The 288,358-nt window shown below is 45.8% G+C and overlaps 3 protein-coding genes and 1 long non-coding RNA gene across 16 annotated transcripts; 1 reads left to right on the forward strand and 3 right to left on the reverse strand.

The window, feature by feature from the left end:
* Positions 1-19,240: 19,240 nt before the first annotated feature.
* On the reverse strand, positions 19,241-32,229 carry LOC116946534 (uncharacterized). 3 transcript variants are annotated; one of them, XR_012945460.1, is made up of 4 exons: positions 28,475-32,229; positions 24,796-24,917; positions 24,348-24,399; positions 19,241-20,658 (listed from the first exon to the last, which is right to left on the reverse strand). It is a non-coding gene; the product is annotated as an uncharacterized LOC116946534 (long non-coding RNA). The 3 variants fall into 3 exon arrangements; XR_004403577.2 differs by lacking the exon at positions 24,348-24,399; XR_004403576.2 differs by lacking the exon at positions 19,241-20,658 and having other exon boundaries at positions 21,269-24,399.
* A 9,362-nt stretch (positions 32,230-41,591) lies between these two features.
* On the forward strand, positions 41,592-161,066 carry LOC116946533 (high affinity 3',5'-cyclic-AMP phosphodiesterase 7A-like). 6 transcript variants are annotated; one of them, XM_032961509.2, is made up of 14 exons: positions 41,592-42,679; positions 43,241-43,498; positions 125,183-125,243; positions 133,832-133,921; positions 136,129-136,283; positions 138,355-138,418; positions 139,246-139,341; positions 141,056-141,156; positions 147,561-147,692; positions 152,514-152,605; positions 152,810-152,954; positions 155,478-155,574; positions 157,053-157,133; positions 158,040-161,066. In XM_032961509.2, the coding sequence occupies exons 2-14, from the start codon at positions 43,361-43,363 to the stop codon at positions 158,297-158,299; spliced, it is 1,512 nt and encodes a 503-aa protein (XP_032817400.1). In that variant the 5' UTR covers positions 41,592-42,679; positions 43,241-43,360; the 3' UTR covers positions 158,300-161,066. The 6 variants fall into 6 exon arrangements, with proteins under 6 accessions (XP_032817400.1, XP_032817397.1, XP_032817398.1 ...); XM_032961506.2 differs by having other exon boundaries at positions 41,592-43,498; XM_076070121.1 differs by lacking the exons at positions 41,592-42,679; positions 43,241-43,498 and adding an exon at positions 73,595-73,651.
* A 21,418-nt stretch (positions 161,067-182,484) lies between these two features.
* On the reverse strand, positions 182,485-212,838 carry MTFR1L (mitochondrial fission regulator 1 like). Of its 6 annotated transcripts, none has more exons than XM_076070125.1 (6): positions 212,583-212,838; positions 201,220-201,339; positions 194,216-194,340; positions 192,096-192,325; positions 188,505-188,628; positions 182,485-184,386 (listed from the first exon to the last, which is right to left on the reverse strand). In XM_076070125.1, exons 1-6 carry the CDS (start codon positions 212,610-212,612, stop codon positions 184,293-184,295), a joined length of 723 nt encoding a protein of 240 aa, XP_075926240.1. In that variant the 5' UTR covers positions 212,613-212,838; the 3' UTR covers positions 182,485-184,292. The 6 variants fall into 6 exon arrangements, with proteins under 6 accessions (XP_075926240.1, XP_075926241.1, XP_075926244.1 ...); XM_076070126.1 differs by having other exon boundaries at positions 212,595-212,833; XM_076070129.1 differs by having other exon boundaries at positions 201,224-201,339; positions 212,595-212,830.
* Positions 212,839-221,105: 8,267 nt separating this feature from the next.
* On the reverse strand, positions 221,106-251,234 carry LOC142929240 (R-spondin-3-like). The gene is made up of 4 exons (XM_076070124.1): positions 250,872-251,234; positions 235,936-236,085; positions 231,915-232,121; positions 221,106-229,737 (listed from the first exon to the last, which is right to left on the reverse strand). Exons 1-4 carry the CDS (start codon positions 251,140-251,142, stop codon positions 229,604-229,606), a joined length of 762 nt encoding a protein of 253 aa, XP_075926239.1. The 5' UTR covers positions 251,143-251,234; the 3' UTR covers positions 221,106-229,603.
* Positions 251,235-288,358: the final 37,124 nt, after the last annotated feature.

The raw sequence follows: 288,358 nt of genomic DNA on the forward strand, positions 1-288,358 counted from the left end.
TCACGAGTGACGCTGATTTGCTGGATGATGGCAGGAATCACGAGTGAGGCTGATTTGCTGGATGATGGCAGGAATCACGAGTGAGGCTGATTTTCTGGATGATCGCAGGAATCACGAGTGAGGCTGATTTTCTGGATGATGGCAGGAATCACGAGTGAGGCTGATTTTCTGGATGATGGCAGGAATCACGAGTGACGCTGATTTGCTGGATGATGGCAGGAATCACGAGTGAGGCTGATTTGCTGGATGATGGCAGGAATCACGAGTGAGGCTGATTTTCTGGATGATCGCAGGAATCACGAGCGAGGTTGATCTGCTGTGAGAGTCGGAGGGAGACGGACTAGCGAAAACCTCACCTATCACTGCCTCGCAGCAGCACTCGCTGGCATCACACGGATGCTGCGAGTAGCTCGAGGAGGCATGACGGCAGGGAGTGGGTCTTGACAGCCCAGAGGTTGAAGACAACTGCCTTAAATTGTCCTGGGTTACTCTTTTTATTCTCTAAACTGCAAAGGCCCAGGGTGACGTCGTACCGCGCAGCCAATCATGCGCTTACCCACGCCGTCGACCCTCTCCACCGTCTTTACCGTGGCCTAAGCCCCTCACTTCAAAGGCCCAGGGTCGCATTGTACCCCGCGGCCAATTGTGTGCTGACCTGCGGTTACCGCCTCACCCCCACCCCCCGTGACCGGCGGCGGCGGCGGCCACCCATTGTCCCTTTGTCTTGCACCCTTCATGCTCAGGGTTCCGTCCTCCCCCGAGTTGGCCCAGGGAACCTTCTCTTTCTGCGCCCATACAATTTTCAACCAATTTGATGGGCATCGCAATGTCACCTGCCCTGCGAGGGTCGGCCAATCTCCTGGCACCGGGAAACCGTGGGACTCTCCCTCTGGGGGCCCGTTAGATTAAAACCCGATGTGGCAGGCAACCCCCCGCCAGGACACTACGTGGGTGCCAGGGGTGGAAGGGAATCGCGGCTCTTGCGGAGTTGCTCCGCGGTCGTGGCACGACACGAAACAAATGTTGTCCTATAGCGCCAAATCGTGCCCCGTCACGACCTTTGTGCGCGTGGATATGATGATGCTCATTTTGATTCGCTGCTTTAACACCAAGCAGATAGCATCAGCATTCGTTTCCAAATCATTCTCATTCATCTGCACCGTCCAAGTGCTGTACCTTCCGTCCGACCTGCATTGACTTCTGGGGGTTTCTCCTGTGCTCACCACCATTCATAGGTTTTTCTTTTCTTTAACGAATAAAAAGCTCAACACACCTACCAGGAAGTGGGGTTCGAACCCACGAGGACAGTCCTCCATTAGATCTCAAGTCCAACGCCTTAACCACTTGGCCAGAAACGAGGGAATCATTTTCTGATGATGAAAGATTGATGATAGATTTTGGTCAGTTGAACCCCCCCCCCCTCCCCCTCCCATTGCGAGAGATGGGCAACATAATGACCATACAATAAAATATATATGCATTTAATTTAGATGACTCCTTTGCGTGGTGTTGTTCATATCTCATGATGAGGAGAGGTTGGGGAAGGGGGGCGGAGGATTCGAGATAATATGAATCGTGTCTGCCTTCCCCAAACTCGTAATGGATCGGCGCTGAGCCAGTGGTGGAAATTCCACGTTCCTATGGACGGGGCCATTCTCTCTGCAGGTTGACCACGGTTTCCCTTCCCAAAGATTGGTGCTCATTTTGTCAACCCTGGGGAGATAATGGGCTGAACTCATCGGGTTTTATTTTTTACAAATAATCCTTGCCAAATGTTCAGGCCTGTTAGGACGTCCACGGTGGACAAGGAGTAAATAAATTAGCTCATGTGCTGGAGGAATCGGTGCATTGCAGCAACATGAGACATCAATCTTGTTTCTATTCAACTAAATTATTAAACTATATATTTGTTTTCCGGGTAAGGCCCACTGAGCTATATAGCTCTTTATTCAGCAGCCACCTTGCCACAATTGATAGCTAAAGGAAGTGCCACATCACGAGGATACGTACGGCAGACAAATACTCTATACGTGTGTTCATTCTAAATGTGAAGGGAAAAAAACCGGAGGATCCAGAGAAAATGACACACAATCACGGGGAGAGAGAGGGACACAAACTCCCGATATACAGGCGTGGAAATGGCTTGGGAGGCCTTCGTGCAGAAGTGGATCATGGTGAATGATGATGGCCCTCATTTTTTCTTGACGTCAATGTACTATAATTTATGTTTAAATAAACTCGTGTGCATTAAATACTAGCCCTTTCCTTACCGCGGTGGCGAGATGTTATTTTCCTTGCCTGGTATGCAGGAAGTCGTGGGTTTGATTCCGACCCTGACAAGTATATTTGGACTTTGGAGTTTGCGTGTCTCTTTCCTCGTGGTTGTATGGATTTTTTCTCCCAGTCCTCCGTTTTTTTTTCTTCCAAATGTAGAAACATACGTTTAGATTATTCGGGGCCTATACATTTCCACACGATATGCCACTTCGTTGAGCTATCATTTGTGGCCAGGTCACTTATGGAATCAAACTGATACAGTGTTATCTCGTTATTCGCGAGGGATACGTTCTGGAGATGCTCGTGAATAGCAAATTACGTAGATAATGAAATTGGCCTTTTATTTTAATGAATTACCTTCAATTAATACGCAAATACGATATTAAACACATTGAAATTATCTCATCACTTTATCGCTCATCACTCTGTCTATCATCCCTTTACCTCTAATCACTTTATCTCTCATTACTTTATCTCATCAATTTATCTCATCACTTTCTCTCTCGATGCGTTCGTGTAGAGTTCCAGATACGATTCGCGGATAGCCAGAATTCCGGATAGCAAGTCCGTGAATAACGATGGAATACTTTAGCTCAGTGGGCTTTACTTTACCTTTTTAACTTATTTATTTGTTGTGCTTTTGCTTGCCTCGACTTATACTTTGCACTCTTATCGTGTGTTTGGATTGCTTGCTGTTGTAGTAACTTTCTGGCCGTGGACATATGTGAACAAGAGCTTCATAGCTCGTCGGATTTCTCCAGGATTAATAATTACTCTTTCCGAGAGTAGCTGCGGCAGAGGAGGGTGATTCTGTTTATCTTGGAGATCTCTGACTATCCACTAGGGGGCGTCTGCATTGCAGGCGACGTGTTGTGGAATTCATCAACGACGTCATACGCCTCTCTCTCTTTCTCAAGAGAGACACTTTCGAGCATGCGATATTACCCGTGCCGGATGAAGCCAGTGCGGGAACTGTAGCATCTGTTATAAAGAGGCCCTAGATAAAATACAAATTTAAACATACATTTTTTTTACTTGCATAGTAAAGTAATTGTATTTTTTTTTATTTGCTATACAGCCAGATGATTCGACAAATCTCTAAGGGGCCGTCCATGAATGACGTCACGCGATTTTGGACGATTGTTGAACCCCTTCCACATCGCCACACGGCGTCACAAAAAGTGAGACCCCCCTCAAATATGACGTCACAAAGCTCTGCCCCCCCCAAAAAAAACATGCTTCAAATCGCTTTAAACTATTCCCATTGTAGTGCATATTTAATGTGCCGCTGCACTCTGATGTTGTAGGAGAAAATATTTATTTAAAAAAGTATATTTAATTAAGTAGAACGTGTTATCTATATTTATTCAAAGTTGTGCATTTTGATGTGACGTCACATATCTCACCCCCCCCCCTTTGTCACCCATCGTCACAAATGTCTGACCCCCCCCCCCAGGTGCGTGACGTCATTTATGGACGGCCCCTAACCTTAAACACCCAGTCATTCAAAAAAAGTTGAAGGCAGTATAGTCCTATAGTAATAGAGCAGAATCACTGAACCGGAATTGGTAGCTTCAAAGCATTTAGCGCGGGGGCCCCTTGAAAGTGCGGGACCCGTAGCATTTGCTACTTTTGCTACTCGGATAATCCGGCACTGGATATTACCTGTGTCAGTTAAAGTGTAGTTTGTTCGATCAGGTGAGAAGTCAAGAGACCAGGATGAGTCTCGTCTCGTTTGTAAGAGTAACCCGAGTCACCAAAACGACAAAATAAAAGAAAAACTAATTTTGTCACACGAGGAATTGTACGAATTTTGAACTTCTTTCAAACCGTAAGTAGCCAACCGTGCTCATTGGAGGTGCCGGGGAAGGACACCAAACTAAACACTCAAAAAACAATTCTATAGAAATTAGTGTTTTAATCTAGACTTAAAAGTGCACATTTGAAATAATTGCAAGCAAAATTCCCACCGGCGTAAATAAGGACACAATGTAGTATAGAGTCCTACTGAACTTGATTTTTGTGAGTGCTGGAAATATTGTACCGAGTGTTATCATACGGTGTATGCAGACATCTGTTGAACGAAACAGAGGCGCCTATCTGATGTGACATTAATTTGCACCTCTGATTAGCACGGTTGGCTACGTACGGTGCGAAAGAAGTTCAACATACATACATACATACTGCCAATAGACTAGCACTGCCCATAGGCTAACACTGCACACAGACTCAACACTGCACCTCCGATTAGTACGGTTGGCTACGTACGGTGCGAAAGAAGTTCAACACACATCGATGTATTGAGCACCCAAACACAGGAGTCGGTCAACACAAGCGCAGTCGGCTGCTATTTAGGGTGCCACCTGTCCAGGGAAAATGCATAAAGGTGGCAAACCCAATCCTGAATAATTTTTGTTGGCTACTGTGAATTTATTTTCACCCCCCCCCCCCCCCCCCTAGCCTGACCCAACATGGTTCGGATAAATAAATGTACGAATAATTAACATCAATTTTGTAACCAATTTCCCATTTTGTGAGGTATCCCAAATAGCAACAAAAAAAACTGCAAACGAATAAAAACAATTACGTGGCGTTAATTGTTTGCGCTCGCTGGTAACTCTTGGAAACCCCGGATAGTTTACGATCAATAAGTTGGGAACGGTCTTTTAGATCGTTCTACGTTACCACGGGGATTACAATGTTATTGTAGTTATTTTATATTGCCAGATTCATACGTGATTATTCACCAATGACTCCCACGTACGACATAACTACACACATTTATAAAGCACATCACGTACCCCCAGGGGTCTGCGTACTCCCCGGTTGAGACACCCACCGCTGTAGCCGGCTGAGCTGGTCCCAAGACAGTCCAGGACGTGGCGTCTGTGCTCTGGTGGCAGGAATTTATTTGAATGGATTTCTGTCACCGCCGTTGCGTTGAACTTGAACGCGGTATCCTGCACAAGTTTTATAGATGTGGGCTGGGTTTAGTTTTGCGGGGGAAATTGTGGCAATCGCTGCCACCGGCGTGCAGCTCACGCATTAAGTTACCGTTCGCCCACTGAAGTGCCATATTTTCCTCGTCGCAAATCTTCACGCAAAAGATGCCGTGTAGCCTTGAATGGCATCTCGTTTGTAACTTTTTACGATCTCTGTGACACTTTTATGTGAGTGGCCTGGTAACTATGAAAACCTTCACTCTTTGCAATGATTGATCTCCTACACTCAACGTAAAAGTGATGTCCTGCACAAATGAGCACGGAGGCATGGCTCATCTCCTGTTAATACTCCCCCCCCCCTCGAGCCAGTAGTGGAAATTACACATTCCCATGGCGTGGAGCGAAGATATCCATTGACTTTCCCACAAAGCGGTGCTCATATCCTGCACCAGTGATAGCATGTGTGTGTATTTTAAGTTGCCCAGTATTTTTGAATATCACACAGAACCACAAGGACATTGTTGGACGTTCCCTCTGTCATTCAATGAACTTCTGGAGCAATCCTCCTCCTTGCCTTCTACACCAGGGCTCGGCAACCTGCAGGCTCCGAAGCGGAGTGCGGCTCTCCAAGGAACTGCTTCGTGACGACGTTCATTAAGGACCACCACCGTCTCGGATTCACCCTCGGTGCATTGCGGCCCTTGAAATATTGAGGGGCGTTTTTTTTACCGAATTCGACAAAAAAGGTATCTCTTCTTGTTATTTTTCTCTGCCAACCCCTTGCTCTGCAGCCTTCCTGACCTGTTTCTGCAATGTGAGCGCGCTTTCACGGCAGCAAAAGCCATTTGCAAGAGGTGCTCGTAAACACTAATCCAGATGAGAATCTGTGGACCCATCACATTTAACAAATAGTTGGGGATTTACATTAACAAATACTGTGTGTATTACGCAACATTGTACCGATCAAGCATTCTCTCGTGCCTGATTTGATGCATAGCTTATTTCAGCTGGTGTCTATTTGGAGTTCAAACAGACTTGACAATGCCAACCGTAATACAGACTCCACAATGCCAAAGTAATACAGACTTCATAATGCCAACAGTAATTCAGACTTCATAATGCCAACAGTAATACAGACTTCATAATACCAACAGTAATACAGACTTCATGATGCTAACATTAATACAGACTTCACAATGCCAACAGTAATACAGACTTCATAATGCTAACATTAATACAGACTTCACAATGCCAACAGTAATACAGACTTCATAATGCCAACCATAATACAGACTTCATAATGCCAACAATGGGACAGACTTCACAATGCCAACAGTAATTCAGACTTCACAATGCCAACAGTAATACAGACTTCACAATGCCAACAGTAATACAGACTTCATAATGCCAACCATAATACAGACTTCATAATGCCAACAATGGGACAGACTTCACAATGCCAACAGTAATTCAGACTTCACAATGCCAACAGTAATACAGACTTCACAATGCCAACAGTAATACAGACTTCATAATGCCAACAGTAATACAGACTTCACAATGCCAACAGTAATACAGACTTCACAATGCCAACAGTAACACAGACTTCACAATGCCAACAGTAATACAGACTTCACAATGCCAACCGAAATACAGACTTCATAATGCCAACAGTAATACGGACTTCACAATGCCAACAGTAAAACAGACTTCATAATGCTAACATTAATGCAGACTTCACAATGCCAACAGTAATACAGACTTCACAATGCCAACAGTAACACAGACTTCATAATGCCAACAGTAATACAACTTCATAATGCCAACAGTAATACAGACTTCACAATGCCAACAGTAACACAGACTTCATAATGCCAACCATAATACAGACTTCACAATGCCAACAGTAATACAGACTTCACAATGCCAATAGTAATTTAGACTTCATAATGCCAACAGTAATACAGACTTCACAATGCCAACAGTAATTTAGACTTCATAATGCCAACAGTAATACAGACTTCACAATGCCAACAGTAAAACAGACTTCACAATGCCAACAGTAATTCAGACTTCACAATGCCAACAGTAATACAGACTTCATAATGCCAACAGTAATACAGACTTCATAATGCCAACAGTAATACAGACTTCATAATGCTAACATAAATACAGACTTCACAATGCCAACAGTAATACAGACTTCATAATGCCAACCATAATACAGACTTCATAATACCAACAATGGGACAGCCTTCACAATGCCAACAGTAATACAGACTTCATAATGCCAAAGTAATACAGACTTCATAATGCCAACATTAATTCAGACTTCATAATGCCAAAGTAATACAGACTTCACAACTCCAACCGTAATACAGACTTCACAATATTCTTGGTTCTTTCGGTAAAGTCGTGAAAGCTTTAAATCAAGACTTCACAATGCCAACAGTAATACAGACTTCACAATGCCAACAGTAATACAGACTTCACAATGCCAACAATAATACAGTCTTCAAAATGCCAAAATAATACGGACTTCAAAATGTCAAAGTAATACAGACTTCATAATGCCAACAGTAATACAGACTTCATAATGCCAACAGTAATACAGACTTCACAATGCCAACAGTAATACAGACTTCATAATGCCAACAGTAATACAGACTTCATAATGCCAACAGTAATACAGCCTTCACAATGCCAACAGTAATACGGACTTCATAATGCCAAAATAATACAGACTTCACAATGCTAAAGTAATACAGACTTCATAATGCCAAAGTAATACAGCCTTCACAATGCCAACAGTAATACAGACTTCATAAGGCCAACAGTGTGAATACAAAAGTAAATGCTTGTTGGATGTGCAAGTTTTGCACAACGTTTAACTTCGTTTCATTTGCATGAAATTTAACCCGAGGCTGCTACGGCACTGACGTGGTGCTGTCAATTGGGCGAGCTAAACGATCGCTCTTGTCGCCGAAAGGGCAGGGTCCAGCAACCACGATTGCATTATTGGAGTTCGCGGCGGTACAGGGACATCTGTGTGTCACAATCGTTTTCACGCATTTTTTTTACCTGCGTCACCGTGTGCATTTAAAAAAAAAATTACAACTCAAAAAAAATTCCCAAGGACGTGGGTTCTCATAATTTGCATGTGTTTTTTTTTCTAAAATGTCGATGACCCATCCTTTTAAAAAGTTGATTCTACAACTTCATGATTTATAGGTTAAGACGCGACCCTGTCATTTTACTTTTCTCGCGCCACTCCTGGCAGAAAGAGCCCCCCTCTTGCAGAATTGCCCCCCACAAAAAAACGTCTTCTTTGGAAGAGGTGGGAGTGCCGATCCCACGCTCCACCCCAACCACCGCACGTGACCTGCCGATCGACCAAAATGTGGTCGTTAGCCATTTGCACCGCCGAGTGGACAGAGGCTGGAAGTCACCGCTGCTGTGCGACGAACCTTGGAAAGTAAACGACGAGGATTTTTTTTATTTTGGGGGGGGGTGAGAGAGGGGGGGGGGGGGGTAAATAAAAAATAAATGCTCATTCACAAAAGAGTGGAGGGGTCCTCTGGCCACAGGCAAAGGCGCAGCCCTGCAATTGCTCGCTCACGGCATTGCTGGTGGAAAGGTCTCCACTAGAGGATGATCTAGTACCCTCGTCTAGACGGTATTTAAACTATAAAGTATGTTTAACTTTACCAGGTAAGGCCCACTGAGCGATACGGCTCTTTTTCAGAAGCGACCTGGCCGCAAATGATAGCTCAACGAATTGGCGTATCGTCATGTTGACATTTAAAGCGGCCAAATACTCTAAACGCACGTTGATTCTAAATGTGAAGGTGGAAAACCGGAGGACCCTCGGAGAAAAATCCACGTGACGATGGGGAGAACATGCAGACTCCAAATATACGGGCGTCAGGGTCGGGATGGAACCCACGAACTCCTGTATACCAGACGATGGAGTTAACATCTCGCCACCATAGGGCTCCTATTGGAGCTGCTCTATCACACCGCCTTCGAAAGAAAGCACCCGCACTTTGCCGCACGATACAGACGAGCAAAAGAAACGGAAAACAAATCCACAACTCACAGGTTACGGCTAGTTTCCACTTTGTGACCATCGCTAGAACGACGGCAGGGCAAAGCAGATTACAGACGCACACAATGTCAAGGACATTTCAGGTCAGGTGCAGGGGACATTCGAGGTGAACTTGTAGGCGATGATATTAAACGTGGGAACAGACGTGTTTACTCATCGGCACACTTTGAAGATGATTTATGAAGGAGAAACGTCGCTATGTTGGTATGCCACACTGGTATGCACTACTGCTGCAAGGCGTGTCACTGTGTTGTGCAGCGTAAGAAACTGATGTCAGTGTTTCAACACAAAAAAAAAGCATGTCAGGGATATTGGAAACCTAAGGCTGCAGTCAGTCGCGCTGAAGGCAATAGCTCTTGCACAATAACAACAACACACGCGCACACGCAAATAAAAGTATAGAGACATGCCTTTTTTTCAAGAGAGCCCGAGTGGTTGGCGATTTCATGCTGCGTGCTTACAGCATTCCCAGTGCTGTGATGTCGCATACATCCAAGATCAACTTCGGGAGTCTGCACGCCGGCTCAGCCAGCGGTGGAAACTCCACATCCCCGTGGCAAGACCCATTCGACCCGAGCATGATCACGTTTTTATCTCCGAATAAAAAGGGACGTAAAGTTGACGTGGGCAACTCTCGAACTGTGTGAGTTTGTTGAGCGTTGCAGACGTTTCACCAGCAATTTGTTGCAAAGGAGAAGCAAGCGACGGGGAGCTAGAGGTAAAACGAGGACGTGTGCAGGGCAGGGAGGAGGTGCACTGATCGGCTTTCTCCTGTCGAAAAAGGAGGTGTTTGGGATTTGTATGTATGTATGTGTTAAACTTCTTTCGCACCATACGTAGGCAACCGCGGTAGTCGGAGGTGCGGAGAAACGACAACAACACTCAACACAAAAAGCAGTTCTCTAAGAAATTTGTTTTCACTCTTGTCCAGAACAAACCGCAGAGCACAAGGTAAACAGAGACAACAAATAAAGGATTTTGAAGTTGTTTCTGCATTAACAATTCAAAAGTAAACAAATAAATACAATATAATTTTCTGACAAAACTTTCGTGACTGCAGGAATTAACATTCTATGGTTATTTCGATAAAGTCACGTAGATAGAAAATAATAACAATTCAATAATATTCTAGATTTAAAGCTTTCGTGACTGCTAGGATCCATACTCTTTGGTTCTATTGGGTAAAGTCACGTAGGTGAAAATAAAATAACAAAAAATCCCGACGTTTCGGCCACAACACAAGCGGCCTTCATCAGGTGAAGGGACGAGACTGTCTGGAGGACAGCGCTGGAGTGAGAAAGCCACGCTTAGATCACGACCTTTAAGCTGTGTGAGAAGAAAAAGACCACGCGCCTTGACTGTCTGGAGGACAACGCTGGGGTGGAAGAAGCCACGCTTAGATCACGACCTTTTTTCACCTACGTGACTTTACCCAATTCAATAATACAAAATTAAAATAAAAAGAAAGTGATTAAAAAAACAATAAAAAAAAATTATCACGACATTTCGATCGCAACACAAACGGTCGACCGCTTGTGTTGCGATCGAAACGTCGTGATATTTTATTATTTTTTATTCACTTTATTTTTATTATTTTATTGTTATTTTATCTACGCGACTTTACCGAAAGAACCATAGAATACAATATAATTTATGAGAGAGAAATAAATACTTCTCATAACTGTCAATGCAATATTACAGAAAATTGTTTATATCGTACAATAATTATGACAATGTCGACTAGTGGAACCCTGGTGCCCAAACATCACAGTGTTAAGATGTTCACTGTTTTGTTGATAGCAATAAAACAACAACAACAACAAAAACGACGCAAACAAATGTACGTCTCTATAAACGTGGATTTCCACTGAATTCGGACTTTTCACTTCAAAAGAAAGGCACCATGGCTGTGTGTCTGGCACGCCTAATTCCCGTGGTATGCCACTAAGCCTGCACTTCAGCACCTTCTCGACTTCAGATTCAGATCCGAGAGCCGTGTGGTTTTTTTTTGTCTCCTTTTCATCTCTTGGCAATGCAAGGCCCACGTTTTTGCTGCTGTTGCTGTTGTCCGTGCATCAGCTGATTCAGAGAATTCTCGCCGGCAATGTCAGTTGTGCTGCACCGACCAACTAGCGTCACCCGCTCCGCCACCACTCCACGTGGAGAGACGTCGCCAATGAAATAACAAATTAACTGCGCGCCCGGAGATAACTTTTTTTTCCAACTTGTAAGAATGTGCGTCGTGATACTGGCAAACATTGGAGTGTCCTTGCAAATGATGCCCTGTACCGTAATCTCACCACATTGCTGCTGATGGGTGGACTCTTTCCCTGCTTTTTTTCCCCGCATTGTCAACAGATTTAAACCCCGCTGAACTCACCGCGAGCGTCACATTCGCTACAATTCCCGCAGTGTGTTGACACCGGTCACTTGATAATAATAATGTTTAAATTCACAGCACATTTTCAATTTTCACGACGGCCTAATTAATGTAGCTGCAAGTGTGGTGTCGATTGTTGCCTTTGCCACAGTTTGATTCGGTGTTTGTTTTTTGCGTATCGCTGATGGCGATGTAATTTACAGCCATACAAACGTCAACCCATGTTGACTCCATTCGTACATTTGTTTTGCACTTTGGTCTGAAGTCAAAATTATTGCAATGGAGTGTTACATTGAGGATAGGCTAGCACGGTTGGCCACGTACGGTGCGAAAGAAGTTCATCATACGTCCAAAAATCGAGTGCCAGTCACCAGCTCTCTCGCTGGTTCAGCAGATCCACTGCTGGATTATTTTTGTTTCCGCCTGAGGCCGACCGCTTGTGTTGCGATCGAAACGTCGTCGTCTTTCATTATTTTTTTCCTACCTACGTGACTTTACCGAAAGGGCCAACGAGTATTGTTCCGTTGTTTAATCAAGAACCAGTTGGGATGCAATATCTCTCTGACAAGTGAGGTCTGGGGAAGCGAGCAAGGGTTATCCAAGATGTTAAGATTCAGCATTCTGCTTTCATGACACGAGTCCAGGAAGGCCCACTTTATGGCCAGCAGTCTTCAATGTTAAATGCATGGAAGACTGTGAGAAGACAGTGACCGGATGACTGCGGCTTAAAGTTGTTTCTTGCCACCAACCAACGTAATATATATTCTTGGTTCTTTCGGTAAAGTCACGTAGAAGGGAAACAATAAAATAATAAAAATATAAAACAATGTGTTAAAAATGTATTGTATATAATAATAAAAATATAAAACAATATATTTTTGATTATTATATTGTTTCCCTTCTACGTGACTTTACCGAAAGAATCAAGAATATGAATCCTTGCAGTCACGAAAGCTTTAAATCAAAATTCAACGTAATATAATTAGCACGGTCGGCTACGTACGGTGCGAAATAAGTTCAACATACACACACACCTGAGGCTTTGCTTCCCTGCCACTGCCAAAAGTTTTCGTTCACTCTCAGAGAGAAGATTATTCAAAGGAGTGGGAAACCAAGGAGAAGCGGCAAGACAGCCAGGACTGGTGCCAACAATTGCTCAAACTCTGTGGTACTATATTGGGTCGTTTGGTCACGAGCATGCCCCGCAACCTCCGATTAGCACGGTTGGCGACGTACGGTGCGAAAGAAGTTCAACATACAGTGGTACCTCGGAGATCGAACTTAATTCGTTTCAAACCCGTGTTCGAACACCGATTTGTTCGAACACCGAATCAATTTTCCCCATAAGAATGAATGGAAATAGCATTAATCGGTTCCCCACCCAAGGATGCTCCTATCATGGGCCATTTTTACACAAAGTTTACAATATTAAAATACAGTACAGTACATAAAAGCATACAAAAAACAAGAAACACAGTTATAATCAATAGAATAAATGAGCATTTCACTTCACCTGTAGTAAGGAGAGTGGATGGCTTGCGTGGAAGGTGGTGAGGAAAAGTTAACGGAACGATGTTTTACGGGTCTGCACTGGGCGAGAGCTACAGTGAGGGAAAAAAGTATTTGATCCCCTGCTGATTTTGTACGTTTGCCCATTGACAAATAAATGATCAGTCTTTCATTTAAATGGTAGGTTTATTTGAACAGTGAGAGACAGAATAACAAGAACAAAATCCAGAAAAACGCATGTCAAAAATGTTATAAATTAATTTGCGTTTTAATGAGGGAAATAAGTATTTGACCCCTCTGCAAAACATGACTTAGTACTTGGTGGCAAAACCCTTGCTAGCAATCACAGAGGTCAGACGTTTCTTGTAGTTGGCCACCAGGTTTGCACATATCTCAGGAGGGATTTTGTCCCACTCCTTTTTGCAGATCTTCTCCAAGTCATTAAGGTTTCAAGGCTGACGTTTGGCAAATCGAACATTCAGCTCCCTCCACAGATTTTCTATGGGATTAAGGTCTGGAGACTGGCTAGGCCACTCCAGGACTATAATGTGCTTCTTCTTGAGCCACTCCTTTGTTGCCTTGGCCGTGTGTTTTGGGTCATTGTCATGCTGGAATACCCATCCACGACCCATTTTCAATGCCCTGGCTGAGGGAAGGACGTTCTCACCCAAGATTTGACGGTACATGGCCCCGTCCATCGTCCCTTTGATGCGGTGAAGTTGTCCTGTCCCCTGAGCAGAAAAACACCCCCAAAGCATAATGTTTCCACCTCCATGTGTGACGGTGGGGATGGTGTTCTTGGGGTCATAGGCAGCATTCCTCCTCCAAAAACGACGAGTTGAGTTGATGCCAAAGAGTTCCATTTTGGTCTCATCTGACTACAACACTTTCACCCAGTTGTCCTCTGAATCATTCAGATGTTCTGTGGCAAACTTCAGACGGGCATGTATATGTGCTTTCTTGAGCAGGGGGACCTTGTAGGCGCTGCAGGATTTCAGTCCTTCATGGCGTAGTGTGTTACCAATTGTTTTCTTGGTGACTATGGTCCCAGCTGCCTTGAGATCATTGACAAGATCCTCCCGTGTAGTTCTGGGCTGATTCCTCACCGTTCTCATGATCATTGCAACTCCAAAAGGTGAGATCTTGCATGGAGCCTCAGGCCGAGGGAGATTGACAGTTCTTATGTGTTTCTTCCATTCGCGAATAATCGCACCAACTGTTGTCACCTTCTCACCAAGCTGCTTGGCAATGGTCTTGTAGCCCATTCCAGCCTTGTGTAGGTCTACAATCTTGTCCCTGACATCCTTGGAGAGCTCTTTGGTCTTGGCCATGGTGGAGAGTTTGTAATCTGATTGATTGATTGCTTCTGTGGACAGGTGTCTTTTATTCAGGTAACAAGCTGAGATTAGGAGCACTCCCTTTAAGAGTGTGCTCCTAATCTCAGCTCGTTACCTGTATAAAAGACACCTGGGAGCCAGAAATCTTTCTGATTGAGAGGGGGTCAAATACTTATTTCCCTCATTAAAATGCAAATCAATTTATAACATTTTGACATGCTTTTTCTGGATGTTCTTGTTGTTATTCTGTCTATCACTGTTCAAATAAACCTACCATTAAAATTATAGACAGATCATTTCTGTGTCAGTGGGCAAACGTACAAAATCAGCAGGGGATCAAATCCTTTTTTTCCCTCACTGTACGTGTAAACTGGGTCATCCGCCTTTGTCTCGGTCGCCCTGGCTACGCGTCTCGGCCCAAACAGGTTCCTTCAAGTTGTTCGACCTCCGAATTTTTTGTTCGATGTCCGGGGCAAAAAATGGTCGAAAATTTCGTTCGATCACCGAATTGTTCGAATTCTGGGGCGTTCGATCTCCGAGGTTCTACTGTACATACATACACCTACGTTACTACAAATTGTGTGGATCACTGCAAAGGAAAACCACTTTTGCAAGTGGAATACTTTGTACTTATGCAATTAGAACGTGTTTACTTGTTCTATTTCACCTATTGATCTTCTTACCGTTCCTATACTTTGCGCTCCTGTCGTTTGTTGTGGTGTTTGTTGTTGTAACGTTCTGACCCCGTGCCCCTACTGGACATCTGCGGGAAAAAAGATACTTCATAGCTCATCGGATTCCTCCAGGATAAACAAAGATTCTGATTGTGTATGCCACGCAAGGTTGGACTGTAAGAAAAGTAAAAATGCTAGCACGATCAGTGTTTAAGATAAATAGGTAATTTATGACTAAAAAAAGAAGATTCTGCAGCCCTGATAAAGGACTCAACCCCTCATGGATCCCAAAGGTCAACATCCAGCTTGCAAACAGCCCCCCCCCCCCACCGCCGTGTGACCAACTCGTCCGGACAGTGTGGTTTTATTTTATTAAACCTACTGAAAGTCTAAGGGAAAATGACTTTTGCATCCCAAATTAGTGGCAGACTGTTATTGGCTTTAATTGATAGTTTTGAAAAGCAAAACGTGTGATGGGTTCAATCGCAGTTTCAGTGAATATTTGTAATTATTTTTTTTTATCTGTTTCCAGCAAATGGCCTGGGTAGGCATTCAATCTGAGAGAAAGTGTTGCAACGTATCCTGAAATGAAGTGTGTTGCCGGTTCATGTATCTCCACGGATCGCAGGAGGTGAACCATGGCACCTGTTCACCGTGTTTCACGTGCACCCAACGTCTCATGGCACAATACTGATATAAAATAAAAACTATACAGTTTCATATTGTGGGTTCTTTCGGTAAAGTCACGTAGAAGGGAAACAATAAAATAATTAATATATATTTATTATTATGTTTACAAAAAATAATTATTTTATTAAAATAATTTAAATATATATTTTATTATTATTTTTATTATTTTATTGTTTCCCTTCTACGTGACTTTACCGAAAGAACCAAGAATATGAAACTGTATAGTTTTTAGAAGGGAAACAATAAAATAAAAAATATATATTATTATTTTTTCTTATTTTATTGTTTCCCTTTTACGTGACTTTACCGAAAGAACCAAGAATATGAATCCCTGCAGTTCAGAAAGCTTTAAATCAAAAATTAAAAACATTACAGTTTATTTTTACTTCACCAGGTAAGGCCCACTGAGCTACATAGGTATTTTTTAGAAGCGACCTGGCCACAAATGATAGCTCAACAAAGTGGCTTATCATCACGCGGAAATGAATGGCGGCTAAATACTCTTAATGCACGTCGATTCTAAATGTGGAGAGAGAAACTGGAGGACCCGGAAGAAAATCACCGCGACCACGGAAAGAGAGAGACGCAAACTCCAAATATACAGCAGGCATCGTCAGGGTCGGGATCGAACCCACGACCTCCAGTATACCAGGCGAGGCAGTTAACATCTCACCACCGAAGCGAAATGTTAACGACCTCGCCTATACATACTTTAATTACATAGAACTCCTCTTACCCACGGCACTATTATCCACGACTCCTATTATCCGCGGCAGCTCTCGGGTTCATGAAAACTCCCATGATCTGCGGCCCTATTTCTTCCTATTATTCGTGACCATCCGTGAGTTTACCCATAATGCAAAGTGAATCGGCTTCCTAAGATTCGCAACAACAAAAAATGCGAATAAAAGGAGTCGTGCGGCAAATTCATCCTACTATCCGACGGGTTATCTGCAATTGTTTTTTTTACCCCCACGAATGAGAAGTAAATTTGCGGATAACCCCAACGTTTAAACAGGGTCCGCGGTATTGACTTCCCCCCATATCACCACGGATAAGATTATTTCTCCTGCATGGCATTACACCCGTGTATCAGTGCGGATTACTTCAGCATTTCAATAAGTTTTGCAGACATATTAAGTTGTTGTCAGGACGGTATAACGTCTCGCGGATCCACATGTGGAGTGCGCATCGAAGGAATAAATCGACCACGTGTGGCGACGGCGTCTGTGACGAATGCCCTGCTCTCTTGTCACAGCGTGGCTTCCAGGACACGGCATATGCAGTAACAGGTGAAGAATGTTGCCTCGTGTGCAGGAGAATATGTGCCCAGTGTGCAAAGTGCAACAAAAAAAAACCTTGAGGCTTTAACAAAATGGCAAACGGCCAATCTAACAGCGACGAAACTGTGTGTTTAGCTTTGAGAAAATCTGCCGGTCGTGTTATGACAGATTTATGAGCCAGCACACATCTTGCTCATTAATAAGATTATTTTTTTGCGATGTTTAAGTCCAACTGAAAGGAGCCCTGTGGTTGATTACGCTCGGCTTGCTTGTAGTTACACTTTATGCAGTTAAATCTAACCATACTGTATGATATATTTGTTTCGAAAAAAGTATTTTTTCTGGCTGGCTGGCTGCCTACCCATCATTTATTGCTTTCCTCTTTCCATCCTGTCCCCTGTAATGGCCATGTCCAAAGGACGGTCACATCTGGAGGGAGCAGCGGATGGACGGTCACGTCCAAAGATTTGCACGTTGCTAGTTTGTAAGTCAAATCGTTATAAAATAGTGTAGTAATTCGTTCCGTGTGATTTAGCTATCAAGGTGTTCCGAACTACACTTGCGTAGCGAGCCCGGGGAGCCACGGTGGTCAGAACGCGAAGTTTGAAGTCTAAATGTTGCGAGTTCAAATGGCACTCGAGAGCCAACTTGGCTCCTCGTCCATCCGAGATCAGTTAATTATTCCTACCCTGAAAGAAGGCAGCAATGGTCACGGTTGGATGCGTGTGGTGCGAAATAGTTCAACATACAGAGTGCCACGGTGGAGAGATGTTAACCACTTCGACTGGTCTACAGGAGGTCGTGGGTTCGACCCTGATGCCTGCTGTAAATTTGGAGTTTGCATGTCTCTCTCCCCGTGGTCGCGTGGATTTTTCTCTGGGTCCTCCGAGTGCTCCCTCCACATTTAGAAACATTTGTTTACAGCATTCGGCTGCTATACATTACCACATGATAAGCCACTTTGTTGAGCTATCATTTGTGGCCAGGTCGCTTCTGAAAAAGAGCTGTATAAGTCAGTGGGCCTTTCCTGGTAAAAAAAAAAGTTTAATTAAGTTTTACATGGTGTACAGAGACTAGGGTTGTTAAACGGCGACCGGTCACTACTCGTATTATAGAAATTCGGCAAGCACTAACGATTTCCTTTTAAATGTGAGGAATGCACCGATTGGCACGAACGGGATGTACAAACGGCGCGGTGCGCGTGGCTGATTTGGCTATCGGCAGCTGTCTCGCAGCACCTCAGCCTACGGCAGGACGAATGAAGTAATACAATGTTTTCTGTAGATGGAACAGTTTGTATTGTCGTGAAAGGCAAAAGCCGTGAGAACCGACGGGAGGAAACCACTGAGACCTCTGTCACCTCCCCTCTTCGCTCCGCTAACTTTGAACAAATGGCATCGGTGCAGCGGTGACCCAGACTGGTGACTGTGAGAGAAGATACTGAAGATCCGAGACCAGTGTCGTCATATTCCTGCAGGCCGCTGTTTTGTATGCATCGGTGTTTAGTGTTTCACGGTAGGATGCATGACTGTTTTAATAACCGTTACACGCAAGAGACAAAGATCCCCCTTATAACCTTAAACAGATTGTTGGGGCACGATCTATTTGCGAACGCCAACGAGGGCTGGCACGGCACACAACGGGGTGGTTGGCCAACACCACATCCGGCCACCTTAGTTTCCCCATCACTGATGTTTTATACACTGCACCGGATACTCATTTAAGGCTGTGCTGACCAAGTGGAGGCCCAGGACTGGTTCAAATATCCACTCTTATCGGTTGTGAGCGGGAATCGAACTCGGATCGCCGGGTTTCGTGGCGCAGTGCCATATCGCACTGCACCACCGCTCCCCGCAGATAACACTTTCAAAAACCACACAAGGCCACAGGCACGGAATACATCTGGTGACAAATTATAGGAATGTCCTGGTGCCGTCCGTTTTTTTAAATATATTTTGGCTGAGGTAAGATTACGTACTGTAAATCTAAGTTTTAGTTCATCAATCAATATTCACGTACGAATGTGTTTGACAAACGCGCAAAGATTAATTGTTGATTTTTATTTTGGCAAGATCGCGTGAGTAAAATGTGTCGTGCACCCTGCTCCACCCGACGCAGCCAATCAATGCATCTGTCAAGTGAACAAACGTGCCAATGTGTAACTGCTTCCGCAGCACCACCGGTTCTGTTGGGAGAAAATGTTTACGTGAACAACATCGTCAGGAATCTTTTTTTTTATTTTACATGAATGGGCAACGCCGGTGAATGAATGGGGGATTTCACTGGTGCTCACCCTGCCACCCTGTGCCGTCAGGTCGAGTATGACCTCTGGTGACATCCACCACCAGACTCCGCCATCCACACCACCTGTCTCTGGCTGCCTTTCGTAGCTGGGTTAGTGTGTAAGGCCAGCGGTGTTCTTGATGTCGTCCATCCACCACCTCCAAGGTTGACCTCTGCCCCTGCTACATTCTCCATTCCCAAGCAAAGACCGATTCCTCGAGTCCAGAGGGCCTCACAACGTGTCCAACGTGATGTCAATTTCTGCTTCACGAATAAAGCCTCGAGTGGAAGAGTGGGATCGATCTCTCTCGAGACGCACATGTTTCATATTTTGGCTTTCCATGCTATACGTAGCACGGGTGCTACGGACTTATAAATGTAGATTGAAAATTCAATTTCTTTAAAACCGCTTTTTGTGTTTAGTTTGTTGTCCTTCCCTTGCCCCCGCACCTCCAATTAACACGGTAGGCGACGTACGGTGCGAAAGAAGTTCAACATACATACACACAATGTGACTGCTAATATGTTTTAGTCGGGACTGCAGAATGATCTGGCCAGGCTGTTGCCCTTCACTCCCCCGACACGTGGCGCACCGTCAAAGGGCAGCAATGTTCTTGCCCGCCAAGACAAACGTTCACGATGAATTCCATCGATTCCCATGAGCTAGTCGAGACAACGAAGTGCACGGTGAGGAATACGTGCGATGAGAACGAGAGAAGTTCAACACACATTACATTGGTGGTTGAGAGGAGAGCGGCGCGCCTCTGGTAATGATAAACACAATGGGGGGGGGGGGGGGGCATCTGGGCATTTGTAATTCACGCGTTGCACAAAACCCCCTCGGGGTGAGAGGAAGGCGAGGGGTGTGGAACGTGGCTCCGCGTGACGCACAGCGGCGTCGCGACGGCCACGCCTGGTGCACCTGGGACCGCGTGGCCCCTCCTCGTGGCCACAGGGGGCCGCGTGGCCCCTCCTCGTGGCCACAGGGGACCGCGTGGCCCCTCCTCGTGGCCACAGGGGACCGCGTGGCCCCTCCTCGTGGCCACAGGGGACCGCGTGGCCCCTCCTCGTGGCCACAGGGGACCGCGTGGCCCCTCCTCGTCCTCCTCCTCGTGAGGTGTGGAGCGGTCTCCCTCGCTCATCCGCGGACTGGCACGGCGGAGAGTTGCTGCCTGCTGCATGCGACGAGGATTGAGAGATGCAACATTTTGGGTTGGGGAGTGGGGGGTGAGGCAGGATTATTGCTCGATAGCTTAAATTAGATGCGCTAATTTAAAAAGCAAATACGTAAAGTACGAGTGGATACATGATTGGTAGAGTGAAGAGAAGGGGATATGCAAACCTATTCGATTAACTGATTTTTTTAAAAGAAATTATTAACTAGCATCCAGCCACACATCCTTTGTACGTGACCGTCTGTCCGTCCCTCCAAGCCAGCCAGCCAATCTTTTCCCTATCAAACCATGAAAGTAACCATTCTTTGTACGACGGTCTTTCCCCCACCCCCAACTTCCCTACCTCCCCACCCCTGGGTGCCCCCCTCTTACGTGACAACACCTATAGCCCCCCTCCCACCCCCTCGTCGCCCCCTTACCCCCCCCCCCCCCCCCCATATGTGTCTCCACAAGGTACACATCTCCATATATAAAAGGCAAAGTTGTGATCATGTGTGTCTGTTCAAAATGTTTAGTGTACTTCCCGACATGCAACAAACTTGAAATTTGCCATGTGGGTACTTTCCAGACTGTACACCATGCAAAAATTATAAAAATACACTTTTTTGGGGGGGGGGGAGGTGGGGGGGGCTCAATAATGTATATATTTTTTGCACGGCAAGTGAGCTGTGACGTCAAATCTGTCATGTGACCCGCGCATGTGGAAGAGTAACGCATTGTAGTGTAGTGGTTAGCGAGCTGCGCTACGATTCCCGCTCACGGCCACCAGCGGTGACGATTATTTGAACCGGTCCTGGGCCTCCCCTAGCTCTACTCAGCCTCAAACGAGTAACTGGTGTGATGTGTGAACATCGCCACTGGGGAGACAAAGGCGGCCGGGCGTGGTGAATCCAAGTCCCGGGCGAAGCTGGGTAGTATCGCTAGTGTAACATAAGAGGGTGAGTGACCAGCACCACACAAAGGTCGCCTTTGACTCCCCGATGCTGATGCTTTACACACCACGCCAGGCACCTATTTAAGGCTGAGTCGACCGAGGTAAGGCCCAAGACCGGTTCAGATATTCGTCACCGATGTTGGCCTTGAGCAGCATTCATACTCGGTTCACTGGGTTCGTAGTGCAGTGCACGAACGACAACACTACCGCTCCCCACCACCGCATTATAACAGCCGCATATCATTACGTCTAACACCGCGTCATCATCTCCATCATCTCCATCATGATTATCATCACCATCTATCTCATGGATTCCCCCCCGCCGTCCCACTCTCGTGGTACAATTCGGTCACAACACGCGTACATTAACAACATTTCAGTACAGGCTTTTTCATGTGCGCTTGTACATGTGTATGCCGTAACTTTCCACCGCCCTTGTAGTGTACGTGCTACTTATTTGCAGAGCTTTGGGGTCCTTTGTAGGAAGATGGTTGTCGCTCGAGAGGAAAAGTTAGAATTCTTAACCATTTAAAACGAGAGGCTACCTCCCGCAGGACTTGTGGGGCCAGAGAGGCGGAAATCAACAAAAAAACACAATCTAGTGTGGGATAGAATTCTCGAGTGGAATTTTAATTAAAACGCCTAAAAGACCGCACTTTAACTGGGTTCTATCTATTAAATGGTTCTGCGCATCTAAATAGTGTTTACATTCGCTCAGCATAGCAATTACCGTTGAAACAACCGCTTATTATGGAAACCAATCACGTCAGGAATGTCTGTCCAATGAACAGAGAGCAGTGTGGAGAGAGAAATTGCCATTTTTGAGCGCTCAAATGTTGACTTAAGGGTGGGGATTTGGGAATGTTGCCACCTATTAGATTCTGAACATGGTATGTTCTGTAACACTTGAGGCACACATATATCGTATTGTCCTCGAAATAAAGTGGACGGGGTATTAGGTTTACCACTTACCTGGGTTTGACCCAGATAGTCCGGCATTTGGCATCAATGTGTTCAGGTGGCAGGCATTTATTCGTACGAGGGTTTGATGGTATTCTGTTGAAATTCTATTACATCGGATCTCAAAATAGTTTTCAGCTCAACGTTTTGAAAGAGATACTATTCCTAATGGATAGGATTCATAAAGCTCCGTATTCACAAACGTCCAATCATGCCTTTCTTGTTTTTTTTATGTGGATCCAAATTTTGGGGCAATTTATTCCTTTAGCTGAGCTGTCTTTTATGCACATCCACTCCCTCTCTGTCGAACACCCTTATACGTTGTGCGAACTGCTCAGATTCTGCGAGCCTCAACAAGCCAAACTCAAGCAAGCCTGCATCACGTTGCACTGCCTCTTTGCACGAATACCTTGTTGAAATAGCGTGAGCGCCAATTAAATAGGCGCCACGTGGGAACGATTCCGAGTGAAGGTGCACAGTTGCCAAGGCTTCCGGCACTTTGTTGACTCTTCACACTGCGATCAATGTTGGAGTCTCACTCCTCTCCGATCGCACTGCCTTGATTGTTATTGCGATCAAATACCATCGTGGCTTCCGCACATGGGCGCAGTTAACTTCACCCATGTACTCGTTGATGCAAACACTCTCCCAGTGAGAATAATGAGATGGACACATTTTCAAGAGATATATTCCATTATCATGGGACCTTTTTTTTTGCCAGTATCAAAGTATGAAAATTAAGACTAGGCGTTACCCTTTCTGGCGATACAACAGGCGTTAAGATGTTCAAACACCAAATTGATACCATTGTTTATGTTTTTGGATTGTTAATGTAATGGTGTTATCACTTCACGACAGTGATTCCCAGCTGGAATTCAATTTCGGCACAAACATCCCAGGTGTACTTCTCGGTGTTTTAGGAATTAGAGGAAATAATGTCGTGGCTTTGTTCCCCAACACACCGGTGTGCTGTACTCGTAACGAATTGGCCACGTTCTGTTTACGTGACAAACCTTATTAATTGGCTTGTCGGGTGGTGGCGGGTTTAACAACACTACTTCAGCACAACCAGTGCGTTGGAGACTAAAACCACAACATTTACAATTTCAGTACGACGTTTCGCTGGTCATTACAACTAGCTTCATCGGGCGATTTGAATAACTTCACTGGAACAGATGAACTCCGTGCCGTTCAGTGGCCTACCTAGCACCCCCCCAACCACCCACTACCCAGCCTGGGCTATATTTACTCTCATCCGAGTAATATATTGTTTATAAAAAATATATTTTTTACGTACTTTATGATGTAGACTTGAAGTTTTCGTGACTGCAGGGATCTTTTGGTAAAGTCACGTCGGTAGAAAATAAAACAAAATAAAATGAAATCACATTTAATAAATTAAATCACATTTAATTTATTTTATTTTATACCTATGTGAGTTTACCGAAAGAACCAAAGAGTACTCTATGATGTCAACGGCACGTTCCGGACATGTGTGTTCTAAATATGACTTGTTGAATGTACCGTATCCTCCAGTCTTATCTGTTGCAACCCTCGAGACAAATAGACAAACACGCACCCAAATGAGGTGTCCGCACCACCTCCTCCTCCAATTTTCAAATTTAAACACGGCCCGCAGCGTTTGTTCAAACTTACGTGTGTGCAGTTGCAGCATTTGATTTCTGCAACAACAACAACAACAACAAAACCCCTGAATTTTTTTTTACTTCCTGCTCAAACGATACACACGACACGTACACCGCTCTGCCTCCAAATACACCCGAACCAAAGTCACCGTCAGGTGGGCCACGGTCGGCCCATGAGGATCATCAGCAAGTTCAGGGTGTCTGGAAGAGAGCAACAACGACTGTGAGAATGGCAATGAGCCCGGTATTTGCTAATGCAGCCCCACGCCGTATCACAGGCGGAGTTTGACTTTTATATTTGGGGGGGGGGGCGGGGGGTGGGAGGGCAGGGGTCGGCTTTGTCCCTCACATTCGGAAAAGTGGGTGCATGTAATTGACTTATTTTAATCTTAATTGGAAACTACTGAAAATAAATTAATGAAGGTGCCCATGGGGAGGGGGCAAGCTTCCCCTGCCGAGGGCTCATTCCCACGCCCCCCCCCCCCCCACCTTCTAAGTTTTTAGACAAGTGTAGTGTGGTAAAATACGCGGTGCCACTGCTGCCCCGGGCAGGCAGGTGCGCGTGTGCAATGTAAGGTTTCACGTGCAAACCTCCACCTCTTTAACGGGAGATTCGGTTGCAGACGGGTGGATCGTACGCTGGCACCGGAGGTGTTGCCAGGGAGACGTGCGATGAGGAGCGACGATTGATGGCCTGACAGGCGCCGGCCTGTCGGGCCCTAAAGAGGCACAAGGGAGGAGCTGGATAATCGGGAGGAGGATGTAAGGGGGCGCGTGAGAGCGGAGCGGGAGTTCGGGGTTCTGGGACCAAGGTGAAGACATCTCGCCGCTGCCGCTCAAGCCAGGGACGGATCTCAACCCTCACGAGTTGCCGGGCGCGTGATGGTTGATCCCCCCGCCCGGATCGGACGAGTGAGTGGGCTTGAGGGAACGTAGGCGAGGGCAGCAGCGCAGAGGGAGAGCAGCTCTGTGTGCAAGCTCTGTGTGTGGGAAGCTGTGTGTGAGCTCTGTGTGTGGGAAGCTGTGTGTGAGCTCTGTGTGTGGGAAGCTGTGTGTGAGCTCTGTGTGTGGGAAGCTGTGTGTGAGCGCTGCTGTGTGCAAGCTCTGTGTGTGGGAAGCTGTGTGTGAGCTCTGTGTGTGGGAAGCTGTGTGTGAGCTCTGTGTGTGGGAAGCTGTGTGTGAGCGCTGCTGTGTGCAAGCTGTGTGTGTGGGAAGCTGTGTGTGAGCTCTGTGTGTGGGAAGCTGTGTGTGAGCGCTGCTGTGTGCAAGCTCTGTGTGTGGGAAGCTGTGTGTGAGCTCTGTGTGTGGGAAGCTGTGTGTGAGCTCTGTGTGTGGGAAGCTGTGTGTGAGCGCTGCTGTGTGCAAGCTGTGTGTGTGGGAAGCTGTGTGTGAGCTCTGTGTGTGGGGAGCTGTGTGTGAGCGCTGCTGTGTGCAAGCTCTGTGTGTGGGAAGCTGTGTGTGAGCTCTGTGTGTGGGAAGCTGTGTGTGAGCTCTGTGTGTGGGAAGCTGTGTGTGAGCGCTGCTGTGTGCAAGCTGTGTGTGTGGGAAGCTGTGTGTGAGCTCTGTGTGTGGGAAGCTGTGTGTGAGCGCTGCTGTGTGCAAGCTCTGTGTGTGGGAAGCTGTGTGTGAGCTCTGTGTGTGGGAAGCTGTGTGTGAGCTCTGTGTGTGGGAAGCTGTGTGTGAGCGCTGCTGTGTGCAAGCTGTGTGTGTGGGAAGCTGTGTGTGAGCTCTGTGTGTGGGGAGCTGTGTGTGAGCGCTGCTGTGTGCAAGCTCTGTGTGTGGGAAGCTGTGTGTGAGCTCTGTGTGTGGGAAGCTGTGTGTGAGCGCTGCTGTGTGCAAGCTGTGTGTGTGGGAAGCTGTGTGTGAGCTCTGTGTGTGGGAAGCTGTGTGTGAGCGCTGCTGTGTGCAAGCTCTGTGTGTGGGAAGCTGTGTGTGAGCTCTGTGTGTGGGAAGCTGTGTGTGAGCTCTGTGTGTGGGAAGCTGTGTGTGAGCGCTGCTGTGTGCAAGCTGTGTGTGTGGGAAGCTGTGTGTGAGCTCTGTGTGTGGGGAGCTGTGTGTGAGCGCTGCTGTGTGCAAGCTCTGTGTGTGGGAAGCTGTGTGTGAGCTCTGTGTGTGGGAAGCTGTGTGTGAGCGCTGCTGTGTGCAAGCTGTGTGTGAGCACTGCTGTCTGCAAGATGTGTGTGTGGGAAGCTGTGTGTGAGCTCTGTGTGTGGGAAGCTGTGTGTGAGCTCTGTGTGTGGGAAGCTGTGTGTGAGCGCTGCTGTGTGCAAGCTGTGTGTGAGCGCTGTTGTGTGCAAGCTCTGTGTGTGGGAAGCTGTGTGTGAGCGCAGCTGGGTGCAAGCTCTGTGTGAGTGCTGCTGTGTGCGAGCTGTGTGTGAGCGCTGCTGTGTGCAAGCTCTGTGTGTGGGAAGCTGTGTGTGAGCGCTGCTGTGTGCAAGCTTTGTGTGAGCGAAGCCTCTGTGTGAGCGCTGCTGTGTCCAAGCTCTGTGTGTGGGAAGCTGTGTGTGAGCTCTGTGTGTGTCCAAGCTCTGTGTGTGGGAAGCTGTGTGTGAGCGCTGCTGTGTGCAAGCTCTGTGTGTGGGAAGCTGTGTGTGAGCTCTGTGTGTGGGAAGCTGTGTGTGAGCGCTGCTGTGTGCAAGATGTGTGTGTGGGAAGCTGTGTGTGAGCTCTGTGTGTGGGAAGCTGTGTGTGAGCGCTGCTGTGTGCAAGCTGTGTGTGAGCGCTGCTGTGTGTGGGAAGCTGTGTGTGAGCGCTGCTGTATGCAAGCTCTGTGTGTGGGAAGCTGTGTGTGAGCGCTGCTGTGTGCAAGCTGTGTGCAAGCTCTGTGCGAGCGAGGCTTCTGTGTGAGTGAAGCTGTGTGTGAGCGCTGCTGTGTGCAAGCTTTGTGTGAGCTGCTGCCTGTGTGCGGAGCTGTGAGTGCGGAGCTGCTGAGAGGAAGAGCTGTCGCAGGCAGGTCAGCGAGGTGTAAAGTAGATAGGGGAAGTTGGTTAACAAAAGTGATCGTATAGACAGAGATGGGAGTGCCTACAACTGGTGCGAGAGAGAGTAATAAAGTGTAAGCAGGTGACTTGGAACAACGTGTCCGATTGAGTGATTTTACACGACACTACACAAGTACAACAATTATCCACAATATATTCTTAACTTAGCGGTGTGCTGAACGAGCAACGAATTGGCACGTTTTGTGTACGCAACAAACCCTTACTAATTGAGCTGTGTCGGGTGGTGGAGGGTTTAACGTCGCATTTATATTTACGCGATATATCCCAAAAAACCTCGATTGTGGATTATATTGGTGGTGAAAGCCTACCGTGTGTTAAACGCCGCGTGTTTTCAGAACGCGAATTGGATGTAACCCGATGAACATATTCGGGAACACATTATTTTTTCATAACACACATGCGAATGGGACATAACGTGATTGAGTGAACAGAATTACGTAGCATCGCACAAGGCAGTGGGATGCTGCTGGATGCTTCTAGATGCTACCCCTGCGCCTCAGTCTTCATTAAACCTGCATACGCATCTCACGTGTCATCGCGGACTGCGTTTTACTCTTTATTATAATTAATATATGATAACGCGATTTGTCCATAACACGGTGTTCTTCAGGATCGCAACTACCACCGCGTTATGGGAGAACAGACTGTACGTTATAGACATAGGGCATGAGGAGTGCTCGAGCAGAATGAACCACAGAAAACAAATCAGATTACATTTAGTTATGCTCAGTCTGTAAAGTGTTGAGCACATGTTTAAAGCCTGTTTAACATTGGCTGTCCCTTGCCACGTGTGAGTTTTTTTACATACCCCCCTTTTTTGAACAAGAGCTGTACCAAGGCAATATTATGGGCCCTTTTGTGATTCTGACCGATGTCGAATGTAAGTCTATGAATGCCCTGAGTGGGCTCTACTTTACAGCACTTATTTTATTCGTGGTGGTCAACAGATGCAGGCTAGGAGTACAGTATACCTGTTAAAACTATTCAAACATTTATTTCTATAATTTACCAGGTAAGACCGGCTGAGCTATACAGCTCTTTTTCAGAAGTGACCCGGCTTTCACAAACGATAGCTTAATGAAGTGGCTTTTGACGTGGACATTTATAGCAACCAAATACTCTAAACGCGTGTTGATTCTAGGTGTGGAGGGAGAAACCGGAGGACTCGGGGAAAAAATCCATACGACCACGGTGAGAACATGCTATCTCCAAATATAAAGGCGTGGGAGTTAACTTATTGTGGCTTGCTTAAATGATACGTGTTTTTTACTCACTGATGCTTCGTCACAGCTCGGTTCAGGGGCATCTTGCCCTAGCACACACAAAGGAAGGTACAATGTGGTAATTAAGTTATTGATAGTAATGCTTCAAATGCACCTGTTCACTCCGGCACACAATGACGTGCCAATTGCTAGTGTCAACGAGAATCATTTACATTCACACAAATTAGCCAATGGCGAAAATATCTGGTGTCAGTGCATTGCATTTTCAAGGGACTCATGTTGGATTTGAAATGGGGAACTAGGGAAGCAAAAACTGAGGGTAATACAGCTGACGCTAATCCTGTATGTTATACATGCTTACAGCATGACTCCATATTCAAATGATGTATATGATACGTAGTCATCGCACCTCCGATTAGCACGGTTGGCTACGTACGGTGTGAAATAGATTAAACATGCATACATTATTTCATAAAAGTTAAACTCTCCCTCTCCACGACGACATGAAGTCACGGATAAGAGATTTGTTTTTATTACAATTAACCCAAATATCCGCGGTCGAATTCCACCAGGTCCGGACTGGCCATCGGGGCAGCAGTCCGTACTGTGGGCCGGTCTGTGCGAGAAAATTACAAATGTGGTCAGAGTAAAAATTAAATTAGAATATTGTATTACTTCTGTGTACGCCTCATTGGTTATTTACACTCTCAGTTGGCATTAAGTCCCATTTTCAGCAGCCCCAATGATTCTTATTCATCGGCCCATTTGTTTTTTTGACCAGTCCGAATGAGCCAATGAGATCGCACAGCAAAATCGCGCTAAGACGTCACAGCGCAAAGGTCGTCGCACAACTCGTTTAAAAAAGAAATGTCCATAGCCCAAATTTGGACCGCTGTGTTTATAAATGCCTGGACCGATTTTTTGTTCCCAGTCACTGAAAACGAGTTGGGACCTAGCCATGTGTAAGGACCCTCCACTGATGCCCCAACAAAGGTCTGCAGGACCAGCGACCAGGGGGGCAGTGGCTTCTTGCTGGCGCCCGAGCCCAGCTGTTCCAGCGGTCAAAGGGCACAAGTGGTGGAGAGCTGAGGGGGTCATACCCCCCCCCCCCGCCCCCGAAGGTGCCAGCCTGGGGTGAACCTTTGGCGAGTTGTAAGGTTCATCTCCTGGAACGTCCTAACTCTGGGAGATGATGATACCTTGGCCCTCCTATCAAAAGGAACTGCGCAGACTAACGGCCAAAGTGGCCGCCCTGTTTGAGGTGTTGTCACAATGGGGAGGTCAAGGTCAGTCGTGGTGGTTAGACCACTGCTGCTCGGGCTGCCTGGGGGGGTGAACACCAGCATTGGGTGGCCACTGTGGTTGAGGGTGCTCTAGTTCCCCTGGTGGTTATGGGTCACTGCGGTCAGTGAGTGGACAATGATGACGACGATGAAGCTGAGGCGCTCTTTTGGGTGCCTCTTACCACTGTCTACGCTCCCAACGAGGTGAGTGATCTTGAGGACAAGCAAACCTATGCTATGCTTCACCACTCAGACTCACTGGTGAACACGTGTCCCACTTAAGATGCCCTTGGTTGTCCGCGGAGACTTCAGTGCGGAAACTGGCACCTCCGATGAGCACGTTTGGCTACTTATGGTGCGAAAGACGTTCAACATACATACAGACAGGATTGCCTATGAGATGGGCATCAGTCCACATGGGTCAGGGGCCAAGAATAGCGATGGTCACTAAAGAAGGCACTGAGGGCCCGGCTGAATGCCTTCGTTACGAGTGTATGTGTAGTGAGTCCAACTGAGTCGCAGGCGTTATCTTAGGAGCAACACTATTTATTTACACAACGGTACGTAACATAACACAATCTACGCTCGGGTCTCGAATGCCCATCTAACCACGCTACGGCAGAACTAGACACGGTTCGCTATCCCGGTCCGGACCACAAGCTGGGTCCTGGACCGCGTGGCTAGGGGCTTCTTCTCCCCGACGTGGATCTTTGTAACACCAGCACACGAAGAGTCGAGCTCCTCACGGGGCCCTTGTTATATCCCCCCAGGCTGGAGCTGGCTCCGCCCTTCGCCCCGCCCATCTTCCAGGCTTCTCGAGCTCCTTCTCGAAGGTTCCCGAGAGCTCTTTTGGACCACGTGACCGCCCCATGGCTCCCGTCCACCGGTGGCCCCCCTCCAATATCATCCAGTCACGTGACAGCAGGTCAACCAGCGTATCATGCCCCAAGGTAACCCTGGCTGGCTGACGCTCCCTCTTGCTCCCTCACCGGGAGCCCGCACCGCACACTGCTCGCGGTGCCTCCACGCTAACCAGCGCTCACCCAAGCCCCGCCAGGGCTGGTACTACACCCCGTAACCTGGGCTGCCGCAATGACAACACAATCCGCCGTGGCTTCGTAAGCCCCGGCACCATACAGTGACAGCCACAGTAACTACATATGCATTGTCGAAGGATGCAGTCGCCATTCCATTCATCAGGACCTCAATAACATCCATCGTCATCGCTTGAAGTCACAGCAAGGCCTTTTGGACACCATCCGCTTAACCTTAAAAAATGCGAATTCAACCCCCGATGAAGCTCGGAAAACTAAATGGAGTTCAAAATAAACAAACACCTTATTGTGAAAGACTCAACGCAGAAGATCCCTGGGTTTGATCTTCCACCAATCTCATGGCGCACCATAAACCGCATGGCAGATGCAGATACCTGATGCAGGTATCCATGGTCATCCAGAACAGACCGTACAACATATGGCGATGCAATGCCTGATTCACAAATACAAAGGAGACATCGCAACGATCCACTCCGCTGCTCCTGACGCGGTTATCTGGCTTGACCACCTGGATGTGAATCTGTTGTTGTCTCTCTGCACCTACATCAGGAAGTGTGTGCATTCATGATGCCGCGCACGCTGTAAACAACCCAATAATGCAACTAATGATAATAATATCAAACAAATTATCTACCATTTGTGGGGTCATGGGTGGGGGGGTCTCCATAAAATATTCCACGAGAAAGTAAAGCCCTGCTGGTAGGGGATATGCTGACAGTTGATAGGGCTGAGAGGGGGCACTCGAACAGAGGTTGGGACAACTGCTGGAATGCATTCCAACATGCGTTCGTCCTTGGACGTTCTGTATTCAATGAGAAATGTGATAGGCGTCAGATATCACTCCCCGACCACCGTTCTTGATTTCCAGGAACTAAGGTCGTCCCGAGTTCATAGCGCAGTGTGCTAACCACTGGGCCACCACTCTATCCCCCAGTAAATGCATTTTATGCGTACAGTGAGGGAAAAAAGTATTTGATCCCCTGCTGATTTTGTACGTTTGCCCACTGACAAAGAAATGATCAGTTTATAATTTTAATGGTAGGTTTAATTGAACAGTGAGAGACAGAATAACAACAAGAAAATCCATAAAAACGCATGTCAAAAATGTTATAAATTGATTTGCATTTTAATGAGGGAAAAAAGTATTTGACCCCCTCTCAATCACAAAGATTTCTGGCTCCCAGGTGTGTTTTATAGAGGTAACGAGCTGAGATTAGGAGCACACTCTTAAAGGGAGTGCCCCTAATCTCAGCTTGGTACCTGTATAAAAGACACCTTTATGAGACCTCCTTTGCCAATAACAAGATATAGTAATAGGTTTTACTCTTTTAAGTGGCACAAAAAACTGACACCTTTATTCAAGGCATCATGTCTGCAATAACCGCAACACAAGCAGTCAAAATGCAAACAAAAAGACAACTCTGATAATAATATGCACTGTCCTTGAATTTGATTGGTCCACACCCGAGACAGCTTTCTTTAGAGCCTAGTCTCCATTGGTGTTGGACCAGAAGACGCCAAAAGGCGTACAACTCAAAAACAGCACACTATCAGAGTATTGAGGGCTCGGGGTGAGCATTTACATTATGAGACCTCCTTTGCCAGTAACAAGATATAGTAATAGGTTTTACCCTTTTGTGCCAGTTAAAAGGGTAAAACCTATTACTATATCTTGTTACTGGCAAAGGAGGTCTCATAATGTAAATGCTCACCCCGAGCCCTCAATACTCTGATAGTGTGCTGTTTTTGAGTTGTACGCCTTTTGGCGTCTTCTGGTCCAATATCAATGGAGACTAGGCTCTAAAGAAAGCCGTCTCGGGTGTGGACCAATCAAATTCAAGGACAGTGCATATTATTATCAGAGTTGTCTTTTTGTTTGCATTTTGACTGCTTGTGTTGCGGTTATTGCAGACATGATGCCTTGAATAAAGGTATCAGTTTGTTGTGCCAGTTAAAAGGGTAAAACCTATTACTATAAAAGACACCTGTCCACAGAATCAATCAATCAATCAGATTCCAAACTCTCCACCATGGCCAAGATCAAAGAGCTCTCCAAGGATGTCAGGGACAAGATTGTAGACCTACACAAGGCTGGAATGGGCTACAAGACCATTGCTAAGCAGCTTGGTGAAAAGGTGACATTTGGTGCGAATATTCACAAATGGAATAAACACAAAAGAACTGTCAATCTCCCTCGGCCTGGGGCTCCATGCAAGATCTCACCTCGTGGAGTTGCAATGATCATGAGAAAGGTGAGGAATCAGCCCAGAACTACACGGGAGGATCTTGTCAATGATCTCAAGGCAGGTGGGACCATAGTCACCAATAAAACAATTGGTAACACACTACGCCGTGAAGGACTAAATCCTGCAGCACCTGCAAGGTCCCCCTGCTCAAGAAAGCACATATACATGCCCGTCTGAAGTTTGCCGATGAACATCTGAATGATTCAGAGGACAACTGGGTGAAAGTGTTGTAGTCAGATGAGACCAAAATGGAGCTTTTTGGCATCAACTCAACTCGCCTTGTTTGGAGGAGGAGGAATGCTGCCTATGGCCCCAAGAACACCATCCCCACCGTCAAACATGGAGGTGGAAACACTATGCTTTGGGGGTGTTTTTCTGCTAAGGGGACAGGACAACTTCACCGCATCAAAGGGACGATGGACGGGGCCATGTACCATCAAATCTTGGGTGAGAACCTCCTTCTCTCAGCCAGGGCATTGAAAATGGGTCGTGGATGGGTAATCCAGCATGCCAATGACCCAAAACACACGGCCAAGGCAACAAAGGAGTGGCTCAAGAAGAAGCACATTAAGGTCCTGGAGTGGCCTAGCCAGTCTCCCGACCTTAATCCCATAGAAAATCTGTGGAGGGAGCTGAAGGTTCGAGTTGCCAAATGTCAGTCTCGAAACCTTAATGACTTGGAGAAGATCTGCAAAGAGGAGTGGGACAAAATCCCTCCTGAGATGTGTGCAAACCTGGTGGCCAACTGCAAGAAACGTCTGACCTCTGTGATTGCCAACAAGGGTTTTGCCACCAAGTACTAAGTCATGTTTTGCAGAGGGGTCAAATACTTATTTCCCTCATTAAAATGCAAATCAATTTATAACATTTTTGACATGCGTTTCTCTGGATTGTGTTGTTGTTATTCTGTCTCTCACTGTTCAAATAAACCTACCATTAAAATTATAGACTGATCATTTCTTTGTCAGTGGGCAAACGTACAAAATCAGCAGGGGATCAAATACTTTTTTTCCCTCACTGTACACATTAATCAGTAACAATTAAAAACTACTGGAGATCTGTGAAAAAAGAGCTTAATATCTCATCGGATTCGTCCAGTATAAAATATTTTGTATAGCAATAACAGTGTGCAGTTCAGCCAAATTGCCTCGGGGCAAGGCTTGTTGTTTGTGCGCAAAAACTGAACTGAGCAGTTTCATTTGTTATGACAGGGACACGTCATAAGAAACATTCAAAGTAGCAAGCGACACGTTGAAGTTTAATTACGTCATGAAAATGTCTTAAGCAACCGGTGAGGCGCTTTACTGGTCAGAAAATGATCAACACATTGCCACGTGTAAATGATACGTGTCTATGTGGCAATTTTGACGGATCGTGGAGGGTTAGTGACAAGAAATCCGGCGGAAAACTAACCGAAAAACAGCAGTCCATTGTATCATGGGGCCTTTTACTCAGTATCGCTGTTCGCCTTTTGGCGTTCTCTGGTCTGACACTGCTGAGACTAGGCTATAAAGAAAGTCATCTCTGAGGTAGGCCAATCAGTTTCAAAGACCATGCATATATTTTAGACCATGTTTGTTTGCACGTTCACCACAAATGTGTGGTTAATGCAGACTTGATTCCTTGCAAAAGGTGTTTGAACATCTTAACACCTGTTTTATTGCCAGAAAGTGTAAAACCTACTCTTATTTTTCAGTGGTTCATTGCATTGGCTTCAAAAACCAACGTAAGTTACAGACGAGGCAATTCAATCCACAGACTACTCAAATAATGTGAAGCTATACAGAGTGCCCTAGAGCTACCTTTCGTGAATAAAGAATAAGAATTAGGAAAACTGTCTCCTGTGATAGTGATCAGCACAGCTTAGTTGCATGCAATCTATACGCGGACGTGTCTGCAAATCAGTTGCGGGCAGTTCCTGATGCAAATGAGACTCGTCTCTTCTTGGGCCCTTGTTCTTCGCACCTGGTTCAATCAACAAAGTAATATTTTAAAACGTTCCGGTTTTTATATCTCAGAGGTGGCAACACTACGAGGGATGGGGGGGGGTCCCCCCCATGTCGCTCACTCAGCTCTGCGCATGCGCAGTGGCGCGCGAAGCGGCGGCGGGAAACCCCCAGCACGCGCCGCGATTCTCAATGAGGGTTCCGCGTGACGTCACCCCAGGGGGAGGAGGTGGGGGGCGGAGAAGGGGGTTGGGGAGAGGTTACGCCCATAACCCAGTTCTGGCCAATAAAAACGCGCGTCTCTCCGAGAAGACCTCGGCTCTATCCAATGGGGTGGCTCGTTACATTGGTGCTGGGTATTTATAAGCGCGTTGCAATTCACCCTCTCCCAGCACCACGCTGGAAATCATTCTTACAATTCTGTTCGAGAATCGAAAAAACAAACAAAAAAACGTCTCCGTTTCATTGTCTGTTTCCTTTGTACTTTGTCAACCTGACTTTGTTGTGTTCCATTTTATGTGCTGCAATTCGAACAAATGGCCATTAATCTGATCCCCCCCCCCCAAGCACGTGCGCACGATTCGGTTCGTGGAGCGCGCGGCAATCGATGATGGATCGATTCCCCTGCTCGACGATCGTCATTGAATCCGCGAGACGCGATCGATATTCGCTGCTCCGTCCGTCGCGATGACACGGCGCACAGCCACGCAAATCTTCACTTCGTGTGTATTTATATCCTGCCACGCTGAGTCACAGGACGAGTCTTTTCAGGGGGTTATATCCTGCATTGAGTGTTTTAATGTTTTTTTTTCTTCAGCCAATCTGTGCATTGCCTTTCACATCTTGAATGCACAAAGCCTTGACGTCCTATGCACATCAAGTACGTACTGTCGGGAACAAATGCAAAAATCACGTTCCATTGCATTGTTTCCATTGGCCCCACTCAGACTTCTGTCGTGTCGCCTGTGACCATATTCCTCAGTCTACCCGCGATATGAAGTACCTTGTCTGGTACACAGGAGGTCGTGGGTTCGATCCCGATCCCAATAGCTGTCAAGCCATACGGGTTAACCACGTATTCTTGTGCGGGGAAATTTAGTTTTCAGGTCCACACGGCGTACAGCCGTTTCAATTCTGGCATTTTGTGTTTTTGTTTTTCTCCTTTGTAATGGGACTTTGTTGGATGAACTTTGAGATTTATAATGGCACGGGCTGAACCAATAATATCTGAATTGGTCTGTAATACGGCAGGCACTGATGAGAGGTTGGACAGGGATGGGACCCAGAACGTCTTCTGTATATTTAAAGTTTGCGTCTCTCTCTCGCTGCCTGGTCCCGTGTGTTGTTTTTTTTCTCCGGGTCCTCCAAATTTTTCCCTCCACATTTACAAACATTCGTTTAGAGTTATTTGATATAAATTTCCACGCGATAAACCACTTTGTTGAGCTGTCACTCGGTAGCCAGGTCCGCGTCTGAAAAAAGGCTACAGGATATAGCTTACCTGGTAAAATTTAAATAGTTTAATATTTTTTATTGTGTTTTTTTTTCAGATTTCAGAAGCCAAGCAGGTTTGAGCCTGGACAGATCGGTGGTCACATTGCACAATCAGGGTAGTCATGGGGCTGGTGGGAACAAAAATCCGCAGATTTGAACTTCGATGTTTCACCCATCCGCCCTGCGAGGCGCTCAACCAGCAGTGGATTGACACGCACATGTCCGGCCAGGTAGATGAGTGGTAGGGTTGAGTACTTCGCAATCGGAAGGTTGTGAGTTCAAATCTTGGTAGGGGGGGGGGGGGTGACAGCCAAGGTACGGAATGGGTTCATGAGTTCGGCCACTGAGGAGATGCAGTGATGATATGAGCTCGTGTGTGAAGATGCCATGTGGATTATTCTATCGCAGCATCCTGAGAGATGGTGGTGACTTGGGCAGGCTTTCAGTTGTAGATTGCCCATGGCTAATGGTGATTGTCAAGTAATATAATTGATATTACTCCTGCTATTGTTATGCGTTTCATTGCCACTTCTTACTTCACTCACCGCTTCTATATCAATTAGCTAGCGAATGCTGCTGTTAACCCTTATGGATTACAGTACTGTAACCACTGTTTTCACAATCTGTACTAGATTAAAACATTCCTTAAAGAGATGCCTGGGACATAAACACGGTAACCGTAACTACAACATTGCTGCTTCCAGACTTCCCATAAAAGGCACCGCATTACCCAAATTGTCAGTGGTTGCATAAAGCAGCTTACGTGACTTTGTCCTTTGTAGTACTTGCAATGAGAAGGTAGTGTAAAGATCCCTCCACTGGTCTCCAATCAAATTAAATAGAAGATTGTCCTCGTTAATCTTGAAGAGCCTCCATAGATTGTCAATTCCATCTCTGAACGCCACCTGTTGCACTCCACTATAGAAAGCAAGGCCCTTTGTCACAACCCGCGTGTCCACTCAATGTAACTTCGTCCTTATATCTGCACTCCCGTCTCATCCCGTGTAAATCATAGCTAAAAACTTTCCCGTGACTGATCCTCCCCTCTTCCCAAACCCCATTCCTATTTCTAATGCACTGTAATTGTATTTTCTGTTCCAAGTGTGTTATTTTTTTCCATGTAAATAGAAAATACTCATATACTTTGGATCATTCGGTAAAGTCACGTAGATAGGTTCTAAGAAAATAACAAAAAAATAACAAACAAGAAAATACTCCGTGACCACTCATTAGCCCCCTCTTTGGGACTCAGCTGCCCCCTTTCTCCCTTGTAGGGCACCTTAAGTATTGTTTTACAGTATTTCAATATCAAGGACACATCACATAATATTCTACCACATCTCTGCCATACGCTCATGACTTGCTCCTGTTGTGAACATTATTGCTTCTGTCCTAAATATAGATCAGTAGACGTGCCGTTATCATTGAGTCAAGCATAGAAAATTACCGCTTGATGCCCATACTTTGTGTTGTCCTGTATACACAGCTTTATAAATCAAAATTATATTGTGATTGCGCTATTGATTCTGCCGTTGCTGCCTTCTACATCAGTAATAATTGCTGTTTATACATCTGCTGCTGCATGCCGAATCTTAAACTGTTGCTGACATCTCAGCTGCTGCTGTCGAGGAGGAAATATGACATCAGCAGTAACCAGATCCAGGGGAAATGTGTTGACCAATCAAAAATGCCTACATTTCACAGATATGGGGGAACTGTTGAACGTTAAAACTTATGTTGACTGTATAAACTGACTTAAAAAATACAATAACCAGAAAAATACGCCTCCGTACCATACCTGTCAACATAAAAATGTAAGTATATTTTACCCATTCCATCAGCCACACGACCTTCTGGCAGCAAATTATTTCAGCATCATTAGAGCGACATATATGGGAAGAAGACTGTCTGATTATTTATTTTGTTACTAACATTTTCCACGATGATAATACTAGTCTTGTGTTATGTATTCAAAAGGAATGGAGCTTTCTCTTTTTGTTATGCTTATTATATAGCTAAAAGGGTAAAAACCTATTACTATATCTTGTTACTGGCAAAGGAGGTCTCATAATGTAAATGCTCACCCCGAGCCCTCAATACTCTGATAGTGCGCTGTTTTTGAGTTGTACGCCTTTTGGCGTCTTCTGGTCCAACACCAGTGGAGACTAGGCTCTAAGAAAAGCCGTCTCGGGTGTGGACCAATAAAATTCAAGGACAGTGCATATTATTATCAGAGTTGTCTCTTTTTGTTTGCATTTTTGACTGCTTGTATTGTGGTTATTGCAGACATGATCCCTTGTATAAAGGTGTCAGTTTTTGTGCCAACTAAAAGGGTAAAAACCTATTACTATATAGCTGAAGGCTGTACATTTTGCACTGCATACAGCGCTGCACACGCAACCTCAGCGAGTCGATGCCATCTGCTTTGGTTTTAACACCTTGTTTGCTTAACTCTATATTCTCATATTCATCGATATGTAAATCCACACGACAATGAGGATGTCTCGTTCACTGGTCAAACAATGTCACGGTTGAAAGTTTTTTTTCTTATCTGTCGTCAAATGCATCCGTGAATCCTCGTGTAATCTGCGCCAGTAACAATAAACAATATGCACATGAAAGGATGTATTGTGGAGTGGCTGCATTACATTAATTCCATGAGTTGTGGATATAACATGAGTTTTACATGTGTTGTCCACGTGCTATTAAAATATGCATTTACTTCACTGGCTGCTGTCCGCATGACTTAAAGTACAATTGACTCAAACAATTAACATTTTAATATTTGATTTTTAGATCTGATGTTTGTAACACTATATACAGTATAATTATGTTAAACTGATTGTTTTTTCATACATACACTATACATTTTCAACGCAATTAGAGGATTGCATTTATATATCAAAACAAAAACATTACATCTTAAAACGTACAGGTAGGCAAACACCTATTGAGTTTATGGATTAAGGACAACTCCAGAAACTGCACTTACAAAAGGGACAGAGTTACTCTCGGTCAAGAACTTACCTGAGAGGACTTCAGGCTTGACGTGTGCCCTTTAATGCCCACTGTCGAGGGCAGGCATAATAAGCGTCTCTTAAATAAACTACAGGATGCTGTTGCCAGAGTGCAATGGGTAGCTCGCTGGAACTGCGATCCAGAGCTCGCCAGTTCGACGTCCCAGCGGCGGCAGCTGAATCAGTGGACACGTTTCTTAAATCTCACCTTGCCACGGGTGGTGAGATGTTAGCTACTTTATCCTTGGTATACAGGTCTTGGGTTCGATTCCGACCCTGACGATGCCTGTATATTTGGAGGTTGCATGTTCTCCGGGTGGTTGCGTGGATTTATATGCGGGTCCTCCAGATGTTCTCTACACACTTATAAAATGCGTTTAAACTGATTTATCCACATTAAACATTTCCACGCGATAAGTTACTTCGTTCAGCTATCATTTGTGGCCAGGTCGCTTCTGAAAAAGAGCAATAAAGTTCAGTGGGCCTTACCTGGTAAAACTAAAATTGTAAGTTTAACGTTAAAAAAACTGCTTCCTTGACTATAATTCAGTACAGCAAGTCGACTAATCACCATGTGTTTCCATCTATAAGGGGATAGAGTGTTGCCCTCTCACGCGCGTGGGTCGTATCCGGGTCCTCCGGTTTCCTCCCACTTGTAAAACAATAAACATTAATTGTGATTCCTGTAGCCTCTGTCATGTATGTTGAATTTCTTTCGCACCGTACGTGGCCAATCGTGCTAAAACGGAGGTGCGGGTCAAGGACAATCAGAAAAAAAAAACATTGGCTGAAAGCATCTCAAAAATAAAATCCCAATGCAGGACTTTCCTGTGTGGCGTTTCTAGATAATAAGTAAATTATAATTAATATGAGGATTTGGAAAGGGGTCGGGTGGACGAGGTCAGTCCCTTGCAGCCCCCCCAGTAGTGGCTCCCGGCATGAGTTTAAGTACCAGAGCTCAAGCGGCTCCAGAGTTGTGCAATAAATGAAGCAGATATCAGCTCCATTTCAGATCTTAATATAAGCTAACAGGCTAATTAATATTCTTGGTTCTTTCGGCGAAGTCACGTAGAAGGGAAACAATAAAATAATAAACATATAAAGCAATAAAATTTTCACGACGTTTCGACTGCAACACAAGCAATCATCATCTTGCTGTGGTTTTCACACCTGATGATGATTGCTTGCGTTGCAGTCGAAACGTCGTGAGAATTTTATTGTTTTATATTTTTATTATTTTATTGTTTCCCTGCTACGTGACTTTACCGAAAGAACCAATAATATGAATCCCTGCAGTCACGAAAGCTTTAAATCAAAGGCTAATTAATATAAATACGCCATTCCACTTGATCTCTCTCATCTCTATTTTTGTCTACGTGTAGCTCATTGACAAATCTCAATTAAAACTACATCTTTCACCCCCCACCCCCTCTAATCTCACGTCTTTTCTCCACATTTCTCTCATCTCGCTCGTCTACGCATCTTCCTCCATGTGACAAATGACTTTAAGCCCTTGCAATGTTATGATGAGCTAGGACGTGCGTGGTGTGAGTGAAAGGGAGGCTGAGTCGCTTGCTTGGACATTTCTTGGAACGCAATTGAAAAAGCCCTCAACACAGCCACACCGCCACCCACCCGACATCATTCAACGCGTGGAGGGAAATCCTCTGGGCCGGCATGCGTGCGCTGTGTGGCCTGGCGGTGTGGGCAGCAGCAGGAGTAGCAGGAGCAGCAGGAGCAGCAGCAGGAGCAGGAGCAGCAGGAGCAGGAGCAGCAGGAGCAGCAGGAGGAGGAGCAGCAGGAGGAGAAGGAGCAGGAGGAGCAGGAGGAGCAGCAGCAGGAGGAGCAGCAGGAGTTGCAGGAGCAGCAGGAGCAGGAGTAGCAGGAGCAGCAGGAGGAGCAGGAGGAGCAGCAGGAGGAGCAGGAGGAGCACGAGGAGCAGCAGGAGGAGGAGCAGGAGAAGAAGGAGCAGGAGGAGGAGCAGCAGGAGCAGCAGGAGGAGGAGCAGCAGGAGCAGCAGGAGGAGGAGCAGCAGGAGCAGCAGGAGGAGGAGCAGCAGGAGCAGCAGGAGGAGGAGCAGCAGGAGGAGGAGCAGCAGCAGGAGGAGGAGGCGGAGGAGGAGGCGCCACGCGATGGGAATGATAATGCCGCCTGTCTGCCCGCCCGCTCTTTCTCCTCCTCCTCCTCGCCCATGGTTGGCTGGCTGGCTGGTAGGATTTTTATTTATTTAAAGCACATTTTTATTTATTTCTTCTTCTCATTCCCTCCTCCCTCTTCCTCCTCTTCTATCGCCTACTCCTCCTCCTCCTCTTCCTTCTCCCTCCCTCCCCCCATTCTAAAGGGGGGGAAAATCCTCCCTTGCTCCCCCCTCATCCGCGATAACAATAACAGCGATAACAGCAGCAGCGGCGGCGGCGCTGGTGGTGGTGGCGGCTACGGGCAATGACGAAGGAAGACCGAGGGGAAAACGACAACAACGACAACAACAGCAGCGAATAAACGAGAACAAGAGAGAGGGACGATAAGGACGGACGGCGGGAGGAGAATCTGTGTTCTCCACCCCGCCCACCACCACCACCAACAACAACAACAGCCACCACCATCAACCACCACCATCATCTATCTCCCGCTCTCCGTGTCACCCACCGTGTTGCAACACTCAACACACACAACAGAGAGAGAGAAAGAGAAGCGAAAGGCGGGGTTGGTGAGGGTGAGAGAGAGAGAGAGGGGGGGAGGCAGTGAGAGAAACAATGAAATAAACGCGGGGGGACAATGCGGATGTCGCCTCGCTCTCTCGGACGCCGGCGTCGCTTCGTCGTTCTGCCGCTGACTTAAAAGGAGTCCGCAGCCACCGCCGCCACAATCTCCTCCTCCTCCTCCTGTGCTCATCGATCATCATCATCATCCTTCCACCGGCCACCAACATCAACCACCACGGTCTGGTCTCCGGCGTCTGCCGCCGTGTGGTTGTCCATCGTTGTCGACAAAGAGGCGGCTCGAGAGAGAGCCCCCCACCACCACCACCTTGTTTAGCGAGGCCAGCAAGCCAGTTGTTTGCAGGCTTGCGACGCTCTCGTCTTCGTCTTCTTCTTGTTATTGATGTCGTCGTTGTTGTTGTTTTGAGACACAAGAATAAGAAGAAAGCGTCTTCTCGCTCGGATTCTCCTGCAAACCACCGACGAGAGGATCTCGTCGCCTCGTGCCCTGCCTCGGTGTGTACCCGGTGGGAGGTCGTTCATCTCTCGCTCGTCTCATCTTTTATTTTTTTCTTGGGGGGGCCCCCCGTGGCTTGCAAGCCCTCCACCAGGACGGATGGTCACGGCGTCGGCGGAAGAAGACGACTGGACTTGAGTAGCGGTGATGGTGGTGGTTGTTTTCTCCAAGGATATCCTAGCTTGGCGAGAAAGCAAGCCCCTCGTGTTCCTTCGATTCGAGTCGGTTCGTTTTTAAGTTGACATTCGTGTTTTTAGTTGGTTTAGCTGGGGGGGGGGGAGGGAGGGAGGGGGTTGGTGGTTATTTTGTTATTTTCGTTAGCGTCATTACTTTACGATCGTCGTCATTGTTGCTGCCGCTGCAGTATTATTACATCGTTCCATTTCAAATCTCATAGCGAGCGATAGGGAAGAGAAGAGGGCTGACCGAGAGACACCACCCCCTTCCCCGACCCGAGGAGGAGACCCCAGGCTCATTTCCCCGGAGCTTTTTTTTCTTCTGGGGCTCGCTTTTGTTTTCCTATGCGAGCCGATCTGTTCCCGGGGTCCGGTCTGCTCCAGGACGCCGCGGCCCATGGCCGGGATCCGGCTGCAGATCACAGCTTGCGGCCCGGACAGCAGCAGCAGCAGCATCAGCAGCAGCATCATCAGCTGGAGCAGGAGCTTGAGGCGGCCAAGTCGATGGAGACATGTCACCAGCTGCCCGTGCTGCCCCTCGACCGACCGATCCCCAAGCACGTCCTCTTGCGACGAGGCGCCATTAGCTTCAGCTCCTGCACGGCCCTCTTCAGTGGACCTCAGCCCAGGCTTCTGTCACAGGTATGGGTGGGGGGAGGCGAACCGACGCTAATTGCCACACGGTGGTGGTGGTGGTGGAAGGTTGTGGTGGTGGTCTGAACAATAAGTTGTTAATACCTCGGTGGGCTTTGCCCCTGGTTTGATGGGGATGGTTTAGTTGAGTTTGTGTTTTTTTTTCTCTCGGTGATTTGCTTGCCTTTGCTGTACTTTGCACTCATATCGTGTCCTTGTATTGATTGTTGCTGTAACGTTCTTAATACCGTGCCTCCTAACTGGACATCTTGTGAAAAAGAGATCCGTAGCTTATCGGATTCCTCCGGTATATAATGCTTATTCTGGTCTCTCTGGTGGTTGTGGTGGTGGGGGCCCATTGGTGCAGTGGTAAACGCGGCCTCTTCGCAACGTTCCTTGAGCGGAATTCTCAAAGTTGAATCTTGTGAACAATCAAGGCGGCGGATGCAATCGGTGCTGTGATGATACGCATCAAAAGCTGCCGGCAGTCTTCGTCTGCCCGGTCACACAACAAGTGCATCTCACACGTGTTGCAGGAGGGGGGGGGAGTAACGAGCGTGTAAACTTTTGTTGACGGTGCAGACGTGTAAATCTGCACCGTGGCAGGCATTCACGTCGATTGCACGTTCACGGCGCTGTAACTGAACCTGGAATATTGTAGATCAATTCTAGATTTGAAGCTTTCGTGACTACAAGGATCCATACTCTTTGGTTCTATTCGGTAAAGTCACGTAGGTGAAAAATAAAACAACAAAAATCACGACGTTGTGGCCGAAACGTCGTGATTTTTGTTGTTTTATTTTTTTTACCTACGTGACTTTACCGAATAGAACCAAAGAGTATTGTAGATCAGTTGTTTTGCATTTAAGGTGTTCCATGCCTTGGATGCCTGAGCGTGACATTAAACTGGGACGCAGTTCTCTGGTAACTCAGGGAGGGGGGGGGTCTCTCTCCTTCTTTACAAGTGTGTAAACTTTGTATTATGGTGGTACGTGTGACGGCATCACAAGGCCTTTTGTTTGGGACGGTCAAGTTTGTAATTTGTTTAAATACGGTGGCACTGCGGTGTAGGTGTCCATGGTGAGTGGGGAGCTGCTAATATTTATCGCTTTACACAATATAAGCCTTGCGTGGGTCGAGTGGATTTGTTTAACCAGCTGAGAACTCAAGAGACCAGGAGAGACTAATTTGTAAGAGTGGCCTGGTGAAGTTTTGCTTGCAATGTTGCAAAGTCCCAATGTCACTATTTATTAGGAAGCCATTGGAGCGGTGCACTTTAAAATCTGGATTGAAAACTAATTTCTTTAAAGCTACTTTTTTGTGTTAGTTGCAAAACACCGACATCGTTTTACGTTTGTCCAACTGTCATAATTTTAAAAATTGTGCAATTTCGTGGTTTCACTGAATTAATCGTGGTCTGTTTTTTGTTGTTGTTGTTTTTAAATAAGACTTTATTACGTTCCCCGTTGCCTTCTATAGCCTGCTCAAAATCTTATTTTTCACGAGGGTGCCTTTCTTTGTGTGGTGTGTCTCATCAAGTGGCCCGATAGTGTAGAGACGGCACAGGTGAGTGGTCGGGCAGTGCACTAATCAACCCATGTATTGTGTTCAAAGGACTCTCTTAGGCCGTACGTCTCGTGTTCTGCCTCGACTAGTACTTTGGAAGGAGTGAATATTCTATAGAGGCACAACAACACCAGGCGGCAGATATTGCCTTTTGGCAGTAGATATTGGAGCATGAATTTTATGGGCGACGTGAAAGGTGTTTGCGTATATATCACGGCGGTAAGTGCAGTTTTGAGTGCGTCCCGGTTTTCATTAATTCACATTGTTCGTGCAGCATCGCACATTTACAAACTCGTGCAGGTACTGTACCGTATATATGTCTACGGTGTGTAAATGCATACAGTATGCCGTATATATTACAGTATTAGCCTAGCGGGGCATATTTCTAAATAATGTGAAATCAATACGGGGAAAGCATTGCTATTTGTTTTTTTTGTTTAAATCTGAGAGATGGCTTTGATCAGTAGGGCCAAATGAAACTCCCATCACTTTGGTTTCACGGCATTCGTAAAGGAACAGACAAGGGATAGAAACAGGAAGATGTAACGAGGAAACCCCTCCCAAAATGTAGCAGACAAACCCCCCTCAAAACTCCCATTATCTCTCCACTGTAAAAAAAAAACCCAGCATCAGTCCAAGCCTGACGACGTTGCTGTTGAACAAGAGAATGAGTGGCTGCATTGAGCGTTAGTAGACATTTCACATGGTGGTTTAATTAGCAAGCCGTTGGATCCCCGTAGAGCAGTATTTATACAGCATGGCATTTTGGCCTTCAATCCCGAGGTTGCCAGTTCAATTTCGAGTCACACTGGAGTTGTTAATTCGCGATATACAGAATTCCATCTGGTGGGAAGGGCTGGGGAATGGCTACAACTGTAGAAAATTGATTTGTAGTTCACTTTTTGATGAGGCAAACATGTGGATATTAGATAGGGAAGGTCTGTCACTCGCCAGTTGAAAAGAGTGCATTGTGGAGCGCATAGAGAATCGTTATCTCCTATAATTTAAACTATTTGCGAACAGCTAATTCATGTGCTGAGTATTCCTTTCAATTTAGCATTGTTCTAAGTAGTGTAAGGAACTTGCTTTTTGAAGGGCTGTCCTTGTCCCAGTGTGCTATGTGGAATGATCACAGCCTCCACTTGATCTTCAAGCTACACTTGTGAGGCAGTAGACACTTTTCGTGTCTTTTCACAAGGAAGTTTATTGTTACGTAAATAAAAATGGTTTAACTCATAGTATTTTATAATCCCCGTGTTTTGCGGAAAGGTTTTGTTAACGTAAGAAAATTAAAATGCTTTAACCTACATTCTTTTATAATCCCAGTGTCTTGTGTAAGGATTATATCATTGTTTTAATTGAATCATTGTGCCTACTATATACACACACACACAAACACTTTTATAAGTGCTGTGTGTTTACACTGTGTATCCTGTATATTATACCGTGCACTCTACTGTACATATAATATAATCAGAGACATGTGTATTAAGTCATTTGTGTGCCAAGGCACGTGTCGTGTGATATTTTTTTTAAAACGTATGCGGCCCACCAAACTCAAAACCCGGCCGTTCTATAAGCCCTGGAAACTTCGGTACACACATGCTCAAGATTCAGGAAGGGACAATTTTGCAATTTAGTACAGTAATTGCGGATAATTCCACATTTTGGCCCAGGAACTGGCATGCAGTCGTCCACGTTTATAGTAAACATCATCACTGGGGCTCTCTCTCTCAACGTCCATACAAATAATGACGAGGCAGTGGGTGAGCCTGTGTGTACGTGTTCCCACAGTGGGTGTGTGGCACTGTGTGTTGGCGGAGCCGAGCGAGGTTCGGCCTCACACTTTGAACTCATTGGCAAATTGAATACAATCTGGGACGTCCAGCGACCACGATACAAATACATGGTGGTGGGTGCATGCCCACGATAGCACGAATGTAACAGTACACACGAGAAATCCAAATGACGCGTTTGCGTTTGAAGAGCATAAAACTTGTACGTACGTTGTGCGTAGGGCGTTCCTCTTCGTTCAGTGGAGGTCTTGTAAACAATTGTAAACGGTTTATGTTTACGTTTATTATCTAATGAAATAGCTGCTTTTAGAAGTCGTGCCAATGCACAGGCGCATCGCAATTCTTTCTTTGCACATATCCCTTTGCTTGTTGTTTTAGGAAGTTCTATAAGGTGGCCAAATTAATGAGCGATTTCTCTGCCAATTTACATTGGAGATTGTTAAGAGTTTGGTGAAGTGATGAGGTGACTTCGATGGCTTATTGGGCTATCCAGCCACTACTCTGTCACTCCTTCCGATGTTTTAGGATATATATGGATGGCTCCATCCAAGGTAACAAATCTTCTCAATGTTTTCAGGTTAAGTCCAAAGCTGAAGGCAAACATAATATTCCGTCAATTGTTAACGTACACAGTATGTGATGTCTTCTGGGTTCTTTCGGTAAAGTCACGTAGAATAGGAATAAAATAATAAAAAATAACCGAAAGAACCCAGAAGATGAATCCCTGCAGTCACGAAAGCCTTAAATCGAAAAGTATGTGATGTGTTTAATGATGGCTTGCAAAAATGGCCTTTTGATTGAGACCCCAAATGTGGTGTTCTGGTTTATCTTTTCGAGTACTGTACTGGTCAGCCTAGTGTAGTATGGTTATTTGACCATGGTGGTTATTTGACTGTACTTCACCACACTCGCATGGCCAGTTATGGGGAGGCCTTCACCCAGCAATGGATTGATAAAGGGCTGTACATCACGTATTACCATTGAGGAGCATTCACTCGTGTGGAACTTGCCAAGCAACTCTACTCACAATGCATGCAAAATACCAACTGCGTGCATTGTGCACGCGCACATTTCATTGCACTGAAGTTCTTATCGTGGAATACATTGTCAACGAGTGTCATGTCTCTTATAATATTTCCGTGTTTTTTTTTTACGGCAGCCATTCAAACGCTGGCATTCTTTTTACGTAACGGTGGCCGACGTGTTTTCACAAACACCGCTCTGCACCCACGTCAGTATCACCACAAACACTGCTGCAGAGCAGTGCCCACTTCGGTTGACTTCGTAACGCTCATTTTTGAATTCCTGCAGGAGTGTGGGACTATCGTTTGACACTGCAGTGTTAATTTAGTAACCACCCATTATTTTGTATTCATCACTCTTTACGTAATGTAACATGGTTAATGTAACATCGTTAATATTTACTCGTGTGCATGTCAAACGACTACTGGATGAGGGCCCCTCCCCACTCCGTTGCAGGTCATTTGACCATACTTCACCTGACTGGTCAGTGCGGATTGCCTTTCTACAATGTGGCCTCACACTAGCATGTAGTAACGCATGTGCATGTTGGTCGCCCATCCAAGTTCTATCCAGCCCAGCTTACTTTGTAATGAGATGGGTGCATTGTGAGTGATTTGTTGATTGGCCCCATATAATACCTGCTCTTTAAGTGTCATTCAAGGTAAGTTGGCATACGGATCACGCTTGTGAAATGTGGAATTGATGCCACTGCCCTTAGGCTTGTAAACAGCACTGATTAATAATTGATCAAGGTATCCTGCTATGACGATGCATGTTGAAACATCTGTGGGGTAGCTTGCACAACCGTTTCAAAGGCGTGCTCATACAGGTGTATCACATTGGAACCTACCACCACAGCAGCTCTTAAAATGTCCATGTGGGTGAATCGATTGCGACTCAAGGCTGCAGTTATAGAAGGGAGCTTTCCTGTGCATCGCAAAGGCTTAAAGCTTTAACATGTGTGGCTTACGGACGAGCATTGGCACACACTGCCGTAATGTATATTGGAGAGAAGTTCGTGACGTTTTTGTTTGGTTACTTTCCAACACTGACGTGCATTTTTGATCACGCACATTGATGTGCCTTCCTGTTTGTGGTCACGCTTGGACATGTCATAAGCGTAATGTTTGTGGCATGTGACAATTATCAAATATCAGCTGCTTTGTGCGTTGTTATAGAAGTAACAAGAGCATTGGAATATTGTGAATCGTGGATATGTATGTGGAGAGCTGCACCTAACTTTTTGATGAGGTTTTTTTTTCCAGCAAACGGCTATGCTCTGTCCTTTCAATTTAATTCATGGGTCCCCTGGGCTACTCAACTTGTGGCACCCCATGGTTATTTGCACCCCAATTTGAAAATCATTGCCACGTGCCTGCACAACAACAGTGTGGGGTTTGTCGTCAGGGATGGGCATCATTTGTAGCCGATTTGCAGCTCTTGGTAAAAACCGTCACGCCACTCAAAACACATTTCTGTATAACTCCTTCTAGTGGTCATCATAGAATGGTGAACATAATTCTCCATTAATTTCTGCTATGTGTAGTAATTAGCAATAGCAATGAAAACATGTGTTCGGCAGAATTGCATAGTGTGCAGCAACATGCGGTGCAGTATTAAATGCAACGCTCTTTTTTCTTGCAACGCAATTTTCTACAATATTTATTCTATTTAGAGTGAAAATCCCGGATTAACTTTGGCAGGTTCTTTTGTGTATCTTCGTTGGATGAGGCTATAATATGTAACTTGTCAATTGTGGATTTTCTTTATCCAAGGCTGAATGAAGACCTAATTTTCTCTCTGGTTCTTTTAGCTGTGGCCAGTCCTATGTATATAACCAGAATTCTTCTACTGTATTACCACGAGTAGTGGAAATATAAATATAGAAGTGCCAGTGTGTGAAAACTATTTGTCCTGGAGCCCCATGTTCCTTGCCATTTCACCTGCTGTGGAAACATCGCAGCATAGGAATAAGGTCCGTTCTGAAGAGTCACCGGCTACACGTGCTTGGTGTTCTGAGAATTGCCGGTATGGCGTACCCACCGCATGCCGGCACACGTTGGCTACTGATTACCGTTCTCTTGCATTGACTTGTTTATTTATTGCTTATGAATAATTTCGGATTTTCAGATGACAGAGTGACCCAGGTGTTTTACAATTTCACCTTGTAATGGTGGTACACATCACTAGGTAGCTAGTTACTACTACATGCGTAGCTTTTCGCGCTAATGCTGTACAGCTCTCTGATGTGATTTCGGTAGCTGGTTAATTGGTACTGATCGCTACCTGCCACTGAGAACATTAGTACTGGTTCAATAGCTGTTATCCTGCTACCATGTCAACTGCTCCGTAGGCACGTGGAACTGCAACATTGGTGCACATGACTCGGTCGCTGTAGTCATGTATATCGGATACCAAATTGGAACAAATCCTACATCTAAATTACAAAATATAATAATGCTGTTTAGACGAAGGATTTCCTTTATATAAACAGTCGTGTTTTTTTATTCAAGCTTAAGTTAAACAACTGGCTTTTCTATGCACATCGAACGATTGATTGGGAATGCAGTTGCTTGTGTGTGCACGAGGTAAACATGAGATGCTCTGTGCTGCCTGCATCAGGGTTTTCTCAAACTCAATTCCTCGTGCCCTCCCCAGCTTTGTTACCCCATGACCACCAGTCTCTTTTAGAGTCAAATTGTCATTCTGGTGAAACCGAAAATCTGCCATCCGATTTAATCTGCGCATCATTTTATTTCCACGTCGCCCCTGCAGTTCAGAGCAAATCCCAACAATCCACGAGTCTTTGCCGATGTTTGGAGTCGGCGTATTTAACTCCCGACTAATATTGCGAGGCCCGGCCCCCCCACGATTTTGTTTTAAAGCACTTAGTAAATCTTTGAAGCACAGCTGGGATGTACACAGACACATGGGAATACCTGAGACACGCAGAAATACAAAGAGAGAGATTGAGAGAAACAGAGAGATGGAGCTAGACACCGGGAGATGGAGAGAAACCCGCAGACAATGAGACACACGCAAATAGACACAGAGATGGATAGCTTGATGACCTACTGCTGGGTAAAGGCCTCACCAATCTGGCAATGCAACAGTCGATCTGTTTATTTTGACCGCAAATTTGAGTTGTTGAGGTTCACTGGATTTCAAGATCCACTAAAAGCGTGCGTCTCATGGGAACCTACAAAATCACAGATAATGGTAAATTTAGTTATTACACACTGTCTTTTTTTTAATAGATTTTGCCCAGCAAAAGTCTGTTTCCTTACACAAATGAACAATGATGCGCTGCTTCTGTCCGTCGGAGAGCCTAAGCCAGTCATGGCAAATACAAATTCCCTTGCCATGGCCAGCCTCTCCTTTCTCCATAGAATGACCACTATTGGCTTCCCATGAAGAGGTATGCAGATTACAATGCAGTTCGACTGTGGGCACAAATATAAGCTGCCTAACAGCGGCTATGCTTATTGTAGACATCGTTCCGGAAACGTGTTTGTAATCCAAAGCACTCGTATATCAGAAGCACTCGTATATCAGTTGTGATCACGTGATGCTCGGCAGACAAAGCATATACGTACTACTCGTATTGCAAGACCCTCGCTCGTTTATCAAATGAATATTTATTTAAAAAAATTGCTCGTCTTGCAAAACACTCGCAGACCACGTTACTCGCAATCCATGATTTTAATGTAGTTGCAACGTGTTTTCATTACCACTAACACCGTACAATGTCATTGCACAGTTATAAAGTTTTTACTCTGGCAAATAGTTTGTGAATTGTTTTTGTATCAAATAGCAAACGCTAATACCGCATTGAGGTGACACGAAGCAGAAGTGTAGTCCGCCACTGGATGTACATCGTCAGAGATGGCGACGGCGTGGGGAGGCCTTCATCCAGCATTGGATCGACGATTGCTGATGGAGAAAACTGAACCTTCACGCTTACTAAATGTTGTACGTTCGATTCACGGGAGGCAACGATCATCGTCAACGGGGCATGACGTTTTAATTTACATCCCATAGAGGAGCAGTGTGTCTTCATAAATACAATTATTTTCATTTACCGCATGCTTACTCACGATTTAGATTTTTTTTTATTCAGAAACCAGCAGTTATAGGTTTTATTAAAAAATATTGTTATGTACGGTGCCAATAATGGCGACACACTTGCTGTTTTGTCCTATTGTATGATTGTGTTAGTACATGCTGCTATGAAGGATTAGCTGGCTGACAGTTTACATGTTTTCACTTGCTGACCTTGTAATGATCTGCGTATAGGCATTGCATGGCGATAGTGGTAATTAGTTCCTGTTTGCTACAAAAAAAACGTTACATTTGAGCCAGTTCTCTGTCCAATTTGGAAATGTCCATATTTCCATGTTTTTGATAAATGATAAAAAAAAATTCGTTCAATGTGTTCGCAATTACTATATTTATGCATAACCCTCGTGCCAGAATATTTGTATTTTTGGTTTTTAATATTTGTTCGTCGGCTTCAGTCGGTTTGAAATGAAGCTTTTATTTTCTCCGCTCAAATTAGTGCTGTTTATTTAGCGACAAGGTTTTTCGAAATTGGATAGATAAACAAAAATTAACTTTAAAATTTTTGTTGGACTCAATATCAGGATATTTTTAAAAGTCGTTTTATGGAACAAATGCTTTTCAGAGCCAAGAATGAAAAGGAAAAATGAATTTTTATTCATGTAGCTCAACATTACTCATGCTTATTGGAACCGAGTACGTGTGCGTGTGGCATAATGTCATGTGTATAATTATGTTATGATTATGTATGCATGTATGCAGTTAAGTCTGCTTTTGTGTGCATAATTGCATGAATGGGAGATCTTTCGGTGTTCATTATTAGAGTAAAATATATATGGGATATTTAAATTGGCAGTGAAGGCAATTGAATATTTTTACATGTTGAGGTAGTAGCATTTGTATGTCTGAAAAACGATGTCATTGAATAATTATTTGACTCAACCAATACACGATGCATATCTCCGCACTTAATAGCAGGGTCACTTGTGTGCCGGTTGTGAAACTTAACTTTTCATGTGACATGGTGGCCCATTGACTTACTTGCTGGGCCTGTTTTCAATACAATGGATCTGGTTTTGTACGAACCAGTTAAACACTGTCACGATGTGACTTCATCCGTCCAAAAAAAAACTGTGCTGTCCTTTTTTTTTCTCATGAACACCTTAATGTCAAATAATCGCATGTAACACACACTTTGGCTTGAGCAAGACATAAATTAATCCACACCGCCAAAATGTTTTCAGACTGAAATAAATTACCAAAACAAGGCAGCTGTGCAAGCTGGCCTACGTGAGTTTCTCCCCGCGACTCTTTGAGTACTGACGGCCAACTTTCGACGTCAACCGCAGCACACCGCCCGTGACGTCAATGCGCGCTCGAGATGATCTCTCACCTTCACCGATGCTGCGGCTGCGCCATTATTTTGCTGGCATCGGCGTACGACACACGCGACGTCACCAGGGGCGGTGACACACACGCGCACAACACAACGTCTTGTGTGTGTGCGCGTGCGCACCTTGTTGACCGGTTTCTCGAGGCGTGTGTTTGCCACCGTGCGCGCTTTTGCCGTCCTTCAGCTGTCATTTCACTTTTTCTACTCTGGTTTTTTACGCGCTCCCCGAGGTAACTGTTTCAAGAGGGATATTATAAAAGTCAGGCGTGCGATGCTTTGTGAGGCTTATTTTTGTTAAGCTCTTTTTTTTTTGTTTGCGGTAGGGCCTTGTGAAGAGCATAGATCGAGTCGAGGCGTCTCTCCATGTGCCGTTGAGCACTGGGGAGGTGTCGCTCTTCTCCAGCGGCAGTCCCAAATGCCTCTGCTGAAGACTCCCCCCCCCTGCTCCTAGCAGAGGGCATCCCCTCCACAGGACAACCTATAACGACTTCTCACAGCGTGGTGCAGTGATGTTCACGAGGGGACTACCTGTTCTCGTCTAGCAAACAGAGTGCCGTATTGAAGCGCTGCAAATACGTCAGGTGTATTGCATGAAATACCCTCTTGCAAGGCCTGCTCATCTGCCCCTTGTACGTACGCACACGACATATAAAATCCTTAATGCCCGCAAGACGACAGTGTTTACTGAAGTTCCGATTGTCATTTCTCTTCACTATTCCACCTGCTAACTCTGCTGTAGAAGAACGATCTTATCAACCTTGGGCCAGTCTTAATATGGTTGGGAATAGGGGGGGGGCTCTGTATCTATCTATCTATCTGCTGCTCATTCTTTCTGCTGCTGCTTCTACACTCCAAGCATGCCACACACCGAAGACCTATATACTAATTCTTTTGCATGTTCAGTATTTTCATTGATTTTATTCTATCTGCCTTCTGCCTGCCTACATTTGTTGATATGCAGTTTAGTAAGTGCTCAGATGTAGTACGCATGTTTTCAGCTCGAATATAATTAGTTTTTTGTTAATGTATATGCTCGTGTTGTTACTTCAGCCTCATGTTGTGTTATTAATTTGCGTCTGTCGCTTGTGATGTGTCTGTGTTGATGCAAAGTACGATGGATATACATTTCACCCCTTCCATTATTAAATGGTTTGCCACAATTTTCGGTCGTAATTTAATTCACGAATGGAATTTTATTTGTCTTTTTGGGAATACAACTCAGGCCTCCCGAGTTATGTTTACACCGATATGCCACAGCTTGTCATACTGTGTGTAGTGTCTAAAATTGCAATAACCTGGTGACAAATATATGGCGTGCATTTAGAAACACGTGTTTAGAGTATTTTGCTGCTATAAATTCAACGTGATGGCAAGCCCTTCGTCGAGCTATCATTTGTGGCCAGGTTGCTTATGAAAAAAGAGCTACGTAGCTCACGGGCCTTACCTGGTAAAAACAAACAAAAAATCATAGATTGTGGCAGAATCCTGTGTATTCATGATTGTGGGCATATTAAATGGCTGTGATGTAAGCTCAAGCTGTGTTCTAGTGGGCCAAAACTTGCTTGGAAGGACTGCAAGTTTCAGGATTCCATGCCGGGCAAATGGCCCCCAACAGTGGAGCTAGGAATTCCAGCCAGTGACCCTTTGCCACGGCTGAGGCAGAGCCACATTGTAGTGGCAGAATTAAATGTGTTATGTTACTGGAATGTTGGACAACAGCAGAGCAGTTGCCGTTAAACTTTGGGTTTACAGCCACGGTTCAATTTCCCGAGCTTGTGTGACGGCAATAGTCAATAAAGCGAAATGTGGAATTCACTCGATCCCTCTGCGGAATAAACCAGAACAAAAGCTAAAGTATATCTTTACTCGTGATAAACATTTTTTTTCATAATTATAAGAGTTAACTTGGTCCATAAACTAGAATGTATTATGATCATCTCCATTTCATTATTTAAAAATTTTGCATATTAGTTTTCTCTTTTATGATTACATAACCAGTTCGGTGGCACTGGTTAAAGAGCGCAGGGCTCCCAATGGAAGTGATGTAATGTCAAATCCTGGTCTGGGCTGGACTAAGTCAACAAAATGAGTTCCACTTTGTGATATGTTAACAATGGTCATGCCGTGGACAGATTGGCCCCTGCATGGGAATGTGGACTTTCCATAAATGCCTAAGGGTCACCAAATAACATGAATACTGCTCATTGGAGCAGAGATACAACTTGACATTAGTCCACACCTTTTTTGATATGTAATACGTTTATAGAAGTGTTTCTGTACAGATATTATCATACAGTGGCAAATGTGCTCTTATTGGGAACCCGAATGACTTGGAAAGTTGTCGAATAAGAACATTAGTTAATCATCTGAAGATCTTCAGGGAATACAACTATCGTTTTATTTTATGTACATTGCTTGTGTTAATATTCAGTAGGGGCACCAAGGTAATGATATGTTAATTGCCTCGCCTCCTATATTTTGAGTTTGCATGTTCTCCCCGTGGCTGTGTAGATTTTTCCTCTGATTTCTGCCACCACATTTAGAAATGTGTTTAGAGTATTTGGCTGCTGTACATTTACGTGATAAGCCACTTCGTTGAGCTCTCATTTGTGATCAGGTCGTTTCCACAAACGAGCTATATAGCTCAGTGGGCCTAATCTGGTAAAAAAAATGGTTGAGTTAATTTTGTTTTACTCAAGAGACCAGGATAGTTTTATTCTCAAAAGTGGTTAATAATGTCATCGTTGTCATCAGGGGCGGAACCAGGATTTTCAGCCCGGGGTGACATTCAACAAATGTTAATTTCAAGAATGATTAGAGAGTCAGGCTGTTGGACTAGACGCCATCGGTTGGCTACACACTCTGACAATGCAGTTGCACGGAGTCCGCCAGACCGAGTGTCGTACACTTATATGCCGAATGTTTCAGATTTTCAATTTTTTTTCGGGGGTGACAATTGTCTACCCTGTCACCCCCCTGGCTCCGCCCCTGGTTGTCATAACGTACGTTCGTGCAGGATGTTTAGCTTGCATTCGTTCACGTTCACATCTTGCGCGCCGCCACGGGCATTAGGTTGTGTGTCTGTGAGCGAGCGCAGTTTTTGCCTTTATCCTCATCATTCAGTCTTGGCAAAACCCAGAACATTTTGCAGGATTAGCAGTTTTTACTAGCCACCACCCCCCCCTTCCCAGTTGTCAGGGCAACTGTTTCACGCAGAACATAAATATTCAGAGCCTTGAGACTCAGAGATGCGGCGAGCACTTTACCCTGGTTTTGCTCCACACCCCGAGCCTGTACCACGGCTGAAAGTTTCACCCCACTCTCCAGTTACCTCCTTTCCCCCCCGCCAACAATGAATTGTCGCTGGTCAACCTCATATCAAACGTGTGAATGCTACTGGATATCGTTCTAATGTTTATAATTTGACTTCAATGGAAGTACAACATTCTTACAATGACGTTTGTGCGCACCCGCGAGTATTGTGTGCGTTGTTATGAGCAAATGATAAGTGCTGAACTAGACGTGTTGTGAGCTTCATGAATGCAACGCTTGTTTTTCATAACTAACTTGCGTTTGACAAATATCGACATGGCCCTTCTCCTTTTGATGAGGTGAGTAGACGTATAGTGTATCGCTGGATGTCCTACTATATTGTTGCAGCCTTTTGTGTGTGGAGTTTGGATCTCCATCGGCCGCAGGAGTGTTCCTGCGAGCATAACAGCAGCAGTTTTTGGCTCACCCATCGAATAAAGACAGTCACCGCATCGCCCGCTTTCAGGTGCGCTTCTGCGGCCGCCTGGAGTGCTCTCCTTCTGATATCAGTAAGCGACCGAAGCTATGCAGTTTTAAATCATTTCGATTGAAAACTCATTCCTGCCGTGCCTCCGATTTTACGGTTGGCTACGTAAGGTGTGAAACAAGTTCAACATATATTGCATACACCTTCACGATCTGGCCTCAGTCATGCAGGGTGGGGGGGGGGGATGTTTCAAGACTTGCAAAGAACGCAGTCATCATTTAGCACACCCTCAAGGAAGATGCAACCCACCAAATGAATACATTTTGCAGGTACACACACAAACACCTAGGCTCGGCACCCTGGAGTTTTTTTTTAAATTTAATGACAGAAAATATTGTTTAAGACCTACATTCGAATGCTTTATTATAGCACTCAAGTGGCAATACTGGCATATGTTTGAATACAACACCAATGCAATGATTGTATTCGATTGCTCGGTTGTGAGATTCAAGGGTTTTTTTGTTATTGCTAGTGACGCTTCAAACTATTGTGAGTGGACGACACTCGGCCAAGTTACGTGTCTTCAAAAAATAAGTGCAATATGTATTGTGGGTCGCTCGTTCCTCCGTAAAACTGTGTCATCGGTGACAGATTTATTTGATGGGATTAAAAATATATGTGAAGCAGCGTTGGCAGTGGTGGACAATTAACAAAAAAGCTCACCAAGACCGTCAATAACAACACTGCGGCCTTAAAAGGAAAAATATATAGTTGGAGACGATTTGAGCAATGGTCCGTTTTCATCGCGCATAAAATAATTAAATGTGTTTATGTTTAGAAGGACCATTGCCTGAAACTTTCTATATATGTTTCCTTTTGAGGCCCGTGTTGTTGGTGATTGCGCGGTATTTTTTTTGTGATATAGTGAGAGTGTAACAGCATCACATTTTTTGCTGACACGCGTGTGGATCTTTTGGCCTCTGCAGTGATCGGAGCCGAGATCGTTGCCAGCGTCTGCTTTTGTCAGAAAGAGAAGCTTGTGCATTGTTTGCAGCCGGTGTAGCGTTAGGATGTATCGCCACATATGGTGATTGTGCAATTTAACTAGATGTTTGCTTGCTGCAATACATGACAAAATATTAATGCGAAGGATATAAATAACAAAATAAATTAGCAGAAAATACGTCTCATTCACATTGCGTTCTCCCTAACAAAAACATAGTTTTTATACCACATCGGCCACACGGCCATCTTGAGTGCATAATTTCAACTCTGTTTCAGAGTTTGTGTTAAACCAAATGCTTCTGTGGCGAAAGGTATGTGTTAACAGTACTTTTATTTTAGAAAAAAAATGAAGGGAAGAGACCGATATGGGAAGGAGGAAAATAGTATTTTTTTAATTTTGTTCGAAAATACTTTCTATGTTTACAATTATTTTGCATTATGGGACTGTATAGTGTCCGATTACTAGAGCACAGATATGCAATGGTTATACTCGTTAAGCATTGGTAAATGTTCAGCCTTATTTGCAGACTTTTGAGTGATTAACACAGTAATGAAGTGAGGGTAATTTCAGCTCATTGGCCTACATTTAACAAAGTGAGGAACCCATTATAATTTTTTTTGTAAGAATTCGCTCACCGCAATTATCTGACATTGCTCTTCTATATTCAGTTTGAGAATTCATATGTTGACCTGAGCACGTAAAAGGTACGATTTTTGAAATAAATTGGAAGAGGAATTAATGCCATCTTTGCATGAGGTGGGGGGCTCCCTTTTGTAATGTCATGCAGGAACTTCCAGGCAGCAGCATGGAACTGACTTTATGCAAACTGGGAGACTTGAATCCTGGAACTGTTCCTGGGCTACGAGGTTGGTTCGGAACATTTCCTCAATTCTGATTCTTCGCCTCGGGTGTGTGGCATTGTCCGAGAACTTGGCCGAGAGCCAGCGGCCTTGACACCGGCCTCAGCCAAGAGGACCTGGCCTTGACTGTCCTTGACTACTGCCTCAGCCTGGAGGACCTGGCCTTGACTGTCCTTGACTACTGCCTCAGCCTGGAGGACCTGGCCTTGACTGTCCTTGACTACTGCCTCAGCCTGGAGGACCTGGCCTTGACTGGCCTTGACTACTGCCTCAGCCTGGAGGACCTGGCCTTGACTGGCCTTGACTACTGCCTCAGCCTGGAGGACCTGGCCTTGACTGTCCTTGACTACTGCCTCAGCCTGGAGGACCTGGCCTTGACTGGCCTTGACTACTGCCTCAGCCTGGAGGACCTGGCCTTGACTGGCCTTGACTACTGCCTCAGCCTGGAGGACCTGGCCTTGACTGGCCTTGACTACTGCCTCAGCCTGGAGGACCTGGCCTTGACTGGCCTTGACTACTGCCTCAGCCTGGAGGACCTGGCCTTGACTGTCCTTGACTACTGCCTCAGCCTGGAGGACCTGGCCTTGACTGGCCTTGACTACTGCCTCAGCCTGGAGGACCTGGCCTTGACTGGCCTCGACACTGGCCTCAGCCTCGAGGATTCAGCCCTGAATGGCTTTGACACTGACCTCGACCTGCAAGGCTTCCCAGCCTTAGACTCGGCTCAGATTTTTGGCTTTCGACATCCAGCTTATCCTTGGACTCATGGTTTCTTGTCTTGAATGTAGTAAAACTGATGTGATTAAGCACACTCGCAATGGGAACAAGCTGACAAATGCCATAACGCCGCACCTTCCTCAGCATGCCCACATGTGTAAGTATAGTATATCTAATATTTGTGTGCCTTGCACACTCCTGGCGTCTTCGAAGGCTTCACACGTGCTACCCCTGATTTGATTTTTTTCAAGGGTTACCTGTTTCTCCTCTTGTTGTCCTTGTTCGCGTAGCATTGCTTTATTTGTGTATCCATACTTGTGTTTGTGTGTATCCCTGAGTTTATGATTGCTAAAGGCAACCGCCTCAATAGATTTTGAAGACATGAAGTGATTTAATACTCATCCGAGGCAAATTTGTCACAGAAAACTGCTTTTAAAACCAATTTTTAAATGCGGTCTCAAAACATGCAAATATACTTACAAGAGTGCACAAAACAACCCAAAATGTATTTTAATTAAGGGCACGAACTATATTCAAGATGTTTGACTGGTCTCTAGGCACATGGGATTACACGTTTGTCATGAAACACGTGTACAGCTAGGCATTGCTCTGTTTCAGCAACGCACCCTGGATGAGTGAATTACCAAGCTTCCACGTGCTTTAAAGTCAATGTTAATTAAACTCCCAGATAAATGAAATTGCTTGCGAAACCCATTACGTTGCCGTCTTAATCCAAATCTCAAAATATGAGTGCAGTACGGTGTTACACTATGAATGTAATCTTACAATTAAACTTTTAAAGTAATGGTTTAGCGTACGTGTGTCAACACTTGGACCTTTGCAGCAATAAAGATCATCAGTCCCACTGCATAATCTCGATTGCTATGTTAAATAAAGGACAAATTATATTAGTCTCTTCATAAGGCCTTGTACGCACAATGGTTCATTCACTCTTTTGTCTATTCCATTATGTAGGATATTAAAATTATCGGAGCGAAAGGAAAATTGTATTTAAACAACAAATGTTTTCGATGTGTCATTTCGTTGAGTAGGCTTTTGCAGCACGGCAAAGAGTTTTACCGAACTTGCTGAGCAACGATCACTTGTTTGCCAGATCAGTCCCCCATGGACTTGGCTCCACTCTCTCAGCAGTGTTGGTTTTATTCCTCCGACCTGGCTCTTTTATCCATGAAACCCTCATTGAGTTTCACGACTCGTTTTTTAAGGAGGGTCCTGCATTTGGGATGTTTTTGCCCCGTTCCACGAATGAGTGCGGGCAGCTGTCTGGAACACCGAGAGAAAGCCCACACGCGGAGGCAATGACACTCGGCACTGTTGTCTCCTGGCTGCCTTGCAAGCCCCCGCGCCTACGACAACTGGCAAGCCCCGGTGGTGGTCACCCGTCCAATTACTAAGCAGGATCAACACTGCTGCGCTCCTGAGAGTTAATAAGGTTGAGCGCGTTTATGGTGATTGATATAAATTATTTACGTGAATTATGGTTATTTATCACTATGATCTTATTATAAAGATCACATGTAAGTTATTTTTGAGTGATTGAGACGTTATTATTCGCCTATGTACGTGAATATTTTACGACCCTGAATATATGTGAATATTTGTGCAGGAACGCGCAGGAAGAGATTTTGTCCATCTTAAAGGTTTAAATGGTTGCGGCATATAATGCGCCGCGTTGAAATACGCGCGCTTTCGTATATGTATCCACCATAGTATTTACATTAGCGCGCTTTTATAATATACTGTAATTTTGAAACGGGGGGCAGGGGGTGGGAGGGGGGGTTATTTGCAAGGCAGGTTAAGCTGCGTGGCGACGCTCGCCGCCCGAATGTCCGATCGGGTGGCTTTCCCTCCCGGTTGTGCGCACGCACCACCCCTTGCATGCCAATTACCACGGGCGGCGGTGCGCATGCCTGTTTGCACAGCCGTGCCTGCGTGCAGGGAATAAAAGGGGATAGGCTCGGGTTGCAGGGCCCTGCCGCCACCCCCTGCTCGGCGCGCGCCCGTCTACATTGAAGCTCGGTGCGGCACCGTTCATCCGCTCGTGTGCTCGCTGTGCAGTGCTGTGCTGTCTGAGCATTGCTGCGAGCGGGACAGTGCTGACCAAAAAATGAGACGTTCGCCCTCCGTTGCTTCGCTCGGCCGCCCCAATGTAACAAACGAAATAAGTACGTTTCAAAAAAAATGAAGATGTGTCACCTATGCTGAGCCTGGGCAACACTGTGGCGACATGTTAATTTCCTCGCCGGGTATACAGGAGGTCGTGGGTTCGATCCTGACTGACGATGGTACATTTCGAGTTTACGTGTCTCTCTTCCCGTGGTCGCGTGGATCTTTCTCTCCAGGTCCTCCGGTGTTTTCCTCCACGTTTCGAATCAACATGCGTTTTAGTATTTGGCTGCAGTCAATTTCTACATGATATATCCTTCGTTGAGCTATCATTTATGGCCAGATCGCTTCTCAGAATGATCTATATAGCTCAGTGGGCCTTACCTGGTAAAGTAGTTTTCAGTTTTAATAGTTTAATATTTTTGAATATTTCAGTGATCATAATTTACGCCACTTAAGTCAATCCACTGCTCTATCTGCCTTATCATGCTGTCTTGGCCATAGGGGTTGTTTGACCATGCTTCAGCATGCTGGCCACTACAGGTCGACAATATCGCTCGCCACTGGTGTTAGCCGTCACCGAGAATCAAGCTCAAGTCAGGGGATTCGTAGCGTGTAAATCCCCGTCACCGATTCATCAACCCTATGGGAATCTAATTTTTGTAATCTTGACTCCGATGGGTAATTCAGCTTATGTACTGTATGTGTAGTTGTTGTCTTGAAAAACACTCGTCCCCGTCATAGGAATGTGGAATTTCAACTGTTGGCACGGGACTGCCTGTCCACATGTTGGTTGGAGCATGGGGATGTATGTATGAGAAACGATAAAAAAACATTCCAGAATGATTTTTAAGAGGTAACATCACACACATGTTTCATTCACTATGCTAGAGATAATATCTATTCACTTCTTTTCTCAAACGTTTCGTGAAAGTGTTCTTGTATTATCGCATTCCCAAACTTTACTCTTATCAGTCGCGTTTATAAGCTATAGATTTGCATCATTCAGTGGATGTCTCACGGAAACAGTTTCCCAACCATAGGCATGTGGAATTCTCGCCACGTGCCAAGGGACCACCTGCATGGTTCCATCGCTGTTTTGATAAAGGAGGGACACTTACTTTTTTGGCCATATATTATACATCCTCCTGCATATACATGGGTGAAATGGAGTATGTTGGCCACAGCTTGCACTGTCTAGGCGTAAGCTTTGGAAATTGTGCAATGAACTTTGGCCCTTGGATAAGTGTGAAGTGTTCAATGCCAGTCCACGTCTGACGTGTTGTGCCGTTTGTAAGTGGAAATTATTGACCTCGGTGAAATTTCAGCCGAAATGTTGGTTGCTCCATTTTAGCAAATGCACGTTCATTTTTACTTGAATGTGGTTACAGTGCAACGTCTCACCCTAGTCGCCTCGGGAGGACTAGACTATAGAAGGATATGTGCAAAGGCTGGATATGGGAACATCATTTGACGTTTACAATATGCACAATAGGTTACAAGGCGCGATATTATGAATCTCACTGCTGGATAGAGTGCACATGTGCATATCTTGTGAGGATATATGATCTTTAGATAAATCGCCGTGACTGGAGCGCTGGTGCAGTGGTTACGCGCTCTGCGATAAACCTGGCTCCCCGAGTTTGATCCCCGTCCACGGCTCTCGATTGTGGCAAGTGGTATTGTAAACCGGATCTCAGGGATCCCGTCACTACTCTTCATTCACCAGCCCCGTGAAGTTTGGTCAAACAACGTGGGGAGGCCTTCATCTAGCAGTGCATTGTTAAAGGACTGGACATTGCTAATTATTCATGACATTAATGTACGAAACTTAATTTTTAGTTGATGTATTTTGTACGGAGTACTGTATTCCCTTCAATACATTTTGTAGATGGTAATTGAACGGTAATCCCTTGAAATCCTATTAGATCCTGTTTTTGCAAAGAATACGTACAATCTAGGTTTTCTGGAATGAATAAAGGGGGCAAATGTTTACAAGAGAATGGTATAATTTTGGTAAGTGTGCAATGTTATTTTCAGAGTGCAGTATTACAGAGGGGGCAATGCGTGTCGATCTGCTTGGTACGCAAGTATGCGGCAAAGGACAACCGATCTTGACGCAATTTTTTTCTCAGCAATTCATCGAAGGCTTCATTCACTATACTCGCTTCACTGTGGTCTGCAGTCAATTCAGTTTACTCTTGCGTCCACAAAGCATCTTGCTGCCGTGCACTCGGCCCGCCTGCTTTGTTTCCCCACCCCTCTGCTTGCTTCAAGTGGTTGAACCCAATCTGATTTGGGAGGCAAATGAGCCGGTGACATCATTGTGCCATCATGACACGGGCCGGCAGAGCAGAAATACAGCCGTGACCACACCTATGAGCTTGACATCACGGACGGTAATTTGCCTAGCGTGCTTTGACGCAGGCGGGTTAACAAATGTCGGTGATTTAAGGTACCATATATCGGGCCACATCGTCGAAGCCTACTGCTGTGTGCTCTACGGAGGACCCCCCCCCCCCCAGAGAGCGTGGCGTCATTTAAATTCACGGGCCATTGTGTTCCAGTGCCTGCACAGATCGCTGTTGCAAAAGAATAAAGGTTTATTTCAACAGGGTGTCTTGCCCCGTTGCTGTAAATAAATAAAGGAACTGATAGTTTTGCATGTGACGTCACAAGACTGGCTCACAAATGCGGTGTAAACACACGCTGCTCCAAACCAGTTTGCGGCAAGCCCCCGTGTGAGTGAAACCAGCTTGGCGGAGTAAACCTGCCTTTAGTATCAACGCCAAAATGTAAATGAATGTTGCAGTGAACCATAAATCAGACGTGGAATGCAGGGGACTGGAGTTGCCGCAAAGTGTTGCCTATGACGTCAATGTTTGAATTCCAATCCTGATTTATGCTACACCCTTGCATTCATCAACACGTTTGGCTCTGTGTCACAGGCTCGAGCGGGCAAAGCCACGATGAAGAGTTATTTTCTTTTCTTTTTTGAGTCTCACGCCATTTCCAAAAATGTACTGCAACATCTCTGGTCGTGTGTACAGTACGGTACATGGTTAATAATAGGGGATTTAAAGGATTCCTGATTGAGTTGTACCTGTGTACGTCTGTCAATGTGCACAACTGACGAGCTGAACGCATGCAGAACTGATGACACTTTGGTCACAGTTGGATGTGGAGCGATTTTTGGAATGGTGTGTATCCACCAAATTAAACAACTGCTCTCACGCAATGCTATTCACTGCCCATAGTGGGTGCTGCATTTTTTATTATTCGCCCTGCCAAATACGTCATATATATCCACTGCAAGCATTGCAGTAGCATACATTCCATCGTGCATACTATACATGCTTATGTATATTATATGCCACATTCACCTTAAGTAATATAAAGTCAAATACATCAATTTGATTTCATATAAACTGAACCTAGAAATGAAAAGCAACGTACTTATTTTCCTAAAGAAGGAAGTTTTTAACCAATGTACATGACCTGCTATAGATACGGATTATAAACATGGACAGTGACGATGGAATTTGAGCAACGACTGAAAAGTGCACAAACAAGCATGGAAATGTGCACGCTTGGAATTGCAATGAGCGACAAAAAAAACACACGTATTAGATAACATATACATGAGGTTAGAGACATTGTATTGGTTTAAGAAGACATTGCAACCGGGTACGATAGCCGACGGTGTGTCGAGACTAATGACAGGGCGGCAGCCAAGGGAAGGAACACGCCCGAGAAAATTCGTCCGTCATGGAGATGGAGCGACGAAATCGGCTTGTTTGCCGGAGCTGAATAGATTATCGCATCGGGAGAGATGGTGACGGCCTGGTGGAGGGCTTAACCGAGCAGTGAACATAGTCCCCATGGCTCCTGATGGCGAGGATGGAAATGCAAAGATGTTCTCAATAAGGTGGGGCAGGCTTGCAAGATAGTTTGTTCATAACCATCCTTGAACTACATTGGCACGCATGACGTTAAAGACTTAAAACGTGGAGGGAAAATAACACTGCAATTCACTTTGGCATGGCGGCTTTTTTGGGGGTCTGGGGGGATGTGGGCGCACAAAATGCATGACAATAAGCAGAGTTGACATTAGATTCAGTTAAGGCAACACGGTTGCATAAACAGTAATTTTAGTTGCTGCGTCAGCATTTCCTCCCTGCCCAGCTCGAACACAAGGGAGTTTTAAACAGATGCTGGGAAAGAAAAATATAAGCGATTCAACTTTTTAGATTTTTTGCGCTTATTTTGGTGATGGGCTTCTGCTGATTCGTTTAACTGGAGGAATGTTGCTCATTAACACTACATACGGGCGGTCTCGATCTGGTATGTATTTATGTTGATTAATTGGTTATTTCATTGTTACTACTACAGCAGAACATTTCTTTAATGCCGTATTATTTTTTGGCAACATTTCATAATGGCGTATTCTTGCGTTAAACACTCTCCGAATATTACGTTAACCCTGTTGGTATTTGGCAGCTTAAATGGAGTACAGCAGAAGAACGACGTAAATAAACGAATGTGCAGCACTTTTTAAATTCACTGCTAGAAGAAAAGCCCCCTCCATGCCTGGTTGGTCACTGTGGGAGTTGTTTGACCATACTTCACCACGCTCATCTGTGCAGGTGGGTGAAGAGGGCACCTGGGACTCGTTCAGATGCTACTCGTTGGTCACGTTGGCCACGGCTGGGAATTGAACTCGGGTCGGCGCAGCCCACTTGACCACTGTGCCACCACTATCCCGTGCATGGAATTGGCGTGCGTATTGTCCTAGAATGTAAAAATAAATATATAACAACATCATGCCATGTATGCTTGTGTGCATCCCCAAAGTTAACGCTGGACTTTGATCACAAGAACATCATCCCATTTGAATGCCCCTTCAAGTGAAGCCACCTTTGCCCAGAGTGCAAACATTCAGCTTCCCGTGCGAACTTCAAATAAGATCAACTTCTGAACAATCCATCTTGTCACTGCGCACGATGGTGGGGGAGTTGAAGGAAAGCCCACAGATTAGCAAGCAGAATAAACGTATTTCCAACTTGTTCCACATGCACCTCTGGCATTTACATCTTGCAGGCATGTAGTTTCTTGGCTTACAGATTGCTTTGGCAGGACCGGTTCAGAGAATCGTCACTGGTGTTGGCCGTGAGCGGGCATCGAACTCGGGTCGCCAGATTTGTAGCGCGGCGCGCTAACCGCTACACGACAGCTCTCCATCCACCGTGAGAACACTCAACAACTGACGTTGGCACTGAGCTGGCAAGACATGCACCAATAATTGCGAGTGTTGTGGACCGTTGATAACTTTTTTGCAAATGGAGAGCAGTCGTTCTAGCCACAGGTTTCATGAGTGTATGTTGAACTTTATTCTCACCGTACGTAGCCAAGCGCGCTAAACGGAGGTGCGGGTGAAGGACAACAAACTGAAGACAAAAAGCAGTCGTAAAGACGGGTATTCGATCTAGATGATTTAAAAGTGCATAGCTCCAGTGGCTTCCTAATATTAGAAGGAAGAGCATTCCAGACGGCCGCAGAAGCGCATCTGAAAGTGCGCGATGTCGTGAACCGTCTTTGTTCGATGGCGGAGCCAAAAGCCTCTGTGAGGATGACCGTGAGAGTTTGCGTCATGGTTCATGCTCCTTGACGAAATCGGCAAAGTATTGTGGTTCATTTGTGGCAAGCACTTTGTGTGTGATGAGTGTGCTTGGACACTGAAGATTATCTTTGGGGCAGTCTAACTCAATTTAGGGGCTTTGATGATCCGTGAAATAAATATGTATTCCATGATTTACATATGCGAGGTGTTTCTGCATGTTTTATATTTATCTGTACTTGTACATTTACACATTGGATAATCGAGAGTTGACTGTATTTTCTGTTTTGGTTTACTTTCAAAACACGTGTGATAGATAATAAAGATGTATTATTTTTTTCTAATTTCGCTGATGAGAATTCGAATCCAGTTTAGCGGTGCTGACTCTCGGTGCTCTCGGATGGTAATCGCCCTGTGACCACACCGCCTATAACTTGTGTCATAATTTCACACGTGTCATAATTTCACGCTTGTCGATGCAAATTATATTGCGCCTAATTCAATGTTTAGGTAGAAAGCGGCGGTGGGAAAAGGTTTCCAGCAAGTACACGTTTCTACATTCATTCAGGAAATTGCGTGGCCTCCCACTGGGTATAATGGGAGTTGCCCGTGTTTCCCCCCCCCGCCGCCGCCCTTGCCCTGCCCACCCCGTGGTATCGGTATCCAAATCCGGGGCCAGAGTGTGGAATTTCCGTTGGAGCATCCACGATGCCACCTAACAAACTGTCCCCAGATGAGACTGGGCTATGAGGCTCCCTGCATCCCGACACGCAAAGACAAGAGACAAAGATCCCCCATGTAGCCTTAACAGACTGTTGGGGCAAGTGCTGTTAGCGAGCAGCACCAATGAGGGGGGTGGGTGGCCAGCACCACGTACAAGCCGCCTTTGTCTCCCCAGTGGCAATGTTTACACACCGCACCAGGTGCTCATTTGAGGCTGAGTCAACCTCGGAGAGGTCCAGGACCGGTTCAGAGAATCGTCACTGGTGTTGGCCGTGAGCGGGCATCGAACTCCGGTCGCCAGCTTTGTAGCGCGGCGCGCTAACCGCTACATGACAGCTCCCCATCCACCGTGAAAACAACAACAACAACCGCTATTCGCCACGAAGTGGCGGTGACGTCACCACGACGTTCAAAAACACTCACACACACAGATAGAGATTCCTCCCTTTAGCCCGATTTCCCAGACCGACGAGTGCTACCCACACATGTACTGCACACTCAGCCATACGCATCCACGCGGATGCGTGCGAAGTGTCGGGTAATTATGGGAGTTTGTAAATGTGCGTGTAATGTACCCACAAACACGTAATGCATCGTCATTTAAAAGGCGGCTCATTCACAGTGAAACTCCTCTTCTCCGTGCCCCTAATGCCTGCTCTTACAATTGTGTGTCTCTGAATCTATTCACAGAAAATATTATTAATGCGCCATTCATGAAATGCGGCAAAATCACTGCCCTAATACCTAACACTCATGTATGTTAAACTTCTTTTGCACCGTATGTAGCCAACCGTGCTAATTGGAGGTGTTGGCCAAAGGCCAACAAACTCAGCTGGGTATCCGCACAGGGAGTGTGCACAGACGGGGGCAATGTTTTGTGAGATTAAGTCAATATGCATTATCTGTGTATGCATACTACACCATCCTATTTACTTTGGTGGTAAGGAAGAATGATAATTTCTCAATCCGCCTCGCCATCGTGAGCCATTGACAAACCACGAACGAACGAAGGCATCCACAAGCTGCCGCCGCTTCTCATGATCGTGCGGTGCAATAATAGAACATCCAGCAGCTGCACCAGAACTAATTTTCATCCCTGCATCTCCGTAATGGACGTCCACTCGGATGCTCGCCATTCCTCGACTCCCACTCCGTTAAATTTTGATTTGAAGCTTTCGTGACTGCAGTGATTCATATTCTTGGTTCTTTCGGTAAAGTCACGTTTTATTGTTTTATATATATTTTATTATTTTATTGTTTCCCTTCAACGTGACTTTACCGAAAGAACCAAGAATACATCCCACTCCGTTATTATACCTAGCAATCGTCCATTGTCCCCTTCGAGCAACGCCTTCAAACTATCGCTTTTCCTAATAATTAGGACGACGTTATTAACCTGTGTATGTTCTCTAACCCGCATTTTTACTTTCTCTCAATATCATCATAATATTAGTAGTAGTACCAAGGCAATGTGTATTACCACGCGCAATATTTCACCGGTATAAATTACCACTATTTTTTTTGGGAGGGGGGGGGGGCTGGGAGCCAAGCTCCCGTATCACTCAAAAGCTAGGTGAGAGAAAGGGGTTGCAGCCTTTCTGTGTCCCTTAAGTCGCTGTTGAGATTGAATGCTGTGAATGTAATTCCAAGCATATGCATCTTTCGTTCCACGCGTAAAGTGTGCACTTATCGGTTTTCGTTTTATCTTTTTGTTAATGACGGTGTTTCTGAACCCTGTCAGAGCAGGCGGTACACGGTAATGAAACACTTTCTTACGTAGACCTAGCCATCCGTCCGACCATGTTCTTCATGATAACCGTCAGGAGTTATCGTGCTGGAAGAGCGGTTGGTGAGATGTGTTAACTACCTCGCCTGGTATACAGGAGGTCGTGGGTTCCATTCCGACCCTGATGCCTGTATATTTGGAGTTTGCGTGTCTCGCTGCCCTTGGTCGCGTGGATATATTCGTTGGCTTCTCCGGTTTTTCCCTCCGTATTTAGAATCAATGTGCGTTGAGGGTATTTGCTTGGTATACATTTCCACTTGATAAGCCACTTTGTTGAGCTTTTGTTTTTGATAGCCAGGTTGCTTCTGAAAAAAAGCTACATAGCTCAGTGGGCCTTACCTGGTAAAAGAAAAATACTTTTAGTTTCTCGATGCTTGGAAGCACGGCAAAGTCCTTGTCAAGTGGCAAAAACCTGCCTCGTGAGTTGCGTGGAAGTGTGGCCACTGGGGTTTGGCCTAACCCCAGTCACTCCGCCATTTTTAATGAGTACCAATCATGGTGCGAAGCAGTTTTTTTTTGCATAGCGGAAACTGCTTTGGTTGAATGGCATAGGAACTTTTGATGAGTTCCTGCCCATTTTGTGCAGAAAATTACGAAGAAACGGCTTGGCCGAACACACGATTAGACCCCATTATCTTGAGGTTTTGTGTAGACTCCAGTGCTTGTGTGGACCACCAGCACCATATGTCTTTTAGGATGGTATTTGCGTTTCAATCGTCCATCGCGAATACAATGCTTGATCGGTGTACATGGCTTAAAATTATTATAAAACCCATAAAAAAAAATCGGAGGCCGAGTGAAGAAACAAATTAAGTTTTATATTTCTACGCCGCTGAAGACAAATCGACATCTCGGTATTTTTGTCAAACGTAGAAACGGAGATGTGCGACTCTGAGAGCTATGGCGTTGTAAAAGTGCACACGCATTGTGCACGCATCGCAGTGTGAACTTCTCCACCCCCGCCCCCCCACAAATTGCACCAGTTACTGATTAGGCGATTGACGTAGGCAAGAAGAACCCCCCCCTCCCCCAAACATCGGACCATAATTTAGTGGGGCACTATTGAACACCACTATGGGGAGGGTACATAAACATTTATTTGTTTATTTAACATTGAATTGTAGTTGAAAATTCTGCCGAAATATTACATTCAGAGGTTTCCTTGGGTTTGATCACGGAAATATAAATGTGTCGTTAAACCCTACACAGCCAATTAATGAGGTTTGTCACTTAAACAATACATGCCAATTCGTTACTATTTCAGCACAACGATTTGTTGGATAGAAAACCCAAGTAATCTACAATTCCCCAACACACTGGCGTGCTGAACTAATAACGAATTGACATGTTTTGTTTACATGACAAACCTTACTAATTGGCTGTCGGATGGTGGTGGGTTTAACGACGCATATTTGCGCGATCTAATCCAAAAAAACCTCTTGGATATTATTGGTCGCGATAGCCTGCCTGTTCAAACTATTGCATTCAGGTGTTTCTCCCTTTTTATGATATCCAATTGTGTCCCATTGCACTGCATGCGAAGCTGCCACAGGTGACACCGAGGCTAGTGGTGGTTTTGCAAGCAAAATCCAACGCTGATTTCAAAGACCTTTGATAACGCGTTTGTACATTCGTGCTTGAATTTTCACCGCTCGACCGTATTACCGCTTTTGAGCATTTGCCATTTCCGCTCACATCTTGATGTCACAACCTGACCATGTTTTTGCACGAGTCGATTTCAAATGCATTGTGTCACAACTAAACAAGAAGTAGAGTAAAAACATTAAATGTATAGCACTTGCATACTTTGAGGTGTATTTGAAGACGCAAAGCATGTTACCGAGTCTTGCGAAACAAACGAGGAGTTACAGTACAGTTTTATAATTGTATGCCACAAAGTTAATGAATTTTAATACGCATTATCCGGTCACTCTGGAAAAACCTGGTTTGGCTGGCTTTCATCACCGCTGCTTGTATGTGGTAAAATGGGGACTTTTTCTACTTTATTGGCATGTACTTACTGTTATATATTCTCCGCACTTTGCTGGAGAATGCGACGGTTTGTGTCTCGGCTCCACTCCCCGAATTGTCTTATTACAGCCATCGTTCTCACGTGGACTTTTGAACCCCTCTCTCTGTATGCGCGTGCGTGTGTGGGGAGCGGTCGTGTAGCGGTAAGCACTCTGCGCTACGAACTCGGCGACCCGAGTTAGATTTCCCGCTCACGTCCAACACCAGTGACGATTATCTGATCCTGCCCTGTGCCTCCCCTAGGTCGACTCGGCATAAAATGAGTACCTGGCGCAGCGTGCTAAAACGTCGTCAACTGGGGAGACGAAGGCTGTCGGGCGTGGCACTGGCCTCCCACATGCTCGTGTGCCCTACCGCCGGCTTTCATAGGTGCTCGCTAACTAGTACTTGTCCCGACAGTCTGTTAAGGCTACACGGGGGATCTTTGTCTTTGTTTAGTGAGTGCGCGCGTGTGCATGTGCGCGCGCGTGTGTGTGTAATGCTTGCACATTCTGTGCAAAGTGACGTTTGCACGTTGGCCGGTCGCTGAACTGCAGCTGGTTATCTCTGGCTCGGCAGGAGTGAACGAGTTGCCATTATGAGCGATAAACCAGGGGCCACCTCTAAAAGCCTTCGGCGGGAGGGGGGCGGCTTGTTGGCTGTAGGGTGTGGAAGTGCTCCGAGTTTCTGGATCACACATCTGCATTGCCTCGAGTGGTTTGTAACAACAGCAGCAGCAGCATCAGCAGAAAATTGACTGAACGTTGTTGATCGTTTGCGGAGGAAAGGCGGTGCGTAACCTTTCCTTACCATTGAGGTACCCATCTACACCTTCCTCTTGTTCAATAACAGCCGTCGGCACTTCTGCAGTAATACTATAATAATGCTAATAATACACTGTCCTTGGAGTCTCATTTGTCATCTTAATTTTAACGCGCTAAATCCGTTTTGAGGACGGTGTCATCCTTTTATGTTGAAATTTCGGCTTTTTAAGTTCGGCGTACCTTTTTGCACACTTGTGTCGTTTACCGTTTTTGTAATACTCTGTCGCGTGATACGCGGACTGACGTTTTGGGCTGCCTCGCCGTGTGTGTGTGTGTGAGAGAGCTGTGAGATAGTGCGTGCTTGCTGGTGTCTCTTCCTTAGAAACTCCTGTTTTACTTGCCAGGGGCTGTGAGATAGTGCGTGCTTGCTGGTGTCTCTTCCTTAGAAACTCCTGTTTTACTTGCCAGGGGCTGTGAGATAGTGCGTGCTTGCTGGTGTCTCTTCCTTAGAAACTCCTGTTTTACTTGCCAGGGGCTGTGAGATAGTGCGTGCTTGCTGGTGTCTCTTCCTTAGAAACTCCTGTTTTCCTTGCCAGGGGCTGTGAGATAGTGCGTGCTTGCTGGTGTGTCTTCCTTAGAAACTCCTGTTTTACTTGCCAGGGGCTGCGAGATAGTGCGTGCTTGCTGGTGTGTCTTCCTTAGAAACTCCTGTTTTACTTGCCAGGGGCTGTGAGATAGTGCGTGCTTGCTGGTGTGTCTTCCTTAGAAACTCCTGTTTTACTTGCCAGGAGCTGTGAGATAGTGCGTGCTTGCTGATGTGTCTTCCTTAGAAACTCCTGTTTTCCTTGCCAGGAGCTGTGGGATAGTGCGTGCTTGCTGATGTCTCTTCCTTAGAAACTCCTGTTTTCCTTGCCAGGAGCTGCCAAATGAACCGGATTATACTCCAGAGCATGATTCAGCACATGGCGCCAAAATGGTTAGTCAAAATCAATTTTACAAAAAAAAACATGCTATGCTAATTTGTACTTTAAGTTTTTTGTTTAATTTTTTTGGTACTTTACACTCCGAAGGGGGAAAAAAAAACAATCTCAGCTTATTGTCAATTTATAACGAACACAAGTTAAGGCACTTTTTAGGTTAATTATCTATTGGCCTGGAACATATGCAAGGTGAGGATGGAAGCTAGCACTGTTTTTGTCTTATTATTTAACTTTACAAATTTGGCTGCGGGGGAGGGGATGCAACATTTTTCCGTGTTCCAGCGGAGCACTTTAGTGATGCCTGTGGCCCTCCCTGGCAGGATTGGAAGTCGGTGCAGTCGGTGGCAGTGACTGCGTCGGGACGGGAGTTGTGTGCATTGTGCCAGCAGCCTCACGCCGCCACCGCCACCCTAGCCCAGCGGTTCTTAACTGGGGGCATTGCACCCCTTTGGTCCTTAATCGTAAAAAAAAAAATGTACAATGTTAATAAATACATGGCTTTGACGAAACAAAGTCGTCGTACTTGCGTTGCCGTGCTTAATTTGTGTTTTCGATGGTTTACCTTCGAAAAAAAAAAACCTGGCCATGTCCCGCACCCCCATAAAGGGCATCCCGCACCCCCAAGGGGAGCGTGCATCACCGGTTAAGAAGGACCACTGCCCCTGCAGAACGATAGAGGAGGGAAATTACTCCCGCCGTTTGTTTGCCTTCACAGTGGCCATTCAGATGATTCTTAGGGTTATCACAAACTGACGACACGTTTTTTGAGGGTTTGAAAGGCGACTATATATTGCCATCGTTTTAAAGTTTATATCTCTCACTGTATTTTTTTATTTTTTTATTACTGTTTATGTACTTGTGCTTGCTTTACTTTGGGGGGGGGGGGGGCTCCTCTGTTTGCTTTTGGATGGCAGACGTGTAATGATATTAAAACAGAATTGCATTTTATAATCGATGTAAACTAGTTACATATGTATGTTGAACTTCCTTTTTCGCACCTTACCTAGCCAACCGTGCCAATCGACTAAACACAAAAAAGTAGTATTAAATAAATTAGTTTTCAATCTAGATTTAAAAGTGCATAGCTCCAGTGGCTTCCGAATATCTACAGGAGTGTACAGTAATTGATGTAACATTAAAACAATCTCAAAGCAATGCTTCAACAAAAGATAAGATATTTTTTCTCGAAGAAAGGAAAACGTTCAAGCGAATGCATTATTATATAAGAATAAAAAATACTCGGTCATGCTCTCAGGATTCATCCGAAGATCTGTGCGAAGATGTAGAATTATGGGTTCGATGCCAAAACGGTGCAGCTCACGAGCCCTGTAAAAAAATAACATGCTCGCCACAAGCTAGCAAAGCGTCCCGTGTTGTTATGTTTTCCCTAAAAAGTTATAAAATATTTAGCTTCAAGGATCATTTGAACAGCTTACGAGAGATTTGTTAAATGGGATTTACACAATACCTGGTCCGACGTTCGTATAAATAACACGTACAGTAGTCTAATAAACGTTAGATTTTGCTTCATATGTTGATGCTGTACAGTGTAAACTCGTAGCGAGTAAGCCCATCATTCAACATGGTGCTTAGGCCAAGCAGGACAGTATTAAAGTGCTTAGATGAAAGCATCGCGGAATGTAACTTAGTGATACATTTCATTGTCTGTGCACGTATGTTAGTTGGATATTCACGCGCACGGTGCGAACCACTGAATAACCCGATGGCCAGTTTCTCTTGCCACTCGCGGCTGCACGGATGTGGACCCGTCAGCCGTAAAAAGTGTAGGCACTGTAAACTCTCCATAATAGTGTTTTTTTTTGGGTTAGGTCTCGTAAACATAAATGTGTCGTTAAACCCGCCACCACCTGACACAGCCAAATTAAGTCAGGTTTGTCACGTAAACAGAACATGCCAATTTGTTACTAGTACAGCACACCGGTTGTGTTGGCGGGCTTAACGACACATTTATTTTCACGCGATCAAACACAACCTGTATTATGGATGATATTGGTCGTGAAAGCTTCCGTGTTAAGCTGTAGACTCTGCGATGCCATTTTTTGCAAAAGCAATATCCACCGTGCATCTGCATCATAGGCACGTCTGGGCAAAATAACCGCCACAATTTATGTTTCCACGTCTTTGCGTCTTTGGTCGGGGACTAGCTGGAGGAGCTAAATAGCTGCTTGTGTCACCATGGCAAGGCATGCCAGAGATCGTGGGGGGGGCACTGCGCAGAGAGTGGACAAGGATGGTGCTGATTGACTTGACACTATTCACCTTGTTATTGTAAAGAGCTCCGTACACGAGGGCAATCCAAGACGCGGTCGAGTTATGACAACAGAGTTATGCAACGTGAGAGCAGGAGAATAAAATGTGTTTTAAAAAAGTAGGTTCATGTGGCTTGTTAACCAAACTCTTAAAAGCGTAGACCTTTTGGTTTTGAATTTAACAAAAGGAGTGATTTTTTTTTCTTTCTCCTAGGCTGTTTCAGACTCGGGTGACATGTAGCCGTATGTATGTGTGGAAGTTGAACTTCTTTTGCGCACCGTATTGCTAGCGTGGCGAGGAGGTTGACAGGAGGGTGACGGAGAATGCGTTTGCTTTCTTTGGAGTGCGAGAGCGCGTGCGCGATCTTGGCGATGCGATTATTAAGGAACGGGTCGGGAAGATGGCGAAGGTTCAGAAAGTCAGCGGGACCTCATTTGTCAGCGATGCCCGAGTTGAATGGGTGCTGTGGTGGGGCGAGATGTTAACTCCCTCACCCGGTATGCAGGAGGTTGTAGGTTCGATCCCGACCCTGACGCCTGCTGTATATTTGGAGTTTGCGTGGTCAAGTGGAATTTTCTCCAGGTCTAGTTTTTCTCTCCACATTTAGAAACACGTGCTTAGAGCGTTTGGCTGCTATACATTTCCACAAACTAAGCCACATCTTTGGGCTATCATTTGTGGCTGGGTTGCTTTTGAAAAAGAGCTACACAGCTCAGTGGTCCTTACCTGGTCAAATAAAAAAAAAGGTTTTTAGTTTTATAGAAGGAGAATCCAATCGAGGGAGACGTGCGGTTGTCCTGCCGCTGCCTGAACCATGCTCATAGCGATCTTGAATGACGCGCAGCTGAGACGTTATCACGCGGATCCTTCCAGGAGCTGACGCAGTTAGCCTTGCAGTGGAATTTCTGCGTCGTCCCTAGGTTGCACATTGGGTATTACGGTTGCGCGTGTGCGCGTTGTTACGCGATGTAATTATAGCGAACGTTCAATACGTTCATCGCCAGCATACAGTGCGTACGTGTGTGGTGGTCGTGTTTCTTCGCATGGAATTCTGCGGCGCCGGAGTTTGTGTTGGCATTCGCTTGCACGGTTGATAGATTTGCAAAGGAAATTGTTTGCCTGCCTTAAAGGGGAAAAATAATTTTTACATGAGTTTTGATAACGCTGACGGGGGTTTTTTTTTCTCTTTTCTGTTCAACGAGAAAAATTCCCAATGCAGTCACCGGCCGGCCGGCCAGCTGGCCGGCCGGCGGCGCGTGCAAGCGCGCGCCGTGTTGCACCCACTCCAACTCGCGCGCGCGCGTTGGCCTGGCGCGTTCACCACGACCACTGCGATGGTCTGTTGCTTCTGCCAATGCGCTGGTATAGGTAAAGTATAGGTAAAAGCGTGTTTTAATGCGCTTGCGGTTAAGCATGAACAAAAACCCATAAAATGCCCGTGCTGGCAAAGGTGCGCGGCAGAACTGCGATGTTTAATGTTACGCGGGTGCCGGGCGTCTGGGCGCTCATGTTTGCAGTTTCATTGTACCGCCTGTGGTTTGTGGGTAGCCTGTTATTGTTAATCCACAGCCTGCATGGAGCATGTTGACAATTCCCGGGTAAACACGGTGAGTGCAAAATGTTGTTGGGACATTTCTTGGCGTGGAAAACAAATGATTATTTCAGGGTAACCATTACGTGCGAAGAAGTTCGGTCACTTTCATTTTAAGTAAACTAAATGCGACGGCTGCAAGTAAGACTGAAAAACACCACGCTATCGCACACACCCTTATGAGTCCAGTTCATCGCAAGCGTGCGCCGATCATGCAGAGTAGGCTCTTAGGAAGAACGCTGTTGCGAAACTGGCCTGGACTCGAGGTTGGATCCCGAGCACCTGCTGCTGGTGACTGGGTCCAGGTTTCCGGGCTACAGACCCCGGTGAGACTGGAGCAGCAGATCGCCTGGATTGGAGACGGTGTGGATCGGGTTTCCGCTGATGATGGTTCACAACGTACCCTTTGTGTTCGTCTGATGGGAGAGAAACAGCCGAATATATACTGGGTATATATTTTTTTATATATACTTTGCATGTATTCTTTTCTTCGTTAATTCAAATGTATGTAAACAAAAACTTATATTATGAACTTAGCGCATTTTCTCCTGCAGTTAATTTCACGTGCAGTAGTAAAGTATGTACAATAAGTAATTTAATTCAATTGCATAATTTACTCACAACTGTCCATTGCCATTTTAAAACTGTGAATCAGTAATATACATGTTTTAAAGCGAACAAATGTATTTGCAAATACTTTAATGTACTTTCATTGCAGTCATATTTGCTACAGTTGTATACAACCGAATGTTGGATACGGCTTCATGAGATCAGAATGTCGATCAGTCACCTAACCTGTTTTTGTCAACGCAATATACCCGCACCCCTTTTCAAAAGTGGCACCCGTGTAGTTGCCCCGAGTTCGGCCAACTTGGTTTTAACTCGTTAATTTTAGTACCATTTTACAGACACCACTCGCCACTGATGTTAGCCGGGCCCGGGAAGCAACGGTGGGTTGCCTGGTTCGTAACGCACGTGCACAAACCACCCCGCTCCTGCTTCATCCCGTATAGCCCACGCGCATACATATGGTGCACGTAGTCGTAAACTTTTCTTTTACCTTGAGATGAAAATACAGGCCAATTGAGACACGTGTAACGCGTTACCTCTTTTGCATTGGCAACATAGGTCTACGCTGTGTGTAGTCACAAAGCACCATTAATATACATCGCTGTATGTAAAGTTTTATTTTTGAAGCCCCATATTTATGCTACGCTTCATCCATATATATAGTCAGGTTGAAAGCTCTTAATACAAATCCTGGAAGTTTTAATCGCCGTAAATGCCACTTTGTGTAGTTTCAACATTTTATAACCTTTTCACAACACAAATGTGCATTCTCAAATTAGACTTTAGCTTTTTAAAATAAACCGTCACACGTGGGAGCAGACTTGACCGTTTCTTGCGCGACTCCCCCACCGCCCAAAGTTGTGCTGTCTTTTCATGAGCGGAAGCATTTATGCAAATCCCGGAGGAAAAATAAGTTAAATAAGCCAGGTTTTTTTTCCTACAAAGTTTGCAACAATTCTGAGTTTGGAAGCAGGCGTCTCTCTTTTTAGTTGTTTAATACACATGTACATTAAGTGGGGGGGGGGGGGGGGGGGAAATAACAGCAAGTACCTTGACCATGCCCGTTTTTTTTCTTTCTCTCCTCTGAATTAAAGGAGAACGTTGACGCTTGGGGTTACGCGAGCGTCTCTTTGCTCACCGGTTTCTGGTCTTCCGCTGCCGGGACACAAATGAGGCAGAAACTCTATTGCCGACCGCCACCGGCCGCGGCATTCTGCTCGCAAATTGGCACAGCGCCCACAGGCGTTCAGTGAATGCTTTGGAGATAAAAAAAAAATGTCCCCTGCAATCTCTCCCAGGTCGTGCTTGTATATGGGTGTAACGAACAAAAACCCAGCAGATGTAGGTTTTTGTCAAAGAAAAAAAGTCCTTCCTGCTCGAAAGAGTTCAGAGTGGATGTGAGATGATTTTTTTTATTTAAAGAGACACTTGCTTGATGCCGCATCATAGGATTCGGTTTGGGTCACTCTGCCACGTGTGTTTTTTTTCCTCCCTTCCTCTCACACAAAACACCAGTGCCGGCCTTCATCTTGATAACCTCTTCTCTCTGTTCTGACGCGTTCCCGAAATGCTCGGAACACTAGAGCGCTACCGTTACACGGGGGGAGGGGGAGAGCCTGTTCTGGACAAAATGCCTCTTGTTTGGGAGAGAACACACGGGGGAAGTGGAGGTTATATAAACAGATACACGGGGGGGGCACCGCGGTTGTCATTTTTGCTTGACAACACGAGTGGAGACACGTCGGAAGGTGGCTGGGTGGGGTGGGGTTGGTTCCGCTGGACGAGAGCACTGGTGTGAAGTGCGACGAGGCCCTGCGTGCGTGGTGCGGGCCTTTCTCAAGGTCAGCGATTCTTAACCTTTCCTGCAGCCTTGCACCCCTTTGGTTCTCAGCTGTAACTGTGCAATGTTAATGCATACATAGGTTTGATTAAATGAAGTAGTTGTACTTACGTGCCCGTGCTCAATTTATATTTCGCTGATTTACGTTCTAAAAAAAAAATCTGGCATGTCTCGCACCCCCAGAAAGGGCATCTCACACCCCCAGGGAGTGCGAGATGCACCCTAGGTTAAGAACCGCTGCTATAGCTAATAGCGGGGGGGGGATCAATTTGGACAAGGCTCAGATGGGTTAGTTGGGGTTCACACCGAGTTCAGTATTTAACTAATTCCCTCCTGTAAACACAGCCTATGGCACTTTTTAGAAAGTGGTTTTGTAACCATTCCATGAAGTTGAGAGCAAGGTTTTTTTTCTGGTCGCCGTTTGGCGACGATTATTAAATGGGAGTGAAACGCGGGAGTGGCAAGGTTTTTATACGCTACGAGTTTTACAAAAGCGACTTTGGGTGAAGTTTCCCAGATAATCTGGGTGTGCTTTCGGTAATCTTCATAGATTTACTCCCATGCTTATCCCATCAGACTGGTTAATGATTGTTGCCAGGTAGCATGTCTCCAATTGGAATTCTTTTTTTAATGACAGTGAAAGTGGTTGGTGCCTCGATTCATTGTTAAAGGCACCTCATAAGTGCAAATTATTATTTGAAATTGGTGACTGAACCAGATCCATTTGAGTGCAAAATAAACGTCTGTTTCGCTCATTGTTGCGTAGTTCTTGTAAGACGGACGGGAAGGAATGTTGGGCAGACTTTCCGAACGCACGTGATTGTGGACAAATCCACATTTTAGGCATTTTAGGTATTTGGCTGATGTAAATTTGCACGTGATAACCCACTTTGTTGAGCTATCATTTGTGGCGAGGTTCGCTTCGGAAAATGAGCTATGTAGTTTAGTTGTAGGCAAAATCACAATCAACTAGGCATAGACGAAGGTGTTTTTTTTAATCGCAGGATTGGACACTCAGCCGTGGCTGGTTGGCGGAAGAAGAATAATTTTTTGTTGGGGGGGGGGGTAGCTATGTGCGGAGCGACGGCTGGAGGAGTTCGACTTGGCAGCGCAAAGGCTGTGCCGCTCAAAGGAGCTCCACTCGAATGTTCCCGTGGAGTTTCACCACCAGCACGGCTCCGGCTCAAGTTTAAACAACTCGTTAGAGATGCGAGAGGAACACTTGTAGCAAACGCAGCGATACGTAAACAACGGCGGTGCGAGATTGCCGAAAGGTAAAGTTTTAACTGGCAGTTAGATAATTACGAGGAAATCATCATTGTATGCCAACTTGCAAGTCTTGCCAGCAAATTGGCTGCAGTTAAGTGAAGTCTCATCATCATCATCATAATCATTCACGCACCAGAATTTACGTTCATCCCTTGTGGAAAACTAAATGTCTCCTGCCAGTAAGCAGAACCACTCAACTCCCTTGTTGCGCACCCTACGCTCAAGCAGCCATCGGCGTTGCGGATGTTCAGAGGTTTTGGGTGGTGCTCGTATTTGTAACGGAGCGATACGACAGCAGTGACGCACGTTCGCCTTGCTACGATGATGGGAACCAGTCTGTTTATTTGTTTATTCGAATTTCTTTTCGATGTTTCGGGCCTCACCGTTGTATGTGTTAGGCCCGTTGTGTCTGCACCCGCTGTCAGTTGTTTGAGCCCAAATATCTCCCTGGCAAAGGAGGCATGATGTCTCAGCGGGGTTTCTTATCTGATGACATAAAGCGCGCGGTACTTTTAAACGCCGACGCTCTTCGCTCGGAAACCAGCGGCGGCCTTGCCAAGCGGTGGTCATTTCACTTGCCCAGTAGAGACGACGACGATGATGTAATGGTGGTAACGGTGAGGATAATGCCGCTGGCTTCAAAGAGGCGAAGGAACTAATACTGTTATTTTGCATCGCCGTAGTGTGTTTTGCGGCGGCCGTGCACAGTTGCGTACGAAAAGGAAGTCAAGAAATGTGTTTCGGTAGCAACGTGTAGTTTTGAAGGACCGCATAAACCACTTAGGAGTAGAAGACATGTCAACTTTTTTGGTCGGGTACAAGTGTTTGTTAGTGTGTGACACTAGAGTTGGACTATAACAAAGCAATAGAGAAAATATGCTTCTTTTAATGCTCGCTAATCACAGGGTCTGCCAGTATTATAATGGCAGTCTATGAATCAAATTGCTGTGCCTACATTACAACAAAGGAGGGGATGGTGGGGGGAGTGAGATGGAGGAGGAGGGAAGAAGAGATGAAGGGGGATGGGGAGAGAAAGAAAGGGCATGCAATGAGAGAGGAAAGAAAGAGAGCACAACGGTAAAGAGAAGAGGTGAGGGAACTGGAACATAATGATGTTGATGGTGACCGCGGATAATTCATTCCTCCCTCGGGAGGATAGACTGATAAGAAATGCGAGTGGTGTTTGGGCAGGGAGACATCCACAGACTAGATAATGGCTGGTGGTTGAGGCTAATGACAGATTGGCAGGCTAATGACAGATTGGCAGCCAAATGAGAAAACGTGCCCAAATGGGCGCTCATTGTGGAGGAGGAAGTCATTGGTATCGGCTCGTGAGCAGGAGCTCGACGGACTGTTCCATTGCAAGACCGTGAGAGATGATGACGTCTTCGGAGGCCTTCATCCAGTCGTGGATAGATCCTGGATGATGTTGTTGGTAACTGATGAGAATTAATTCCTCTGCTGAGATGAAGCAAACCGTCCAGAGCTTGCAAGAGCCAGATTTTTCTTACGGATAAAAACGAATATGTATGATGTCACTCGCGGGCCCGTTCTACAGGACATGCCGCTGTACAGTTGTACAGGTTTCAAAATGGGGGTGTAAAAAAAAATGCTTTTCTTGGTGCCTAGACATCGGTAACACGACCAGTGTGCAATTTGTAAAAATAATATTTTTTAAAAAGCCACGCAATCGCATTCCACAGGTCTGGGAGCATTAACGATACGTGCAACAAAAACCCTGGATTTTTTTCATTACGGGATTATTCTTTCCTCCTCCTCCTCCTCCGCTAAAACAAGCGCCGTCTTACAACTCCCAGCGCAGGGCTGCGCCACGGCAGGCACCCCCCTGCGCCTTGGCCTGCAGAGGGGGGGGGGGGTGCAAGGTCTCCCGAAAGTCCGTGGCGGGCGGTCGGGCGGTCGTGGTGGCGTTGCTTGTTTATGCCGCTGCTGTGGCGCTGGCCTCCTGCCATCTCGAGTCCCGTGGGCCGCTCTTGGTCATGCCACTGATGCCGTTTGATCTCGCCTTTGGGGGTACAGATAGGGTTACAAGTTAACCCCAATGACGCACGTAGCGCATTATCTGATGGGTGAAAAAATTGATAACCCAAAACGTATTGCAAAAGCGGAACCGCAGTATAATTAGGGAGTGTTTCTTAAGCTGTTGACCGCGTCCCATAGAAACTTTGTGATGTACTGTACACACGCCAGCGTTAGCGCTCTTTTCCTTTCCTCAGTTTTTCATTCATAACGTGTTCCTGAAGTGGTAGTGAAAGTGCACAATTGTGAAAAACTAGCACTAGCTCTGTGCCTTACAGGAAAGATAATGGTTTTATATTGATATAATTTAAAGTTTGTAGATCAAAAAAACCCTACTGCACTATAAAATGCGGCAAACATTTTTGACATTTCTAGAAAGTTATGCATTGCTATGTAATCTGGAATGTCTCAGATGTTGTATATGTTAAGTGTTTATTATGTGCCACACCACTGCATCGGGAGACAATAGTGTGATCGGGCTATAAAGGCCAAGTAAGATGTTGTTGAATTAAGACCACTTATGTGGGGTAGTGCTTAGCACACTGGACACGCAGTCCAGTTGGCGCTGGTTCAATCTCCCAGCAGGTCAAACGGTGGGCACGTTTTTTTTTTGTCCAATCCACCTTCATTTGTCTCCATCCAGCAGTATAAATGGATACAGAGTCAATCGGCAGGTCACGTGTGGTGGGGTGAAGCGTGGGTACTGCCGCCCCTTTCTCCAGAGGGGGGGGGGGAGACTTTTCGTGAGCTCTGGCGTGAAGTCCACACTTTACACAACGGCAGATTGCTGTTTTGGGGTTGCGAGCAAAATGGGCGTATTCAAGAGGAACTGGAAATACGATGTGTGGCTGTACCGTCATTCTGTCGTACATACTCGACGGTTATTTAACTCTTGTGCACCACACTAGATTCAGCGGTGAAAGGTTTTGCCAAAATACGGGTCTTTTGACACTGTGGACGCATTTGGATTGTAAATGGTGGTAATATTCAAGAACGTATGGGCATTACAGTGTTGTAAATATAATATATCATGCTGGTCCACCCGCATGGCCATAGGCAATGGGACTCTGGAAAGGTTTTGAACTAGCAGGTGGGTCAAAATCACACCCGTCAAAACACATCATGTGGTGTGTGTTTTGTTCTTTGCCAAAGGCCATATAACAGTATTTTTCGTACGATCCGTCGCGTTTGACAATGAGAGATGGCGTTTTTGTGAATGCCCTCTTCTTTGTTTTAACATTACACCGTGCAAAAGATATCGCAGAGGTTTGGAAACATGTGTTTTCGTGATTTAATGTATGCTCGTGTATGTTATGTTTCCGTAGAACATGCTCGGTAAGCCCACCTGTTGTTTTTAGTTTGCACGTCATGTCTTAAGTTAGTCTTGCGCATAAGCTCGCGTTAGTATCATTCCCACAGTGCACTTGTTCTAAAGGCAGCTTATGGGATTTCTTTGACTGTGCAAACTTAATTGTAAATGGTAGCAGTGCGAAACATTCTGTAAGAAAAATCTATTTTGAAGCCGGGTTTGCGCGGCGTTTTAAGTCTGCGAGTGGCTTTTCCAATGGAAGCTTAATCTTAGATTTTACTTGACCAATCGAACGGCATTCGGTCTCGTCACCACGCTGTCTTGGCGACACCCCGGAGTATGAATTCGCATCCCAGATTCCCGCGCGTGTTGGCAAAATGTCGGTAACACTGCCACCACCTTGGCAGTTTGCCCCTTGGTTACAGATGGTAAAATGGGCCCATTTATTTATTTCCGCCCACCCCCCATAATCAGACGTGGAATGTTCAGCAACATAACCTGGGGCCCAATGTGAATAACGGTCGCCAAAAAACTGGGATTGCCTTCTGTTTCAAAATCCTGAATGTTTCGGATTTTGGAATGTATTTACTTAAACTCTTGAACCAATCCGCAATAGTTATACAGCTTCAGATAGCGCGTGCACTCCCGACAACAGCACCAATGTCCACCTGACGAGCAAGGGGGAAAATTAATCTAAAGGTCAAGAGGGGCTGGAAAGCCCAGCCCGTGACATTTAAGCACCTGGGCTTGGTCTCCGTGGGTCCAGAGGTTTGTTGATGTGGTTCTGTGAACATTGGCCTAAGGAGCACATTGGCTACACACTGTACTTCGTGAATTATGGCACTGTAGCACGAGAGCGAATGGCTCGCAATGGCAATGTTGCAAGTTTGATTCCTGGTTGTGGGTTGACTTGGCCCATCATCCCTCGTGTGTCAACAAAATAAGTACCACTTTGTGGGGAAAGTCAACAGTGGGTAGACTGGCCTCTGCCATATGAATGTGGAATTTCCACCCTTCACTCAGGGTTTCAAGCAGATGAGAACTGCCTCAGTGTTCATTTGAGTAGGAAATAACATTGACTTATGCCAATGTAAATACCGTACGGTGAATTGAGAAGAGATCGAGAAGAGATGGCATATAATGATAGGTGTGGATGTTCTGTAATAGTGGGTGTGTAAAAGACCTCTATCACATAGATTTTTTTTCCCCCATTTGAGTCGTCTAAAGCAGCGTTGTCATTGTCTTGTTTTTTTTTGTTTGTGCTCACAAGTGTGTTTCATTTGTGCGTAATCTTACTTAATTAACCCTACATGGCCACGTTTAAATGAACCATTGCACAGTTGTTTTTTTGCACTCCTGCTCATTGCGTAAGCATGGCTTAATGCGGACTAATTCTTTCCTGCTATCATCATGGCCTTGCTTGGTAAACAAGTGCCTTTATGCAACTGTCCAACCAAAATCGTGTAATACACTCGAACTGCACACGATGTTCAAAGATTACTCACAAATAACTTACCTTATTTACAGAATGCAACGTTATACAATCCCTTTTGCGTTTTCCGGTTTTGTGTCCCCAAACGGTTAATTTGTTTTTTGCTCGGAAAACTTTTTCGTAATGACTTGGCGTTTTTCCCACGTATCTCACGAAAAAATGTGTCAGTCGCTGTTACATTCTCAAATAATTTGCTCGAGTTAATGTCCATATAGTTATCATGATTGTGTCATCAGCAAATCGAAGATCTCAAAACGTTTAAACATTCATGTTTATAACTTTATTTCTTCATTTCAATGTTCAGACAAGACAAAGATCCCTCGTATAGCCCTTGACAGATCGTTTGGGCAAGTGCTGTTAGCGAGCACCTATGAAGGCCGGCAACGTCACACAACGGGCGGGGTGGCCAACACCATGCCGGGCCGTCTTTGTTTCCCCAGTGGCTACGTTTACACACCGCACCAGGTACTAATTTGAGGCCGAGTCGACCTACAGGAGGCCCATGACCGGTTCAGATAATCGTCACAGCTGTTGGTCGCGAGCGGGAATCGAACTCGGTTCGCCAGTTTTTATTGCGCAGTTTGCTGACCGCTACGCCACCGCTCCCCAAGTCCAATGTTCAGACAAGACAAAGATCCCCACTAGAGGCCTCCTCGTGTGTTGTGAACAGCCTTGGTGAGTTGGGGGGGGGGGGGGTTCCTAACTTCGGGAGAACCAGGATGTCGGGGTGACCGTCAATTTTTCAAAGGGGTTCGACTAATCCTGGGGGTCGGCAACAAAAAATGACGACAAGAGCCACATTTTGTTCGAATTCGGAAAAAATAAAACTTATATTTTCAAGAGCCCGCAACGCACTTTGGTGAATATACGAGACCGTCGGTCCTTAATAAATAACGTCACGGAGCGGTTCCTTAAAGAGCCGCATGATTGCCGAACCCTGGACTAATCGATCGCAACAAAGTAGTCGATTACGATTGTAATCGAATGGAGCCAGCTCGAGTTGGCATTTGCTCCTCCTGTAAAAGTCGTCTGCAAGTGACCGTCACGCACGCTTCTTCCACGTAGCGGCGCTACCACGCACACGTCCTGCACCCGGATAGCTTAATCGTTCCACCACCAGAGGGAGCCATAACCGGTTATTGCAGTGGCTCCTTCACCTGGGGGTGCGAGATGCCCTTTCTGGGGGTGCGAGACATGGCCATAATTTTTTTGGACGCGTAAATCATCTGAACACAAATTACAACTACTTTGTTTCATCAAACCTATGTATTTATTGACGTACATTTGTTAAACGATTGAAAACCAAAGGGAGTGCAAGGCTGAAGTAAAGGTTAAGAACCACTGGGTTATTGCTTCGCCTCCATGAAGGGCATCTCTCGTTTTATATTAATATCGAACAAACAATACAACAACAAAACAACATATATGTACGAAATGAAATGCGTATTATTCAGGGCCATTATGATTGTCACCATTATCAGCCACGTTCAATCCACAGCTCGATTAAATACTTTCCCAAACCTCACCACCGCCTCTCGTTGTGACCTGCCAATGTAATAATTAACCGAGTGCCCGCGCACGCGCGCTAGCTTCTAGGACTGCACAACGCTTTAATTTCGGCATTTAGTGGTTTGCCTGTGAAAAGCCTTGCTTACATTTTTAAAACATGGCAACGTGTGCGCTTCAAGATAACCTGTGCAGTATCGTTTTGTCCCTTCATCTCCACCTAGGAATTGATTTTGCGACAGTTGGGCCCCAATGGATCTATCACGGCTTGCTGCCAAGGTGTTCAGTCGTAGCAAACATTCTGACAATTCGATAATTGCAGGTAATTTGTCAAATTTGTGCAAGGTAGGGACACACAATGGCCTGGGTCTTAGGAACAATGGAACGGGATCTGTGACGTGTGAACGATGTATCAGCCAGCACTTACGTGAGAATGTTCCCCTGGCAGGTTAATGTGGGGGTGAGGTTGGTTTCCACCCCAGAGAGCCCGGTTACGGACCTCACTCACCACCAGGTTTTTAAGCCGTTCGTGTTCTGTGGTATGTTGTCGGTGTCAGCAATTATCCACCCACTGCTGGATGCTGTGGTAAAACCCCTGGGCTTGTTCCCACCTTTGACTGCCACTCCACCACCATTCCCAACTGTCATTCTTGCAAAAAGACCCTCCTCAAGTCTGCTTAAGTCCTTCGACCATCGATAAGATTTCTACAATTTGCACTTGTTTTCGTCATCCATGTATTCCTCTTTCTGTATTTGAGTGTGATTCCCAACGTGCATCTTTCGTTATTTTTGTGTACTTTTCAGCTTTTGTTCCACGTTCCTTGGCAGAATCCATGTTTTCGATCTGTACTTCATGGGTTGTTAAATTGCAATGGTTGAAGATGTTCTTCCCGAGGCCCCATTGCTCTATTGCTTTTCATTATGGCTAACGTCAGCCTGCACTGACCCAGTGTGGTGAAGTATGGCCAAGCAACCCCATGACTGACATGGTCATGAGGAACAAAAATCATCCATATAAAGGGATTCTGAAATGATTTCCAGTACGCATATATCCTCGGAAGTAGGACTTCCTCAAAACCCACGGTATTTTATGAACCATACTGTGTCTTACACGCACACATGGCAGTACTGTATGTATGCATGTCGCGTGTAAGCATACTTCACAGAAAACTGCACGATTGTTTCCCATTGCTGTTCGCTCGTTTTACACAAGTCCCGGCACATTGGCGGCCAAAGTTTGTCTCGAGTTTGAAAAAAGGCCGAATGACTGAACTACAACGTTTCGCATTTGTGAAGCCGTTAGAGTGAAGACCGACCCCCCCCCCACCCCCCCGGGTTCCTCATACATGGCAGTCATGCGTAAAGTGGTCAGGAAACACCTGTGCAATTTTGAAACTTGGGCAAGTTTCCTTACGTGGATTGAAAACTATTTAGACATTTTTATTATTTTATTTTACCAGGTAAGCCCCACTGAGCTGTGTGTGGCTCTTTTTTTTTTCACAAGCAACCTGGATGTCACAAATGGTAGCTCGGTGAAAGTTGGCTTATCACGTGGAAATTTATAGCGGCCAATATACTCTAAATGCATGTTCATGTTGATTCTAAATGTGTAGATGAAAACCAGAGGACTTGTAGAAAAGCTACGCGACCATGGGGAGAGCGAGACATACAAACTCCAAATATATACAGGCGTCGGGGTCGGAATCGAACCCACGACCTCCTCTATACCAGGCGAGGTAGTTAACATTGCCACCGTATTTATACTACGTGCACTTTTTTGAACTGGAACAAACGAATGTTGCAATTTGACTTGTAAGCAAACTCGGGTTTTCCTGTCGTGCTTCAGAGTAGATTGAAATGCAGTCCACGTTGAAGCGTTCCAGGGCAGCATACAATTTTATAAATGTAAAAGCAGGTGCACGGCTGTGGCCAATGTATATTTATTCTTATGTGGCGCATGTAGCAATCTACACAGGTACAAAATATATCATAATAATTACAAGAATAATTTATTTATGCGGACAATCTCCCACAGATAGACTTGACCATAATTCTGAGGCTTGGTGATGGAGAACTTTCCGTTAGCCGGGGCGACGTGGGTGACCTAATATCTCGCATCTGCTCTAATGTCCATACTCCCCTCCTTAACCAACTGGCACTGACCAGTGTGGTAAAGTGCGATGGTATAACCCCTATGAACCCACACGGCATGAGGGGAGAGGCCCTCATTAGAGCAGATGCGAGATATTAGGCCGTGCACGTAATACGTCGAAACTATGACCACAACAACTTTTATAATGGGACACCACGGTGGCTAGATGTTAACAACCTCGTCTGGTATACAGGAGGTCGTGGGTTTGATCCTGACCCTGACGGCTGTATATTTAAAGTTTATCATTTGTAGCCAGGTCCCTTATGAAAAAGAGCTATATAACTCGGTGAGCCTTACCTGGTAAAATAAAAAATTGTTTAACCTTTTAAAATCGGCGAACCGCCGTGTGCTGACGCGAGCGAGCCTATAAAATGTACACACAACGCCTCTCACACTGCGTCTCGCCCCTGGCGACTTCTCTCCCCCATGCCTTGCCCACCCCATGTGGAGAGGATTGGCCTCTTATCCCACCACCGGGTCACGGGCCATGTTGAGTGCGGCACCATGAATGCCACCGTTGTGTACGTTGGCGTGCGTGTAGATGTATGGCCCCTTTTGTCACAAGTTCGGCACCTTCGCTTCATTATTTTCAAGAGTAGTATTTTGTGGAGCGTCTGAATTCCCGACGAAGTCTGTGGTTGTTTAGTAATGCTATCTTACACGCAAACGTGTGACAGCATCACTAAGTGCGTGCCTGTGCCTATACCGAAGCTGCAAATCACGCACGCGCTGTGGCTAAAAGTAAACATTTGCCGAAGCGGAATGACGCGGCGACAGGAGAGAGGGTGTCAGCACGATCCGCGTGGCCTTGTGTGGCTTGTAGGCCGGGGGAATCGTGGTCAAGAAGCTCGTGCCTGGACACAAGTGCTCGGATTCTCTCCTGGGTAGTTGTATTATTTCAGTGCGGAAAGTCCATATTTTGTGGCTCAGTTCAGCTTGATTGGATAAAAAAACAGAAAATGCATATGGTTCTATGAATAGGCAATACCCTGTGTATGTACAACTCAGGCCATTGTCAATCAACTTCTGGGTGAAAGCCTCCCCATGTTCTTCGGTCACCCTGGTTTTTCAACATACTTCACCGCGCTGGTCTTTGTGGTTTGGTGAAAGGAGAGCCCAGGATCAGTTCATATATCGCTCACTCTACTGGTGTTAGCCATGGTCAGGAATTGAACTCTGGTTGCCAGGTTCATAGGCAGCGCCTTAACCGCCGCGTCACCACTGCCCTTGTTGGCAAAGACTGGCTGGGTTCTCAAGTGTAGTGCGGTTATGGTTTCAGTCCAGTGACCAATGACTGCACAAAGAAACCATCGTTGAATCTGCTTCTGCTCTTAATGTGGCAAAATTCCAGCTCAGAGAATGTAATGTTGGTTTGTCATGCTGCAAATATTACTCCAGGTCACTCTTGCAAATGAGACTAGCCTTGTTTCTTGAGGTGATCACCTGGTTAACTAAAATAAACTTAAATCTCATGCAAGTGGGAAGTGCTGCCAACTATCGTGTATGGACCAAGTCACTTGCAGGGATCTCAGAGCGAGCTCCGTGATATCCACTTCCGTGGGCCGTTCTTTGAACAAGAAGGGTGGCACTGCTCTATGAGAAATGGAAACTGTCTCATGACGTGACGCCGATGGCTAACTCGGAATTGAATGGCGGGGGAGAAATGACGATAAAATAATTTTGAAAAAGGAGTGGAACCTGTAAATGTTTAGAGCACCTTTTATTTGTCATTTCCGGCACCCCTTCCATACTGTTTTCCCCATATGGCAGAGCCACTGTCTGCAGAGTGCAAGCAGCAAAAGGCGGCGGGCACTATGTTGTTCAGAGTACAAGTGTTCAGAGATCTTCTCGCATTGTGCGTTTGTATATATGTATATATAGCTGCACAAGGCAGCGACAGAAATGGATTGACACTTTAAAATAATGGAGTAATCCTGTGTGATGTTAACTCTAAAACTATTTAAAATTTTACCTGGTAAGGCCCACTGAGCCATATAACTCTCTTTCAGAAGCGACATGGCCACAAATGATAGCTCAACGAAGTGGCTTATCACGTTGAAATTTATAGCAGCCAAATAAACGCATATTTCTAAATGTGGACGGAAAAACCGGGGAAACCGGAGAATAATCCACATGGCCACAAGGAGAACATGCAAACTCCAACTATACAGGAATCACGGTCGGAATCAAACCCACTACCTCCTGTTTACGAGACGAGGTAGTTAACATCTCGCCACTGCGGCACCCGAACTTGAATAGCTCGCAAGAGCAGAGGACAGAACAAAGACGGAGATCCATGGCCGTCACTCACTCGTGAAGAGACGGCACATTTGATTGGTAGTTCCTTCACTGTTTGAAAACCTCAGTTTCCCAATTCCTGTAAAATTATTTTATTGACACCAATAGCCAATTAATTTTGCCTTTTCCATAATATGTAAATATCTGAGGGGTAAATAAATATGACAACAGGGATGGGCATTGCCACAGTGTATGTTATTCAATCTGAACTATCGTACGAGAGACTTGATGGCTTCATGAAGCGTACATATTAACAATTGAAACGTGCATCTTTGCTCGCCCGGTTTCAAGACTCCAACATGGATCGTTGGGCAATTGAACTGGAGGCAAACTTTGCGTAGATATTGAACATCTCTGCCCAGTGCCCAGTCTTGTTTGCCATTGCTGTGTGTGGAAAGCCCTGCTTGACAGTGGAATGCCGAGTCTGAAAAATGATTACGATGACAGCACCGAATACTCGTGTGTTGACTTCTCGTGGCAAAGTGCCGCCAAGAATTGAGTGTCTACAGCTGACTGCTGACTAAGCATTAGCGGGGGGGGGGGGGGGGGGGGCGGATGATTGAGCAGTGTGTGAAGTGAGCCTTTGCGTGTAATGCGAGCACACTTATTCATCTCATCCTGTGTGCCTATGTACGTGAGTGCATGCATGTGTCCGTGTGCGCTTAGCTGATTAAAGTACAAGCACTGCGATTTAAAGCCGCACACTTAAGAGATGTGCACCGTTGACATTTGTTATTGGAGCTTGGGCTGAGCCTCCCAAAAGTCAATTGGCTTGCAATGAGAAGATAGCATTGAGTATTAATGTCAGCATTTCTCTTGTTGGTCTTATTATCCTATTGCGTACCACATCAGTCATTATTGGTGCTCAATAACCGCGCTTGTCCACTTGTCCGCTTTAGTTGAATGGGGATGTTTGTGCCTGTACGGTTCGTGTGTGTAGGTGCTTGCTTAAAAGCACTTGCCTCAGCGAATCTGTTAAGGCTATTGGTATGTTTGTATATATGTATGGGGTGATGACATGGAGGAGGCTCCTGAAGGACGCTACTGAAGGGTACCCGTGCGATGGCGAAACATCGCCGGGAAGCCGGGCGGGTGGGTGGGGGGGGGTGTCCCGCCTCCCCGAGGTGTACGTGTGACGGGGGCGCAGCTGGTCGGTACGACGGGCTGGCCAGGCTCTCACCTTACTACGCCGGTGGGACTGCTGCGGCACGGCCTGCGGGCAGATGGGCGACGACAAAAATGTGCTGTTGGAATGTATACGCGGCACGCACACGGCGGCCTGGGGGTGTGCGTGTGCACGTGCGTGTGTATCAGGTAGCATGTGTTTTTTCGATTGCGTACGAATTCGATGTTAAAAATAATGCATTTTTTAAAATGGCCTCCGTTCATGTAGCAGCAGCACAGAGAGACAAAGGCGTAGGATGTGGGTGCTAGCACTATACAGCTTAGGGATGCCGCTCTGGCGAAATGTTAGCTACCTCATCTGGTATGCAGGCACTCGTGGGTTCAATCCTGACCCTGACGCCTGTATATTTGGAGTTTGCATGTCCCTCTCCCCGTGGTCGTGTTAATTTTTCTCCGGGTCCTCTGGTTTTTCCTTCTACTTTTATAAACATGCGTTTATAGTATTTGGCTGATATAAATTTCCACATGATAAGCCACTTCGTTGAGCTATCATTTGTGGCCAGGGCACTTCTGAAAAAGAATTATATAGCTCAGTGGGCCTTTCCTGGTAAAATAAGAATTTAAATAGTAGTACATTTACATATGATTGCAATTTAATTCAATGTTTAGGAATTCCACTTTGCTGAAACTATGGTTAGCCATGTCTCCTATGAAACCCAAACTCTTCATCTCTAAGGGCTCTCAAAAGTCAAATAGTTTCCATGCCCAAATGGGCATTGGGGATGTGCTCCATTGATGATGCCGAGGCAGCAATGGAAATTCCACATTCCCATGCTGGTGGCCATTCTATCCTTAGAACAACCACTTTGGATATTTGACTCCTCCTGGTTAAATAAAGGATTTACATAGACTCTTCTTTGTAACGTAAAAATACGATGAATTGTTGGACTTTATTTTGCAGTTAAATGGCAAAAAAAAAATGCATCCGACCTCTTATCACGCATCACCACTGCGAGTCAACTTGTTCTGGCATCAACGGATGCTTTCTGCCAGAGGCGAGCAGAACACGAGACAGAGAGAGAGAGAGCGATATATGAAATTAACAACGGTCTGGCAGCACAGAGCGTGCACCTTTCGCAAAACGTTTGTACCCTTCTCTCCACATGGGCCTGTGGCAAAGGCCAGCCCAATATAAATAGGATCGCACGGTGAACGCCGCTCCATCTTTGGGCTGCACCGGCTGGGGGAGTGTGGGGAGGGGGTTGCATCTGGGTGGGGTGGGGGGGGCGGCTCGAGGAGGAGTGGGATTTGAGGGGCATAAATATCAGACAGCGGCGATGCCTCCTCCTCCTTTCCTTTCCACTGGACCACATGTGAAGGTCTCATTAGAAGAAGTTCACTGGAAATCCCGCTGGGGCAGCTTTGCTTGAGAGCAATTAGTATATCAGAATTCTTTGAGCCCCACGCTGTTCAGACAGGCGGATTAAAGCCCAGCTAAACTTTACAGCATCGTCTGCAGGACACAGTAAGATTTAAAAATTAATTTTCTCTTCCCTCCCCAACCCCGCCGCCACTCCCCAACCAATACAATGGTGACTGTCTTTTTTTTTTTTTATAAAACGAGGGGCATTTTAGCGTTGGCAATGAAGGACGCTGCGGAAATAGAAGCGACATCTTCAGAATAATTTTTGCCAGGGGTTGAGACGCCTCGGCCGCCCTTGGAAGATAATTGTACATTACAATTTTAACCACGGCGTATTTACTGTAATAACCACACGCACGTATCCGTATGCCGTTGCGTCTGTAAATATTCGTGTTTATACTCGCCGCGCAGAGTTGAAGCCGAAGATGACAATGCTTAAGGATGCCCTTTCCAAACTGGCGGCACAGCTGTGCCGGCTCTGGAGGTGCCGGGAGGAGGTAGGGTGCATCTCGCTCTGTGGCAAGCGTGCTTACACGGAACACCTGCCCCCCCCCCGGTCTCTCTCCGTGTGTTCTGCGCTAAAGGACAGAGCATTCTGGAAAGCTCGTGAGTGTGCTGTGGTGTGATAGCGGTGCTCACGAGGCTACATTATTTAAGGATTCGTTACAACACAAATTTGCCGTCTTCACACTGCGAGTGTACAGATATGCGCACACACACACACACTTTGTCCTTCTGAATTTATCAAGCGTCATTGGTTGTAATGAACAACGTTTTGAAAAGTAATTTTTTGAGACGCATGTCAAAGGTTGTGTTTTGAAAGTTTATTTTATTTTATTTTGTACTCGTGTGCGTGTAGTAGATGTTCTAAAAGGCCATGGTCGTCGCAGGCAAAGTTTCGTGAGATCGAACGCGCGCCTCCTCTTCGTTTGGTTTGGTGGCAAATAGATGAACGACGTTGGTCTGTTGAGGTCCAGGGGTGAGTCGATGGATGGCCCCAGGAGTAGCCTCGTGATGAATATCTGCAGTGCTGCCAGCGACTGATGGAAGGAAGTGGGCAGTGGTGTTAAGCACTGCCGCTCTTTGGTTTCTGACAGTTGCAAGCTAACCGCGAACCGCTGATGTTGCGCGTAGATTCGCACGTGCGTTAAATGGGCCGTCTTCACCAACGCAGAACACGCTCGTGCATGGTTTGATTTTATATTGGCTCACAAACATGCACTTCACATTGATAGGCCACTTCGTTTGTGGCCAAGTCACTTGTGAAAAAGAAGCCAGTAGCTCGGTGGGCTTTTACCTGGTAAAATAAAAATAGGTTATGTTTATTTGTATATATTTTTGCGATTTTTTTTCTTTCCTTTCATATACTTTGCACTCCTATTGTGTTTTTCTACTGTTTGTTTTTGTAACGTTGTGACCCGCCCCTACTAGCCATCTGTGAAAAAGAGCTTTACATCTCATCGGATTCCTCCAGTATAAATACATTTTCACTTTCTGAGTGTGCCTCTTACGCAGAGCACAGTGCACAACTCAGCTGGTTACGACCGGCTCATGGTGAGTTTGCTTCCCAAGTGTAGTGGACATTCTCCCGGCTATTCTCACAGTTATTTATGTACGGGGCACCCCTTTAAGAGGTCACGTGGACAGCAAAAAAATAAGTGGCAAGCGTATGTTGATTGAAACTACAACGTTAATGCGAATATGGTACAAACCAGTTGATGAGCCAAGTGATGTAAACACCAACGCAGACACACTGTAGACATTGCTTTACCGTTCACTATCCCTATAGCTTGTGATAATTAAATAGGAACGGCAATATATAAAAGAGATTTTCACTTCAACGTGATTATTAATTTTCGTATTTTCCATCCACATTTCCGTTGGGTTTTTCCATTGCTCAGTAGGTCACAGGCCCCCCGTAGCTGCAAGCAAAGGGATCCGCAGAACAGGCAGTTACACGGGGCAGCAATAGTGAGGTTTGGAGGAATCAAATTCCAGAATTTTTATTTTGTTCATAGCAGTTTGATATGAGCGATAGAACCGCAGGGGATAGAGGATTATATTTCGCAAGCAAATTATGGTACCATTAGACACTGTGTCCTGTAAACTACGTTGGCCTAAAATTTAAGAACCATTACTCAAGAGCATGTAACGTAACAGTTCACAAAGAAAATAACTTTCAAACATACACCTTGTGAAAGACCCAACACAAATGATCCCTGGGTTTGATCTTCCACGAAGCTAATGATGCACCCTAAATCGTATCCACTGCACAATCCATGGTAGTAGATGCGGATACCTGATGCATATATAAAAAATAAAAAAAACTCTCCAGTGTGCGACCAGTCATCCAGAACAGACCATACAACACAACGACAAAAATGCCCAATTTACAAATACGAAGGAGACATCACAGCGATGTACACTCCGCTACTCCTGACGCGGTTATCTGGCTTGACCACGTGAATGTGAAATTTATGTTGTTGCTCTGCATCTACATTAGCCGCCGCCACACGAAATAAAGGTGAAACGTAACAGCTGTGAAGTCGCACAGCATAAATCTCAATCCTTCACTAGTGACCTGCCGACATGCGACCACACTTCACTGCGCACGTTCATCCTGGCGCGTCGCACGACGTTGCTCATGTGCCCCGCCGTGGGAGAGAACCCGTCGCGCGTGACGAAAGCGCGGCTGATGACTGCGCGTGCGCTTTCCGGATCGATGCGCTCGTGTTGCCAGTGAAGCGGCGCTTCCACCGCGCAGCACACGTGCGGTTTCCCCCGGGCGGCACCGTCGCCACGATGCGCCAGCCGCGATGCGCCAGCCAAGCTGCGGCACGGCGTAGGGGGCCGAGTTGCTGCAGCGCCCAGCTCTCGTGCGCATGCCAAGAGGAAGTAGCGTCGCATCAACACGCGACAAAGGTAGACGACTGCTTAAGGATGCAAGGGATTGAACTCGCTTTGGCTTGACCGCCACCCTTTGGATCAATGATCTGCGGGGCGTAATTGCCAGTAACCAAATTGTTGTCGTTTTTATTTTATTTTAACCAGGTCAGGCCCACTGAGCTGTGTAGTTCTTTTGCAAGATGCGACCTGGCGACTACAAATGATAGCTCAACGAAGTGGCTCGTCATCATGTGGAAGTGAACAGCAGCAGCCAAACACTCTGAACGCGTGATGCTGATTCTCAATGTCCAAGGGAAAACCGGAGGCCCTGGAGAAAAATCAACACGACCAAAGGCAGAACATGCAAACTTTAAATATACAATCTTGGTTTGAAGCTTTCGTGACTGCAGGAATCCATACTCTTTGGTTCTTTCGGTAAAGTCACGTGGGTAGAAAATAAATCACGACGTTTCGGACGCAACACAAGCGTCTGTCATCAGGTGCTTTTTCCCCACCTGATGACGGACGCTTGTGTTGCGCCCGAAACGTCGCGATTTATTTCAAATATACAGACGTCAGGGTCTGGATCGAACCCACGATCTCCTGTTTATCAGGCGAGGTAATTAACATCTCGACACCGCAATGTGTAATCGCTGTGGGGCATCTATACATGTGTTATTACGTATAAGAAATCAATTTCGAAAAGTGTTTGACAGGCACTTGAAACTCTGTGCGGACAGATGACGTGCACCTGTAATGCAGCATGAGCCGCATTGAAAAAGTGAATTCTCAGATAATTTATCGGCATGTGATATTGGCCTAGTTTCTTTCATGCATTATACATTATATCTGTTATGCTTGCTATTTCGACAAAATACGTGTATTATTGAGTGAGCTCTGTAAGAAGTGGAAAGTTAGTGTTGTGCAGAGAGCCTTGGCCTGATATCTGAATGTGGAAGTCGAATGTGGCGAGTATATTTAACCGCGACCGTTACAACGTAATTGGTGTAATTGCACGATTGCCAAATCCACATGTTTGTAACAACCTCGAATCCGTAGACTCTCTTGTATGCATGCACATAAACCCATGGCTAGTTGTACAATAAACGTTAACCAGGAATGCATAACTTACAAGCAACACTTGATAGCAATCTGCCTAACGATTTGGGAAGGTCTTGTGGCTTTAATGCCAGCTGCAGTAACTTCTCGCCCTGGAGGTCAATGAAGTAGCCATGTATATTTCAGAAGTCTTGACGTCAGAACCTGGATCTTAATGAAGTTAATTATAGTTTCGGTTGTCTGCAATATTTTTTTAATTGTCCGTGTAATAATTTTCATTATTCTTCGAAACTTGGAACCTATTACAGTAATCCCTTGTTATTCACGAGGGATACGTTCCGGAGATGCCTCGTGAATATCAAATAATGATATTGGCCTCCAAAAATGAATTGCCTGAAATAAATACGTAAATAAGATGTTAAATACATGAAAAGTATCACAACATAAAATAATTTAAATTGGTTGTAATGTACATAAAGTAAATACAAATCAATGTTAAAGTATTAAATGATAGTTTATAAATGAATTAACCTTAAATTATGATGATGCTATGGCATCATCGCTTTATCTCCATCGCTTTATCTCATCAATTTATTTCTCTCTCGCTGCAGTCGTGTAGAGTTCCAGATGCGATTTGCGGACAGCAAGTTTGTGAATAACGAGGGAATATTGTACATTCATAGCAAAGGGAGCTTGAAATGTCATTCCAACCAAATAATTGTCTTGAAGCACATTTGAGCCACTTGAGTATTAATTGCTTCGTCCTCGTATTTTTTTAAACACTTTTTTGACCCACATTTTCCCTTGCTATACCATAATACACGGCGCTGAAAGTGGTGGGACACTGCTTTCAGCACGCTACGCTATCTCCGCTGCATTCTCCATGCGTGGCGCACACGTCATGGTCGTCGTCTTGCCGTTGGTGCCAATTGCAACGACGTAAACGTTAACTGTGAGTGTGTGTACGGTATATCATTCACGTTCGCAGAGTTGGCGAGCTTGAGTGAAATATTTCATCACGGGACCTCCTTTGCCAGTACCAAAATTATAATAATAGGTTTTTCCCCTTTTTTTTCTGGCAATAAAACTGAAACCTTTTTACTAGGAATCATGTCTGCATTAACCACAACACTTGTGGTCAGAATGCAAACAAAAAACATCCTCTGATAATGTATGCATGCATTGTCCTTGGAACTGATTGGTCCACACCAGAGCTTTCTTTTGAGCTTTGTCTCAAACGGTGTTAGACCAGAAGTGCCAAAAGGCGTGCAACCTAGAGATAGAATCTGCGGCGGTATTGTCCAGCAACAGATTATCTCGAAAGAGCCCTTTTTTATTCGCTTGGCATGCTGGTAAGGCGTTAACATTTTTGGAAATGTCAGGCAGGGAGCCTTGAAAGAATGGCTTGAAGCTGGGGCCACGCCACCTTGGAAGGTAACGTTCTCTCCTTTTCGCCTTTTGATGTCACCGTCTCAGAAAGTAAACAAAAGGGAAATTATTAAAATGGTGCATTTGCTACCTTGCTTTTGAAAAGTAAAACGCGTACGGTAGTCCAATTTTCACATATTCAACCTCATGAGTATATATATTGCTTGTGCTGTTGGCAGGCGAAATAGCATATGCAGCAGGCTTTGTGAATAAAGACAGGGCTCCTGTGGCATTAGCGGAATCCCACTGCAGAGCTACGGAGGGGTGCAAAATCAGAGCAACAGCCACGGCACGTCTCGTAAACATGTTTGAATTATGTATGCCAAAATAATTTCAGTACACCGTGCCCCGAAACTGTTATCAATTCAATAAGCACGCACCTCGTCTCTCCACAACACATCACGGTGTATCCTCCCGCGCCTTTGAGACGATTACATCCGAAAGAGTCTGCAAAGTGTGTACGGACGAAAATGGTGGAAAGAGTGTGAAAACCTAGTATTGTTTATAGCCCTTGCCAATCCGTTGCTGGATTAAAATCTCCCCCGTGCCTTATCGACTGTTCGGGTTGTTTTGCCGTACGCAGGTCAGTACGGTTTGGCGAAGAGAGGCCCTGGACCGGTTTTTGGTTGTCTCATGCCACCAATGTTAACTGTGACACTGGAAATCAAACTCAGGTTTGCCAGGGCTCGCGTTGCACTGCGCAGACCACACTGGGCGCCACCGCTCCAGCGACACGAGGGATGCCGTTCGTAGCGGGTAGAGGATCGCCGTGTGCACAGCGCTGTCAAGTCTCGTGCGCCGTAGACACGCGCAGACACGCACCGACATTCAAATCTCATGCGATCACTTGCCAACGCGGACACTGCCGCTTGTATGCTCCACCAAGTGCGCTTCCCCCCACCACCACCCCCATAACGATTCGGAGGAGGTATTTTCCGACCAGTAACCCTAGCAGCACCAGCCGGTAAATGTCACTTGTCGGTGACCCCCCTGCCCCCCCCCCAGCTTCACAGCCCTGCTGTTTGTACAACACAACACGGGACTTTTATAGCGTCTGCATTTCAACGGGGACCTTTCTTTCTGGTGAAGCGCAACCGTGGAGAGATAGTTTGTTGGTGACTAAACTACCTGTTGGTTTTAGGTGGCGTGGTAACCAAGGACATTCGATAACATTGTACCTGTCCGTTGATGTGTGCAAATATTGTTTCATTGGGTTAAGCTGTGTGGGCGATGCAGTCCAGTACAATCGCAATACATTACGTGTGTGTATGTGTATATAGTGTATAGCATCGCCACTTGGGAGACCAAGGCGGCCGGGCGTGGTGCTGGCCACCCACCCCCTCGTGGGCCGTGCCGGCCTTAATAGGTGCTCGCTAACAGCACTTTCCCCAAAAGTCTGTTACAGTCTATACGGCGGAATCTTTGTTTTGATAGCGTGTAAATGCAACAGCGTCTCAAGGTGCTGTGCGTGAAATTTTTCATATTTATTTGATGGAGAAAAGGAGGCGGTCTGTCTTGGGCAGAGGAGAAGACGATGGCTGTGAGCCTGGATTTGAACTGGGGCAAGGAAGTCGACAGCACTGGAGTTCAAGACTGGGAGTAGCAGAGGAGAATAAGAAACCTTCCACTGAGCAAAGGTTGATTGGGGGCTGTTCACCTATACTATTTGATAATTTGATCACAGAAGTCTGCTTTTGCAGCAGGGTGAGATGGAGCTGCGAAGGAGTGTTCGGGAAATATCTTTGGCTGAGACTCTCTTTGCGTCTGTGCTGTCAAGGGGGCCTGGGTGAAAGAGAAGGATAATGTCAATGTCACTGGCTCAACAAGCTGTGTGCATCACAGCGCTCAAACAAGTCCGCACGAGTGATAATGCGCTGCGTAATTTTTTGATCCCTGTTCACGCAATAATTGTTTTAAAGTAACAGCGTACATAATCACACCTCGGTTGTGGCCACATATACAGTAAAATACAACATGTGCTCTATTCCATTGGCCTATTGGCTCTCTCCGGACGAGCTTATGAATGTGCGGCATTCCTTATAATTTTCGAATTTGTCAGCATCCCCACCCGCACGTATAGACCAGGGGTCGGCAACCAAAATAACAAGAAGAGCTATTTTTTTTCGAATTCTGTAAGAGAATAAAATCTTAATATTTCAAGAGCCAAAATGCAATGTGAATACGAGATGGTGATCCTCAATAATTAACGTCACAAAGCAGCCCTTAAAGAGCCACAGGTTGCTGACCCTTGGTGTAAATAATGCACACGTAGTCAGCCCGTCGACTGACTCTGTGGCCTTCGCTCAACACTGTCCCAGATTATCGTCCGTCACTTAACACAACTTGCATTTGTTACTTAGTGGAAATCCTCTGACCGGATCTCGAGGCTGTTATTTGTTGGACAATTGCAAGGCGTAATGCCCTGGAGCGCTCGGGCATTACTGTGTAGTCTAGTTTATAATCTTGAGACCTTTTTAGGTCAAATGTACCGCCTTCTCTCAATCATCATCATCAGCCATGATCAGGCCGCTGTTGGATGAAGTTGTTTTTGCCATGATTTCGGTTCACTTCACTGCTGTACTTTATTTTATTTATTTTTCTTTTGTCATTTTTGTGACCCAGGTCACTCTTCTAAATGAGGCTCACCCCTGGTCTCTCTGATATCTCACCTGTGTTAAACAAAACAAAAACTTTATCATTAGACCTCCTTTGCCAGTACCAAAATGTAATAATAGGGGTTTTCCCCTTTTTTCTGGCAACAAAACTGAAACCTTTTTACAAGGATTTATGTCTGCATTAACCACAATACCTGCAGTAAAAATGCAAACATAAAACATACTATGATAATATATGCATTGTCCTTGAAACTGATTGGTCCACACCAAGGGACGGCTTTCTTTGGTGTGGACCAATCAGTTTCAAGGACAATGCATATATTATCATAGTATGTTTTTTGTTTGCATTTTGACTGCAGGTATTGTGGTTAATGCAGACATGAATCCTTGTAAAAAGGTTTCTGTTTTCTTGCCAAAAAAAGGGGAAAACCCCTATTATTAAAACAAAAACTGTTGATTTTTTCTAGGTAAGGCCCCACTGAGCTATGTTGCTCTTTAAGAAACGACCTGCCTATCGCAAATGATAGCTCAACACAATCGCTTATCCTGAGCAAATGTATAGAAGCCAAATACTCTAAACGCTTGATGTTAATTCTAAACGTGGAGGGAAAAACTGGAGGGCCCAGAGAAAAATCCACGCAACCATGAGGAGAGAGACGTGCAAACTCCAAATATGCAGCAGGCGTCAGGGGCGGCATCGAACCCACGACCTCCTGCATACCAGGGGAGAGGGATGACATCTTGCCATTTCGGCACCCATAAACTTGAAGGCCCTCCTGCTCCTTGATCATGTGGGTTTGTTTGACCATACTTCACCACACTGGTCAAGTGCGAGTCGGTGAAGGTGTTGGGTGCCACAGTAGCAGTCACTTGACGTTGGTCATGGCTGGGAATCCCCTCGGCTCGCTGCACTCGCAGCGTGGTGCCACCCACCATGCCACCACCGCCCCACCCAGAATGTTTATTTATACTGGAGAAATCCTATGAGCTGTAAAGCTCTTTTTCACAGATGTCCAGTCTGTTGGGCACCAGTGGCTGGCTTCATCAAATTACTCTTTAAGTGAACGTTTCCATTCGTTTATATGTTGACTCATCTTGGGAACAGAGGGCAATTTTCACTCAAGCTTTGTCATGCAATCAACCACAGGTGCTTATTCAGCTTTGACACGCACCTGGCAAAGCCTTTAACGGTTTACGATGCTGCCCAATGTATTCGCTTGTAGCTATTCTGTATCACTGCGTGCAATTAATTGCAAGGGTTAGCATGCTGCGGCACATTGCATAGCTGCAACCAAATCGGCCGTTGTGCAATAAAACACAAGCTGCAAATTGTGCGAATTGCAATGATCTCCATCGTTTTAAACAACATGTGCACGGAATAGGAGCACTTGTTTGCGAAATGAAGTAATGGTTAATGATGGTGCTGAATACGCTTGTGGTGATAATTGGGTGGAGATTAATGTTGGCACGTTACAGATGCTTTTGAGCACAAATTAGTTGACTTCCTAATAGGTTCACAGCTCTAAGGCTTAAATGTGCTCTTGTATGTATGTTGACCTTTCGCACCGTACGTAGCCAACAGTTCTAATCGGAGGCTCTTAAATTGTAAAAAAAAAATGGTATTCATCAATGGCATTCTCTCATGCCTACAATATTCATGTAATTTACTTATTCACAAAGCCCTCAATCAAACGCTACGTTTTGATGCTGCCTCATTGTAAGGGGAGCTGTGGCAGAGGAGCACCATTTAAATCCTCTCGGCATATTCACAGAAGTGTATTATTGATGACATTCATAACTCGGAGATGTAACCTGGTTTTAAAAGTGTAGAGATTGAAAGAACTGCTTCTACAAGTCAGAGCACATGTATGTATGTATGTTGACCTTCTTTTGCACCATACATAGCAAACCGTGATAATTGGAGGTTGCGAGGGAAGGACGACAAACTAAACACAAAAAGCAGTACCAAAATAAATGAGTGTTCAATCTAGATGTTAAAGTGCACAGCTCCTGTGACTTCCGAATATAGGAAGGAAGAGGGTTCCAGACGGCCGCATTTGAAAGCGCTTCATGCGGTGACCGTCTTTGTTCAATGGTCAGTTCAAAAGCCGCTGCGAGGATGACCAGAGTTCATGTGCTGGTTTATACTCGCGTGGCTGCATTGATTCCATTATGAATAATCTCCAGTTCATTATCCATTTAGCAGATGTTGTGCTAAATAATTGTTGACTTTTTTATACCTGCAAAATATATGCGGTATTTTGTTGATGACCACAATGGATAAAGCGGTACAATTTACACAAAACGAGGAAGAAGAATGTGAAACTTAATTTGGTAAAAACGAGACCGGATCTAAATGAGGAGAGGTACAGACGGGACAAAAGTAGTAAATTCATGCATTGATATGTGACATTTCGCCGGTGCATGTAGAGAGGCCAGCATATTAAAGTTTGGCACGTCTTGCCCTTCGAACTTAATAATGCATGATTTAGGAAGTGGGTGAATACTCTTGGCAGAAGATCAGAACGCGTTCAGTTGCTCTAATGATGAGAAATGGGGTGGGCACTCGTCTTCGCAGCGAGCCCTGAGCTCATGGAAATTCCACATTCCCCTGGTTGAGGCCAGTCTCCTTCCTCCGGAATTCACTCTCCCAGTACATGGGAACAAAACGTACATCGTGGCAAACATCACACGGTTCGACCTGAAACGCATGGGAGCACAACCGCTAAAATCTGTGCGAGTACGGTAGTAACATTTTTTTGGGGTGTTACGGTGGTGAGATGTTAACTCCCTCGCCTTGTTTCCAAGAGGTCGTGGGTTTGATCCCGACCCTGACGCCTGTGTATTCGGGAGTTGGCATGTCTCTCTGCCCGTGGTCGCATGCACTTTTCCCTCCACGTTTAGAATCAACGTGTGTTCAGAGTGTTTGGCTGCTGTACATTTCCACATGATAAGCCACTTCGTTGAGCTATCATTTGTGATTGCCAGGTCGCTTCTGAAGAAGAGCGATATAGCTCAGCTTGTCTTACCTTGTAAAAAAAAGTTGTTTTGGGATAATTTAGTTTTATCAACCGTGGAAGGATGATGGCCTCGTCCGACCCCTTCTCGACGATTGGACGTCCTGATCCTGCAATTGTGAGTCAAGGTGGGGAAACACCACAACGCCACCGAGCCAAGGGCGAATGCAATGGGTGCTCAACAATTTTCGTCGTCTGAAAAATACTTGGTAATTTCTGCAGGGGAGTGAATACCAGATTGAGCTGTCAGCTGCAAAGTGGAGGTGAAAAATCCAATGACGTCATTTGCCAGAATAGGCCATTGTGTTCACGGGGGATCAAAGACCTTGAAAGCTATCCTCAACTGATTTTGGGAAGAAAACTGTGGGCAAATTCTGGCCCACTTAATCGTAGTGTACTTTGAAAGGGGGTAGGTATCCTCTTGGATTACTCACACAGTGCTGCTCCTGAGCCTTTGGATGTTATCGTTTACAATGCCTTTGAGGTCTCCTTCGGTATATTTCTATTATGTATGCACGTACGTTGAAATTCTTTCGCACCGTACGTAGCCAACTTTGCCATTAGGACGGCCTAATTCATGGACTCGCGTGCATTTTTTGTACATGTCAGGATTAAAAACGGCGGCTTGAATACTGCAGCGCAACATATTTGAACCACCAAACGCAAGGTTCGGTCAGCGCGTGCAAGCAAGCTATGACATCACGGCGCTCGCCTATCCGCCGCACATGTTGTGGAAGAGGTGGATTTAGTGCTGGCGGGGGTGACCTTGCTTGTAGGGATTTTTTTTGTTACGTCACGGGAGGTTATGAAATTATCGCCTGACCCCGTGGGCTGTTTAAGCGACTGGCTGGTTGATCGTTCGTTGGCGCGCGTGGAACGCACGACGATTGTGCAGCCACGTAACGAATGCAGGCGCCAAGGACACAATCCCTCGGCTTACGCGAGCCTTGCTTGCGGGTAAAGCTTCTGTGTGACACTCGATGCTTTGTCGCCGCTGCCCAGAACAGTGCGGGTTTGTACAACAACAACAACAATAATAATAATAAAGGAGACATTTGATCGTTGAAGCGTGCGTTGTCGTACACGCGTTGAGACGTCAGCGTGGCGCCGCAGTTTCGAACGACACGAGAGTGCTCCGCCGTTTATCGATGGAAACAATCGGCTTTTGAGGTCGCTGCTGCTTGGAGCTTTTCGTCGTCACGTCTCCGTGACACCACCTCGTGCGTCGGAGCCTCGAGGCACCTGCGGGAATACAGCCGGAGTTTCAAATGCATGACAACATGCTCTCTGGTTACAAGGTGTACGTAACTGCAATTTGATTAAAGTGTCAAGAGCGCAGCGGCCTTGCCTAGCAGCAGTTTAGTCCAAGTTGACATGGTTGGCGAAGCTCTGTATGTCGTTCAACTTCTTTCGCATGGTACGTAACCAACCATGCTTATCGCAGGTGTAGGAGCAGGACAACAAAAGTAACGCAAGAAACTGTCCTGTAAAGAAGTTATTTTTAAATCTAGATTTAAAAGTGCATATGCTGAGCTATACACATATACACCATTCATTTCAAGTTTAATCGTGCTTCGTGCATATACTTCTAAATAATGCTTAACTGATTCATCCTCCATCCCTTCTAATATATTCCTTCAGCAAATGTCTAACGAGCGCAGTTCAAGTGCCTCGCTAATGTGGTTTACTGCAGCACTGGGCTCGATAATAACAATTGTTTTTTTACGATACCGCTGCTCAGACTTAAAAGTCTGAAATTTGACACGGTTTGGTTTCCAGGGGCAAGCTCTGCATTACTTCCAAACTTGCTTGCTGAATTGTTGGGGACTTTGGTGTTGTTGTCTGTTACCTCCCCAGATACTATCTGTGAGCAGTTACATACCGTGCCTTTAACTGTCATGTATTTACTGGCTGGGAGCCATCTGTTGAGATACAATTGATTGTGTATGCTGCAACCTATGGTTCTTTAACAACAACAACAACAAGATAAAAGTTTCAGAATGATAGCCACGTCTGACCTTTGTAGTCTGTCGTCAACCTTGGGTCTTGGCATCGTTGCGCATCTCTTCAGCCTTGGCTTTGATGATGGGATTCCTGGCCTTGGAATTCCCTCCTGGGCATGTGTTTAGAAAGGGCTTGAAGATCCAATTTGTTTCTCCTACGTTGTGTGTGCACGTGGTTTTTTTTTTTTACTCCTTTTCTTCAGAAAACGATTACATAACAATCCCTCGGAAAATGTTGCAAGTACGTATCGTGGAAGTTTGCATGCGTTTACCACAACACAACGTGGCGCGACACGCGGTGGATTTTACATCGGCGGCAGCCCAGCTTGATGGCACGGCGTACCCACAGCCGCCTACGTGGTGAGGCAAACTCACCGCTGTAGTATGCCATGGATTATTTCCAAAGCGATTTTTGCCTCAACATAAAGACCACGGATTTTTTTTTGGTTTCGCAGCTCAAGCAAAAGTGTTTCGGTGGGGAAAGTCGTGGGTGGACATCGATTCTGTGCAGGAATTATCGCTTCACGTTTGGTCGTTGAAAAGAAGACTGGCTTTGTGTGTGCGCGCAATGGGCCTTCATAGGTGCTGCTCGCTAACAGCACTTGCCCCTATAGTCTGTTAAGGCTATACGGGGATCTTTGTCTTTTTTTGTATACAACCGCATTTGAAATGCTGGGAGTCTGCAGGTGGCTGCGTGGTCCAGATGGTTGCCATGATGGCGAGATGTTAACTACCTCGCCTCTTATACAGGAGGTTGTGTGTTCCATCCCGACCCTGACACCAGCATATTTGGAGTTTGCATGGTCTCCCTGTGGTCGTGTGGATTTTTCTTCGGGCCCTCCGGTTTTTTCCTCCACATTTAGAATCAACATCACGCGTTTTGAGTATTTGGCCGCTATACATTTCCACGCGATGATAAGCCACTTCGTTGAGCTATCATGTGTGATAGCCAGATCGCTTTTGAAAAAGCTATATAGCTCAGTGGGCCTCACCTGGTAAAATAAAAAAAATAGTTTATAGTACTTCTGAGATCCTATATTCAGATCCTGTTAGTGGTACCCATGATTCATGTTGATTATCAACTATAGCGAGTTGATGGTCTCACCGCATACACAAACAAACACCTTTTTTGAAGGACGTGTTTGCAAACGTTCACACGTGCGGATTCTGACCCATATGCGATTGAAAGTGGGTAGTTATAAAACATCTGGATATAACTTGAGTTTCTTTCTGCAGTTAAAACATAGTAGAGTGAAATCACTTTTGTAATAAAATGCATCGACATGACGTTATGATCCCTCTTAATCCTTCATCCGCTGTCCACTGGAGCTACCAGGAGTAGTGGGCATGATCGGCAAAGCCCTCGGCAGGGTTTGATGAGAAGAGGAGGCAATTCGCTGTGCCTGGCGGACTATCTGTTGAGTGGGTGTGGCTATGTCATAGTGGGTGGGGCTACGTGACAGGTGGCGGTGCTGCCAACCCGCCATGTGTCCTGGTTGAGCTCGCCTTAAATCGTGACACAAGAGATGGCGCTGCACTTGCTGAAATGTAATACATTCCAAAATTGTTGTCCGACTTACATGCCTGTGTGGCAAATCCATACGGATTCCATTAGAACCGCACCGTTGCTCAACGTTTACAATTCATTACAAAGGCACACATTGAAACGTCTCCGTTGTGCTTTAATCATCGTGAAATAGTCCCCTTGGCATGCCAAATAGAACGCCCGACTGGGCACGTCTCCCCCCGTTGGTTATTCGAGGTATGCGTTCAAAACGCTCGGCGCGAACGTGTGAGACCCGCTCTGACCGAAGCCGTGAGTAAAGAGGAAGGGGGGGGGGGGGCCCTTGTGTGGTGAACACGAGGGATGGCTGGAGCCGCTCTGGCTGGCTCATGATGGTTCAGGCTGGCTCCGACAGCTCGGCTGGCAGGCTGCCCGATGGCGTGCGCTCTCACGCGCAGCTTCGCCGCCGCCCCCCGCCGCCACGTTCGGTGTAGCAGCAGTAGTGACAGCAGCAGCAGTGACAGCAGCAGCAGTAGTGACAGCAGCAGCAGTAGTGATAGCAGCAGCAGTAGTGACAGCAGCAGCAGTGACAGCAGCAGCAGTAGTGACAGCAGCAGCAGTGACAGCAGCAGCAGCAGTGACAGCAGCAGCAGCAGCGGGCATCAGCCGATCCCTGGACGGGAGACGCATGTTCAGCGCGAACAGGCCTCCTCGTGTTAGAAGCGTACGGCGGCAGCCGCCGACGACGCCGACACTGGACATCTGTGAAAAAGAGCTTCACAGCTCATCGGATTTCTCCACGATGAATGAGGATTCTGATTCTGACGCATTCCGTCTGCGTGCCCGCGAATACCGTCTTATACCGGGCTCCCGGAACTTTGTACACCCTCTTTAATCAACATTGAATGCATGCAGCCATTACTTTTAACTAAACTAAAACTTATTTGTTGTTTTACCAGGTAAGGCCCTCTGAGGTATATTTCTCTTTTTTTAGAAGCGGCCTGGCCACAAATGATAGCTCAACGAAGTGGCTTGTCACCTGGACATTGTAGCAGTAGCCAAATACTCTAAACTAAATGCTGCCAGCGCTCGGTATTAACTATCACCTAACTTGTCCTACACAAGTCCTCTTTTTATTTTTTCAACAAAATATAATTTTACCTTGCGGACATTGGCGATTTCAACCCGGGACGTCTATAACGTCATTCTTTAACTATTGTGGCGTTAAGAGCCGTCAGCAAATAAACCCAAAATGCAGGAGCGCAGTACAAAAAAATCTTGCACCCAAGACGGACCTCGAAAACTTAGACACCCACTGGAATGGTGGTGGAGGGGTTACGTGGTGCTGTGGGGGGGGGGGGGGGCGGTCAGCACCTTACCCAATCATTAAATGAATAATAATTGATCAAGTTTTGCGGCACAGAATGGTGTTCATGAGCACAGAGTCGGAGTGTGTCGGAGGCCACCTGTGGAGGCTGGACGTTGTGTAATTGCTAACGCGCACCGTGTTTGCCACTCACCTAACGATGCAATAGTTTGCAGATATCTGTCACCCCCCTGCTAGATGAAGGTCTCCCCATGTGGTGTCCATCTTGGGGGTTGTTTGACCATACTTCCACCCTGGTGAGTGCAGGTTGGTGCCCAGTACAAGTTCATATAACGCCCGCAACTTACGTTAGCCTTGGCCAGGAATTGAACTCGGTTCCTGGAAATGACTGCACAGCATGCTAATTGCGGCGCCACCGCTCCTCGACACCAAACTAAATGCAGCAAAATTTTTATTTATTTTATGTGCCAATCACATTTGTAATATCTTTGTTAATTATTACGTACTGACTTTATAGCCATCAAGTACGATTTTTCTATGCCAATGCCACCATCCACAAATCGGCTACTAAGTGCCTGGTCCGGCCACCTGACTCACCCCACCCGCTCTTCCCACAATTCCTCACCTAACCATCGACCAAAGACTGTCACTGCATCGCGCGCTTTCAGATGCACTTCTGTGGCCGTCTGGAACCCTCCTCCTTTTCGATATTAGGAAGCCACTGAAGCTATGCACTTTTTTAATCTGGATTGACAACTCATTTCTTTAGAACTGCTTTTTGTGCTTAGCCTTTTATCCTTCCCCTGCACCTCCGATTAGCACGGTTGGCTACGTAAAGTGTGAAAAATAAGTTCAACATACATAAGTAGTTTACACACATACATACACCTTTGCACCGGGAGCAGGTGCGGCTTCGTCTTTGCCATCTTAGCCAAATCGGTTAAAAGTTAGTGGAAATAAAATTAGTGTGATTCGTCAAAGAGGTCCCGCTTAAGTTTTGATTTAAAGCTTTCGTGACTGCAGTAATTCATATTCTTAGCTCTTTCGGTAAAGTCACGTTGAAGGGAAACAATAAAATAATAAAATATATTATTGTTTTATATATTTTTTATTATTTTATTGTTTCCCTTCAACGTGACTTTACCGAAAGAGCTAAGAATATGAGGTCCCGCTTGTTTTAGAGCAGTGGTTCTTAACCTTTACCGCAGCCTTGCACCCGTTTGGTTCTCAATTGGAAAAAAATGTAAAATGTTAATAAATACATAGGTTTGATGAAACACAGTGGTTACACTTATGTGCCCATGCTTAATTTGTATTTCGATGATTTACCTTCTAAAAAAAATCTGGCCATGTCTCGCACCGCCAGAAAGGGCATCTCGCACCCCAGGTTAACATGAACCACTTCTTTAGGGCAACGTTTCTTCCTTCAAGTCCAACCCGCGCTGCATTGGCTGCAGTGAACATGACGTATTAAATAGATCACCACCGTCGCTTACACTGCCATGTATTCCATTATAGTAATGCATCGTGGGTGAATCCTTGCCCCCAAACGTTTTCCTGAATGTAAAGTAACATAGCTTTCCTTCTATAAAACAACCTGTCATCCAGTATTGTCTGTATTATTACGACGAACATAGGAATTTTGCCGGTAGCCCCTTCTAGCTGTGATCATTGAATTGTCGTCGCTAAGCCTGCTTCGCATTTACGTCACCGGTACAGGAGCGTAATCTGTTCATCGCTTGGCTCGGTGACGCAGATTTTTTTTTTATTGTGTTGTGTAAAAGACCAGCAAATGTACGTCTGATCCCGCCATAAGAATTGTCGAGGCTTGCACGGACAGCTCAGCGAAGTGAAGCGTTGTTTGAAGTGCTTTTTGCAAATGTACTACCCGTCTGTCTTCCAGCATTGTAGTGAAATATAAAATAAATTAATAAATCCTCACCTGGCGATTGGGTTACATCATCCCTGTCGTTTGTGAAGTTCTTACGAGGATGCTTGTCCACCACGGTGCGACCACACATTTCATAAATTGTGTTTCATGAAGCTCATTTTAATAATGGAATGCCGTTTGGCAAATCCACACAGCTCCCACGGGCAACAGCTGGAATTCAAGCTCATTTCGATCGAAATAGTGGCTCAAAATTCATTTTGCAAGGTCTCTTGGAACCAAGTTTCAAACCATCTGATCTTGAAAGTATGGCATTATGTTCCCAAAAACCTTTGAACATGTGTTCTTGGCATTGGCTAGTTATGCCGTTGCTTTTTTTGTTCCTGGGCACATGTTTAGGCTGGCCATTACACTTTTATTGTAACAAGTCATCCCTTGCCAGCAAAGTTTGTTGGGACCACGTATACCGGACGTCATTCACCGAGATTTTCTCTCTCTCACAATTTGCGGCGAACCACCGCTCTGTGCCCGTTCGTATCTCACAGGAGGACCAAAAAGGTAATGAACTATAAATGTATATAAAAGGATTTACTGAATTTACTGATTGGCTAGCGATGGGAATGGAGTTCCAGCAAATGGAGGCAGCGGAGGTGGCGAATGGGTGATCTCCCTTTGAGCAGTGGGTGACTGGGGGTTTAGACAAAGAGCTTTGCGTTGATGGAGCAGACAGCGGGCATAGGGGAGTAGTAGAGTGAGACGAGAGGGGAGAGGTAGGAGAGTGCGTGGAGGGGGGTAGAGTGAAACGAGAGGTAGGAGAGAGCGTGGAGGGGGTAGAGTGATACGAGAGGTAGGAGAGAGCGTGGAGGGGGGTAGAGGGAGACGAGAGGGGAGAGGTGGGAGAGTGCGTGGAGGGGGGTAGAGGGAGACGAGATGGGAGATGTAGGCCGGGGATTGTCCATGGAAGATATTTAAGGTGGTGAGTGCCATCCCATATATTGTCCCGGGGGTTGGCTTGGGAGCCAGCGGAGGGAGACGTGGTCTCGTTTAATGGGGCGAGTGACGAGTCTGGCAGTGCAACATTTTTTTGACAGTTCATGCCCCTTGGCTAACCCGTGACATCGTTGTGATCGGCACGCCATAGGAAAGCATCTCACGTGCTCATTAGAGGCATCAAAGAGCCCATAAATCTCTGCAATGTATGTTTCACTTGAATACCTCATGCCTCAACTAACCGCCCAATGATACGTCGATACGTTTCAGTCGCTGAAACAAAGCAGAACTTTTTTTTTCTTGCAAATAAACAGCGTCTGTCTTTATGGAGACGACCTGTCTGCAGAATTTTTAAATAAAACAATAAATTGTACACCGTCGCCGATGGTAGTTTCGCTCTCGGACACACCTGATAAACACGTGCGGGTTTTTATTTTTTTCTGCCGAATGCTTAGCGTCACGCTGCAGGCGAACGCGCCTCTGTGAAATCAACCACGGCGAACTCTGCTCCCTTCTGGCGGCCCCGCTTTGGAGGGGGAGCACCCCCTCCCTTCTCACTTGTGCGGCCCGATGTTTGTAATGTATGCACGTATGTTGAACTTTTTTACGCCGTACATAGCCTAACCGTGGTAATCGAAGGTGCGGGTGATGACCCGATGGGCCCCGATGGCCCGTGACATCATTGATGTTGCTGCGCTTCATTTATTCCAAGTGTGCGCACGTGCGCGGGTCTGCTGACCAGACAAGAAGAATTGCTTTCCATTTGCGAGACCAAAAAAGGAAACGAAATCGCGGAAAAATTACCCCGTTGGTTTACTTTGAGATGGACGTTGTATAAACGTTTGGAATTGAGGTTTGTCTTTCCTTTGAAAAATTCCTTGCAGTGCTTTGTGATGTCTGACGTTGCCATCTTTTGAACTGGCTGCGGTCCAGTTTGTGTTCTTAGCGGCAGTGCTAAGTTGAAGACAAACAAACATGCACTAATTGAGGACCGGCAGAATTTCTAGATTTTACAATTCGAGAGCTTCCTTTGCTCGAACGCAGCGAAGACCTTGCAGCATTGGCCGAGCCGTGCGTCGATGCCCAACCGCACAGTTCACCGTCGCTTTTGTTGTGGGGTTCCGACAACGCTGTCACATTAATGAGTCGTCCATCCCAGTCACGCTCGGACCAGTCAAGACTGTCCGCATTTAAAATTAAATCAACTGTTACCGCACATGTTACGCTCAATCCAGTTTTTTTGTTCAACCTTGCTCAAGAGCAATCCTGGATCACACGATTGCTCTCAGGGGCAACCCACGTCTCATGCCATGGCAACAATAAATATATTAGCAGACAACGAGCGTGACCAGACCTGACTTGGACAGACTGGAATGGTCCAGTGGGTATGTGCACCCACATCGAGATTCATTACGTGGCGTTCAAGGTCACGGGCGTGTTATTATGAAAGATGTTGTGTAAATATCATTTGATTCAAGGTGTGTGTGTGTGTGTGTGCATACACGTGGCTGGAACGGCTGTCTTGGTGTTGTGTGTTTGGAGTTACACGCGTATTTGCGTTTTCCTGACAAAATTTGCCAACAAATAATCTGACCACGACGCCTCGTCATCGTCACTCGCACGGAAGAGAAAATTGAGTGGCGGCTAAAAGGCCTTGTTGGAAGCTGAAGGGCGCTACCAGGGAATAATATAGACGTTATTACAGGGCACAATTTTCAGCTTTTTAACATCGTGTCTCAACATGCCTGAGTTTTTAAACCCATCCGATTTGGAGATCTATGCCACACCGAAGCTGGGTTATAATTTGTCCTTACGTGTCTCGGCTTTGGCAGAACGAAAGGTCAACATCCCAATGCTACGTGCCACGGGCAAGTTTGGCCAAAGTGGTTTTTTTGGCTGATATATCATTTTATGATTGCTCTATGTATTTGCAAATCCATCAAAATATGGGGAATTGGAGGAAAATTTCACTTGCAGATGACCGAATGTGAAAACAATTGTCAAGATTGTGCCTTCATGCATTGTAGCAACCTCAGTGACCGTTGTAACGCAATACAATTTGGATTTATACAAAGTGCAGCAACTGAATGTGATCGCATCTCAAGATGCTGGACTCGGAGTGCGTGTTTATTTTATCGAGAGAAAGAGGCAGTCTAAGAATAAACTTTTTTTTTATTTTGCCAGTTAAAGTACCACTGAGCTGCCTTATAGCTCTTTTTCAGAAGCGACCTGGCCACAAATGATAGCCCAATGAAGTGGCTTATGTGGAAATTTATGCCAGCCAAACACACTAAATGCATATTTCTAAATGTGGAGGGAAAAAAACCGGAGCCCGCGGAGAAAAATCCAAATGACCACGGGGAGAACGTGCAAACTCCAAATATGCAGCAGACATCAGGATCGGGATCAAACCCACAGCCTCCTGTATACCAGCGGAGATAGTCAACATCTCACCACTGTGGCAACCTCATCTCAGTCGTTCACAGGCAAGAGGGGAACAACGAAGAGAACGGGAGTCGGACAGCTGGGGGAGCGGTGTGTCAAGGACAGGGTCAAGGTGTGGCAGGCAGTGAACACCAGGAATGGCTTTGGTTGTGGAATGCAAAACAATAACAATAATGCAGTCGTGTATTTTTCACATTGTCACACTGCCCCAGGTGGCCTTGACCATAAAGCAGGATTTTGAACGTTGCTTTCCTAGAAATTCCTGGATACTTGACAGTATCTGCTCAATACCCTTTTATCTTAAATTCAAAGAGTTGTCTCTCTATATATGTAGTGAGTTCTACTGAGTCGCAGACGCACTTTTCGGATGCAACACATTAATACCAACACACGGGGTAACTGCCCCTTAACAAGATAACAACCTATGGTGGTGGACCACCAGGCTAACTGCACTAATTACACCGTAGCTAGCTACAACGGACCGGACCACAGCTTGGGTCCAGGTCCACGTGTTGGTGACCCTGTAGGACGTAGAATGTAGATTCTTCAGGATGAACAACAGCAGCCGATCCCTCTCGGGGACCCGGCTTGTATCCTCTGTGGCGTGGCTGGCTCTGCCCTTAACTACGACCACCTTCTAAAATCCTCGAGCAGGATCTCGACCTTGACACATGACCACCCCTAGCCCCCACTTGGGGGCCCTGTGTAGACTTTACCCGTTACTTGTCCTTCGGGGTCAGCCAGAGTGCCATGGCCCTTAGTAACCCATTTCCATGGCCGGCACTCTCACACGCTATCCTGTAGGGGTCGGCACTGCACGCAGAGCGTGGTGCCATCCAGCACTGTCAGTCAGCGTTCACAGAGCCCCTCTAGGGCCGCTACTGCACCCACATCCAAGTGGTGTCCGCGATGTTAATACATCGCACGCCGTGCCCTCTCTAAGGTTGGCATTACACAGTGACATCTGCGATGTCACTACATCTATAAAACTCTGTGGCCACTTATCCTCTGCTTTATAGGGGGAATCAAAAGCTTAATATTTTTTTTTGCACGGCCTGCTAAAACCCAGGTTTTAAACACAAGACGTTCCTTGTACACGATCGCTTTATCCTCAATCGGTCACAACCACCTAAGGCGGCGGCTCGTGATAAATGCTTCGGGATTCGCCACGTTAAAACGTAGCATTTCTTTTATGCCCGATGGGGGGGGGGGGGGGGAACTGCAGCATTTCTTTCTGACTCCAAGGCAGTCGGAGGACGAGTCGGACGGGGGAAGGTCTTGCGGTGCGCAATCGTGGCATGGCACGCACACGGGGGGGGGGGGGGGGACGTGACACCGCCCCCCCTACCCTTGGCTTTCCTTACGCGTGCCTGCCTGTGTGCGGTACGCTCAACGTGCAGCAACACGCTGCAGTGCATGGGCTGACAATGGAAAGAATAAAAACAACACTGGGTTCAGCTGCAACTGCTATCAGATGGATGCAGCACAGAGGAGGGGAGGGGTGGGGGCTTGAGGCCTGATAGCAAGGAAAAACGGGGGAAACTCGACAACGCAAACACGGGGACCTGTTCTCGACATGCACCACGAGGGCAACACCACAGGGAGGAAAACAAAGTGCCCAGAGAACCTACACCCCCTGAGGGAGAGTCGCACTAAGAATCAGAATATTGATTTTTATTGGAGGAATCCGATGAGTTATAAAGCTCTTGTTCGTAGGATAAGCACATTACGTACAACAACAAACAATAAAAACACATGATAGTAGTTTAAAGTACAAGAATTGTTTATAATACAACAACTGAACCATCCTCATCCTACCAGGCAAACCCCACTGAGGTGTTCACTGTTTTTTCAGAAGCGACCTGGCCACAAATGATAGCTCAACAAAGTGACTTATCACGTGGAAATTTATAGCAGTGAAATAATCTAAGTAATCGCAATGTCTTTCAGGATGAAATCTAGCATTCTGCTTAGCTCTGCAGGTTCAATGTGTCACCACATTGTGATATAGGTTTGTGTGTGCCACCATATGCTTGGCAGACAGACGTTTTTTGTTTACGTGAAAAAGCAGGGTACAATTTCGAGTGGGTTGTGTGATGTCGTTTGTGTAACGCTCTACAGTATCGAGTGTATGTGTTCTTCTTAAGTCAATGATGTTACAGAATTTCTGGTTAGACGAGGGTGGGACAGTGCTCTTCTCCATTGGCAGTCATGAGCCATGATTTAACCTGGCCGTCAAACGAACACACAAACCCATTACATTAAAATAAACAACTTTAAGGGTTCTCAGAATTAGTTCTGTGAAATCTGCTTCCCCGGGCTGTTCTCTGACACGAGGCTACTTTGTGGGCGTTCCGAGTGGACGCTTCATCTCATGACACAGATGGCGCAAATGGGAAATATATAGAAACAAAAACCGTTAATTGGTCACTTCACTGTAAACAAATAATTTACGTCAATTGCAGAATATGGCCGCCACATCGTATACGGTCAGTCTGTATTTTCATTCATCGATGGCATCCACGCGTTCAATTTGACAGCGGCGGGGAGGTCAAACGCTGTCCAAGTGGCACCTTGCTCAACCAAGGGTGCACCACTGCTCATCTCTATTGGGCTAAGCTAGTGATGGAAATTCCACATTCCTGTGGCATGGTTTAAGATGACCACAGGACCAACCAGTGAGGGGAAAAAAAGTATTTGATCCCCTGCTGATTTTGTACGTTTGCCCACTGACGAAGAAATGATCAGTCTATAATTTTAATGGTAGGTTTATTTGAACAGTGACAGACAGAATAACAACAACAAAATCCGGAAAAACGCATGTCAAAAATGTTATAAATTGATTTGCATTTTAATGAGGGAAATAAGTATTTGACCCCTCTGCAAAAGATGACTTAGTACTTGGTGGCAAACTCCTTGTTGGCAATCACAGAGGTCAGACGTTTCTTGTAGTTGGCCACCAGGTTTGCACACATCTCAGGAGGGATTTTGTCCCACTCCTCTTTGCAGATCTTCTCCAAGTCATTAAGGTTTCGAGGCTGATGTTTGGCAACTCGAACCTTCAGCTCCCTCCACAGATTTTCTATGGGATTAAGGTCTGGAGACTGGCTAGGCCACTCCAGGACCTTAATGTGCTTTTTCTTGAGCCACTCCTTTGTTGCCTTGGCCGTGTGTTTTGGGTCATTGTCATGCTGGAATACCCATCCACGACCTATTTTCAATGGCCTGACTGAGGGAAGGAGGTTCTCACCCAAGATTTGACGGTACATGGCCCCGTCCATCGTCCCTTTGATGCGGTGAAGTTGTCCTGTCCCCTTAGCAGAAAAACACCCCCAAAGCATAATGTTTCCACCTCCATGTTTGACGGTGGGGATGGTGTTCTTGGGGTCATAGGCAGCATTCCTCCTCCTCCAAACACGGCGAGTTGAGTTGATGCAAAAGAGCTCCATTTTGGTCTCATCTGACCACAACACTTTCACCCAGTTGTCCTCTGAATCATTCAGATGTTCATTGGCAAACTTCAGACGGGCATGTATATGTGCTTTCTTGAGCAGGGGGACCTTGCGGGCACTGCAGGATTTCAGTCCTTCACGGCGTAGTGTGTTACCAATTGTTTGCTTGGTGACTATGGTCCCAGCTGCCTTGAGATCATTGACAAGATCCTCCCGTGTACTTCTGGGCTGATTCCTCACCGTTCTCATGATCATTGCAACTCCACGAGGAGAGATCTTGCATGGAGCCCCAGGCCGAGAGAGATTGACAGTTATTTTGTGTTTCTTCCATTTGCGAATAATCGCACCAACTGTTGTCACCTTCTCACCAAGCTGCTTGCCAATGGTCTTGTAGCCCATTCCAGCCTTGTGTAGGTCTACAAACTTGTCCCTGACATCCTTGGATAGCTCTTTGATCTTGGCCATGGTGGAGAGTTTGGAATCTGATTGATTGCTTCTGTGGACAGGTGTCTTTTATACAGGTAACACGCTGAGATTAGGAGCACTCCCTTTAAGAGTGCTCCTAATCTCAGCTCGTTACCTGTATAAAAGACACCTGGGAGCCAGAAATCTTTCTGATTGAGAGGGGGTCAAATACTTATTTCCCTCATTAAAATGCAAATCAATTTATAACATTTTTGACATGCGTTTTTCTGGATTTTTTTGTTGTTATTCTGTCTTTCACTTTTCAAATAAACCTACCATTAAAATTATAGACTGATCATTTCTTTGTCAGTGGGCAAACGTACAAAATCAGCAGGGGATCAAATACTTTTTTTCCTCACTGTAATCTAGAACTAAAGATGGGATGGTGGCCTGATTTGACCCTTTACCGGAATTTGAACTGGCAGTCTTTTGCTTCTCAAGTCAAGTGCTCTTCACAGAGCGCCACTCGTGTGGATGGCGGGGAATGTGAGGCAAAGATAATGTTTGTGAATCTGAGCAGACACTGAACACACTTGGCTTGAGGTTCGTCCATTTAAACAGTCCAGAAATCAGCCGGTGAATTATAATGCAAGATGCCATGTGCTACATTTCTTTTCTCCATTGCTGTGGGTTTGGGGTGCTATGGTGGCAAGATGATGTTAGCTCCCTCTCCAGGTATGCAGGAGGTCGTGGGTTCGATCTTGACCCTAACACCTATTTATTTGGAGTATGCATGTCCTCCCCGTAGTCGCGTGGATTTTTCTCCGGGTCCTCGGGTTTTTCCCTCCACATTATGAAACATACGTTTAGAATATTTGGGTCCTCTAAATTTTCACACGATAAGTCACTTCGAGCTATTATTTGTGGCCAGGTCGATTCTGAAAAAGAGCTAATAGCTCTGGGCTTTACCTAGTAAGTAAACTATGTTTAGTTTATTTTTCATAAAGGCAATGATCAATGAAGGATATGCATCATACTTTACTAATATTGTACGTGGCTTGGTGGATTAGAAGCTGTTAAAGTTGACTTATAGAGCTAAATGAGTTAGTATTTGAATTTGAAGTCATAGTAATGAAGAAAAAAATCTAAATATTCATTCAGAAAATATCTTAAGAGTCCATTGTGTACAAATGCATTGCTTCAACATCTCTTGATAAGCTTACCCACTTGTGGATGTGCTTGTGAAGCGTATCAGACACTTGTTTTTTCATGTAAACGTGCTAATAGATGTTGCCAACACTCCATGTCACCGAGCTCTTAATATTGCAGCGTTCTCGAAGTAGCTTAAACATTTACTTAGATGTGAAAACAAGATGAAGTTGTATTGCTACTTCAAAAAACATTTCCGGAAATCTAACTGAAACATAAAAATCAACGTCGCTGTGTATAGGAATCCCTTAGAGTTGAGTACATCAAACAATACAAATTACGAGTAGATGCACTATCAATGCACAACCGTAATAGACGGTTGGCCTATGCACTAACAAAGATATAGACACGAGAAATGTGTTTTATTATTGACAGACATGCGCTATCTACCGCTGTGTGAAATCTTTCCTACACCGTCACCACCCCTCACAGTCATTGCTATAAACCATCTCATTCTTGCACCACACGAGCCAATCTCATCACTCCATCTGGTGGTTGTCTGCTTGGACATGTTCTGTATTTTGGCTGTCATTCTGTCACTAGTCTTTATAAGGTCGCACTCATTTCACACAAAGTGCTTGCCACAAATGAACCACAATACCTTGCTGATCTCGTCAAGGAGCATAAATCATCACACAAACTTCGGTCATCCTCACAGCGGCTCTTGGCTAGCCCATCGAACAAAGACTGTCACTGCATTGCGCGCTTTCAGATGCGCTTCTGTGGCCGTCTGGAACGCTCTTCTTTCCGATTTTAGGAAGCTGCTAGCGCTATGCACTTTTAAAGCATCTAGACTGAAAACTATTTTTTTCAGAACTACTTTTGGTGTTTAGTTTGTTGTCCTTTCCGCCCCCCGCACCTCCGGTTAGCACGGTTGGCTACGTACAGGTGCTATAGAAGTTCAACATATCTACTACATACAGAGGTCTTGTCCGGTCGCCCATCGTCCCTTCTAGCGATGTTTCCTCTCCAATTTCCCGCATGCATTGCATTAACGCGGTGGCCCAGTGGCAATGGTGCAGAGCCTCGCCGTTCGAATCCAGCGGCCGCCTCTGATTTTTATAAAGCGGTCTGCGTCTTTACCGTGGTGATGCCATGCGCGCCATCCGCTTTCCAGTGGCGGCGTGAAAGCTCCCATGACGTCATGCGCAAGAGGTTGGCGGCCCAATGCATTGGCGGCATCACGGCCCACATTGCCAAAAAAAATTCAATTGCCCCGGAGATTGCTCGCGGAGGATATACGTTCCAGTCATCACCATAACCCTGCCCCCCTTGCGAAAAACTTGGCAAGGCCGTCCTGAAAATGAGTCGTAAGGTTTCGTTTGTGGCTTTCCTGGGTAAACAAGTTTAATAATAATATTGCAGAGTTGCAAATGAAGTGTGTCAAGGCACGAGCAACGAACGAGCACTATGTGAGCCAAAAGCACATGGCGATATAAATGCAAATGTTACGTATTATTCTTATGGCAACAAGCAATGCAGATCTGCCTTTCGCCCAGCTGGTAGCTGTTCTCAGGGAATTTTGCTGTGTGGTGGTGTAACTTTGACAGTATCGCAGTTTGGGATTATTGAAAGGTGGAGTGGGATGTGCCAATCAGAATGTTACATCGCTTGCTTCAAGATTGGTTGTTTTAATAATTGTTTTTAAACATTTTTTTTATCTTATCTGAACGAAATAATTAACGATTTGTACTGTGGAAGTGTGATGAGATGAGTCGATGACAATGCGGGAAATAAAGGACGATAAAAGTGACAATCAGTGGTGAATGATGGATGGGGTAGAGAAGTTGGGAAAGAGGGATTGAGTTCGTGATGGGGACGGGAGGGGGAAGGGGGAAGTTTGGTTAAGCACAGAAAAATAAGTGAGTTTTAAGGGAAGAACGAAAAATAGACACATGTAGAGAACTGCAGAGCTTGGGAAATTGTCGACACCGGCTCACTGCCTTGCGTCAGCGATTGTGGGATATAATTTGCATGAACAACGAGATTTAAAACATTTTTTTTCCCGTGCGGTAATAAAAAATGTTTGAGGTCATAATAATTATGTACGGCAATCCTTTGAAGTAACGTTCCGCAAAGTAGCCGACTGTAATGACTCCCAATTGTGGTTGCCCACGCAATTATCTGAGGCTTATTATTCCGGAAAACGGTCAAAGTCGAGCATGATTGCCATGCCTCTTGGCTACAAGTACATCGGATTTTTTAAAACTCAATTTGAATATTGGTTTGTTTAAATAGAGAGAATATTCCACACGGTTGCATTAGCAGTTGTGTTATATAACCAAACTCTGTTGGGCATCTTCGATTGATTATCATTATTAATACTCATTGTCATCCTTTTGTCAGTTCACTGCTGGATGAAGGCCTCCCCAAAATGTATTGGCCATGGAGGTTGTTTGACCAAAAGTATTAATTCATGCAAATAATGTTAATTTTACATACACACTTTGATACATAAATTTTCAATGTTTTTGTAAATGTTTTATACCGGACACCTTTTCTCCATCCATTCTTGATCCAGCTTCAAATGTTTTTGTAACTAGGGAGGCAAGTGAATAAATAACTGTAGCGACTACTTCAGCCGCCAATAATGAACACTTCTTGCTCAAGCAGCAGCATCAACAACAGCAGCAGCATCATCAGCCGTCATTCGCCAGTGAGTGGCGGTGACGTCCACCGCAGGGTTCTGCGCGCTCAGAGGCCATGTGAAGTGTGGAAGGCTCGTTGGCAGGTCATGGGACAGACCCCTCAGGTGTTTGCCTGTTCACCAGGGGCGTGCGGTCAGGGTGTTTACCTGTTCACCAGGGGCGTGCGGTCAGGGTGTTTACCTGTTCACCAGGGGCGTGCGGTCAGGGGAGGCAGAGGCCTCGCCTGTCATACTCCAATGAAAATAGCTGTTACGAAAAGTAAAGAAAAAGAATAATCAAATAAAATAAAATATTAAGATTTTTTCCACTGATCTGTGTTATAAATGCAATTTCTTTACTACTCCACAATCATTTTTGTAGTCAAAATCGCCAAATTTGCGGAGCTCCGCTTGCAAATACTGCAGGAAGAGACGAGAGGTGAGGCAGCGATGAGCTCAGCCTCCCCTCTGATTGCGCAACCCCTCAGTAACTGGGCTGAGCGCGGGCAATAAGTGCGTGCCTGTTACTATCTCAGTATGTCACCAATGTAATGTTTGTAGACCCCTTCATTTCATGTCCTCGCCTTCCATACTCCAGGTAACTTATTTCACGTATTTGTATAAAGATAGTTGCCTCTCTGAAGGAGGCGTGGCTAACACGCTCCCCTCCGTGAGGCCACGCCCCCTCCGTGAGGCCACGCCCCCTCAGTGTGTGAATCTGGCTCTGACACTAGCCAGTGCCTCCCCAACGATTGACCTCACCGCACGTCACTGTTGTTCACTGACTGATGGCTGTGCCCCCCCACTGCCAAACTTGCTGTGTCAGTACAAAGAAAAATGGATCATCTGCATAGCCTTAACAGACTGTTGAGGCAAGTGCTGTTAGCGAGCAGCACCTATAAAGGTCGACACGGCACACGAGGGGGTGGGTGGCCAGCGCCCCGCCCAGCCGGCGTTGTCTCCCTCGTGGCGATGATTAAACACTGCACCAGGTGCTCATTAGAGTCGACCAAGGGGAGGCCCAGGAGCGGTTTAGATAATCGTCACTGCTGTTAACCTTGAGCGGGAATCAAACCCAGGTCGGCAAATGCACGCGCACACACACAGCACTGGCGGTGTATCTTGCCCCCTACTTAATGAGATTCTTTTTTAAAAACCTAAACTTGCCTCAGCTCCTTGTTTATGCCGTATAAAATAAGCACGCCTGCTCACTGTTGTTGATCATCAACAATCCAGTGAATATATATGTTAAAACGGCCTGTTATGTAATGTTCTGGCTAGAATAAGCTTTGTGCGTAATGTGGATAAACGTGCACTCTCTGTTCTTGCCAAACACGTACGTTGTGGCCATCCGTGTGCGCACACCCACACACTGTTATACACGTACAGCTCTTTTGTCAATCCACTGCTGGATGGAGTTTTGTTTTGACCACACTCCCGCCATGCCCGTCGGTGAAGGCGGGGGAGCATAGACTTTTGGAGCAGGGTACAATACAGCAACGGCTTTTTCTCTGCAATGCCCTCTGCTGACAATGGAGCCCGGCAGCAGCAGCCTTTAGCATCTATTCCAGGCCCAGCCCGCTTAGCTTCCAAGCTCTGACAAGATTAGGCGCATTCCACGCGATTTGGTTATGGGGCACGCGACATGATTTGTTCGCCCCCGAGCCAGAATGCTTATTATATAAGAAGCGGCAGCTGCTGTTGATGGAAAACACTTACTACTTGTGACCGACTGTCGACGTGACCGAAAACCTGTTTTTGTGTTCTCTCTCCCTCTCTCTTCCTTGCAGCGGCGTGGTGCAATCTCATTTGAAAGCTCGGACCAGAATGCCATTTACGTTCGCATGCTAGGTAAGTGCGCCTGCGACGTCTCCCCTTCCTCGCCACCATTGCCAACGCGATCATCAACTCTGACCGCCCAAGCCCTCTCCACGCTTAATCCCTAATTTGATTGGGGTTTATGCCGCGTACAGTGGTATTTCTTTCATGCCAAATTTCTCGTAGTTAACCCCTCTCCACCAGCCAACAATATTGTCACATTTACAGAGATTAATTACACGTGCCAAAAGCATTCAAGGTGGCTTTTTAAGATTTTTCACGATTTAATGTGGTACCAGACGTACAACGGCACTTTGTTCCCAACTGCATTGAGCTTGCTCAGCCCTGTGCTTCTGGAAATCGTGCGAGCTGCATCAGCTGGCCGATTTAAATACCTGCCGTGACAACATCCGAATGAAAGATTATGGGGAAGGGAGGAAGCACAGCACCACATTTGAAAACCCCTTCACAGCATCCACCTCCGAATTATAAAACTTTGGGTTTAGTCATTGCACTTCGAATTGTTGTCTACACTGGTGTCGATTCCAACACATGCCCTCTGTGTACCTTAATCGTTTGTTCGATAAAAAATACTCTTGGGGAAATGAAATACCTGCTGTGACATCACCAACTACATGGGTAATTTACATTTATTATCAATTTGGGCCCTGGATACTTTCACTTGGTGTAAAATGAAATACCCTACACTATGATGTAAAATGAGAGTTTTATTTTTGTGTTTGGGCCCGTAGGTATATGACAATTAACAGCCTCTGTAATTTGATATATTAGCATGTTTAAAGTGTGTACGATTCAACAATCCTTTCTTTTTTCCCTCATTTATTGCCTCGTTTGTATTGCTTGTTGTCTCTTCTCCCTGTTAAGTATAGCTTCCTGCAGTTGCCTAAATGTAACGTTAGCAAGCTATTGATTCCTATACGCACAAATCACCGCATTACATCGTGAGCGTAAGAATCCGTTTTGATGACTAACGCAGTGAATCACTGTGTGTCTATTTTACCGTACATGTTACACAGTGGAACTTGGGCTTCACTCGGGCCTGTTGTTGGTGAAAACTGCATTTATTTTTGTTCCGTTGCGACCAAATGGTTGCTACCTGGCGAAGGCTAACGATCTCTGCTTAGCTGAGACCACATCGAGCGATTGAGTAGGACTAAGGTCAGCTGGGCAGCTTGCAAATCCAAAGGTTACGATTTCAAATTTCCGTTTGTGGGTTGACTCTACCCATCGTCCCTGTGGGGGTAGATTAACTGAGTACTGCTCTGTGGTGACATCAGCAGTGAATAGACTCAACCCCCCGCCATAGGTATGTGGAATTTCCAACGACTTGCTCATGGGCTGTAAACAGGAGATGAGCACTGCCTCCAGTGCTCATTGGGGCAGGAAATAACTTTTAAAAAAAGTGGATCTAGGCAAGGGATGAAGAGGAACAAAAACCATCCCGTGATGACTCTTCAAGTTTTTTGCCAAGTGAGTGCAAGACGGGATGAGCTGGTGGCCAGGGTGACCCTCATCAAGGCCGTTCACATCGCTAGCCAGAACGTAATTTCTAACAACGCTCGCGTGTGCACGATTTTCGGGGGGGAAACGCTCTAACTGTCTCATTCGTCCACAGTGACGTACGTATGTACGTTGAACTTCTGTCCGCACCATACGTAGCTGACCGTGCTCATCGGAGGTGTGGGGGAAGGACGACAAAATGAATACACAAAAAAGCAATTTTAAAGAAATTAGTTTTCAATATATATGATTTAAAAGTTGGATAGCTTCAGTGGCTTCCTAATATTAGAAGGAAGAGCGTTCCAGACGGCCGCAGAAGCATCTAAAAGCAAGTGATGCAGTGACCATCTTTGTTTGATGGCGAGCCCCGATCCATGGGCAGGGCAGCCTGTAGGTGTCCACTGCACATTTAGTCATTTGTTTCCACTTTCCTTTGTCTTGTGCCCAATTTGCTCAAGAAGTGCCACGTCTTTTTTTGGCACCAATCTCTTATGCCGTCATCAAGCCATTCTCTGTGAGGTCTTCCTCTCTTTCTGGTTCCTTCCATTTGTCCCAACAACAACAACAACACACTTTTTATTTTCCTGTTGTTCGTCCTGCGGTTAGCCGTCCATGCTTTCGTACCTCCGATTAGCACAATTGGCTACGTACGGTGCGAAATAAGTTCTACATACATTCACGATTGATATGCAGTATTAATATGAGTATATCTGAATAGGTACATATTCCATGGCCGAGATATGTGTGTGTACACAATGCTGCTGAATAAAGTACGAGGTCATGCAGAAACACTGTTCTCAAATATTTAATGGAAATTGGATAGAAAATTGGATGAAAGCATTGCACTCAAACTATCACAGGTAAATGCCATTATCTTGTTTTTTGCCGTGATCCAGCCATGTAAATTCCACATTCCAATGACAGGGATGAGTGCATTCATAGTACGAACACGCTTGATTTCCCGCGGAGTGGTATTCATTTCTTCAGCGATGGAGGAATAAAGGGTGCAGTGATGCATTAACCACCACTCTTAACTCACCACCGCTAAAACCCACCTCCCCTCTAACTCACCACAGCTCTAACTTGCCAAATAAGTATTTTTTTAGCATTTTGTAAATCTTGAGCTATGCTGCTTTTGCTTTTGACCAGTGCTGCTTTTGCTTTTGACCAGTGCTGCCTGATAGCCCTGTATTCACATCCTGGAATTCCACTGGCAAAACTTCAGACGTCTCGTTGTGACGTCACTAAAAAAATAAATGCACTCTCATCCACATCTGTCCATAACACTTGATCCTTTTCCTTCGAGTGTATTTAAAGTCATGGGAATTTAAATACCAAGTCGGTGTTCCAAGATCTTTATAAATTTGCACACCCTATGGAAAATTACACAATTGTGTTTGTGTGAGCACATGCTGAAGATGCGTGTGTGTACTTGTATGGACGTATGTATGTGTGTTACACTTGGTACACGTGTTTACCCAGGAAAGCCTCGCTGAGTCTCATGGCTCTGGTTAAGGAGGATCCTGCGAAGTATTTATCCAGTAGGGGAGTTTGACTGCTATGGGTGCCACAGTGGCGAGATGTTAACTACCTCGCCTGGTATGCAAGAAGTTGTGGGTGCCATCCCGACGATGCTTTTATATTTGGAGTTTGCATGTCTCTCTCCCCGTGGTCACGTGGATTTTTCTCCGAGTCCTCTGGCTATTCCCTCTACATTTTATTATCATTTAATCGATTAGATTAATTGGCTTCTATACATTTACACACGATGAGACACTTCGTTGAGCTATCATTTATGGCCAGGTCACTTCTGAAAACAAGCTATGTAGATCAGTGGGACCCTAACTGGTAACGTAAAAGTTGTTTAGTTTGAGGCGAAATTCCACATTCCAACTGTGCAATATGCGGGTAATGTTTCAAATTTGGACCGTCACGCCGGCACACAACGTCCTCCTCTTGACATCACGGTATCTGCAATGCTCGCCATGAAGCAGTCTGGTCAATGCAACCCTCTCCCCCCACAGTAACCAGGGCAGCCACCAGAGTCGAACCGTGACCCGCGAGAACAAGCCTGTGAACGCGCCACCGCTGGCCCAGATCACGTCCCCCCCCCCCCCCGTATAGCCCAGCGTAAGGCTTGGCCTTGTGAAGCAAGGGCACCCTGGCCTGTGGGGTGTACGGACGTGTTATTATTTATTTATTTTGCCCCCCCCCCCCCCCCGCCTTGCCGTGTGCGTATAAATACTCGGCCGCGTCGCGTGCCACTCGTTTTTTAGGAGTGCCCTTTAGTAATGGGTGACACGTAACTGAAAGCAGGTGGCTAATTTGACCATGTGACACCCGGTCCACCGCTGTGGCCTGCTCGCGGAGAGCCCTGTGCAATTTCGCACAACGCGCCGGAGAGTCTCGATCGTCGGCAGGCAGGCAGGCAGGGAGCGCCGGAGGCTTTATGCACGTCTTCTGCAGAGGTACACGCCGCTCTCCGATGCATGCACTGTGGTGGCCGTGCCCCTCGTGTGCAGTGTTGTATTCGGTGCCGTTCGGACATTTTTTCTGACTTTCGTAGGTTGCAGCTTTCTTTTCCACTTGACTCGCATGCTTGTAGTAGAAACTTAATGTCTATTTAAGTTGCTGTTTTGAAGGTAATGATCGCATTCGTTATCTTGCGCAAGCATTTTTTTTTCTTGCTCAAAAACACAAAAACAATGCGTGATGAGTTGTTTTGCCGTAGTGCATATTTGTTGATGTTTAACATGCAATGGCCTTTGCTTTCCATGACCATAGGCACTGAGAATTATGCTATTTGAATAGCCCTGAAGTGTAGACAGACTCATTGATCAATATTCTCATCAACGGCCATGCGATTAACCCATTGAAAGATTGGGGGGATTCAAATATGTCTATTGCAGCGATATCTGGAATTACATGACCAATGTCATTGTTATTTGAATATAAACTAAATTACAAACGAAACAATTTTTATTTTACCAGGTAAGGCCCACTGAGCTATATAGCTCTTTTTCAGAAGGTACCTGGCCACAATTGATAGGTCCACGAAGTGGCTTATCACGCGGACATTTATTGCAGCCAAATACTCTAAATGCATGTTGATTCTAAATATGGAGGGAAAAAACGAAGGACCCGGAAAAAAATCCATGCGACCATGGGGGGAGAGAGACATGCAAACTACAAATATACAACAAGCGTCAGGGTTAGGATCGTATGTCGTGGTCAAAAGGTCATCGCAGCCAATCCCCATTGCACCAACACCCTCTGCCACCACCACCACCCCTATTAATCTTTCTACCAAATCCCACAACTCTATTAAAACTACAAGCAGTTCTTGCAGTGAGACAAGTGTTACCACTGCCCCACCCTACTGCCACGCTAGCAGTTGAGGCTTATTGGGAAAACTCAGTCAGCCTCCAATCTAGAGGTTCTTTCCTCTCCTGGGCTGCCCTTAAAGTCTGGATTTCCATCAACATCGACAAGTGAGCTATCTCCTCCTCCTCCTCGAAATCCTTGCTCCTTTAAATCTTGACTCAAGACATTTTCTCCTCTGCCTGGACAGAATTTCCGCAAAATGACGGCCGTCATTCTCCCGAAACATGGTGGAAACGGCGTCCATTAACGTCACAAGAATTGTGCCTATGGTTCGAGGTCACCTCAGCCCATTATTATTTCCTTGTTTTTTTAATGAACCGTTCCCACAACTTCTTCTAATTTCCGTACACTCATTTCCAAGAACTTTCATTTCAACATCAGCTGTTGCCAGACGTGTGCACTTGTATTTCTGTATTGTGTGTTCCCATCCATTCGCATTGCTCAAACACTTCAACCGTGGCTGTAAGTGCCGTTTGTGTTTGCACATGGACCATGAGTGCAGTTCCATAATATTTACAGCTTCAGGGCAGGCTGGAACGGGTATGCAAGGGGTTTTAAAGTTGGTTGAGCATCGCTTCCTTGCTGTTATTATTTTGGCCAAAATTCTCAAAAGGTGGCATTCCTTTTTAATGCCGAATGTTTTCCACTTTTGGATCTATTATAGCTTCCCTTTGTGTCATGGCTCACACATAGAGAATGAATGTATCATTTTTACACGAGCCATAGCAGCAATACCACATGCTTTCTGAGCAAGTCAATTTTACTTAGCTTGTTGGCATACATTTACAATTAAACTTTTTCTTATACAGATCCAGCTTAAGTGTTTTTGGTTAAATTGTTGCAGGGTTGCTGCACTTTACACGCGCACTGACAAGAGTGACTGTTGGGGCACGTTCTTATTGGGTAACACTCGGCAGGAGTTGATGTAGCTAGAGCCACACATGGCCACCTTTGTCTTGCCACATGTTGTGACAACTATTTTATCTAGGGCATTGGTTCCCAGCCTTTTGTTCCCACCGGGGCACCGCGATGGCACGGTATTAACTACCTCGCCTGGTATACAGGAGGTTGTGGGTTCAATTCTGACCCTTGACACCTGCTGCTGTATATTAGGAGGTTTGCATGTCTTGTCTCTCCGTGGTCGCGTGGATTTTTCTCCGGGTCCTCCAGTTTTTCCCTCCACATTTAGAAACATGCGTTTTGTATTATTTGGCTGCTGTAAATTTCCACATGATAAGCCACTTCATTGAGCTATAGCTCAAGTAGGCCTTACCTGGTAAAGAATATGTATATATAAATTTTGATTTAAAGCTTTCGTGACTGCAGGGATTCATATTCTGGGTTCTTTCGGTAAAGTCACGTAGGATGGAGATAAAATAATAAAAATTATAATAACAGAATAAAATTCTCAGGACGTTTTGGCCACGACACAAGTAGCCTTCCTCAGGTGAAGAAACAGGACTGTCCGAAGACAGCGCTGTCTTCAGGACTGTCCGGAAGGCTACTTGTGTTGTGGCCGAAACGTCGTGAGGATTTTATTCTGTTATTATTATTTTTATTATTTTACCTCCATTCTACGTGACTTTACCGAAAGAACCCAGAACACTATGTATATATAATTTAGCCTTTGGTCCGCAGACGACTGGTTCTGGGCGAGGCTGTGGACAGTGGTCCTGGAACTGTTTCAGATGAGTTTCTTTTCACTAAATGCCATATTTGTTTTCCTGCATGGTGGTCCATGGAAATCTCTCGAAGATTCATAGTGGTGGTCCAGGGGCTCAGACAGGTTGGGAACCCCTTGGCCCTAAGGGGCTGCTTCACTTTGTTCATAAACCAATTAGCCACGGTGATCCGTGGCCAGTATATGGAACCGGTGTGTCTGGCGTCAGTATTGTCATAGTGCAGTACACCAAGCTACACAACTGTCGTCCGTCTCCTTTTACTTTGTGTTCGACTTTACGCCTGCCTCTCTTGATGCCTGTACTTGCTGTGCGGCCTGTCCCTTCGTTGCTGCGTGGCATGACCCTCAACCTCTTGACCCCTCCCCGAACCTCTTTGTTGTGAAACTCTCCGCGCATCAGTGCCCGTAATGTTGTAGTAGCCAGTGGGTAGCGAGTGTGCGCGGCATCCGTCGCTAACATATCACCGCAGGGAAAGGTGCATTTTACGACCTCACCAAAGTTAACGGGCATTAAAATGTATTTGTGTTGTTTGAAAATTAAGGTTCCTTGCCTTTCTTTCTTTGAGACCATTGTGTACATATCTTATGAGAGTGTATTTGTTGTCTGCAACTGCATCATCAATGACTTGTTATTTCTTTTGTCTGCTTGGAAATAATCGGAATCCACTGACGTCACAAGACCGTGTAGCATAATTACCGGTTAACGTTGAACTGTATGCTCCAGCAGCACGTAGTGTTGGTGACAAAGTAGACCACGTGTGAGGAAATTACCCAACTGCTAAAATGAGCGCATGACAACATTGTGATGTTGTGACTCCAATGCAGAAGTGTGTGCCATGGTGGTGAAATGTTAGCTATCTCACCTGGCATACAAGAGGTCGTGGGTTCGATCCCGGCCCTGACGACTGTATGTTTGTAGTTTTCCATGTCCCCCCCCCGTGGTCACGTGGATTTTGCTGCTTTTGTCCCCCTCCACATTTAGACTCGACAGGCGTTCAGAGTATTTGGCTGCTATAAATCTCTACACTATAAGCCACTTTGTTGACCTATCATTTGTGAAAGTTAGGTTGCTTCTTTAAAAAACACTATATAGCAGCTCAGTAGTGCACCTCTCCTGGTAAAACGAAAACATTGTTTAATAGAAATAGTCAAGGAGGTAAACGGTTGCAGAGATGGAGATGACGGTGAGGGGGGAACATTGGCCACTGGGGTGAGGATCAAGGGAGGTGAGCGTCCGCTCGAGTTCGCTCGCCCGCAAGGAGCGCGTGCAAATCATCGACACCTTTTTCTATGGCCAATTAACGTAAAAGCGCAATTCTCCAATTACTGTGCAGTGTGAACAATACACGCGAATTACTCAGCGGGCTGTGACAGCCTGTTTGTTAATCGTCATTACAGTTTTCGCAAGGGAGGCCAAGATAACCGTAATTGCACAGAGTTTTTTTTAAAGTAATTTAGTTTTGTGTAATTTTCTCATTTTGCTATCTCAGCGATGACAGGCACACAACGATCGCTTTTTTTTTTACTCCCTTTCTAAATCGTGTAACTTACATTGAAACGGCTCACTTTGGTAGTGCCCCCCTAACGCGGCTAAGGTGGCTTGAGAATCTCGCTTTTTAACTCTCACTCGCTCTGCGTTGAGCCACGTTGTGACCACTCGGCAGTCCGGCACACCCAGGGGTAAATCGTTGGAGAAAACCCCTTTAGCAGGGCTTCTCATTCATTCTGAAAAAGGTTTCCCCGCACCAATCACGGCAATTTACAACCAAAAATGGTAATTTGGTTTCGCCAACGCAATAGAGTATATCAGTCCAATACCTTGTGTGATACTGTAGAGGTGAAAACATGAAGACGCTGTTTAAATCTAAGTTCCATTGCAAACTAATCGATACGACTTAAGCTTGTTAATGCCAAGAGCTTCATCAATTCTTAACATTTGCTTATTTGACGTTACAGTACTTATTTACTGTAATTATTATTCCGCCTACTATTGCAGGAGGGTCTGTGAGTGGCCGATTTGTTTGGTGTGTTGCAGGCGATGTGCGAGTAAGAAGCCAGGCAGGATTCTCAGCCCAGACCCAGCGCAGGGGCTCCTACCCTCATCTCGACTTTAGACTTTTGCACTGTAAGTCAGTCCCCGAGCTCATGGCGATCCCACGCCTCACGCACCCGCCCCCCACGTCATCACCCTCGCACCACTTCAGACGCACGCCTCCTCGCTCAAGTGGATGGGACGATGCACGTTGTGTCGGGGTTAGGGTGACCGAGCACGCAGCGTGCCCACCCCCCCCCCCACCCACCAGGCCACTAGGCCAGCTCGTACAGAATCTTACCGGGTAATTTGTGTTGTTAGTTCTCAATTTAACACGCAGGCTTTCGCGACCAATTTTGTCCATAGTAGAGGTTTTTGGGTTAGATCGCGTAAATATAAATGTGTCGTTAAACTCGCCATCACCCGACAGCCAATTAGTGAGGTTTGTCACGTAAACATAACGCGCCATTTCGCTACTAGTTCAGCACACCGGTGTGTTGGAGAGTAAACCCACAACATTTACAATTCAAGTACCGTGACGTTTCACCAGTAATGACAACTAGCATCATCAGGCGGACAGCCAGAGTTGCGGAGAAATCCTCCTGTTTCGGTCTTAAATAGAGGGATTAATGTGATGTCATCACTTGTGAGCCAATCGTGTTAGTTCTCAAAGCTGGCGAAGTGAACGACCAAGGCACCCACGAATGTCCCAGCTCGTCGTCACGGTTGACATCGCCGGATTTGAAATTCTTCTGAATGCAGCTGGTCACATTAAATTATCAGAATCGTGTACAACACACGTCTCGCTGACGAAAGAGAAACTTATTGAGCTGCTCAATGTAATGCTTAAAAAGGCAAGAGTACAAATAATAAGTCATTTTTGGAGGTAAACCAGAGTTCCTGACAACCTCCTTACAAAGCACTACTTGATCTACTCTCATATTTTTGTGATACCATTAGAATTACTATAGAATTTAGCCTTTTTTTTCAAGAGTCCCTCACATTCACCGCACAGGAAAGTGCTGAAAATACTGTTGAATCGTGTGCCGTTCTCAGCTTTATTGTGATTTGTTTTGCCGGAGTGTTTGTGGCTTGATGATGATGATGTTGTTTGCTCATCCAGGAAAGTCTCAATAAGTCTTAAGAGACGCGATGGGTTTCATTGAATAGCTCCACGTGTATGGCAGTGTGACAAGTAACCTCGAACAGTTTTAAAGCAACAGTATGGTTTCTCCGATCACGACGGTTTTTTTCATGGTTTCGAATCCCAACTGGGTTGCCTTCCTACGTGAAGTTTGAATCCTGGACATCTGTGAAAAAGAGCTTCATCGCTCATCAGATTCCTCCAGTATAAATAAATATTCTTATTCTGTATGTTCACCCAACGTGCTACATGAGATTCCTCCGAGTTCCCTGAAATTTCCCCCCATAACTGAAAAATATGTATATAATGTAACCCCCTTCTGCAAGAACAACAAAACTTGGCAGGATACCCTTGAAAAAAAGTCTTGAGAATCCAGTGAGGCTTTCGTGGGTAAACAAGCAAATCATATCAAAATCTGTGCAATTCATGTCCTTTGGGGGTGAAAATGGGTAACATTCAATTTGTGACAGAATTTTCAACGAAACTTTGAAGTACCCCGATCACCCCGCATGTACCCCCCTCCAGCGATTGAAATGCCATCTTTGCTCATGCGCGTTCGGGTTTCCCTTCGACGGGGAGCGTCTTCGCCTCACGGAGCTCGGTTCTTGGTAGCCGGAGTGGAGTCTCTCAGCCAGGTGGAACCGCATTTAATTCGGGAAATAAATATTTATGCCTCAGAATAACAACAAATTAATTCCGTTTGAAAGGGCAGAGATGAGAATGCTGAGATGCGGGAGCCACTGATGTTCTCGAGAAGTTAAGGCGAGGTGAGACTTTGGTGGTTGGGCACACGTAAAGAAGCGATAGAAGAGCTATAGAGACACCAGCGGTGCAGGGGAGGAGGGGAGGGAGACCGAGGGTGAGAGATGGGAGGATGCAGCGGAACGAGGACAGTGGACGTGACTTCGAAGAGGCGCAGAATAGCAAATCCGAGCAGCCTGTGACCCCAAGCGGTTCTTTTGGTTTAGCAGAAGTCTTTGTGCCTTGCGGTGGAGAAAAGTAAGAGTCTCCCACCAGCAGTTGCCGACACATTGTCCTTCCTGGGCTCATCGGTGGTGCCGGCGCCGTCTTGATCCCGTGCTCCTCGCAGTTGCCGGAGCTTTGTCGATCCTGTGCTCATCAGCCATGCCGTCTCGATCCTGTGTCGCGTATGCAGCCGCGGCGGCAGGCTCTGGAGAGAGCGCGTCGCGGCGCAAGGTCAAGCGCCTGCTGAGCTGCCAGCGCTATCTGCGGGCCACTCCGGTGCAGCGGGGAGGCCGCTCACGTCTCTCCCTTCACATGCTGGACGACGATTACGACGGGCAGGCCAAGGTGGGCTCCCGCACGGCTTCACATTCGCAGCAACGATCGTCTTCGCGTTCGTAACGACGATCGTCTTCGCGTTCGTAGCAACGATCGTCTTCGCGTTCGTAGCAACAATCGTCTTCGCATTCGTAACAACGATCGTCTTCGCGTTCGTAACAACGATCGTCTTCGCGTTCGTAACAACGATCGTCTTCGCGTTCGTAACAACGATCGTCTTCGCGTTCGTAACAACGATCGTCTTCGCATTCGTAACAACGATCGTCTTCGCGTTCGTAGCAACGATCGTCTTCGCGTTCGTAACGACGATCGTCTTCGCATTCGTAACAACGATCGTCTTCGCATTCGTAACAACGATCGTCTTCGCGTTCGTAACAACGATCGTCTTCGCGTTCGTAACAACGATCGTCTTCGCGTTCGTAACAACGATCGTCTTCGCATTCGTAACAACGATCGTCTTCGCGTTCGTAGCAACGATCGTCTTCGCATTCGTAACAACGATCGTCTTCGCATTCGTAACAACGATCGTCTTCGCATTCGTAACAACGATCGTCTTCGCGTTCGTAACGACGATCGTCTTCACATTCGTAACAACGATCGTCTTCGCATTCGTAGCAACGATCGTCTTCGCATTCGTAACAACGATCGTCTTCGCATTCGTAACAACGATCGTCTTCGCATTCGTAGCAACGATCGTCTTCGCATTCGTAACAACGATCGTCTTCGCATTCGTAACAACGATCGTCTTCGCGTTCGTAACAACGATTGTCTTCGCATTCGTAGCAACGATCGTCTTCGCGTTCGTAACAACGATCGTCTTCGCATTCGTAACAACGATCGTCTTCGCATTCGTAACAACGATCGTCTTCGCATTCATAACAACGATCGTCTTCGCATTCGTAACAACGATCGTCTTCGCATTCGTAACAACGATCGTCTTCGCATTCGTAACAACGATCATCTTCGCATTCGTAACAACGATCATCTTCGCATTCGTAACAACGGTCATCTTCGCATTCGTAATGACATTCACATGGCACCCAGTTATTTAAATGCCTTAGAAACTCAAAGTGCATGTCATCACATCTCATTGTAAATATTTGAAGAGCACCCCCAGTGGTAGCTGTCCCTGCACTGCACAAGGTAGCTCAGCCGCCAGCCTTGCAAGAGGGACATTGTCCGCCAGTACGGGGGGAGGATAATTGCTGCGTGTAATCTCGATTGAGTTAATTTGGCGATACATATATATATATTTTTTAATCTGGAAAATTTGGACCATGACGCCGGCGGCACACAGTGGCCCACTCGTTATGAATGACGACACGGGATCTTTAACGTCCACTGTGAAGCGGACAGCACGTGCGGTTAATACTTCCCCCGCAACTCCAATTAGCCCAGTTGGCCCGGTACGAAAGAAGTTCAACGTACATTCACAGTATTAACCAGGGGCGGCTTTCGGATTCGACCTACACGTCTCTCCTAACAAACAGCGACCACTCTACCGTTGGGCCTGCCCCACTCGTTCCCAGTCTTTCTCATACGACGACGATGATGATGGCGATGGTGATGGCATCAGGGGTGGCGCGTGTATGACCTTATCACCTTGGCTGATCATGTTTATTAATCATCACTTGTTTATTCTTGCCGGTTTTTGTGCAAAGCCCTTTGATCAATTTCGCTTCCAACCCCCCCCCCCCCCTGGTCAGGTCCAGTCTCAAGAACTTCCTAATCTGTTGTGACTGTGACTATCGCTTCTCTGCAATATGTAAATTATATAAATTAGTGCCACGCTATTTTTGTACGGCGTCTTCAGGTGCATTGGAATTTATAATGCCATATGATAGTACGGTAATTCATATATGTATAAACCTGTGCATAAAATATATAGTAGATAATGTACCATTGGTTTGTCGTGAAGTGTAGCTTGGGAGGTTTTTTTTTACTCCCAATTTTTTTATTTGTATCATTCTCCGCTCATTGCTCGGACCATCTTTGAGTAGACGGGGGATGGAGCATTGCATGGGTATTGCTGTGCACGTGGTTTGTGCTAAAAGTGAGACGTGTGTGCCTTCCGTTGCAGTGCATGTTGATGAAGGCTGCAAGCTGGAGCTTTGACATGTTTTTGTTCGACCGATTAACCAACGGTAAGACTTTTAATTTCGCTCTTGTTAAAATATTCATGCGTCCTCTCAAAGGCATACGTTTCCCCGACCTAAGTCAGAATTAAATTATGAGCATTCCCTTGAAAATGAGATCATACCAGCTGAGCATGCATGCACATTTATATTATACTGCAATGATCTTAAACTTGGTAAAAAAAAAATATAGAAGTCTTTTTAAAAAATTTTATCAAAAAAATTTAGTTCTGGCCAATTACCGCTGATGTTAGTCATGGCCAAGAGTTCAACTCGGTTCGCTTGGTTCATTTAGCGCACCTCCACTCTCTCCAAGTGTATTGCTACGTCAACTCCGCTGCGTCAGGTTATCGTGGTTGTGTCGCACAGCTCTCCAATGTTTTCCCGGTTGCACCGCCGCGCGTTGTTTTGCGCACGACGTCCATGGTTTTGCCCCCGCATGCTGGGAAGCTTCTTCAGGAGCCGAATGTCAAACATCATCGGGAAGCTGCATCGCTGCTACATTAAAAGTTTTGTAGTTTAACACGTAGGCTTTCGCGACCAATATCCTTAATAGAGATTTTTTTGGGTTAGATCACGTAAATATTAATGTGTCGTTAAACCCACCACCGCCCGACACAGCCAATTCGTAAGGCTTGTCACGTAATCGAGAAGTTCCAATTAGTCACTAGTTCAGTACACCGGCGTGTTGGAGAATTTAATCCACAACATTTACAATTCGAATACCGTGACGTTTCGTCAGTAATTACAACCCAGCCTCATCGGGCGACGGCCAAAATTATGGAGTAAATCCTCCTGTTTCGGTCTTAAAAGTTTTGTACATTGTTTTTCAACAGGGAACAGCCTGGTGTCCCTCACATGCCACTTGTTTAATTTCCACGGACTAATCCAGCACTTCCAACTCGACATGGTCAAGCTCCGTGGATTTCTCGGTGAGATTTTAAAGCTGCTGCCGCTGCTGCTGCCGCCTACACACCAAAGGCAGGGGTGGACTGCCATCAAACGCTGTGGGTCTGCACCAGCAAGCCTCTTGTCATGGCTTTGCATTTATATATTGTTTTGCACTGAGTTGGTTCCCCACTGCCCGTTCGGTTTGGGTTGTTCCATGTCAAATCATCAGATATGCAGGCGCCACGGTGGAAGTGACATGGCTTTGTTTTTTACCTGGAACCTCGGAAGCAGTGTGAGAGGTATTATGAGGTGGTTTAAAAAATGTTCACCACATTATCACTTAATATTTAGAAGGGAGGTTGGTGAAGGCCCTCTCTCGACATGTGTTTCTTTGCAGCCATTTCTAGGAATCTGTTGTAGATGTAGAATGTTGCGCACTGTCTTTGCACGTTCCTGCATTTCTGTATGCAGATTCAAAATCTATAAACCTAAGTACAATATTATGTTTTTTTTTATAAACTTAATTTGAACCTTGCAAATATTTTAAAAGTTTTTATTTAAGGTGCAATGTTTGGCACCTTTGCTTTGCACCACACACACCACAGCAAATCGAGTTTCTTGGCACCATTTCTTGACACGGATCAACCCGTTTGTAAACTGTAATGGTAATCTGGTGATTAAAAGCAGTTTGTGACGTCTGAAGAGGAGAGCGACAGTTGTTCCTGAAGTATCAAGAATATTTTCTCCCGGCTGACTGTCAAGCCCAAATTCATCATCACCCCGGTCAATTGTCAACTTTTATGTTACCAGGAGTCCTGAGAACACGAGATAATTTTTTAAACAAAATAAGTGACAGCGAGTAAATACATATATTGAATACAGCCTGTTCTCCTATAACACGGTAGCTGTCTTCCTGAAGAAAACCGCGTTTTGGAAAAATTGCGTTATTATAAATAACATAATGTAGGGTAAAGCATCGGTCAGTAACAACACGTGAGATGAGTACGCAGGCTGAACAAAGACCGAGGCGTGTGGGTAGCGTCTAGAAGCATCCAGCAGCATCCCAATGCCTTGTGTGATGCTACGCCAGGGCAGCCGTGTGACCGCTTATTCCCATTTGCGAAACGTAGTTCCGTTCACTCAATCGCGTTATATCCGATTTGCTTTCGGCTTATAAAAAGTACATTCCCTAAATGCATTCATCGCCTCATGAAAACACGCAGCGTTATAAGAGAACAGACTGAAGTTGCTTTTGCGGGTGCTTGGAATTGAGTGAACGTTTGCGTACGTTGTGTTTATGCAGTGCACCATTTTTATGAGCAACACAACCGATGGAAGTTTTAGGCAATTGGCAAGTCTACTGAAAGCTCATGTTCTGAGGCTCGTTATTGACGGTGCCGTGGCTTCATACACGTGTGTGTGTTTGCATGTGCCTGGTGTGTGTGTGTGTGTGTCTGTTTTCTCCACGGTGGGTGCGGAGCGGTAGTGTAGCGGTTAGCGCGCTGCGCTACGAACCTGGCGACCCGAGTTTGATTTCCGCTCGCAGCCAACACCAGTGACGCTTACCTGAACTGCTCATGGGCCTCTCCCCTAGAAAGACTCGGCCTCAAATGAGTACCTGGTTCGGTGTGTAAACATCGCCACTGGGGAGACAAAGGCGGCCGGGCGTGGTGCCGCTTGCGAGCAGCACTTGCTGCCAACAGTCTGTTAAGGCTGTACGGTGGGTGTGCGGTGGCGGTGTTGTTTTTTGTGCAGTGATGGTGCAGGAAGACTACCATAACCAGAACCCGTACCACAACGCTGTGCACGCGGCAGACGTCACGCAGGCCATGCACTGCTACCTGCGCGAGCCCAAGGTGAGAAACGTCGACGCGCGTTGGCGGACCCTTTTTTTTTTTACTCTTTCGTTGATTTTTTTTAAAAGGCATTGCTAAATTCCCTTCTCATGCCCTCTACTGCCCAGAGAGAAGGGCCCACGGCCTTGGGAGCTTGAGAGCTCCACGGAGAGGATATCGGGGCCTACTTTTCCACGCAGGGAGTTACCCACGCATTACCCCCCCCGTAGCAAGCGACCAGGTTCTGCTGGGTGGACAGAGGTGGTGGGCGGAGGATTTGAGAAACTTTCCCTTTTGTTTCAATTGACTGCCACGCTGGGTATCCGGTGTGCTCGGTTGCATACGCAGTTTTGCTTCCCCCAATCTGTTGTGATCTCGTCATTGGGCATGTCTGATTTGGCACAACTTCTGTACGTTTTAATTCCAATGAAAAGTGTTATTACATTCCTAGGATGTTGTTCCTCGAGCTTGGTTGGTAACACAGTTTGCGCCAGTTGGAGATGAAGAGCAATGGTCAGTTTCGCGGCCTCGCGCGTTATAATACACGAGCGGATTTCTGCACTGTTTGAATGGTACCTGCTGCGCGCCCACTTCAAGCCAAGTGTCACTCGCTGTCTGCTCAGATTCACCGACGCTATCCTTTGCCTTGCGTTCCCCTCTGTCCACACGAGTGGCACTCTGTGAAGAGCACTTGGCCTGAGAGGCAAACGACTCCGCCAGTTCAAATTCTCGATTGAAGTGTCAATTCAGGCCACCAATCCCATCTTTCGTTGTGGCTTATAGCGAGTAGTTCTTCTCTGGTAAGCCTAAATCACGCGATGGGAATGTTGAATCTCCACCACTAGCTTGGCCCGATGGAGATGAGCAGTTGTTGCACCCTCGATTGAGCAAGGAGCCACTTGGACAGTGTTTGACCTCCGCACCGTTGTCAAATTGAACGAGTGGATGCCCGTTAATGGATGAAAATTCAGATGGACCATATACGATGTGCCGGACTTATTCTGCCAATGACGTGAATTATTTTTATTTTTTTCTAATTGCGTCATGGATTGTGCTGCCCGTGACTGCCCAAAACGTAGCCCCCCGCCACAGCGCTTTGACAACTTCCTTTGTGCATGGCGGCCGCCGAACGGAGCACAATCGACACTCAATATCAGTGCTCTTCACTGCAAGGCCCCGCAGGCCACTGGCGGCCCCTGGTGGCCTTTAGTGCCACCGCTGACGTGCGGCCCCCGACAACACACGTGAAAACACCCCCCCATCATCATCATGTGTGATGATGTCTTATCAGTGAAAGTGGCCCCCTCTGAAAATTAGTGAAGAACACTGCTCAACATCCCGCTTAGCTTCACAGGCCTGTTATACAAGGCCTATGACCAACATTCTGGTAATGTGGTCATAGGCCTCGTATAACATCACTACCCTTAAAATCCTGGTCCAAGTATTATGACTGGCTTTAGACATTTGGCCAACCGATAGAGTATTATGCTCGCGAGTGTGGAAATCGCAATGCCCGTAGAAAGCTCGGGCGTATGTGTTCGAGAAGATACCGTTTGGACTTTGCACAGCTAGGCGAGGAAGCCTACTTTCTGTACTGCTTCTGACGTAGACACACCGCCTTGTGTGCCGAGTACCGCGCAGAAGCTGGTTCTGTCTGTGGTGGCAGCAACGTTTGTTCGAGAGTGTGCGTGCGCCGTGCATGTGATACCCCGGGCTGCCACCACGATATGCCGCTGCGGTCGGAGCCGAGTTGTGCACACAGCGTGGAAAGAGGCTTAACCGCATGCACACGTATCGCTTTCGGGAGCATCCGTTCCAACTGTCGCCAAAGGTCGGTTCTAAAGCAAGCCACGAATAGCGTCGGTGTCTCTAAATCCCCGTGGCCAAATAGTGAAAGAAAAAAAATGGTAGGGTATGCTGTACAGAGAGCCCCCCCCCCCCCCCCCGGTCACCTCGTGCCCTGCACCCCGCCCCCGTCATCCTACTCCCAGGAATGTGGATTGTGGAGAGCGGCGCATTGAAGCCCAGCAACCTTGGCCTTGCTTGTAAGGCATCCCTCATAATGACATGACTGCGGTCAGTGATTGCGTTGTCTCAGAGCCATCGGACCCGATGACGGCGCGTTTGGTTTTTATTCGGTGAAAAATATAAAGATTCACAATATATTTTTTTTTCCGGCCACCACACACACGTTTCTTTTTTGCTGTGATGTCTTATCCAGGGGAGCGCAGTGGTTTTGAGTTGCAGAAATTACTGCGTGCGGCAGTAGTAGCAATCGTAGCTGCTCCCCGGTCTTTTCTTAACCCTAAATCTTTCCAGTCAGTGCATAGCTCTTGCTGTTATTGGAAGCCACGATGGTACATGGAAATGGCATGCTCGTCACGGCAGTCCAGGGGAGCCAAGTTCGAATACAAATTAAAATGTGGATAATGTCATTACGCGCGTCCCTTCTGCCTTGCCTGCGTTGCGGAAAAGGGAATTTGGCAGGGCTCACTCTGCGGCCTCCCACATCTCTTACAAATGAATCTGCCCAGCAGAACGTAGCAGAACAAACTTCCCCGAGTGCTGCGAGTCGCGATGACATATTGCTTGAACAACGTTATTGTTTCCAGTTGCGAAAATTTCGGCCAACAACGAGCATTCTGCGAGTTCGCCATGTTAAGTAAATTGTTAAAGGTGCAGCCCTGCATTTTGCTAGCTCATGTCACTGCTGGCAGAAGGAACCTCCACTGAAGAGAGAGCCCCTGCATGCATTGAGATTGTTTAAATAATTTCGCTGCTATAAATGTCCAAATGATGGACCACTTTATTGAACTATTATTCGTGGCCAGGTCGCTTCTCAATGATAAGTGAATACCTCCTTGGGCTTTGTCTGATAGCATGGGCATGGTTTAATTGTATTTGTATGTGTTTGGGTGATTTGTTTACCTTGTAATTCACGCTACTATCGTGTTTTTGTACTGTTTGTTGTTGTAACTTATTTTACCAGCCCCAACTGGACATCTGTGAAAAAGAGCTTGATCGCTCATCGGATTCCTCCAGTATAAATAAAAAAATTTATTCTACAGAGAGGTTTTAGTTTATGTATACATTAAGCTTTTATTTAACAACACACGAGCCCATTGCAGCCAGTCGCGCGATCCAGTTTGAGGGTCACCCGGCACTAGAAGCCGTCCCGATGCAACCGAGCTGGATAAACCAGAGCGGGGGGGGAGGAGGAAGTGGGTTGGAGGGGAGGGGCCCGCTTCCCCAGCAAGAGTGAGGCCGTGATAATGGGGGCAAGCGAAATGTTTTGATTCGGGTTGGGGCGGGTGGCGGTTGGGGGGGGGGTTCCACAGAGTTTTGAAACGTCGGACGTCGCGCCGAACAACACGCTGCTCATCACACCGCAGAGCCGCACGGCACGCACCACGTGAGCCCACCCAGTGGCTATTGACCACTTTCGCACACCTGCAGAAAGCCGCCGTCACATCCACTATTTGCATGTGCGCGGAACGTCAACACGGAACAGCCTTCCCCTAGCAGTTGGTCAACTTGTCAGAGCGTGCTCAAACAGTGTCCCATTCAACCTGCCACTCTCGCAGTACTACGAAGATTCATTTGGCACTTTTAACGCGTCCACAGGCAGCCGCTTTGTTGCAAATAATCGTTGGTTTTCAGCTAAGCATTGCGATGGCTGTTCCAGTTTCCTTTTTAATTTCGTTTCAGATGCTCCTTGGGGTTGTGCCGATTGTTAATTGTATTCGCATGTACCTGTGTTCATTATAGCCTCTGTTTTTATATCATCTTGTCCACATCCTGTATACGGCTTGTACTCTACATTTAGAAACATGCGTTTGGGTTAGTATTTGGCTGCTTTAATGTCGACATGATAAGCCACTTCATTGAGCTCTTGCTTAGTGGGTTTTACCTGGTTAAATTTAAATAGAAATTTTTTGTATCCATTGGTTAAATCGTTATTATTTAAAGAACGGTATACGTTATAGCGTACGTTTGAATATTCTCGTGGTATGCATATGCGGTGTCGCATTACGTGTAGGGCATTAGAAAGAATGTCCGTGCATGCTTCTGCCTTTGTGCGGCCGTGCACGTGCTGTTGTTTTCAGCGTGATGTCAGCTGTGATACCGAGTGCGAGAGGTTACTTAGTTTAGGGGTTACGCAGCACGTGCCCCAAAAAATGACAGTTCCAGTTGAACCCCCACCCACCCTTCTCTGTCATCTGTCTCGTCCGCAAAGTGTCACGCAGATGGGAAAGCGTGACGCTCGTCAACGCTCGCCACTGCGCCAGTTGGGGCCAAGTCAACAGTTCATGTTACCCCGCCACCCGGCAATTCTCTGCGCAGGACGTTACTAAACTACGACGGTGTTTTTTTGTGTTAATCTCGACACCACCGTCGCGGCTGCACGGACCACGGTTCTTCAACGACGCCACCCATGCCCCTCCGTTTTGACAAGGGGGTGGCAGGGACTGGGCCCGATTGCGCAATTCGTGATCACAGTATTGCTCGGAACCTTCAGCAAGTGAATGGTGGCGACAGGCTGATGCAGGCTTGAATGGAACTTGGGACAGTCGGCTAATCACGCATTGGAATAACAACAGCCACGTCTTGCAGATGACCAGCCAGTAACCATGGAAAAGCGGCTGCAGAGCCGGTTCTGGCATCAAGGACAGGGGCACGTATTTGCTCATCAGCTACCAGTTATTCCAGCAAATGTGTGTCTGTGTGTATGTGGGGAGCGGTAGTGGTTTGCGCGCCGCGCTACGAACCCGATGACCTGGGTATGATTCCTACTCACGGCTGACACCAGTGACGATTATCTCAACTGGTCCTGGGCCTCCCCGAGGTTGACTTCGGCCTCAAATTATTACCTGGTGCGGTGTGTAAACATTGCCCACGATGGAGACGAAGGCGGCCGAGCGTAGTGCTGGCCACCCACCCCCTTGGTGTGCCGCTCTGGTCTACATCGGTGCTCGCTAAAAGCAACAGTCTGTTCATGTGTAAACACGTGCGTGGTCACGCGGGTGTCTGTGGGGAGCGGTAGTGTAGCGGTTAGCGCGCTGCGCTATGAACCTGGCGACCCGGGTTCGATTCCCGCTCACGGCCAGCACCAGTGACGATTATCTGAACCGGTCCCGGGCCCCCCCTAGGTCGACTCAGCCTCAAATGAGTACCTGGTGCGGTGGATAAAAACATCGCCACTGGGGAGACAAAGGCGGTCGGGCGTGGTGCTGGCCACCCACCCCCTCGTGTACCATTCCGGCCTTCATAGGTGCTCGCTAACAGCACTTGCTCCTACAGTCTGTTAAGGCTATACGGGGGATCTTTATCTTTGTATAGCTACAGTCAACATCTCGTGATTTAAACTAGATTCGAAGCTTTCGTGACTACAGGAATTACTTTTTGCTTCTTTGGGTAAAGTCACGTAGAAAGAAAATAAATTAAATGATAATAGAATACGACGTTTTGATTGCAACACAAGCAACCATCATCAGGTAAGAATGAATGAGAAAACAAACATAGTTAACTTCGAAATATAATGCAAATACAACACAACGTATATTTTGTTTCAAGTTTTTATTTTATTTATCCAGGTAGGAAACCCAGAGGACCAAGAGTGACCTGGGTCACCCAAAATTGCAACAGAAAAACGGAGTACAGCAATGAAGCAAAATGTGCTGCGGGTTTTAATATTTTGCGCAACGCCCGTCCATATGTGGCCACCTGAATTGTCGTGTTCATCGATGCTTGCGTGTGGCGTCTGTGCGTTTACGGGCGAGTTGACTTGACTACAAGATGGTACACGACTACGAGACGGCAGGCGACTACGAGACGTGCTGAGATACGTCCGCAGCTGCAGCAGCAGTGAGGTGCGGTGGTTGGCGCGCTTCGATGGTGCGCTCCTGGCGTATTGCTGGCTTTAGTAGGTGCTCACTGAGAGCACTTGGTTCCTGTTAGGCTATACGTTAATCTGTATATATGATCTGGAAGTTTTTAATGTATTTGTGTATAACCAAGTGTGTGCAGCATATTGTTACGTGGATGCCTGTACGTGTCCATTGACGTGTGGAGAGCGGTCGTGTGGTGATTGGCGCAGTGCGTTACGAGTGCGGCGACCCGAGTTCAATTCCCGCTCGCTGCTGGCATCGGTCATGGATACCCGAACAGGTAGAGGCCGTAAAAGTTGCTCTTTGGTGCAGTGTGTAAACATCACCAATTGGGAAGACAAAGGCAGCCAGGATTGGTGCTGGCCCACCGACCCTCTCGCGTGCCACCAGGAGGGTGCTGGCTGTGACGGCACTTTCCTCGACAGTCTGATGGAGGCCGTAACGGGTGGCTCCGTGTCGTGTGCGTCATCACGTGCGGGCTCACTCTCTCTTCCTCCATGGCTCACCAACGCGTGACTGGCGTGTTGTTGCCTTCAGCTGGCCGTGCACCTGACGCGCAGAGACATCATGCTGGGCCTGCTGGCCGCGTCGGCCCACGACGTGGATCACCCCGGGGTCAACCAGCCCTTCCTCATCAAGACTCACCACCACCTGGCCAGCCTCTACCACGTAAGGGGCACCTCTTGCGCAGGCCGCGGGCCCGCGTCGGCGGTGTGAGCGACGCGAGGAGATGGGAGAAAATGTTGGGAGAGGGAGAGAGATAGGATAGAGAGACACAAGGGGGGAAGCAAAGAAACACGAAGCGAGGCACGAGAAGAGCGAGACAGACCCTCGGGTGACCCAGGGAGGTCGGGTAATTCCCTAGCTCCGAGTGCAGCGTCTTCCGCATATTAAGAGGCTAATGAAAAATAATCACGGGTTTTCACGGTTTTTATCACGGTTTTTACTGCCACCGAGAGGAAAGAAGCTTTTCAAGTGTTTCGGCAAATGTCCTGCAGGAAATATTGAGGTTCACAGTGGGAAGGGGTTTCTTGTATATACCGACAACTCGGCATGGGTGCAGTTGTGAGCATGTCACTGCGGCACAATGAGTGTTCCGAGTCTGCATAACGATTAAAGATTCCTACGGGCGAGTATACGAGAGTGTATATGTTGTAGCTTTAGTCGTTTGATTGGGAGAAGTTTCCAATTTGGGAATTGGTTTTTGACGGTGGCAGTTTTTTTGCAGTTGACGTCACCGAGCCTAAAATGATTAATATTTGTATTTGGGTTCTGCCACATGGTGGTCGTGAATTCAACCGCCGGTGGCATCTCCATCTGCAGAATATGACGACCCAGTGGCATCTAGATCAACAGGAGATTCTACAACTTTTAAAGCCCTTCTCTGTGTTTAGTGTACACGCCGTGCAACACGTTTGGAATCCCATAGGAGTGTAAAGTTGGACGTATGAACAAATCGACTTACGGACAGACCTCTGGAACCTAACTTGTTTGTAAGTAGAGGAGTCCCGGTGTTGTCTGTCATTCGCCCTCCGCCACCCAACAGCATTTTCAACTTTTACAAATGCAGTGACCATTGTGTTGGTTTCGAAAACCTGCGTTTTAAGGACTCTTACATTTTTCCTTCCTTGCATTCAGCCTGCATTATTGCGTTGACATTTGCAAAGCATTTAGGACCGTAATACAAACAAGTACCGTTAAAAACGAGGTGAAACATACATCCACATTTTTTTTGTCAAATCGTGATCCCGAATTGTGGCGGTAAACGACTGTAGAACGGTGCACCACTTCAAAACGAGATTATGCCCTTCGGCACGCGAGATTTGGCCGGGTGGATTTGCAACAGTGGGAAAATAACGTTGCTCTTTAAGGTTGGCCCAGTCTTTGCTGGAGGGCTCGGTGGTGATAAGTGTGTTGACAGCTGAAAAGAGCAGGATGAATGTAAATAAAACCTTGTTTATATGAATGTGGATCCACTCGGGGTTTAAATCTACAGCCTTTTTGAAGCATTGGTGTGTAAGAGCAGCTTGACCCTAAGTTGAACCTGGATAGCTGAAAGAAATGCAAGAATTGCCAGCTCAGGATAGAGGAAGGTGAGGTCGTGATGATGATGATAACATGAAGAATAGGTTCGCAGAAGTGGAAACTTGCATACGCATAAATGCGTACATGCACACGCATCGTACCCCATGCAACACTCAAGCACACACTGCCACCATCTACACATTGTACTGGGACAACACGTAAAAATGTGCACTGCGTTTAAAAAAAAAAATATCCCGGCAAATAAGCGTTATGAAAAAAAAACACGAGTGCCCGAAGAACTGCATCGTGGTCATCTCTTCTCTTTTGAACACCGTTTTTGGCGCAGCGCCGACTAAAGGTCATTCACACGCGCGCACACACTGCGAACGACTCCCGCGTTGGCTACCGGCATGCAAACATAAACCATAAACCGTGTGTAAGCACAGCCAAGTGCAAACAAAGGTAGTTGTGCGCGGTTGCGTGCGTACTCTTTGCAAGGCCCACGCACGCGTGAGGTTCTGGCCTGTGTCGCACGGTCGCGTGCGACATTAGTGGCGACTACCGTGAGTGGCGCGTATCCGAGCAAATTGATGACGTGTTGGTGGCATGTGTTCAGGCAGTGCATCTTCTCTTTGACGACACATCGCCCATCCCTCATCGGACACGAGATGATTATTCTTATCATTATTATGAGGTTCATTATTCACACGTTACGAGTGTAGGCATTTGGGAATTGCACTCATTGGATGTTCACCCGTAGGGATCTGTGTTTCACACATGCTAATGCGTCACTGCCTCTGCGCACACGCTTGCTGTTATTTTTCCCTTCATCTCACGTCACTCTGTGGTTAGACACTGAAGTTGCACTTTCAGTTTGGATTCTTTGATTAATTCATAGTTTAATTTGTATTTAATCGTAATTTTATGATTCATTTCGAAGTTTCACTTTGTACTTTTCTGTGTTACTATTTTTTTAAAGTGTACGTTGTGCATATTACCAATGACTAATTTGTCACCCTTACATCTGAATGTATTTAACACGGGGGCCTACCTTAAGAAAAGAGACTTCTAGTCCCAGTGTGCTCTCAGCTGGTTATAGACAATATTACATTACAGTGACAACCATTAGCGCTTCAAAACGCGCGTACACTTACAGGAAGGGTGCCCGAAACAAAAACTTAACTGCGGGCAAAATGAATCTGCCCTCTATAAATAAACTCGGCAAATAAATACACAGCCGTGTGGTAAGAAACTCCCTCCATGGATGACAGCCGCCATCCATTACAGGAGGGCTCGATGGGAGGTCCTCGTCGTAGCCAGCCATCGAGTGCACCAGGATCCTTGCTCAGTGGCGTGAACTTGAGATGCGCGTGCAGCGTTCGAGTGGCATGGCAGTCGTTAATGGGGCGTCAGGTTTGTTTGGAGACCGCCGGGCTGCCCGGCTGTTCAAGCACGCGGGGCCGGGGTCACCCTGGGTGAACGCCGTCGCTCAGTTTTTTTCGTTCTGAAAAAGGCCTTTTCTGAAATCGGTGGGTATATATCGGACTGATAACGATAGGACATTTCGCGTTGGATTTAAAGCTCCGTCCGTACACGTTCTGAAGAATTAAACGCCGTTTGTATCGAGGTCCCGCATTATTACGTTCATATAGCAATTTCTACTGAAATGGGCTACCGCTCGTTTCTACAGACCTCGAGTTTCTCTCTCTCTCCATTTGGCATTTCCTCGATTTAAGCAGCAGTCACATAGGCGTACGATTGTAAATGTACATCCCTTACATCAATCAACTGCCGGACGACAGCCCTACCATGCCGTGCGGGTTGTGGGAGTTATTTGGCCATACCTCACCACACTGCTCAGCCTGGGTTGACGGTAGGGAGCAAAAACGTATGCGCTTAGAAGCACAACAACGGATTGTTCTGCACTGCTGCCCCTTGCAGCCTACAGCGTATCACAGCCCTGCAGCTGCCTATGGCAGTCTGGTGGGCGCCACGGTAGTGAGATGTTAACTCCCTCGCCTGGTATACAGGAGGTCGTGGGTTCGATCCCGATCCTGACGCCTGCTGTATATTTGGAATTAGCATGTTTTCTCTCTCCCCGTGGTCGCATGGACTGTTCTCCGGCTCTTCCGGTTTTTGCATCCACATTTAGAATCCTTGAATCGTTTAGAGTATTTGGCTGCTGTAAATTTCCACGTGATAAGCCACTTCGTTGAGCTATCATTTGTGGCTATGTCACTTCTGAAAAAGAGCGAAATAGTTTAGTGGACCTTACCTGGTAAAATAATGAATAGTTTTCGATTAAGAGGCAAAATTTCACATTCCCATGGCACAGGTGAGTCTTTTCATTAAGCAAAAAAACTGGAGGCTTCCCACAAAGTGGCGCTCGTTAGGACTTTGCCTCCTGTTTAAGCTGGGCACCCTTTGCCTTACTTGCAGAAGTCTAATCAGGACGATCGAGAGAAAGCGATGTAGTTTGGGTACATTCTCACAGGTGTGTGCTTGATGGAGAAGGTTGTATTTATGTTTGCAGATAATTGTTTTTTTTATTTCCCCACCGTACACAGCCAACTGTGCTAATCCGTTGTGGAAGGGTCAGGGACCTTGGGAAAGATGCCAAGAGGCAGAGAAATAAAAATGCAGTTCGACGCCTTCAAGGAAGGAAGGAAGAGGGGGTGCATACAGTGATATGAAGAAGAGGGCTCCAGATCAGATAGAACGGAGGGAGTTTGAGCCAACGACCTGACACTGGCACGATAGGAGGAAGTCTTCCAATCACTATACATCATTGTAATGTTAGCGTAATGTAAATAGGCATTTAAGAAACACATAATCATGCTAAAGCGTCTCTCTCAAGGACGTTGCCGTCTCATCGCACCTCCGATGAGCTCGGTTGGCTGTGTACGGTGTGAAAGAAGTTCAACGTACACACACATACATACGATAATAGGTTTTTCCCCTTTTTTCTGGCAACAAAACAGGTGTTAAGATTTTGATGTAAAGCTTTTGTGACTGCAGGGATTCATATTCTTGGTTCTTTCGGTAAAGTCACGTAGAAGGGAAACAATAAAATAATAATACAATTAAAATACATATAAAATATATATATTTTAATATATATTTTAATTTTACAATAATAATAAAATTTATATATATAATATATATTTTAATTTTATTATTATTTTATTGTTTCTCTTCTACGTGACTTTACCGAAAGAACCAAGAATATAGGTGTTAAGATGTTAAAACACCAAACTGAAACCTTTTACAAGGAATCATGTCTGCATTAACCACAATGCTTGTGGTCAGAATGCAAACAAAAAAAACAAAACAAAAGAAACTTAAATGAACATACGTTCATTAAGTTTCTTTGAAGGTCTCGCTCGAAGCGGTCGAACCGGAGGTGGTCTCACGATGCAGCGCACCGTGATGAGCGTAACAGCAGTGCACGTCGTGCGCCCACAGAACTCCTCCGTGCTGGAGAACCACCACTGGCGCTCCACGGTGGGGATGCTACGAGAATCCGGACTCTTCGCTCACCTACCGATGGACGAGAGGCGAGTGTCACTCTCCCGCCATGTATTCATCATCATCATCGCCATCCCAGAGTCGTCGCGTGACTTGTGACACACGCGAGTTGTCCATGTGCAGTGTCATTAATGTCACGTGTGGTACGCTATGCATGTTGTAAGGGTTGTTTGTTGTGAAGCTGTATAATCCGAGATTGGTGGTGGTGGTGGTGTTGTAATTATTGTGTGCAGACTGCAGATGGAGAGGGATCTTGGTTCTCTGATTCTCGCCACGGACATCAGCCGACAGAATGAGTTCCTGTCCCAGTTCAAATCTCACCTGGACAAGGGGGACTTATGTCTTGAGGAAGCTCCTCATCGCCACTTCATATTGCAGGTATTCGTTCAGGAATCGCACAATCCTTTGCTCGCAAAGGCAGAGGCGGCTTGCCGCATCAGCTCGATGTGTATACGGTCACGTACTTCCAGAGACCCAAAGATGACAAAATTAACATTAGCCTTTTATTTTTCAGCCAATTTGTGCTTCTTAATTTAATCAGTGTTATTCCCTATAGCCGGTGAAAAGATTGCACCTGCAAGTGCCACCCTGAGCATTCCGGCCTTACTCAGGGCTTTTATAAACCAGTGATACCGATGGTGTACATTGATGGGAAAACTTTTTATTTTCCTCCTATTGAAAAAAAAATACTTCTTGACTTAGTGGCCAAGCCATGCCCTTGCCCCCCCCCCCCCCCCCAGTTGCCAGAACATTGCTCCCTGGACAGAAGCTCCCTTCCTTCACTCTGCTGTCCCGATATGCAACTGCCTCCCTGAACACATTGTCAGCCAAATCACTGATTCAGATCTTAAGGCCTTCAAATACCTATCAAGTGGACATCTCCTAACTTGACTCCACGTGCCTTGTAGGGACTGAGTCTTTGAGCTGTAGTGAACCAATGATTATGCCGATTAGATGTACTCGTGTCAGATATGGCGATTGTTCACAATTGCACCCAAAAAAAAAGTCAGAGTGCCAGGCTGGAATTTCCGAGGTCCTGGTTTAACCCAGGTTACCCACCCATGATTAGCCCAAGAGCTCGAGTGTCATGAGGCCATGGTCTCCTCTCACTCACCCCCCCCCCCCCCCCCCCCCACAAAGCCCCAGGAATCATGGGGCAAAATCAGTCACCTGACATGAAAAGTGGATACATTTTACGAGAGGGTTATTTGCGTTCAACCGATCAAGACAATAAAAATAACTGTTTTTTATACACCTATGATGATGACATATATGGAGGAATATCAACTTTGTGAGAGAACTATATATATCTCAATACTTATTTTGAGCCCGAGTGCAAACATTAAATGAGCTTAAAACTTCAAGTAGCCAAAATAAAGTGATCCTGTAAAGATACCTGATGCAACAGGATAGACTGTCACACAGCACAGCAAACCGTTAAGGATTCATAGCAGCGTGCGTTGTACGTGCGTGGGAGGTCAGAGCCCCCTGACGGTGATTAACAGATAAACCACGTGTGTATTCCAGTTAGCTTTACAGAAGTAAACATTCCCTTGGTAGGAATTGGTCTTAATTCGTGTTCAATACGCATCCTTATGAATGTATGTTGAACATCTTTCACACCGCAAGATGTTAACTACCTCGCCTGGTATGCAGGAAGTCGTGGGTTTGATCCCAACCCTGCCGCCTTTATATTTGGAGTTTGCATGGTTTGTGTGGATTTTCCCTGAGTTCTCCAGTTTTTCCCTTCACATTTAGAAACATGCAGTTAAAGTATTTGGCTGCTATAAATTTCCACACAATATGCCACTTCACTGAGCTATAATTTGTGGCCAGGTCACTTCTGAAACAGAGCTACATAGCTCAGTGGGCCTTCCCTGGTAAAATAAATTTATGCAAACCGACACACCTGATGATGACCGTTTGAGTTATGGTCGAAACGTCGTGAGAATTTTTTATTGTTTTATATATATTTTGTTGTTTCTCTTCAACGTGACTTTACCGAAAAAACTAAGAATATAAAAAAAACAGTTTAGTTTAGTGCTAATCGAAGGTGCGGGGAAAGGACAGCAAAAGGATAATTATTCGACTATAGAATAGTGTGACTGGCAGTCTGGGAGGACCGTGTATTGCTGAAACAGCAGAGTGTTTTAAAATAGTTTAAATAGAGTGTCCCCTACCTACATCGCCTGAGTAGGCCCCTCGCACAGATCCGGCGAACAGAACATGACGAGCTGGAAACAGCCATTTTTGTTATTGCTCCACCAAAGGAATATGTGAAATGACATGTATTTTACAAGAATCATCACCCGGCTTATGGATTTACTAACAGTACGGTTCGTTTTAATTACATGGAAAGTTCTGGCCAACATCGGCATTTGAAGACAGTATCACAATGTGTGAGGTAATTTTCCATTAACCGTTTTACTAATCATCGTGGCCTTGCTCCAAACCCACCCTGGCTGTTATGTAAAAAAATGTGTAGCTGGTGGTTTTATCAATTACTTGCAAGAGTGGTTTTAACTTCATGCAAGTAGCTGAAACGTATGGAATAATTGCAACCTTTTTGTGCACCCCATTTAAACATCATGGGCTCAACCACGTGAACCTAGAGGTGATGCACATGAATGTAGAGGCATGTATAGCCACAAAAGTGGCCAAAAAACTTGGTCGACTGGTACGTATGTATGTTGAACTTTCGCACTTCACGTAGCCAACCGTGCTAATCAGAGTCGTAACTTTTAAAGTCACTCACCCAAAGCAAGTGGCTGTTAGTTCCTCAGGATGACAGTTGCCAGCCGTAGCCATTAAATTGCAATGTAAAATATGGCATATAAACCGCGCGATAAACTTGACGACTTTGTAAACGTTCGCTCGGCTTTGCGTTCGGCCCTTACACAGATCGCTCTGAAATGCGCCGACATCTGCAACCCGTGCCGCGTATGGGACACCAGCAAGCGGTGGAGTGAGAAGGTGTGCGAGGAGTTCTTCAAGCAAGGTGGGGTGGCGCGTACACCACGCAACGGCACACGGGGCGGCACACGTGACGGCACATGGGGCGGCACACGTGCCACACGCAGCACACTCGCGGTACACGTCTTACACTAGCACATGCAGCACACACGCAGCACACTCGCGGTACACGTCTTACACTAGCACATGCAGCACACACGCAGCACACTCGCGGTACACGTCTTACACTAGCACATGCAGCACACTCGCGGTACACGTCTTACACTAGCACATGCAGCACACACACAGCAGCACACGCAGCAGCACACGCAACAGCACACACGCAGCAGCACATGGAACACACACGCAGCAGCACATGCAGCACACACACGGCACAAAGCCTCCGCCCCGCAAGGATGGGGTGTGGGCACACGGGACGTGTACGATGGCTTCATCACGAGCAAGGGGCGTTAGCGTGATCACATGTGATCCTAGACCTTGTGGGCTACTGCTTGCTGTGTCCAAGCTCGAAGCGGGTGCCCCCGGGCTTCTTAAACTTAAAAAAGATTGTTTCTTTTACCAGGTAAGGCCCACTGAGCTATATAGCTCTTTTTCAGAAGCAACTTGGCCACAAATGATTGCTCACAGAAATGGCTTGTCACGTGGACATTTATAGCAGTCAAATACTCGAAAAGCGTGTTGATTCTAAATGTGGACGGAAAAAACCGGAGGACCCGGAGAATAATCCGCGACCACAGGGAAGAGAGACGTGCAAACTCCAAATATACAGATGCCAGAGTCACGATCGAACCCACTACCCCGTGCATACCGGGCGGGGAAGTTAACATCTCGCCACCGCGGCCTGCAGTATTTTTAACTTGAGCACGTGGCAAAGTTGATGCCGTCGCCTCGTTCATCCGTTCGTGCACGTGGATGGCTGTGAATAAACACGATAATGAGTTGGGGGACCACAAACTTTTTGTTTACAGAGTGGCACATTTTTACACCAGCAAGGGGCTCTCAGGTATCGTTCCAACTGAAAGTCTCCACCATCGCGATGACCTCGCATTAATGGTGAAAACATTGATTAGTATCGATCATTAAGTTGGCATGTATGTATGTATGTTGAATTTCGTTTGCACCGTATGTAGCTAATCCGAGGTGCGGGAGTGTGCGTCAAATGCCTCAATTGTGCGCAAGATTCAGTTAAAAGGAATTCACGCAGATTTTGTGCTTACTTGAACGAACAAACCTTTACAAACAAGCCAGTAACAGGAGAATACAAACAGAACGGTAAAAATGTGACAAAAAAAAAGGATCTGCATCGTGACTCCAAAGTCAATCTGGCAGATTCCGGGTGTGACTGTGAATCATCGTGAACTCTACGAGTGTTGAACGCGGGGCCTACGGGACTGACCCGCGGCGGTTGAACCATTCCGCGTGCAACCAACCGTGCACTAACTCGAGCCTCCCCCCCGGGTTGTGTTGTCGCCTCTTGCCCGGCCGCGTGTGGTGTGAGCGCAGGCGACATGGAGCGCAAGTGGAGGCTGGAAATCAGCCCTTTGTGTGACCGCTACACACAGACTGTGCCCAACATTCAGATCGGTGAGTAGTTTTTTTTTGTTTTGGCGCGCTTGCTAGTCGCTGCTTTAGGGCCACTTCTCACGGTGATGCGATGGGGTGGGGGGAGGGGAGATCTTCCCATGGTAACTGTGGGCACAAAACATGCCCTGCCTGTCGCCTGGGCATGCCAGGGTGTAAATAGACCTCGCTCTGATAAGACAAGGATAATGACGCAAAGAAGGGTCCGAGACCGTGTTAATAGTAATCAGAGCTGTGAGGAAATGCAACAATCATGGGGTTTTTTTGTATGCTTCCATGACTATAAAAACATATATAAAGAAAAAAACCTAAACAATTTTTTTTTTATATTACCATGTAAGGCCCACCGAGCTATATAGCTACTTTTCAGAAGCAAATTGGTTATGACGAAGGAAAGCTCAATGAAGTGGCATATCATGTGGACATTTATAGCAGCCAAATACTCTAAATGCGTGATGTTGATTCTAAATTTGGAGGGGGACAACTGGAGGACCCGGACAAAAATCCACGCAATCACAGGGAGAGAGAGAGAGAGAGAAAATGCGAACTCAAAATATACAGGTGTGAGAGTTGGGATATATATTCAGTAATGTCTAGCTTAATAGTACAGCATCCACCAGGGTTCATGCTGATAGCCAGCCAAGTGAATGAGTTGAATTCCTTGTTGTGTATACACTTGGGGTAGCTTCGTGCAGTTGTTGATACGTCTCCAAATGCCACTGAAATTGTGCAATGCACAAAGTCTCTCCCGCAAAACCTGACACAACTCGGAGGATCCTTGGGCCCTGTGCACGATCGCGGATGGGGAAAACTCCTGAAACCGCCGCCGCCGGTCCAGGCGTGTGCGTGTGACGCGCACAAGCCGCTGGAGCGTCGAGGGTCTGACGTGCGGTCGGCCTGTGCCCGCAGGCTTCATGACGTTCGTGGTGGAGCCGCTGTTCATGGAGTGGGCGCGTTTCATGGGCTACACGCACCTCTCCCGCACCATGCTGGGCCACTTGGGACTCAACAAGGCCAGCTGGCGCGGCCTGCAGAACGAGCTGGAGGCCGGCAGCGCCAGGGCGGATGCCGCCGCCGCCGCCGCCGCCGATACCGCGGACGACTCGCCCGAGGATGGAGAGGGCCCCGAAATGGGGCCCACGTCCTCCTCCTCCTCCTCCCTGCAATAGCGGCGCTTCGACCTCCAGCGGCGGCCGGAGGTTTCTCGGGAGCGGTGCCAAGTTTGCGCGGACCTTGGTACCGTCGGTTTTGTTCGCACGTCGATGCGGTGGGGCCGAGGATGGCTGGCTGTGCGTCACGTAAGCCAAGGCCTTTATTTGCATCACGAGAGCTCCCCAGCAGGAGCACGGAGCCACGTGTTGAGCACGCCCACCTGCTTTCACTCCGCCACCAACGCCAACGTCGCCACCGGCCCTTGCGACACAACCACCACCACCACGGTGTGTGGCTGTGGATTGCCGAGCAGGACAGACCGACTGCAATACGTGATGAAAGTGAGGACTGTGTACGGTGGAATTGCGAAAGTAATTGAATCTCAGAGGGATTTGTATGAACCCTTAACGTGAGGACCACGATGCCAAACTTTCAGAAAGAATGAGAGGAGGGACAACCAGCTGGCCAGTGATGCGCCCCCCCCCAACCCCAACTCTCTATCAAGACAGAGCGTCCTGCACCCCGATTAATAAAAAAGTGGCCTTTTCGAGGGCCCCAATAGATTATGTGACTGATGAAGATGAAGGGAAAAAATTAATTCGTCAATACTGAATAGAATGCGCTTCCAATTGCAGGATTCACCAGCGTTAGCAGACCGCCCCTGCCCATGTGCAGTTATTGACGACACGGAGAAGTGAAAGTCTTCAAAACCTGTTTTTCTTCACGCGACGTCCGTCGAGGCATTAGATCGACCAAGGGGCACGTGGACACGGAACTTAGAGTGTTGGAAACGGAGAGGCCACTTGGAAATCTTGAAATGAAGTCTGGCAACCCTCTCAATGTCACTCGTCAGAATCACATCCAAAACCCCCTGGCCGTTTATAGAACACAATGGCCGATACGGACTTTGCAACATTCCTCCACGGAATATATCCATCCCAGCTTCGTATAATGGAGCTTGCCATACTCTAACCCAACAGCCACCGAGGCTAGGCTGACGGCTGCTCCGGTGAATTTTCTATGTAGATTTTAAAAAAGTAAAAGCATTTTACAACAATTCCTAAATCCCTTTCTTGAAACCCCTGAAGTTCACTCCCCCTTTTTTCTGACTTCACCAGCCCCAGGCCTTTAACTCGTGCACCGCTAGCACTGCTGTGCCCACACTCGACACCAGCGAATGGGGCCCGCCGTTCTCGTGCGAGCGAGCGACGCTTGGCGGCGCTCGCGTGCGGTCCGAGCACGGGGGGTGTAGAGGGACCGCGCGAGCCCTCTATCACTCTCTAGGGTCCTAGAAGCGCCGTCAGCGGGGTTGACACAGGCACGCTTAGAGCTTTGAAGGGCACACACGCACGCTGGGTTTTTGCTTTTCTACCAATGTTAAAAATCAAAAATCCTAAGTTAAATTTGCCAGTGCACAGTCGGGGCCCTCGCAGCCCATGGCGAGCAGGTCACGGGGGCCATTCGCAAGGGGAAAACGCCTCGACGGCTATTTAAAATTCGGTTTTCTCCCTTGGGTAGCCTGCGAAGGGCCCAGTGAATATGAAAACAATGAGGGCTCGGAGGATGATCAGAGTTCCCCATCCTGTTGGTTGGCCGATAAATGCTAAGGTGTGCTCACTGATGGCTGCGAAGTGTCACGTGTCCTTTTTATATCGATCGACCCGGACAGACATCCCCCGTGCTACCAAGCAGGGGTAACTCGGCGGTGTTTGCCGAGAATATTTTTTTCTTTTGATTGGGTTTTTATTTCTTTTTTAAAATTTATTCCCACACCACGCGGCGCACGTTCCTCCTGCGCTTGACGTTCTCGTGTTGCCCCCCCCCCCCCCCCCCCAATCTCGAGACTTGCGGTGGTTGAAATGGGTGCAAGGGCGCGTTCAGAAACTTGTGCACGGGCGGGGGGCCATCATCGCGAAACATCCATCGGGTCGAGGAAGGAGGCGCCTCCTTTGCACGCTTTCACAAACCAGCGCCGAATGGCACGCGTCGTTTTTAACCATTTTTCCGTGCTCGCCGCGCACTCACGGGAATCGGTGGAGGGGGGTGACGTGCGGCCGAACGACTGGTCAAGGCTGCAGTTGAATGCGAGCGGGTTAAGTCTCCAAGGTGGTCAATTCCAAAGTTCCAGGTTTAGATTTTAGAGCGATGAACGCTGGTGGCCGAACAGCAGCCAAGTCTTATACATGCACAAGGCCAAAACGATGAGTTTGCGCAGTCACGGGAACACGTTAAAACAATCCGTTGAGAGATATTTTTGCTATGCTCAATAAGTATATTGTGTCGTTGATGGAGTGACGGGTGGGCTCGTTGGGGGAGTTCTCGGCCAATTGTTGTTTACCTACGGATATAAGGAAAAAAGGGATGGCGTGCATTTGCTCTGTGTGCGCGTGTGTGTTTGCGTGCGAGCTCGCTCTATTCTACACACACGCGCGTAATGCAAGTGCACGTTCACGCACAGACGTGCGTGCTCGCGTTGCGCGATGTAATTATAGGGGGGGGGGTAACACCTTTTCAAGAAAAGTGAAGACTTGAATTCAAACTGTCGAAGCAAACAGTACCTCAAGCAAAACTCAGCTTGCAAGACTGTTAGAGGTTTTCCCTGTATGCTTGCTGTTTGATGAACGATGGAAAGAGCAAGCTAATCGCATTTATGTAACAACAAAACCCCAAGGCTTGCCAAGTCCCCGTCAGTTCCCTGTCCAGCTAAGTTTGATTTACTTTTAACAATTTGTGATAGGTTACCTTTCTGCAAAATTGGCCTGTCGTGGAGTGATGCCGGGGGGGGGGGGGAGGGGGGACTGGGGGGGGTGGGGGGGGACTGGGGTGGGACTGGGGAAACTTTTGTGCGTATGATGTGTGTACATATATAAAATGCGAACAGTATGCATTCTCAGGTATATTACAGGGTTGTGTCAAGTTTTTATATCCGATTTGTCGACGTTCGGGAGGCCATAGAAGTTGTTCCTGCTTCACACACACTCACGCGCCTGTCCCCACTCGGCAGAAGTCGACGGCGATGCCAATGCCATGTCGGGGCCTCACGTTAACATCTATTATTTCCCTCCCCCCCTCCGATGCAGAGTTGACACTGAATCTCGCAGACGACTCCTTCTCTCCTTATACAATTATCCCGTAGTCTTGAGACGCTGTTTTGTGAGGGGAAGCGTGGGTGGGGGGTTCCGTTGCTCACAGCTGTTTAATGGCGCGCACACACGAGAAACGAATGGGCGTGCGCTCACGCAAGCCCACTTTGCTGCAGATATTTTCGTTGGAAATTATTTCGATATTATTATTATTCATCTATTGCATTTGTATCCCCGTTTTTTTTTTCCATTGGCATAATATAAAGTAATTTCTAACTGGCCGCACTCTTACCATTTGCTATATTTTCACCTGTATCCTGTTAATAAACAATATGAAAAAGCAACACAATTCAAGGAGGGAAGCTATTATTACACAGGCAGTGTTAAGCAAAACTTTTCCAGTTTGAAGCTCTCTTAAAGTGCAAAAACACAGTCCCGCCATACCGGCATAGATCGATCTCGGCTTGCAGGGAAATCCCAGCGAGTGTCAGCACGGCCTCCGTCGGAGTGGGACGTGCCCGCCCAGCCATTCCCCGGGGGGTGGGGCAACGAGCCACGTGCCCGCCACGTGCAGTGTAGCTCTCACACGTGCGAGTGTACCCCGCAACTGGGACGTGTTATTTGTGCTTTTGGGCCGCCCTCTCCTCGGTCACGTTTCCATCGTTCCGAACTGAACTCGCTCGGTCGGCCTCTCGTCCACGCGTTGTCCGCTCCAGCGCGTGCGACACATTGAGAGAAGCCAACGTGGCCGTCAAACCCCCCCCCCCCCCCCCAAACCCAGCCCGGTTAAGCCCCTAAAACAGAACATTGGAGCTGAATCAGGAGCGCTGACTTGCGTGAAAGTCGTCCCCTCGCGCCGTCGTCCGCAGAAACCTGGAGTGAGGGGCTGGCACATTCCACTCGTGAGCGGAGCCCGTGTACACATCGCCACACTCGTGAGCAGAGCCTGTGTACACATCGCCCCACTCGTGAGCGGAGCCCGTGTACACGTCGCCCCACTCGTGAGCGGAGCCCGTGTACACATCGCCCCACTCGTGAGCGGAGCCCGTGTACACATCGCCCCACTCGTGAGCGGAGCCCGTGTACACGTCGCCCCACTCGTGAACGGAGCCCGTGTACACATCGCTCCACTCGTGAGCGGAGCCCGTGTACACGTCGCCCCACTCGTGAGCGGAGCCCGTGTACACATCGCCCCACTCGTGAACGGAGCCCGTGTACACATCGCTCCACTCGTGAACGGAGCCCGTGTACACATCGCTCCAGCGCAGCGCACGCACGAAAGTCTCGTTTCTGGCTTGCGGGCACTTGGTGAGACGGTAACATCGGACGACAGCGTGACCAAACTTAAAACTCACACCATCAAAAGCAAACTTAGTTTTTGTTCCTTGTAAAATGTTATCCTAGACATTTTGCTGTAAGAAATCCAACTGGCTGGGAACATTTGAGGGGGTGGGGGTGGGGGGTGGGGGGCGGGGTGGGGGTTTGTGCCCACACGTCTTTAATAATCCGCAGTAGCTTCAGAGAGAACAGAAGGCAGAGTTGGAAAGTAGAAGGCAACCGCTTCGTAGCTGATCGAGAACGAGAGTGCAGTGGCCGGCATATTGGCGAGGGGCTGTCTTGAAGCTTAACGATGCCGCTTTTGTAACAGTTTAAAAACGCTCACGACAAGCGACTCTGCTGACGAACCAGATGCATAATCCGAGGTGTTTTTTGCAGTTTGCACTGTAATTTAAATTGGTTTTATAGCCTTTCTGTGTTTCATAACATGGTCTTACCTCATCTCTCTAGCTGCCATAATGGTTACCGACCATGCCTGAGGAACTTGTGTGTGGCCCAAGAGGATTTTATTTCAAATTGTGAACTAATATGGCTGAACAATAACAAACAATAAAAAAATTGGTAGTATATAACACTGATTATAAAAAAATATAATGCGGGGGGGGGTGGTGGGGGGGGGCTACGGGTGGCGTGGCATTCTAAAAAGCTTTGGTAAACTAAGCAGTGCCACCACGTGCGATCATTGTGCTGGAATGAGACGGGAATGGCCAGGAGCAAACCGGGGCCCCCGGGTTTATTTATTAATTTCCGCCTTCACAAACGCAGTGTTGCGACCGGGAGGGGTGGGATGAATGGGGATGGGATGCTTCGCGCTCGTGTGTTTCAGCCCCCTCTCGCTTGTTTACAATCGGCTTCATCGCGACGCGCTGGGCTTGTTTGTAAAAGGAACACACAAACAAAAGTGTGCACTCGGAATGATGATGATTATATATATTAAAAAAAAAATTACATCGGGGGGGAAAAAAAAAACTTTCAGTACTGACACCATCCGGTTAAATTCGATTCGCGATCCCCCTTTTCAAATGTTGAATGTGTGTGTAAATAAGCGTGTGGATATGTATGTATACGTGGTATGCATACATATGGCGTCAGTGTAAGACTTTAGATAGCAGAGTCACAATGGCCATTCTAGCCTCATTTTCAAAATCTAAATGTCCACGTGTTACTGCTGCATTGAAGCGACTGTTGGAATGCTGTACTTTTGTTGCGTCTGTCAGTTTGGCATGTTTATCGATGCATTTTTTTCATGTTAATGTATAATGTAAAGTTCTTTATTGTTGAAATACATTTATTTATCAGTCTTTTTATGCTTAACCTTAGGAGACGGAAGAGTACACATTAGTCCTGAGAGTTGTACATTAAAATGAAGCATTTTGTATTGCCTTTTGAAGCCTTGGGCAAAATATGTTTGTGATGATGTTTTGAGTAACGCGTTGTTTTTAATTGTTAACATTAAGTTTTCATTGTCACCTCTTTTTTTAGTTCCTCTTTATTGAGCCTGGGAGCCTTTACGTTGACGTAATGGTACGGAGTCCATGCTGTCATCTTCCCCCAAACGGAAAATCAGAAGTGAACGTGTGACTGCCAATGTTTGGGATTGCACCGCGGCGTTGTCTTGGGCCGTTCCCGTAGACATCCGCAGACGCGCGTCACCATTTTTGTAAATATAATTCGAGTGGTCTACAGGGAAGCAGCACAAAGCAAATGTGTGTGTGTGTACGTATGTTGAACTTCTTTTGCACCGAACGTAGCCTACCGCGCTTATCGGAGGTGCGGGGGAAGGACAACAAACTGAACACCAAAAAGCAGTTCTAAAGAAATTATTTTTCAATCTGGATGATTTTAAAGTGCATAGCTCCGGTGGCACGATGCCGTGTGCCAGTCTTTGTTGCGATGGCTAGCCAAAAGCCGCTGCCGCTGCTGCTGCTGCGAGGACGACGACGATCGGAGTTCGCGCGTGACGGTTTACGCACCTTCACGAGATAGCTGTGAAACGTTCAGCACTTGGCCTCGGGGGACACGGTGGGGGGGGTGCGTGAATTGTGTCGGGAGAAGCTCTTTTCCTTTTTAAAAGTTGTGCCTAACACCACCAGCAGGTCGGTCCACAATTTAGTTAAATCGACACACATTTTTCTCTCGGTGCCCAAGTGCGGAACGCCGCATCGCACGGCCTCCGTGGCGCGCTGACGGGGTGCGGGGACACTCGTGGTGTGATCTCAGTGGAACTCCGCAAGGCCCAGGTCGTGAGATTTGTGATGCGCGTAATAATGCCTTGGGTTAAAAAAAAAAACAAACTCACGTGTGTCGTCTTTCGCAGCGCCACGCATTTGGAAAACGTAGCAGGGCCGTTGCGAAAGTGTCGCAACGATTACAACCATCGGCGTAATATACCATTGCCTTAAACCTATGCACATGGCTGAGTTGAACACGTTTCCTAACGTGCACGGCTATATCTGGTCACAGTTCAGACCGTGGTCGTTGGGGGTTGCCATTCAGCTCGGCTTGACTGTAAGGAATGGGGTTACATTTTGGGAACGTAAAACACTTCGAACATTCCATTTTGTATTTTGATTTTCTTTTTTTTCCCTTAGTTTTTTTATGTAATGTTAGGTTTAGTTATTTTAATTGCAGTTTATAATACCATAATGGCCATTTAGTTATGTGGATGTTTTTCATTCTTACGCGGTATGTAACACGTTAACTGTTGACGACATAGTACAAGGTGCTTTTTGTGTTTTCCTTGGTTTTTACATTGAAAAATAAATAAACAATTGAAATCCTTAAAATGTGCCCACACTTGACTCTGTTGTTTTGTAAACAAACAAAAAAGCGCACGCGACCAAAGGAGAGAGGCCTGAAACCAAACTGCTATTGCCTCGCACATTCGTACGAGATGAGCCGGCCACTCCTCGCGGTTCTGGGTTCATTCAGGGCAGGGGTGTACCTCCTGCTACGTGGGTTGCTCTTTACAAAACTCCATTCGTTCCATAAAGAGCACAATTAGGCCATCTCATGCATGTACGTATGTATGTTGAACTTCTTCGCACCGTACGTAGCCATCCGTGCTTACTAGAGGTGTGGGGTAAGGACCACAAACTAAACGCAAAAACTGTTATAAATAAATTAGTTTCAGTCGAGATTTAAAAGTGCATAACTCCAGTGGCTTCCGACTATCGAAAGGAAGAGCGTTCCAGACGGCTGCTGAAGCGCATCTGAAAGCGCCACGTGATGCAGTGACAGATTGTGATAAAAAAACAAATTGTGCTGAATTAAAAATATATAAGAACAAGTAGGATATAATATTAATGTATGTCCCTTTACCCTAACAAGTTTCAGATTGAGTCAAATGCATTTCCATGTTTACTTTCTACACGGCTGTGTCAAATATGGGATTTTAATAACTAATCTATCTGCAATTTTGGCCCAATTTGGGATGTGAATCGGGTATGACCCTGGTACCGTTACAATTTTTTTGCATATTTTGTCACTCGATGACAGACGCATCACATGATCAAAGATAGCAGCACCCTGACACAACTGCACATTCGAAGAGTGGCAAGCAGTTGTGTTATTTACTCCGAGGGTGTAGAGGCAAGTGGAATCCATTGAAGACGAAAGCTGTAATATGGTGGAAACAATAGATTGCGGAAACATCCACAAACAAGAACATCAGGATGTGAACATGTTTATGATAGCAAGACGGTAGACCAGGTGATCGATCAGCTATAGTCAATTTCACACGTGTTGATTCTGGAAGGATCTCGACTGTTAAGAAAGGAAAAGTGGTGTTTCGGCGCAATAACACACAGCCAAAACCTGCACATGCAATGACAGAATTAGGGAGAGCTTTGATGGAATATTCTGAAACATATAGCATACAGCCCAGACCTATCCCCTTCGGACATCCATCTGTTTCGACCTCTGATGAAGAAGGCAGGGACTCAAGGAAACACGTTGCGAAAGCGGCGACACGTTTATGGCTTTGGAGACCTACCTCAAGACTTCTGAGCTGCTGGAACGATGAGGAAGAGGCCACTCGGACAAATGCGTTGGAAAGCAAACCACAAAATTCACAATGCGAGTATTAGTGGTTAATTTTATGCCAATGTTGCGATATGAATGTTTTAGGAGATGTAATTTTTGATCTGAGAGAGGCTTTATTGCTTATTTATCCGTTTAACATTTTTCTGCACCGTTACTTTTAGAGTCCACATTTCTCTAGTCAAGAGACATTTAACCCGTCCAAAACTCCAAATACATCTGTGCCACAATTTACTGTTACACGTTTATAAGAACTAATGGACGTCAGGCTTCGCGGAAGAATCGGAAATTTTTGAATCACAAACAGCAGCCTTGGTTTTATTATCCCGATATTTCGTTAACTGTTACCGAGTAACTGTCAACATTATAACAACATTGTCACGCACAAGCATATAAAAAAAAGTCCTGTGAGTTGTGGTTGCCGGCCACACAAAAGGGCGAAGGTGGTGTGCTAAACAGATCCTCCGTGGAACGTCGGATGGCCAAAAAAAATGCAACCCTTGGAATTCTTAGCTCAAAGCAAACCGAGGCATCTTGTCAATTCGCACGCCTGTGGTACATCAAACAACATGAGTTCAATACGTGCACCAGTTTGTTTCAGTTTGCACCAAGGGAAATTTGAGAGAGGGAAAATTTGTCCACGTTCATCTTTCTCAAGAATCAAAATAATGTCTCATTTTTTTGGTGAAATGTCACACCACAGAACAGGCGTGAATGCCACGTTGTTGTGTTGGCTTCCCAGCAAGGCAACCGTTTTAACTCTCTCACCAAATTACCTCCATCTGAGTGTCTGCTCAACGTTAGTGACCGTTCACGTGCGCGTCTCCGTAACACAACAACAGCCTTGCCACAGGTGATGGTGGCAGAGGTGGTTGGCCTCGTTGCGTTTAAGGCTGTGGTTGTCGCATCGAGAGCAATCTATGGAGTAACCCCCATAGAGCTGGCAGGACAGAAGAACGGTCAAAGTGCTTTCCAGTGGCCACTCAGCGTCACCAGCGAGCCACAAGACGCAGCAACAACATTAACCGTTGCTCGTGGTGAATTGGATACAAAATGTGTCTGTGGTTACACAGAGGATGCCGCGGTGGTGAGATGTTAACTACCTCGCCTGGTTTGCAGGAGGTCGTGGGTTCGATCCTGACCCTGACACCTGCTGTATAAGTGGAATTTGCAAGGTTCTCCCCTTGGTTGTGTTTGTTTGTTTTTTCTCTCCAGGTCTTCCCGTGTTTCCCTCCACTTTTCGAATCAGCATCACTCGTTCAGAGCATTTGCCTGCATTAAATTTCCACATGCTGATAATGACACTTCGTTGAGCTCTCATTTGTGGCCAGGTCGCTTCTGAAAAGGAGAAACCCAGCGGGAAGCTCGCGCAGCACGAGCAATGAGTGAAACGTACAAACTCTACACACAGAGATGCGCGCCCGAGTTGGGGGATCGAACCCAGGTCCTTCTCTGCGCGAGACACGAAGCGTTAGTTAGTCGCACAGCCGCGCGACTTAAACCAGCTCGACTAAGTTACGAGCACGCTGGCACGTGACAGTGTCGTGGGACGCATTTGAGGATTTTTGTTTCCCATGACCGTATCAACCCACCCCCTCCCATTTGTTATGAAACCCGAAACTGCTCGGCTCCGTGTCGCCTCGCCTCTCTCGCCGAGCTCTGTGCATTGCGAGTCTGCGTGCCATTAGCCAACGCCATATCGCTGGCTGGGAAAGGCGCATTTCATCGGCCTCGTGTGAAGTTAACGGGCATTGAAATGTATGTATGTTAGTATATCAGGTAGGCTTTCACGACTAATATTATCCATTGTATAGTTTTTGTTTTTGGGTTAGATCGCGTAAATATATAAAAGCCGCCACCACCCGACACAGCCAACTAGTAAGGGTCGTCACGTAAACAGAACGTGGCCAATTAGTCACTAGTACAGCACTAGTGTAGTGTATAGTATTATAGTGTAGTGTATAGTAGTGTAGTGTATAGTATTATAGTGTAGTGTATAGTAGTGTAGTGTATAGTATTATAGTGTAGTGTATAGTAGTGTAGTGTATAGTATTATAGTGTAGTGTATAGTAGTGTATAGTAGTGTAGTGTATAGTAGTGTAGTGTATAGTATTATAGTGTAGTGTATAGTAGTGTATAGTAGTGTAGTGTATAGTAGTGTAGTGTATAGTATTATAGTGTAGTGTATAGTATTATAGTGTATAGTGTAGTGTATAGTAGTGTAGTGTATAGTATTATAGTGTAGTGTATAGTAGTGTAGTGTATAGTATTATAGTGTAGTGTATAGTGCAGTGTATAGTAGTGTAGTGTATAGTGTAGTGTATAGTAGTGTAGTGTATAGTATTATAGTGTAGTGTATAGTAGTGTAGTGTATAGTATTATAGTGTAGTGTATACTAGTGTATAGTATTATAGTGTAGTGTATAGTGTAGTGTATAGTAGTGTAGTGTATAGTATTATAGTGTTGTGTATAGTAGTATAGTAGTGTAGTGTATAGTAGTGTAGTGTATAGTATTATAGTGTAGTGTATAGTAATGTATAGTAGTGTAGTGTATAGTATTATAGTGTAGTGTATAGTGTAGTGTATAGTAGTGTAGTGTATAGTAGTGTGGTGTATAGTATTGTAGTGTATAGTATTATAGTATAGTGTAGTGTATAGTAGTATAGTGTAGTGTATAGTGTAGTGTATAGTAGTATAGTGTATAGTAGTATAGTGTATAGTAGTATAGTAGTGTAGTGTGTAGTAGTATAGTGTATAGTAGTATAGTGTAGTGTATAGTAGTGTAGTGTATAGTGTAGTATACTAGTGCAGCACACTGGTGTGTTGGAGAGCCAAGCCACAGCATTTACAATCTGAGTACGACGTTTCGCCAGTAATTACAGCTAGCTTCATCAGGCGACAGCCAGATTTGTGGAGAAGTCCACCCGTTTCGTTCCTTATATAGAGGCATAGATGTGGTGACCACGCTTCTGCGCTCTTGTGCATGTTCTGGCATGTTCTGTTTACGTGACAACCCTTACTAGTTGGCTGTGTCGGTGGTGGCGGGTTTTCACGACACATTTATATTTTTACGTGATCAAACCAAAAAAAACCTCTATTATGGATGTATTTGTGTTGTTTTAAATTTAAGGTCCCGTGTCTTTCTCTCTTTGAAGCCCTTGTGTACATATATTTCAGAGTGCTATTTGTTCTCTGAAAATGCATCATACATGAATGGTTATCATACGTCATGGCACCTTCTTTGCCAGTACCAAAATATGAGAATAGGGTTTTCCCCTTTTCTGGCAACAAAACAGGTGTTAAGATTTTGATTTAAAGCTTTCGTGACTGCAGGGATTCATATTCTTCACTTTACCGAAAGAACCAAGAATATAGGTGTTAAGATGTTAAATCACCAAACTGAAATCTTTTACAATGAATCACGTCTGCATCAACCACAATACTTGTGGTCAGAATGCAAACAAAAAACATACTCTGATAATGTATGCATTTTCCTTGAAACTGATTGGTCCACACCAGAGACAGCTTTCTTTTTACCCTCGTCTCAAACGGTGTTAGACCAGAGGACGCCAAAAAGCATTTTGGCGTCCTCTGGTCAGTATGTTTTTTGTTTGCATTCTGACCACAGTATTGTGGTTAATGCAGACATGATTCCTTGTAAAAGGTTTCAGTTTGGTGTTTTAACATCTTAACACAGCTGTTTTGTTGCCAGAAAAAAGGGGAAAACCTATTCTCAGTTATCATACCTGTCAACCCATACTGTTTACCCGTATTATTGTGCAGGGAAATTGAGTTTTCAGGTCCATACCACGTACAGTCGTTTCAATACGGGCACATTGTTTTTTTTTATCATTTGCTTGTGGTTCTCCCTTGTGATGGGAATTTGTATGATGAACGTTGATATGTATGAGGGCACGGGGTGACCAACGAGGCCTGAATTGGTCTGTGATAAGGTAGGCCCTGATAAGGGGTTGACAGGTAATGAGTTAATTTGTTTTGTCTGCTTGGCAAGAATGGCAACCCACTGACGAAACAAGACCGTGCAGCATAATTACCGGTCAATGTTGAAGTGTATACTCCAGCAGCACGTAGTGGTGGTCACAAAGTAGACCACGTGTGAGGAAATTACCCAACTGCTGAATGAGCGCATGAACAGCATCGTGATGGGTGACTCCAGTGCAGCCTCCCCTTTAAAATATTTTTGTTTAAATCAACACATTACTTTAAGAGATCAACTTTCCAACTGAGATTTAACGAGGCATAATTGAATTTCGATTTAAAGCTTTCGTGACTGCAAGGATTCATCTTCTTTGGTTCTTTCGGTAAAGTCACGTAGAATGAGAATGAAATAATAAAATAACACAATAAAATTCTCACGACGTTTCGGCCACAACGCAAGCGGCCGTCTTCAGGTGAAATGAACTGACCTGTCGGGACGACAGGTCTGTGACTTTACCGAAATAACCAAAGAAGAGGCATAATTGCTCTACAGTATATCGTCAATCCCTCTGACGCGCGAACTACGTAACTCAGAGCATCGACACTGCGTAAACTTTGCTCCGTTTCAAATCATTGCAGATATTTCATCCATCGCTCTATGTTCTGTCTCGTTTCTGTATATTTAAACATGTTAAAAAAATAATCATCACGGACACTTTCGCATTCAATATCATGAGTCATAATTGGACTGTTAGGTTAGATAACCTGTCCCAGATACGTTTGAATGATACACGTATAATGAATCAATTATTTGGTCATGGCCAATGTCGAATTTCGACCTTGTCCTTCTGTGGTCTCGCTGGTGTTGTGATGCCGACGTAAGAAGTCGCCGTGTCATGCGATATGCGGCTGCTAATTCTGCACCTGGATGTCACCTACGCAGTGTGAATATCTCATGGTCACATGTGGTTCTCAGATTAATTCTTCAATTTACCGAAAGGGCTGAAACAATCAATCGACCAATAGTAGCAATAATACCGCAAAACGGGCGCGCTAAACGCCTGCACGTACACGTGGAAATTTGTTGGGTTTTTGTTTTGCTGTGTCGGGTCGTGGAGGGTCTTGACGACACACACTTTGTGTCAGATCGTTATCACGTGGCCTTAACGCAAAGGGTCCAGCAAACAACAAAGTGTACCACCACCGCCCACTCGCGAAGCTTAACTCCACACACAGCACGCCGCACAACCCGGAAAGCACCCCGAGGGTTGGTGAAGCCCTTGTCTCTCTCTCTCTCTCTCGCTGTGCCCTCGGGGCCCCCGGCTGTGCGGAGGTGGCGCTGGGCACGGAATGGCGAGCCCCGTTCGTTTGTCGTCCTCCCCTCGCACCTCCGATTAGCGCCGGTGGGCCACGTCACGGTGCGAGAGAAGTTCAACATACGGGGAGTTGGTCCATATGTCCTGTGACTTCCCCCCCCCCTTCCAAATGAATTGACCCCTGTTTAACACGTAGGCTTTCACGACCAATATCATCCATAATCAGTTTAACACGTAGGCTTTCGCGACCAATATTATTCATAATAAAGGTTTTTGGGTTAGATCGCGTTATTTATAAATGTGTCGTAACCCTCCACCACCCGACACGGCCAATCAGCAAAAGAAGTGTCACGTTGACAAAAGACAATTAGTTCACTACTTTAGCCCACCGGTGTGTTGAAGAGTGAATCCACAACATTTACAGTTTGAGTACGACGTTTCGCTGGTAATTACATCCAGCATCATCGGGCAATTCGCCAGAATGGTAAAGCCCTCACTTGCTCCCGGTCTTAAATAGAGCAGCAGGGTGACGTCATCATTTAACTCATTTTAGGTGCAGTGATTTGAGGCGGAGGGGGTATTGTAATTATATAATCGATTGGTAATCAGTCAATGGTTATGATTAGTAATGAGTTGTAGAGTAGTAATTAGTTGTAATGTGTGTTGTTGTGATTATATGCTACGTTAATAATCCGTTAATTAGTATGTGTTTCCCCTATAAGGAATTGTAATGCATTATTTAATAATACGCTTCCAAGCTGCACTAAGCCTGTAGCTGTCAGAGCGATTAAAGTTATTTCTATTCTTCTCAATTTCAATGGATTCTCTAATTAGTCTTTGCCAGTAATAATTAGTTTTACATAATACTTCAACGTTATCAAAATCAATTGAGTGTCCTTGTTGACAAGCATGTTCTGCCACTGCCGACAGTTGTGTTTGAGATAATTTAATATTTATTTCATGTCCTTTTAGTCTTATGCTGATGTTACGTCCCGTCTGTCCAATATAGCATCTGCCACATAAACAATTAATCCGATATATACCTTCTGTTGATAATTTAGGTAATGCGTCTTTAGTGCAATATACTAGTTTTTGAATTTTGTGTACTGTACCAAATCTTACTGTAATGTCTTGCTTTTGCAAAACACGGGCTAATTTGTCAGTTACTCGTGAGATATATGGAATTTTCATTGTTTTAACAATCTGATCGCTTTCAGCAGTATTGCTTTGCGATCGTGATTTGGCATTCAGTGATGCTAATTTGAGCATTATTGTAGCCATTCTGTCGTAGTGCTTCTTTAACGTTGTTGATCTCTCTCACTAGACTTTCACCATCTGACACTGTTTTAGGGTTACCACACATTTATAAATAACGCGAACTAATCCAAAAACCTTTATTATGAATCATCCATAATACAGGTTGTTTTGGGTTAGATCGCGATCTAACCCAAAAAACACCTGCATCATTGGGTTATATCGCGATATAACCAAAACAAACCTGTATTATCGATCATTCCTAGCGTTTCCCGTGCCCGGTGCGAACCTCACACCGTCTGCCCCCCCCCCCCCCCGCCATCGCCTTCAAACTAAACCATCTGACATCGTAACGCGCAACCCCCCCCCCCCCAACGCACAAAGCGCAGGGCCAGGGGCAGTTGCCCCGATTCGCCACGTACCCTAGGGGACGTCTCTAGCGGCTGCTGTTGATATCTTTATGGGTCGTACCATAAAGATGGCACGGTCGGCTACATACGGCGTGAAAGAAGTTCAACATACATATGCAACTCCTATTATAGGATATTAGGTTGTATTGTATTATATTAATGAGCGGAGTAATCTTATTGCCAGTGCCGGATGAAGCTAGTGCGGGGCCTGTAGCAGCTGTGATAAAGGGGCCCTAAATTAAAAAAAAACACACAGAAATATTAAAACACAGATTTTTTAAATTTTGATTTAAAGCTTTCGTGACTGCAGTAATTCATATTCTTAGCTCTTTTGGTAAAGTCACGTTGAAGGGAAACAATAAAATAATAAAAAATATAAAACAATTAAAAATGTTATATTTTATTATTTTATTGTTTCCCTTCAACGTGACTTTACCGAAAGAGCTAAGAATACACATTTTTACTTGCAAAGTAAAGTAATTTATTTTTTGTCATTTGCTATCCAGCCAGATAATACGACAAATCTCTAACCTTAAACACCCAGTCGTTCATAAAAGTTGAAGGCAGTATAGTACTATAGTAATAGAGCAAGTGCAGAATCACTGAACTGGAATTGATAGCTTGAAAGAATTTAGCGCGGGGCCCTTGAAAGTGCGGGGCCCGTAGCATTTGCTACTTTTACTACTACTACTACGATAATCCGGCACTGTTTATTGCACGTGGTTAATATATATGTCGGACACGGAATTCTGTATCTTTGGGGAGATCCTAGATGGGAGTATGGCGGTGGCTGTAGTTGATATCTAGATCTGGATACATTCCCATCTGTGAGCTCTCCAGCAGGCAAGGCAGCGTTGGCTGGGTCATGTAGCCCGCATACCCAGCCACTGCATGCCCAAGCAGATTCTGTTTGGCCGGATAGAGGAGGCTAAACGGGCATGACACGGGCTGGAGAAGAGATGGACCGGAGGATGTGGAGCTGAGTGGACTTGCCGAAGACTGGTACCAGTGGTGTCAAGATCGGCCTCTGTGAAGGAGGCTCTTGAAGTCGCCCTCCAACAACAACGGAGGGCAGAGGAGCGACGCTCACACCACCGGGCGGAGCACCGGGCGGCTAAAATACAGCAAGTTGGCACAGTCGGAGACACAGCTGGTGCATCTGCCAGCCATCTCAATCAGTCAACCCATGGCACCTAGGCCTGTTCCGTGACCTCCTGTCACCAGCGAGTCTTCGTTACGCTTAACGTGGCCTCAAAGTACACCTAGCCTGGCGAAGGCGCCGTGTTCACGTCACCGCCGCTTCGTGGTGAATGTCGGCTGCTGTTGTTGATATGCCCATTGTGTGCGGTTACGCTGTACCACCAAGCACTTGTAAAGCAGCGAAGTCACCGATGACGCCACTGTTGTCTGACAATTGTGCTGCTCCGTAAATAATCGCGACAAGTTATTTTTTTGTATCAATAATACTCCCATAATGTATTATCTCTAAGACTTAAACCCGTGTTTATGGTTTAAATGTTGAAGAGGTCAAGAGTTCATCACAGCGCATGCCATTGATGCCATCACGCACCTTCGCATAGCAGGGTCCCACGAACTGTTGCAGTCGGCATAGAACCGTCAAGGTCAGCGCGTTAGTGCGAGTGTCTCTGTGACCTTTGATGTCCAATCTCACTGACGGATCAGCTGTGTTCTGTAAACAAACGCGGACTCCAATAGGGGCTGCACCCTTGACAATAGGACGATTCCTGCGAAAACCGGTACAGGTGGCAACCCCTCAGGTGACCTCAAAAACACCTTGAGCGAGCCATCGTCGATGTGTGGGAGGTGGCCACGGTGCCCGTGCCAGGCTGGGTGGCCGCGAGCGAGCGAAAAGCGTCCAGACTCGCCACGGGGTTGGCTTCGTTCGAGCGTTTTTCCGGTGCAACGTCCTCGTGTTCTGCTTTGTAGCACTGTTGACGTGCTAGGCGTTGTGTGTTACTCGTCGTGGGGCTATCGTGGATAGACTGGCCTTGTCCAACCAAAGTGACTAGACACTGGACAGAGTGGTCTTGTCCAACCAAAGTGACTAGACAGAGTAGTCTTGTCCAACCAAACTGACTAGACAGTGGTCTTGTCCAACCAAAGTGACTAAACACTGGACAGAGTGGTCTTGTCCAACCAAAGTGACTAAACACTGGACAGAGTGGTCTTGTCCAACCAAAGTGACTAAACACTGGACAGAGTGGTCTTGTCCAACCAAAGTGACTAAACACTAGACAGAGTAGTCTTATCCAACCAAAGTGACTAAACACTGGACAGAGTGGTCTTGTCCAACTAAAGTGACTAGACAGAGTGGTCTTGTCCAACCAAAGTGACTAAACAGAGTAGTCTTGTCCAACCAAACTGACTAGACAGAGTGATCTTGTCTAACTAAAGTGACTAGACAGAGTAGTCTTGTCCAACCAAAGTGACTAGACAGAGTAGTCTTGTCCAACCAAACTGACTAGACAGAGTGATCTTGTCCAACTAAAGTGACTAGACAGAGTAGTCTTGTCCAACCAAAGTGACTAGACAGAGTAGTCTTGTCCAACCAAAGTGACTATACAGAGTGGTCTTGTCCAACCAAAGTGACTAGACAGAGTGGTCTTGTCCAACCAAACTGACTATACAGAGTAGTCTTGTCCAACCAAAGTGACTAGACATAGTGGTCTTGTCCAACCAAAGTGACTAGACAGAGTAGTCTTGTCCAACCAAAGTGACTAGACATAGTGGTCTTGTCCAGCCAAAGTGACTAGACAGAGTGGTCTTGTCCAACCAAAGTGACTATAGAGTGGTCTTGTCCAACCAAAGTGACTAGACAGAGTGATCTTGTCCAATCAAAGTGACTATACAGAGTGGTCTTGTCCAATCAAAGTGACTATACAGAGTGGTCTTGTCCAACCAAACTGACTAGAGAGAGTGGTTTTGTCGAACAAAAGTGACTAGACAGAGTGATCTTGTCCAACCAAAGTGACTAGACAGAGTGGTCAAGTCCAACCAAAGTGACTAAACAGAGTGGTCTTGTCCAACCAAAGTGACTAGACATAGTGGTCTTGTCCAACCAAAGTGACTAAACACTAGACAGAGTAGTCTTATCCAACCAAAGTGACTAAACACTGGACAGAGTGGTCTTGTCCAACTAAAGTGACTAGACAGAGTGGTCTTGTCCAACCAAAGTGACTAGACAGAGTAGTCTTGTCCAACCAAAGTGACTATACAGAGTGATCTTGTCCAACTAAAGTGACTAGACAGAGTAGTCTTGTCCAACCAAAGTGACTAGACATAGTGGTCTTGTCCAACCAAAGTGACTAGACAGAGTAGTCTTGTTCAACCAAAGTGACTAGACATAGTGGTCTTGTCCAACCATACTGACTAGACAGAGTGGTCGTGTCCAACCAAAGTGGCTAGACAGAGTGGTCTTGTCCAACCGAACTGACTATACAGCGTGGTCTTGTCCAACCAAATTGACTATACAGAGTGGTCGTGTCCAACCAAACTAACTAGACAGAGTGGTCTTGTCCAACCAAAGTGACTAGACAGAGTGGTCTTGTCCAACCAAACTGACTAGACAGAGTGGTCGTGTCCAACCAAACTAACTAGACAGAGTGGTCGTGTCCAACCAAAGTGGATAGACAGAGTGGTCTTGTCCAACCAAAGTGACTAGACAGAGTGGTCTTGTCCAACCAAAGTGACTAGACAGAGTGGTCTTGTCCAACCAAAGTGACTAGACATAGTGGTCTAGTCCAACCAAACTGACTAGACCGAGTGGTCTTGTCCAACCAAAGTGACTATAGAGAGTGGTCTTGTCCAACCAAACTGACTAAACAGAGTGGTCTAGTCCAACCAAACTGACTAAACAGAGTGGTCTTGTCCAACCAAAGTTACTAGACAGAGTGGTCTTGTCCAACCAAAGTGACTAGACATAGTGGTCTTGTCCAACCAAAGTGACTAGACAGAGTGGTCTTGTCCAACCAAAGTGACTAGACAGAGTGGTCATGTCCAACCAAAGTGACTAGACAGTGGTCTAGTCCAACCAAACTGACTAGACCGAGTGGTCTTGTCCAACCAACGTGACTATACAGAGTGGTCTTGTCCAACCAAAGTGACTAGCCAGAGTGGTCTTGTCCAACCAAAGTGACTAGACAGAGTGGTCTTGTCCAACCAAAGTGACTAGACAGAGTGGTCTTGTCCAACCAAAGTGACTAGACAGAGTGGTCTTGTCCAACCAAAGTGACTAGACAGAGTGATCTTGTCCAACCGAACTGACTATACAGAGTGGTCTTGTCCAACCAAACTGACTAGACAGAGTGGTCTTGTCTAAACAAAGTGACTGGACAGAGTGGTCTTGTCCAACCGAACTGACTAGACAGAGTGGTCTTGTCCAACCAAAGTGACTACACATAGTGGTCTTGTCCAACCAAAGTGGCTACACATAGTGGTCTAGTCCAACCAAACTGACTAGACCGAGTGGTCTTGTCCAACCAAAGTGACTATACAGAGTGGTCTTGTCCAACCAAAGTGACTAGACAGAGTGGTCTTGTCCAACCAAAGTGACTAGACATAGTGGTCTTGTCCAACCAAAGTGACTAGACAGAGTGGTCTTGTCCAACCAAAGTGACTAGACAGAGTGGTCATGTCCAACCAAAGTGACTAGACATAGTGGTCTAGTCCAACCAAACTGACTAGACCGAGTGGTCTTGTCCAACCAAACTGACTAGACAGAGTGATCTTGTCCAACCAAACTGACTGGACAGAGTTGTCTTGTCCAACCGAACTGACTAGACAGAGTGGTCTTGTCCAACCAAACTGACTAGACAGTGGTCTTGTCAACGCCCCACCCACTACAGAAAAGCCCCACCCACGATAGAAGACCAACCCACTAGTGAGAAACCCCACCCTCGAGGGAGAAACCCCACCCTCGAGGGAGAAACCCCACCCTCGAGGGAGAAACCCCACCCACGAGAGAGAAGCCCCACCCACTATTGAGAAGCCCCACCTACTAGAGAAGCCCCACCCACGAGAGAGGCCCCACCCACTATTGAGAAGCCCCACCTACTAGAGAAGCCCCACCCACGAGAGAGGTCCCACCCACGAGAAGCCCCACCCACTAGTGAGAAGCCCCACCCACTAGTGAGAAGCTCCACCCACTAGAGAGAAGCTCCACCTAACTTTTAATCCACCTCGACCCCTTTTCCTGCATGCCCTGTTCCTCGGCCAATCTCGGATGGCCCGACCACCATGGGCTGGCGGAATCGGATGTGTGGTGCCTCATGTTGTCATCCTGGATTCACCAGGCCACGAATGGTAAAGCCACCACGGTGTCTCAGGTGTGACGATGTCACAGCTCCCATTTCCCCAGACCCACCTCATGAGCTCCACGAATCTGCATGACTTCAGGGACGCACAATTCAAATCACGTATGGCAAGCGGAGTCCATTATAAATAGATATATTAATACATCGGATCATCACCAAGTTCCATTCTATGATATTGGCTGTCAATACATTACGTATTGTGTTGAGGGGCAGCCCTGCAATTTCTCATTCACGCCACTGCTGGCAAAAGTGCCTCCGCGAGTGGGAGCTTGAGAGGGTATTTTGGCCTACTCTTACACACTGGCCAGACGTCTTGTAAGAGGTGGGAGTACCCACACTCAACCCCACCACACGCGACTCGCCAGTCAACTGCAGTACCGCATACCCATTCATACTCCTGGGTGAACGATGACTGGCCATGGGGTTTTAAGAAACTTTGTCCATTGCTGGAGATCTAAGGTGTCATATATTTGACGTAAAACACTAATTATATATGAACTCCGACCTTTGAAGCAGAATGAATCCATGATGTAAGTATACACAAACACCCAATGCATTCTTGATTCATGCACGTCTTACAAAATGTGATCTCTTCCCACGCGACGAGCCATCGCAACACAGGGCTCGTGTCGACAAAACTGGCACTCACCCACTGGCATGTCGTGGAAATAGAACCAGATGTTCAGGGTGACTCAATGCCTGCGCTCCAGCGAAGGTCGGCTCGTGCTCGAGATGATTAATGTCGTGTTGCCACAGACTCACAAATGGTCAACATCACCTCTCCATGCTGCACGTGACTCCCGCCCCTCAAGTGCAAACTGCAAAGCCTGCTGCTACCCTCTGTCCATGACTGATCGGTTACTCTGCCTGAACTTTGTTTAGTCTGCACCACCCCCCCTCTCCCCCTGCCTGCAATTGCAGACTTTTTCCACGTTGCCAAATAACCTACAAACTATTTGTTTTATTTACCAGCAAAGGCCCACTGAGCTATATAACTCTTTTTTTTCAGAATTGATCCGGCCGCAAACGATAGCTCAACTTAAGTGTTTTTTTTCGTGGAAAACGCCTGTTGATTCTAAATGTGGAGTATACGCCGTGTACAGGATGTGGACATCCCCATTAGTTGACCATGGCTCCAAGATGATTTCATGAACACAGCTACATGCGAATACAATTGACAATCAGTGCAACCCAAGAGGTATCTTAAATGCCAAAATACCTCGAAACGCGAGATGTTGATTATAAATGTGGAGGGAAATCCCGGAGGACCCGGAGAAAAATCCACGCGACCACGGGGAGACAGAGAGATGTAAACGCAAAATAAATGCAGGCATCGTCAGGGTCGGGATCGAACCCACGACCTCCTGTATACAAGGCGAGGTAGTTAACATCTCGCCGCCTAAAAACTCTCCCACACTGCTTCCATAATTCAAATGTCCCCTCCTCTGCTAAAAGTATCTTAATATACAGTAAAGTAATATTGCATTGGACATCCAAAATACATAAATCATACATATTATGTCTTGGTTTATAATTAATGTTTGGATTAGGCCAAGTTAATGATCTGGCCAAATAATGAGCCATGCACGCTCCCATGTCCTCAAATCCATGCAATAAAAAAAACCTACGCGTCACGCCATGGTCATCATCCCACGTGTGTGGGAATTGATGTTGCGAGCGAGCTGCACGCATGGATGGGGTTGCAGCTTGTCGGCGTTGCCCGACATAACAAGTGGAACAAGTCAACACAACACCAAGGGACCACCACTTTGACGCGGACGGTTTTACTTCGAGACGATAGGGGAGTTGTTTCCTTGGAGCCACGGACAGTTGCAAAATAGCAATGTTTAATTCACCGGCCTCTTTTAAGTCGCAATTGCTGCAGCAAAAAAAAAACGTACATTCGTGGCGTAAGCGCGCACACAATATAACACGTGGGACGCACATTGCACATCATCCACATTTACAAGGTCTAATAACACAGACAGCGGTCCCTCATTTACCGTGACACGGTCGTGCATCCACCTCTTAAGGTCCTCCGTATGGCAGAGATCTCCCGTACAGCCTTAACAGACTGTTGGGGCAAACGATGTTAGTGAACACCTATGAAGGCCGGAACGGTGGGTGGCCAACACCACGCCCGGCCGCTTTTGTTTCCCCAGTGTTGATGTTAACTACAAACTGCACACCGATTATTTGAACCGTGTAGCGATTATCGCAGTGAGATAATCGCTATACTACCGCTCCCCACACATTATACCTCACACACACACGTTAATGTTTACCATGGCTAGGGGCTGTTCGTCTGCGTGTGGTGGCACAAGGGGTAGTTTATGGCTTTAGAGGCAGTTGTTGGTGGATTACGCCCAATGTCAGACTCCACAGGTAGCAACGCAACAAGTGGGTTATTGAACCCATCTGTGCATCTTTGATAGCTCCGTTTTCTCGGAGTGGTTCAATGTCTTTACCACACGGTGGCAAGATGTTAAACACCTCGCCAGGTATACAGGAGTACATGGGTTCGATCCCGACCCAGACGCCTGCTGTATATTTGGAGTATGCATGTTCTCCCCGTGGTCGTGGGGATTTTTCCCCGGGTCCTCTGGTGTTTCCCTCCACATTTAGTCACATGCGTTTGGAGTATTTGTCTGCTATAAATTTCCACACAAGCCACTTCGTTGAGCTATCAATGGTGGTCAGGTCGCTTCTGAAAAAAATAGCTAGATTGCTCAGTTGGCCTTACCTGGTAAAATAAAATATAAAGCTGATAGTTTAGTTAATTACTTCAATAATTGATTACTCTACCGATTATCAGTTTGATCTTGCAACTGTTCGGATAACGCCAAAGCAGCTGGGGGGAAATGTTGTTTCCACGCGTGTCGCTGGACGGGAGGTGATGGGCGCAGCTTGATGACATGAGCACCATCATCCGCATGGCTAGTATGTGGAACTTCTTTCGCACGGTACGTAGCCAACCGCGCTCATCACAGGTGCGACTAACCGATCCAGTCGATATTGGTCTCATTTGGCCCACCTGTCATTCATTCTAATTTCATCGTACCTATCATTCAATCCATTCACCTAAAACTACACTTGCATACAACTTACATACATCGTAGGTTATGAACTCACGGTATTTGTTTTAATAACGTCTCATTACATGATGAATAATCCTGGCAGACTCCCTTGCCACATAACATATATCAGAAACAGGGCTTACATTAGCAGGGATTGTGTATTAATATCAACATTAAACATCCTGGCAAAACGTTAAATGAAATAAAACACGAGTGATTATTCCCTCGTATGCGTTGCTTTCCTCCCACGTTAACTCGTGTTTTCCCGATTGGGTTGGAAGACCCAACCTAAATAAGGCCGAGAGAAACTACATTGCTGCTCCTATAATATTGCGAACCTTTCAAATAGTGATATTATTAACCCTCCCTTTATAAGGAGATGCCGTTGATGACTTCTCTCAGGTAAACGTGAGCTTTTCAACTCGCTTTATTCACGCGCTCACCAATAGCATAAAACGATCGAAGGATAGTTTTAAAATCACAGCAAGCGAACAAGATATGACAATGCACTATTTTGATTACAATTAATACTGAACATCACACGCAAAGAGAGGCCACGAGGTTAAAAGACACGCGACTGCACGAGTGAACGCGTCACAGTGCATGTGTTGTGTGTTCATGAGTGAAAGGCAAACAAGGCAGTCATTGAAGTTGTCTCACTTGTGACCAATGTACACATGTATAAATTAGATATACTGCGATTTTTTTTGTTGTTGTAACAAATTAGAAGATAATCTTTTTATAAACTGTACGTTTGACGAAAATATTAGCTTCACGATTGAACATTTCGGGCATCACAACTTGGCTGGTAGCTGTCGACGGGTGACGTTTGCGACTATATACGAGCACGCACACAGCGGAGAAGCCACCAGCGGTAGAAGTATTCATAATAAAAATGCTTGATTTACATGTTTGCAAATCATGGCACAGGAGAATCCTGCTTATCTGTGACCGCGTCAACTAAGCCTGCTGCTTTCTGCAGAGGTTAGCAGGTCCACCGTTCGCCACATTATTGAGGATCCGCTACGATTTGAGACAGCGGTGTATCATACATTGCATGAGACACATCATCACATGTGTGCTCGTGATCGTAGATGGAAGCGCATCCTTGCTCTTGGCCCATGCTGCTGCGGAACCCGGCAGGTGTTAGTCTTTTTCTATCCCGCTCATATAAATACCTTGAAGAATTTAGATTAATGATTAACACCATCTGGGTGACGGCAGCCAAGTAAGGGTGAACTCCTCGACGCTTCAGTGACATTAATGCAGGGATGCCTCTAAGCCACACTATGTGAATCACACACAGAGGCACTGGGAAGTCATGCAAACACCTTCCACCATTCACCTGATATCACCTGCCAGGCAACTCGTTTTACATACGAGTTATCTTATTTACGACATTCTCCATGTACACCATCACAAACAAGAGTTTTCCCGAGGCTATGTATACGGTTAGCTAGTGCGCGCTTAATCTTAGGTACATTTTGCGAAAGATTCGATCATATTGTTCTCTTATCACCTGTTATTTTTATAAAGCTGGATAACAATTCACAACTTTCAAATACGTTAAATATAAAACAATGGATGCTTGTTGAAATTAAAGGCCTGCATCGAGCCAGAAGATAGAAGGCTTCCTCAAGCCAAACTTAAAAAAGTAACAGTTAAAAAGCGATTACGGTATATGAATGATGAAAATAGTGATGCCAGTTTTTCCTGATCTCCATCTTCCTCGTTTTACCGTGAATCTTTTTAAGAAAAATGCCATTCGCCAGAATTAACTGATTTTGTATGCTATTTTATAAAGAAGCTTGTTTACACACATTGTAATCTGGTCACTTTCCACAAGTGATTAATGACTGGCACGTAACACGTGGCCGTCCAAAAATAACTTTTTGACGCTATGAGTTCACTCTCAATTTATGGTGTGAACTGAATCCATCCGAGTGTGTGCGATACAGATTGGCCATTTTAGGGTTGAGGTCAGAGCGTATGGTGCAGTAGAGGGTAATAAAACACAGGCAAGTACACGTGCAGGCAAGCAAATGTGCGTTCACATTGGCAATGATCAAAGGTGCATCGAGGGGGAAAGGCAACGGGATCATACGCCACGCGGCTCACGGACGCGAATCTCACTCACTCTCAGTTGGAAAAACACTTCCCCACGTGGGCAGTGCCACCTCCTGCCACTAGAGGGGGGGGGGGGAAGACGAGAGGTCTCCTCAGGAAGGACTCGAAAACTTGAGCTTGACGGCCTCCGTGATGACGGACGCCGGGTCGGTTGGTTGGCGCTCGTTGTCCGTCAGTGCGGTGCCACTAGAATCAGAATATTTATTTAAACTGCAGGAGGAATTCGATGGGTTATGGAGCATTTTTTTTTTCACAGAGTAAAGCAGGGGGCAGTTCAGAACGTTACAAAAACAAATACAAAGTAAGCAACAGACAAACGGCGCCGTTAAGCGAGAGCTTCTTACACTCAAGCGCCTTTGCAACTCCACGGTCCACTTTGAATGTTTCTAAATCGATGTGTGCCAAAGTATAATCAAACACTCTTTGGTTCATTCGGTAAAGTCACGTAGAAAATCAAATCAAATAATATTAGAATACGACGTTTCGATTGCAACACAAGCAACCATCAACAGGGTAAGAATGAATGATAAAACACAGACACGGAAACAACACAGGCAGACACACATGCAGAGACACACAAAGACACACCGAGCGAGACACACACCAAGACAAACAGAAGGACAACGAATCTGTGCCGAGGCCTTAAACAGAGAGAGGGGGGAGGGGCCGGGGCAGAGAGAGGACTGGGGAGGCGGACAAACGAGAGGGGACCTGCGGACAAACGAGGGGACAAGGAGGGAGCAGCGTGGAATTCCGGACCACAGTGGCCGGAGGAGAGAATGGTTTAGAGCAAGAAAATCAAAAGTTTGAGAAAGCAAAATTAGTAAAATTAAGAAGTGTAATGCAATGCAACGCCGAGAGTCAGCTAACACAGTTAACGCATAGCCTGGTTGATTAACGTCCTTCAAATCTAGTTTATAATCAAACACCTTTCGGTAAATGGATGAAAATGAAACGAACGACTGCGGGATAGCTCTCAGAAAGTGGCTCTAACCTGGGGTGCACACACCTCCTGGGGGTGCGTGATGTCCTTCCTGTGAACCAAAGGGGTGGAGAGGCTGCAGTAAAGGTTTAGGACCACTGCTCTAGGATTCGAGATTCAAAACTATGCAATGCTGGCATGAACTTTTATTACACTCTTTAAATTTTACAATTTTTTTTTTACAAATGATAAAAACAGGTAAATGATGGTGCATCGTTTTTTTGTAAGAGCAATATGTCTTGGTTACAAATATAGGTGTGCATGTAATACATGCACAAGCATAATCCCCTATCATGCCTTCGTTAAGACTGTTGGGACTCGAGCTAGATGCAAAACATCATGAGGATGTTCGTATATGTGCATCCACAGAAACAAAGAACGTCCATTAAGCTTAAAGATACTGCTGGGGCAAGCGTATTAGAGATGCAGACATGCCCAGCTTCCTGTACCGATGCTGACAAACAGCATCTGCTATAACTCGTGCAGGTTCATGCCAGGTGTAAGACACCAATTACACTGGTGTAAGACACCAATTACACTTTTGTGCACGGTAACAATTGAAACCTGAGTCACTATAATTATAGCTTAACTACTAAACTGCATCTAGCTAGTGTGTGTGTGCACAGTGGGCCAGCATTTGTGCACAAACGAGCTGCCTGCCACCTCCAAGTGTAAGAGATGTCAACATGGTGCATGTGTTGTCAGGCTACGGGCACTCTGAATATACGTGGAACTTCGTTCGCACCGTACGTAGCCAACCGTGGCTAACCGGAGGCGGGGGGGAGGGGGGCAACATGAACGTTGACAAATTCAATACATTACATAAACCCAATCGTTATGGCCTTTGAGGGCTGTAAGAAGGTGAATTACTAATTGTGGGTTCATCAGGTACCGACTGACGAACACAGGCTCATGCATTGTGCAATCAATCCAACGGTGCAAGTCCCAGCTGATTAATCAAGCCTTGCCTATAAAAGGGGCCACTTTGCATGCAGCATCAGCTGATTGTAACAAGGGACAACTGGTGTGACAACTGCGTGGGTAGGGGGGGAGAACTCAATTGTGTAATCATGCAATCAGAATAACGAGCAGCAGCAGCCTGTAGGTCTATCTGGGGAGGAGCAATCTGATAAAAGGTGGCAGCCCGCGTAGACACGTGAGTAGCTTTGTGAGCAGGCTCTATTCTGACGCTGCTCACTCTCGTACGGCACTGATGTTTCTTGCAGTCCAAGCAAAGAGCTCATGTGGTGTGTGTGTGTGTGCGCGCAAGTGTTGCCTTTGTTTAATTGTATTACTTGTTGATTACAGCTCTTGTTTTAATTGAGATACATATTTGGATCAGTACTACAATAGGTGTCAAAGCTTCCTGGCTGTATAGTAAAGTCTACAGCAAGGCCAGGCAGGAGCACGCATGGGTGTGCGTGTGTGTATATACAACTGCGTAAAAAAAAATGTGCTTCAAAGAGACTGCAATGTTAAGGGGATGCGTGTAAATAATTCTAAACGCAACTAACCTTGACAATCACTTCATGTGACCTGTGTGCCAGTGTATTGAGCCATCCTGTCCGAGTAACGCTCCGAAGGGGGTCACACGAGCGGACGGTCTTGCGTGTGCGAAGAGGAACACCGAGTGTGTCTGTCTCGGCTTGACCCGAACAATTGTACTCGCTTCTTATATTCCATCTGCCGGGGGTCATGGCGAGCCCAGGGGAGCAGAGTGCTGCAGCCTCGCCCCGAGAACGTGATGCTCACTCCCACTGCGAAGCAACGGTCCTCGGCTACATTGTTACACACTTCTATGAGTAGGAAAAAAAATTTGTACACGTTCCTTGAATTTTTGCCTCATTTTATGGGCTCCTCCCGCTAGCTGTTTTGTTGACCATTTGGACGTTCTGCTTTTTTAACATGAGGCGTTGAAATGGTCTTGGTTGCCTCACTGAGCTCACTCCATTAGGACATCCCTCGGCTCACAATCTACACTCGGGCTAAGGGAATCGGTTCAAGTAATGCTCCTAACCTACCCTGGGGGTCAGATCTGCCGATTCCTGTCCATTCCTTTTTTTATCGCGCCTGAAGACTGCACACGTTAAAAAAAGGCCTTCACTAACACTTAATTTTATCAACGATGAAAATGTGCTATTTGATTGTATTTGTCCTGTTCTATAACTACTTTACATTGTACCGAGCTGCACTTATATAAATGCAGTGCTGTAACGCAGACTGCCTCGGCATTCACTGAACAAGAGTTGCGACACAGGAGTGTATACATTACAATCAAGCGTAGCTCGGCACGGAGGATGCCCTCAATTGCACAAACATGAAGTAAATTCAGATCTCTGTAGTTAAGTGTATCGGTACTTGTTTTAAATAAATAAGGCTTTCACTAACACTTGTTTTCATTCAATTTTCATGTTTTAAACGTGGCCGGTCGGTGGAGGTACCTATTTGTCTTATGAGCGATGTGAAATCGCTGTACAAACGTGACTCCCAACCGCCGCCAGTTGTGTTTGGACTGGACAATGTTGCTTCATCGCAGTTGCTGCTATGCCTCCTATTGTTAGACCAGGGCCACTGCAGCTACCGGTTGGTCAACAGCGATAAAAGCCCAAGTTTTTGCACCTCAGAGCCGTGGTGAGGAAGATCATGCTGGAATTTTAATGTCAATTAGTTGTGAGTTATTTGCGAAAGTGTGCCATTGGCTTCCGTGAAAATTGGACAAAAGAGCTTTGTGGCATGCCAGCTTCTACACAGCTTAACGCACTCAATGCTCATTGAAATCCGAGGTAAGATATCTTCAAAGGTGGCCACGGAGACTTCTCGGTTAGTAACCTACCGATGTGAGAACCACATTCACAATGGCAGAGGGGCCCCCTCTGCCGGTTCGGGTGTTGGCATCCGTTGACGTACCCAGGCAAATTAGTTTGTGGGCGATTTTTGATAAGGACCCACCAGCCCCCCACGTCTGCAGAATATTCTAGAAGTACTTAACACGAGCCATTTACCAGGTCATTAGACGGGTGGGCGCACACAGGTTCCCCCTGTATAGTCTTTGAAGACTGTTGGGGCAAAGCGATCACCTAATGAAGGCCGGCACAGCACACGAGGGGGTGGGTGGCCAGCACCACACCTGGCCACCTTCACCCACGTGGTGATATTTAAAAATCGTACCAGATACTCATTTAAGGCCGAGTTGGCCTAGGTGAGACCCAGGACCGGTGCAGATATGTCACCGATGTTGACCATGAGCGGGAATCGAACTCGGGTCACCGGGTTCGTAGCACAGCGTGCTAACCGCTGCACTACCGCTCACACACACACACACCTGTAAGACTGAGCGTTGCTCAGGGGACCAAGGTGTCCGTTTGGCGTCTCGTCTTCGTCGTCACTGTGTTCCTCAGAGCCCAGAACCCACGCCAGGCCGGCCGGCACGCTGCACGACTGGTCCTCTGTACAAACACAAAGATCAAAAAACAAAGATCCCCCATATAGCCTTAACAGACTGTAGGGGCAAGTGCTGTTAGCGAGCACCTATGAAGGCCGAAACGGTACACGAGGGGGTGGGTGGCCAGCACCACGCCCGACCGCCTTTGTCTCCCTAGTGGCAATGTTTACACACCGCACCAGGTACTCATTTGAGGCTGAATCGACCTAGGGGAGGCCCGGGACCGGTTCAGATAATCGTCACTGGTGTTGGCCGTGAGCGGGAATCGAACCCGGGTCGCCAGGTTCATAGCGCAGCGCGCTAACCGCTACACTAACACTATCGTGCGTGCGTGCACAAACACGCACGCAGGCACGCACGCACACATACACCATGCGGCGAGGGATGGAAAGGCTTCCATGCTACGGTTAAGCCTCCGTGTGCATGTACAGCGCTTTTTTCACTGCTGGATGAGGGCCTCCCAGTGTCGTGCGTGCTACACAGGCTCCATCCTGCTTGGCTTCTGATATCTGAGACCGGGAGCTTTCCGGGCGAATTGGTCACAGGCGTTCACAAGATTTTAGAATTGCAACGGCAAAACGACAGCAGATTCACTTGCCTGCGCCTCGGAAATTTTGATGTACGTTGAAGCTGTCCTGGTGGTTAATTGATTGGCTTGCTGCGGCAATAACAAAGTATTGTGGGAATTAACCTTGTTTAAAATGTATTTTCAGTCAGTCCATAATGGGCGTAATGTAATTGAGAAATCTTGGTGCAATGTACTTGATTAGCTGCACACCATGGCACCTTTCATCGATGAAATAACACAAAACACAGCTATATAATACGTTGTCAGATGCCAAAGTTGGTGTTCGAAGTTTTTTTGTTGAGCCTTGGGGGTGTATACCTCCTTGGAATTTGGTTGTTTTTCGAGGTGAGATTGAGAGATCAACGAGGTGCCATGGGTTTAGTCGATGCCCAGCTTGTTTGTTGAAATTAAATCCAGTCGCCAGTAGATGGCAGTACAGTCAAGTTCGCACATTTGTCCGGGTGTATTTTAAGTGTTCTACACACGGTTTCTCTGGGTACCATAGTTGCCTCCCACATTAGTTTTTTTTCAAGTGATTCCCGGAAAAGCTTTTATGGATAAAACATTTGTTTTAAAAAGTAGAATAACACGCAACATCCAAGCAGGAATCCTTTAACATATCAGGTCTTTCCAAGGAGACCTTCACGTGTGATCGGTGGCGATTTCACGTTTTAAGACATTGCTAGGACTACGATCAACTTAGACTGGAGGTAGAATAGTGGCTAGCGCGCATTGTCAGGAAACCCAGCGAGACCAGGCTTTGATTCCTGGTCACGACCAACATTTTCAACAAGTGGTATGGGAACCGGTCCTGCCCCTCCCTTCACTAACCCACAATGACCAGTGTGGTGAAGTAAGGCCAAATTACCCATGTGATCAACATGCTGTGGGGGGCCTTCATCCAGCAGTGGATTTAAAAAAGAACCGTTCTTTTTAATTATAGATTCTCTCTGCATGGAGCTTTGCTTAGGCTGCTTCTATGAGCACTAACACAAGGTTGAGAGTTATTACTTGGGAACAGCGCTCACTCTCTCTCGTACACAACAGGTACTAAAAATCACGCATGGTCTGTATAAATGTGAAGTGACGATACGCAACATGTGGGTTTGTGATATAAACAATGCCAGCAGGCAAGGTGGCACCAAATCGATTGGCACGTAGCTGCAAGCTTGCAGAAGGGGTGCATCGCCATTGGTATTGGTTAATAATAATATAGTGTGGTGCATGGGGCAGTGTTTCACTCAGTTTGAAATCCACATAAAGATATGTTAAATCAGATTAAGAGCTTTGAATGAGGCAAACTGCCCAAAATATGTCATTGCGATGTAATTTTATAAGCCGCAATACTGGGGGAATGTTTACCAGTTGCCCAAACTTTGGCATTAACTCTCGCACTAAGTTCTGTTTATGAATTATATGCTGGGATTTAAGGTCACTTGGACTGCTTCTGCGGGCAACGGTAATCATGTATTCAATTAGATACTTTATATTTGACAGTGCGTAAATTGAGGCTGGCAAATCTGAAATGATTCCTGCCAAGTTTTAAAAAATGTAACAAATCTATGACGGACATTTAATGAAGAGGCAAGTGGCCTTTTTCAAAGATTCCCCGGTTAAGAAATATTTAAAATCATTTCACAGAAATGTCTCGAGATTGTCAAAACAGTATGACGGATAACTTGGTACATTTTTCCGGCAGAAATTATGAGGTGGTCAGAAATCAAAACCGGAAATGTGAGCAATGGATCCCATGGCAAATGTATGGAGCACTAGGCTTCACGGTAAAGTGGTCAGGAAACAGGGACTCCTCTACTTACGAACAAGTTAGGTTCCAGGTCTGTTCGTAAGTCGATTTGTTCTTAAGTCCAACTTTACTCCTGTCGATTCCAAACACGTTGTACGGTGTGTACACTAAATATGCGGAATGGCTATGAAAGTTGTATCATCTCCTGTAGATGAAGATTACACTGGTTCTTCATGTTCTGCGGAAGTAGATGCCACCACCGCCATCTATTATTACGTGGGGGTTAAACTTACGATTCTCGATTCGAACAGGCAACTGGACATACCGACAGGTTTGTTGGTATCTCTGAAAGTTCGTGAGTAGAATGTTCGTAAGTAGAGTGCCTGTATCATGGAAACGCACAATTTCATCACGTGGGTTTTGACTATAATCTGAAGGGTGCATGAAAATAACGTTATATTTAAAATGAATTGCCCACATTTCAAGTAACCAGAGGAATATGTTAGGAAACTTCAATAGACCTACTCATTGGTTTTTTCGGTAAAGTCACGTATGTAGAAATATAATAAAATTATATTAAAAGATGAGAGACGAGAATTCAACAAACCTGAAAAAACATTATGTGAAGCACATCCAGTCAGGCCAACAATACAGTTAGACACTTCCTGGCGGACCACGAATTTCAGCAGAGTGTTAAATTTCGTGTTTGTTGAATTCTCGTCTCTCATCTTTTTGTTGTATTTACCTCCGTGATTTGTTCTTGACACCTGATGAAGATCGCTTGCGTTGTGATCGAAACGTCGTGATTGTTTTTTTTGTTTTAACAGAATTTTATTGTATTTCTACATACGTGACTTTACCGAAAAAACCAATGGAGTAATTTTATGCAGTCACGAAAGCTTTAATAATTCAATAGACCTGTCTGCGCAGGACTGCGTGGTTTTGCTATGTCTAGCTCTCCGATGCGCCTTCGGTTTGTGCCGCATACTGCCAAGCGACACGCGGTACGAGCGAGGCACCTTTTTTGTACATTTCAAGCCCGGAAGGCTCGCAAGCTCCATTTTTACGATGTCAACGCGCGAGCACGCACGCGCACACAAAGCGAAGCCTAACACCAGAGGCCTCTCGGTGCAAGCCCCGGCACCAGCACGCAACGGACCGGCGCCTGGCGAGGCTTGCGGGGCCGGCTTGCGGGCGAGCAGTAGCGCAATCTGCGCGCGCAGGTGGCTCAGCTCTTCCTCCAGACGGGGGCGAGAGGGCGCGTCCTCCTCGGCGAGCGGGGGCCGGGCGCCCGCGGGCCGCCCACGCATGCACGGGGAAGAGAAAACCTTGCGCAGCGACGCGAGCGAGTTGGTGCGGCGATTCTGCTTGCCCGGCCTGAGCTCTGACCTGGCAGCAACAGAAGGTAAACGCGATTGTAAATTGTTTCGAGAATAATTGTGAATTGCTTATTTACCCGGGAAAGGTGTGTGTGTGTCGAACTTTGTGAATTTCTTCACGAGGGTCGTGCGTTGGGGATATTTTTTGGGGGCAAGTCACCAATGACCGTGCGTGTCTTTTTGTAGCTATCGAGGAAATGGAGAATCCCGAGGGAACTCTTGTTCAGCGGGGGAGGCGTAATGTAAACACCCGACAAAGGTGCCAGGGTTTGGATCGATGAACCCAGGCCCTAGGCGTGTGGCACAAGTGTTAACACGGCACCCCCCCCCGCCCCCCGCCCCATACTGCTCTATCAAATAGTATAATGTGCTTCAGTTAACACTGTGATAAACCTTTCACATGATCACTTTCGCAAAGAGAGATATATAAATGATTAAATTAAGTGCACAGGGTAAGTTTACAATTCATTTAGAAATAATTTATGCAACATGCTGGCTACTGAATTGTTTAGTGGCCTGTACAGATGTTTGTGGAAACTGTTTACCAAACCTGGGGTAATCTATGAATTGTGCAATTATGTATTCTAAGATGCTATAAAAATGTATTTACATTAACTCATGATGTGCCAACAACATCCATATCTCAAATGTGAAAGTTGATTTCAAGACAATAATTGGTTGTTCTTAATGGAACTGCGGCGGATCAAAAAATAGTTGACCTCTTCCAACAATTTAGGAGTGAGGGCCTGATTTTAGGCCTTGACATAAGTAACAAGTAACAATCTAACACGTCGGCGACCAATATCATCCATAATAGAGTTTGTTTTGGGTTTGATCGCGTAAATATATAAATGTCTCATTAAAACCCGCCACCACCCGACACAGCCAAGTAGTAAGGTTTGTCACGTAAACAGAACGTGGCCAATTCGTCACTAGTACTGCACACCGGTGTGTTGGAGAGCCAAGCCACAACATTTACAGTGTGTGTGCTGTACTAGTGACGAATTGGCCACGTTCTGTTTACATGTCAACCCTTACTAGTTGGCTGTGTCGGGTGGTGGCGGGTTTTAACGACACATTTATATATTTACGCGATCTAACCCAAAAACCTCTATTATAGATAAGTAACAATCGTAAGAATTGATGAAGGATTGAAATTATCAACTTGAGTCACGAGCAAAAATAGTTTTTTGTGGATTATTATTTGTGCCGCTGACATGCCAACATGAACTTTTCATCACTGGTTCAGCGCTGCCAACAGGGATGGGCACTGCCCCGTGGCTCGCTTAAGATGTATTTAGCGAACGCTTTAACACGTGACTTTTACACAGTTAAGAGCACGGGCGATTTAGAGAAGGGTGACCACGGTATTGGACTTTGTTATATACTGTACTGCAGGTGAAAACTATCGCCATCTCAAAAACCCACTCCTAAAACGATTGGTCCAAGTGGAACAAAATATACCCGAGGCTATGGTGCAAGATAATCTAATTTTCATAAACCTATTTATAATCTACAAACCCATAGTAGTGCATATACATGAAATAATAAAAATGCATTACAATATGCTACTTTTATTTTCCGAATAAGGTAGGTCATTCTTTAAAGGCAATACATTGGCGTCATGTTGTTCTCTTATTTGCTTCAAAAGGTGTTTCCATGGCAAACTGTGAAGGATCTCAATGCTCTAATTTTCGTCAAAATTGCAGTTCGTGGAAAACCTACCAGTGGCAAAAAATGCCATGGGGAAAATTACCATTCTTCGCTACCAAGAACTTAACTGCCAAGGCCAAACAATGTGCCAGATGCGTGCACAAGCTGTGCAAGGTGGGACATTTTCCACAATGCCAAAGGTTTTCCGATTTGTACCCAAAAGCAGATGTTGAACTTAGAGCCTCACCGGAGTCTGCTAAAGGTCTCGCCCTCATCGTCCATTATCCACATGATATCTGCCAGTGAAGGCACCTCCTGGTCTTCCTCTGGGCTGGCATTTAACTGCTGGATGTCTTGATCCTTTCCAGCGGTCTGTGACAGGCATAACAGGCAACAGTTCAACGTGTTCATATTCTTAGTTTTTTCGGTAAAGTCACGTTGAAGGGAAACAACAAAATAATAAAATACATATAAAACAATAAAAAATTCTCACGACGTTTCGACCATAACTCAAACGGTCGTCTTCAGGTGTGTTGGTTTGCATAAATTTATTTTTAAACGGTGCATTTATTTATTTATAAAAAACGTTAGCGCCACGCGCAACGATTTGGCAGTTTATTTAGGACTAGTCCATCTATATTCTGAAAAGAGGAGGGGGGAGACAAATTTTTTTTATAATGTATGCTGTCTGAAAGCCACTGTAAGCGTGAACAATCAATTAAGACCTGAAATGGTTTATCAAATCTTTCCAATGATTGCTAAGATAGAATCCATCTTCTCGGTTGAAATTGTCTCTGTGCTTGTATATGTGGATAGCCTCATGAACGAATCTCTCATGGTAGCCAGATGGCTTACAAAGAACCTCTGTCTTGGAAAAGTCAATGGCATGTGAGCCTACTGAATTAGAACAATGATCTGCCATGGCCGAGGTGTTGGTCCTACCGTGTTTAAGGTCTGCTTTGTGTTCACGAATGCGGTCCGAGACATGGCGTTTGGTTTCTCCAATGTAACTACTACCACAGAGGCAATTTAGTTTGTAGACACCAGGGTATTGTATGTCCGGAATCACATCTTTTACAGACGGAACCAGATCACGGATGTTATGTAATGTGTTGAAACAGACCTGGATCTTGTGTTTATTCAAGATTTTGGAGATCTTTTTTGTGATCCCCGCAATGTAGGGTAAAGTGATGGTTTTGAAAGGCTCCTCAAGAGGGTTCTTCTTCATGGTTTGAGTGATAGCTTTGCGGATTGTATAGTCGGAGTAACCATTAGCCCTAAGAGCTTGGTGTACGTGCTTGAGTTCACTGCTTATGTGTTCCTGGTCGGATATGCATTGGGCTCTATGATACAGAGTCTTGATGAGAGAATTCTTCTGTGATGGATGGTGGTGGGAATCCGGTTTCAGATAAGCATCCGTATGGGTAGCTTTCCTGTAGACAGAGTGGCTCATTGAACCATCAGGTCTCTTTTTAATTAGGACATCCAAAAAAGGTATCTTGCCATCTATTTCGACTTCCATGGTAAATCTGATGGCTGGGTGTATGGAATTGATGTGGTCGAAGAATTGGTCTAGAGCAGGCCGGCCATGTGGCCAGATGACAAAAGTGTCATCCACGTACCTCTTCCATAAGGTTGGGCGCAGAGTGGCAGTCTGGATGGCGTCAGTCTCAAATTTCTCCATGAAAATGTTAGCTATAACTGGAGAAAGGGGGGAGCCCATTGGGGTGCCCTCAGTTTGTTTGTAGAAAGTTCCATTCCAAGTGAAGTATGTATTGGTTAAACAGTGTCTCACCAGGGGGGGTACCTCAGTGTTTAGTCCTTGATGAACCAAGTCTTCAATGATTGCAATGGTGTCAGGTACAGGAACCTTGGTGAATAAGGAAACTACATCAAAACTGACAAGCAGGTCGTCTGGGGACAGGGAAATACCCTTGATTGTCAATACCAGGTGAGTAGAATTTTGTACCGCAGAGGTGGTCTTTCCAGTGAAAGGACGCAGGATTTTCAGTCAAAAAACGATCTAGTTTGTAGGTGGGGGAGCCGATAGTAGAGACTATGGGACGAAGGGGTGTATCTACTTTATGTATTTTTGGTAAGCCGTATAATCTTGGTGGCCTGGCAGCAGAATGTTTCAACGAAAACTGTTTAGATTGATCAATTAATGCGGTTGAATCAGAAATTATTTTGTTGGTTTGTGTGACGAGGCTGTTGGTGGGATCTCTTTTTATTTTTGTATAACTACCATCGTCGAGTAATTCTTTAATTTTGTTGTTGTATTCTATTTTATCCATGATGACAGTAGCATTGCCTTTGTCAGCTGAGAGGACTACAATATCATTCCTCTTTTTTAATTTATATAATTCAAAACGCTCATCTTTTCTGAGGTTGCTACCTGGCATCTTACCGTTTTTGAGGGTTGCAGCAATTTCAGATCTTGCTACGTCTGCAGCGATGTGACCCAGGCCCCTGAGAGCAACGTCTACTTGGGCAATTATATCATTAACTGGTATGTGTTTAGGTGTGACTGCAAAGTTTAGACCTTTAGCTAAAACGGATTTCAGACCATCGGAAATAGAACTGTTACTGCGATTAATTACGACTTTGTTAACGTCTAACTTTTTGGTGTGTGGGTCCGGTCTTTTGTTAATACCAATCGCATTTACACGGACCTCTGCTGCTGTAACTTCTTCCAATGCATATCCGACCAGGAACACATAAGCAGTGAACTCAAGCACGTACACCAAGCTCTTAGGGCTAATGGTTACTCCGACTATACAATCCGCAAAGCTATCACTCAAACCATGAAGAAGAACCCTCTTGAGGAGCCTTTCAAAACCATCACTTTACCCTACATTGCGGGGATCACAAAAAAGATCTCCAAAATCTTGAATAAACACAAGATCCAGGTCCGTTTCAACACATTACATAAAATCTGTGATCTGGTTCCGTCTGTAAAAGATGTGATTCCGGACATACAATACCCTGGTGTCTACAAACTAAGTTGCCTCTGTGGTAGTAGTTACATTGGAGAAACCAAACGCCATGTCTCGGACCGCATTCGTGAACACAAAGCAGACCTTAAACACGGTAGGACCAACACCTCGGCCGTGGCAGATCATTGTTCTAATTCAGTAGGCTCACATGCCATTGACTTTTCCAAGACAGAGGTTCTTTGTAAGCCATCTGGCTACCATGAGAGATTCGTTCATGAGGCTATCCACATATACAAGCACAGAGACAATTTCAACCGAGAAGATGGATTCTATCTTAGCAATCATTGGAAAGATTTGATAAACCATTTCAGGTCTTAATTGATTGTTCACGCTTACAGTGGCTTTCAGACAGCATACATTATAAAAAAAAATTCGTCTCCCCCCTCCTCTTTTCAGAATATAGATGGACTAGTCCTAAATAAACTGCCAAATCGTTGCGCGTGGCGCTAACGTTTTTTTATAAATAAATAAATGCACCGTTTAAAAATAAATTTATGCAAACCAACACACCTGAAGACGACCGTTTGAGTTATGGTCGAAACGTCGTGATAATTTTTTATTGTTTTATATATATTTTATTATTTTGTTGTTTCCCTTCAACGTGACTTTACCGAAAAAACTAAGAATATGAATTACTGCAGTCACGAAAGCTTTAAATAAAAATTTAGTTCAACGTGTTATTAAGCAATAATAACGTTGACGATATTGTTGGGAAACTATAACCTGGGAAATAATAAAGTTTACAATGGCATTTAAATAATTATTTTGTAGCCTACATCAGTGAAATTTTGGGAAACAATGTGAAGTGAATAAATTATAACCCAGATACTTCCACGAGATGGTAGACTTATGAGATAAAAAAAAAATAGATATCCTTGCTACACTAGTTCCGTGCGAGTCTACATTTTTTACCTTAACTCACGAAAGATGGAACAAATTCAGTGTTTGGATGCTTTTTTATTCTCGCAGTGTGAAAGCATTAACTTTTTTTTCAATGTAAAGGGTCTCTGCTCTAAAATAAGAGTTCTGGAAAAGGTTTAACCACATATGGCACACATTAATTACTCTCCTAACAGTACCAGTATGTAGTAGCTTTTAAGTAAAAGTGAAAATGTGAGTTTAAAGTTATTTGTTTGAAACGTAACCACGTCCAGCTTTTAGAAAGTTTTGGTACGACAGAAATATCGTGCACGCAAATTTGAACAAGTAAAATTATCCTGTGATTCATCGCAGGTCACCCAATTGATCCACACTGCACGCGCCCGATGACTGTTGGACACGCTACATGCTAAGAAATTAACGCCGTCTGCGGCACAGCACGCGGAACACACATACAGCTTAACACATACAGCGTTAAACGCTTTGCGGGGCATGTATGATGGGTTTAACTCTTTCCCATTCCGATGACGTACGTGTACATCATTAGTTTTTCTTCAGATTCCGTTCCAGAGTCTCGTACGACTACAAAGGTTATGTTCCGAGCATGATCATCAACGTAATGTAATTGATGTCAGAGAAGCTTGGGCTCTTCATTTGCAAGTTTGAGGAATGTCCCAGCCTGTATTATACGGGCATGCGAGTTGTGTTTTGCCAACAGACCCAATATTTTTACTCTACCTCTCTGGCAGGTGTGCTGTGCATAAAGGCCATTGCCTGAAATGTCACCTCATATCTTTTTTTTATTTTCAAGACCACAGTGTTAATGAATGCAAGTTTGTTTTTGTTGTTGTGTTGGACAGCTCCGAATTACAATAGGGAAAGAGAGAGGTATTTAGACTACATACCTGTCAACCCATATGGTTTACCCATATATTGCTGTATAGTCCATACAGCGGACAGCCGTTTCAATATGGGCAAAAAAAAATATTGTATGTTGGTTTGTGTTTCTCCCTGGTGATGGGACTTTGTAGGATGAACGGTGAGATTTATAAGGGCACGGGGTGACCAAAAAGGTCTGAACTGGTCTGTAATAAGGTAGACACTGATAAGGGGTTGACAAGTATGAGTCTAGGCCAGGGGTCGCCAACCAAAATAACAAGAGCGGCGATAATTTAAAAATTTCAAGAGCCGCACGTGGCAAAGGAGCCGCAGGTTGCCAACCCCTGGTCTAGGCTTCGACACAGGGGAAGGGAGCCGGCCAGATAATGTAAAGGGTTTCACACGGTGGAGGTGAATAAGTGATCTCTCATCAAATGGGAGTTGATAAGTGTCTTCCAAAAAAAAGTGGTAAAATGCTAGCTGTGGTGAGAAGGGCAGAATGGTAGGAAAGTGCCAGCCCAAGCAATGTTCTGAAGACGGGCGAACAGACCTCAATAGTCCATCCCCCCCACGTGGAGCAAGAGCGCAGAAGTGTGCTCACCACATCTACGCCTCTATATAAGGAACGAAACAGACTTCTCAACAAATCTGGCTGTCGTCTGATGAAGCTAGTTGTAATTACTGGCGAAACGTCGTACTCAGATTGTAAATGTCGTGGCTTGGCTCTCCAACACACCGGTGTACTGTACTAGTGACAAATTGGCATGTTGTTTACAAGACAACCCTTACTAGTTGAATGTGACGAGTGGTGGCAGGTTTTAACGATACATTTATATATTTACGCGATCTAACCCAAAAAAACCTCTATTATGGATATTGGTCGCGAAAGCCTACATGTGAAACAGACCAACTCTGCCATACACGTGTACATGCATGCACGTCGGAGGGATCCGGGACCTGATTGTTTGGCCACCATCTGTGGGCGAGGTTTATTCCCTGGTGTCGTATTTTGTACCACACCCATGATTTTGTTAAATATATACGGAGCGAACATGGGCTCTGACCATAACTTGGCAGAATGATATCTTAAACTGATGGTCAACAGGACAGAATGTGCTTCCATCGAAGCTGCTGCCGACGGACGTTTTTATCTCGACTGCATACAAGTCCTTTTGATGTACAATTTATAGCACATGGTGCGCTTTGGTAATTGTCCACACTACCTGGCAGACAGTTGCAAAAATTCAACAGCTCATTCTGTGCAAATGATTCAGTGGTAAATGCAACCACCACGTAGAATCCATCGGTCACAACTGAGCAATCTAGATCGAGATTAATCATACAATTTCTAATATGTAAATGGATGTTTCAATGTGTTCACATGACATTGCTGCACAAAAGCCAAAAGCAATGAAACTTGAATGTGAAATTTGAATGACCAGCCAAGATAAACCAGTCTTGTGTCGTCAAGCAGTGGTAAATGTAAACAAACATCTAGATGAATGCACATTAAGAGGAATTCAGGCTTGGGGCTAAATTTAAGAAATTATTTTATGCAGGTAAAATATGGAAATACAACATCGGTATTATCTGTTATTTGGAAACCTTTCTCCAGCGAACATTTTGTACTTTGCAGGGATATATTTATCCGCACACACAAGTTTGCATTGCAATTACAAAACCTCTCCTCCTTATGCAGACCATTGGCTCAAAAGTATTGGATGGACATTTGGATTTTTGTGCATTTAATGCACACCTTTCATTGTGAAATCTGTTTGTTCCACCCCAATTTTTTGGGTTTCGGTTGCAGATTCGTTCTCTCATTTACAGGTTTGAAGTTTGTAGGGAGTTGTCAACGTTACCTTGCAACGAGAATCTGATCCAAATGTTGCTCAAGGAAACCATTTGTCTGTTATTGATGAACCTAAAATGGAAAATGACTTGGCCAATAACAAGTGTTGATAAATACAACGTATATTATGTGGTATCAACTTGCATCAAAATAAGACATTTCAGAACGTTTAAAACTAAGGCTGCCAAGATTTAAATGTGGTAGAACTTGAACTTTTGACAATCTGAAAAAAAAACCCCGCACCATATTACATAACCATAATGATCTCATGATAACCTGCAAAGGTCTGCAGAAGACTTGCACAAAGTACAAAGGCCCAGTTTATGCAACTATGTTGGCTATCGCTCCAACACTTTTTGGCAGAATAAAGGCCATTTTAAAAAAAAAATCGAGAAATGTTTCCATTTTGTGATCCCTGTGCCGCCCAATGGTGGATTTTTTTGCGTGCAGAATTTTGCCGCTGCTCATGCCACCCAGCAGACTGCGTGGGATTCAAGTAGGGCTCGGGTGAGGCCAATGATGGTGCAGCGTTGATGTGATGCAAGTATGTATCTTGAACTTCTTTCGCACTGTAGGTGGCCACCCGTGCTAATTAGAGGTGCGGTGAGAGCACAGTTGCGAAAGGAATTCAACGTACGTACGTACGTACAACAGCAGTGGGGGCACCTGTATGAAGGCTCGGGTGCAGGGCTTGAGAGGTAGGTGCGTGCCGATCAAGCGCACCAGGCTCCGCGCTGGCCCACATGCCTTGCCCTCCAACTCTGGCTACAGCGAAGACATGCAAGCCAAAGTATTAACATGGTCATACAGGCAAAATTGACAAAAATACAAAGTACTCTTTAGCACAAATTATTAACAGATGTGGTTAAAATAACTCAAGCTGGCCAGTTGTTACGATGCTTTAATGGGGTAAATACTTCCCAATGAGAATGGGTCGTAGGTTCGGGTCCCAGCTGTTAAATTCCTTGTTGATTGTTTAAAAGTAAAATAATTCATTTTCTAACGAATCACAATATTAAATATTGTGCAATGTCGCAAAAAAATGTGTCTATTGAGAAAAAGCTAAATGTTAAACTCAGGGTGTTCCCAATTTTATGATTAACTAGAAATATCTGAAAATGAGGACTAAATACTAAATTTTGGATCGTCAAAAACAAATGGTTGTGGATTGATCTGTGGTGTCCTCACGTAATTTTTATGGTGACATGACTTTTGATGAAATCAAATCCCAAATATACTTTTGACTTAAGGCTTTCGTGACTGCAGGAATTCATATTCTTTGTTTCGTTCAGTAAAGTCACGTTGATAGAAAAATCAAAATAAAAACCACGACGTTTCGATCGCAACACAAGCGGTCGTCCGCTTGTGTTGCCATCGAAATGTCGCGGGTTTAATTTTTATTTTTCCCAAATATACTTGTATGGAGGTTTTTTTTTTTACCAATGGAACTTTAATTAAAATTTCAAAGTTTAATATTTTAAAATATTCTTTTTTATTTCATGCATAAACGGTGAAAGTTATTGAATTCTTACTCAATTTACATTTGAAAAGAAATTCGAAATGGGGCCTGGGAAAAAAATGGGGCCTAGAAAAAGGATGAATCCATAACTACTCTGCATCTCATTGTCTATATATTTTCAATTTGTGGAACACAGTTTGAATACAATAACATTGAAACATCTGCATGGCTACATTATTCAGTGACTGTTATGGACAGCAGTGAAGTGCATTTCCTCATACCCAAGTCCACGGGCCCTAAATATATATTTTCATCGGTAGTATCACTCGCAGTGGTTAAACTTTGAAGGTATTTCTCTTTCAATGGCCCTGAGCACTGCATTGTGATAACCTTGTTAAATGAGATACAGCTCATGGCTCTCTAAAAAAGGTCACTACAGTACAACTAAGGTTTTCATACTTTAGATGGCACAGATATGTGCTCCAACCCATGACTTGTAATACTCAATAGACTTTTTTGGTAACAAAACTAAATTAAGCTGGTGAAACTTCATGCGATTTACTTTAAATATAATTATTAACGGAAGCTAATCTCTCCCGCGAAGCACGCAAGCTGGTCAAACGGCTCCATGCCACTGCGGCAGGTAGTGATGACAGACCCTTGATTGCTCCGTTGACTGCACCTGCCGCAGATTAAAGATGCATTAAGACGCGAGGGTCGTCGTGTACCAAAGCACAGGGGGTGGAGGGAGGGCGGTGGGTAGATGGGCCTTGCCTCAACCTCTCATTGACGCTGCTGTGCGGATTCGTACAGCCACCCAGGCTCGAAGTTCGTGTTCCAATGTGAGATGTTCCAGCAGTATCGATCTCGTGCAACCCGATTGAATAATTACAGTGATCCACTGGCATCCTCGCAAGCAAAGGCACGGGTTTGTATTTCGTATTGGTAACACTCTTCATCTGTTTGCAGTGGATAGGCAAAAACTGCGAGTAAGTGGAATAAAAATTCCATGTTTTATTAGTGTTACTGTAATATTGCACAGCATAATAACATTATGCTGTGTGTCATGTGAATGTCACTGCACTGCGGTGGCGATATGTTAACTACTCATTGTTTTTTTCGGTAAAGTCACGTATGTAGAAATACAATAAAATTATATTAAAACAAAAAACAATCACGAGGTTTCGATCACAACGCAAGCGATCTTCATCAGGTGTCAAGAACAAATCACGGAGGTAAATACAACAAAAAGATGAGAGACGAGAATTCAACAAACCTGAAAAAACATTGTGAAGCACATCCAGTCAGGCCAACAACACAGTTAGACACTTCCTGGCGGACCACGAATTTCAGAAGAGTGTTAAATTTCGTGTTCAACCTTTGGATTGCACATACCAACATAGATAGAATGAAAAATACGAGGTACACGGTCAGTAGAAATACATATACAAGTCCACCAAGAGGTAAGGAGGGAGGAAAGACGGACAGGGAGGCAGAGAGAGAGAGAGGGGGCCGCTCAAAAAAGGACCACCTCTTGTAAATACTAAACGGCAGCAAAAAATGACCACCTCTTGTAAATACAAAACGGCAGCTCAAAAAAGGGCACATCTTACACATAATTACAATGGTAACTTCCCCGTAGAAGTGTGATAATAAAGTATTTACAAGAGGTGGTAATTTTTTGAGCTGCCGTTTAGTATTTACAAGAGGTGGTCCTTTTTTGAGCTGCCCCCTCTCTCTCTCTCTCTCTGCCTCCCTGTCCGTCTTTCCTCCCTCCTTACCTCTTGGTTGGCTTGTATATGTATTTCTACTGACCGTGTACCTCGTATTTTTCATTCTATCTATGCTGGTATGTGCAATCCAAAGGTTGAACACGAAATTTAACACTTCTGAAATTCGTGGTCCGCCAGGAAGTGTCTGTGTTGTTGGCCTGACTGGATGTGCTTCACATAATGTTTTTTCAGGTTTGTTGAATTCTCGTCTCTCATCTTTTTGTTGTATTTACCTCCGTGATTTGTTCTTGACACCCGATGAAGATCGCTTGCGTTGTGATCGAAACGTCGTGATTGTTTTTTTGTTTTAATATAATTTTATTGTATTTCTACATATGTGATTTACCGAAAAAAACAATGAGTAATTTTATGCAGTCACGAAAGCTTTAATACTTTGATATGTTAACTACCTCGCCTGGTCATGAGTTCGATCCCGACTGACGCTTGGATTGTTGCATGTTCTCCCCATGGTTGCATGGATTTCTATTCGGGGTCCTCCGGTTTTTCCCTCCACATTTACAATCAAAATCACGCGTTTAAAGTATTTGGATGCTATAAATGTCAACAGGATAAGCCATTTTGCTAAGCTATCATTTGTGGCCAGGTCGCTTCAGAAAAAAAGCTATATACCTCAGGGGGCATTACCTGGTAAAATTACATAAAAAATTTTGATTGAAAGCTTTCGTGACTGCAGTAATTCATATTCTTAGCTCTTTCGGTAAAGTCACGTTGAAGGGAAACAAACAATAAAAAATTCTCACGACGTTTCGACCATAACACAAACGGTCGTCATCAGGTGTGTCGGTTTGCATAAATTTATTTATTTTTAAACGGTGTATTTATTTATTTATAAAAACCCGTCAGCGCCACGCACAGCGATTTGGCAGTTTATTTAGAAGGACGAGTCCATCTATGTTCTGAAAAAAGGAGGGGGGAGACGAAAAATTAATGTATGCTGTCTAAAAGCCACTGTAAGCGTGAACAATCAATTAAGACCTGAAATGGTTTAGCAAATCTTTCCAATGATTGTTAAGCCAGAATCCATCTTCTCGGTTGAAATTGTCTCTGTGCTTGTATATGTGGATAGCCTCATGAACGAATCTCTCATGGTAGCCAGATGGCTTACAAAGAACCTCTGTCTTGGAAAAGTCAATGTCATGTGAGCCTACTGAATTATAACAATGATCTGCCACGGCCGAGGTGTTGGTCCTACCGTGTTTAAGGTCTGCTTTGTTTTCATGAATGCGGTCCGAGACATGGCGTTTGGTTTCTCCAATGTAACTACTACCACAGAGGCAACTTAGTTTGTAGACACCAGGGTACTGTATGTCCGGAATCACATCTTTTACAGACGGAACCAGATCACGGATTTTATGTAATGTGTTGAAACGGACCTGGATCTTGTGTTTAGTAAAGATTTTGGAGATCTTTTTTGTGATCCCCGCAATGTAGGGTAAAGTGATGGTTTTGAAAGGCTCCTCAAGAGGGTCCTTCTTCATGGTTTGAGTGATAGTTTTGCGGATTGTATAGTCGGAGTAACCATTAGCCTTAAGAGCTTGGTGTACGTGCTTGAGTTCACTGCCTATGTGTTCCTGGTCGGATATGCATTGGGCTCTATGATACAGAGTCTTGATGAGAGAATTCTTCTGTGATGGATGGTGGTGGGAATCCGGTTTCAGATAAGCATCCGTATGGGTAGCTTTCCTGTAGACAGAGTGGCTCATTGAACCATCAGGTCTCTTTTTAATTAGGACATCTAAAAAAGGTAGCTTGCCATCTTTTTCGACTTCCATGGTAAATCTGATGGCTGGGTGTATGGAATTGATGTGGTTGAAGAATTGGTCTAGAGCAGGCCGGCCATGTGGCCACATGACAAAAGTGTCATCCACGTACCTCTTCCATAACGTTGGGCGCAGAGTGGCAGTCTGGATGGCGTCTGTCTCAAATTTCTCCATGAAAATGTTAGCTATAACCGGAGATAGGGGGGAGCCCATTGGGGTGCCCTCAGTTTGTTTGTAGAAAGTTCCATTCCAAGTGAAGTATGTATTGGTTAAACAGTGTCTCACCAGGGGGGGTACCTCAGTGTTTAGTCCTTGATGAACCAAGTCTTCAATGATTGCAATGGTGTCAGGTACAGGAACCTTGGTGAATAAGGAAACTACATCAAAACTGACAAGCAGGTCGTCTGGGGACAGGGAAATACCCTTGATTGTCGATACCAGGTGAGTAGAATTTTGTACCGCAGAGGTGGTTTTTCCAGTGAAAGGACGCAGGATTTCAGACAAAAAACGAGCCAGTTTGTAGGTGGGGGAGTTGATAGTAGAAACGATGGGACGAAGGGGCGTATCTACTTTATGTATTTTTGGTAAGCCGTATAATCTTGGTGGCCTGGCAGCAGAAGGTTTCAACGAAAACTGTTTAGATTGATCAATTAATGCGGTTGAATCAGAAATTATTTTGTTGGTTTGTGTGACAAGGCTGTTGGTGGGATCTCTTTTTTTTTGTATAACTACCATCGTCGAGTAATTCTTAAATTTTGTTGTTGTATTCTATTTTATCCATGATGACAGTAGCATTGCCCTTGTCAGCTGAGAGGACTACAATATCATCCCTCTTTTTTAATTTATATAATTCAAAACGCTCATCTTTGCTGAGGTTGCTAGCTGGCATCTTAGCGTTTTTGAGGGTTGCAGCAATTTCAGATCTTGCTACGTCTGCAGCGATGTGACCGAGGCCCTTGAGAGCCACGTCTACTTGGGCAATGATATCATTAACTGGTATGTGTTTAGGTGTGACTGCAAAGTTTAGACCTTTAGCTAAAACGGATTTCAGACCATCGGAAATAGAACTGTTACTGCAATTAATTACGACTTTGTTAACGTCTAATTTTTTGGTGTGTGGGTCCGGTCTTTTGTTGAAGAGGAGGTTAAATTTGGAAATCAGGTTGTCCTTACATTTGGTCGACATATTAGCAGCTGAAGAGGCAGTCATATTGTCTACATGTTCCCAATCCGATGTGGACATTGTTGCCGTCAATGATAAGTGTGATTTGTAGAGTGTCTTGTCTAACTGATCTAGTTCGGTGCGTAAAAGTCTGATTTTTTCTGAGATAAGAGCTAAGATAGTTTTGAAAAGAATTCGTTTCGCATTAGAAGTTACAGCAGCAGAGGTCAGTGTAAATGCGATTGGTATTACCCCAGAGTCGCGGCATCTCTTCAGAAAGGTGAGAGACTCGATCAGCTGAGCCTTCTTATCCCAGAGTTTGTTGAAGGATCTTAAAGTTGTGGAAACCCTCCCCGTAGAGGCGGTTAAATTTTAATTTAAAGCTTTCGTGACTGCAGTAATTCATTTTCTTAGCTCTTTCGGTAAAGTCACGTTGAAGGGAAACAATAAAATATATATAAAACAATAAAAAATTCTCACGACGTTTTGACCGTAACACAAACGGTCGTCATCAGGTGTGTCGGTTTGTATAAATTTATTTATTTTTAAACGGTGTAACAGTAACAGTTCTATTTCCGATGGTCTGATATCCGTTTTAGCTAAAGGTCTAAACTTTACAGTCACACCTAAACACATACCAGTTAATGATATAACTGCCCAAGTAGACGTTTCTCTCAGGGGCCTTGGTCACATCGCTGCAGACGTAGCAAGATCTGAAATCGCTGCAACCCTCAAAAACGCTAAGATGCCAGCTAGCAACCTCAGCAAAGATAAGTGTTTTGAATTATATAAATTAAAAAAGAGGGATGATATTGTAGTCCTCTCAGCTGACAAGGGCAATGCTACTGTCATCATGGATAAAATAGAATACAACAACAAAATTAAAAAATTACTCGACGATGGTAGTTATACAAAAATAAAAAGAGATCCCACCAACAGCCTCGTCACACAAACCAACAAAATAATTTCTGATTCAACCGCATTAATTGATGAATCTAAACAGTTTTCGTTGAAACCTTCTGCTGCCAGGCCACCAAGATTATACGGCTTACCAAAAATACATAAAGTAGATACACCCCTTCGTCCCATCGTCTCTACTATCAACTCCCCCACCTACAAACTGGCTCGTTTTGTCTGAAATCCTGCGTCTTTTCACTGGAAAAACCACCTCTGCGGTACAAAATTCTACTCACCTGGTATCGACAATCAAGGGTATTTCCCTGTCCCCAGACGACCTGCTTGTCAGTGTTGATGTAGTTTCCTTATTCACCAAGGTTCCTGTACCTGACACCATCGCAAACATTGAAGACTTGGTTCATCAAGGACTAAACACCGAGGTACCCCCCCTGGTGAGACACTGTTTAACCAATACATACTTCACTTGGAATGGAACTTTCTACAAACAAACTGAGGGCACCCCAATGGGCTCCCCCCTATCTCCGGTTATAGCTAACATTTTCATGGAGAAATTTGAGACAGACGCCATCCAGACTGCCACTCTGCGCCCAACCTTATGGAAGAGGTACGTGGATGACACTTTTGTCATCTGGCCACATGGCTGGCCTGCTCTAGACCAATTCTTCGACCACATCAATTCCATACACCCAGCCATCAGATTTACCATGGAAGTCGAAAAAGATGGCAAGCTACCTTTTTTAGATGTCCTAATTAAAAAGAGACCTGATGGTTCAATGAGCCACTCTGTCTACAGGAAAGCTACCCATACGGATGCTTATCTGAAACCGGATTCCCACCACCATCCATCACAGAAGAATTCTCTCAAGACTCTGTATCATAAAGCCCAATGCATATCTGACCAGGAACACATAGGCAGTGAACTCAAGCACGTACACCAAGCTCTTAAGGCTAATGGTTACTCCGACTATACAATCCGCAAAACTATCACTCAAACCATGAAGAAGGACCCTCTTGAGGAGCCTTTCAAAACCATCACTTTACCCTACATTCCGGGGATCACAAAAAAGATCTCCAAAATCTTGAATAAACACAAGATCCAGGTCCGTTTCAACACATTACATAAAATCCGTGATCTGGTTCCGTCTGTAAAAGATGTGATTCTGGACATACAGTTCCCTGGTGTCTACAAACTAAGTTGCCTCTGTGGTAGTAGTTACATTGGAGAAACCAAACGCCATGTCTCAGACCGCATTCGTGAACACAAAGCAGACCTTAAACACGGTAGGACCAACACCTCGGCCGTGGCAGATCATTGTTATAATTCAGTAGGCTCACATGACATTGACTTTTCCAAGACAGAGGTTCTTTGTAAGCCATCTGGCTACCATGAGAGATTCGTTCATGAGGCTATCCACATATACAAGCACAGAGACAATTTCAACCAAGAAGATGGATTCTGGCTTAGCAATCATTGGAAAGATTTGCTAAACCATTTCAGGTCTTAATTGATTGTTCACGCTTACAGTGACTTTTAGACAGCATACATTAATTTTTCGTCTCCCCCCTCCTCTTTTCAGAACATAGATGGACTCGTCCTTCTAAATAAACTGCCAAATCGCTGCGCGTGGCACTGACGTTTTTTAAATAAATAAATACACCGTTTAAAAATAAATTTATGCAAACCGACACACCTGATGATGACCGTTTGTGTTATGGTCGAAACGTTGTGAGAATTTTTTTTATTGTTTTATATATATTTTATTATTTTATTGTTTCCCTTCAACGTGACTTTACCGAAAGAGCAAAGAAAAAATTACATTAGTTTAGTCATTCTAGTTACAGCAGTTATCTTCGTTATTGGCTATATTACCCATGGACGATAATTTCTATGACATTCATGAATACTCTGTCTTGGGGGTGCACTGATGTACCTAATTGAGTCCCTCAAGCCGGCGCTGCACGCGAGGGAGTGATGTGATGTGGCCAACACCATTCCTTATGACATGTATCCCTCCGATGCTGCTGCTGCTGCTTACATACAGCACCAGGCTAAGATTCCCTTATGGCTCAGTGAGACTCTGAGGGCGCCAAGACAGATGACACACGACGCTGATGTTATTCCTGGCAAGAACGTAACCTTGATCCATCCAAGCTGCAGTGCAGGGCACCACCAACTTCACCAACTCCCCACATTTAATAATAAACAAAAAGGCAAGTGCTATTTAGCAAGCACCTACACACAATGCACGAATAAAAAGTGTTGTAGCCAGAACCAGGCATGGTCATCTTTGTCTTCTTCCTAGTGCCGATTTTTTTTATTTTTACACACTGGGTATTAAGGCCGAGTCAACATAGGGGGAAGCCAAGGAATGGTTTGAATATCATTCACCAATGATGTTAGCTGTGGCCAAGAACTCAACTCTGTTCACTGGGTTTCCACAGCGCAGTGTGCTAAAAAGCCACTTTTACAGCCTTTTGAAAGTTCTTCTATTGAAAAATTGTTTAACGACTATAAGCAAATCTGACATGGTTCATATTTCTTCAAATTCATGTTGGCCTTTCTGCATAATCTGTTTTTCCTAAACATCTTCTACCATTAACTTTGGCTGGAGTATCTCCAAAGTGTCTGTCTTTGTTAGTTTATCTCATTATTGGATGCATCTTGGTGTTGAAGCTGTTCCACTCTTGCATTTTGTTTCAATCGATCATGAATTGCGTGCAAGCGCGTTGAAATGCGTTTTGGGAAAAGTAAACTTGATGATGCAAAGGATCATAAGGATGTGGTCAGGAGACATTGATCCGTCACAAGGTTATTTACAAAAAAATTAATCCGAATGTTACGCCGTGGAAAAAGTGGGATGCTTTCCTGGAAATTGCGTTGAGATTTGGAGGGAACACTTGCATAGGATAATCCTTTTTTATTATTACACACTTTTATTGAACTCACCCTGTCTCTTGCATCCTAAAATATTGTAACTCAATTTTAACCCATTTCCTAATGTGGTATCGAGTGAAAACTTGGTATACGTATGTCATACTGATGACAATACTATATTCTATAATTAAAAATAATATATATTTTTTAAGCAATCTTTTTTTATATATATTATGTTTCGGCTTGGGTCTAATTGTGCACGCTCAACTGACGTTGGCTGTAAATCACCACGGCCCCCTTACGTTGTGGCAAGCTTCGGGCCACTTCCTGGAGTCGTGGATTTCTGCCATTACTAGTACGGTACATTTCATTAAAGCGTGTTTGTAAAAAAAAGTATTTTTAAATATTACTTATTTTAAGTGAGCTTCGGCAGGAAGTATCATGACGAGGAGGGGATGGTGATCAAGACTGCCCATGGAATATCAGCCAAAGGGGAAGAGAAGGCGCGCGGGAGGATGGAAGGCTTAGATGGTGTTTGGATAGAAGGTGGGTGTTAGTTTAGACGGTACGAGTGTGATGGGTAATGTATATGTCGCACCTCCGATTAGCACGGTTGGCTACGTACGGTGTGAAAGAAGTTCAACATACTGTACATGCATTGTTAGTGTAGATGATTAGTCTGTTAGTCTAGTTGCTCGTGTTTCGTACAGGTTATGTGTTGCACAAAGCAGTGGTTATAATAAACTATAGGTAATGTATAACGTGTGTATTACAATAGTTATCACAATTAAGCGTCATAATAACCCATTTGCTGTTTAACGGTTGTGTGTGGTTATAATGAACTGAAGTGTGTATGTATATCATGATTTGTGTTTGACGGTAACACAAATAATTCACACGGTGTAATAATGTATCTCTGTGTGTTCCACGCGCACTATTAATACATGTTAACCCATACGGTTTAACCCCGTATTCATACTCTTTGGTTCTATTGGGTAAAGTCACGTAGGTAAAAAAATAAAATAACAAAAATCACTAAATCCAGAATTAACCCCGTATTATTGTACAGGGGAATTGAGTTTGATAAGGTCATACGGGGTACAGCTGTCTCAATAGGGGCAAAAACAACTCTTTGTCTATTTGTTTGTGTTTCTCCCTTGCGATGGGACTTTGTAGGATGAACGTTGAGATTTATAAAGGGCACGGGGTGAGCAATAAGGTGTGAGTTGGTCTGTGATAAGGTAGGACACTGATAAGGGGTTGACAGGTAACGAGTGTTTGTGAGGTGTGTGTACAAAGTCGTTCCACTAATGTTGTTTAAGTGGTTACTATAATGGCTTTCGGCGCTACACACCGTGTGTACAGATATAGGGCCGCCTTGGTCGTGACCCATTCCCTTTACAACTCCAGCCGCCATAAACCATCAAAGGATGCCTGCCCCCATCTTGCATATTAAGATAATAGTGGGGGACTATTAAGAGAACTGTGGGGGGCTATTAAGAGAACTGTGGGGGGCCAGTTGCTGTTGGAGAGTCGCAACCTACGAAGGCCGTGCACGGCGCTCTAAGGGGGTGGCTACCAGCACCACGCCCGGCCGCCTTTGTCTCCCCAGTGGCGACTGTTGACTACACGCCGCACACCGGGGTACAGTGCTCGTTTCAGGATGAGTCGACGTCAGAGGTTCAGATAATGGTCACAGAGCAAGCGGGACTCTATTCGCCTGGTTCGTAGCGCGGGAGCGCCAACCACCAACAACATCACCAGCAACATCACCGCCACCACCAACATCACCACCACCGCCGCCGCCGCCACGGCCACCACCACCACCATCACCACCAAACATCACCATCACCACCACCAAACATCACCACCACCAACATCACCACCGCCACCATCACCACCAAACATCACCACCACTATCACCACCAACATCACCACCGCCACCATCACCACCAACATCACCACCGCCACCATCACCACCAACATCACCACCGCCACCATCACCACCAAACAATAAACACGCGAGCTCCCTCCGCCTCACCCCCTCTCTCACCTTCCCCGGCGCCTCCATCTCCTCCTCCTGCCGGGGTCACCCCGGTGACGTCACCCCTCGCGCCGCCGTGACGTCACCACTGTCGGCGCTCCGTGACGTCACGGCTTTGTGTTCGCGGTGAAGTTTTCACTGCTTTAGCGCCGTGCTGAAAAGCGAATCCGTGGCAACGGGGAGGTGCCGGGCGTGCGAGACGAACGAGCTGAAGGCACGCGAGCAGTTCTCAAGAGACGGCTCTGTGTCGCGTCTGGGCGGTGTGAACGTGCGGCGGCGGTGGTGGGGAGGAGGAGGAGGAGGAGCGTCCACAGACGGCCGTAGAAGCGCGTCTGGAAGCGCGCGCATTGCGGCGACTGCCGCCGTCTCTGGTTCGATGGCTGAGCCAACAGACGCCGCCGCTGTTGTTGTTGTTGCTGTTGTTGTTGTTGCTGTTGTTGTTGCTGTTGTTGTTGTTGCTGTTGTTGTTGCTGCTGTTGTTGTTGTTGCTGTTGTTGCTGCTGTTGTTGTTGTTGCTGTTGTTGTTGCTGCTGCTGTTGTTGTTGTTGCTGTTGTTGTTGCTGCTGCTGTTGTTGTTGCTGTTGTTGCTGTTGCTGCTGTTGTTGCTGTTGTTGTTGCTGCTGTTGTTGTTGCTGTTGTTGCTGCTGTTGTTGCTGTTGTTGTTGCTGCTGTTGTTGTTGCTGTTGTTGTTGCTGCTGCTGTTGTTGTTGCTGTTGTTGCTGCCGCCGCGACGGTGAACAACGTGGGCGCGTGCATTGGCGGAGCCAGTGGGGGGTGGCACGTGCCCCCCCCCCCCCCCCAATGATTCGATCGAAATGATGGATTTTATTCGTAATAAATCGGCATTTTGCGACCCCCACTGCAGCATATTATTACGTGGCCAGGCACTCTATGAGATGATAGGACAATAGTCTGAGTCCATAATTGGCAATAAGTAACGGCAAAGCGGTTATAATGACTCACAGAATTGTGCGCAGTCGCGTCTACAGAGTCCACGACTTCCCTGAAGGCATCGACACCTTCAGCGAGCGCGATGCCGATCACACAATGCGGTTCCAATTCGACCCTCGATCGATGTCTGTGCCATCGTCGCACACGCGGCGAGTAACAAGCAAAGGACAAGTCCTTACTTACAACTCATTACTTACTAACTCCTTACTAACAAGTCCTTACTTACTAACTCCTTACTAACAACTCATTACTTACTAACAACTCCTTACTTACTAACAACTCCTTACTTACTAACAACTCCTTACCAACAACTCCTTACTTATTCTTAGTTTTTTCGGTAAAGTCACGTTGAAGAGAAACAACAAAATAACAAAATATATATAAAACAATAAAAAATTCTCACGACGTTTCGACCATAACTCAAACGGTCATCATCAGGTGTGTCGGTTTGCGTAAATTTATTTTGAAAACGGCATATTTATTTATTTATATAAAAATAACGTTTGCGTCACGCGCAACGATGGCAGTTTGCCCAGGACTAGTCCATCTATTTTTTGAAAAGAGGAGGGGGGAGACGAAATTTGTTTTTATGTATGCTGTCTGAAAGCCACTGTAAGCGTGAACAATCAATCAAGAACTGAAATGATTTATCAAATCTTTCCAGTGATTGCTAAGATAGAATCCATCTTCTCGGTTGAAATTGTCTCTGTGTTTGTATATGTGGATAGCCTCATGAACGAATCTCTCATGGAAGCCAGATGGCTTACAAAGAACCTCCGTCTTGGAAAAGTCAATGGCATGTGAGCCTACTGAATTAGAACAATGATCTGCTACGGCCGAGGTGTTGGTCCTACCGTGTTTAAGGTCTGCTTTATGTTCACGAATGCGGTCCGAGATATGGCGTTTGGTTTCTCCAATGTAACTACTACCACAGAGGCAACTTAGTTTGTAGACACCAGGGTATTGTATGTCCGGAATCACATCTTTTACAGACGGAACCAGATCACGGATTTTATGTAATGTGTTGAAACGGACCTGGATCTTGTGTTTATTCAAGATTTTGGAGATCTTTTTTGTGATCCCAGCAATGTAGGGTAAAGTGATGGTTTTGAAAGGCTCCTCAAGAGGGTTCTTCTTCATGGTTTGAGTGATAGCTTTGCGGATTGTATAGTCGGAGTAACCATTAGCCCTAAGAGCTTGGTGTACGTGCTTGAGTTCACTGCTTATGTGTTCCTGGTCGGATATGCATTGGGCTCTATGATACAGAGTCTTGATGAGAGAATTCTTCTGTGATGGATGGTGGTGGGAATCCGGTTTCAGATAAGCATCCGTATGGGTAGCTTTCCTGTAGACAGAGTGGCTCATTGAACCATCAGGTCTCTTTTTAATTAGGACATCCAAAAAAGGTATCTTGCCATCTATTTCGACTTCCATGGTAAATCTGATGGCTGGGTGTATGGAATTGATGTGGTCGAAGAATTGGTCTAGAGCAGGCCGGCCATGTGGCCAGATGACAAAAGTGTCATCCACGTACCTCTTCCATAAGGTTGGGCGCAGAGTGGCAGTCTGGATGGCGTCAGTCTCAAATTTCTCCATGAAAATGTTAGCTATAACTGGAGAAAGGGGGGAGCCCATTGGGGTGCCCTCAGTTTGTTTGTAGAAAGTTCCATTCCAAGTGAAGTATGTATTGGTTAAACAGTGTCTCACCAGGGGGGGTACCTCAGTGTTTAGTCCTTGATGAACCAAGTCTTCAATGATTGCAATGGTGTCAGGTACAGGAACCTTGGTGAATAAGGAAACTACATCAAAACTGACAAGCAGGTCGTCTGGGGACAGGGAAATACCCTTGATTGTTGATACCAGGTGAGTAGAATTTTGTACCGCAGAGGTGGTCTTTCCAGTGAAAGGACGCAGGATTTCAGACAAAAAACGAGCTAGTTTGTAGGTGGGGGAGCTGATAGTAGAGACTATGGGACGAAGAGGTGTATCAACTTTATGTATTTTTGGTAAGCCGTATAATCTTGGTGGCCTGGCAGCAGAAGGTTTCAACGAAAACTGTTTAGATTGATCAATTAATGCGGTTGAATCAGAAATTATTTTGTTGGTTTGTGTGACGAGGCTGTTGGTGGGATCTCTTTTTATTTTTGTATAACTACCATCATCGAGTAATTCTTTAATTTTGTTGTTGTATTATATTTTATCCATGATGACAGTAGCATTGCCTTTGTCAGCTGAGAGAACTACAATATCATTCCTCTTTTTTAATTTATATAATTCAAAACGCTCATCTTTGCTGAGGTTGCTAGCTGGCATCTTAGCGTTTTGTCAGTTTTGATGTAGTTTCCTTATTCACCAAGGTTCCTGTACCTGACACCATTGCAATCATTGAAGACTTGGTTCATCAAGGACTAAACACTGAGGTACCCCCCCTGGTGAGACACTGTTTAACCAATACATACTTCACTTGGAATGGAACTTTCTACAAACAAACTGAGGGCACCCCAATGGGCTCCCCCCTATCTCCGGTTATAGCTAACATTTTCATGGAGAAATTTGAGACTGACGCCATCCAGACTGCCACTCTGCGCCCAACCTTATGGAAGAGGTACGTGGATGACACTTTTGTCATCTGGCCACATGGCCGGCCTGCTCTAGACCAATTCTTCGACCACATCAATTCCATACACCCAGCCATCAGATTTACCATGGAAGTCGAAATAGATGGCAAGATACCTTTTTTGGATGTCCTAATTAAAAAGAGACCTGATGGTTCAATGAGCCACTCTGTCTACAGGAAAGCTACCCATACGGATGCTTATCTGAAACCGGATTCCCACCACCATCCATCACAGAAGAATTCTCTCATCAAGACTCTGTATCATAGAGCCCAATGCATATCCGACCAGGAACACATAAGCAGTGAACTCAAGCACGTACACCAAGCTCTTAGGGCTAATGGTTACTCCGACTATACAATCCGCAAAGCTATCACTCAAACCATGAAGAAGAACCCTCTTGAGGAGCCTTTCAAAACCATCACTTTACCCTACATTGCTGGGATCACAAAAAAGATCTCCAAAATCTTGAATAAACACAAGATCCAGGTCCGTTTCAACACATTACATAAAATCCGTGATCTGGTTCCGTCTGTAAAAGATGTGATTCCGGACATACAATACCCTGGTGTCTACAAACTAAGTTGCCTCTGTGGTAGTAGTTACATTGGAGAAACCAAACGCCATATCTCGGACCGCATTCGTGAACATAAAGCAGACCTTAAACACGGTAGGACCAACACCTCGGCCGTAGCAGATCATTGTTCTAATTCAGTAGGCTCACATGCCATTGACTTTTCCAAGACGGAGGTTCTTTGTAAGCCATCTGGCTTCCATGAGAGATTCGTTCATGAGGCTATCCACATATACAAACACAGAGACAATTTCAACCGAGAAGATGGATTCTATCTTAGCAATCACTGGAAAGATTTGATAAATCATTTCAGTTCTTGATTGATTGTTCACGCTTACAGTGGCTTTCAGACAGCATACATAAAAACAAATTTCGTCTCCCCCCTCCTCTTTTCAAAAAATAGATGGACTAGTCCTGGGCAAACTGCCAATCGTTGCGCGTGACGCAAACGTTATTTTTTATATATAAATATGCCGTTTTCAAAATAAATTTATGCAAACCGACACACCTGATGATGCCCGTTTGAGTTATGGTCGAAACGTCGTGAGAATTTTTTATTGTTTTATATATATTTTGTTATTTTGTTGTTTCTCTTCAACGTGACTTTACCGAAAAAACTAAGAATATGAATTACTGCAGTCACGAAAGCTTTAAATCAAAATTTAACTCCTTACTTACTAACAACTCCTTACTAACAAGTCCTTACTTACTAACAACTCCTTACTAACAAGTCCTTACTAACAAATCCTTACTAACAACTCCTTACTTACTAACAACTCCTTACTAACACGTCCTTACTAACAACTCCGTGCTAACAACTCCTTACTTACTAACAAGTCCTTACTAACAAGTCCTTACTTACTAACAACTCCTTACTTATTCTTTGTTTTTTCGGTAAAGTCACGTTGAAGGGAAACAACAAAATAATAAAATATATAAAACAATAAAAAATTCTCACGACGTTTTGTTGTTTCCCTTCAACGTGACTTTACCGAAAAAACTAAGAATATGAATTACTGCAGTCACGAAAGCTTTAAATCAACTCCTTACTTACTAACTCCTTACTAACAACTCCTTACTTACTAACAACTCCTTACTAACAACCACTCACTAACAACTCCTTACTCACTAACAACTCCTTACTAACAACTCCTTACTTACTAACAACTCCTTACTAACAACTCATTATTTACTAACGGCTCCTTACTAACAACTCCTTACTAACAGCTCCTTGCTTACTAACAACTCCTTACCAACAACTCCTTACTTACTAACAACTCCTTACTTACTAGCAACTCCTTGCTAACAACTCCTTGCTTACTAACAACTCCTTACTAACAACTCCTTACTAACAACTCCTTACTAACTAACAACTCCTTATTTACTAACAACTCCTTACTAACAACTCCTTACTTACTAACAACTCCTTACTAACTCCTTACTAACTCCTTACTCACTAACAACTCCTCACTTACTAACATCTCCTTACTAACAACTCCTTACTAACAACTCCTTACTTACTAACAACTCCTTACTAACTCCTTACTCACTAACAACTCCTCGTTTACTAACAACTCCTTACTAACAACTCCTTACTAACAACTCCTCTATCATTTTTCATTGCTGGGGGGGTTGTCCCCCCCCACCTCCGCCACTGGGCGCGTGTTGAAGTTCGCTCCAGCAGTGGAGCGATCCCGACTGACGCGAACTCGTCTTCCTCCCCCTGCCCGTGTTAGCCTTCGCAGACTATGAGGGCCAGCGCTTGTTAGCGAGTAAGCGCCTATTGAATGCCGGGACGACACACGAGGAGTCGGGGCCAGCGGACCACGCCCGCCCTGCCGCCTTTGTCTTCCTAGTAGCGATTTTTGTTTGTTTTACGCGCCGCACCAGAGACTCCCTCGAGGCCGAGTCAGTCAACCCGCGGGGAGGCGCATGCTCAGTTCAAGATATTCGCGACTGGTGGGTTGTTGGTGGTGGCCGTGAGCAGGGATCGAACCCGGGCGTTTTCCACTGCCGTCTCCCGTCAGTGCCGTGCCTGGGGGCTGTTTGTCTCAGTCGACCCATGGCACCTGAGGCATCTGTCCCGTGAATCCTCCTTCAGTTCATTTATTAGGTTAGATAGCCCTGTGAGCCATGCGGCTCTTGAATCGGGTGCAACCGCAACAAACAAAAACATGAACAAGAAACATCTTAAAGTGACTTCGCGCAACAGAAAAATCCAGGAAAAAACAGCAAAGTCTTCCAGAAAAAGCCACCGTATATCAATGCTGTGTGCAAAAATCCGTGGGATTCAAGTCAAACAATAACAACAATAAGACAATTTAGATTAAAGTTATCAGTCTAACTCTGTATCCAGCGAGGCCTTCGACACTTCATGTCGCCTTGAAGTGCACCTAGCCTGGCACAAGCGTCATGGTGACCGTCATCGCCACTAAGCGGCGAATGGCGGTTGTTGTTTGTTTGGAGCTCTAACAGGCGGGGGACATGGGGAGCCAGGCAGTGAGAGATAGAATCAGAATATTTATACTGAAGGAATCGGATAAGCTATAAAGCTCATTTCCACATGTCCAGTCGGGGCAGTTCATAAAGTTACGACAACAAACAGTGCTAAAACACGATAGGAGTGCAAAGTACATAATAGGTATGGTAAACATCACTAAAACTAAATCTATTTTACTAGATAAGGCTTACTCTTTTGCAGGAGCGACCTGGCCACAAAAATAGCTCAACGAAGTGGCTTATCGCGTGGAAATGTATAGCAGCCAAATAATATAAACGCATCTTTCTAAATGTGGAAAGAAAAACCGGAGGACCCAGAGAGAGAGCACGGAACGGGGAGAGAGACACGCAAACTCAAAATATACAGCAGGCGCCAAGGTCGGGATCGGGATCGAACCCCTGACCTCCTGCATACCACGGCGAGGAAGTTAACGTCTCGCCACCGTCACCCCCCATAAATAAGTATTGACAACACTTTCTGTGTTGTATTGCATGAAAATTCTAAGTTTACTATAATCTCATTCATTCTTAACTGATGATGGTTGCTTGTGTTGCAATCGAAACGCCGTATTCTATTTTATTTATTTTCTTTCTACGTGACTTTACCGAAAGAATCAGAGTAATTCCTGCAGTCACGAAAGCTTCGAATCTACATCATGAGGCCTCCTTTGCTTGTACCAAAATATAAATAATAGGGGTTTTCCCTATTTTCTGGCGACAAAAATTAAACCTTTTGCAAAGAATCATGTTTACATTAACCTCAATACTTGCAGTCAGAATACAAGCAAAAAACAATACTCTGATAATTTATGCATGGTCCTTGAAACTGATTGGTCCACACCAGAGACAGCTTTCCTTAGAGCCTAGTCTCAAACGGTGTTCGACCAGATGACGCCAAAAGGCGCACAGTTCAAAGACAATGCACTGTCAGAGTAATGAGGGCTCGGGGTAAGCATCTACATCATGAGGCCGACTTTGCCAGTACCAAAATATTTGTTTGCATTCTGACTGCAAGTATTGTGGTTAATGTAAACATGATTCCTTGCAAAAGGTTTCAGTGTCGCCAAAAACAAAGGTTAAAAACCCTATTATTATTATGCTTCGAATCTAGTTTAAGTATTTACATTTTATGGCTTGCTTACCTTGTTCTGTATTTTGTGCGCATATCGTGTTTTGTGGAATTATTATTTGCTGTTGTAACTTGCTGACCGACCCATAATGGACAACTGCAAAAAAAGAGCTTCATAGACCATCGGATTCCTGCTGCAGTCCAAATAAATAAATAACAATGGCTGGTGCTTCAATGGCCCCGGTGCTGTCCAACAACGGAGCCTGCTGCTGAAGATGCTGCTGAGAGAAGCGAGGTCTCACGCACGGCAGCTCCCCGCGTGGCCTGCTCGTGGTCTTCGCCGTGCGTGTGTGCTGCTCCTTTTGAGGCGTCTTGATTTGTTGCACGGACGATGGCTCCCGTTCAGCCGGCTTCCCCGGCTATTTTGCACGGGAGATCCGTGGTGTTGCGTGAGCCCAGCAGCAGCAGCAGCAGCAACAAAACAAAGACAAACACCTCCAAATATTGCGGGGAACGAGTGGACATCTGTGAAAGAGAGCTTTATAGCTCATAGGATTTCTCCAGTATGAATACATATTCTTATAAACACAAAAACAAAAAAACACACGCGGATCAAAAACAATACAAATGTGAGAGCAAAAAGCGCCAGAAAAAGTTATGTGCAAGTAAGCCCTGTGTTAGAGTCGCGTACACAGTCGTACAAACATGCGCATTGAAACATGCGCATTGAAAAGGGGGCAGTGCAAACATGGAAAGAGACGTCAGGAGAAACATTTCAACCTTCACGATGTTGCGTGCCATGGGCAGCAGAGGGCAGTGCAGCAAAATATTTATTTACATTTTTGTAATTTCCGCGAGCGTTTGAACCCGTTTCTCTTCAACAGAAAATAAGAGACAGGTGTCGACTTTAATGCTCTTCTCACAATCCTGTATTCGGAGCACTAAAACATAATTTTTTTTACGTAATAAAATGCCAAGATATATTGTACGTTTTTTTTCCTCTCCAGAATTTAAAGAATATGATGGTGAAAGAATTCCATTACGTGAATACAGATTGAAAAGTTTGAGCAATTTTAAACGAACACTCGTTCTTCTGTATTCGATACTCCCACCCCTTCGGTGTCGCTACATGTTAAATGTCTTGCACCGTTTCAACTCAACGTTTATTTGTTACACGGGAAATACCGTTTAGCCAGTCACCCAGCTAGTTTCGGTGGCAACGACCCTCACCACCACAACAATTTTGTTGTCGGGGTGGTGAGGAGCCCAGCCAGCAGCCAGCCAGGAAACTCGAGGCATTATTTTTAACAGCATATTTTTTTAAAAGTGTGATTCACCACAAAGGCACAACTTATTATTTAGAGTTGTATATGATATATCATTTTGCATCAAATTAGGACTTATCTTAAAGAGGTGGTGCTTTCCATAACATCTGGCAGTTCAGCATTTATACAAGCCTGACTGCTGCTGATGAGACACTAAATGCCTAAATCATTCCAGAGTTTTGCTTGTACCGAATACAATGCTGCCGAAATTGCACACTCCCAGAAGGCTGTGGGGCCTATGGCTTTGTGAAAAAATAATTGTAGTTTTCATGTGGAAAGACATATGAAGGTGGCATTGTATGGCTATCTATTTAGAAAAATATAGCTCGAATGAACATGTTTTTTTTTCAATCAGTTTTCCTGGTTCTGAGTCGGTCAAAGTCTCACATCACACGTGGATTATATGGGCAGTCAAAGTCTCACATCACATGAGGATTACATGGGCTTGTATGGCTTGGAAACTCAAAGCACCTTGCACCAGATCTTATCTCAACTACTCCAATGCCCTGCTGCAGTTTAGCCAAAGGGACCCCCAGCGGCAGCTGTGCCTGTGCAGACAAGATGAACGCAGCATCGGCCTGCAAATATGCATTGGTCGTCCAGTAGGAAACAACGTGTTTATTTTTTCTCCCCCCATTAAATAATGTATCACATTAGGACAATGATGCTGGCACACATGGCCTGCTTTTTTAAGTCACAGGATCCTTAACGTCCAGTCTGAAGCAGATGGTTCGCATTAATGGTTAAAACACCCGCCATATTAACCAAGGTGATCACCAGGCTCAAACCGCATCGAGTGACAGATGCTATCACTCGGTCATGCTCTCCCACCCGCCCCTTGACTTTTCACAAAAGTGGTATGAATTTTATCTATCCCTGTAGGATGATGAGCTAATTTTACCTTTAGTAAAATGTATAATTGTGCCAGGTTTTTTGTTTACCATTTTTATTTATTTCATAATCACAATGAATCTGGAAGATAAGATGGAGGGTTTTTTTTAAAATACAAAATTGCTAGGTCAATAGCATTTAACACATTTGAATACAGAGGGCACTGTCAGAATGTAGCATTCAAAATTAGAATGTCTTTCTTCAACATCTACGTGACTTGCAGTATTAAAATAAACTCTTTTGTACATCCATGTGAAAAATAATTACTAAAGTTCCTTAATATTCTGCCATTAAAGCTGATGCCTTTATGATCCACCTATAAAACACAACTCATTCTTTGGATTTTGTCTTCAGTGAAACTTATCTACGTTGATGTGGGAGCTGTGGTTAGCAGATGACCACAGTTGTGGATTGGAGGAATTATCCAATTCGACACAAAAATACCGCCTCTTATCCACAATTATCCCCCCAAATATGTAAATGTAGCACCTATGGCGACCACTTCCTGGTAACCCCGGAAAAATAATCCGTAGAATCCTTCCCCAGATAATCCAAGTTTCACTGTTTTAGTTACGCCTGCTGTGGTCATACCGTACTAATAACAAGGAACGGAATCCTCTCATTTACCCACCATGAAGCACTGTTCAGAAACATAATACAGAACATTAACATGGTATGTCGTTTAGTATTTACAAGAGGTGGTCCTTTTTTGAGCTGCCCCCTCTCTCTCTCTGCCTCCCTGTCCGTCTTTCCTCCCTCCTTACCTCTTGGTGGACTTGTATATGTATTTCTACTGACCGTGTACCTCGTATTTTTCATTTTATCTATGCTGGTATGTGCAATCCAAAGGTTGCACACGAAATTTAACACTCTTCTGAAATTCGTGGTCCGCCAGGAAGTGTCTAACTGTGTTGTTGGCCTGACTGGATGTGCTTCACATAATGTTTTTTCAGGTTTGTTGAATTCTCGTCTCTCATCTTTTTGTTGTATTTACCTCCGTGATTTGTTCTTGACACCTGATGAAGATCGCTTGCGTTGTGATCGAAACGTCGTGATTGTTTTTTGTTTTAATATAATTTTATTGTATTTCTACATATGTGACTTTACCGAAAAAAACAATGAGTATGGTATGTCACCATTGAATAATGTGCAATATGTCCTTACAACACAAACGCTCCACAAGCATGTAAAGCTGATATACGATCTCTGGTTTATTAACACCTTGGTTTGACTCACAGAAGAATTGTTACATTTTTTTTATCTCCATTTCTTCTCCCCTGATTCTGAGCCAAGGCATGTTTGAGGTGATGAAAGATTATTTTAAATATGAAAAGTAGTTTTGATTTAAAGCTTTCGTGACTGCAGGGATTCATATTCTTGGTTCTTTCGGTAAAGTCACGTAGAAGGGAAGCAATAAAATAATAAAATTATAAAACAATAAAATTCTCACGACGTTTCGACTGCAACACAAGCAATCATCATCAGGTGTGAAAACCACAGCAAAAAAATGAAAAAAGTGGCGTTTTTTTAACGTTAGCACCACGGAGAGCGATTTGACAGTTTGTTCAGATGGGCGAGTCCATCTATGTTCGGAAAAGTGGAGGGGGGAGATGAAAATAATGGATGTGGTCTGAAAGCCACCGTAAGCGTGAACAATCAATTAAGACCCGAAATGGTTGATCAAATCCTTCCAATGATTGCTAACAAAGAGACAATTTCAACCGAGAAGATGGATTCTGGCACATCCATCGTTTTCGTCTCCCCCCTCCTCTTTTCCGAACATAGATGGACTCGTCCATCTGAACAAACTGTCAAAACGCTCTCCGCGGTACTAACGTTAAAAAACCGCCACTTTTTTCAAATTTTCTTGCTGTGGTTTTCACACCTGATGATGATTGCTTGTGTTGCAGTCGAAACGTCGTGAGAATTTAATTGTTTTATATTTTTATTATTTATTGTTTCCCTTCTACGTGACTTTACCGAAAGAACCAAGAATATGAAAAGTAGTGTTGTGAAAATGTATTAATTAAGCAACCTCGCCAAATACCGCGATACAAACTGTCATTGCCAGCTGCATTTTAACACCATGAAAAATATACGGGTACACGTTTCTCAAAGGATATTTTGGGACAAAAATAAACGGCGTTTGTTGAAGCACATAAATCATATTAGTCTTACGTGAGCAGAGATGAGTGTCGCGCCTAGATTGTGAGTGGACCGTAAATTCTTCATTCCAGCTTCTACAGCCAGTAAAGCGTGCATGACAGGTGCCACTTAAGCACGTTCATTTCACGAGTTCACAAAACTCAAGTTTAATAAACTATGGGACTTGTACTTTGCTGGGACCCTAATTCCATTGTTTTCCCTTCAGATCCTTGAACAGCCAAGAATCTGTCTGTTCCTTTGCGCTAATTACAGAAGCATCGGTGCAATTCAGATATGAAGTTCACTGATGTTAAAACGTAGGCTTTCACGACCAATATTGTTCATGATAAAGGCAAAATCGACCGATGAAGCTGGTTGCAATTACCAGCAGAACGTTGCACTCAAATTATAAATGTGGTGGGTTTACCCTCCAACACTAAAGTAGCAACTAATTGGCATGTTTTGTTGACGTGACAACCCTTACTAATCGGCATGTTTTGTTTACGTGACAACCCTTACTAATTGGCATGTTTTAAGTGACAACCCTTACTAATTGGCATGTTTTGTTTACGTGACAACCCTTACTAATTGGCATGTTTTAAGTGACAACCCTTACTAATTGGCATGTTTTAAGTGACAACCCTTACTAATTGGCATGTTTTGTTTACGTGACAACCCTTACTAATTGGCATGTTTTGTTTACGTGACAACCCTTACTAATTGGCTGCCGGGTGGCGGCGGTTTAACGACACGTTTATATATTACCCGATCAAACCCCAAAAAATACATTTATTACGATGATTGTAAAAGGCCGCAGACTCGATCTGACTGTCTTTCATACTATTGAGCATACCGTTACACGGTGTACAGATACAACTGCAATCTATTTCCATTGCTGGATAATACAATAAATGGATGTCATCTATCAAATCAAGCAATTTACACGCAGTACAATGTAAGTCTTATTCTACAATTCGACCCATAGGCGTGTGTAAAATGGTAATTGTGCAGTGCGGTGTAGCATTTAAGGGTTTAGCCATTAAAATGAAACGAACACAGCAAACGCGATCTAATTTACCCTCCTCCCCAACTGTGCCCTGCTCAGAAACCTACAATAATGCGGTACAGTACATGCTATGTCAAATGTAATAGGTTTCAATGTGTCCTTAGAACACAAACGCTCACGAGCATGTTGTTGATACATTCCTCGATTATTCATTTTATCCCGGCCTGTCTCGCAGATGATAGATTACATCTTCATCTTTCACGGGCTCTCACCTAAGGCCATGCCAAGGAATGTTTTTGATGCGCTCAATTATTGCTGGTGCACTCTTTGCAATACCATCTGCAATCTTGTGCCAAGTGTGTATATTCCCAAGACTGTACATATTCGTGGAATTAAGCGGCCCAAGCATTGTGTGAATCTTAACAAGCAAGTATGAACACTCTGTATGGTATTAACGAGGGCAGCATGTACCGAGCACTGCATTATATTGTTATTTAACGCCGGGTGGGAAGTCCGCATAGCATAATACCAGCTTTTAAAACGAGGGTATAGGAACGTGCTGCCCATCCGGTAACACGTGCGTCTTAACAGGCGGTTTAGTTCATAAGGCACAGTGAGCATTACAACTGAGAAGCATGTGGCATGTGAGTTGCTGCCGTCTGTAACGGAGGGTGTTTGCACTGGATCTCCGTACGACGAACCGCAGTTAAGACCGTACACAAGCTAGGGACTTCCTGTGGACCGTGAAGGAACGTCGGATTGAGCAGGACACGTTGCTTGAACAAGATGACGGCTCGTGGTCAGGGACTTTAACGATCGAGGTGGAAGTAAAAGGAGGGAACATGCCGGATAGGATGGCCGCCATGGAGATGGAGTGATGGAATCAGCTCTTGCGTCGGAGCTTGATCAGGGGTTGGTAACGTGCGGCTCCGGAGCCGCAAGGAGCTTTTTGAGGACTGCTTCATGACGTTATTAATGAAGGATCACCGTCTCGTATTCACCACACGCATTGCGGCTCTTGAAATAATGGAGTTGTTAGCGCGTTCGAAAAAAAATGCCTCTTCTTGTTATTTTGGTCGCCAACCCCTGAGCCAGATGGATTGTTGCATTGCAGGACCTTAAGATATGGTGGTTATCTCAGAGAACTTAATCCAGCAATGGATATACCATGGCTGCTGATGGTGATGGTGAACATATGACTGTTACATTTTGTCTAACACGTGTTTTTATTTGTTTGTTAGATCGCTTCTTGATCAGGTGGCTGGGTGGAGGGTAGAGTGCTGAGCTGGCACTTTTGAGATCCTGGGTTTAAGTCTGGGCAGCTGCACACGATTAAAAACAACTTGTGAGTTGATGGTCGAAATCAAGTCGCCATTGGCAGCGCGAAAATGCACGTAATTAAATTTGGGTTTGCGCTAAATGAAATGTTGGTCTGATCGTCGCGTAATGAAAACTTTTCTCGGTGGCAGGGTGGGTCAAAGTCCACCCAAGTGTGCAGTGAAGGTCCCTTCAGATTTCAGAGCAGTTCCATGATATTATCTCCTTCAGTGGGCGTGTGTCCAACATGGAATGATGCACTGCCCCCCTGCGAGAATGCCAGATGTCTCGTAACACGACGTCGATGGCACAGCTAGAATTAAATTGGGGGGTGGAAAGGAAACGTGTCGCGCCGCAGTGGCAAGATGTTATCTCCCTCGCATAGTTTACAGGAGGTCGTGGGTTCGAATCGGACCCTGACGCTTGTATATTTGGAGTTTGCATGTTCTCCCCATTGGTCGCGTGGATTTTTCTCTGGGTCCTCCGGTTTTTCCGTCCACATTTGGAAACATACATTTCCACGCGATAAAGCCACGTTGTTGAGCTATCCTACGTGACCAGGTCGCTTCTAAAAAAGAGCTACATAACTCAGGGCGCCTTACCTGGTAAATTAAAAATGATTAATAGTTAAAACAAATTGTTATCCTGCCAACGCGAGCCGTGGGGAAGTGGTGGAGTGGAGAGCGAGGAATGCAGGAAGTGGGACAGCTGGATGAGGGCCACAGGGTTCATGGGGACACAACTACCTCGCGTTCTCCACTGCACAACCGAGCCACACTGGGGCCCAGCCAGCCTGGCGCCGCACGGGAGGCGCCGGTTTGTTTTGCACCGCCGAAGCCCAGCCGTGCCGCTGACGTGATCAGCGATTTGAATGTGTAATTAGCCCCGCCCCCTGATCCTGCTTGGCCCGGATTCATTCTTTGGATTCTTGCAAAGGTTTCGAGTTTCATGGTTTGAGTCTGCTGGCTTTGCTCGGCAACAAGCCGGTAAGTAACCACCTGTGCCGTGGGGGTCCCGTGCTGGTTCTGCTCGCATATGCCAGTGGGGAAAAGGGGTCAACTTGGCCTGGCTTGGCTGCATGTCGTCTGAAACTAAAAACGAAACTGAAGATTGTTTTTATTTGTATCAGGTAACACCCACTGAGCTATATAACTCTTTTTTTCAGAAGAGACCTGGCTATCACAAATGATAGCTCAACAAAGTGGCTTATCATCATCGCGTGGACATTTATAGCAGCCAAATACTCGAAACGCGTGACGCTGATTCTAAATGTTGAGGACCTGGAGAAAAATCCACACGACCACTAGGAGAGAGATATGCAAACTCCAAAAATACAGGCGTCAGGGTCCGATTCGAACCCACGACCTCCTGTATACTGGGCGAGGGAGATAACATCTCGCCACCGTGGCACCCTTTGCACTCGATCTGGACACCAGCGCAGCCAACGCAGGTGACACCCAAGGATGCCATGTCCAGTTTTCTGGAGGAACGCTCAAACGGAGCACCTACGCTGCAACGTTGCAATACCATCCCAGGAGAGGTTGGGTGGGGGGGGGTGGAGAGGGAACTGCTACGACGTGGTCAGATGCTGCAACACGCCCCAACGTGTGTCCACTATTGTGACGTCCATCAGCGCTTGGTGGTTGGTGGAGTGTGTTTTGTTAAAACGAATGCAATGGGATGCACTTTTGAGCACAGTAATTAATGGGCCGGTGTACAAGCATTGGCCAACAGAAACCCACCACGCCCTGCCAGTAAAACGGGCGTGAAAGAGCCTTCGCCAACCCTGGCACTGGCAAGCGTGGTGAAACATGATCAAGCAGCCGCCATGACATGTGTGGAACGGGGAGGCTTTCATCCATCAGTGGATTGACACAACTGACTGTGTAAATTATTGTTATATTACTATGAAAGAAGCAGTGGCTAATGCTTCAGGCAGTTTAAATAACGCCAGTCTTTTTTTTCGTGGCAATGTAAAAACTAGGTTTTTTTTTTGTACGTCAAAATGCGAAACGTGAAAAGGAATACGCATGGCACTCCACTTTCTGCTCGTCCCTCCGCTCGTAGAATCGCTTCGCGCATTGTCGTCCTCTTGCCGGCGCTCGCGATCATCCCTCAGATGCCCACGCGGCGCAGGCCGCTTACGAAGCTCACACCATCTTCGGCGCCGGTCAATTCGTTGGCCACGGTCTCGCGGTCGGCATCTCGCCGATGAGATCCAGCGGTGTCACCACGATTCCGCCATTGTTCAGGAATTCCGCCATTGTTCAGGAGCCCAAGCGATTGTGGCAAAGGTGACCCATACCCTGTCAAGACTACTGGCTGTTGCATGACTGTCGTGGTTTGTGATGACGAAGCTGGCAACAACAACAAAAGAGTAATAGATTTCGTAACTTTGTCAAACATTAACTTTTTTTTACGGAATGTTATGCCGGCGAGTTGGCGAGGGTTGATGTTGAAGGTAACCTTGTTCGATTCAATTACCGTAAAAATTTGTGGTGTGCATCGTTCGCGATGATGACAACGCCGGTTATAAATACAAAGGCGCAGATCTCTCTTGACTTTTGGTGGGTCTGCGACGGTTTTGGAATCTTGGCTTTGTTGTAGCTGGACTCCAGGAGGCGTCTTAGGTCTCCTTGCTTGTGGCAGGCGGTCTTGCAGTTACGCCCTTCCTGTTTTTTTTACGCTGTCCATTTTTCTTCTTCCCCCGTCCTCTGTGGTCTACCTCTTTCCTTTCTTGGGGTTTTCTTGACGCCGTTTCTTTAACACATGACAACAGCACACGTGGTGCGTAGTTAGATATACATTCGTCATAAAAAGGTTTTTTGAGTTAGATCGCGTAAGTATAAATGTGTCGTAACTCGCCACCACCCAACCGGGCCAACCGGTAAGGTTTGCCTCTTAAAGAAAACGTGCCAATTAGTTACTACTTCAGCCCACCAGTGTGTTTGGAGAGTAACTCCAATTAGTTACTACTTTAGCCCACCAGTGTGTTTGGAGAGTAACTCCACTAAGTTACTACTTCAGCCCACCAGTGTGTTTGGAGAGTAACTCCACTAAGTTACTACTTCAGCCCACCAGTGTGTTTGGAGAGTAACTCCACAACATTTACACTTTGAGTGCTGTGACATCAACCAGCATCATCGAGATTTTTCCAGAACTGTGAATAAATCCACCTGCTTTGGGTCTTAAGTAGAGGAAGATGACGTTATTACTGTGAGCCAATCAAGTACGGAGAACAGAGAGGGTGGGGGGGGGTAATTATATAACAATAGATTATTAATCACAGTTAATTAGTATGTGACGCCTTTATAATGCCTTTACAAGGCATCACATACTATTACTTATTATTAGGTATACACACATATAGAACACTGTAAACAACACAAAGACAAAGATCCCCACCCCGTGTAGCCTCAACAGACTTTTGGGGCAAGTGCTGTTCACGAGCAGCACCTACGAAGTCCGGCACAGTACACGACGGGGTGGGTGGCCAGGACCACGCCTGGCCGCCTTTGTCTCCCCAGTGGTAATGTTTACATACCACACCAGGTACTCATTTGAGACTCAGTCGACCTATGGGAGGCCCAGGACCGGTTCAGATAATCGTAACTGGTGTTGATGGCCGGGGATCGAACCTGGGTCGCCGGGTTCGTAGTGCAGCTCGCTAACCGCTAACGCTACTGCTCCCCAACATGTAAACAATACACACTCAAAACCCACGACTTCACAAACACAAGTCACGTTTTTTTTTATGATCACTAATTGAAAATGTACGTGTGCAGCCTTTTTGTCAATCCACTGCTGGATAGAGACCTCCCCATGCCATGTGGGTTACTAAGGTTGTCTTGGTAAAAGCAGGCACAAGAGACGTGGGTGCGCAGAAATACAGTACAACAATGCCATTTTGCTGTGCTGCCCTATCCACAGCCTAGCCCCACAGACACATACGACAACCTGATTGTGCAAGGTGGTTGCCCGTCCAAGCGTCATCCACGCTCGACGTTGCTTAGCTTTCGAGATCTGGGCGCATTCCGGGTGATTTGGTCGTCTGCTTCCACGCTACAATGGCATGGCAAAGCAAGGTGGAGGGATACTGGACTGGGGTAACGGTCAACACGGTGGACTTACAATCCAGAGGTCACCTGTTCGATTTGCTCTTCCGGTGCGGCAGTTTTGACGTTTATTAAATCCCACCACCTCTGTCCATTCGGCGATATTTTTTAAATGTTATTTTAGCAGGTAAAGCCCACTGAGCTATACAGCTATTTTTTCAGATGCGACCTGGCCACAAATGATAGTTCAACGAAGTGGCATGACAAGTGAAAATGTACAGCAGCCAAATACTCTAAAAGCACGTTGATTCATATCGTGTGGAGGAAAGAACCGGACAGACCCGGAGAAAAATCGACGTGACCATGGGGAGAAAGACAAAAACTCCAAATATATAGGCATCGTCAGGACCGGGATCGAACCCACGACCTCCTGTATACTAGGTGAGGTAGTTAACATCTCTATAAATGGCCACGCCACAGTTGATCGGCAGGTTGCATTCGGTGGGGTAAAGTGTGGAAACATCCACCTCCCAAATCGTCTGGCCGGCTTGGAGGTGTAGGCGAAAGTACCCTTGGGAGGCCCTCTCTGGAGGCTCCCTCTGTTGGAGGTCATTTTACCAGCAGTGGCCTGGGCAGGTCAAATCAATCAAACTTTTTGTTGTGCCTGGTGCCATTCTCATGCTCACGCCGTACAATGGGCGATCCAAATGTAGTGCCCGTTTGTTAATTCTGTTTTTTTAACAACCCTCGTGAAACCACACGAGACGAGCGCTGGCCCAAGGCGTTTTCCACCAACGCCGAGCTCCTTTGGACCCCCAGGGAGTTTCCGCTGCGCTGGGGACACGTGGCGCTCCCGTGCGGTGCCAGGCACGGTGAACTCACCCGAGGCGGGCCCCTCCTTCTTTGCGCACTGGCGGTGCTGGAGCCTGCAGCGCTTGCTCTCGCGCACGGCCGGGCACGGGCGGCCGTGGGGCGAGGGCTCCCGCGCGACGGCCCGCTCGCGGTGGTGGGTGCCCCGCTTGCCGCCGCACGGCTTGCCGTTCTTCATGCAGGGCCCCCACTCGCTCCAGGGCCCCACCTCACACTCGACTGTCGGCAACACGGGGTCGGCGTTAATTTCGTTGAAAGAGGCGCAGTAGCGCCGTCGATTTTAAAGACGTCGTTGCTCACCGCGGAGAACTGTAGCAACACGATCGCAATCTAATGATGGCTGGCGCCAAACTGTGCCACGCGCGCTCCCGCATGTCCGTGTGGGAGCCTCGGTACCGATACAGTTTTTATTTCGGGTTAGTTCCGATGGCGTACATGTTTAGCATTATTTGTATATATTTTTTCGTGGTTTGCTTACCTTTCCTATACTCTGCGCTTCTATTGTGTTCTTGCATTGTTTGTTGTCGTAACGTTCTGACCTGCTCCTACTGGACATCTGTGAAAAGAGCTTCATAGCTCATCGGATTCCTCGAGTATCAAAAAAGATTTAGAATTTCCACAGGCCAAACCGGAACACGCTTCTCCGTCGGCCGAGGTCTATCAGAGCCGGGCAGTCGACCGTAAACCTGAACATTACGGCGTCCGGGATTGTTCCTGTCACTCAAAACACAGATGCCACTTCCTGGACTGCCCGGGTCAAGCCCTGTTGCCACCTGTTCAGGTCAAACCCGGATAGGTTGGGCCCTAGGCTGTTGCTTGGTGTGCTTCAACTACTGATGATGGGATCTGTTCTGACTTGAATTGTGCATCCCTAAATGACGCGTTGGTGCCGCGTTGGTTAGATGTTAAGTACCTCGCCTGGTATACAGGAAGTCTTGGGTTCGATCCCGACCCTAACGTTTGTTGTTTCTTTGGAATTTGCGTATTCTCCCCTTGGTGTTGTGGATTTTCTCCGGTCCTCCGGTTTTTCCCTCCACATTTAGAAACATGTGTTTAGAATATTTGACTGCAATACATTTCCATGTGATAATCCACTTTGTTAAGATTTAATTTGTCGCTTCTGAAAAAAAAAAACATAAGCTCTGTGGACCTTATCTAGTAAAATAAAAAATAGTTCTAATAGTATAATAGACCAAGGCCGTAGCCATGGAGTCACCATTGGGGGGGACCAAATCTTCCAGGGGGTCTGGGGGTCCCCCCCCAGAAAAAGTCTAAATTTGTAAACTAATTTCCTGCCATTTCCTGCCTAAAATATTAAAACATGCACTAACACATAGGATGGACTTTTTATATATTTTTTACAAAAAATGTCTAATAGTGTATTGTATTACATTCCTCTGTTTTACCTTTTCTTGTTTCATTGTATGTAATGGCAGAGATTAGGGATTAATAAAGTACAACCATAACCACAATCATATAAACAGAAATAAATTTTATAGCAATATAGTGGGGGGACATTTTGAGCATATTTGAATATTGGGGGGGAATGTGTAATGATTAGAGACTTAAGGCAGGCTTATATTGAGTGAACTGCAGTTGAAGAACTTTTGGGGGGGATGTGTGGCCCCCCCCAATATATATTATAATTAGGACCTTGTAATAGACTGCTCGATTGAACATCGTAGCAGCACTCGCCTGCTGTGTTGGCGGTGGCCCTGAGCCAGTGGTGGCCATCCCTCCGTTGCGTGAGGAACCGCACGCGATCAGTGTTCACATCCCAACAAGAGGCAACTGAGCATGGCTCGCCATTGAACAAAAACGGTTGCCGCAGCGGGCGTTTTCAGATGTGCTTCTGTGGACGTCTGGAACGCTCTCCCTTCCGACATTGGGAAGCCACTGCGAAGCTATGCACTTTGAAATAATTTCTTTAGAACTGCTTTTTGTGTTCAGTTTGTTGTCCTTCTCCCCCCCCCCCCCCCCGCACGTCCGATTTTAGCGCGTTTGGCTATGTAGGGTGCGAAAGAAGTTCAACATACGTACTTGAGAGAAAACGGAGTTGACCCCTTGACCAGAATTTGAACCCTCCTAATGACAGCTGCCGCTACCACGGCCATGTTGTACAGTGCGAGATCTACGAGAATCTCGTCGTCGCTTGCACGGATTATCATCATCTCACGACTATTGTTGTTGCCGATTTAATTTTATTCTTTCTTTTGTTGCTCTACAATTGAAGTCGTGATAAATAGCCATCATCTATGAAATGTGTTTATTTGCTAGCGTAATTGATGGTGTGGCGATTATATGACGTCATTATTGCGATTAAATTTTAATCGTTTAATTTTAGATATACATTGTAATAATTAGAGACTTAAGGCAGGCTTATATTGAGTGAACTGCAGTTGAAGAACTTTGAAGTAATTTTCATTAAATTTCGACATACGCGAAATTACAGAAATAATACAATATAACGTGAAATACAATTATAAAGTGACAAGAAGCCTATATATCTCGATACATGAGGGAAAGGTACATCGTTGCACTGACCTTTGACCTAATTATTTGGTGACCCAAAAATGTACTCCTTCATACCGAGTGTGCCTGCTGTGATTTAGTGAAGGACCTTTGGGATCAACATGTTTGATCCTGTTGATGAGGCAAAGATCTAAGCACGCAATCGTTTGGGGAGGCTGTTGCTCCGAAAAAAACCTGTTTCTGTAAAGATTGTGCTCACATTTAGTATTTGATCTTTTGAGAAAATGTCCCAAAAAAAAATCTACTCGGCAATTCCAAAAACCTCTCAATCCAAATGTTTTGAACATGTGTTGAAAACGATGATTTGACCTGTATTGAACCCTAAAATTAGGGTTACATTTCAAAAGTGGATTTGATTTTTTACTTCACTGTAATTTGTTTCGTGGGTCTGTGCAGATGTGAAATGTATACTCCTACACACACGTAGGTCGCTCTGCCATGCCACAACGTTTCACCCACTTGAGTCGAGAAAGCTCAATTTTGGCTTGTCGCAATGCGCCCGCAGCTCACGGCCTTGCCAATTCATCGCACGCAATAAAAAGTTGACTCTGCATGTACGCATGTTGAACTTCTTTCACAACGTACGTAGCCAAACGTGCCCGAAATGAACACAGCGCGCTCACCCCTTGTAAGCGACACCGAAGCTCGCCCACAGTTGCTCGTCGAATTACGGCTGCTAGCGACTTCGAATGAGTACATTTCACAGTTTCGAGTGACATCGTTTTAAAATGAGGGATGGCGCCCAGGTGGGCAATGCACGAGCGGTACGACAGAGGGTAGGTGCGAATAATCAGCGCAAGGTGACAGCCGAATACCCGGAGCGTGTGCCTGCGTTTTCGCCGAATCGGCGCTCACGCAAAACAGCAACAACAAGTCTGGCAACCTTTGCGCCGTGCCGAGATCCGCGAGCGAGGAGGGAAATGCGCAGGCAGAGGTGGTGGGGGCGCTACTCCCGTGCGTTTGTTGTTGCCCGTTTCGGTATGCAAAATATAATACTCCTTTCGGGGGCGGGGGGGGGCAACCAACGTGAACGTACAACAACAATATTCGTCGGTAATTATGATAATGATGATCATAATAATAACATCGGTCAGTGCTTTCTCCGTACACTGTTTGGACGAAGGGCTGCCCAACGCCATGTCGATCACGGCAGGTCATTTGACCATACTTCACCGCGCTTGTCAGTGCAGGCTTAAATACCGGTGAAGACATCACTCGGCACCGTTCTTAGCCGCGGCCGGGAATTGAACTCGGCTCGCCGGGTTCATCGCGCGGCGCAGAGGGACCGCTGCAAGGCCTTGTTATACGCACGAAATTTGGCCGCGGCGATACGGAGGGGATTAATCCTACAGACGAAGAAATACGCTCCGGTACACGGCGAAACATCGTGCTGCTTTGCTCCATTCTAAACTTTGTCATGCTCGTTGCCCGAAACATTCCCGCATCCCACCGCCGAGGGGGGGGGGGGGGGGCTGCCAATGCTGGTGGCGTAGAGACGTACCGACATTGATGCATTCCATGCTTTGGCTGTCCACGGCAAAACCGTCTGGGCAGGTGCTTGAACATTTTCCCAGGTGCAAATAATATCCAGATGTACATTTTGTACAAAAACTTCTGGCGAAACAGCTGCTGCAGTGGTCCACTTTGCATTCTGTTGGAGATAAACAGGCGCTTTCTTTTCAGAAGTAGAAGCAAAACAAAAGCGATTGCACAAAAAAAATGACACAGTGTGTTGCGGCGAAGGCTTTAAAGCACCCGAAAGTTGGAATGTCACGTGGTATTTAAGCTGCACACCGGCGGCGCAAATGTGGTTAACAACTTCAACATCAAGTCAGTGATACCACCTTTGCTCATTCAGCGAAAACATCGCCGTGAGTCACCTCACATCTCCCAAACCTCTTGTCTGGATGTCAAATTGACATCGTATTCTAAACTTTTGCTCTTCTTCAACACGATGTCGTCACCAAATGTGCAATGCTCTATGATGTAAACGAAACACAACTGTCAAATAAGACCCGGTCAGGAGCCACTGTCGCTGGAGCTTTCAAACTCGCAATCTGAAATTTCTGCAAACCCAAAAACCTTGGTTGAGGACAAACTCCTCATTTTGCGTGGGATGGCTAAAATGCGGTCATCCTATTAAGAGGCTGGCCCCCCCGCCACCAAAATGTGGAACTTCCACCGTCGCGGACAGGCGTTTCCGGTGAACGAAGCAATTGGGATAGGCTCTCGAATGCTCAAAGCCGCAAGCAACCTCGACAGAGACTCCCAAGAGAATGTTATTTTTGTTTGTTTACTTCAGACAGAAGCAAGGCTGGTGTGGGTTAGCGGCTATGCAAGGAGCACGCTCCATGAGACAGCTTGATTTAAGTTTGCAGGTCACCACACTTGCTCACTATGGTGTGTTTAAAAAAATGCGCTTTAAAATAAACAAGATGATCAATTAAATTCCACCCTACCCCCTCATCCCCTTCACCCCCTCCGTTTTTTTTTAGATCTGCCTCCAATCTGGAACTCAACTGCAGCACAGCTCTGCAGTGTTCTCAAATCACTGGGCTAATGCCCAGGTGGGGTGCCAGGCGGCTCACTGTGGTGTACTTATTTATATACGGTTGGGTTGGACAAGGGGTAGCAACAGAATCTGCGTCTCAGAATCTGTCAAAAATGTAGTCGGATAATTTCGTGGCCAGACCCAAGAAGAGCAATTATGGCCTCTTAAGTGTAACGCTCATGACATCATTCCGATTTAAATCTGTTCTCTGATTTTACTGGAGACTAGGTGTGGAGAGGGCTGTATTTAAAAAAAGTAACCATCTTTTTCAAATTGTGTTGTCGGCATCGTGCCAAGAAGAGAACCCTCTGAGCACTATTGGGGGCCGTCCATAAATGACGTCACGCGATTTTGGACGATTTTTGACCCCCCCCCCTAGTCACACAGCGTCACAAAAAGTCAGACCCCCCCCTCAAACATGACGTCACAACGCTCTGCCCCCCCCCCAAAAAAAATACATGTTTCAAATCGCTTTAAAATATTGTCATTGTAGTGCGTATTTAATGTGCCGCTGCACTCTGATATTGTAGGAGAAAACATTTATTAGATGTGACGTCACATTTCTCAACCCCCCCCCCCTTGTCACACATCACAAATGTCTGACCCCCCCCCCCCGCCTAGGTGCGTGACGTCATTTATGGACGGCCCCTTACATCACACCAAGGAACGACCCTTGGATAAAGTCCAGGGGACACGGTGTCGAGATGTGAACTACCTCGCATGGTATACAGGAGGTCGCCTGTATATTTAGAGTTTGCGTGTTCTCCCCATGGTTGCGTGGATGTTTCTCCGAGTCCTCCGGTTTTTCCCTCCACATCTAGAATCAACATCGCGCGTTTAGATTATTTGGCTGCTAAGCATTTCCACACGATCAGCCGCTTCGTTGAGCTATAATGTGTGGCCAAGTCGCTTCTGAAAAGAGCCTAGGTAAACCAGTGGGTATTACCTGGTAAAATAAAAACATCGTTTTGTCGTTTAGTTAGGTCCCAGAAGCTGTGTCGAGTCGCTTTCAAGTATGTGTCCGATCCTATACCGAGCGGCACACCTTGAATGGCCTGCAGTGGGATTGTTCATGGCATGTTTAGCCGTCAGAACTAAAATTGGATTTCTACACAGAAGTCAATGTTGGCTCAGTCCGTTGAGTGTGAGCAAATTTGGCTCACTGCTCATCGGATTCTATCCAATCGTTGGGCAGAACACAAACCCCGTGCCGTTTTTTGTTGTTTTGTTTTTACAATTGGAAGGAGGTTCTAGTTTTATGTCAAGAGTCATAACCTCCTCCCTAAAAAAAAATCGCAAGAATCCAGAGACTCTTAAGAATGCTAAGTAGCAGCACATGTCAAAGATTGCGGCCTGTTTTGAATTTTATGCGCCGTTCTCTTGCATCTCCACATTAAATGCTGAGTAAACATCTACATCGGAGGGACGACACGGAGTCACGAGGTCATCGGCCCAACCACCGCCGCCACCGCTCTTCGCCGCTACTTCCTTCTGCCAGATTCCAAAGATGTTGGACGGTTAAAACAGCCCGAAATGCCTTCCCCCATAGCCTCTAGCCTCATTTAGAGCTCTTACTCACCCAGTGGGTTGCCTGTGTATCCTGCCATGCTCCGTCTTGCATACATGCCCCCCCCCCTCACCCCCTATTCTTCAACCTCCACCTCGTGTTCGATGTCCACGATGATTTCTCACCCCAGTTTATTTAGAACTTCCAAGACGCTCACCTTTCCACTGAACTGTCAGCATCTCAGCAGCTGCGATGCCACGCGCTCTCTCTCTCTCTCTGCATTGCTACGATCCAGCCACTGCCACCTTGTCCAACGCTACTTTTTTTCTCCAGCACTTCTGTATTCTTTCAATTCGCACATTTATTTTTCCCCTTTGCTGCACGGTGTGTCTCAAATTCTCGAGTTTAGGGGAGGGGGACACACACACACCCCACATTTAGCACAAACCACAAAATAAATACCAATATTAAACACGCCAAATTCGCTTCTGAAAAAATAGCTATGTAGCTCAGTGGACCTTTCCTGGTAAAATAAAATAAAAAGTTCAGTTTAAGATTTAAGAGCCGGAGAAAAATCCATGCGACCATGTGGAAAACATGCAAACTCCAAATATACAGGCGTCGTCAGGGTCGGGATCGAATCCACCACCTCCTGCATACCAGGCAAGGTAGTTAATATCTCGCCACCACGGCGTGTACAAAAGCCCTCGGCCTTATCCAGACCAACAGCTCAAAAGAACTGAATGTGTGGCCGATTTGTTCCGTGGCCATCACAACAGGACCCGTTGTGCGTCTGCAACTGTTCATCACGTGACCGTGGTGATGACATCTTCAATCTTTTGTGCATTGTGATTTAACTCTTTTTTTAATGCGATCCCTCTCCTCCTAATTGTTTTACAGAGTTATGTTTATTCTTTTGGCATGTTCATCCCTTGTCATATCTGTCCTTCCCATCGTGTCTTTTGTGGCATCAGATGACTCATTCTTTGTTCGCCTTTTACCTTGCTCACCTTTCATGGCATCGTTTTGCTTTTGTAGACATTTGAATTTGTTGCTTGCTTTAATTCTGCTTGCTCCTGAACTACATTTTTAACTTCAACTGACATTCGCTTGGAATTAGTGCTGAAGTGTCACTCGCCAGAGCCTGTAATCAATTGCAAGTACGTTGCACTTCTCCCGTAGCCAACCGTGATAATTGGATGTGCGGAGGAAGGACAACAAATTAAGCACAAAAATCTGTTTTAAATAAAAGAGTTTTCAATCTGAATTTTAAAGTGCGTAGCTGCAGTAGCCTCCAAATATCTGAAGGAAAAGCGTTCCAGGCGGCCGCAGAAGCGCATTTGAAAGCACCTGATGTGGTGAACATCTTTGACGAGGTATTGTGGTTGATTTGTGGCAAGCACTTTGTGTGTCATGAGTGCGACAGTTTAATGTATTCGTTCGGCAACTGAAAGCCAATTCAGCTCGGCGAGCACTGGACGGACACGGTTGGATCTTGCAGTACTTGTCCCACACCTTGCCAGGTCACTCCCACCCCACCACCTCCACTCCGCATTCCGATTACATCTCCTTCCCGCCGGCTTCCCTCCTTCCCGTTGTGCTTTTCCAGGCCCCGTGGTTGGCAAAATAAAAAAAAATAGGTGCAAATCCCCTGGGCATATTTTGCGTCTCTGACCCAGGTGAATTGTAAGCCAGAGAGGGGGGGGGGTCACTGTTCTGAGAGCCAAATGCATGCATGTGCATCAGAGCAGAATGCTCGTGCATCAGAGCAGAATGCTCGTGCAGTGCAATTTTCTGTAACTACTACTGAAGGAAACATTTTTGTTCCAATCGCTTGCATCTAAAATTCTATATTTTGGATGGTGCATTGCCAAGAGCATATGTAATCCATCTTGAGTACCAGCAAGGACATTTGTTTGTAATTACAGGAAGTTAGTTTTTATTCAAACGTAACCATGTGATCACGTTTTATTTACATTCTATACGACAATTTGTTGAAAATAATGTTTAGGTACTGAAACAGTGTGGAATCAGAATAGATCTATTGGGTGTCAATAAAACGTGATCCCATTATGTTTGAAGAAAAACGACTATCTGCAATTGTGTGCATAAAGTTTTCGCATTGAAATATTTTCTGCAGAAAGATAAAATTATGGATTGACAGCTGCTAAAATACAAGTTCACCTCGCACATTTACTTGAAGTTTAATGCGAGTTTGAGTGTAGATGTCTCGTGCATGACGTGACGGTAAATGTTGAGGTAGCGTTGGTAAACTGCGAAATAAAAATGCTGAATGAAAATCCGCGTAAATCATAAAACCACACGTGCGTTTTTATGACATGGAATAGCCCAAGATATTACGTAATGAATATATGCATTAGAGACACTGGTACATCTGGAAATGAAATTGGAAGCTGATACGCTTATTTAATAAGATGGAAGATAAGTCTTGCAGAAATGCTTTGCTTTCTGTAATTGGAATCATCTCTATAATGCAATGACATGTTTGGCAAGGAAGCCAAGCCTTGAGCAGAGAAAACTCAGAGATTCCACAAAGTTTCCTCTCCTCCGTTTCATAATCCAGCGAAACCAGCTCCGCAAACACTTCTTCTTAGGCATATATTTCTGTCACAACCACCCATAACTGGTTTTAAACTTATAGATGTTTTTGTGTGTTTAGTTTGTCGTCCAATAAGCACGGCTGGCTACCTACAGTGCGAAATAAGTTCAAACATTCATACATATTAAATCTTGACTGCAGGAATTCATATTCTTTGGGTCTTTCGGTAAAGTCACGTAGATAGATCAAATAATAAAAAAAGATACAAATAATAACAATATCACAACGTTTCAATCGCAACACAAGCAATCGTCATCAGGTGAGAATGATCGTGGGAGAGCTGCTGAGAATAGATATACAGCAGCTCTCCCGCGATACTTCTCACCTGATGACGATTGATTGTGTTGCCATCGAAACGTCGTGATATTGTTATTATTTTTTATTTTTTTTTAAATAATTTTATCTATCTACGTGGCTTCACGGAAAGACCCAAAGAATATTAATGCGTATTTTTTTAAAGTCCTTAAACCACTACATTTGCTCAACTCAGAGACCAATTTATTGCCGTTCTTTTATTGCTAGAATCTTCCAAAGCTATCATGCCTCAGCTTAATTTCTTAATTTCTTGCCTTTGCAATGAAGCTAACCTGCAGTTGCTGCGCGAGATGTTCACGGTTGATGCGCTGCACAGCGCTCCACTGTGTGTGTGTGCGCGCTGTAGATCGGCACTGAATGGAGCCCCCCACGTCTCACTTCCCCTCCCTCCTTCCCTCACTCAATCAACCAATCAAACGGAGAGAAAAAGTGAGAAATGAGCGGCTCAATTCGGTCCCTGAAACTCCGAGCATCTGGAGTGAAACGTCAGACATTCTGCCGGACGACGCTGGGGCAAGTCCCAAAAAAGGCATCGGAGAACCGACCTCGATCCTCTCTCGCCATTCCAAGCATTTGTTCCGTTTCCTCACTTTGACTCCGGTTTTTTGTGAACCCTCATCCATTTCCTTTATTTTTCATCATCAGACCCAGTGCCTCTGCTCCTGTCTCAAGCGACCAGCTGCTTTAAAATCCTGCCCTCATATTTCTGGTGCTGATTCATCGTCTTTCGTGCCGTTTGCGAGCGTTCCAAACCTGTGTTTGCATGAGGTCGGCCGAATTATTTTTGCCGCACTACCTCACTCGTACTTTTAAAAGTAAAAACGAGCAAGTAGAACACAGGCAGCCAGCTGTGATTTAAACTGGCCTCTCAAGTGTAGCGAGCTAATAGTCTCAACCTGGCCACCAGTGACTACTGAAACAAAACTGGCATTAAATTTAGTTTTGCACTTTGGCTGTAAGAATGAAACGTCAGATGTTACTATCGTATGACAGTCATTACTGTGTACCAGCACAAGGTGAGTGCTGCCCGTTGGTGTGGATAAGAGTCGTTCTGTGACCTCCGTTTCCACGGGCTGTCTTTTATACCAAGGGCTATCAAACTACTCTGAAAAAGTTCGGAATGGATTCTTCATCTCAATGACGTGACGCCGACAGCAGAGTCGTTGTAAAAATTGGAGGAAAAAAAACAAAGCGAACAACAAAAATAGAAGTATTCCTGCGTGAACTCATTCTCACAGTTTATTTCATGTCAAAAAAAGATTCCTTTTCAGCTCCACTTGATATATTTTACTTGGAAGCAGACGCCTCTGCATTTTCACCACGTCTTAATCACATCGCACACATGGATTTCATGTTACATCGAGAAGCAGAGGGTATTCTTCTGGTTTGACATTGCAGACTAATATTTTAACACTTGGCAAAACTATATTTTTATATTGCCAGGTAAGGGCCGCTGAGCTATACAACAATTTTTCACAAGCGACCTGGCCGCAAATGAATGCTCAACGGAGTGGCTTATCACGTGGCATTTTTGCAGCAGCCAAATCATCTAACGCATGTTTCTAAATGTGGAGGGAACAACCGGAAGACCCAGAGATAAATTTACGCCACCACGAGGAGAAAACATGTAAACTCCAAATATACAGGCGCTATCAGGGTTGGGATCGAACCCACGACCTCCTGCATACCAGGCAAGGGAGATAACATCTCGCCACCACGATGCCTACGGGGGAGCATGGTGGCGCAGTAGTAAGAGTTGAGATTCAGCAAGACACACCTGGGTTCAATTTCTCCTGACTCTGGGCGACTTTGTTCTTGTGTAGAGTTTGCATGTCCTCCCCCTGTTGTTCGTGGCTTTTCTCTGGGTTCTCTGGTGCCTACCATCCCACCCCCCCCCCCCCCCCCCCACAAAAAAACTGAATAAAACCGTACAATGGAACTGATTATAGGCCAACATCCCAATCCTAAACGTTTGCCGGCGGTTTACTCAATTTGTAATACACATAGCAATCATCGCCTCCTCCTGTAAGGACTTGGCGGGACCTTCCTGAAGAGGATGAAGAGTAGTCTTGAACTCGCATGTATGCACCGTATGTTAAACTTCTTTTGCACCGTACATAGCCAACCGTGCTGATTTTGTGGGGCTTTCCCGGGTGAACAAACGTCATAGCAGCAGTAGTATAGTGATTACCTCCTGCAGGTGACACGGCCAAACGAGTCCTCCGTGCCTGGGCAGTTTTGAGTTCAGGACAAACTCGTCTCCCGAGTGGTGACAATCGGAAACCCACGGATAAATGTTTGGTTTCGTGTTATCCGATTTTAGCGGAGTAACGGAACCCATACATCAGTCACATAATGAGGTTTTAATTTGTTTTACCAGGTAAGGCCCACTGAGCTTTACAACTCTTTTTCAGAAGCGACGTGGCTTATCAGGTGGAAATGTAGAGTAGCCAAATACTCTAAATGCATGTTTCAAAATGTGGAGGGAAAAACCGGAGGACCCAGAGAACAATACGACCACAGGGAGAGAGAGGCATGCAAACTCCAAATATAGAGGCGTCAGGGTCGGCATCGAACCCATGCCCTCCTATATACCAGGCAAGGTAGTTAACATCTCGCCACCGTGGTGCGCCCAATACTTAAGCAATCAATAGCCCAGCTCTACTGTAGAGAAATTACTGCCCATCCTCATACATTCCGCTGAGGGTCAAACTTGTGACCTCCTAGGCATTTTGAAAAATCACATATATTATTTTATTTTAACTGAACCTAGCCCCTTTTGCATCACATTCCATTGTCACGTAAATGTAACAATGTTTTACGCACTTGTATTGCTTCCAAATATATATATATTTTTTACTCCGACTGCTAAGGTCACAAGTGTCTTGAAGTTTGAGGCCATGACTCTACCAACATACCAAGCCCATATTTGAAAGAAACACGTGCTCACTACAGTGCAGATATGGATCACGTTTTATGTTTATATTTTTAAAATGACACTTTTTCACTTCACAAGTATAACAATCTTGAGATGTAATTATGGTGCACATTATAATTGCATTCCTCAAATTTTGGTTTCAAGTTTTATATCACTAAATATATCTACTGGCTTTCCCAGACCACACACTGTAAACGTTTACCATTTGCCAACTCTATGATGGATTCAAAGTGTTGGTCCAAAATCGTAGAACCACCCCTATAAAACATGGTACAGTCCGCAGCTAATTACAAACAGGTGTCTGGCACAATAAAGGACACTGTGGGCAAACAATGGTCGGACTGCACCATGTATTCTGAGGGTTGCGCCATCTTGTTTTGATCTAGCACTGTGTATACGTACCGCATATGAACGGGAGTTTGCAAATCATGGGCAGAAAGTCAGAAGATGTCATGAACCGCTGCTGATGTCCACTTTTTGGTATCGTCTGCCCTTCGCTGGGAAAGCCCTGCATTTGGCACAGGAATTTTTTTTCTTTCAGAAATGCTCTTCACCGTTGTCCCCTGCCGCATAGAGTATCCAGGCCCTTTTTCCACAAGCATCTTACGGGCTCAACGGTGGCTCAATGTTAACGACCTCACCTGGTCTACATGAGGTCTTAGGGGCTCGATCCCAACCCTGACGCCTGCTGTATGTTTGCAGTTTGCATGTTCTCCCCGTGGTCGCGTGGATTTTTCTCCGAATCCTTCGTTTTTTCCCTCCACATTTAAGAAAAAAAACGCGTTCAGAGTATTTGGCTGCTGTAAATGTCCACGCAATAAGCCACTTTGTCGAGCTATCATTTGTGGCCAGGTCGCTTCTGAAAAAGAGCTGTATAGCACAGTGGGCCTTACCTGGTAAAATAGAAATAGTTTTAGTTTTTTTCTTGGGGTGAGAGATTAATCTCTGTTCGTGGCTCCGAGCATGAATGAGTGTGCGAATTGTGTCAATGGACGTGAGAATCCGTGGACGTAGCATACCAGCAATCCTTATCCGTGATGCCGTGAGGGCGGTTGCTGCAGATAGGCAAATGTGCTTTATCTGCAAAGCGTGGGAAGAGCTCCCAAGCGATGGCACAAGACCATGAGAAGTGGAAGCGGTGGATGTCCGTGATAGGGGACAGACTAATTAACAAAATCTGCTGCTCCTAAGTAGCCAAGTATGAAGCACAGGGCTTTATTTCCCACTCGATGCTTTTCCGTGAACGCTGATAGGCTAGCTTGGAGTCGGGATTATCGGCATGAGGCACTACAACTAGAGTACAATGTACGCCTATCCATAATAATCCTAAATTATTGTGTCGTATGTTTTTTTAAAACAAAAATACGACAAAATAAGGTGACATGGATGTGGTTGCCATTCTAATTCTCGTAACAGCGTTTCGGACTCTGAAATGGAGCTCTGCTGATACCCCTGGGTACAATAGCGATCACGATTTCCGAACCCCATTTGGTAACCCCACTGTGGTCTAGACGCGTTACCAAAACAGAGCCGATATCGTTCATGGTCAGACGATGCCATCCCACTAAAGACAAAGATTCGCCCACCGTGTAGCCTTAATAGACTGTTGGGGCAAGTGCCATTAGCGAGTAAGAACCATGGCCAGCACCAAGCCCAGCCGTGTCTGTGTCTCCCCACTGGCGATGTTTACTACACCCCACACCAGCCACTCATTTCTGAAGCTGAGCCGACCCAGGGGAGGCCCAAGACCGGTTCAGATAACATCATCGTCACTGGTGTTAGCCGTGAGCGGGAATCGAACTTGGGTCGCCGGGTTCGTAGTATAGCGTGCTCATCGTTACACTACCGCTCCCCATCCCACCACACGCACCCACGGTGTCCCATGTTTAATGTATGCTGCCCCATCTCTCAGGAGTTGCGAAGGGTAGCAAGAAACAGCTCCGTCGGCAATATCGCACGCCGGCCTTCCCATATGCTGGCGTCTGCATTGCGACGGGAGGTGAGCTGTGGGGGCACGCCGCGTTTGCTGTGTGGCATTTAACATTGGGTGCCTTGGGGTGGGATACAGGGCCAGCTACGCGTAACATCCGCATTGTTAGGGATTTGCAGGTAGGATAAGCTGACTGCCCTTTAGGTCTCTTATGAAGAAAAGTGTGTGCACGTGTGTGTGGTTTAGATGGAAAGATCGGCGTATACGAGTTTCTTTTTATCACCCGCGTGTGTTCCGCGGTGCACGTGGCTACGCTCACGAGACACCAGCACTGAATTTCAGCCAGAACAGGCGGCGACCACTCGTGTCTCGCACCAAAAAGCGCCGAGGGTTGATTCCCGATTCCGGTGGCATTTTCTCTCTAAAGTTTGTATGTTCTCCCCCTGTTCTACATGGGGGTTCTTCCGGGGGGGGGGGGGGGGGGGCCCAACCGTAGCTCAAGAAACTGTACTAGGTAACAGGTGTTGCCCGAACATCACAAATGCTGCAAATATTTCGAGCCCAATAAAAAGCTCAGAGCAACATCGCCACCGACTGCGTGATACATAAAAAAAACACTCACTTGGCAGGACTATATTGTTTAAAACTCTTGGCACCCCACATCCATACTGTTAACACGTTTCTATAGACCTACATTTTTAATAAATCTGTTCACAGTTTCCCACGGTGAAGAAAACATGGGCCCGTGGATTGTTTAAAAGATGGTCCTCTTGTGTTCCGTTTCATTCACCCACGACCACTATGACCTTTACCGTGGCATTGCAGATAAATGTTTTTCCTGTAATTAGCGTTGTATTAACAAAACCCGTACCCATCCTTTGCGATAAAAGTAATCTCTCCGAACAAGGCCTGGCGGCCAAAAAATGCCTGGCCTTCAGAAAGATTATCACCACAAGAGTGACCGAAAAATGTACTGTTTGTTTTAATTAAAATGTTTCAATTGACGATTGAGAAAACGGTCCAGGTGCCCGAGGATACGTTGGAGGGGATTTGTGAATCTCTGGCAACTTCTTCTACAAGAATGACTGTGTAGCCACAGACGACGATGGTTGTGATGTTTTGTTAATTGATATTTACTATCAAGTAAGTTCATGATCGGAGAGAACACTGAAAGAAAAGCAAAGTCAATTGGAAATCACTGATTCCATGGAAGAAAAGTTAATTCTCAATGTAATCTCACAAGTGGAGGTCGTGCATTCTCGTCCACCTTTTCAAGAAATATGAACGGTTACTTGAAAGTCAATTGATAGTCATTTTCAAGTGACTTTAATTTCGATGTGAACTTACTCAGGAAAGTGAATTACCCATTACATCACAAGGCAAATGCAATAGGGACTCACTACGAAGCAAATAGAACGGAGTGTCTCTGGGTGATTTAATTGCAGCAAAGTTAATTGAAAGTGATCTCAGAGTGGAAAGAGATATGAAAGAAAGGCTTAAAATGTGAGAAAATTATGCCTGAAACAAATCGATTTGAAATGCATTTCAAAAGTAAAAAGTTGATCCGCGGGTAGTTTATTGACAGAAATATAAAATGTAAACGGATCTTACAAAAAGGCAATTGAAAGTCACCGAAAATAAAGAAAGCTATATCAATGAATAAAAATAAAACGTCAGTTTATAGTTTCCATCGGTGATTTCATGACAAAGTCAACATAAAGTTGACAATAAAATGTTCTTAAAATGATTTCCGTTTAACTCCCGTCCGTCCTCTCCTCAATGCGTGGCCATGCCGCACTCCCCGTAACCCACGACGTGAAATATAGACCACTTTCATGATGCTGCTGCTGCTGATACTGCGTAGGCTTTCTCTGCTGTGATATCTCGCTGCCCCAATGGGATTATGTCAAACAACCGCATGTCGTCCGGCACCGTTGTCCAACGTTTTTTGCTCCGATTTGCTGGGAACTTCTTCAGGCACTGAATTCAGGGAAGTGATTTTGGGTTTGGGAAAGTCAGAATCAGAATCGGATATCTTGATTTGGACTGGAGGAATCCGAAGAGCAAAGAAGCTCTCATTGCACAGACGTCCAGTAGGGGTGGGTCGGCAAGGTACAACAAACAATTGAAAAACACGATAGGAGTGCACAATAGAGAAAAATGTAAGCTTGTCTATAATTGAAAGTAATTAAAGAATAACTTAGAGACTGTCCGAATTTCCAACACTAAATGCAAGCTTGGTCGAGGCGGCAAAAACAACAAAAACAGTCTCAGGGCCCACCAAGTCAATTGGGGTGGGTGGGGGGGTATAGGAAACGTTGGATAACTTTGCCTATCAACATGTGGTGCAGCCCGATCAGAGGTCGGCCGTTCCATCTCCCGGCGCGGCAGTGGCGGTTGAAGCGACAGTGAACCAGTTGCCGAAATCCCCACTCCCATTAAAACTAAAAACATTTTATGTAACCAGGTAAGGCCCACTGAGCTATAAAGCTCTTTTTTAGAAGCGCGACCTGGTTATCACAAATGATAGCTCAACGAAGTGGCTTATCGTCGAGTGGACATTTATAACAGCCAAATACTCTTAAACGCGTGACGTTGATTCTAAATGTTGAGGGAAAAACCGGAGGACTCGGAGAAAAATCCACGCGACCACGGGGAGAGTGACACGCAAACTCCAAATATACAGCAGGCGTCAGGGTCTAGATTGAACCCACAACTTTCTGCATACCAGGCGAGGTAGTTAACGTCTCGCCACCGGTGCAGCATGTATCTTTTTTCGTTATGTACTTATGCAAATATTTCTGAACTGACAATCCCCGAGACGGAACCTCGAACATATATGGAACACGCGAGAACTTTTCTTTCATATCTTGCGTAAGATGCTTGGGGCTTGAACCCAAGATATCAGATATCCTGAGATGAACGATCTGACAGAGACCTTCGCTGTGAGCCCCTACCGCTAGCTGCTGTTCCGCTTGACCTGTCGCCATCGTCCAGTTTATGTTTGTGCAATGGCAGGTGCGGTGCAAAACAAATCGGATTGCGAAGTGGGCAAAGGCTGCTGGAGACATTTTTAAAGTCACTTTAATTATTTCCACGTTTTCATTGAAACCAAATATGGCCATGTAAACTCGGTAAGCGCGGCAACAGGGGTCTCTGTCCAGTGTCAGTCTCACGTGACCTCGCACGTCCCTTGGCAGCATTGCCACTTGCACCCTTGTTAAGTCCACCAAACGTTCCAGTGCGGCCCGGTAAAGAAAGGCTGTCCCGGTGTTTGCCCCCAAAGCGTTTTCTTTCTGGCCTGAAGCTCAAAATCGTTCTACGAGGGCAGGGCTACCTGGGTCGTGGGCAGAGTTGTCAGAGAAGTTGGCGGGGCCAATGGGCAGGATTGTGGAGCCAACGTTGCAGTGAAGCCACTGTGTGAGTGGGGCTAGTGGCTGAGTGGGCGTGGCCGTGTAAAAGTAGGCGAGAATGATGGAGGGAAGGGTTGCCATCTCTCCATTTGTCCCTGTTGAGTCGCCCAGAAATTTATCAGCATGAATTTATTGCATCTCACCACGTAATATCTCCTGTTTCATGACGTTCCTCATTTCTGTCTCACCACTGTAAGTATATGTATGTGTGTTGAACTTCTTTCGCACCGTACACAGCCAACCGTGCTAATCGGAGGCGCAAGGTAAGGGCAATAAACTAAACACGAAAAGCAGTTTTAAATAAATGAGTTGTCAATCTAGATGAGTTAAAAGGGCATAGCTCCCTTGACTTCTTAATATCGGAAGGAAGAGCATTCCAGATGGCCGCGATGCAAACTATACTACTTTGTTTCCTTGTGGGTATCTCCTTGCATCCTGTGTGGTGTTTATTCTCACATAATCTTCCTGTACCGCATCACATTGCCACCGCATCATCACTGCCACGCTCGCATTCCGGTTTTTTTTCTCCATCTGTGAAATTCCTCTGCCTATCACTTGTCCGCCACTGCTGTACCCTAATTTGCAATTAAACAAAAACTCATACAGATGTGAAAATACGGAAAGGGACAAAACATCTAAACGGCCACATTTTGAGCCACCACTCCCAAGTCGGACTGTGGACTTTTCAATCGCCCCACGAACATGTAGAATCAACACTCGGTTCGCCTCCCTCCTTGCCACCGGGTGGCAAGTGAAACACGAGAAAACACTTGACAATCACTGTGCTTCTTTTAAAAATGTAATTGTCAAGAATTGCCACGTGCGTCCCTCCTGTGTCGCACGCAATCCCCTGTAGCATGCAACCTTACGCGGATAGGCCAAACACGCAGACAAATACATAAATCAGGCCCCTTCGTCTATCCACTGCTGGCTTCAAGGCCTCCTCATGCTGCGTCGGCCACGGGAGTTCGTTGACCATATTTCACCAGCATGGTCATGAAATCCACATCGCTAAGACCTGGACTAAAACCCTCCAAAGTTAGCTGTCGACTCGCCTAACCTAACGACTAAGAGTCAGGCCGGGTGACCACACGGGGGACCATGCCCAGCCCGGTGGTGTCCCTTCGTGCGGTGGGGCTGCGGGGGGGGGGGGGGTTACTCACTTGCACACCTGTTGATGGAGGGCTCTCGCTGCTCGTAGTGTCCCTGGGGACACGCGGCAGTGCAGCGGCCCTGCTGCCGCATGCCCTTGCGCTCCAGGAAGAAGAAGTAGCGCTGCTCGCAGCTCAGGCAGCCGTTCACCTCCGAGCAGCTGCGGCAGCCCCTGGGACAGGACGCGCTCACCACGGCTGCCCCCGCTGCTGCCCCAGCTGCCGCTGCTGACGGGACAGAGAGCGCAAGCGACCAGGTAAGGCCCACTGCTATTGACGCCATGGTGGCGAGATGTTAACTCCCTCGCCTGGTATTCAGGAGGTCGTAGGTTTGATCGCGAGCATGACGCCTATATATTTGGAGAGTGTATCTCTCCCCGTGGTCACGTGGATTTTTCTCTTGGGTCCACCGGTTTTTTCCCTCCACATTTACAATCAACATCACGCGTTTAGAGTATTTGGCTGCTAAACATTTCCACGTGATGATAAGCCGCTTCGTTGAGCTATGTGGCCAGGTCGCTTCTGAAAAAGAGCTATATAGCTCAGTGGGCCGTTCCTGGTAAAATTAGAAAAAGTTTAGTAAAAAAAAGATAGCTCTTTAGAACAGCCAAATACTCTGAAACGTGTTCGCTTGGTGCAGCCCGGGTCACCCACCACCTGCCTGGCCTGGTTCGACCCTAGTATACGGTGATAATTGGCGCCCGTGTTTGCTGGCGCCAGGAATTGATTTGCAGCGAGAATCTGGTGCCCGTGTTGAGTTTAGAAATTTGTATTCCAGTCTTTTACCGCGTGGTTTTGATAACGGACGTTGGATGAGAAAAAAAACCTAAAACGTGTCTCGCATTGGTCTGGTGCAGCTCTGCAATTGCTTTATTTGGCCACTGCTCAGCAGGAGGGCCTCCACTAGAGGGAGCTCGAGAGCCCTCTCTACACTGGTAATTGGCCTCCTCCTCCACACTGGCTAGACGAGTTGGAAATGGTGGGATTACCAAAACTTTACCCCCACCCAGAGTTGAGCTCGCGACTGTTTGACCGTGAGCTGGGTGCTTTAACCACGGCCTCGTAGTTACTTCATAGATATTGGCACAATTGTGGTTGAACTGTGGTGTGCACCTTTTGGCGTCATCTGGTCGAACACCGTTTGAGACTAGGCTCTAAGAAAAGCTGTTTCTGGTGTGGGCCAATCAGTTTCAACGACAATGCATAAATTATCAGAGTATTGTTTTTGGTTGCATTTGACTGCAAGTATTGTGGTTAATGTTAACATGCTTCCTTGCAAAAGGTGTCAGTTTTGTTGCCAGAAAAAAAGGGGAAAAACCCTATTAGTATATTTAGGCACTGGCAAAGGAGGCCTCATGATGTGGTGTGTTATCTTCTCCTGCGCCCACAGTCTTCAACACCCCCCCCCCCTCCCATTCAAGTCCAGGCTCAAGACCCCCCCCGTCCACTCTAACTGATCACCTCTCCTTATAAAACGCCGAAGACCCACGACTTCTGTGTAGCGTCTCATCGAGATGTAGTCTCAAATAGGCGCTGCTTATGTCCACAGGAGAGCATCCGAGTGGACGCTGGCTGGGGAGATGGGTCGATGAAATAAACTTGCATCGCGGCATGGTGAGTGATGGGGGCGGCTTGGCGAGGCCCTCCATCCAGCAGCGGATTGACTATGGATGCTGCTGCTGCTGATGATGATGCCTTCACAAACAGTAATGGAGAAGTCCCTTCCGGAAATATTTATGCACACCACATTCAGTATATGTCTCGCTGTGAAACAAAACTATTTGTTTAAACTATAAACATTATTTTCTAGGCAAGGCCCACTGAGCTATATATAGCCACATATGATAGCTAAACGAAGTGGGTTATCACGTGGAAATTGAAAGCAGCCAAATTGTATACAGTGAGGGAAAAAAGTATTTGATCCCCTGCTGATTTTGTACGTTTGCCCACTGACAAAGAAATTATCAGTCTATAATTTTAATGGTAGGTTTATTTGAACAGTGAGAGACAGAATAACAACAAAATCCAGAAAAACGCATGTCAAAAATGTTATAAATTGATTTGCATTTTAATGAGGGAAATAAGTATTTGACTCCCTCTCAATCAGAAAGATTTCTGGCTCCCAGGCGTCTTTTATACAGGTAACGAGCTGGGATTAGGAGCACACTCTTAAAGGGAGTGCTCCTAATCTCAGATTGTTACCTGTATAAAAGACACCTGTCCACAGAAGCAATCAATCAATCAGATTCCAAACTCTCCACCATGGCCAAGACCAAAGAGCTCTCCAAGGATGTCAGCGACAAGATTGTAGACCTACACAAGGCTGGAATGGGCTATAAGACCATTGCCCAGCAGCTTGGTGAGAAGGTGACAACAGTTGGTGCCATTATTCGCAAATGGAAGAAACACAAAAGAACTGTCAATCTCCCTCGGCCTGGGGCTCCATGCAAGATCTCACCTCGTGGAGTTGCAATGATCATGAGAACGGTGAGGAATCAGCCCAGAACTACACGGGAGGATCTTGTCAATCATCTCAAGGCAGCTGGGACCATAGTCACCAAGAAAACAATTGGTAACACACTACGCTGTGAAGGACTGAAATCCTGCAGCATCTGCAAGGTCCCCCTGCTCAATTAACATCTGAATGATTCAGAGGACAACTGGGTGAAAGTATTGTCGTCAGATGAGACCAAAATGGAGCTCTTTGTCATCGACTCAACTCACCGTGTTTGGAGGAGGAGGAATGCTGCCTATGACCCCGAGAACACCATTCCCACCGTCAAACATGGAGGTGGAAACATGCTTTGGGGGTGTTTTTCTGCTAAGGGGACAGGATAACTTCACTGCATCAAAGGGACGATGGACTGGGCCATGTACCGTGAAATCTTTGGTGAGAACCTCCTTCCCTCAGCCAGGGCATTGAAAATGGGTCGTGGATGGGTATTCCAGCATGATAATGACCCAAAACACACGGCCAAGGCAACAAAGGAGTTGCTCAAGAAGAAGCACATTAAGGTCCTGGAGTGGCCTAGCCAGTCTCCAGACCTTAATCCCATAGAAAATCTGTGGAGGGAGCTGAAGGTTCGAGTTTCCAAACGTCAGCCTCGAAACCTTAACGACTTGGAGAAGATCTGCAAAGAGGAGTGGGGCAAAATCCCTCCTGAGATGTGTGCAAACCTGGTGGCCAACTATAAGAAACGTCTGACCTCTGTGATTGCCAACAAGGGTTTTGCCACCAAGTACTAATTCATGTTTTGCAGAGGGGTCAAATACTTATTTCCCTCATTAAAATGCAAATCAATTTATAACATTTTTGACATGCGTTTTTCTGGATTTAGTTGTTGTTATTCTGTCTCTCACTGTTCAAATAAACCTACCATTAAAATTATAGACTGATCATTTCTTTGTCAATGGGCAAACGTACAAAATCAGCAGGGGATCAAATACTTTTTTCCCTCACTGTACATGTGGAGGGAAAACCCGGAGGACCCAGGAAAAATCCACGCGACCACAGGGAGACCGAGATGCAAACTCCAAATATACAGCAGGCGTCAGGGTCGGGATCAAACCCACGCCCCCCGGCATACCAGGCGAGGTTGTTAACATCTTACCACCGTGGTGCCCACTAAGTCTGTGACTACCAAAACGTGTGCCTACTCCAGTCAACCAGGAACCTGCAAATATAATTCGGGGAAGAGATGAATAGCTACTTTTGGCTGATATAGGAGTATTGTGAAAAGCACATTAAATTGAAGATGGATTACCAAATGCCATGACAATAGATGAACTGTTATAGTGTTCAGGTGTTTAAAATTACCTTATTTATGGACATGCGCAAGTACAGGCTTTTGCCAACCCTCTGCAGAATGAGAACCGTACGGTGGCTAGTCGTTAACTACTTCGCCTGGTATACAGGAGGTCTTGAGTTCGATCCAGATCCTGACGCGTGCTGTATATTTGGAGTCTGCACGTTCTCTCTCTTTCCCCGTGGCCGCGTGGATTTTTCTCCAGGTCCTCCGGATTTTCCCTCCACATTTAGAAACACGCGTTTTTGAGTATTTGTCTGCTATACATTTCCACGTGATAAGCCACTTCGTTCAGCTATCGTTTGTGGCCACGTCGATTCTGAAAAAGATCTATATTGCTCAGTGGGTCTTACCTGGTAAAATAAAAAAGAAAGTGGTTAGTATAGTTTTTTTGTATACTTGGGAGAGCGTTGGGGTTATTTCAACCATACTTCACCACTCTGATCGTTGTGGGCTGGCAAAGGTGGAGAGCATAGACGTGGAGCACAGTAGGCAAAGTTAATATTCCCTGCTTTGCCCCCTCTTGCCTACTACGTATCCCCGCCGATATCTGTTGATAACTTAAAGATGGACAAATGTTCGGCTGATAGCAGTCGTGAAATATCTCAATAAAATAAGGTCTTCGCCCCACAACATCTCATCGACATGGGAGGCTCATTATGAGATTTTTCTTTGTTCTAAGTCCACCAAGTCGTGCGTTGTGTTGTCAGGCGTGGGCTGTCAGGGTGCCTTCCACATTCCACTACTCACAGAAAAAGTCAACCCGTTCATGATATCATCGTGGAAAAACCATAAAACTATATTCATGACCCAACTGGACAGTCTTTGGAACAAAGCATGACTGCCAATTTTCTGGAATGCACAAGAAACTTGATTGTTAACCAGAAGTGAACCAAAGTGAGAATTCCACAATATTTTTTCACCGCATTTTGTAACAATGGATCTACATGGGCCGTGGTCGGCAACCTGCGGTTCCAGAGCCGCACGTGTCTCATTCAGGAACTACCACCATCTCGTATTCACCCACAGTGCATTGCGGCTATGGAAATATTGAGGATTTGTTTTTTACCGGATTCGAACAAAAAGGTTCTTCTTGTTATGTTGGTTGCCGACCCCTGTGCATGGGTCCTTAATGTTTTATCCTGGAAATTGAGGCCCAAATCTTTCACTGAAAACCATGGATCACTCACTCACACCATTTACTGGCTTCCTGACATTTATCCTCCCATTCATTGCATTTACTGGTTTCCCTTTCACAAGCCGAACACTCATTCATGGAAAGGACAAATATTCCAGTGCAGGACCCTCCTGAAAACGAGTCTTGGGACTCGGTGAGGATTTTTTTGGATAATCAAATTACTTAATTACGATTAAATGTATGTTGCTCTTTTTTCGCACCGTACATAGCCAACTGTGCTGATCGGAGGTGCGAGGGAAGGACAACGAAATAAACACAAACATCAGTTCTGAAGAAATGCGATTTCAACATAGATTATTTAAAAGCGCATAGCTCCCAGTGGCTTCCTCATGTCGGAAGGAAGAGCGTTCCAGACGGCCGCAAAAGCGCATCTGAAAGCCACGCGACGCAGTGACCGTCTTTATTAGATGGCCAGCCAAAAGCCGCTGCTGCGAGGATGAGTGGAGTTGGCGTGGCGGTTTACGTTCCTTGACGAGATCAGCAAAGTTACTGTGGTCCATTTGTGGCAAGCACTTCGTGTGTAATGAGTGCGACCTTATAAAATGACCGTTAACTTCAGATTATCTGGGGTAACGGAGAGGAGCCACGGCCCGGATTAAACGAACACAGATGTTCATAAAGTTAAAGTTTAAGTTAATTTAGTTTGACCGGGCGAGAACTCAAGAGCAGAATCGTCTCGTGTGCAAGAGTGATGCCGGGTCAGCGACAAAACCAACAGCTAGTTAAATATATTTAATTTCAACAATCCAACAGCATTATGCAATCACCAATGTGAAGAACAACCAAACACATCCTTGTACACGAGTTCAAATACATTACGCTCTCATCTGGCAATACTCAAAAAGCCAAAGTCAGTCCAGTAGAGGATGTTTGAATGCTGTCTCGAGTTTTCGCTGTGGTTTACAATGGACGGTGCATTTATATACTCGCTGCGATAAAACCAAATGTGAGGTCACCTTTCATCGGCACATGCACGCTTGGTGTTCAAATGTGCCGCGCCGGATTTGGGAGATCTTCTGTATTGAAAATCATTGCACCGAACCAAATCGGCCCAGGCATGTTTGAGTTAGCGCCTCGTCTCCCACGATGGGACTGCCTTTATAACAAGCGACTTCATAATGTATACCTGCCAACCGCGTTTAATAGATCACCCCCACAGCTCGGGAGCCGATGCAGTTTGAGCTTCGTGCCAGTGGGCTCTGTGCCAGAGGTATTGGAGCATTTCAAAGGGAAGATTATCAAATGGACGCATTGGCGGTACACCGGTGCAGCGTAACAACACACCGGTCCTCATCAAAGAGTCTGACGAAGTCGCTGTTTGCCCCTGAGTGAGCTGCAGGACTCTCCATCAGATATTGCACTTTGATTCAGCAGCTGCTTCACCATTCGTACTCGTGGTGGTGACGCCACCACGAGTCGTGATCTTGTGATGCCACCGTCCGCCAAGAAATTATTCCGGAAATGAATTGAGGAACCGATTCATTCCGAGTCTAGGGCACGAATCAAATGTGGCCTCAGGAACACGGAGCATGCAATTGTCATCAGGCTGGGTGCTGCTATACAGCAACAGACTGCGAAGCTTCGCGTTCAGCCGCTCGTATAAACGTTCCGCCTTCGACATCACCAGGACATATTTTGACGTAGGACCACCCCACAGTATTTTCTGACGGGGGTTTGCGGATAATGATTATTGCGAAAATGTATCTTTAAAAAAAAAATACGGTGCACCGATGTACCGCCAATACGCTCAAATGTAGTTCGTGTGCAGCTTAACGCTGTGTGGGTAAATGGTCTTTCCAGCCCTCGAATCACCCGCTCGGGGCGACTGCTGGTGCAAGGTCCTTCACTAAAGGTGATCTCTTAGACAGCCCCTTTCGATGGTATTTGACCTACTCTTCCACGCTAGCCTGACGTATGAGAAGAGAAGGGAGCTACCCCACCACACTTTACCCCCCCCCGCCACCACATGCGACCTGACTGTAAAGAGTCAAATGTTTTGTTGCTCAAATTAGCGTGGAGGAGACGCTCATATCCCCGTTCACAGCCGTGGTCCAGTGGTGTGAATGTCACATTCCTATGACAGGAGACGAGTCTATCCATAGGACAACCACTGCTGACTTTTCCACAAAGTGGTACTTATGAGGAATGAGAATAGGTTTTACCCTTTCTGGAAATACAACAGGATGTGTTCACATATTTAAACACCAAATAGAAACCTTTTGCAAGGAATCAAGTCTGCACTAACCACACGGACTGTACTCGTGGTGAACATGCAAACAAACACGCTCTTATAATACATGCGTTTACATCATGAGGCCTCCCTTGCCAGTACCAAAATATAATAATAGGTTTACATTAACCACAAGACTTGTGGTCAGAATGCAAACAAAAAACACACTGATAATGTCTGCATTGTCCTTGAAATTGATTGGTTCACACCAGAGACCGCTTTCCTTAGAGCCTAGTCCAGACATCGGCAAAGTACGGCCCCCGGGCCGTATACGGCCCCTTGGGCTTTTTAATTCGGCCCGCCGAACTTGTCCAATTATTATTATTAAATTTTACCTTTCTCCTGTAATGCCCCCATTTCCCCATTAGATGGCGCACTTTGACCGGGAGTTACGACATGTTTTTGTATCGTTCATGTTCGTGCAATTTGTTAAATTGCCTTGCAAAGAAATGCTTTGCTACCTGTTAAAGGCCAACTCCTTTCATGTAATGATTTTTAAACGTCATTTATATTAAGTTCACACAAACACTCCATCCATCTGTTCCTGGCCCGGCCCCTCTGTCAAATTTTAGAACCCATTGTGGCCCGCGAGTCAAAACATTTGCCCACCCCTGGCCTAGTCTCATACGGTGTTCGACCAGATGACGCAAAAAGTTTCAGTTTTTTTTGCCAGAAAAAAGGGGAAAACCCCTATTATATATGGCATTGTCTTTGAAATGGATCGGTCTACACCAGAGAAAGCTCTCTGTATGGCCTAGTCGCACCAGTGTCAGACCAGTGAACGCCAATAGGCGACCAGTACAAAGACAATGCCACTATGAGAGCATCTATAGCTCGGGGCGAGCAGCTATATCACGAGACCTTTTAAGGCAGAATCAAAGTGTGATAAAATACGAATAGGTTTGACTCTTTCTGGCAATACAACGTGAAGTGTTAAGATGTTCAAACACCAAATAGATTATACCTTTTTGCAAAGAATCAAGTACTGCATTAACCGCACACAGTATATGTGGTGAACATGCAAACATGTTCTGATAATAAATGCAATGTATTTTAAACTGATTGGCCTACACCAGAAAGAGCCTTCTTTGTGGCCTAGTCTCACCAGTGTCAGACCAGAGAACGCCAATAGGCGAACAGTACAAAGACAATGCCACTATGAGAGCATCTATAGCTCGGGTGAGCAGCTTTTTTTTAATCAATAACAGAGGGATGATGACGAGGGGAGGCAATCCCCAAATAGGACTCGAACTCTCAACCTTGTCATTGCGAGCTTGCTTGCTGCTACCGTAGATACACCTGGTCAGATGCCAACCCTCGATCGCATCTCAAGTGGCCCAACATTCTTACATCAGGACAAGATCCAAAACGCTGTATAGAGTTCGATATTAATTAATTGTCGTCATCATCATCATCACCACCATCATGGTCATCGTTATCAACTTCCCCTTCTATTGCTCCGTGAAAGCGAATCCCTGATTATAAGTCCTCCTATAGCCACCTTTGAATCAAGATGCGTTTTTAAAACGTGAAGGCATTTAGGCCACTGCTATTTCGATAATTATATGGGCAATTGTAGCAATGCATCGCAACTACCCCATAGGTTAATAGGCATAAATGTACTTCTACTATACCGTTATTCTCCTGATTACAAGGGACACTTGTTCAACTCTATCTAAAGCAAAAGTTGGGGGTTTCGTCTTATATTAACTGGTCGGGGTGTGTGTGTGCGTGACTAGATTTGTGTTGGGAGCGGCAGTGTAGCGGTTAGCGCTACGCTGCGCTACGAACCCAGCCGCCCGAGTTCGATTCCAGCTCACGGCCACCAACACCAGTGACGATTATCTGAACCGGTCCTGGGCCTCCCCTAGGTCGACTTAGCCTCAAATGAGTACTTGGTGCGGTGTGTAAACATCCCCACTGGGGAGACAAATGCTGTAGGCCACCCACCCCCTCGTGTGCCGTTTCTCGCCTTCAAAGGTGCTCCCTAACAGCACTTGCCCCAACAGTCTTTTACAGGCTACACGGGGGATCTTCGTCTTTGACTAGATTTGTGACATCGCGGACAAACGTTTCGGGGGTGCGTGACGGCACGTCTGTGGTAGCTGTGAAGACGGATGCTCTTAACTGTTGTTGTTGTTGTGCCTGAGTCTCACCTTAACGTCCACAAAACATCTGCGTGTGTAATGAGCGTGTTGTGGTGCTGTAGGCGGCGCGGGAGCTCGGTGTGGAACGTCGAGAAGCCGCGAGTGCCAAATGTGACCTTGAAATTGCGTCGCCACGAATCTCGCGTGATGCGTGTCGGCGTCGAGTGTTGCGACATCCCATCGGTGACAAAACAACGAGGAACCACTTAGGCGAGGTCGGGGGATGGTGGGGGACTACTAAGCGAAGGTTGAAGCCTCTCCCTCTCTCTAAAACAAAAAAAAAACATCGACCATTAAAATTCCACTCGCACAGGCACAGAGTTGAGACGTTTTCTTCCAACGGGGACGATTCGTGCTGTCATCGCTCTCGATGGGTCAAAGCGGAGGCAGAATCGGCAAACATCCTTAAATCCACCCCCCCGCCCCCCGTTCTCTCTCCACCCAGCAGTGTCAGATAGCTCCATGAATAGGTGGTCGAGCAGGAGTAAGTAGGTACCGTTGTAGGTCGCGCGTGGTGGGATAAGGTGGGGATAATACAACATCTTCCGAAACGGTCTGGCTTGTATTTAAGAGTACGCCAAATACCATACCGAGGAGAGGAAAAGCCGCACTCGGGTCTGGCAGGGCAGGCACGCTCACGGCCACCTCTCTCTCTCCTCCTCCGCGGACAGAGATTCCTTCTCCCGGCACCAAGTCGCGTTTTCACCACCATCACCACCCCCATCATCATTATCACCACCATTACCATCATCACAAGCATCGTCATCATCACCACCATCACAAGTATCATCATCACCACCATTATCAAAATCACCATCACCACCACCATCATCATCACCACCACCGTCATCACCCCCATCATCATCATCACCACCATCATCATCACCACCATTACCATCACCACCATCATCACCATCATTACCATCATCACCACCACCACCGTCACCACCATCATCATCATCACCACCACCGTCACCACCACCACCACCACCACGAGGAGACGACGACGTCACGGACACGTGCACGCGTCAACTCGCGCACCGCGGCGTTTGCCACCGGCCGTGGCCAACTGCACGTCGCTCTTCCCTGCTGTTTGTCGGCTCGTACCGGTACCGCGTGTCCTTGAGGCGCGACGTCCCGACGTTTCGCCGCTCCACGTTCTGCGGGAAGCTTCTTCGGCAAATAAATTTCCCCCTGCAGAAACCGCCGAGCAGGTGGAGGCAGCCGGCGAAACGTCGGGACATCGCGCCGAAACAACACGCGCAACCAGCAACAAGCCCGACAAACCACTTATCGTCGCCGCCGCTCGAGAGAGAGCGAGCGAGAGAGCGAGCGAAAGCTGCAGTCAAATTTTCGCTCGAGAGAGAGAGCGAGAGCTGCGGTCCAACGTTAGCAGTACCAGCAGCAGCAGCACCGCCCGTTCGTGCCTGCCGATGTTGGCAGCCGTCACGTGTGTGTTGGCGTCTGCGTGAGTGCCGCGCCTCCCCACTACTCACATCGCCCGCGTCGTCCTCCCCGCGCCGGGATGATGCCGTGAGCGCACTGCGCGCAGTCCCACGCCAGCAGAACGAGCGACACGAAGCTCAGCCTCATGGTGCAGCCTCCCCCAAGCCCCTTCCCACACACCACGTCGCGGTGCCCACCACTGTAACTCTTCCCAGCTTGGCGTGGATTTAAAACAACAACAATAACAACAAAACAACAACAAAACCCCGGACGCGCACTGCACTAACTAACACATGGCAACAGCGTTCGTCATGTTAAGTAGTCCCCAATGCTTTCACTTGCTGCTGCGCGAATGTTTGTTTGAACGGCCGTGGTATTGCGAGGTGACCCGGAGCGGTGACATCTTTCTCGCGTGCTGACAACTGCTGGGGAATCTCCCGTCTCGCGCGTCCTCTGCGGGTAGCTCCACCACCACCACCACTGCTATCAGCCACCTGCTGCTGCTGCTGCTGCCAACCGGGCCAGTTTCTCGACGGGTGGGACCACTTTATACGAGTCCACGCTCAGCGGGCTACTCCTGACGGTCCAATATCGCGCACTTGGACCATTTCCCGTGCACGCGCTGCCTCCGCGCGACGAGTCCCGCCTTCGCTCGCGAGACGTCCAGCAACCGGGAACGCCTTCACCCCATGGGGTGAACTCAAGTGAGTGGGGAGAGGTATGGAGGGACCCGCGTGGTTCACTCACCCCCCCCCACCCATGTCTACCCCTCGCCGTGCCGCCAAAGCTCGCATCGTGTTTGTGGGTGTCGCTCATCCGCACGAGAGAGACGAGGAAGACGAAACGTGCACACGCGTGGATCGTGTCGAACGCTTTGCGACCGTGCGGTTTGAGTCCTCGGAAGTGACCTTGCGTTGTTGCTGGTGGTGTTAGTGAACGCGGACTGCTGCAACCCGCTGTGCCGCAGATCAGAAACGTGGAGACTTTAACGATGGATATGGAAACGTTCAAAGTAGCATCCTACCCTGCTGAGATTTATAAAGTGCATTCACGAAGGCGCTTTTACAGCAATACAACAATTGTGCACAGGGGCAGGAGCCAGGCGGAGGAAGGGGCCCAACCGGGATCGAGGGGCGAAGCTTGAATTTAGAACTGATACGACGACGAGGGACTCGGGCATGGTGGGGAAACACGCGCAGTTTGAATGACATCGATCAGGCTGCCTGTTTGGTGGAGTGCCGGGCCAGGCCACGTCGCTCCAAGGGGGGTGAATCGCCCGTGCCCGGTTAAGGACGAGGACGGGGTAGCAGCCAAGGAATTGGAACGCAGCCGAGAGAGCGAAACGTCCACCGGGGTGAGATGGAGCGATTTAAATCAATCCGTGAGTAGGTTTATATATTTTTTTTACATTGCAGGACTGGGAGGAAATCGCGGCGGCTTGGGAAAGGCCTTTACCCTGCAGTGGATTTACAGAGGGTTGCGATATCGCCGCTGTGTGTGCGCGAATCACTGCGAAATCACTTCGTGAATGTATGTTGCACTTTGTTCGCACCATACGTAGCCAACCGTGCTCATCGAAGGTGCGATAAATTGGACTATATCAGAAAAAAAAACTAAAGGTTTGGCTGGCTGGAGGTACGGACGGTGAGTGTCCAAAGAACGTGCGCGCTGCTCGTACTGTACGTATTGCATTCAAGTATTTTAACGCGATTTATTGTTTGTGTACAGACAGCTCTTTTTAACAACACCAAACAAAAAAAAATAACGCGACGTGGGTTGACTTTAAACGCTGGAGTCGGTGACCTCAACAAATGCCGCCGCCGCCGCCGCCTCCTCTCTGCCGTACGACGGAGCTTGCTTTGCACCGTGGGCAAGCCGACGGTTAGCAGCAGGGCCACGTGCAAGCGGAGCGGGCGGCAGACGGCATCGTCGTCATTAATCGTCGTCGTGGTCGTGATGAGGGCGGCTCGCGCGTGGGACGAGGGAACGGCGTTCGTGCACCGCCCGCGGATGACGCAGCGCGTGGGAGGGATGCGTGCCCACACCCCCCTCCTCCTCCTCCTCTCGTCCGCACATCTCCACCACTCAGTCTAAGAAAAATACAAAGATTCCGCCCCCCCCCCCCCATGTGTAGCCTTAACAGAATGTTGGGGCAAGTGCTGTTAGCGAGCAGCACACGTGAAGGCCGTCACGGCACACGAGGGGGTGGGTGGCCAGCACCAAGCCCGGCCGTGTCTGTCTCCCCACTGGCGATGTTAACTACATCCCGCACCAGCCACTCATTTCTGAAGCTGAGTCGACCCAGGGGAGGGCCCAAGACCGGTTCAGATAACATCATCGTCACTGGTGTTGGACGTGAGCGTGAATCAAACTCGGGGTCCGCCGTGTTCGTAGCGCATCGCGCTAACCCGCTCCACGAGCGCTCCCCACTCTGTAGACACCGGCAAACAAACGGGGTGCGTCCACACGTGGTGCACGGTCGTCTCGCTCACATCTGGTGAAGCTAAGCAGGGGTGAGCCTGGAAAGTGGTGGATGGGTCACCACCGCCACGAACAACGCCAGGTTGCTATAGGCTCTCGCGGGACTACCCCCAATTAATTTCTGTTGCACACGCAATTCGCACCGGCCAGAGAGGTGAAGTATGGTGAAATTAATTTGAGTGCGGTCAAATGGATTGCAATACGAATTTCCCGTCCCCCACACACACACACAGCTACGTCGGAAACATGATCGCGATTTCCCCGTGGCCCTCGTCAAAGTTGCCCGCGTGAGAGTCGCTCGGTGGCGTTTGTGGGTGGTCGGTGAAAGTCCGCGTCACACGGCGGGGACGAGGACAATAGGAAGACCTGAGCTGTTGTTTCACATTCATAGCTGAGCTGTTGTTCCACATTCATAGCTGAGCTGTTGTTCCACATCCATAGCTGAGCTGTTGTTCCACATTCATAGCTGAGCTGTTGTTCCACATTCACAGCTGAGCTGTTGTTCCACATTCATAGCTGAGCTGTTGTTCCACATTCATAGCTGAGCTGTTGTTCCACATCCATAGCTGAGCTGTTGTTCCACATTCACAGCTGAGCTGTTGTTCCACATTCATAGCTGAGCTGTTGTTCCACATTCACAGCTGAGCTGTTGTTCCACATTCATAGCTGAGCTGTTGTTCCAAATTCATAGCTGAGCTGTTGTTCCACATTCATAGCTGAGCTGTTGTTCCACATTCATAGCTGAGCTGTTGTTCCACATTCATAGCTGAGCTGTTGTTCCACATTCATAGCTGAGCTGTTGTTCCACATTCATAGCTGAGCTGTTCCACATTCATAGCTGAGCTGTTGTTCCACATTCATGGCTGAGCTGTTGTTCCACATTCATAGCTGAGCTGTTGTTCCACATTCATAGCTGAGCTGTTGTTCCACATTCATAGCTGAGCTGTTGTTCCACATTCATAGCTGAGCTGTTGTTCCACATTCATAGCTGAGCTGTTGTTCCACATTCATAGCTGAGCTGTTGTTCCACATTCATAGCTGAGCTGTTGTTCCACATTCACAGCTGAGCTGTTGTTCCACATTCATAGCTGAGCTGTTGTTCCACATTCATAGCTGAGCTGTTGTTCCACATTCATAGCTGAGCTGTTCCACATTCATAGCTGAGCTGTTATTTCACATTCATAGCTGAGCTGTTGTTTCACATTCATAGCTGAGCTGTTGTTCCACATTCATAGCTGAGCTGTTGTTCCACATTCATAGCGGAGCTGTTGTTTCACATTCATAGCTGAGCTGTTGTTCCACATTCATAGCTGAGCTGTTGTTCCACATTCATAGCTGAGCTGTTGTTCCACATTCATAGCTGAGCTGTTGTTCCATATTCATAGCTGAGCTGTTGTTCCACATTCATAGCTGAGCTGTTGTTCCACATTCATAGCTGAGTTGTTGTTCCACATTCATAGCTGAGCTGTTGTTCCACATTCATAGCTGAGCTGTTGTTCCCCATTCATAGCTAAGCTGTTGTTCCACATTCATAGCTGAGCTGTTGTTCGACATTCACAGCTGAGCTGTTGTTTCACTTTCATAGCTGAGCTGTTGTTCCACATTCAGAGCTGAGCTGTTGTTCCACATTCATAGCTGAGCTGTTATTCCACATTCATAGCTGAGCTGTTGTTTCACATTCATAGCTAAGCTGTTGTTCCACATTCATAGCTGAGCTGTTGTTCCACATTCACAGCTGAGCTGTTGTTCCATATTCATAGCTGAGCTGTTGTTCCACATTCATAGCTGAGCTGTTGTTCCACATTCATAGCTGAGTTGTTGTTCCACATTCATAGCTGAGCTGTTGTTCCACATTCATAGCTGAGCTGTTGTTCCCCATTCATAGCTAAGCTGTTGTTCCACATTCATAGCTGAGCTGTTGTTCCACATTCACAGCTGAGCTGTTGTTTCACTTTCATAGCTGAGCTGTTGTTCCACATTCATAGCTGAGCTGTTGTTTCACATTCATAGCTAAGCTGTTGTTCCACATTCTTAGCTGAGCTGTTGTTCCACATTCATAGCTCAGCTTTTGTTTCACATTCATAGCTGAGCTGTTGTTTCACATTCATAGCTGAGCTGTTGTTTCATATTCATAGCTGAGCTGTTGCTTCACTTTCATAGCTGAGCTTTTGTTTCACATTCATAGCTGAGCTGTTGTTTCACATTCATAGCTGAGCTGTTGTTTCATATCCATAGCTGAGCTGTTGTTTCACATTCATAGCTGAGCTGTTGTTTCACATTCATAGCTGAGCTGTTGTTTCACATTCATAGCTGAGCTTTTGTTTCACATTCATAGCTGAGCTGTTGTTTCACATTCATAGCTGAGCTTTTGTTTCACATTCATAGCTGAGCTGTTGTTTCATGAAAACCTCAAATGCTTGTCACCGTCCCTCCAATTATGATATTGCGACAGCAGCGATCCATCTTCTGCACGTGACCTCATCTCATCACTCCGTCTCCACGGTGGTTACCCTCTCGGCCGAGTACCTCTCCGTTGAATGTCACCACGTCATGAGTCTTGGCCCTTGGCCATCGTCGCTTCTCGCGATGCGTCTCATTTTGGGCCAATGCGGCGTTGCCACCGCACATCTGTTCTGCCACGCACGTGCTCCTACGGTGTTATTCCCAGCATGCACCTCCCCCATGCTTCGCTGTGATGTCATTAGGCTTCAATTGCTGTCTTGTCACGACGCTTAAACCTCACTGTAACCAGAATTATCACTCGGACCTACACCATGTGACCGTGTTGCCAAAGAGAATACCAATACCTTTTTTAGGTTGCTGTCCATTTCTCCCACTATAGCAAAGCGTGCAATCCTCTATTAAAATTTTATTCTATGCCACTAAAACGCGTAGATTTTCCCATCTGAACTTGCCAGCTATCATAACTAGCATTCGCTAACTAGTATTCTGGCCTTGTCAGATTGGCCGAACATTTTCTCATTCAGGTGCCCAAATATGAGAATGTCCTCACCGCAGGCCTCGCTGTAGTGGCAAGATGTTAACAAGCTCGCCTGGCATATTAGGAGGTCGTGGGTTTGATCACCACCCTGACGTCTGTATATGTGGAGTTTGTCTGTTTTCCCCGTGGTCGCGTGGATTTTTCTCCTAATCCTCCGGTTTTTCCCTCCACATTTAGAACGATGCGTTGAGAGTATTTGGCTGCTTTACATTTTCTCACGATGATAAGCCACTTCATTGGGCTATCATTTGTGACAGCCAGGTTGCTTATGAAAAAAAAAGCTACAGTATATAGCTTAGTGGGCCTTACCTGGTAAAATAAAAATAAAATGAAAATACTAGATGGTTTGCACCGGCGCGGTTTTCTGCGGATTATTGGAAAGAATGCACATTGTAAAAATAAATAAACCTTAATACGCTAACTGTCACGGATTATGCAAGAACGGTGGGGTACAATAACATAATAAATAAAAATTAGGTTGGTTTAATATGTAATTTGTTTGATTGCAATGTCAAATCACTTAACATTTATTCTTGAGAAATGTCACTACTTTACACTGGATATAAATTTAAGCTGTAGATGATTGTCAAAAGAAAATACGCGGAATGCTAAAAGGAATCAGCTATTTTTTGTGTATCTTGCACGTTCACAATTTTTTAAATTCTTTTTGAACACTAAATTACATGCTTACATGCAAACAAGCTTCCTAACTACATCTGGACATTCCCACATTTTAATGCTGGGCCTATCTCTGGTGAAATCGTCAAATATGGTAGCTGTAAATAAGAAGGGGGATGATGATAGATTAAAAAAAACATATTTAAAGTGCGTGCATTTTTAAAAAATTAGATAAAATTAAGGCAACTTGCGACCTGCATCACTGTGTCATGGCTTGGCACCACATTTGAGCAGCTGGCGTGTTTGAGTAGCAAAAGCAATTCCAGGCTCCCCCCCCCCCCCTAGCGATCTATCTGATAGCGCCGCAATTCGCGACTAAAGAGCCATGAAGGGCAGCCAGTCCAAAGTGGGTACCAAACATTTATTTGTCCACAAGACCTGAATGCTCAATATTTTTTGTAGGAATATTTTCTTTCGCAGAGCTAATGTACCTTACAGATATTGCAAGTGATTCGCTAATCACACGAATTTAAACAACCGACTTTAAAGGTACTGCTTTAACACACCACTCATTAGCCGGGCATTTCCGCGTCAATGCACACTTTCGCCCTTCTCTTCTGGAACTGTGCGTTACTGCAAAACCCAACCCGGCGCGTTCCTTTATACATCTCTCATCCCATGCTGGCTTAGCACGCGGCCCCCACTGCCCAGTGCCTCCTTGTGCCCCTCAAGTCTCCTCAAAGCTGGAGGACATGATGCTCGGGCAACACGTTGCTGGAAATGCGTTGCCTCCCATCAAGATGTGCCCTTCACCGCCAGCTTGTGCAGCCTCGGTTGTTGCATAGGGTGCCACGGTGGCGAGACGTTAACTCGCCCCTGTATAGAGGTTCGTGTGGGTTCGATTCCCGACCCTGAGAATTAAAAGTATCTGGTTGCTATAAATCGCCACGTGATGAGCCACTGCGTTGAGCCATTATTTGTGGCCAGTTCGCTTCTGAAAAAGAGCTAGATAGCTCAGTTGGCCTTACCTGGTAAAAAAAAAAGATTAAAGAGTAATTAGTGTCCTGTCACATCGCTCGGTGTTAATAGCATGTTAATTATAACGAATCCTGTCATTCATACAGTGAGGCAAAAAAAGTATTTGATCCTCTGCTGATTTTGTACGTTTGCCCACTAACAAAGAAATGATCGGTCTATATTTTTAATGGTAGGTTTATTTGAATAGTGAGAGACAGAATAACAACAAAAAAATCCGGAAAACGCATGTGAAAAATATTATAACTTGATTTGCATTTTAATGAGGGACATAAGTATTTGGCCCCTCTGCAAAACATGACTTAGACCTTGGTGGCAAAACCCTTGTTGGCAATCACAGAGGTCAGACGTTTCTTGTAGTTGGCCACCAGGTTTGCACACATCTCAGGAGGGATTTTGTCCCACTCCGCTTTGCAGATCTTCTCCAAGTCATTAAGGTTTCGAGGCTGACGTTTGACAACTCGAATCTTCAGCTCCCTCCACAGATTTTCTATGGGATTAAGGTCTGGAGACTGGCTAGGCCACTCCAGGACCTTAATGTGCTTCTTCTTGAGCCACTCCTTTGTGGCCTTGGCCGTGTGTTTTGGGTCATTGTCATGCTAGAATGCCCATCCACGACCCATTTTCAATGCCCTGGCTGAGGGAAGGAGGTTCTCACCCAAGATTTGACGGTACATGGCCCCGTCCATCCTTCCTTTGATGCGGTGAAGTTGTCCTGTCCCCTTAGCAGAAAAACACCCCCAAAGCATAATGTTTCCACCTCCATGTTTGACGGTGGGGATGGTGTTCTTCAGGTCATAGGAAGCATTCCTCCTCCTCCAAACATGGCGAGTTGAGTTGATGCCAAAGAGCTCCATTTTGGTCTCATCTAACCACAACACTTTCACCCAGTTGTCCTCTGAATCATTCAGATGTTCATTGGCAAACTTCAGACCGGCATGTATATGTGCTTTCTTGAGCAGGGGGACCTTGCGGGCGCTGCAGGATTTCAGTCCTTCACGGCGTAGTGTGTTGCCAATTGTTTTCTTGGTGACTATGGTCCCAGCTGCCCTGAGATCATTGACAAAATCCTCCCGTGTAGTTCTGGGCTGATTCTTCACCGTTCTCATGATCATTGCAACTTCACGAGGTAAGATCTTGCATGGAGCTCCAGGCCGAGGGAGATTGACAGATCGTTTGTGTTTCTTCCATTTGCGAATAATCGCACTAACTGTTGTCACCTTCTCATTAAGCTGCTTGGCAATGGTCTTGTAGCCCATTCCAGCCTTGTGTAGGTCTACAATCTTGTCCCTGACATCCTTGGAGAGCTCTTTGGTCTTGGCCATGGTGGAGAGTTTGGAATCTGATTGATTGCTTCTGTGGACAGGTGTCTTTTATAAATGTAACAAGCTGAGATTATGAGCACTCCCTTTAAGAGTGTGCTCCTAATCTCAGCTCGTTACCTGTATAAAAGACACCCGGGAGCCAGAAATCTTTCTGATTGAGAGGGGGTCAAACACTTATTTCCCTCATTAAAATACAAATCAACTTACAACATTTCTGACATGCGTTTTTCCGGATTTTTTGTTGTTATTCTGTCTCTCACTGTTCAAATAAACCTACCATCAAAATTATAGACTGATCATTTCTTTGTCAGTGGGCGAACGTACAAAATCAGCAGGGGATCAAATACTTTTTTTCCCTCACTGTATATACTCCTTGAAACTGCCATCTCATTTGGCACATGATGCCAAAGCGTTGAAAAAATAAAAAGATCCAAGTGACCTCCACACTTTTCCCGACAAACGTGGTGTCGCACGGCATCTGGCGATGTCATCTTTGTTATCGTGACATCGTGTATATGATCTGGTTCATCCAGGGCCGTCTTACCCAATAGGCCACAGTAGACACTGTGCATAGGGCCTACAAAAACTAAAGGGCCTCCGAAAAAAAAGGACCATTGTTTTTTTTATTGTATGATGAAAAATGTAACCGAGATATGACATTGAATAAATATATTTATAAAACAAGGATAGGCACAGTGTACATACAAAGAGGCAGAGTCATGCCAATGTTAATAGTTTTTTTCACAAGGTGAGAGAGAAATTAACAACGGAGATTAACTTTTTGAGCTTTTTTTCATTGCAAAATTAGCAATAACATCTTCAAATGGTGTTTTTCGCACAATACCATTCTCAATGGAGAGTTGTAGTGCAAGGCAAGACGAGGCGTTGTTGTGCTACACGCGGAGTGACAGCGGCTGCGGTAGTAACACGGGGCAGCAGCAGTAGCTACTGTAGAAAGTTATCAATGTAGGCCTACGAAACAGAAGTGCCATAGGGCCTACAAGAACCTTCATCCGGCCCTGGATACATCGTGTATATTACCCGAAAATCTGACACAAATCCGAAACCGTCCTTAAAAATCCAACAGCTTTTTTACAGCATGGGATCTCCTTTGCCAGTACTGAAATACGATAATAGGGTTTTCCCCTTTTTTCTGACAACAAAACAGGTGTTAAGATGTTAAAACACCAAACTGAAACCTTTTACAATGAATCATGTCTGCATTAACCAGAGACAGCTTTCTAAAGCTTTCTAAAGCTGTCTCTGGTGTGGACCAATCAGTTTCAAAGACAATGCATATATTATCAGAGTATGTTTTTGTTTGCACTCTGACCACAAGCATTGCGGTTAATGCAGACATGATCCCTTGTAAAAGGTTTCAGTTTGGTGTTATAACATCTTAACACAGCTGTTTTGTTGCCAGAAAAAAAGGGCGAAAACCTATTAACAGGTTTTTTTTGTTTTCAATGCGAAACTCACCGCCAATTATTCGCCGTTTAAAAAGGGCGTTCTTAACTGAAACCACGACGCACGCCAGACGCTCGCCCATCGGAGTGGAGGGGGAGCGCGCCGTTTCTGTTCTCACAATGTTCAGGTCGTTTCACTTGGGGCTCTGAAACCAAATAGGAGCCGCTTGTGGCGCGCCGCTCAAAACCGCGCCGGTCCAAACAAAATAACCCGGGGCTTGAACAAATAAGCGGAGAAGCCGCATAAACTCATGACTAAAAAAAAAGAAGCGAGGAACCTCTGTTGCTCGTGTAAAAAGAAAGGTGGGCCCAAAAAGAGGTGATACAGTAATTGTTCACCACCGTCATCATCCTTAGCCATGATATATCCACTGCTGGATGAAGGCCTGTCCAAGCCATCACAATCTCCCACGGTATTGCAAAGTAACGATCCATTTAGCCTCCTGCACCAAAGCTGATCTCATTTTCTCCATCTCCTTGGTGAATGTAATCTTGGGCGTGATCTGTCCCCCGCCCGCATCCCTATGACCAATGGGTTCATTGTGTACCATATTTTTTTACAGCGTTGGATTGATAGTGGCCCATTGTTGGGCTCGTTAACTACATCGTGAAACGGTTGGGATGAGTAGAGTTGTAAAGGTGTCAGTTTTGTTGCCACTTTAAAAGGGTAAAAAAAAACAATTATCATATTTTGTTACTGGCAAATGAGGTTTCCAATGGTAGAGTTCTAAACTTTAGTGTTAAGTCGTGGGTGCTTGAGACGAAGAGTTACATCTGTGTCTCGGAAGGAAACGCACTTGGAAACGTGGGCGTTTAATATCGCAAGAAAGTGTTGCAAATACAATCGGGAAACGGAGGTATGGCAGATGGTGAGACACTGTTAAAGGGAGGGCCTTACAATGATGGGTTCAAGCGCAAGGAAGGAATGAATGTGAAGGTGTGGCGGTAGCAGCCACAATGGTCAAGGTGATCTCTTGAGTGGAATTAAGAGCTGGGATATTTCTGATTGGAAATAATTCCTAAGTGTTTTTTTTGTTGTTGTTGTTGTTGTTGTTAAAGATTTACTCAATTTGCTAGTGGGTTTCATTCAGCTGTAACATTCTCTAAGATAATTTTGATGATTAATTTACAGAATGTAAAACAAATCTTTAGCGATCTGATTAATGTTTTTTTTTATAATGGTACAGCGATGGTAGCCCTGTTTAAGAGGTGACCAGGAATGAACTTGCCAATTTGGTGCGGTACTTGCGGTAGCTTTCGCTGTCAAAAGCAATTGGCAGCAATATTCCAGTCGTAAAATATTGTGCGTTGGACCTGGCGATTGGAAAACTCCCGCGGAAGACGTTTCCTCTTCAAACACTCTGTGGCCCATGCAAAACAGTCGGGTGCATTGTGAGGCACACAGCTTTTGTAGGAAAACTGAGCAAGATTTTTGTTGAAAAGTTCCAGCATTGGCGTCGCTTCATCGTCGTTCTTACGTCAATGGTTCTCGCCGCAGCGGTCCCCGGGAACTGCGCGTTGCTCCCTAAAGTGGAAAAATCCAAGCGGACTTTATCGTGCATGCAGGGATTTTACAATTTACATTTCCAATGCGTCCGTGCGTATTCCACAGCAGCAGTGGTCGGGCTAAAGGGTGCATGTTCACGGTTGTCTTGTTTTCCACTGGGCCGAGATGAGAGACTTGTATTCATTTCCAATGTGGCGACATTCAAACATCTCTCTTTGTAGTTATGCAATGCGTGCAGTCTCAATACACATTCGTGTTTAGTCGCCGTGTTGTACGCCTCGCCGATGCCACTTTGGGGCGCCAAGGTGGCGAGATGTTAACTACGTCGCCTGGTATACAAGAGGTCGTGGTGATCGATCCCGACCCTGACGCCTGTATATTTGAAGTTTTGCATGTCTCTCTCTCTCTGTCTTCTCATGGTCGCGTGGCTCTTTCCCTAGGTCCTCAGGTTTTTTTCTCTCCACATTTAGAAAAGTGCATTTAGAAAAAGCGCTATAAAGCTGTGGGCCTTACCTAGTTAAGAAAAAAAATAGTTTTATTTTATGATGCGTTTTCGGGTTCTGCCACGCAGTATCCGGCGCAATGTCTGACGTTTCGCCCCAGGTCCTTGCAGTGCAACACGAAAGCACGTTGGACAACATGAACGATTCCTCTGCCGGCCCCTTCTCGTGTCTGTATCGTGATTTGAGAACGAGGCCAGATTTTTTTTTTAAACTGGGATCAAATCCATCCACCTCTTTCAGTTTTGCGCCTATCATTCTTTAACGGTGGAAGCAGAAAACGTGGCCGTACGTCAGTGGTTCATTGCAGGTGTAAGCACATATGAAATCCACACTCACTCAGTAAATCTCTCACCACAGTCTATTAAGAACATGTGCACAACATTTAGCTTCAGTATTACCAATGAAACGTCTGCTTTGTGCTTTTTCTTGGCATTTTTTTCTTTACTTCAATTTAAGTTTTGTTGCATTTATACAAGAGAGTTCATTATAACGTTCCTTGCCTATTTGGTCTCGACCAAGAGTGCAGAAAATTCCACTAAGATGGGCCAGAACACAACCCTCACAGAAAAACATATTCTGTGCACAATTGACCTTTCCATTAAAATATGAAACCTCAATTTTCAGGTCCTTCTTGACACTTCCAGCATGGAAAGTAAAATGGCGCAACGAGCCTTTTGCCCCACGCACAAATTTGCTTCTCTCCCGCACCCTTCGCTGCCCAAATGTAATCAAAAGCCGGCGCGCTCCGTGAACCCACCGGCGGCGTAAGATGCCACGCGGGTGAGACGCGCGGCCAATGCGATCTGGTGTGCCCTTTTCAGAAGTCCTCGAAGCCCGCTTCGGGCCAATTGATGGCGCCACTGGAGTGAAGTGGGCGCGCACATGTTGACGCTTAGGGGTTGATGCCCCGTTGGCCTTGCTCGACCGAGTTGGATGCCGAGCAGGGTGGACGGCAGTGAGAGAGAGAGAGCGGAGGTGATCGGGATGCCAGGTGGGGGTGGGGCGAATTTGTGAGGTGTGGGCAGATTTCCCGGATGAGGTTCGATGATTTTGATTGAGCTTGATCATCTTCATCATCGGCCATCATCAATCCACTGCAAGATGAAAGCCTCCGCCACCCAAAGCTGTCGTCATCTTTCATGGACTTGCGATGTAACGATCTATTGAGCACTCCTGTACATGAGCTAACGTCAACACTCTATCTCCACATTAGACGTCTTCTTTTGATTGAGCTTGTTAGTCTCGCCCACTGGCCATCATCCACTCCTCCCAGTGACGTGTCCTGCCCAAGCGCCCTCTTATCTTTCTTGACGGTCCGTTTGGTGTCTCGAACTTGCATGTCTTCACTAAGCCACGTGTGTTCCTCTTTCTGTCTCCCAATCTCATTGCGAGCACGCATCTCTCCAGACTTCTCTGCGCACTTTTTGGCATTTATTTAAATTGTATCTCTGCCAATGCTGCACTTTTTAATTCACAATACGCGCAACTTGTTAAGAAATAAATTCTCATTTCGGTACATTGCTGATCTCTCATCAAATCCAGCTTGCCCCAAAAAAACCACTCCACTTTAAGTCCACAAATACGGCAGCAGCAGTATCTCCTCGTCGAGCGACCATCTAGCATAGCACGGCCTACACTACGAAGACATTGCCATGCCACGTGCTGCTGCCCTGGACCTGCTGGGGCTGCCGTGCTGATGTCTGGCCCACGCCTGGTGGATGCGAGGGCAGCGTGGCCAGCTCGGTCCGTCCCCTGGCACCGTGTTGGTGTGTGCGGTGCGGTCGGGGAGAAGACTGCTGTGGACGGTGGATGGCAACGGCTCATTCTCTCAAAGTATCGGTGGCGCGTTTCACTTTTGGAGACCCTTGTGCCCCTGCGGGTTTTGCGCGAGTTAAAAATTTGACTTAAAACTTTCGTGACTGCAGGAATTCATACACTTTGGTTCTTTCGGTAAAGTCATGTAGAGAGAAAAAATAATAAAAAAATATACAAATTATTCACTTTCTTTTTATTTTCATTATATATTTTTCTATCTACGTGACTTTACCGAAAGAACCAAAGAATATGTGCGTGAGGTTGTTTTCCGTTTCCTGCATTTGCCTTTACATTGTCATTACTTTCCCCTTATCCATGTATTACAGCTTTTTTTTACGTCCTGTTACAGTGCATTGGGACACCTCAATTGAATTCAACGCTTAATGAATGCAAATCATTTTCACATTGCGAGCTGTTCTCCGCGGGTACATTTCCTGTGATACTTCACTTTGAGAGGGCTGCAATGCTCCTATTACGGGCCATTGCACTCCAAGAAAAAAACTTGGGGTGGTCACGACACCTGCTGTGGCCATAATCGGTGGGGCACAGCAGAGGATCGTGCAGCCCGCGAACAAAAGTGTGAGGAATGTGCGTTTTTAACGCTCTGGCCACTGCCACGCGCCCACGATATTGTCACGTCCAACGCAGGACCCCTTTCGCAATTGCAGCGAGCACTTCTGTGGATGTCGACAGAGGTGAGATGCAATTCGTTCCTGGCCACTTGGATGATGCCAGCGGTTCGCTTGCCCTCCCCAGACGTCCCCCTGAAGCACCTTGCCGACGATTCAGATGTGAAACCGTTGGTGTCGCGGGCGCGTTGCTGGACACCTCTTCCATGTGCTGTCAATTCCAGCTCACGCGGCAGCTGGTGCGGGTTCTTATTCTGTGGGCTGGGTGATCTTCAAGGTATCCTGGCTGTGATCGTTGCTACACGCGGCCGTGCGGTCCTTCTTCATGCCAGGTCTCCTGTCGCTGTGCAATTATGCAATGTGGCAGCCTTATACCAACCTCAGGATGGTGGTGGCTGGTTGGTGTTAAACTGGTTGGCTGGTTGGTATCGGCGGCTGTGGGGCGAGCGTGCGGCCGCAGAGCTCCCTGCCATCCTGCTCAATCAGTGCACGAGCGACGTTGAACGTCTGCTTGCACGCAACGTCACTGCCATCATCCACTGTGCGCGTGCGCGTCTCGTTTGTGCAAAAGCGCAGAACCGGACAAGCAGATGCACAGCAGCTCAGGCTAGATAACCGCGTCAGCAGCAGCGGAGTGTATCGCCGTGATGTCTCCATCGTATTGGTGGATCGGGGCATTGCATCATTATATTGGTGTATGGTCTGTTCTGGATGACCACAGTCGCACACTACTAGAGAGTTTTAAATTTTCCATTTGTTCATCAGTTATCCGGATCTGCCATGGCTTGTGCAGTGAATGCGGTTTAGGGTGGGCCATGAGCTTCGTGGAAGATCAAACCCAGGGATCTTCTGCGTTGGGTCTTTCAAAACAAGGTTTTTTTGTGTGAATTATTTTAAACTCAACTCAGCTGTCCAAGCTTCATCGGGGCTCTGAAATGTCCCAAACCAAGAGCGAGGATTGCAAGGGCAAAGGGAATAATGGCAGGATTCAATAACATCTGGAGAAGCAAGCAATACAGCAACAAGACCTGAACATCTTAACCCTTTTCCGTTCTGATGACGCACGTGCATGTCATCAGTTTTAATTCAGATTCTGTTTTGATCACGTATGTGTATTTACGTGTACTAAAGGGCCAACGAAAAAAAAAGCATATTTTTTAAATAAATATATTCATTGTAAATGTTGTGAGCTTACTCTACAACATACCAGTGTGCAGTACTAGTAATGAATTGGCACGTATTGTTCACATGACAGACCTAATTGGCTGTGTCAGGTGGTGGAAGGTTTATCGACACACTTATATTTACACGATCTAAGCCAAAAACTGTATTATGGATAGTATCTAACCTATATAATTATTTTTTTGTCTGTCTGTCTGCATACGCTCGCTTGCGGGGGATTTGGCTCTCGGACCGCGGGGTTCGCGTGGAAATTTTTTTGCCGGGCGGCACGCCCCGGGCCCCCCGCTCGGCATAGGCTATTCCGTTTTGCCGTCCGTCGCCTTTAAAGTGGTGTAATTAACGTTTTGGTGCGATTCACCTTTATTTATTTATTTACTTTTACCGACCGGCTCGCTGCTGCGCATGCGCGAAACGCCAACACGAGTTGCCCCTGGCAACGCACAGACGCCGTCCCTGCAGGGTGGGGGCCATTTCTCATTCCCGTCCAAAATGCAAAAAATTTACACGCAACGCTGAGGTAAATTTATCAAAGTGTCACGTCCTCTTTTCTCCCCCTCCACCCCAATGTGTGCACTTGCTATTATAAGGTCTATAGGTACTAAATTATAGTGATCAAATAGTATTATTGTAGCGCGGGAGGGGGGGGGGGTAGCGGCCCAGACCCCAGGCTCGGCCGGCCGAGCAATCTAGGCGAGGCCGGGGGCTCTGCACGGGACTAGGCCTCGTCACGGCACTCTGTCAAGTGATTACTTTGTGCTATAGAGTCGATAGATACTGCTACTAGCGGGAAAATATATATATTTAAAAACATCTGAAAACTTTAAAACATAACATACAAATGAAAAGATAACTCATTCTTAGCTCTTTCGGTAAAGTCACGTTGAAGGGAAACAATAAAATAAAATATATAAAACAATAAAAATTCTCACGACGTTTCGACCATAACACAAACGGTCGTCATCAGGTGACAATCGAAGATTGTAGATTTCTTTAGAATCGTCTTGAAGTGACGACGCGCAACAGAAATCTTGTATAAACCAGCAAATCTTAACAAAACGTATTACAACGCTGTGTGCTCAAATCCCAATGTGATGCCAGTCAAACAATAACAGCCATAAGATAGATTAACCATATGTTTTCTAAATAACCAAAATAAAGCTATAAAAACAATGTAACAACAGTAATCATAGGAACTGTGATTCTCATTTAACAATAAACGATATAAATAACATGTACGACCAAACTAGCAGCCATATCTGGCAGCATGGCACTCCCAGTGTATGATGTGTGAGTGAGTCATCGTATAATGAATGAGTGAGTCAGTGGGAGTGTGAGTGAGTGTATGATGAGTGAATTGGTCGGTGGTTGTGTGAGTGAGTGAATGATAATATAAGTTGGTTGCATGTCGGCAAGTATGCTAAACATTTTGAACAGACACATTAACAAATTTCCCTTTCATATATAAGATAGTTAGTCAGCATGTACTACTGTAGTGAAAGCTGTAATCATAGCAGGATACCACCAAAGTCGGTAGGCACTTCTGTAGTCAAAGCAGGATACCACCACAGTAAGCATGCAATGCTGTAGTCATAGCAGGATACCACCACAGTCAGCATGCAATGCTGTAGTCAAAGCAGGATACCACCATGGTCAGCATGCAATGCTGTAGTCATAGCAGTATGCAATGCTGTAGTCATAGCAGGATACCACCACAGTCAGTATGCACTGCTGTAGTCATAGCAGGATACCACCACAGTCAGTATGCACTGCTGTAGTCATAGCAGGATACCACCACAGTCAGCATGCAATGCTGTAGTGAAAGCAGGATACCACCACAGTCAGCATGCAATGCTGTAGTTATAGCAGGATACCACCATGGTCAGCATGCAATGCTGTAGTCATAGCAGGATATCACCACAGTCAGCATGCAATGCTGTAGTGAAAGCAGGATGCCACCACAGTCAGCATGCACTGCTGTAGTCATAACAGGATACCACCACAGTCAGCATGCAATGCTGTAGTGAAAGCAGGATACCACCACAGTCAGCATGCAATGCTGTAGTCATAGCAGGATACCACCACAGTCAGCATGCAATGCTGTAGTCATAGCAGGATACCACCACAGTCAGCAAGCACTGCTGTAGTCATAGCAGGATACCACCGCAGTCAGCATGCACTGCTGTAGTCATAGCAGGATACCACCACAGTCAGCATGCACTGCTGTAGTCATAGCAGGATAGCACCACAGCCAGCATGCAATGTTGTAGTGAAAGCAGGATACCACCACAGTCAGCATACACTGCTGTAGTCATAGCAGGATACCACCACAGTCAGCATGCACTGCTGTAGTCATAGCAGGATAGCACCACAGTCAGCATGCACTATTGTAGTCATATCAGGATACCACCATGGTCAGCATGCAATGCTGTAGTCATAGCAGGATATCACCACAGTCAGCATGCAATGCTGTAGTCATAGCAGGATACCACCATGGTCAGCATGCAATGCTGTAGTCATAGCAGGACCACAGTCAGTATGCAATGCTGGAGTCATAGCATGAAACCACCACAGTCAATATGCACTGCTGTAATCATGACAGGATACCACCACAGTCAGCATGCAATGCTGTAGTGAAATCAGGATACCACCAAGGTAAGCATGCAATGCTGTGGTCATATAAGGATACCACCACAGTCAGTATGCACTGCTGTAATCATATCAGGATACCACCATATTGAGCATGCAATGCTGTAGTCATAGCAGGAGACCACCACAGTCAGCATGCAATGCTGAAGTCATAGCAGAATACCACCACAGTCAGCATGCAATGATGTAGTCATAGCAGTATACCAATACAGTCATCATGAAGTGCTGTAGTCATAGCAGGATACCACCATAGTCAACATGCAATGCTGTAGTCATAGCAGGATACCACCACAGTCAGCATGCAATGCTGTATCACAGCAGGATACCACCACAGTCAGCATGCAATGCTGTAGCCATAGCAGGATACCACCACAGTCAGCATGCATTGCTGTAGTCATAGCAGGATACCACCACATTCAGCATGCATTGCTGTAGTCATAGCAGGATACCACCATGGTCAGCATGCAATGCTGTAGTCATATCAGGACCGCAGTCAGCATGCAATGCTGTAGTCATAGCAGGATACCACCACTGTCAGTATGCACTGCTGTAGTGATAGCAGGATACCACCACAGTCAGCATGCAATGCTGTAGTCATAGGAGGATACCACCACAGTCAGCATGCACGGCTGTAGTCATAGCAGGATACCACCATGGTCAGTATGCAATGCTGTAGTCATAGCAGGACCACAGTCAGTATGCAATGCTGGAGTCATAGCATGAAACCACCACAGTCAATATGCACTGCTGTAGTCATGACAGGATACCACCACAGTCAGCATGCAATGCTGTAGTGAAATCAGGATACCACCAAGGTAAGCATGCAATGCTGTAGTCATATAAGGAAACCACCACAGTCAGTATGCACTGCTGTAATCATATCAGGATACCACCATATTCAGCATGCAATGCTGTAGTCATAGCAGGAGACCACCACAGTCAGCATGCAACGCTGAAGTCATAGCAGAATACCACCACAGTCAGCATGCAATGCTGTAGTCATAGCAGGATACCAATACAGTCATCATAAAGTGCTGTAGTCATAGCAGGATACCACCACAGTCAGCATGCAATGCTGTAGTCATAGCAGGATACCTCCACAGTCAGTATGCAATGCTGTAGTCATAGCACGATACCAACACAGTCATCATGCAATGCTGTAGTCATAGCAGGATACCACCACAGTCAACATGCAATGCTGTAGCCATAGCAGGATACCACCACAGTCAGCATGCAATGCTGTAGTCATAGCAGGACCACAGTCAGTATGCAATGCTGGAGTCATAGCATGAAACCACCACAGTCAATATGCACTGCTGTAGTCATGACAGGATACCACCACAGTCAGCATGCAATGCTGTAGTGAAATCAGGATACCACCAAGGTAAGCATGCAATGCTGTGGTCATATAAGGATACCACCACAGTCAGTATGTACTGCTGTAATCATATCAGGATACCACCATATTGAGCATGCAATGCTGTAGTCATAGCAGGAGACCACCACAGTCAGCATGCAACGCTGAAGTCATAGCAGAATACCACCACAGTCAGCATGCAATGATGTAGTCATAGCAGGATACCAATACAGTCATCATGAAGTGCTGTAGTCATAGCAGGATACCACCATAGTCAACATGCAATGCTGTAGTCATAGCAGGATACCACCACAGTCAGCATGCAATGCTGTATCACAGCAGGATACCACCACAGTCAGCATGCAATGCTGTAGCCATAGCAGGATACCACCACAGTCAGCATGCATTGCTGTAGTCATAGCAGGATACCACTACATTCAGCATGCATTGCTGTAGTCATAGCAGGATACCACCATGGTCAGCATGCAATGCTGTAGTCATATCAGGACCGCAGTCAGCATGCAATGCTGTAGTCATAGCAGGATACCACCACTGTCAGTATGCACTGCTGTAGTGATAGCAGGATACCACCACAGTCAGCATGCAATGCTGTAGTCATAGGAGGATACCACCACAGTCAGCATGCACGGCTGTAGTCATAGCAGGATACCACCATGGTCAGGATGCAATGCTGTAGTCATAGCAGGACCACAGTCAGTATGCAATGCTGGAGTCATAGCATGAAACCACCACAGTCAATATGCACTGCTGTAGTCATGACAGGATACCACCACAGTCAGCATGCAATGCTGTAGTGAAATCAGGATACCACCAAGGTAAGCATGCAATGCTGTAGTCATATAAGGAAACCACCACAGTCAGTATGCACTGCTGTAATCATATCAGGATACCACCATATTTAGCATGCAATGCTGTAGTCATAGCAGGAGACCACCACAGTCAGCATGCAACGCTGAAGTCATAGCAGAATACCACCACAGCATGCAATGCTGTAGTCATAGCAGGATACCAATACAGTCATCATAAAGTGCTGTAGTCATAGCAGGATACCACAGTCAGCATGCAATGCTGTAGTCATAGCAGGATACCTCCACAGTCAGTATGCAATGCTGTAGTCATAGCACGATACCAACACAGTCATCATGCAATGCTGTAGTCATAGCAGGATACCACCACAGTCAACATGCAATGCTGTAGCTATAGCAGGATACCACCACAGTCAGCATGCAATGCTGTATCATAGCAGGATACCACCACAGTCAGCATGCACTGCTGTAGTCATAGCAGGATACCACCACAGTTAGCATGCACTGCTGTAGTCATAGCAAGATACCACCTCAGTCAGCATGCACTGCTGTAGTCATAGCAGGATACCACTATGGTCAGCATGCAATGCTGTAGTCATAGCAGGACGACGGTCAGTATGCAATGCTGTAGTCATAGCATGAAACCAGCACAGTCAATATGCACTGCTGTAGTCATAACAGGATGCCACCACAGTCAGCATGCACTGCTGTAGTCATAGCAGGATACCACCACATTCAGCATGCACTGCTGTAGTCATATCAGGATACCACCACAGTCAGCATGTACTGCTGTAGGCATAGCAGGATACCACCATGGTCAGCATGCAATGCTGTAGTCATAGCAGGACCACAGTCAGTATGCAATGCTGTAGTCATAGCATGAAACCACCACAGTCAATATGCACTGCTGTAGTCATGACAGGATTCCACCAGAGTCAGCATGCACTGCTGTAGTCATGTAAGAATACCACCACAGTCAGTATGCACTGCTGTAATCATATCAGGATACCACCATATTCAGCATGCAATGCTGTATTCATAGCAGGATACCACCACAGTCAGCATGCAACGCTGAAGTCATAGCAGAATACCACCACAGTCAGCATGCAATGCTGTAGTCATAGCAGGATACCAATAGAGTCATCATGAAATGCTGTAGTCATAGCAGGATACCACCACAGTCAACATGCACTGCTGTAATCATAGCAGGATACCACCACATTCAGCATGCAATGCTGTAGTCATAGCAGAATACCACCACAGTCAGCATGCAATGCTGTAGTCATAGCAGGATACCTCCACAGTCAGTATGCAATGCTGTAGTCATAGCATGATACCAACACAGTCATCATGCAATGCTGTAGTCATAGCAGGATACCACCACAGTCAGCATGCAATGCTGTGTCAGAGCAGGATACCACCACAGTCAGCATGCACTTCTGTAGTCATAGCAGGAACCCACCACAGTCAGCATGCACTGCTGTAGTCATAGCGGGATACCACCACAGTAAGCATGCACTGCTGTTGTCATAGCAGGATACCACCATGGTCAGCATGCAATGCTGTAGTCATAGCAGGACGACAGTCAGTATACAATGCAGTAGTCATAGCATGAAACCAGCACAGTCAATATGCACTGCTGTAGTCATAACAGGATACCACCACAGTCAGCATGCACTGCTGTGGTCATAGCAGGATACCACCACATTCAGCATGCACTGCTGTAGTCATATCAGGATACCACCACAGTCAGCATGTACTGATGTAGTCATAGCAGATAACCACCATGGTCAGCATGCAATGCTGTAGACATAGCAGGACCACAGTCAGTATGCAATGCTGTAGTCATAGCATGAAACCACCACAGTCAATATGCACTGCTGTAGTCATGCAAGAATACCACCACAGTCAGTATGCACTGCTGTAATCATATCAGGCTACCACCAAATTCACCATTCAATGCTGTAGTCATAGCAGGAATCCACCACAGTCAGTATGCAACGCTGAAGTCATAGCAGAATACCAGCACAGTCAGCATGCAATGCTGTAGTCATAGCAGGATACCAATACAGTCATCATGTCATGTTGTAGTCATAGCAGGATACCACCACAGTCAACATGCAATGCTGTAGTCTTAGCAGGATACCACCACAGTCAGCATGCAATGCTGTATCATAGCAGGATACCTCCACAGTCAGCATGCAATGCTGTAGTCATAGCAGGATACCACCACAGTCAGCATGCAATGCTGTAGTCATAGCAGGATACCTCCACAGTCAGCATGCAATGCTGTAGTCATAGAAGGATACCACCATGGTCAGCATGCAATGCTGTAGTCATATCAGGACCGCAGTCAGCATGCAATGCTGTAGTCATAGCAGGATACCACCACTGTCAGGATGCACTGCTGTAGTGATAGCAGGATGCCACCACAGTCAGCATGCAACGCTGTAGTCATAGCAGGATACCACCACAGTCAGCATGCAATGCTGTAGTGTAATTAGGATAACAACACGGTCAGCATGCAATGCTGTAGTCATAGCAGATTACCACCACAGTCAGCATGCAATGCTGTAGTCATAGCAGGATACCACCACATTCAGCATGCAATGCTGTAGTCATAGCACGATACCAACACAGTCATTATGCAATGCTGTAGTCATAGCAGGATACCACCACAGTCAACATGCAATGCTGTAGTCTTAGCAGGATACCACCACAGTCAGCATGCAATGCTGTATCATAGCAGGATACCTCCACAGTCAGCATGCAATGCTGTAGTCATTGCAGGATACCACAAGGTCAGCATGCAATGCTGTAGTCATAGCAGGATACCACCACAGTCATCATGCAATGCTGTAGTCATAGCAGGATACAACCATAGTCAGCATGCACTGCTGTAGTCATAGCAGGATACCACCACAGTCAGCATGTAGTGCTGTAGTCATATCAGGATACCACCACAGTCAGCATGCACTGCTGTAGTCATTGCAGGATACCACCATGGTCAGCATGCAATGCTGTAGTCATAGCAGGACCACAGTCAGTATGCAATGCTGTAGTGATAGCATGAAACCACCACAGTCAATATGCACTGCTGTAGTCATGACAGGATACCACCACAGTCAGCATGCAATGCTGTAGTCATAGCAGGATACCACCACAGTCAGCATGCAATGCTGTATCATAGCAGGATACCTCCACAGTCAGCATGCAATGCTGTAGTCATAGCAGGATACCACCACAGTCATCATGCAATGCTGTAGCCATAGCAGGATACCACCACAGTCAGCATGCACTGCTGTAGTCATATCAGGATACCACCACAGTCAGCATGCAATGCTGTAGTCATAGCACGATACCAACACAGTCATCATGCAATGCTGTAGTCATAGCAGGATACCACCACAGTCAACATGCAATGCTGTAGTCATAGCAGGATACCACCACAGTCAGCATGCAATGCTGTGTCAGAGCAGGATACCACCACAGTCAGCATGCACTTCTGTAGTCATAGCAGGAACCCACCACAGTCAGCATGCACTGCTGTAGTCATAGCGGGATACCACCACAGTAAGCATGCACTGCTGTTGTCATAGCAGGATACCACCATGGTCAGCATGCAATGCTGTAGTCATAGCAGGACGACAGTCAGTATACAATGCAGTAGTCATAGCATGAAACCAGCACAGTCAATATGCACTGCTGTAGTCATAACACGATACCACCACAGTCAGCATGCAATGCTGTATCATAGCAGGATACCTCCACAGTCAGCATGCAATGCTGTTGTCATTGCAGGATACCACAAGGTCAGCATGCAATGATGTAGTCATAGCAGGATACCACCACAGTCATCATGCAATGCTGTAGTCATAGCAGGATACAACCATAGTCAGCATGCACTGCTGTAGTCATAGCAGGATACCACCACAGTCAGCATGTAGTGCTGTAGTCATATCAGGATACCACCACAGTCAGCATGCACTGCTGTAGTCATTGCAGGATACCACCATGGTCAGCATGCAATGCTGTAGTCATAGCAGGACCACAGTCAGTATGCAATGCTGTAGTGATAGCATGAAACCACCACAGTCAATATGCACTGCTGTAGTCATGACAGGATACCACCACAGTCAGCATGCAATGCTGTAGTCATAGCAGGATACCACCACAGTCAGCATGCAATGCTGTATCATAGCAGGATACCTCCACAGTCAAAATGCAATGCTGTAGTCATAGCAGGATACCACCACAGTCAGCATGCAATGCTGTAGCCATAGCAGGATACCACCACAGTCAGCATGCACTGCTGTAGTCATATCAGGATACCACCACAGTCAGCATGCAATGCTGTAGTCATAGCACGATACCAACACAGTCATCATGCAATGCTGTAGTCATAGCAGGATACCACCACAGTCAACATGCAATGCTGTAGTCATAGCAGGATACCACCACAGTCAGCATGCAATGCTGTGTCAGAGCAGGATACCACCACAGTCAGCATGCACTTCTGTAGTCATAGCAGGAACCCACCACAGTCAGCATGCACTGCTGTAGTCATAGCGGGATACCACCACAGTAAGCATGCACTGCTGTTGTCATAGCAGGATACCACCATGGTCAGCATGCAATGCTGTAGTCATAGCAGGACGACAGTCAGTATACAATGCAGTAGTCATAGCATGAAACCAGCACAGTCAATATGCACTGCTGTAGTCATAACACGATACCACCACAGTCAGCATGCACTGCTGTGGTCATAGCAGGATACCACCACATTCAGCATGCACTGCTGTAGTCATATCAGGATACCACCACAGTCAGCATGTACTGATGTAGTCATAGCAGATAACCACCATGGTCAGCATGCAATGCTGTAGACATAGCAGGACCACAGTCAGTATGCAATGCTGTAGTCATAGCATGAAACCACCACAGTCAATATGCACTGCTGTAGTCATGTAAGAATACCACCACAGTCAGTATGCACTGCTGTAATCATATCAGGCTACCACCAAATTCACCATTCAATGCTGTAGTCATAGCAGGATACCACCACAGTCAGTATGCAACGCTGAAGTCATAGCAGAATACCAGCACAGTCAGCATGCAATGCTGTAGTCATAGCAGGATACCAATACAGTCATCATGTCATGTTGTAGTCATAGCAGGATACCACCACAGTCAACATGCAATGCTGTAGTCATAGCAGGATACCACCACAGTCAGCATGCAATGCTGTATCATAGCAGGATACCTCCACAGTCAGCATGCAATGCTGTAGTCATAGCAGGATACCACCACAGTCAGCATGCAATGCTGTAGTCATAGCAGGATACCTCCACAGTCAGCATGCAATGCTGTAGTGATAGAAGGATACCACCATGGTCAGCATGCAATGCTGTAGTCATATCAGGACCGCAGTCAGCATGCAATGCTGTAGTCATAGCAGGATACCACCACTGTCAGGATGCACTGCTGTAGTGATAGCAGGATGCCACCACAGTCAGCATGCAACGCTGTAGTCATAGCAGGATACCACCACAGTCAGCATGCAATGCTTTAGTGTAATTAGGATAACAACACGGTCAGCATGCAATGCTGTAGTCATAGCAGATTACCACCACAGTCAGCATGCAATGCTGTAGTCATAGCAGGATACCACCACATTCAGCATGCAATGCTGTAGTCATAGCACGATACCAACACAGTCATTATGCAATGCTGTAGTCATAGCAGGATACCACCACAGTCAACATGCAATGCTGTAGTCTTAGCAGGATACCACCACAGTCAGCATGCAATGCTGTATCATAGCAGGATACCTCCACAGTCAGCATGCAATGCTGTAGTCATTGCAGGATACCACAAGGTCAGCTTGCAATGATGTAGTCATAGCAGGATACCACCACAGTCATCATGCAATGCTGTAGTCATAGCAGGATACAACCATAGTCAGCATGCACTGCTGTAGTCATAGCAGGATACCACCACAGTCAGCATGTAGTGCTGTAGTCATATCAGGATACCACCACAGTCAGCATGCACTGCTGTAGTCATTGCAGGATACCACCATGGTCAGCATGCAATGCTGTAGTCATAGCAGGACCACAGTCAGTATGCAATGCTGTAGTGATAGCATGAAACCACCACAGTCAATATGCACTGCTGTAGACATGACAGGATACCACCACAGTCAGCATGCAATGCTGTAGTCATAGCAGGATACCACCACAGTCAGCATGCAATGCTGTATCATAGCAGGATACCTCCA

This window comes from Petromyzon marinus, chromosome 27 (assembly GCF_048934315.1).
Source record: "Petromyzon marinus isolate PM22_M1 ecotype Great Lakes invasive population chromosome 27, UKy_Petmar_22M1.pri1.0, whole genome shotgun sequence".
In the NCBI taxonomy this organism is placed as follows: domain Eukaryota; kingdom Metazoa; phylum Chordata; class Hyperoartia; order Petromyzontiformes; family Petromyzontidae; genus Petromyzon; species Petromyzon marinus.

Excerpts from the sequence above, each read along its gene's own strand:
- MTFR1L (XM_076070125.1), bottom strand. The coding sequence starts at position 212,612 with ATGGAGGCGCCGGGGAAGGTGAGAGAGGGG. Across the intron at positions 194,341-201,219 it reads TGCCCCCACTGCTGTTGTAC|ACCGCTGGAAAGGATCAAGA; the intron begins GTACGTACGTAC and ends TGCCTGTCACAG. Across the intron at positions 184,387-188,504 it reads AGCAACGCTCAGTCTTACAG|TGGCACCGCACTGACGGACA; the intron begins GTGTGTGTGTGT and ends TTCTGATTCTAG.
- LOC142929240 (XM_076070124.1), bottom strand. The coding sequence starts at position 251,142 with ATGGCGTCAATAGCAGTGGGCCTTACCTGGTCGCTTGCGCTCTCTGTC. Across the intron at positions 232,122-235,935 it reads CATGGAATGCATCAATGTCG|TCGAGTGTGAGGTGGGGCCC; the intron begins GTACGTCTCTAC and ends TGTTGCCGACAG. Across the intron at positions 229,738-231,914 it reads GAAGGAGGGGCCCGCCTCGG|AAACGGCGTCAAGAAAACCC; the intron begins GTGAGTTCACCG and ends CATGTGTTAAAG.
- LOC116946533 (XM_032961506.2), top strand. The coding sequence starts at position 43,202 with ATGCGAGCCGATCTGTTCCCGGGGTCCGGTCTGCTCCAGGACGCCGCG. Across the intron at positions 152,606-152,809 it reads CACCTACCGATGGACGAGAG|ACTGCAGATGGAGAGGGATC; the intron begins GCGAGTGTCACT and ends TATTGTGTGCAG. Across the intron at positions 155,575-157,052 it reads CGAGGAGTTCTTCAAGCAAG|GCGACATGGAGCGCAAGTGG; the intron begins GTGGGGTGGCGC and ends GTGTGAGCGCAG.